We start from the raw sequence: 242,559 nt of genomic DNA, 5'->3' as shown, positions 1-242,559 counted from the left end.
ATCAGTTTAGGGGTGGCACCACCCACAATGGGTTACTTCTTCCATGTCACACCCTCCCCAATCAATCATTAGGTAAGAAAATGCCCAACAAATTTTTCTGCAGCCTTTTATTTTGCTTTGTTTTGTGTTTGTTTGTTTGTTTGTTTGTTTGTTTTGAGACAGAGTTTCTCTGTATAGCCTGGGCTGCCTGGACTCACTTTGTAGACCAGGCTGGCCTTGCACTCACAGAGATCTGCCTGCCTCTGCCTCCCGAGTGCTGGGATTGCAGGTGTTTGCCACCGTACCCAGCATAGAAGTATTTTCTTTTTTCTTTTTTTATAATTATTTTTATTTTTATTAATTACAGTTTATTTACTTTGTATCCCCCCTGTAGCTCCCTCCCACCTCTCCTGCCAATCCCACTCTCCCTCTTCCCGACCCATGTCTCTCTCCCAGTCCACTGATAAGGGAGGTCCTCCTCCCCTTCCCTCTTATCCTAGTCAATTAGGTCTCATCAGGAGTGGCTGCACTGTCTTCTGTGGCCTGGCAAGGCTGCTCCCCCCTCAGGGGGAGGTAATCAAAGAGTAGGCCAATCAATTCATGTCAGAGACCGTCCCTGTCCCCATTAATATGGAGGCCACTTGGACACTGAACTGCCATAGGCTACCTCTGTGCAGGGGTTCTAGGTCATCTCCATGAATGGTCCTTGGCTGAAGTAACAATCTCAGAAAAGACCCCTGGGCCCAGACATTTTTGATCTGTTGCTGTCCTTGTGGAGCTCCTGTCTTCTCCAGGTCTTTCTATCTCCTCCTTCTTTCATAAGATTCCCTGCACTCTGTCCAAAGTTTGGCTATGAGTCTCAGCATCTGCCTTGACACCCTGCACGGTAGAGTCTTTCAGAGGCCCTCTGTGGTAGGCACCTGTCCTGTTCCCTGTTTTCTCCCTCCTCTGATGTCCATCTTCTTTGCATTTCTAAATGGGGATTGAGCATCTTAGCCAGAATCCTCCTTCTTGTTTAGCTCCTTTAGGTGTACAGATTTTAGTATGTTTATCCTATATGTCTTAATATCCACTTATGAGTGAGTATACTCACTTATGAGTGAGTATATACACTGTGTATATCCTTCTTCTGGGATACCTCACTCAGGATGATCTTTTCCAGCTCCCACCATTTACCTGCAAATTTCATGATTTCCTTGTTTTTTATTGCTGAGTAATATTCCATTGTGTAGATGTACCACAATTTCTGTATCCATTTCTCCACTGAGGGGCATCTGGGTTGTTTCCAGCTTCTGGCTATTACAAATAAAGCTGCTACAAACATGGTTGAGCAAATGTCCTTGTTGTATACTTGAGCATATTTTGGATATATGCCTAGGAGTGGTATAGCTGGATCTTGAGGAAGCACTATTCCTAATTATCCGAGAAAGCCCTAGATTGATTTCCAAAGTGGTTGTACAAGTTTACATTCCTACCAGCAGTGGAGGAGGGTTCACCTTTCTCCACAACCTCTCCAGCATGCATTGTCTCTTGAGTTTTTGATCTTAGCCATTCTGATGGGTGTAAGGTGAAATCTCAGGGTGATTTTGATTTGCATTTCCCTGATGACTAAGGACGTTAAACAATTCTTTAAGTGTTTCTCTGCTCTTCTATATTCCTCAATTGAGAATTCTCTGTTTAGCTCTGTACCCCATTTTTAATTGAATTACTTGATTTTTTGTTTTTTAACTTCTTGAGTTCTTTATATAATCTGGATATTAGCCCTCTGTCAGATATAGGGTTGGTGAAGATCCTTTCCCAGTCTGTAGGCTGTCAATTTGTTCTGATGACAGTATCCTGTGCTTTACAGAAGCTTTTCAGTTTCATGAGGTCCCATTTATTGATTGTTGCTCTTAGAGCCTATGCTGTTGGTGTTCTATTCAAGAAGTTTTCTCATGTACCAGTGAGTTCAAAGCTCTTCCCCACTTTTTCTTCTAACAGGTTTAGTGTGTCTGGTTTTATGTTGAGGTCTTTGATCCACTTGGACTTTAGTTTGGGGCAGGATGATAAATATGGATCTATTTTCTACATGTAGACATCCAGTTAGACCAGCACCATTTGTTGAAGATGCTATCTTTTCTCAATTGTGTGGTTTTGGTATATTATATAGGATGAACATACTAAATCTGTACACCTAACGACACTAAGCAAGAAGGAGAACCCTGGATAAGATGATCAATCCTCATTCAGAAAGACAAATGGGATAGACATCAGAAGAGGGAAAAAACAGGGAACAGAACAGGAGCCTACCACAGAGGGCCTCTGAAAGACTCTACCCAGCAGGGGATCAAAGCAGATGCTGAGACTCATAGCCAAACCTTGGACAGAGTGCAGGGAATCTTATGAAAGAAGGGGGAGATAGGAAGACCTGGAGGAGAGTGGAGCTCCACAAGGAGAGCAACAGATGCAAAAAAATATAGGCCCAGGGGTCTTTTCTGAGACTAATACTCCAACCAAGGATCATGCATGGAGATAACCTAGAACCCCTGCACAGATGTAGCCTATGTCAGCTCAGTCTCCAAGTGGTTTCCATAGTAATAGGAATAGGGACTGTCTCTGACATGAACTGATTGGCCTGCTCTTTGATCATCACCCCTTGTGGGGGGAGCAGCCTTACCAGGCCACAGAGGAAGACAATGCAGCCAGTCCTGATGAGACTCATAGACTAGGATCAGATGTAAGGGGAGGAGGACCTCCCCCATTAGTGGACTTGGGGAGTGGCAGGGGAGGAGAAGAGGGAGGGAAGGCAGGATTGGGAGGAAATGAGGGAGGGGCTACAGGTTTGATACAAAGTGAATAAATTGTACTAAATAAATAAACAAACAAATAAATGGAAAAAGTTTTTTTAAGAGATTTATTCTTATTCAACTCTAAAAAATAAAGAACAAGAACAAAAGCATAGCTCTTTTTCTTTCAGTGTAGCTTGAGGGTTAGTGGAATGACTCTTCCTCTCTTTAGGAAAGAATTTATATACAGTTTAGAATAAATGCCATGCTTGTAAATTTATTAATTAAAAGTAGTCTTTGATAATTTCGTACATGTATATAATACATCCTGACTTTTCTCAGTCCCCACTCATGTCAGGCTCTACAAACACCCAGTAAATGCTGCTTGATGACTAAATGTTTCTCTAGTTCATCTTTGCTCCCATTATTAAACAGTTTGGTTTCAGGGAGGAGACCTTCTTCTTCTTGGGGCCGTGTTCAAGAGATGTTTTTTATCTTTCACAAAGAGAATGAGTGAAAGATTTTTGAGGTCTTGGGGGTCAGGGGTGAGATAATGGTCCCAGAGAACTAAATTGGGAAAGAGAAACTTTAAATTTTTTTTCTTGGCTCCCCCGCCCCCTAACCCCAGTTTTTCTTATACAGTATGTGAATCTACATCTTTTTCAAACAAACAAACACAGCATGATCCTCCTGTTAACAATCAATTTACACTTTTTAAAACTTCAACCATTAAAATGTACAGTTAGGTATTTATGTTGCTGTGAGCAGATTACCAGAGCTTTTCGTGCAAAACTGAAACTCTACATTCATCAGCCCTGTTCCTCCCATCCACTTTCTTTTTAATGGCCCGGTAATAATGGTAGTTGAGTATGCTGGACGTTGACCTAAGTCCTTTTGCTTTGTTTTATAATGGCAATCAAATGTGAGGCTCCCTCCCCATAGTCAAAGCAAGTGTCATCTTCAGCTAAGCTACACCTCCAGCCTTACTATGTGTTTTGCAGTACCATGCCATTTCGACCTCAACAGAATTCTATGACATAGCCATTATTATCATCATTTTGCAGACAGCAACGTTGCCCTGAGCTCATACCACTGGAAGCGGTGTGTCTCTTCCCAGATCAGCCTGGGAGCCTGCACTTCACCAGCTTTCTAATTTGTACCATCCTGACTGTTTCCCTGGCATCATTCTAACGAGTAAATTGACTCACAATAGCATCATACATCCTTAGATATAACTGAGCCACCACCATCACCACCAAATTGACTATTTTCCTGAACGAGCAGATGTCAATATGACTGTAAGCTCTTCTGGGAGAAGACACTCAGTAACATTTCCTTACAAATAGAGGCTCTGTGGTACTTGGCAGGAACTGTTCAAGGTCACTCCCTAGAAAATGATGCTGGAGAAAGACCTGGGGACCCAGGTCTTCTGACTCTGGTTTATATTTCCTTCCATTACTCACCTTACGTCTAAGTATCTTCTTTGCTAAACCAACCTATGTTAACAACATCTTCTGAGACTTCTTGTTGAGGCAGGGGACTGTGTGGGTTAATTTGACAGGGGCTGAGTGAAAGACCTAAGAACTAAATGGAATAAGATGCTTAGTGAGGCCAGTGGATCAAGTTAATCACTTACTCCTAGGCCAGCTCTCCACTTCTCTTAGGTAGTGCTGTGGCCAAGGACAAGGAGAAAATGCCACGGAAAATCAAAGGCTTCTTCTTATTACTTCTCTTTGGCTATGAAGGTATGTGTTCTTCTGCCATGATATTTATTATATATTTAATAATGTGATTTACTTAAGAAAATAGTTGATAAATTGAAATGCAACCTGAATAAATTAAATGTGCTGGATAACAACATGTTAATTAGTTAACAGGTTATTAATTTAAAAAGTCATCTTTGTGTGACTTGCTACTGTTTCATGCATTTATGAGGAGCCTTTTAAAGTTCAAATGATGTTTAAAATCCAACAGAAAGAAAGAAGGGCCTCAAAATTTGTATAGAACAACTGTAAATTGCAACAATTAACGAGAAATCATGTTTCTTGGACATTTTAGGAGGCAAAGTTAGAGCAATTGTAGAATTTAATATTCTAAACCCAACTATTAGTAAGGGTTAAGGATGAAGCTATTAATAGCTCTGCTGGGACAAGTGCAAATGAGGACTGTCCCAGGCAAATCAGGACAAAGGGTCACCCTAGTTTAAATATGGATTAACATAAAGCCAAGTACCACTACAGTCTAATATAGGTCTATTAAAATAATTCAAAGGGAGTCAATAAACCCTAAAGACTCAATATACTCCATCACTTTTAAATTTCTAAATGTGGCCTTGGCAGGCATGATATGCTTAAATAAGGACAGATTAAAGCTAAATCTCTAAAATGTCAATCAAATGAACTTTAAATTCTCTTTCAGTCTTAGAAATAATACTATTTTATGCCTCTTTCAACTCTCAAGCACCTATCAATTCAGAATCCTTTTTAAAGTTCATACTTAATAAAATTTGGTAGAAAGGCTTGGCAATGTAGCTCAGTGGTACAGCCCATTCCCAGCCTTAATGAGTTTCTGGGTTCTGTTCAATCTTCAGAAGCACTATAAGACTAACAAACAAAGAAACAGAAACCCTGCTTCATCTTTTATCTGTCATAGCTGCACAAACCTTCAGTCTTAGCACTGGGCAAGTTAAAGCAGGAAAACTATAAATTCAATCCCAACCTCAGCTACTTAAGCTTAAGGCCAGCTCAGGCTATCTGAGACCCTGTCTTAAAACTGGGAAGAGGTCTAGGCTAGTCTGGGCTATATAGTAAGCCCCTGTCTGGGAGGGAAGAAAAAAAGAAGGAAGGAAGAAGGAAGGGAGGAGAGTGGCTAAATGACTTTTTGTGGACATTGTGTGTTTATGAAATGTTTCAGTGAAGAAGAAGCCTGTCTGCTCTGCAAATGACTTGCCAGTCAGATAAGGTACATATAAGGGTCAGAATTCCTGACTTACACCATTCTCCTCTATCTATCTATCTATCTATCTATCTATCTATCTCAATTTTCATGAACCATCAGTCTTGTGTGTTTCGTTATCTGGTAGTATTTCTAGTGTTTAGAAAGACTTGTGAAAATAAAATCCCAAGGTCACTCTGCAATCCCTAAGAAACAGGTTTTTCTTTTCTTTTTTATTATTTTTAGACTGAAGCCCATGCTAGCCTTCAACTTACTATGTATTCCGGGCTGGATGTGACCTCCTAGCAATCAGCCTGCTTCCACCTTCTGGGTGCTAAGGTTTCAGGCATAAGCCACCACACCCAATTTCTAAGATATGATTTTAAAAAGGGTTCACGCAATCAGTTGTCAGAGTTCCATCCCTGCCCTTTTCAATTAGATGTCAGAAATTTGTGCCTTTTTTTTTGGGGGGGGGGGGAGTTCAGGGCTGGACACGGAGCCCATGGCCTTGTGCACACTAAATAATGGCTCTATCGCTGAAATAAATATATCTAACTTTGCCCAGGAACTTTTTCAAGCTTTCTGATATTTCTATTTTTGTTGCTCCTCCCTCCCTCCCCCTCTCTGTCCCTCTTCCTCTCTTAGTTTTTTGAGACAGGGTTTCTCTCTGTAACCCTGATTATTCTTTGATTAACTCTGTAGACCAGGTTGATCTGGACCTGGACCCGGACCTGCCTCTGCCTCCTTGCGCACTGGGATTACCTGCATGCGCTACCACACCCAGCTTGTTGCTTCTCTTTTGTTCCTTATCCTTTTCTCACCAAAAGATCTAAGCAAAGTCTTGGATCCAGATACCCCTGGCTCTCAGACAGATGTTCACACCCACTCTTAAGCTTTCACGCAGGTGGCCCTGAGATTCCTTGGTTGCTACTCTGTTCTTTCAAGAACCCTTATCCAGGACTGGAGAGACAGCATAGTCTGTACTGTGCTTGTAGGTCTCATACCTGAGTTCCATCCCCAGGACCTTTGTTTTAAAAAAAAAAATCCAGGTATGCTGTTTGCCATTCTTAAGGAGAATCAAGGGTCCTCCCTAGGGTCCTCCTTGTTGTTTAGCTTCTTTAGGTCTGTAGATTTTAGTATGGCTATCCTATGTTAGACAGCTAATGTAAGTGAGCATATACCTTGTGTCTCTTTCTGCTTCTGAGTTACCACACGCAGGATGATCTTTTCTAGAGGTAGGGGATGTGGGGGGGGAAGAGGGTGGGTGGGACTTGGAGGAGTAGGGGGCTACAATCAGAATATAAAATGAATAAATTATAAAACATAAAAAAAATCCAAGTATGGCAGCTGGAGAGGTAGCTTAGCAGTTAATAGTACTTGCTGGAGAGGGCCTAGGCTTGGTGGTTCTAGGACCTCAGACAGCCACTTCTAATCTCTTCAGGTACCAGGCACCGTCCATATGCATGCAGGCAAAACACTCATACACATCAAATGAAAAAATATGTCTGGAAGAAAGTGCCAAACATAGCGATGCACACTTGTAATTCCAGAGCTAGGGAGGCAGGTCTTTGGACCTTGTTGACCAGTCAGCCTAGCCTATGGGGTGAGCTCCGGGCCAATGAGAGACCCTGTCTCAAAAAAAAAAAAAAAATGGGTAGAAAGAAAAAAAGTGGATGGTTCCTAAGGAACGACTCCTACAATTGTCGTCTGGCCTCCACAGGTGCAATACAAATCCGTGGCTGAATATTTGCAACAGGGTAAACATTAGGACTCGACACTCAGAATCAGAATAGATCCCCTCATCTGACATCATTGCTCATTGACCCTCCCGCCTGTCTTATTTTTTCTATGGCTGTGCTAAGACGCCACAACCAAGGCAACTTACAGAAGAAACAGTTTATTGGGGTGGGGGGAGGCCTGACGGTTACAGAGGGTGTGAGACAGCAGGCAGGCAGGCATGATGCTGGCACAGTAGCTGAGAGCTTACATCTTGAGACACAGTCACAAGGCTGAGAGACAGCTAACTGTGTCTGGTGTAAGCTTTTGAAACCTCAAAGCCTGTGCTGTGGTGACATGACTCCTCCAACAAGGCCACAGCCCCTAATCCTTCCCAAACTGTTCCACCAACTGGGAACCAAGTATTCAAAGGCATGGGCCTATAGGGGCCATTCTCATTCAAATCAGCACACTGCTCCATTGGTAGAAGTCCTCTAAACATTTACTAATGTGCATGTATGAGCGCATGCGTCCTAGGGATCTGATCTGCCTATCTCCATCTATCCTCACAGCACTGGTGTTGCAGGGCCAGCATTTTACCTAGGTACTAGAATTCCAACTCAGGTCTTCATGGCTGCACAGCAAATGGCTGTTAACCACTAAGCCATTTTTTTTAGCCCCTCATGCACCTTTAAATTAGACCTACCCTTTCATTCTCAGTAACAAAAGACATGCTGCAGAAAGCAGGAGAGAATAGGACTCTTTCTTGTTCTATAATTTGCTAATCTTTGTGCATGGCCGGGGCGCTCCAGATATATCTACCAAGAACACAGATAGTATCTGTCTGTAGTAGGGGTGAGTGGGAAGTCCTGGGGAGTATACACTCTCCTGCTCATCTAACCCAGACCTTCCACCCCTCACCCTGCTCAAAAGGACACAAAAAGCCATCCCCAAATGGCTAGTGTAACCCAGCAATTTTCTGTGTGCTCTGTGCTGACTCAGAAAGGCTACAGCATGAAACAGAGGACAAATATAGGACACCACGACTGAGCTTAATCAGTTTATATTCCAGATGGAGGCCTAAGCCAACACACATGGCAAAGACACCTTCCACTGGACGGTGGGAACCCAAGCACAAAGGTTCTTCGGCTCATTTATTTCTTCCTTTATTTTCTGTTTCTCTTCTTTGGTGACAGCAGCTCCTTCTCATTGTGAAATAAGATCAGTGGCTGGGCGTTGTCTCTGCACTAGACAAAGGTTCTCCTGGGACCACACATGTGCTCACACTAAGACAACCACTGAGGTCGGAGAACTCGGCTGGCGTCCTGTTTATCTTCCGCTAAGCCTTTGTGGATCCCATGTCATTAGTGATTATGAAAATGCCCATCCTATTAAAATGTGTTAGTCCATTTTCTTGACGATATCTACTGGGTAAAGGCGGAGGGAGCTTTAGAGCCCCAACTTCCGGGTAACTGTGTCCCTTTGGAAGGTATAACAGCCATCAGGCATTGCAATTTGTTTTGTTGTTGTTAAAAGCAACTGTTAATGGGGGAAGCAGTGTGCGCATGTGCGCGCTGGTGCCTATGGAGGCCAGAGGCATCGGATGCCCTGAAGCTGGAGTGTCGGGCAGGCATGTGCCACCCAACATAGGTGCTAAGAATAGAGCTTAGGTCGCCTGCAAAGGCAGTGTATCCTCCTAACCTCTGAGTCACGTCTCCAGCCAACAACAACTTCTAAAAGATGTGGTTTGTGTGCCATTTAATTCATCCGTTTGAAGGGTGCAATTCAGTAGTTTTTTTAAATAGACTTACAGATTGAGGCACATATGATCTAATTTTAGAACTGTTTCATCACTACAGATATTAAATGCTCACTCCCTATTCTCCCAATCCATCCCAGCTCCAGTCTCTGGCATCCACAAACTCCCTTTCTGTCTATAGATTTGCCTCTTCTACATTTTACACTGAAATGGTTTTACACAACATGTGGTCTTTTGTCTTTTGCTCGCTGTGTGTCTGTGAGGTTCATCTGTGTTGAAGCATGAAAGGATAACAGATTTACCCATGAATATTCCTGCTGCCTAAAATAGCAACACTTTCACACCAGAAGTAATTTCTTTCTTTCTTCTTCCCAAGAGGGACATTATTGCAGCCTGCTGGTTTTCTCCTGTGTTTTTATTCGGGTTTCTCAAGTAGATTAAGGGGCTGGTTGCTTTTTTTTTTTTTTTTTTAATCATTCATAGTTTTATGCTTCTCTCCCCTGCTTTGTCTTTTTCTGTGGGAGTAAATACTGTATTTGGTGATAACCAATCAAAAAGCCCAAAATAACCTCTTCTCTGTGTCTCTAATGTACACCTTTCCTCTTGGGCTTGCAAGGTTTATGCAGAGAAATAAGTATGACTTGATTGACATCCTCCTCCACCCCCGTTAACAAATGCTGTTGTACCCATTCGTGAGACCCCAAAAGACCACCGACCACACCAGGAGTCAGAAATTGTCTGCAAAAGCAAAGAGCTTTTATTTCGGGCTTAAGCTCGGACTCCCAGCATGAACTGACACAGCAGTCAGAGGCCAGGAGCCCCTAGCCTAGAAAGAAGCTGATTTTTATAGGGTTTTTAGAAAGGGGAAGGGGCTTCCAGACTTGGCAGTTACATGATTGGGTGAGATTTAGCAAGAACAAACTTGTACTTAGTGATTGGCTAAAAGCAAGTTGGAATAACATTTTAGCAACCACAAGGAAAACATGTAATTGTTTTAGAAACCACAAGGACAACAGCCATTTCGACCTGTTTCCTGACTGACTGGTGTCAGGGTGGGCACACTGGAATGTCATGGTTTCCTGCAAGTACAAACATGTTTTTCAGGTTCTGGAGGTGAAAGCTAGGTCAATTACAAAACATAGGTTAGTTACCAAAATGGAGTCTGTTGTGCTCAGATTCTTCAGGGTTTCCCACTGAATCCACCCTTTGGATAAAAAATGCACATGAGGCCATACTGCACAAATCTAAGCTGAGCAAGTGGCATTATCACTGTAAACACATGCTGGGAGCAAGAGAACAACCTGAGTAGGCAGAAAAAGATGCAGCTACATGATCACAATCACTTGTGATTTTTCTTCCAAAGGTGGCCCTTTTTCCCTTTTCTTGTTTTCCAACAGTATTATATTCTTCTGTGATATGTTGTAGAAAAAAAAAAAACTTATGATTTTATTCCCCAGTTGTTTTGGTGATTAAACCATTTTAGGGGAACTGCAACAGCTACTTTCATTTGCTGCTCCCTTGGTGACAGCGTTTTTTTTTTTTTTTCTGTAAAATGCCTGCTGTTCCCTCTTTCTCTGCTCATTTTCATAGGAATCTGGCACCTTAGAATCCCAGGCTGCCTGCAGACAAATGCTTGCTAGGGAGGGGAGCCAGTGTGGTGGGGGAACCTGAAAGAAATCAGCCCCAAATTTAAAGAAGCACAGGAATAAGCTCCAGAAACCATGCCTGCCTAGTGTCTAGGTCCCACCCATCCCCCTCCAGGAATAAAGAAGGGTGCAGAAGTCTCTGAAGGCCATTTGCTGAGCCCCTTGTGAACTGTGGGTTAGCTCACCTGAAGTTTATTAGATGTTCTTCAGGGACGGATTTGGGATTTGAGCCCTTTTCTTTTCTCTCTCCACAAAAGTCTCCACAAAAGTGGCAAACTGATATTTATGCAACCAGTGGGACCTCTAGGAAATTGTCTCTTAGTTATCACAGTTTCTCTTGAGGATGAGAAGAGGAGCATAGTGCCTCCTGACTGACCACCAAACAGGTGCTAATATCGAGCATTCTTTGGGTGGGGGTAGGGGTATATCTCAGTGGTCTCATATAGCTCAGGCTGGCTGGAAAGAAGCTGGTTTTGAACTCACGATGAAACAAGGGATGACCCTGAACTTGGTCCTCCTTCTTTTATCTCCCAAGTGCTGGGATTAAAGGCGTGCCGCCATGTCCAGTTTATGTAGTGTTGGGGATCAAACCTTAGGTGTTGTGCATGTTGGAAAAGCACTCTAGGAACCAAGCTACAGCCCCAGCCCTGACCCTGTCTCGGAAGAGTGGGGGAGGGGGAGGAAAAAAAAGGAAGGAAAGTGTTGAGAACAAAGGCCAAGGTGAAGGGGTGAGTTGGGATCAGGAAAGTCTTCTTCATAGCGGAGGGGCTGCGGAAGAAGAGAAGTTGGCAGATAAGTGGAGGGATTTGAGGCAAAGTACAAAGAAAAATTCTACGGACCAGGACATGGCAAGAAATTCAGCATGCAAAATGCTCATAAAGAGAGGTGGGCAGGAGGCAGAGCACGGTCTCCTTGAATAATGCATTGTTAGCTCTGAGGGACACCTAACCTGAGGGGTTTTGAGCAAGTGCGTTTCATTTCTCTGCATTGTCAGATAGAGGATAGATGTGAGCAGCTCTCTTTAGCAGTGAGGAATGCTGGGGACTGCTAAGAGCAGGCGGGCTCTGTGGAATGGAGAGGAGAAGCGCTCCTCCTTCTTAGTAGCATGTTTACTTTCCATTCTCTTCATTGTGGGATAGTGCTCTATTTTGTGAACCTACCACTATGTATCTCTACCCTCGATGGCCACATGAGTACTTCCAGTTGAGGAGTAGGCATTACAAGGTCTGCTTCCATGCATAATCGAGGGCACATTTTTATTTGGGGGAAAATACATGGAAGCGTTTCTAGTGACAAGGGGAGTTGGTGGTTTAGGGGAACTGGATGCTCAGCTCAGCAGTAGTATAGATCACCCAAAGCCAAAGAGATGAGGTGACCTTCTGCTCCCCTAACAAGCTCGTAGGACTTGGGACTCTTCTATACCCTACCAGCATTTGGTTGGGTCCTGTTTGGAATAGGAAGAGGCGTCTACAGGTAGAGATCCCATAAGTCACTCAGTGCAAGAATCTGAACATTGGCTTCAGCCATGTCTGTACAGTGAGCCGAGGTCTCCAAAGAAACAAAAGTTTATTCAGAATGGTGAACGCTGAAGAAAGACAAGAAGGGCTGACAACATCTAGCACAGGGGTGTGGAGATAGAAAGGAGTTGCTGGGGGGAATCCATTACATTTGGAAAGGTAAAGCAGTTTTGTTTTGTTGTTGTTAGTGTGGGCATTGTCACTCTGGTACTTACTTGTGGTGGTTTGAATGAGAACGGTTCTCATATCCTCATATGTTTGAAAACTTGATCCTCAGTGGGTGGAACTGTTTGGGAAGGATTAGGAGATGAGGCCTTGTCGGAGGAGGTCCTGTCACTAGGGGAAGGCTTTGCGGTTTCCCAGTGTGCCTCTCTCCTCTCTCTGTCTCCCATTTGCTGATTGAAATAGGAGCTCTCACCTGTTCCTGCTAGCATGACTTTGCTCTGCCATCATAAATTCTAACCTCCTAAAACCATAACCCAATTAAATACTTTCTTTCGTCATGGTACTTTATGACATCAATGGCAAGATAATTAAGACATTGATTTACTTCCTCGGCTATAACGAAGTGTAACCGACTGGCTCGTATGACAACAGAAGCATATTGCTCACAGTTCTAGAGGCTCTGATGTCCCTGATCAATGCCCTAGCAGAGTCTGTCTGGTGATGGCTACTGGTCCATAGGTAATGCTTTCTCTCATTGTCTTCCCATGTGAAAGAGGTACCAGGCTTTCTAGAACTTCATATTAAAACACTCATCCCATTAATGAGGAAAGACAGCCCAATCAGAGCCCCAAAGTGATTTAATCACCTCCATAGACCTCCATCTCCTGATGCTATCACATTGGTGAGCAGATTTCAGCCTAAAAATTGAGCAGGTGGAGGAGAATCCAAACAATTAGACCACAGCAAGTACTATGGTAAACTCCCAAACCCAGCATGGAGCCACATATCTGTAATCTCAGCATCCCAGAGGGTGGGTGTTAGGTAATTAAGATTTCAAGGCCAGCTTTGGCTGCATAGTAAGTTTGATGCCATCCTGGGCTATATGAGATCCTGTATCAAAAACCAAACCAAACCAAACCAAATAGAAACAACAAGAAATGACATACCTTCACTTTCACTGCTACCCTACAAGGTCAGTTCTGCCTGTAACAGGTGACTAACAGTGAAACAAGCTTCTAGAAGAGCTAACAGTGTGGCAGCTGCCGATGAAGCTGCTGACCCTGAATCTTCCTAGAATTTAGAAGACAAGCTTCCTTGACTGCCATCACAGCCCCAGCAACACCGTGGGCACTGCCCAGCGGGCTGTCTTCTTCGGGGACTTCAAGTCCTCCTATATAGAGAAGCAGGCTTCTGTTTCAAGAGTCTGTGCCTCGGTACAATACCAGCCTCACGGTGAGTGTGCCAACGCAGCTACAGAGCAGAAACACACGCACTCTTTAATTGGTAGCTTTTATAATTGTGATGGAAAAGATGAGTGCCTAATCTCACCCTGAAAGCTTTTCACAGGCATCAGATTCTCTTGTTAAATAACAAGGCTGTTAAAGGAGGGGCCTACAATTTTCTATTGTCTACACTCAGGTTTCTGTTGAAAATTTTACATTAGGTATTGTATTGTTTTCCAGCCAGAACAGAAATAAAGGGATTTGTTTTGTTGAAAAGTGGGGCTTTGGCATTAATGAGGAGAATATTAATATATTTTACTTATTCATTCTAAGGTTCATGGCTGAGACTCCTTATGACAAATGACAGATTAATAAAAGCATGCAAATTTAGGCTGATGAGAGAGCTCAGGCAGCAGAGTACCTTATATGCAAGTAGAAAAATAATCTCTATTCAATCCCCAGAAATAAAATTAAAAAATCTGGGTACAGGGAGGAAGAGGAGACAGGAGGACCCCTGGGGCTTGCTGAGCAGCTAACCTAGCCTATTTGTCCATTTCCAGGCCACTAAGGGGCTGTATCTCAAATAAGGTAGATGGTTCCTGAGGAACATCTGAGGCTGTTCTTTAGCTCCACATGCACATACATACATACATACATACAGGAGCACACATAAGCAGGCACATTTACCTATTAAGTTTTGCATGGAAAGGTTGTGGTGGGTGATAAGAAAATATATTCACTGTTGGTAGGTGTGTAAACTAATGTAGCCACTGTGGGAATCAGTGTAGAAGCCCCCCCCCCCACACACACACAAAAGCCCTATAAAACTAGAACTACAATATGATCCAGGTTTACTACTCCTGAGTATTTACCCAAAGGACCCCAAGTCAACCTATGACAGGAACGCCAGACACAAGCAGGGTGTGGTGGCACACATCCTTAATCCTAGCACTCAAGAGGCAGAGTCAGGTAGATCTTGGTGAGTCTGAAACCAGCCTGGTCTACATAGTGAGTTCCAGCCATAGCTGGAACAGTACAGCCATGGCTATACTGAGACCTTATGGTCATAGTGGGATCCTCTCTCAAAACAGAGAGAGAGAGAGAGAGAGAGAGAGAGAGAGAGAGAGAGAGGAGAAAGAAGAAAAGGGGAAGGAAGATATATACACATTGGAATTTCATGTAGCCATAAAGAAAAGTGAAACCATGGCATCTGCAAGAAAATGGATGGGACTGGAACTCATTGTTAAGCAAAATAAACCAGACTCAGAAAGGCAAACGGTACCTGTCTTCTTTCATAGAAAAGGATGAAAAGAAAAAGAGAGCTCTTGGGATGGGGATAACAGTATACAGGTGACATGAAAGCAGTTGACAAGTTAGCTATTGGAAGGTAGGAAGGGAACCAGGAGAATGGGGGGGAGGTGGAGATGGGGAACAGAAAACAGGGGAAGAGAGTAAAGGAGGAGGAGCGAAAAGAAAAATGGATAGTGCCAGGTGGGGTGGTGCACACTCTTAATTTCAGCACTTGGGAGGAGACAGATCTCTGTGAGTTCAAGGCCAGTATGGTCGACATAGTGAGTTCTAGAATTGCCATGGCTCCATAGTGAGCCCCTGTGTCGAGAGGGTGGCCAGGGAGGGATGTTGATGCTTACCATCTACTTTAGCCACCACAGCTGAAGGAGGTAAACCTGGTCCTGCTAAATTTTGCACCTCAATGGTCCCAGATTACTTATACAGACTTTATTTTGTTTTTGTTTATTTTATTTTTATTAATTACACTTTATTCACTTTGTATCCCCCCATAACCCCTTCCCTCCTCCCCTCCCGATCCCACCATGCCATCCCCTTCTTCACACATGCCCCTCCCCAACTCCACTGATAACGGAGGTCCTCCTCTCCTTCCTTCTGATCTTAGTCTATCAGATCTCATCAGGAGTGGCTGCATTGTCATCTGTGGCCTGGTAAGGCTGCTCCTCCCCTCAGGGGGAGGTGATCAAAGAGCAGGCCAATCAGATTATGTCAGAGGCAGTCCCTCTTCCCATTACTATGTAACCCACTTGGACACTGAACTGCCATGGGCTACATCTGTGCAGGGGTTCTAGGTTATCTCCATGCGTACTACTTGGTTGGAGTACAAGTCTCTGGGAAGACCCCTGTGTTCAAATTTCTGGTTCAGTTGCTCTCCTTGTGGAGTTCCTGTCCTCTCCAGATCCTACTATTTCCCACTTCTTACATAAGATTCCATGCACTCTGCCCAACAGTTGGCCATAAGTCTCAGCGTCTGCTTTGATAGTCTGCAGGGCAGAGCCTTTCAGAGGCCCTCTGTGGCAGGTTCCTAGGTTGTTTCCTGTTTTCTTCTTTTTCTGATGTCCTTCCTCTTTGCCTTTCGGGATGGGGACTGAGCATTTTAGTCAGGGTCCTCTCCCTTGATTAGTTTTTTAGATGTACAGATTTTAGCAGGTTTATCCTATATTACATGTCTGTATGAGTGAGTATATACTGTGTGTGTCTTTCTGCTTCTGGGACAGCTCACTCAGGATGATCCTTTCCAGGTCCTACCATTTACCTGGAAGTTTCATGATTTCTTTATTTTTCATTGGAGAGTAATACTTCATTGTGTAGAATGAAGTATTACCACAATTTCTGCATCCATTCTTCAGTTGAGGGACATCTGGGCTGTTTCCAGCTCCTGGCTATCATAAATAAAGCTGCTACAAACATGGTTGAGCAAATGTCCTTATTGTGTACTTAAGCCTCTTTTGGATATATGCCTAGGAGTAGTATGGCTGGATCTTGAGGAAGCACTATTCCTAGAAAAATATGGAACACTTCACGAATTTGCGTGTCATCCTTGCGCAGGGGCCATGCTAAGCTTCTCTGTATTGTTCCAATTTTAGTATATGTGCTGCTGAAGCGAGCACGACTTTATTTTTTTAAGATTTATTTATTATTTATATGGCATTCTGCCTGCACACCAGATCTCATTATAGATGGTTATGAGCCACTATGTGGTTGCTGGGAATTGAACTCAGGACCTCTGGAAGAACAGCCAGTGTTCTTAACCTCCGAGCCATCTCTTCAGCCCCCAGAATTTATATTTCATTGTGGTTTATTATCTCTGTACATTAGAGACAAACCTGAAGAAAAACTTCCAACAAACTGCCCAACCCAAAATATCCTTTCTGTTGTTGTTTTAATTATTAGTAGTGTTTTTATTTTATGTGTAGGGGTGTTTTATCTGTCTGTCTGTGTATCACTTGTAGGCCTGGTACTCTCAGAGGCCAGAACAGGGCATAGGGTCTCCAGGGACAAGAGGTAGAGATGGCTGTAAGCCACCATGTGGGTGCTGGGAACTGAACTTCCATTTGCTGAAAGAGTGTCCAGTATTCATATTTCCAGCCCCCATTGTTTGTCTATGAGACAGGATAGTCGAGGGTGGCTTTAAACTTTTTTTTTTTTTTAATGAGACTGGGTCTCATGCATCCCAGGCTTGTCTCAAATTTTTCATGTAGTTGAGAATGGCTTTTGACTCCAAATCCTCCTGCCTCTTCCTCTTGGAGTTCTAGGATTACAGTCATGTGTTACCACACTCAGACTTCTCATGATACAGATGTGGCCCACAGTGAGGCAACTGAGTGAGAATCAGTTGCTGGAGAGCCTATTTAAACAGAGACAGACAGGAAGAGAAAAAGGAGGAAGAAAGAGGAGGAAGAGTTTAAGCAGAAGGACCAGAGAGGGGAAGAGAAAAGGGTTGGGGAGGAGGAAGACTTAATCAGTAAAGGAAAGTGTTAAAAAGGAAAGGAAAATGGAGTCCAGCGTCGTTTAGAAAGTAAACTCCCAAATGTATTTTTTTTAATGACGTAGCTTCATTCTTGTGCATACATGCCACATTTTCTTTATCCATTTAGACTGGTTCCGTGTTACTAGAACCAGTGGCCAATAAATATGGATGTGCCAGTATCTCTGTGGTATGTGATGTGACCAGCTGCCTCAGGATCCTGCCGCCACAGCCACAGTTATTACCACCACCATGCCTTCCTTGCCATGACTGAGTACACCCTGGAACTATTAGCCAAAATAAAGCCCTCTTTAAGGCTCTTTATGCAGCTATTTTTGTCACAACTGTGAGAAAAGTAACAAATGCAGATCATTTTGTTAAAATGACAGGTCTATATCACTAAACATGAAATGTCCCAATTTCTTCCTTTCCCACGTATCTCCAGGGACCATGCTGATTCTGTTCCATCATTTAATTTCTAACATCAAATGCCGTTTTTAACATTCATACACAAAAGTGACTGAGGGGTTAGAGATATAGCTCATTTGGGAGAATGCTTGTCTAGCATGAATGGATTAAATCCCCAGGACCACATAAACCAGGTTTGGTGGTGCATGACTGTCATCCTAGCAACAGGAAGATGGAGGCAAGAAGGTCAAGATTTAAATGCCAGTCTTGGCAAAAGAGCAAATTGGAGGCAAGCCGTGACCTGTGATACTCAAGACTCTGACTTTCAAAAAAGGCGAAAGAAGAGAGTGAGGGAAAGGAGGAGGAAGAGTACAAGGAGTGACTGAAGGGGCTGGTGACGTAATTCAGTGATTGGAGGCTTAGCATGGTCCAGGCTCTGGGTTCCACAAAACGAAACAAACAAACAAAACTGACTGGAGGCAGCTGAGGAAAGCTGTGTGGGAGAGAGGCAGTCTGCCTCAGGGAAGGTAGCCCAGGGCCAGTCAGCCCTGAACACATACATACAAGTAAAATTACACTGACCAAACAGGTTATAGTTAGGAATGTGTTTAAGTGCTTGTGTGTGTGTGTGTGTGTGTGTGTGTGTGTGTGTGTGTGTGTGTGCCTGTGTGTGTGTAAAACTTAAGAGAAAAAATGTGATGAATTCAAAGGAGAGTGGAGAGGGGTATTCGGGAGGGTTTGAGAAGAGAAAAGGGGAGGAAGAAATGTTGCAGTTATTATCTCAAAAATTATTTTAAAAAATATAAAATAGTCTTTTCTGCAAAAAGGGAGAGCTGGAAAGGTCTGTGTTGGAATGTTAATAGTATTGACATTGACAGCGAGAAATAAAAGTGTACTGGGGCTGTTAAGATGGCTCTGCAGGTGAAGGCACTTGTTAACTAAGACCGATGAGCTGAGTTCAATCCTTGGAACCCACATGGAAGAAGGAGAGAATCAGACGTTCGAAAAATTTTCTCTGACCTCCACACTGAGGCAATGGTGGCCTCACTCCCCCACTTTACCCAACCCCTAACAAAAATGGGGAAAAAAAGTAGGGTTTTTTTTTGTTTTTGTTTTTTTTTTTTTTTTTTTTTTAAAGCTGCATTGCACCCTGCTTTGTTATCTTAATGTATTTTCTATAATTTGATTAGGAACTAAAGTAATAGTTGCTATCCTTTTCCCACCTCCTTTCCCGGCATCTGTGGAAGTTTCTCCATCTGCAGCTGGACGGCTTCCAGAATGGGCTCCTTAACTTCCATGGCATCATTTTCAGTTTGCTTTCCCATGCAATTAATGAGGCTGTGGAATTTCTCTCTCTCTTCCTAATTTCATTTTTCCTCTCCTGTTCTTTTTTGCTCAGCCACATTGGGATTATCATCTACAGAGGTATGTGACAATAAGATGGATGGGATTTTCATCATTGTTGCTGTCGAAATAGAAATTAATGTGTCAGTGTAGCATTGTTTGGGGGAAGAATGTTGAGGGTGAACCCAGGGTTTTGTGCATGCTAAGCAGGCGATTTGCATTGAGCTACCTACACCTGAAGCCTGAGGGTTTTTTGAAATGTGTATTATTTTATTTGTGTGTGGGGTTGTGGGGGGTGTCGATGAGTGTAGAGGTGTGCACACCTGTGTACATGCATTTGAAGGCCAGATGAAGATTGGATGTCCTCCTCTATTGTTCTAGAGCACATTACCTTGAGCCAGGCTCTCTCACTATACTGGAAACTTGCTTTTTTTGGCTAGGTGGGCTGGCCATGAGCTACCTAAATCACCTCTCTCTCTCCCCCTAAACTGGGGCTACAAGCACATGCAGCCCCATGCAGCTTTCTGCCTGGGGTCAGGAGTTTTGAACTCAAGTGCTCATATTTGCACAGCATGTGCTCTTACCCACGGAGCCATCTCTCCAACGTCCTTTCAAATGTGTTTTTTTTATAAAGTTTTACACTGAGCTTAGGCCTATCATTCCTACACCCAGTAAACTGAGGCAAGCCTGGCTGAACTGTGAGTTCCAGGCCAGCCTGGGCTACAAACTGAGACCCTGACTCAAGAAAGAGAAAGAAAGAAAGAAAGAAAGAAAGAAAGAAAGAAAGAAAGAAAGAAAGAGAGAAAGAGAAAGGAAGGAAGGAAGGAAGGAAGGAAGGAAGGAAGGAAGAAAGAAAGAAAGAAAGAAAGAAAGAAAGAAAGAAAGAAAAGATAAAAAGAGAGAAGGAAAGGAAGGTGGGGGAGAAGCCAGGGTCATCGCTTAGTTCGTCACAGTGCTCATCTAGCACTGCATATGCTAGATGTGGAGGTGCATGCCTATGATTCCAGGACTCTAGAGGTCGAGGCAGGGGTGTCATTTCAAGGTCTTCTTTGACTACATAGAGAGTTTAAGGCTGGCCTGGGACACAAGAGACTGTGTGGCAAAACAAGAAAATGAGAAAAACAAAACCAAAAAAAATCTAAAAAGCACCCCACCCAGGCCTATTTTAGGCACCCTTTCCCATGCTAAGCGAGTGATTTAACACTTAGCTGCACCCCTAGTAAGATCGGTGGGATTTCTTCGTTCTTGGGGTAGGATTTTTGTATGTAGCCCAGACACCACACCCAGTTACATTGGTATGTTTTACTGTCCTTATTGCTTTTTGTTCTCATTGTTGCTTTTTTTTTTGAGGGAAGTTCTCGGGTAGCCCAGGCTGGAACTTGATAGGTAGCTGATGATAACTTTGAATTCTTGATCCTCCCATCCCTATCTCTCCAGTGCTGAAATGACAGTCATGTACTACCACAGGTAGTTTTAAAATTGCCTTAAATAGGCCTGCCTAGTGAGCAGGAGAGTCCAACCTTTTACTGGAACTCTATCCCCAAGAAGGTGAACATTACCCTTGTGTACCTAGGTAGCCCTGAGAGATAATCAGCTGGCCGCCTCGAGTGATAGACATTTACTCATTTAGAATCAAAGATAAGAAAGGCCTGGTGGAACAAGTCTTTAATCCCGGGTTCTGGGGTGTAGAGACGGGAGGATTGGAAGGGTCAAGGTCATCCTTGCCTATACAAAGAGTTGGAGGTCAGCCAGCCTGTGCCAAATAAGACCCACCCTTGAAACAAACCAAAAGAGGATAGAAAGATGGCTCATTTGGTAAACCCACAAAATTCATAAAAACATGCTGGGCATGGTGGCAGGAGTTTATAATTCCCAGTGCTGGGGAGGAGGTGGACACAGAAGAATCTCTACTGCATGCTGGCCAACTAGTCTAGCTTAATTAGTGAGCTCCAAGCTAATAAGAGACCCTGCCTCAAAGGAAGATGGAATTCCGGAAGATGACACACAAAGTTGTCCTCTAGCCTCCACACATATAGAAGTATACAAGTACATGTGCACCTGAATGTAGTTTGCATACGTACACACACACACACACACACACACACACACACACACGCGCGCGCGCACACACACATTTTTTTTTAAAGTAATATAGAGCTGGGGTGTACCTTAGTTGGTAGACTGTTTGGTTAGCATTCATGAAGATCTTGATTTGATCCTAAGCACCATATAAGCCAGGAAAGCTGGTACCCACCTATAAGCTCAGCACCCAGAGGTGGAGACAGGAGGATCAGGAGTTCAAGGTCATTTTCTGCTACATAGTGAGTTTAGAGTAGGCCTGGGATGAGAGAGAGAGAGAGAGAGAGAGAGAGAGAGAGAGAGAGAGAGAGGGAGAGAGAGAGAGAGAGGGAAAGAAAGAGACCCTGTCTAAAAATAGTAGCAGCAGCAACAACCTAAGTAAAAACGGAACATGGAATCAAAGATGAGCGGTCACTGTGTATTGAGAGCCAGCAGCCACACACTGTCATGAGCTGGTCTGACCTTTGCAAACCAGCTTCTTCATTTGACTGTGACTTTTGTGACTTGTCCCCCTCTGGCCGCCTGCAGGATGAGGGCGAGGAGCCCTGGTACCAGAAAGCATGCAAGTGTGATTGCCAGGGAGGAGCCAATGCTCTGTGGTCTGCTGGAACCGCCTCCTTAGACTGTATTCCAGGTGAGTGGCTCAACACCCAGCATTCCTCCTTCCAACTCCCGATCCTTCTGCCACAAGCGCTTGTGAGCTTTGCAGCTTACACTGGCCACTGCTTCAACCTACCATTCAGCACCAGCTGCCAGGCTCTCTCCTTCCCCGGCTTGTCTGAGATGGCCAGGCCAGACCCAACTGTCAGTGCAATCTGGACACAGCTTGGAGTGGGGGCAGTCCCTTCCTCGTAGGTATCAGAGGAGGGGGTAGTTCTCTATCTTGGGATTCATGAGTAGTATGTAGTATATACCTGGAGCCAGGCTGCCTCCAAATCAGCTATGAGGCTAGGGAGGGCAAGTAACTAGTAAGACAAGTCGCTTCAGTTCTAGAAACCAAATTTTTCAAAAGGAATATAGAGATGGGGTGTAGCTTAGTTGGTACACTGCTTGCTTAGCATTCATGAAGATCTTGATTTGCTCCTCGGCACCATATAAACTGGGCAAGCTGGTACCCACCTATAAGCCCAGCACCCAGAGGTGGAGACAGGAGGATCAGGAATTCAAGGTCATTCTCTGCTGCATAGTGAGTTTAGACTCGGCCTGGGATACATGAGAGAGAGAGAGAGAAGATCATTTCATGGATTATCAGAGTTAAGCTAAAATGGCAAGGCTCTACAGTTTCTCATGTCTGGGTGACCCCTCCTCCCACAACCATAAAATTGTTTTTGTTGCTACTTCATAACTGCAATTCTGTTAGTTGTGAATCATCATGTAAATATTTTTGGAGACAGAAGTTTGCCAAAGGGGTCACAACCCACAAGTTGAGAACCGCTGGCATTTTGGTGACCCTGCACGATGGGGCTGTTAGGAGGGAGAAAGAGGACAAGGCGTCATTGTGGAGCTTCTGATAGACATGAGTTCTTTTGCTTTGTTGCCTCCTGGAGTTCACACCGAAGAATTAGAGCAGCCTTGCAGAGGCATGCCCTGTCCCTACAAATATTTGCAGGGTTTATTAATCCTTTCCACGGCCCAGGGCCAATTGTGCATGAAAGCCATGCCTCTCCTGGTTATGAGAGTGCCCTCCAATCTCATGTCTCAACAGAAACCCAGAGTCTTCTTCTTAGGGGCACTGAGAAGTCGGCGTGGGGAGTTGGGGAACAGGAAGGATGTTCAGTGAAGTGGGGTTTCCTCAGGGATGTCATCCCATTATACTCGGTGGCAAGGACTCCCGAAGCTGTTAAATAGTGGTGCAATCTGACCACTCTTCAAGGACCATCTCTAGTAATGCATGTAGAATGCTGGTCAGTGACTTTAACCACATACCCGTGGCATGCTACGCCCTGATAGGAAGACAGGAACAAAGGCATGGGCCCCAACATAGTGAGATTTACCATTTAGTGGAAATGGACATGTTTTTCTGCTATGAATGGAGAGATCAGCCTCTTCCTGAAGGAAGACCTCTAATCCTAACTGCAGCAAGCAGTGTCCATTCTTTGTATCCTAGAAGGGGAAGAATCCCACCAGGGCATAGGTAAAGGGTGCAAGTGGGTCACAGTTTCTTTTAGCAAGCAAAAAGGATTTCAGCAGTTAAAGAAACCAAGCAGGAAGCGAGTCCGCCTTCCAGAAGGTCCTGCAACGGCAAAGGGCTGTTTCTATTGTCTAGACTTCTAAGCCTTGGTCTACCTTTTTCCGGCCATTGCCCAGCCTTGGGGGTAATCTGAGGTAGTCCTTTTCCTGGAATATAGATGGAAGCTTTATTAGAAGTAGTCCTAATCCACAATTCAATCTTTTAGCATTAGATGCCAGAATACATATAAAGGTATAACCACCCATAATGTGAGGAAGCTGACTAGCGGGAAAGGGCTTTGTTGGAAGCCAGCTGGAGCATGTCAAAACTAGCTTTGTTGGTTTCCTCAGAGCCCTACCTCTCCTCTTATCTTGGTCAGCTTGGCTACCACATACTCTTACTTTCTCATCATTGTGTTTGACCTCCCCATTTTAAGCCTAACATTTGTTTTCAATGAAACCTTTCCAGCAGGGACATGAGATTATACAGGAATTTCACTCCAAAGAAGCTTGTTGAGAAGTGGACAAAGGGCTTTGGATACAGCTCTGTTGGCAGAGTGCCTGCCTAGCACATACCAAGCCCTGAGTTCCGTCTCTGGGCTCATGATCCCAGCACTCCAGAGGCAGGAGCAGGAGGATTATTCTTTCAAGGCCACGCTCAGCCCTTCATAGGGAGTTTGAATTACAGAGGACACTATGTCAAAGGTAAAGGAATAGGGCCAGTGGCCAAGGTGCCTGATGACCAGACTCACACAGTGGAAGGAGAGGGCGAGTACTTAAGGTTGTTGTCCTCCAACCTCCATATATGTACTTGTCTCCACATGTGCACCCCCCCTTCAACCACCTCCCCCAAATAAACACATGTATTAGAAACACAGAAGGAAAGAAAAGAGAAGAAATTGGACAGAGGGTGTTTATGGGGATTGGCTTCATAAAGACAATCAACTGAGAGGCTGAGAAGATGTTAGAGTTGGAGTTGCTTTGTTACCCTGTGGATCTGTCATGAGCTTGAGGTGCTAGCAATAAACTATACCTTAGCAAAAAAAAGCGATTTCCTTATAGTGTTTATTGTTTTCTAGCAACACAGACATTTTCAGGCAGGATGGCAAAAACCACATCAGCGTGAAATGGTTGGTTCATTGTGTTAGCTAGCTGTTCTGTGAACGAAAGATTCAAGGCAGCAGGAGTAGTCTCAGACTTCCAGGAGTCATTTGTCGCTCACTGTTTCAGTTTCTCGTGAAATGCCAAGAACACCACTTCATCTGTCTCGATCTTGATATTGAGTGCTTCCATCAGGGCTTGCCTGAGGAGCGAAGGTCCTAGAAAGCACAGAAGTATGGGTGGTGTCACTCAGAGCTGCCAAGAAAGCCCATGGGGTTACTTAGGATAAAGTCTATGGGTTCCACCCACAGAGCACAAGGCCAGGGGCCTTCTTTAGCTTCAGTTAAAACGATTCCAAATATCAACTCTGCTGAGCTAAGATTGGCCTGGCCTCCTGAGGATGAGGTATAGCAAGGTGGGGGCATGCAAAAGCTTAAGAAATCTAGGGGTTCAGGTAGAAAGCTCAGCAGTAAAGCACCTGCCTCACAAGTGTGAAGCCCCAGGTTCAATACTCAGCACTACAAAAACAAAACAAAACAAAACAAAAAAAAACCCAAAGATAATCGAATGGTTCCTTAATACTTTACTTTCATTCCAGATTGATAATCTATGTTATCTGTACTTGTATAATCTTTTATAAATATTATTCTTTTATTATTTTACATTCATTATTGTTATATATTTTCAATTCTAACACACACACACACACAGTAAAATTTACAGCTCTCAGAAATTTCTTATGAGAAATGTTCTTGAGCTGTCCTGTCTTCCCTTTTTTAGGCAGAATCTCATTGAACTCCAGATTGTCCTGAGAACTTGGATTGTAAGCATTTTCCACCAGACTTAGTTTTCTTTGGGTTTCTTTAGGTTAACATTGTTTGCTTTAGGTTAACATTGTACCTAGAGCCTCACACATGCTAGTTCAAGTGCTCAGTTAGTGAGCTACACGCAGCAGGACTTTGTACATGTTAGAGAAACACTCTAACACTGAGCAACACCCTTTCCTTTTACTTTAGCCCTGAGTATTCTTTATAAACAAGCCTGGGCTTCATGCGTACAGACCCTTAAAATATAGACCGAATAAAGCAAGCTAACACGTTGTAAAGTACCTTAGCAACACATTTCACATGCATCCTTATCCATCAAGTTATCATGGGTCACTTGAGCCATAAAAGACGTGAGTTTTTCCTTTAAGAGTGAAATGACTTTAGAAAAAGTCTGATGGGGCTGGTGAGTTGAGATGGGTCAGTGGGTAAGAATGCTTTCTTGAGAACCAGGGTTTCCATTCCCAGCATCCACATTAAACACTAGGCTTCACAAGGTGTGGAGGCACACATTTTTAATACAAGCACTCGTGAGGTAAAAGCAGGCAGGTTTATGAGCTTGAGGCCAGCCTGGTGTATATATAGCAAGTTCCAGGATAGCCAGCACTACAAAATGAAACCTGATCAAAACAAAACAAAACACAGCCCCCAAACGAAAACAAAAACTAGGCATTACTATATCTGTAACCTCAGCACTGGTGAATGGAGGCAGTCATATTTTCGGCACCTGGTGGCTAGTCACCCTAGCCAAAACACTGCACTTCAGCTCAGTAAGAGATCCTGTCTTAAAGGAATAAGGCAGAGAGTAATAGGGGAATTCACCTAACGTCCTCTTCCCGGGCCTCCCACATGGGCATATGCACATTCATGTACTTGTGGCACACGTGCATCCGACACACATGCATACACACACACACACACACACACACACACACACACACACACACAGTCAAAAACACATACCAGTGTAGTAACTGTTTATAATGAAATCCCTGGGCAGGAACTTGGGAAGGTAATGTTCTTTGTGGGGTGACCAGGATCTGCCCGTTGAAGCGCGCAATAACTGCCAGGGGTTGAGGTCTGGGCCCCACCGAAGGTAGACAGCTGCTTATGGTGGAAGCCCTTCCTAGGCTACACTTCCTTAGAATCCCCACATGGTTTCCTGAGCATGCCAGAGGGCTAACTCCTCCTTGGTCCTATTCCTCAGTGGAATCATGTCTCAAGTGAGCTCAGGCCTCCAGCAGGTCCCTTCTGCATTAGCTGTGGCCATCACTTAGCCCTCTGGTATTGTATAGACCCAAGATCATTCAACTTCCTAATCGTGGCAGATGCTGCCAGGAGAGTAGGTGGAGGGGACGACAGACAAGCACAGGCGGTGCTGGATTCCTCCTATGGTAAGTCCAAAGAAAAGCCATGCAAAGCCAAGAAACAATCAACTAGTATTAGCTAGGCAGTGTACTCTTCAAAGTCCATAACTGCTAAACAGGATTTCACTTTGTCTTTTTGCAAATGTCTTAAGGCAATATGACTAGGATGCCCATTCACAGGAGAGAAAACAGAAGCAGAGGGCGTTAAGAAGTAAGTTTGCTGGCACTGGGCAGACCTTTTTATTTAATGAATTTATTTTGTTTTATGTGCATTGGTATTTGCTTGTATGTGTATCTATGTCAGGGTATCAGATCCCTGGAAATGGAGTTATAGACAGTTGTGGACTGTCATGTAGGTGCTGAGATCCAAACCTGGGTCCCCTGGAAGAGCAGTCAGTGCTCTTAACCATTGTTGAGCCATCTCTCCAGCCCCTGGAAAGGCCTCTTTATTCTTTTTTTTTTCTTAATTTTTTAATTTATTGCAATTTATTCACTTTGTATCCCAGCTGTAGCCCCCTCCCAATCCTACCCTCCCTCCCTCTTTTCATCCTATGTCCCTCCCAGAGTCCATTGATAGGGGAGATCCTCCTCCCCTTCCCTCTGATCCTAGTCTATGAGGTCTCATCAGGACTGGCTGCATTGTTTTCCTCTGTGGCCTGGTAAGGGTACTCCCCACTCAGGGGGAGGTGATCAAAGAGCAGGCCAATCCGTTCATGTCAGAGACAGTCCCTGTTCCCATTACTAGAGAACCCACTTGTAGACTGAGCTATGACAGTGGGCTACATCGGTGCAGGGGTTCTAGGTCATCTCCACGAATGGCCTCTTTATTCTTAAGTACTCATTATAATCACCTGTGGCACTGGGGCCCTACTCCAGTCCAGTCTCAGCAGAGAATCTCTGGGAATGTGTCAGAGCACTGGTATGCCTGAAGCTCCCTGGGTGCCTAGATGGTGCAGATCAGATGGAGCCCTCCTGGTCTGGAGTCTTTATTTTGTGGCCTGAAGTTGTCAAGGCCTGAAACCCAGAGCTCTAGCCATGTTGGATTTATAAAGGGCACCAAAGGTTCTTGGGGTCATCCAGGTGGTATTATTCAGGGGATAGCAAGACAAGTCTTGGACAGTAGGAGCTGGGCTTAGGATCCCACAGGTAAGGTAAAGCCTACTTATTTGCTGTGGAAAGTGAGAGCAGCCTGGGCAAATATGTCTTTATAGTTTCTTCCTTTCCTTCCTTCCTTCCTTCCTTCCTTCCTTCCTTCCTTCCTTCCTTCCTTCCTTCCTTCCTTCTTTCCTTTTTCTTTCCTTTCCTTTCTGAGACAGGGTCTCAGGTATTCCATGCTGGCCTTCAAGTAGCTATGTAGCCAAGGATGTCTCTGAATGGCTCTGTCCTCCTGCTTCCCACTTCCTGTCCAGGTTCTGAGGATGGAACCCAGGACTAGGTAAGCCCTCTATCAACGGAGCTATAGCCCCAGGCCTCCAAAACATGTCCTCGGATCACAAGTGAACTCTCCTCTCCTCACCCGCTGGACATGTCTTCCCGGGTTTCCAGCCTGCCCCTAGCCACTGGAGGTCTGTAGCCTACTCCTAGCTGTTACACGTGAGATGTGGGAAGCAAAGCAAGAACGTCAAGGAAAGTGAACTGGAAAGAGCAGACTGCCACAAGAGGTGACTAGAAGATGGCAACAAGATTTTCCTGCTTTTCTGCCTCCTCCCTATAGCCCACGGCCCTGAAGAAAAAAGGTGAAAAAGCAAAGGAATATGGTCATTAGATGTTCAAAGTGGAAATGACTTAGAGATATCCATTTGGGATTTGACAGAATAAGGCTGGAAATGTAACTCATTTGGTAAAGGGCTTGGCACATTTGCCTTCATGGTAAACAAAGGAAAAAAAACCTTCCAAATGAAAGAACCTGGGCCAGCTAGGGTGGTGGGTGTGCACCTGTAATCTCAGAATTTGGGGAATGAGGGCAGGAAGATGAAGTCTAGGTTTAACTACATAGCAAGTGTTCATAGTTTGAAGCCAGCTTGGGCTACATAATATCTTGTCCCCCAAGCCCAAACCAAACAGGTTAAAACCTTGTTTCCTGTTGTGGAGAACTTATCCCTCTTTCTGGTAGCTTGACCCTATCTTGCAGGCTGGAGGGGAGTTGGGGGCTGGGTGTTTGCATCTCTCAATTTACTAGCCCACAAAATGTCTTCCCTGGCAGGCGAAAGCTTTTAAAGTGCACTTTGAAAATATGCTTGTTAAAAATACTTCGCTCCGGGAGTGGAATCCTAGACACGGCGTTCTTAATAAGCTCCCCTAATGATTCAGCCACACCAGGTGTGATTGAGTGGCTCACAAAAGCACCGCTGCTCTCCTGAAAACGGGAATGAGTTTAATGGACTCCAAGGCCTTGAAGTGCAGATAGAGGTAGAAAGGAAGCTGCGGCATCATGGCCTGAAGGCTGCGGCTATCTTGTCTATGGCACCTCAGGGCAGGGCAGAGCCATTTCTGAAGGTGGTGTGTGTGTGTGTGTGTGTGTGTGTGTGTGTGTGTGTGTGTGTGTTGAAGATGGAATCTTGTGCATGCTATGAAAATACGCTGTTCAACAGCCTCAGCCTGTTTTACTGAATTTGGGACCCTCATCCTCAGAGAACACTCAAACATTTCCTGTTAGTTACAGGTGCAGCTAATGATGCCACAACCAACAGCTCTTTCACTTGAATTCAGATTTACCCAGAGATAACATGATTTCATTTGCCTTATTTGGAATCTATCATTCTCAAATAGGAAACGAGGTGAATTCTTATCTTTTCTAATAGAATTTCAGTTAGGAACTGGGTTAGGATTCAGATAAGAGAGTGGCTCATTGGATTACCTTGCACTGCCGTACAGTGAAAGGACTAGGGTTAGAGAGTTACCTAAAGGTAGCAGGGCTAGGTGACCTATGGGTGCACCAGCTACCATGACTTCCTTCTGTCCGGGCAACAGGAACAAAGAAGGGACAAAAAAAAAAAAAAAAAAAGAGAGAACCTGACAGACCCACCTCTTAGATCTTCCGGGTCAGAAATTACGTCCCGTAGTCACTCCTAATTTTGAGAAACTCTGGAAATAATTTTAAAATGTGTGTGTGTGTGTGTGTTTTAAACAAGTAATATTGCTGCCTTCATGAACTTTTTTTTCTTTTTCAAAACAGAAAGGAGTATGCCAGGTTGTCCATTGGCAGGGTCGCCCAATGCTGGTTTTGTGGGAGGGCTTAGCTCTGAAGGGAAGGAAGCAGCAGGTCAACTAGCCTGTAAGGCTCACTTGGGCTGCCCCTGTTCAGTCATCCTTTATTTTTCTTCAGTGAGAAAATGATAATTTTCAAGTAAGAAGTCAGTCTCAGTACATAATTGCCTTTTTTTTTTTTTTCCTGCTCGCCGTTGTTTTCTTCCTATAATTGGCATCATCGGCTGCTCGAGAACAATTAGAGACCCTAATGTTCTTTGGCAGCACAGTTCAACCTGTGATAATGAGAGAACTAAAGCCGGACGCCTGGCATTTCAATATGCTCTTTCACTGCGGTTCTCTTGGCATTTAGGTCTCTAAGTTGAGGAGGGAGGTGATGCATTTACTGCCCCCCCCACCTCAATGAGGTTGCTGTAGAACCGGCTCCCCCACCCCACCCTGCTTTCATGAATGTTGAGTGAAGTGTCTCTATGGCAATCCCTTTACTTCAGTTCACCTTCATCCCGTGTGAACACTTAACTCTCTGTAACCAGCACAATGCCGAGAAATGAAATGTCCTCCACCTGCCAAGTGCCAATGCTTCTGCTTTGTTCTTTCAGCCATTTCCTGGGATTGGAGTTCATTTCTTTCTGTGAATTTTGGCCTATCTCCATCCATTCTCAGGGCAGCCCAGAGTTGCTGGGACTTTACAGGATACATATGCCATCACTCTGGCTAGAGGTCTGGGTGTTTGAGTGTGTGCTGTTTTTCCTTCTCAGAATGCCCGTATCACAAGCCCCTGGGTTTCGAGTCAGGGGAGGTCACGCCAGATCAGATCACTTGCTCCAACCCGGAGCAGTATGTGGGTTGGTATTCCTCCTGGACAGCAAACAAAGCCCGGCTCAACAGTCAAGGCTTCGGGTAAGTAGGGCAGGCAGCCCAAGGAAGAGCCGTTCATTCTCATTTTTCTTAAGAGGTGCTTTGAAAAATTAGGTCTGCCTCATAAACGGATGGCACAGAAAGCACTTCTTCAACAAACTTGGACTGAGTGCCTTGTTGTGCCAAGGTCTGCAAGCACAATGGTGGCAGGCTGGGCGAGTTCCTTGGCAGCGTCGGGGACACATAGTGAAGAGGGGGAGAGGGATTGGAAGCCCATCCCTTGCACACCTGGTTATTTAGCTCAGGGGATGAACATGGTTGGAGAGATGGGGAAGGAAAAAAAAAAAAGACCTCATCATTTTAACATGCCAGAAAGTCTTCCTAAGGAAAAGACCTGAGAATTGGGCTATGTCTGAACGCCCAGCATTGGGAGGATACCTCTTGGCGCTAGTCTCCTCAAAACTCAGTACCTGTTGGCTTTTTGCAGACCTTTAGAGAGGATGGCTACTGGTAATTTGCTGTGTTCCTGGCAGGTGCGCTTGGCTTTCCAAGTATCAGGACAGCAGCCAGTGGCTGCAGATCGATTTGAAGGAGATCAAGGTGATTTCGGGGATCCTCACCCAAGGCCGCTGTGACATAGACGAGTGGATGACCAAGTACAGCGTGCAGTATCGGACCGATGAGCACCTGAACTGGATTTACTATAAGGATCAGACTGGGAACAATCGGGTAAGTAGGGCTCATTCCAAGTCATTCATCTTCAGTTCGCACCTCCTGAGACGTGCTCTCCCCCCCTCCCCCGGCGCTCTTGCTGTTTAGGTCTTTGTCGGGGCACGGCCCCCTCGACATGTTAGGTCATCTGTGTTCCTTTTCCACTGTCTGATCTGTTCTCTTTCCCAGACGGAGCCTGGGGAGACTGGCAGCTTGGAAATGAATGCTGCACTTTTGTGTAAAACAAAAACAAAAACAAAAACAAAAACAAACAAAAAAACAAGAGGCATTTTTCTAGTTGTCAGTATCAGCATATAGCCTCTTGCGAACACTATCCTGGTAATTTTGACCGTTCCAAACTTACTGGGTCATTTACTGTGGGGCTTCACGGGCCTGTCTCACCCATTTGTATAGTTATGGTCTCTTACTAGTGACTGAGAGTGACAGCTGCAAACCTTTTGGAAGCCCCACAAGTGAGCCACTTGGAGGCTAGAGAAATGGCTCAGTGGTTAAGAACGCATACTGCTCTTGGAGAGAAACAGAGTCCAGTTCCCAGCACCCAGGCCATAACATGCTATAACCCCAGTTCCAGGGTATCACGTGCTTCTGGCTTCCAAGGACTTCTGCATGCCCGTGCATATAACCACATACAGACACAAATGATAATAAAAAAAATTACTAAAAACAAATTTGAAAATGTTAGTAATCTGTAATAGTAAGATAAACTAGTATTAGTAGCTGAAATGGCTATTTAAGAGATGGTACCAATCCAGACACACTTAATCTATTAATCCTTGAGAATGGACTTCTAGTTCTTCACTGTGAACTAACACATTAAGTTCCTGGATTTCTTTGCAATTAATAAAAAAATGAATTGAAAACTCAGTGGCTGTTTGAAAATGCCAGCCCATTTTTCCCCCCAATAGCAAGGAGGGAAAATTCTTCAGGCCATTTCCTATCTCTCTCCTTCCCCTCAGTGTGGAGCACAGGCTGGTCCTCATCCTTTGCCTCACTGTTCTGAATGCTGGGGTTACAGGCACACGCCACCATTTCCAGTCCTCCTCAGACTGTTTCTGACATTTAATCAGGTTGAGGAGACATGCGTGGCTAAATAATCAGAGTGGTAACAATTTGCACAGTATGACATTCACGGGTTGACGCTATGAGGAGTTTGACACAATGGGAGAAAACATCTTGATGCTTTTTTTTTCTTTTCTTTTCTTTTTTTTTTTTTTTTTTTTTTTTTTGAGACAGGGTTTCATATATCCCAGGCTGGTCTCCTATTTGCTATGTGGCTGAAGATAACCTTGAACTTCTGATTCTCCTGCCTCTAGCCATCTCCTGAGTGCTAGGACTGTAGGTGTGTGCTATCATCAGTTTGTGTGGTGCTGGGAATCAGAACCCAGAATTTTCTGCTTGTTAGTCACACACACTGCCAGTTGGGCCACTTCTCTGACATCTTCTAATTTCATTTTCTGCACTTACTAGTTGTAGTCTCCAAAAGACATTAGAATTCCTTTTTAAGCCTTGCGCTTGTGTGAAGGACTTGATGGAGCTCTGAAGGAGGCACTTCACTCCATTCATCAGGTCTCAGGTCAGATTCCATCAACCTCCTCTTCACCTCCTTCTGACTTGAATGCCTTCAAGGGAATGCTTAAAGAGAGGGCAGCTCAGACTTTGTTGCTAGGAAGAAAGGCAAGATCACTGTAAACAAGGACGGCTGGTTTTGTGGACAGATAAAGCTAAGTGCAGCTGTTAAATATTTTTAGGAGAAAGTTACAGGAGGAAATGAAACACTCTTATGTCATGGAGCAGAACACCATGACCCTGGAAAGAGTGCGAAGAATGATTTGTTCGGAAACACTGTCACGGTTTTGCAACATCTTACGCTGCTTCTTGAAAAACATTAAACTCGCCTTTTATCTCTTTATGTCAACACCACCTTCTCCTTGCCAGAATTTCCCTTCTAATTTTTATCTGTTTGTAAAAACTATTTTTTTTTCCCAAGCCTAAAAGGCACTTGCCACTTGTATCAAAGTAGAAACACACATTCAAGCTTTGGATTCCAACTTCAGAGCCAGGCATATATAAGGTTTGACTTGAGCGAACCTTAGATATCACTTGTGTGGCATGGACCCTCTCAAAACTTTTTGTCAAAGCACAAAGGATAAAATGGCACCACACACACACAGACACACACACACACACACAGAGAGAGAGAGACAGAGAGACAGAGAGACAGAGAGAGAGACAGAGAGAGACAAAGGTGAGAAACTAAATTTCCATCTACTTTCACTTACTATAAATTTAACTGTGTACACATGGCTACTGGCTGCCATTCTGAATGGTGCAATGTCCCCATGTATACTCAGACATCACCAGATGATGTGGCTGTTTGCAATAATCCAGTCAGATTTTATGAGGGTACTGTATGTTTTTTGTAGTTAACCGACTGTCTAAGATTCTCCATTGTTCAAAACTGAGGCTGGGGCCAGTGAGGTAGCTGAGCAGGTAAAGGTACTTGCCACCAAGCATGGAAAGCCTGAGTTCATGGCCCAGAACCCACATGGTAGGAGAGATTGACGTGTTTCCTGAAAGTTGTTTTTTGACCTCTACACATACAGGCGTGTGTGTGCACATACACACGTGGGCATGTGTGCACACACACTATATATATTTACACACACACACACACACATATATATATATATATATATATATATATATATATATATATATATATACTGAAGTTAGCTCTAAAGAGGAGCCATTGTTCCTTTTCCTTCCTCTGTTGTGATAATGACCAGACTTCCTTCCCTCTGTTTAGGTCTTCTACGGAAACTCAGACCGGAGTTCTACAGTCCAGAACTTACTGCGGCCCCCCATCATTTCCCGCTTCATCCGGCTGATTCCTCTGGGCTGGCATGTACGAATTGCCATCCGGATGGAACTGCTTGAGTGTGCTAGCAAGTGTGTCTGATGCCTATTTCAGCTCAGCCCTGCCACTTCAGGGAGAGCTTGGAGGAGGGGGCATCCCGACATACCACTGTGATGAACAGGGCTGTTTCGGATGAGCACTTTAAATCTGGATAGAGAATACGAGAATACTTCCTTAAAAAAATAGTTTCCCATTTCAGTGAGAGAAAAAGAAAAAAAAAAAAGCTTTCTCTCAACTCAAGGCCAAGAAAAATGAGAACAAAGAAAATATCCTTCGAACCAATTTTCTTACATAAACCTAAATAGCAGGGGTAATTGCTTGTTCTCGCTCCCTCTCTTTTTCTTTTTGTCTCAGTGACACTGTCAAAGGTGCAGACCCAGGTGAACACAAAGCAGCTACGATAATTTGATTTTTTTTTTCTTTTGGCTCTCACCACATTCAGAAGAGCAGCATACTATTTTGCAAAGCCTCACACAAACGCTGAAGGTTTGCCCTGACAGCTTTCATGAAAACCTGCCTAGAGAGGACTGGAGGCAAAAATGCGGAATGGGAATCAAATGGAGGGGAGTCTGCAGCCTGGCTGTAAACAGCAACCAACCAACTAGCCAACTAGTCAAAGCTTTCCCCTCCTGGAAGTGGTTTTGCCCTGAAGGGGTCTGGACGTTTAGCTATAGGATTGAGGGATTTAGTGTCCGCTGGAACTCCTTCTGCAGAAACTCCATCCTACAGTCCATTCAGCACACAGGCTGTGCATCTGTGGTTCCCAGATGAGTGCAAGGGCAGGCTGCACGTGCGTGTGGTAAGGTTTCCCTTCCATAAAGGAAGCCCAGATGATTAGAATGGGTCACACCTTCTTTATCTACGGTTACACTTTTCCAGAAATTGAACACACTTTGAAAACAGCTGAGACAAGACATAGCTTGGGCTGCTGGGAGGAAAGCATGGTTTGTGTGTGGGAAGGGGTCAGGGCTCCTGTCATAGAGGACTATGAGGGGAACGGCTCAGTCAGTAAAGTGCAGCCCAAGTAAAAGGACTTGAGTTGATATTTCTAGAACCCATATAAAAAGCTAGACATGGACAGGTTATAGTGAAGCACACCTTCAATCTCAGTATTCGCAAGTCAGAGGACGCAGATCTCTTGAGTTCAAGGCCAGTCTGGTCTATGTAGCAGTTCCAAGCCAGCTAAGGCTGTCTCAACCCCTACCTGCCCCTCCTGGTTAACATGCCCTGACCCCTACCCTGAACTCTCAACTCTCCAGCCCGGGGTCGAGGGAGGCTGGGATGCTCTTCTCTATATAATCCAACCATTTTGGTTACCTGCTCTCTTTGTACTTTTGGCTGCTATATCTCCTCTCTCCCTTTCCCTCCATCTTCTCCTCACATAGCTCAGCTAAGTCTGGTCATGTTCCCTCTGAACTCTCCCAGATGTCTCTGCCTCTGACTATGCTCTAATGTCTATAATAAATGTTCTCCTCCACCATACCTAGGGAGCAGTCATCTTTCCTCTTTCTTTTCTTTTCTAAGAAAAAGTCAAACATACGAGCAGGAACAAAAGAACCTATACCTTCTTTCTGAGAGGCGTCTCACCGCCAACTTCTGCCTTGCCCACCCAAACATGCTTGCTCAGACATGACTTCTGAAACCTCTTTGGGGGTAGGAATGGGCTTGGCTCATCATTCCCTGGCTGGAGTCGCTCATTCAATACCGAGCTTTGGAGCCCAAGAGCATGACTATATTGGTCTTTTTCTCATTTGCCATCTGTAGCTCAGGCTGGGTTTGAGGCCCTTCTCTGGGAGAGGCTGTTAACTGGGGTGAAGTTACAAGAGGCATATGGGGAGAAACTGAGAAGCCAGAGAATGAGGACCCTCCAAAGGTGATTTCCTGGCCTTACACATATGGTGTATCCTTGGCTAGAAGTTCTTTTCTCTGAGATACTTTACATTTTCAGATATTAAGGAGGATTATATGGACTCACACTAAATGGACATTGGATGGCTGGTCTTGGTACCTTACATCTTTAATCCTAGCACTTGGGAGGCACAGACAGGTGGATCTCTGTTAGTTCAAGGCCAGGCATGCAGAACAAGCTCCAGGCCAGCCAAGGCTACAACATAGGGAGACTGGCCAGAAAACAATTAATCAATCAATCAAAAAATCAAAATGACCTTGATGTCACATTCTTCTCAAAGAATAGAACAATTTTTCAAAAGCTTCAAACTTCTTACCTAGTGTTCTAGAGTTCCCCAGGTATCTGTATGTGTGTTTGCGTGAGTGATTGCATAACAATATTCCTGGTATTACAATATATCTACAAATCCACTGGATAAAATTACTGAAAGCAGACCAATATTTGGAAAACTGAGTTAAGTTTTCTCACCACACAGAGTAATTGTAACAGAACTTAAGAGTATTGATCAGGGGAAAAAAATAACAAAACAAGTAAAATAACAGAACAGTTCCTATCATAGGTTTGTTTTTATAATAGTTTTATTAACTTCACATAAAAGTCATTATTCATTTGAGGTGTATAATTCAATGACAGTACATTCAGAGTTATGCAATTATTACAAGTAACTTTGTACTATTATCATTCCAAAGAGAATCCTCTACCCATCAGCTATCATCCACCCCAGCCCTAGGTTATTTGAAATCCATTTGCTATTTGTATGTAGATATTTTTCCTGTCCTGGGCATTTTCCCACATAAATGTAATCCTATGATATACAGTTTATGACTGGTTTCTTGTACTTATCACCCTGTTTTTGAAGTCCATGTTTTGGAGAAGTACTTCTTCCTTTTCTGGTTATTATCATTCTGTACAAGGTATTTCATTATTATTTATCCATCCACTTGGGTGGTTTCCACTTTGGAGCTATTATGAAGAATGCTGCTTACATGAACAGTTAGGTGTTAAGTTTTTGCATGGGATGTTTTATCTTGAGCACATACACATCTAGAATTGTTTGATCACTTGGTTTATCCTTATTAAGAACTACTTTCCCAGGTGGCTATATCATTTTCTGTTCCCACCAGCAAGGTATGAAGGTTCCAATCCCTCCACATCTTCAGCGATGCTTCTTATCTTTAATTCGATCCTTCTTAGTATGAGTGAAGTAACATTCTATGATGATTTTAATTTGTATCCCCCTGACAACCCATGCTGTGGAGCATCTTTTCAAGTGACCATTTACATAGTTTTGGAGAAGCATTATTCAAACCCTTCGCCCATTTTAAAATTTCAAGTCACTGGTTCATTAGAGTTCTTCATGTATTCTACCTACAATTCTCTTATGCAAACATTTCTTCCATCGTGCTTTGTTGTTGTTGCCTTGGTCCAGTTTTGAGACATGAACTCACTGTATAGCCCTGGCTGGCTTGAAACTCACTATGGAGCTCAGGTTGGCCTGGAACTTGCAGAGACCGTTCTGCCTCAAGTTCTGGGACTATAGCTATGTGTCACCACACTCAGCTTTCATTCCTTTTTTTTTTTTAATCTCTTGGTGAAGTCCTTTGAAGCGCAACAAATTCCAAATTTTAATCAAGTCCAAATTCCCTGTTTCTTCTTTTGGTGTAGTATCTGAGAAACTGCTGTTAAATCCAAGGTCAAGAAGATTTACTGTTGTGTTTTCTTCTCAACATTTTGAGATGCATTTAAAAAAAGTTTTAAAGTTTTACCTCTTATTTCGTGAATGGTTATAAAGCAAAAGTCTAATTACATTCTTTGCATTTCAATATGCAGCTCTCTTGGTACCTTCTGTTGAAATTCTTTTCCATATTGAATGGTCTTTGTACTCTTGGCAAAATCACCTAGCCCAGAATATGAGGATTTAAATTCAGGCTTCATAATTCTATTACCTCATAGTCTTTATTACTGTAGCACTGTAGGGAATTGCGAAATTAGGACATGCAAGTCTTCCAATTCTGGTCTTTTTCAAGATTGTACTGGCTATTCTAGGTTGCTTAAATTTCTAAATAACTATATGTATAAAGAAGCCAGCCAGGGCTTTCACAGTGGAAAATGCTTATAGTTTCAGAATTTAATAAACAATGAGGCAGTAAGATCTACAATACATTTATCTGTAGGTAATTTGCTTTAATAGCACACAATTATTTACTTCATTAAATTTGTGGCAAGATATATAGAAAAAAAACTAGCATTAAAGGAAACCTGAAGCCTAACAGAATCTTGCTTTTAAAAAGTATGTTTGCAATATTATTTCTTTTAGGAGGTGAATAATTCAATAAAAATTATATAATGGAGCAAATTCACTCCTATCTTATCATATTTTGTTTATTTTATGTATTTTATTTTGTTAATTTTTAATACTAGGCTTTGGTTTATAAATTGAGATTTTTGGTTTTTTATGGTTTTGAGGACTCATACATGCTTGGCAAATTCACTACCATTGAGTACCCTCTGCAGCTTGCAGATCAAAACATAACAAAACATTGTGGTAAAATACAATATTTTGCAAAGTTTTAATTAACATGAAACATTAAATAATGCTATTAAGAAAAAAATTTGGGGACTCCAAGATGGTGGCGACCAGTGCGCACCATATCTGAGGGTCAACGGATCCTAAACTCTGAAACTGTTGAGTGGATGGGCAGGCAAAGCCAGAACATATACTTTGAGGCTTCCGGGGTTAGAGAGGACAATCCATAAGCTGGGACAGATTGGATCCAGGCCCCATGGATGTCTCTGAGAGTGGTGAACTATTAACCTCTGCACTTACAGCTGCACCTTCCCTTGCTCCAGCAGCAGCCACTGCATCAGCAGCGGGAGGTGCAGGGTCTCCTTACTCTAATGGCCACATAGGGGACCCAAATCTGAGAATAGAAAACTGTGGGCACTCTGTGCTATCCACACACCTGCAAGTGAGTTTACTGGCCCTCTGAGCTTTCCACATGCCTGTGAGTGAGTGTTTCTGCCAGAGAGTGCTTACAGAGCCCCAGATCTGGGACCCTCTACACTAGGAGCCAGACAATCTGATCCCTCCTATCCCCCAACCCCTGCTGTGGGCAACAAAGAAATCCCTAGGACAGCCTTCTGAACTTTGAAGCCCCTGTTCTGTGTGTCTACCAGCAGAGTCCAGCCAAACAATTCCTAGAGGCAAGATGGTGCAGCCCTAGACAGGTCTGAGCACTTGGAGCACAATACCTAGACAGGCCTGTGGCCTACTGAGCCATTCAGGGCTCCTGCACCCAGGCACTGCAGCCTGCAAACCCTTGCTGCCCCTGCACCACAGCCTGCTCTTAATCTCCTCCCTTACACTCCCTCCTTCCAGGCAGGCACACTCCCCCACAAACACCTGCACTTAGGAACTTCCTCCCTGAGCTGCATCTGAAACACCAACACCCACTCTCAAACCAGTGGACTTCTCTCATCTTCCTGAAGAATACTCCAGACTCCAGAGACATATGGACCCAGTCTGCAGTACAGGCTCCAGGAACAAACAGTAAAGGCTACTCACCATCACATAGCTAGAGGCCAGCTTAAGAACATATCTAACAGAAATCAGAACATTAGTGCTTCACCAGCATCCCCAAAAATCAATGGATATTTTAATTTATCAGAAACACAGGACAATGATTTTAAATCTATGCTTATCGAGTTATTAGAGGCATATAAAGAGGAAACTAAGAAAGCTCTCAAAGAAATACAGGCAAATATGGCCACACAACTAGAGACACATAAAGAGGAAACGAACAAAAAAATAAATGCCATCATGGAAAGACAGGAATCCACAGATGAAGGAAATGGTGCAAGACATGAAAACAGAATTAGAATCAATAAAGAAAACACAGAGAAAACCCTGGAGCTGGAGAACATAGAGGAAAGATCAGGAACCACAAAGGTAAGCAACAGAATACAAGAGATGGAAGAGAGAATCTCAGATGCTGAAGATACAATTGCAGAGACTGATACAACTCTCAAAGAAAAATTAACACTGGAAAAGTTACAAACAGAAAACATCCAAGAAATCAAGGACACAATGAAATGAGAAAATTTAATAATAGGAATAGACAAAAAAGAACATTCCAGATTCCATGCTCCAAGGTACAGAAAATATTTTCAAGAAAATCATAGAAGAAAATTTTTCTATTTTAAAGAAAGAGATGCCCTTAAACATACAAAAGGCTTACAGAACATCAAAGAGACTAGACCAGAAAAGAAATTCCTCATGTCACCCAATAGTCAAAACACTAAATCTACAGAACAAAGAAAAAATATTAAAAGCAGCAAGGGAAAAAGACCAAGTAACATATAAAGGTAGACCTATCGGAATCACACCACACTTCTCAACAGAGACTATGAAAGCCAGAAAGGACTGGATAGATGTCATGCAGACTTTCAGAGACCACAGATACCAACCCAGACTACTATACCCAGCAAAGCTTTCAATCAACATAGATGGAGAAAACAAAATACTCCATGACAAAACTAAAACAATATCTACACAGCAACCCAGTCCTACAGAAGATACTAGAAGCAAAAGTCCAATCTAACGAAATCAACACCCAAGAAAAAAGAGGACATAGATAACCTCACAACAAAAGAAATAAAAAGAAAACAAGCGTACAAACATACTATCACCACTAACGCCACAATAAAAGGAACTAACATTCATTGGCCACTATTATCTATCAATATCAATGGACTCAACTCTCCAATAAAAAGACACAGACTAACTGAATGGCTGTGGAAACAGGCTTCAACATTCTGCTGCATCCAAGAAACACATGTCTGCAACAAAAACAGATACTTCCTCAAAGGTCTGGAAAAAGGTTTTTCAAGCAAATGGACCCAGAAAACAGGCTGGAGTAGCTACTTTCAACCAAAATTAATCAATAAAGGTAAGGAGGGACACTTCGTTCTCATCAAAGGAAAAATCTACCAGGAGGACATCACAATCCTGAACATCTATGCCCCAAATACAAGAGCACCTGCATTCATAAATAAAATATTATTAAAGCTCAAATCACACATCGATCCCATCACCTTAATAGTGGGAGACTTCAGTACTCCACTCTCATCAAAGGACAGATCATCTAGACAGAAGCTAAATAGGGAAATAATAGCACTTACAGAGGTCCTAAGTCAAATGGATCTAATAAATGTCTACAGAACATTTCACCCAAACTCAAAGGAGTATACCTTCTTCTCAGCAACCTATGGAACCTTCTCCAAAACTGACCATATAGTCAGACATAAAGCAAGCCTCAACAGATACAAGAAGATTGAAATAATTCCTTGTATCCTATCAGACCACCATGGCCTAAAATTAATCTCTACAACAGAAATAACAAAAAGCCTATACATGCATGGAAACTGAACAACTCTTTATTCAATGTCACCTGGATCAGGTTAGAAATAAAAAAAGAAATTAGATACTTCCTAAAATTTAATGAAAATGAAGGCACAACTAACCCAAACTTATGGGACACAATAAAAGCAATGCTAAGAGGAGAGTTCATAGCACTAAGTGCCTTCAGAAAGAAGTTTGAGACATCTCATACAGGCAACTTAACAGCACACCTGAAAGCCCTAGGGGGAAAAAAAAGCAGACACACACAAGAGGAGTAAATGGTTGGACACAATCAAACTCAGGGCTGAAATCAATAAATTAGAAACAAAACAAAACAAAAAACAATTCAAAGAATCAATGAAAGCAAGTTGTTTTTTTTTTTTTTTTTGAGAAAACAAACAAGATAGACAAACCCTTAGCCAAACCAACTAAAAGGGAGAGAGAAAATATCCAAATCAGCAAAATCAGAAATGAAAAAGGGGTCATAACCACAGACACTGAAGAAATTCAAATTGTTAGATCTTACTTCAAAAGCCTATACACCACAAAATTTGAAAATCTAAATGAAACGGACAATTTTTTGATAGTCCATTTACCAAAGATAAATCAAGATCAGGTAAATAGATTAAAAAGTCCTATATCTCTCCAAGGAAACAGAAGCAGTCATCAAAAGCTTCCCTGCCAAAAAAGCCCAGGGCCTGATGGTTTCAGCACAGAATTCTACCAGACCATAATAGGACAGCTGACAGATTGGGAAAGGATCTTCACCAACACTATATCTGACAGCAGGCTAATATCCAGAATATATAAAGAACTTAAGATGTTAAACACCAACAAACCAAGTAATTCAATTAAAAAATGGGTTACAGAGCTAAACAAAGAATTCTCAATAGAGGAATATTGAATGGCAGAAACACTTAAAGAAATGCTCAATGTCCTTAGTCATCAGGGAGATGCAAATCAAAACAACCCTGAGATTTCACTTCGCACCCATCAGAAATGGCTAAGACCAACAACTCAAGTGACAACACATGCTGGAGAGGATGTGGAGAAAGGGAAATCTTCCTCTATTGCTGATGGAAATGTAAACTTGTACAACCAGTATGGCAATCAATTTGATGCTTTCTCAGACAATTAGGAACAGTGCTATCTCAAGATCCAGCTATATCACTCCTAGGCATATCTGAAATTTGCTCAAATACACAAGGACATTTGCTCAACCATCTTCATAGCAACTCTATTCGTAATAGCCAAAATCTGGAAACAACCTAGATGTGCCTCAACTGAGGAATGGATACACAAATTGTGGTACATCTACACAATGGAATACTACTCAGCTATTAAAAACAAGGAAATCATGAAATTTGCGGTGAAGTAATCCAGAAACAGAAAGCACACATGGTATATATTCATTCATAAGTTGTTATTAGACATACAATATAGGATAAACATACTAAAATATATACTCCTAAAGACGTTAAAGAACAAGGAAGACCCTAGGGAAGATGCTCAATCCTCATTCAGAAGGGCAAACGTGATAATCATGGGAAACAGGAGAGGACAGGGATCATGACTGGAGCCTACCACAGTGGCCTCTGAAAGCCTCTACTGATGGAGGTATTAAAACAGAGCCTGAGACACATAGCCAAACTTTGGGCAGAGGGGGAGCAGTCTTACCAGGCCACAGAGGAAGACAATGCAGCCACTCCTGATGAGACCTCATAGACTAGGGTCAGATAGAAGGGGAGGAGGACCTTCCCTATCAGTGGACTACGGAGGGAGAGAGGTTGGGATTGGGAGGAGATAAGGGAGGGGGTCACAGCTGGAATCCAAATTGAATAAAGTTTAATAAATGATGATAATAATAATAATGAAAAAAGAAAAAAATTAAAAAAGAAAAAAATGGAAGTGATCCTAGTACTTAATATATGGACAAGGCAAAGGTGTTTCGAAGAGAAATTGCTATGAATCCAGTCTCAGTGCCAACGCCAAGAAGATTCCATCCCATAAATAAGCTTTTGAATGAATCCTGACAGAAGTATACCTCTTTGACCACATGAGGTATAGTAGTAGAGGACAGCTGAAGAACAGCTTACAAAGACCTATTCCCCCTGTGGGTCTAAGAAAAGCCCCAACTTGTACATTTTTTTTTTAATTTACAACATGGATGATATGACATCAGATAGAATATATGAACCTACTTAATGTACTAACCTCACAGTTCTCTATAGCTGTCTTTCAATATTCAATGAAGTTTCTTCCCAGTTTCTTTAAGCCTGTTGTGTGTGTGTATGTGTGTGCATGTGCATGCATGCATGCATGTGTACCTGTGGAAGCCAGAAGGAGACATCTGATCTTCTGGAGATGGATTTTCAGGGAGTTGTGAGCTACCCAATGTTGGTATTTGAAAATGAACTCAGGCCCTCTGGAGGAACAGCAAGTGTTCTTAATGAATAAACCATCTTTCCAGTCTCCCTTCCCAACTTCTTGGAATTGTCAACTGAGGCACAAATACAAAGCATAATGTTACACTAGCTGATATTTACTGAAATTCTGTTAAATGTTTGGCAGCATCTCATTAGATGCTCACAACAATCCTACATGTAATGCAAAGAAACTGAGGCCCAGGGACACTAATTAAGTTTGCCTCATGTCATGTCAGAGTTAAGTGATAAATCCACTAAGGCTACCTAACCACTTTGCCAGCCTCCTTCGAGGTCCAATAAGTTGTTTCATTGAACTGTTTCACCCTTAAACCAAATCAGTCACTCCCAGCTAGGCGATGTGATAGAAGATGGCACATGAACTGGTGTGAGCTTTTAGGAAAGACTGGTATAATACTGGGCATGGTGGCTTATGCCTATAATCACGGGAGGTGGAGGCAAGATGATCAGAAGTTCAAGATTATTCTTAGTTAACTGTGAGCTGGAAGATAGCTCCGGGAACTCCTTCTCAGATGAAACGAAACAAGCAAACAAACAAACAAAACCACACATGCTTGATTTAGCTTTCGTTTTCATTTCATGTGTCCTCTGACCGCCACATACTTGCTGTGGAACATACACACCCATACTCAGACAGAGACAGACAGACACACAGAATGCCAAGTTCTGAGTTTCAGCTCTTAACCACCACCACCCTTCTTTTTTTTCCAGACAGGGTTTCTCTGTGTAGCCCTGGCTATCCTAGACTCGCTTTGTATTCCTGGCTGGCCTCGAACTCCCAGAGATCCGCCTGCCTCTGCCTCCCCAAGTGCTGGGATTACAGGTGTGTGTCACCACTCCCACTTCTCTTACTCCCTTTTAAAGAAAGATATATAAAATTAGAAAATAACTGACATATGAAGTACCACAGATTTGAAGTTTTTGTCCCCCTAAGTGAGCAGTACGGAGTCATGCCTCCATCTAGACTATAAAACAATGAGGTGTAACCATTGCACCCTGTTTTTTTTTTTTTTTTATCCGTGTCCAGCCAAATGTCCCTTTTGGCTGAGTAGTCCAGTAGCATCCCATTTTTACAGTTGGCCTAAGTCAAGCATCATTCAGTTATGCCAGCGGTGTCTGTGCTGTATATACAGAGTTCTGTGGAGGTGACAGAGCCCGTATGGCCCAGAGAGTTCATTTACTATTCGATCTTTCTGAAAGAGCTTGTCAACCCCTGTCCTAGAGCAGGAAGCAGTCTTCAAGGGCTGACCATCTTTTCTTTCTTTGTAGTATTAAGCATGCAAGATTAGAATCTCTGTTTATCTTGGTAATTTTGCTCAAATTACCAAGTTAGCACCAAACAAACTATAGAAATGACAACACTCAAGTGTGAAAGAAACCAAAGTTTTCACAATGCCATAGGGGAAAAGAACTTTATAAATAGAAAAAAAAAAGTAACAGGATTTGCTTTGCTTTACATTAATTTCTCTCCTCTAAACTGATTACAACTTCAAAGGACCATTGCCCCTCATTTGAATTCAAACACATTCTTATTTACAAAGAAAGAACTGAAATGGAGCTGCTTGCTGTTCAAAGGCAAGAAGGACCACAGTGCTCAAGATTGGGAAAGCCTGGTAGTCACATCAGTCAGTGCAAAATCTGCATTTTATTAAAGACATGTGGGAAGATCCATTCAAAAATACATTGTGCTCAGTAGAAATTAACCATTTCATGCTGTTAATGAAGGTTACCACGAAGTAGATATTTGTAGAATATGTACAGCAACAATAGAAATTTTACAGAAGTTTAGAATGGAATACATGCCAGAAAAAACTTGATAAGATGTACCAACACATGATACAAAGAGTTATAGAAACACTTTACAAATGGTTCATAATTAGCTCGTGAGGAATTTTAAGTACTCAACACTTTAAATTCAGTTTAGATTCAAAAATTAAAAAGATTAACAACCACATCACACCCTTGCCACAGTAAAAAGTATGGATACACTTTATCTAATGGATTATAAAGTCTGTGCAATTAAGAATGTCCACTCATTTCTTCATCTACTACACATCAGATGGCATATCCCTCTGGCTTATCCCTATTTCTGTTTTTAAGAATGAACAGGGGTCTCAGTGTCACCCTGTCCTGTGCCTTCCCAGAATACCCCCTTCAAACTTAGGAAAGATTGAAGAAGCTCTGATAATCGTCGAAGTATGTATATATATATAGAATAACTACCTGAATTCAGAATGGCACAAAACAATTCTTGGAGACAGAACTCTGGGGTAACTGTTTTGTTTGGTTTCATTGTCTCTGTTCATCAATGCAAGTTTACAGTGGGAATTTCCTTCTTTCTATCACCATATTGCCTGCTCCTCCCCCAGCCCAACTCCATCAGTCATCAAAGAGTAAACAAGAAGAGGGAGTGAGACTGGCAAGTGGAACCCACTGATCATCCCTAGGGAAAATGGATTTTCTGCAAGCTTTACTTTCCACTTTTGGAAAACTGAAGCCAGTGTGGAGAATGTACACTTTCCACAAGGAAAAGCATTGTCTTTCTCACGAAACTCTACCAAGTTAGACCAGAGCTTTTGATGATTCTGGCAATAAACACTTTAATCCCCCAACAGGGACAAAAGTCAAGGCATCTACCTTTTTCGATTCCTGGGTTTCTTCTGATTAGACCTGAAGCACAGCACCGGGACAAGCTTGTCTATGCTTGAAGTGAATCCCATCAGCCTGGGAAGGGAAATCCCAACCAAAGGAAGTCCTGAGGGATTCTCAGTGGGTCTGCCAAACAGGAAGGGACACGGAAGGACAGATAAGGCCTCTTTCTCCCTGATACTCTGCCTGGGAAGAGCAGCAAACAAGGCAACTTCTAATTTGCATACAACACCGAGAATGATTTCAGATTCCCAAGGAGGACCAACTGGACCGAGGATCAAAGGGGGCGGAGAGAGCTTACCGTTGTAAGAAATGAAGGGCCTTAGAAGTGAAACCAGTTTCACCTCTGCAGTTCTGCTGGCCCTACAAATTCAATGTACAGACTATGACAATTTTATTTTATTTATTTATTTTTTTTTCTGGCAAAACAAGAGACAACCCTCCCTTAAATGTGGGAGTAAACAGTTGAATGAAAATACAAGGCAGGTCAGGATCATATTTAACAGCCTACAGTAAAGAAAGAAAGAAAGAAAGAAAGAAAGAAAGAAAGAAAGAAAGAAAGAAAGAAAGGTGGGTCATGGACAAAGAAAAAGGTGGAGTAGGGACCAGGCCAAAAGTTGATGAATTAACGAAACACTATGGGCAACAATATTTGATGTAAGTAAGTGGTTTGCACAAAGTCTATCATCTTGTATAGTACATTGAATTAAAAAAAAAAAAAAAGAATTGCATGGGCAATAGGCCCAGAGTTTCCCAGCCACTTGGCTTTTCCCTTTGTGTGTAGACAGACCAATAAGGGGCTTCATTTTTTTGCATGGCTCCTCACTCATGGTTTCTAACACTGATTTTATTTGTTGTTCTGATTTTTGAAACAGGTGTCTCTGTGTAGCCTTGGCTGTCCTGGACTTGCTCTGTAGAAAGGATTGGCCTTGAACTCACAGAGAATTGCCTGCCTCTGCCTCCCTGAGTGCTGGGATTACAAGCATGCGCCACCACGCCTGGCATAAGATTGAACTTTTTAATCAGGTGAACCAGGCCTCAAGAAAATCTAGATTCCAGCTAACAAGAAAACCATAATCATTTATAAGTCTAGATTTTTTTGTTTGTTTGTTTGTTTGCTCATTTTCTGGTAGTCTGGCTTTTTACAACTTGTTAGGGACCTTCTCCTAAGAGTCTGGCCCTGAGGATTAATAACATTTGTACTGTCTTTTCTGCAATATCTTTTAAAGAAACCAGAACTGCTATTTCTTAAGCCATAAATGAGTTTCAATGAACTATTAATTAGTGATGAACAAAGGAGGCAAGGAAATATCTCACTGTTTTTTGACTTGGATTAGTGAAACACACCATAGTCCCAGGTCACAGAAGTAGGCATCTGTGGATCTTTATATCCATACAGTAGTAGCCAACTCTAATGGAGTAGGCAATGAACTTATAAATGAAAAGGCAATGACATCCAGAACATAGGTTCTGAGCACAAGAGATACATAGTTTTTTTTTTTTTTTCTGAGTCCCAGATGAGCCCCAGCGGTGACTTCCAATGGGCTATTTATTGTCTTTGCCGAAAGTTCTGTGACCACTGAGACCAAGCCTTCTACTGGAAAAGTAATCCTCTGGCCTTTGAAAAAAAAAATTCTACACATATGAGTTATTCTCAAGACATGGCTAGAAGAAAATAAATGGCTTGTTTTCCCTTATTTACTCTAAAGACTAGTTTAAGTGAGGACACTATGATATCAACTAAGAGGTACTGGGAAGGGGAAATGGGATAGCATTTCCTAGCGGAGTCCACTAATTTTCTGATTAGGAACATGCTAAACTGGCTAACTCTACAACCACAACATACTTTTATAGTACACAGCATGACTAGAGACTTGACCAGCATAGGTCTGCTTAGAATTAAAGGATACGACTGCATATGGTGAGTTTTAAAGCGTGTTTTAAAACAGATTTAACCAAAGCATACAGCACGATACTTCTAGAATAGCCACATCACAACCACCAATAAAGAGTTTGGCTTCTAATCGGCCTGCCATATGCTAATATTTGTAAAGCGCTATTAAATGACTTGAATAATAAAACAAAAACAACAACAAACAACAACAACAAAAAAAAACAAAGACATTTTCTTTCGGTAGACACAGCTGAAAGCCATGATGCCTCTGAGCAGTTGGTAAAAGTCATGCCAATCTGCCAGGCTGTTGCTTGCTTCTAAATATAAGCCTCATGGCTAAGAAAGATTTCCTAAGGATGCTAACCTAGAATTGAAGTTCTCAAACAGATATAAAGTAACTCTGGTTTCCTCCCAAAGTATGCACCTTTTAGGAGGTCCAAGACAATAGAAATGAACAATAGGATTGCAAGGATTTGAGAACGGTGGTGGAGGACTCTTAAAAAGTATACGATGTTGAGGAATGCACTCCTGCAGTTACCTAGCCTGGAAAGTCCATGGCCAGAGGCAAATTCTGCAGAGTGGTTGGCCTGGAATAGTCTTGGGCAGGAAATCTTAACTTTGGCACTAGTTATGTGCTGAGACACTCTGGGGGATGCCTAACAACATCCCTGGCCTCTACCCATTAGATGCTGGTAGCAGCCCATGACATCCAAATGTCTCCAGTCATTGTCAAATGTGCTCTGGGGGACGAAACCGTCCTTGGCTGAGAAGTGCTGCTGTAGAGGCAGCTCACTTAAGCCTCTTGGCATGGGGCACTCTCTTCAGGTCTTAGATTCTGGAGAGAGTCCTATACTTCAGTCAAGACTGAAACAAAGATCAGTCAGGTTTACTTAGAACTTCAGAGAAGAAAAAGAGGATTGATAGAGAAGTGAAAATGGAAAAACAGTGAAACCAAGATTCTTTTCAAAAGTATATCAGCAATAACTTCCTAACATAAAGTATGTCATAAGGACACAACTTTTGTGTCCTTTAGGATGTCAGGGCAGATAACAGAACATGGGTGCCACCAATTCCCCCTCCTAAAGAAAATGTGGGGGTTTTGATACTTTCAGTCAACTCCTTCCTGCCATGGATGACATCTTTTTGAGGCCAATGAATGACCAACCAGAGGGGGAAGTGTCGGTTAAAAGCTAAGAGAGGGCTCATTAGATCTGAGAGGAAATGTTACTGCCCCCAACTGTGAGCAGGAAGAAAATGAATGGGATTGTAGATTCACTTACAGCTTATTGAGGATCAAGGAAAAGTCAGAATAGACAAGAGCTAAGAGGATAAAAGAGCTAGCTCAGAAACAGTAGTTGAAAACATTGTAGTTATTTTCTGGCTCAAATCTGGGAATGTAGGAAAAGTAAGTATTGACTTCATCAGTTAAGATTAGTTTGCTCTAGGTAGAAGGCAATTATTCTAGCCCTTCTTTAAAGAACCATCATGAATATAAATGTTCTGCAAACATCTGAGATCCCAGTGTTAGCAAAGATGACAACATGGGAAACCAGCCCCTTGGTGATGACAGCCACGAATGCCACAGTATGGCAATGGGACCTCGCAGTTCTTAAGCACACAGCACAGTGAGAAGTCTTTCCAGAGGAAACAAAATGTAGTTTCTGGTTTGCAGGGGGCAAGGGGCAAGGGGATACAAAGTACAGATCTTATATGAAAACAAACAGTTAAATATACACCTTTTTAGTGTCACTATATCCAGGCAAAAACTGCTGAGGGTCTACCTCACTTGGATAACCAAAGAGTTGCCTGGGAATAGCCAGAATTCAGAGCTACCCAAACAGTACTAAACTGGTAACAGAAACAAGATAGGAAAAGAACTCAAGAGCATGCAAAATGAATCAAATTGTTTCCATGATAGTACCCAGTTGAGTTTCATTTTAGTGCCTATTATACTTAGTAAAATTAAATAAAAAGCACCTTAAAATGACCTCTATATATAATCAATACACATCATTATAGTATTTATATAAATATGCAATATGCACACAATTTAAGCTTCAAAGAATCTAAGACATTTATAATCTTCATAATCATCAGTGCTATGATTCTCAAAATGTCAGGGAAGGGTTAAGAGTAACTCAACATATTTCAGTGACAGCTGACTTTATTTGGGGACTGACACTCTCAGAATTCTGGAACAAGTAGTAAATACTGAAAAGTTACTTCTCTGAGGGATGGGAGTGATCTCTAAAAGTCTTATTGCTAAGAGACTACTTTCAAAACTCTACAACTATTGATAGATGATGGTGTTGAGGTGGGGTTTTTTGGTTTTTTTGTTTTTTTTGTTTTTGTTTTTGTTTTTGTTTTTTTTTTTTTTTTTTTTTTGTCAAAGATGTTCCAGAGACAGAGGTCTGGCTTGCTAACCAGAGGCCTTGATGATACTTGATACTAACTCGGGAGTTGAAAGTGATCAAATGAGGGAAGAATAAGTCCTGTTCTGATGGATGGAGTGAATGTATATACAGGTGTACATGATGACCTTGATATAAATGGACAGTCCCAGGAAGGAAAAAAGGATATAGCAATTTTCTCTACATCTGGAATTGCTTCAGGAGCCTTTAAAATATATTAGAAGAGCAGCAACAACAACAACAACAACAAAAAAGCATTTAGAAGAAGAAATACCATACACGTGGCTCATATCCCACCTAGAGTCAAGAGGCTCCAGGAGGGCGGACAGCATTCAGGAGCAGAGAGCTGGTTTGCAAGCTCCGCAGACAGGTGCCCCTCACAACCTCACAACAAGGAATGTTCACTGGCAAATCTTTGGTCTACACTCTAACACTAATGCTAAGAGCACATTCTCTGTAAAGACCCATGAGTACCACTTCTGCCTTTTCTCATTGTGCGAGTTAATGTCCCTGGACACAAAAGAGAGCCAAGTGTCTGAGGACAGAAGTGAGGCCTGCTAGGATCCTTACTGGCTTCTCCAACCCTCTTCTCCTACGAGCCTGGAAAGAGATGCTGCACTTGTCTGCTACCAAGGATCATGTCTAGAGGCAACTGCTGGGACCAAAAAGTTGAGCAAAGTTCATACTGTTACAGTCACATGTAGCCACAATTCAACTCCCTTTATTATAAGTATAATACTTACTTCATATCACAAAAGTATAAAAATATGGCAGATAGTGTCATAACGATACTTTCTTTAAATGAATATATTTATAAAACAGGCAGTTATTTACCATATATATTTATATATATAGAATAAAATACTCCTGATGCAATATATAAATGTTACTGTTTAGTTTTTATAGAAACTACCATAGCTGTCTCACTGCTTCACAATGTTCCAAACAGCTCAAAATAACTTTAATTTTAACGTAAAAGGTATGATTATAACAGTACAATATTAATTATAAATAAATGTTACAAATCCTATCAAATATGGAAGCTTAGAAAACAATTTAAGACATACAGTTCATCTGCTAACCCTTCAAAGGGATACTCCTAGATTACAATAAACCCCACATTTAGTCTAGTCAAAAAAAATGTGGTAAGGGCATCGGTCAACATGAATTTTTCTATCCCTTGCTGCCAGGACATACCCCGGCTTCCCCAAGTTCAACAAAGATTGCACTAAAGCTGGAATGTAATGGGGAGAAACTGGCAAGAATTTCTTCTTCCTCAATGGCACACTCTATCCATTCTCACACAAGACCTGTGGGGAGTGCTGATCCCTAAGGAACTCCCGTGGCTCTAAGATCCCTGACTAGCATTTGTGGCTGTGAGGAGCCAGGTGGACCCCTCACACACAATATTGCACACACCTTCATAAAGCTGAAAATACTGGCTTACTACCCTGGCCCAACCCATTTCCCAACCCACCCTGAACCTTCCCCTCCCAACTGGCTTGTCTTCCCCCACCCCCCGCCCCAACACACATCCTCCATCCCAGCATAAATTACAAGGCTGTCTCTTTTAAATCATTCAGATTTGGCATTCGTGAACGATTTGTTCTGTTATAAGGGTGCCCATTTGGCCCACTCTTGGCACCCAGCTGTTCAGAATAGGAAGGTCCCTCTGTGGCACTCCTGGTCACAGAGGACACATGCCAGCCAGGATCCATCTGACCTGGCAGCTGAAGGGCTGGTCTGCCCTTTGGGGTAGTTTCCTGCCGGATGTTGCTGCTCCCACCAGAGGGTTGACTCAGGGGGTGAATCCGCATTTCTGAGAAGGAATTTTTGGTTTGTTGAGTTGTTAAGGGCTGGAAGCGAGGATCTGTAGAAGCCGGGTGATTGGTCGATGAAGAGAGATGCAACAACTTGCGAAGGGATTTTAGTGGTTGACTCTGAAAGTAAGATTAAGATGTGCACAATTTAATTTAATTTAATTTAATTTAGAGTAGATGGGAGAGATGGAAAGACATATAGTTGGTCGCAAAGCAAGCCTCAACAGAGACAAGAAGATTGAAATAATCCCTTGTATCCTATCTGACCACATGGACTAAAGCTTGGACCTCAACAACAGAAATAGCAAAATGCCTACACACACATGGAAACTGAAGAACTCACCACTCAATGACAGCTGGCTCAGGGGAGAAATAAAGAAAGAAATTAAAGGCTTCCTAGAATTCAATGAAAATGAAGGTACAACATACCCAAACTTATGGGACATAAAGAAAGCAGTGCTAAGAGGAAAGTTCATAGCACCAAGGGCCTCTCCAACTCTTGATCTCTCTGCTCCTTGCCGTTTTGTAGCCCAGGCTGGCCTGGATTTCTGTGTATAGCCCAAGATAGTTTCAAATTTTTCATATTCCTGCTTCAAACTCCCAAGTGCTATGAGCACTCCAAGTGATTATAGGTGTGTGGTATCATTCTTGACTACCTTTTCATTTTTATTAAAATGATAAACGAGTCTTTCCTAGTGAATTTTATAAAATTACCAAGCAATCATAATAATCCAGAATCAGCTGGAGATAGGACGTTACTAGAAAAGGGCTCCTTAGCATCACGCTCTCAGAACTTTGTGTTTCTAATTTGAATAAGCGTGCAAAAAGGAGGATATCTGGTTCTCTATGACACCTTTATCCTCAGAATAGATTATGCTATAAGTACAAAATATAAATGGCCAGGGAAAGAGAATGGTAATTTTGGGGAACTCTTGCTCATAGCTCCAAGTAATAGATTATAGTGACACAAGTCATATCTATACTCCTAGCATGTGGAGACATAAAGGACATAAAGGAAGGATTGTTAGTTCCAGACCCATTTGGGTTACATAGCAAATTGCAGGCTAAACTGGACTAACTGGTAAAATGCTTTAAGGAAAAAAAAAAAAAAGAACAAAACAGAAAACCTATAGAAAGTAGAGCCACTGCTTATAAATCCCAAAAATTTGGTTAAAATAAACATGGTAGATAATATCACTATATTTATTTATTTTTAAGGTTTTTTAATATAATTAATTACAGTTTATTCACTTTGTATCTCAGCTGTAGTGCCCTCCCTTATTCCCTCCCAATCCCACTTTCCCTCCCTCTTCTCCTCCCATGCCCCTCCCCAAGACCCCTTATAGGGGAGGTCCTCCTCCCCTTTCCTCTGACGCTAGACTATCAGGTCTAATCAGGACTGGCTGCTTTGTCTTTCTCTGTGGCCTAACAAGGCTGCCCTCCCCTCAGGGGTAGGTGATCAAAGAGCTAGCCACTGAGTTCATGTTAGAGGCAGTCCCTGTTCCCATTACTTGGGAACCCATTTGAACAGTAAGCTGCCATGGGCTGCATCTGTGCAGGGGTTCTAGGTTATCTCCATGCATGGTACTTGGTTGGAGTATGAGTCTCAGAAAAGACCCCTGTGCCCAGATATTTTGGTTCTGTTGCTCTCCTTGTGGAGCTCCTGTCCTCTCCAGGTCTTACTAACTCTCCCTTCCCTTCATAAGATTCTCTGCACTCTGCCCAAAGTTTGGTTATGAGTCTCAGCATCTGCTTTGATACCTTGCTGGGTAGAGTCTTTCACAGGCCCTCTGTGGTAGGCTCCTGTCCTGTTCCCTGTTTTCTCCCTCTTCCCATGTCCATCCCATTTCCCTTTCTGAATGAGTCACTATATTTATTATGGGGTATTAAAGAAATACAATATGGAAACATCTCCAATGAGAATAACTGTTTAAAATAGATACTTTAGTTACTTGAGAAAAATTACTAATGCTCTCCATTATGGCAGGTAAAAATAACCCCATATTACTGTATAATACACAGTTCCTAATAAAAGTGTTTGCCTTTCTTTATAAAAAAGTTTGAATTTCAGAAGTTAAAATATTCTTTCAAGAAAGCTTCTACTGTCTGGCTTTCAAGGCCCAATTTATATGCTAGCATCTTTCAGGTAACCTTAATCTTTTCACAATATGGATTCATTCTTATCAATATTTCATAGCATACTTACTGTTTTCTAAGATCTTCATGAATCTTTGTCTCCTGAGCTGTCACCTACTCCAGGCTAGGACTATTTCTTCTTCATCTTTCCTCATTGCTCCACTGCCCTCCACAGCTAGGTGAAGGATAGTGGAGGCTCTCTTTTTTCCCCAGCGAGAAAGGAATCACTGATGCAGGATTCATTCTGACTTGCAATATGCATCAACACTATTCATTAGGGCTCACCTGGGGGGAAGCTACATTTTTTTTTTCTTGCTGGTACTCTCATCCCAGGACACTCTGTAGCGTGAAAATCTGGGAGTGAAATAGGCTTTACTCACCTGGGTCTGTAGATCCGAGAGCTTCTCAGGTCGCCACTCCTTTGGTCTGCTGCTCGCAGTGCTAGAAGGGTGAATGGCTTTTTGTAATGTCAATAGATCGGGACTATCGGTGTTGGGCACCTAGAGAAAAAGATGGAGAAGGGATCAACAAGCACACCAACAACCCTGATTATGATAGACAACCACACCCAAGAGGGGACCCAAACGGAAACGGAAACTGAACTAAACCAAAATTCAAAAAGAGAGAAAAAAACCAAAAAGACCCACTAAGTAAACCAAAACTCTCCACATGGTCGTGATGTAAGTGGTGTTAGTGAAATTCTGCTGCCTTCTTAACAATTTTCCCTGCATTAGGAAAAATTAGCAGATGTCATGCAGCTTGGTTAATACCTTAACCCTTAAAGCATTCCCATGCTGTTAGTTTCAGTAGCTGTAAGAGAGAGCAGTTAAAGTGGGCTGGACCAGAAGCTGCTGTTGTATCCTCATTCCATATTGTAGTTAGGTTATGAACCAGTTCAATAAGACAAAAAAAAAAATTTCATGCTGGGAATATGATGCAAACTCTGTATTTGATGCTGCCAAAGAAGTCTAGGGGGCTTTCAAGGAGAAACAAGTGGGAAGGTATGGTTTGAATCATAGTCCCAAACCACTGCCCAGTAAATGTGGGTCTGGCATTGTACGCTTAGGAACTACTGGAAATTTATGCCACAAATTCCATATGAATGCAGTTGGTCTATTCAAGGACTTTCGTGGACAAAGGAGAGTTGTGCCAAATGCCGGGCAAAAGCCATGGCATCACACCTCATGACTAGCAAAAGCTAGAGGCAGGTAAGAAAAGAGCAAGTTGTTAACTAGTACAAGCTGCTTTTTTCATGGAGCCTGCTCGCTCAATTAATTAGGTCAATTCAAACTTGGTTTCAAAGAGACACACCGCCAACCAAATAGTAACAAAGTCCACACAGTGAGCCAAGTACAAAGACATTTGTTGACTGTAAATGTTAATCAGATTCTTTACAGGAATTAAAGGACTTCAAGAATGCCATCTGCCAATAACTGGCTAATCAGTCCATCTAAACCAGCCTTACTAGTTTGTTTAGTAAGCTTATGCGTCAACATCTTTAACTGATACAGAGAACCTAGAATACATACATACATATATATATATAAATATGTAATATATCAAATAAATGTGTTATATATATCCATATAGCTCAGTGAATTTATGGAACTGGCTCAGATACTTAACTAGCACAAAGACAATATGACCCCATGAAAATAAGACATGCTGTTATCAGTAAAACAAGTTTACTGGAGCAGTTGTCAGGGCTATTATTACGTAAAAACGGGTACCATGGGTGAAGTGACTAGAGGAAGCTTTTTCAAAGAAGAACTATGCTTTAAATGATTCTTTGAATTAAAAAGAGGAAAGAGGGATTTCTTGATGCTTGGATTCTCCCCGTTGGTGGAGTCTGTCTGTAATATAAGATACAAATGAGCTAATTGCAAAAAAAAAAAAAAAAAAGTAAAATAAATAGGTGCTTTAATTGAAACTACTAGCCCTTGGTAGCCCCCAAATATGATTAAATATTAACACTCATGAAAAGAATCTCTGTTATGCATCTAGAGAGATTATCTGTTATTTTTCACCTGGAAACAATAATGTACGTTTAGACAAGTACAAAACTTTTCAGAGCCTATACTATGCTTATGAGCAATAGTCCAGGGGTGCCTGGAGACCTTTAGGTATCTGTTTACTTATGCTATGTTTACTTAAGAGTTTATTTATTATCCAAAATAAGAGTATTATGAAGAACTATGCTTAATGAGTTACTGATGAACTGTAGCCATTTCCTAATTGTTAGGAGTTCAGTAACTAAGAGATTTCACCATACGGATTATTTATTATAAAATAAAATAAACTTTAAGTTCTTTGGAACTTCTCTTTTGGGACAAGGGGTTTCGAGACAGGGTTTCCCTGTGTAGCCTTGGGTGTCCTGGACTTGTTTTGTAGACCAAGCTGGCCTCAAACTTGCAGAAATGCGCCTGCCTCTGCCTGTGTTGGGATTACAGGCATGAACCACCACGCCCAACTTCTTTTGAACTTTGGGTCAATTATCTTGATCTAGTAAACATCACATGAGAGATTACCACTGTTATTGGCTACTAAGGTTAATTAAGAGGCCTATTCTACACTGTTAGAAATCTATACCTCATTTAAATCATCTGGCACAATTCAGAATTCTGGGTTTCAAGTAAATACATATAGGTTTAATTTTCAGGGCTGGTAGGATGGATCAGTGGGGCACTCGGCAACCTGAGTTTTATTCCCAGAACCCACATAAAAGTCAAGGGACAGCCAACTCCACAAAGTTACCCTCTAACCTCTATACACTGTGGCCCTGGATACTCCTCCCCCATTTCATGTGCACACAAGATTTTCTTTAAAGTTTAATCTTTATATTGAAGTATCATTTTGAGTTGAGATACTAAGTAAGCTACAATTACAACGTTGGCAAAGTCACTATATGCTCTGAGGACTTATGTAACGCCAGGGACATACAACTGAAGCCAGATCCCCCAAGGCAGCTTCCAGACTTGCTAGAGTCAAAGCAGGCACCATTACAACAGAAATATTCTTGGCATCTCTTTTCTCTCTTTTGGATTCTTCCATGGTCCGAGAACAAAACTGTATAGAAATGCAGTGAGATCATCTTTTCATTGGTGTGTGGATGAAGACATCTGCGTAAGTATCTGGGTTTCCCTGTTTTAATGCCAGCAGCCCTGAATGAGAAGCCTTTCTCAGGGGAAAACGGATTGAGTCCTTACGACTCTGTGTGACTTTGGACAGGTCAGCACTTGCCTGGCTCGGCAACTAATCTAATAAACTAGATTTAGGATCTGTCTCAGCTATACTATGTTCATCTGGCATTAGACTGAAGTTTCTTGGAATCTTATGTAAAAAGTTTTAATACTGTCCATTTTTTTTTTTGTTTAGTCTACTTAGCTTTCTATTTACTGAACGTTAGAAAGTAAAAACAAGTCCCCTCTGGTTACATTTGAATGTTCATTCAAAGAAAGCGGAGTTAAGCTAATGCCAGGCCTTCCTGCCTGAAATCTGGCACTCTGCAGTACTACTTGGGGATCTGACACTAGGTTCCAAAGGCCTTACTTTTTTCTTAATTTAAAAAGGGAGAGGTGTGAAAAACTTTTGGTTTGTAAAACTGAAGTCATTATGAAGTTAGTATAAATATTTAATAAAAAGTTTAAGTGAAGTAGATGCTAGAGGATAGTAATTTTTCTATTACCCTCACCTATGCTATTTAAATATCTAAAATTTGAACCAAGTCTAGAACAATCAAGTTAGGCACAGTAGCCACAGTCAGGCAAGGGCTTTAGGTTTAATGTTGGCCTAAGTCAGAAAAGTATTATAATCTAAATTTACATACAAGACAGCCTCAGTTCTACTCTATTTTCCATAACTTAATCAGATCAATTATGGTCATGTAGTTAACAGAACCCCACAAAATTTGTAACAGTTTCCAGGAAGAGGTGTCTGAAGGGTAATGCAAATGATAGATAATAGGGCAGAGTTTTATTTTTTAGCATGTAAAGCATTTTAAACATCCTGAGGCAAAGTCAAGCCTATTTCTTCATTTCTTAATCCAGTTTCAGCAACAAATGTAGTTGAGTGGTATTTTGATCTTGACATTTCTATCCTAGGCAAGTTTCGTTAAGAGTTACAGGTACCCTTTTCCACCCCCACGAACATTTCAGAAATACCATGCAACTATTCAAATGAAGTGGTAAAACAGACAGACACACACCACACCACAGGCACACACCACAACACACACACACACACACACACACACAGTTACAGCCAGAATACAAAACTGCACTAAGATGGGGATACTATTGTTTAAGACAAATTACACACACACACACACACACACACACACACACACACACACACACAAACACCTCACCTTTCCTCCATAAATGTATGCATAGGCTAAAAAGCTACAAAGAAATACTAAAATTCTAATATTGTCTGTGGTAGGTTCGGCATGATTAAGAATGGTTTTTTTTTTCATAATTAAATCTTTTGTTGTTGGTGGTGATGGTGGTTTGAGACAGGTTTCATCATAGAGCTGTGGCTACCCTGAAAGTCACTCTGTAGACCAGGCTAGTCATGAACTCACAGAGATCTGCCTTTTTATGTCTCCTGAGTGCTGGGGTTAAAGGTTTACAATACCATGTTCCATGCCTACTCCTGGCTTGAAGTCATTTCTTTTTAGTGAAATACATTTGATAAGCAAGTGAAACAATGCTTTACAAAGGTCTAGATTTAAAGGGGCCTAAAAAAATACTTTTCGGGACCTGCAAAAATGGCTCAGCTTTTAAGAGGACTGGCTGCTTGCTCTTCCAGCAGACCTAGGTTTGAGTCTATGCATCTACATCATAGCTCACAAATGGCTCTAACTCTAGTTCCAGAGAATCCAATGCCCTCTTTATGGTCTTTGTGGTCACAGGCACACAAGTCGTGAACAAACATATGCAGGCAAAACAACCATTCACATTGTTGAATATGCACATCCTTGTAATAAAACAAACAACCAAACAAAAACTACTTATAACATTTCTCAAACACCTCTGAGACCGATAGCCTTACTATGAGTTACATCCTTTCCTATAATCATCTATGTCTTCCTTAGTTACCACCAAGCTAGAATTTCTAATTTTCAGGATGCCTTGAAGGGCCTGAGAAACACTGAGTCTACTCATCTCATAGATAAAGCCAGTGTGACCAGGCCATTTCCATTAGGCAGTTTTCTCCTGTAAACGAATGAGAGTAAATCTTGTGTGAAATAAAACTAAAGCCCAAACCAAAACTATTGAAAGTGGCTAATGTCACTTAGGTAGGAGGGTACTGAAGGGCGGCAGGCTTCTTTTGAGTGAACTCTCCCTACTGCTGTCCTGGAGGCTTGTTCTTCCTCCCCGCTTTTTCATTACCGGGGAGATTAGAATTTTCGCTTGGATGGTTCCAAAAACTGATGAGTCCAGTCAAGTGGAGCTGGCCCACTGTTCAGATGCAGAACTCTCAGGAGCTGAGGTGCAGCTTGTCTCACAATGCCATCATAATTGAAACACCTTTTCTGACTAAAGCAAGCCCTGAAATGTCAGATGAAATTGGATTTCGTAACAAGATAACCCAGAAGCCAGGGAAGGATAAGGGATGGTGGTTATTTGAATCTCAAGATTTAAATGTAAACCAAAACCATTTCCTAAGTTTTTCTTTTTTTTTTTTCATATCTTTATGCTCCCAAAGAGAAACAAATCTCATGTCTTCATTCTTTCTTCAGGACTCAAAAGTCACATGGATAAGAAGTTTATTGAGAGGACTTAAAGTATTTTCTCATCCACATTAAATTTCTTCTATTCCTTGAGATTCTGCTGAATCCTGAAAGGGTTTGAGAGAGGATGGTAATATGAGACTTCAAAAAGAAGTATCTAGAACATATTCACATTAAGAAATCAAGTCTGACTGTTCCATGTAGAAGGTAAAATATATCCATAGAATATATACACATATTAGTCATGTACTTACTGTTTGAGTTTTCTTCTTTTTCTTTTTCATTGACCTGAAAAAACCTTGCTTCTCCTTTTCTTTGAGTTGATCAGAATGACTAATATTTTCAGGACTTTTCCTAAATGAGAAGACATTTTTATCATATGGATCTTTGATTCATTCTCTTGCCACTGTGTGACAAACATAATGAAGGCTGAAAATGTGTGATACCACATTCAATCAGCCATGAAGTATTTAGCCCACAGGTAAAGGTCCTCTAAAAAGCACAGGAGGAAACTAATCTAACCAGCATGGGGAACGGCTGTTCTTTGGCACAGGCTTGATCACATTAGCAATTTGAGCACTATTACAAATGATTTGTAACTGCTCTTTGGGGCCATTTTCCTGCTGCTGAAAGTCTCTGAATTAGAGATTCTGGAAAATGCATGGTTTAGAGGATGTGTCCTTTGTAACTCTCCAAGGGAAAGAACAGAACATTTTCAGTACCTTCATTTTTCTATTTACCTTTTTAAAAACTAGCTCAACAAGTTTATTATTGGTAGCTTGCCAAGTTACTAAACACAAGAAAACAATGCCGCTATAGAAAGATTATAAACAAAAGTAAAATTTGCTCCAAACTGGAAAATTCCCATTTATTAAACATTTAACCTATTATAGCTAAATAAAAAAACTACTCACGAAAAAATGTGGACATGATGTATGCTTTAAGACAGTATGTTCAATGTGTGTGTAATAATCATTTTAGCTGAAAATAGGTTAATATCACATTGCCCAGTCTTAACGGAAATTTTGCCTAGTCTTACTGCAACTTGGTATGACCTATTTGATTGATATCCATGGGAGGCCTGTCCTTTTCTGCAGAGAAGTAGAGAAAGAAAGGATGAGGGGACTGGAAGGGAAGGAGGGAGGGAAACTGCATTCAGGATGTAATATATGACAGAAGAATAAACAGAATAAAATTTAAAAAGATTGATACCACAGATAACACTAGGTATCTTAATAAAAATAGAAGATATTCAAAATAGGAAACAAACCAGGTTTGGTGGCATATGCCTCTAGTCCCAGCACTCAGGAGGCTGACACAGAAAGATTGAGCTTATCTGCCAAGATTGATCCTGAAACAAAAATCCACTTTTCAAAAAAAAAATTCCTAAAAGAGGAGGTAAAAGGAAAAAGAGGGAGTGGGGAACACCTATGGTTTTTGGCTTACACTCTTTAAAAAGCAATTAAACTGTTATTATTCTTGAAAAAATAAACCTAACATATTCTCTAAAAGTAATAGTGGTAGTATCATTTAAAGTGACAGTTAATTTATATTTATGGCTTCAGAATTCCAAGCAGTGATGAAGTGATTATAATAACTAAGAAAATATGACCAAAAACAGCACCCAGCTTATTTCATTAAAATATGTAAGCCAGAAAACTTGTACATAAACCGTTACTGGTTGCATGGGAGAAACAACAATGAAGGCATTAAAAATAAATGACATGAATAAATTGTAATAAATAAAAATTATATTAAAAAATAAATCACAGCTTCAAAGAATAGCCACTGACATGAAAGAATATTTAAACTATAATATTAAGTAAAATTATAATGATTTTTAAGCTTTCTACACCAGATAAGTCTAACTACATGGTAAGAAGGTATATAGGTTTACACATGCACTTTTAATACTTATTTAATTTTTAAAGATTATTTATTTTATGGGTTTTGAGTGTTTGGTCTGTCTGGTCTGAATGTGTACTACTTGTGTGCCTGGAGCCCATGGAGGTCAGAAGAGGGTGTGGGATTCCTTGTAACTGAGGTTATGGATGGTTGTGAGCTACCATTTTTACTGGGAACCAAACCTGAATCCTTTTTAGGAATAATGAGTGTTCTTAACTCCTGTGCCACCTACGTACACTTTTTGAAATGCAGCATTATGGCATATGCTTATACTCCTAGCTAGGAGTCTAAGGTGGGAATGTGACTTTAGCACATGTGTTTGAGAACAGTGGGACAGTGGATAACACAGTGAGATTGCCCTCTCTCAAAAAAGACTCCCCACCAAAAAAGAAAAACAAAAACCCACCAACCAAACAAAGCTTAAAAGCTCTATCTAGGTTGTAGAATTACTGATATTCTTCTTAATTTTTTTTAAAGTTTTACTTATTCATTATGTATATACAATATCTCATTATGCACCAGATCTCCTTATAGGTGGATTACTTCAGATAACACTCATGAAGCATGTGACGTGGTGTCTACCTCACAGCAAAAACCCAGAACCCTCTGAGCCAAGTCTTATTTCACCAAGTATCAGATACACTAAAGGCCTGGGCAAACAGACTCCACGTCAGTACCATTCATTACCTACTGACTAGGCGATGAAGGTAATTCTGGCTTTGCAAGCAGAGGTAGTCTTTGCCTGAAAAGGACTAGAAGGTCAGAGTTCAGACCCACCAGAAACAGAAGCAATACTATTTCCCACCACCTCTAACCTCTGACAGCCTGCCTAGAGGCTGCAAGCAAACAGCTCCTGATAGTACAGCCAGGCTGCGGGTTGCTGGGAATCAAGCTCAAGACCTTCGGAAGAACAGCCAGTGCTCTTAACCCCTGAGCCATCTCTCCAGTCCCCTTCTTCTTAATTTTTGTGAACAAATATAAACTAGAGGTCATCAACAAGGTGTTGTACAGCACAGAGTATTTGGGGGTTGGGGATATAGCTTCGATGGTACTGATATAGTTCAGTTGGTGGAATGTGCACCTGGCATGCATGAAGCCCCATTGTTTGCCATCGGAACCACGAAAGCCAGACACAGTGGCATACATCTATAATCCCAGGCACCCCAGGTGTTCTTAAACTCCACTAGAATTGTCGATTTAAGCACCACTTAATAAGTTCCAAGTTCTGTGATTCAATCCAGCCACACTATAACTAATCTGGGAACTCAGAGCAGTACATACAAAATTAACTCAAAAAAATCAGTAGCCCTCCTGTATACAAAAGACAAAAGGGGCTGAGAAAGAAATTAGGGAAACAACACCCTTCCAAATAGCTACAGAAAGCATAATGTATCTTGGTATAACTGTAACCAGGCAAGAGAAAGACTTGTACGATAAGAACTTCAAGTCTCTGAAGAAAGAAATTGAAGAAGATATGAGAAAATGAAAAGATCTCTCATGCTGATGGATCAGTAGGATTAACACAGTAAAAATGCCCATCTTACCAATCTGCATTACAGATTCAATGCAATTCCCATCAAAATACCAACACAGTTCTTTACAGAATTTGAAAGAACAATTCTCAACTTCATACAGGAAAACAAAAAACCTAGAATTGCTAAAACGATCTTGTACAACAACAGATCATCTGGAGGTATCTCCATCCCTGATCTCAAGCTGTACTACAGAGCAATAGTAATAAAAACTGCATGGTACTATCATAGAAACAAAATGGTGGATCAATGGAATAGAACTGAAGACCCAGAAATAAACCCACATACCTATGGATACTTGATTTTTGGCCAAGAAGTCAAAAGCATACAATGGAAAAAAGACAGCATCTTCAACAAATGGTGCTGGTCTACCTGGATGTCTATATATAGAAAAATGAAAATTGATCCATATTTATCACCCTGCATTAAAGCAAAGTCCAAGTGGATCAAAGACCTCAACATAAAACCAGACATACTAAACCTGTTAGAAGAAAAATTGGGGAAGAGCCTTGAACTCATTGGCCCAGGAGGCAAATTCCTGAACAGAACATCAACAGATCAGGCTCCAAGATCAACAATTAATAAACAGTAATAAACAGTACTTCATGAAACTAAAAGGCTTCTGTAAAGCAAAGGATACTGTCAACAGAACAAAATGACAGCCTACAGATGGGAAGTTTTTTTTTTTTACCAACTCTGTATCTGTCAGAGGGCAAATATTAGAAATACAGAAAGAACTCAAGATCAAGATATTAAACACCAACAAACAAAATAACCCTATTTAACAATACAGAGCTAAACAGAAATTTCTCAACAGAGGAATACTGAATGGTGGAGACACACTTAAAGAAATCCTCAACATCTGTAGCCATCAGGGAAATGCAAATCAAAATGACTCTGAGATTCTATACTACACCCATCAGAACGCTTAGGATCACAAACTCAAGTTACTTGCTGACTAGGAGTGGAGAAAGGGGAACCCTCCTCCATTGCTGGTGCTTGTACAACCACTTTGGAAATCAATCTGGCGCTTTCTCAGAGACATCCAGCGATACCTCTCCTAGGCATATATCTGAAATATGCTCAACTATAAAACAGGGACATTTGCACAACCATGTTTGTAGCAGCTCTATTCATAATAGCCAGAAGCTGGAAACAACTTAGATGTCCTTCAACGGAAGAATGGACACAGAAATTGTGGTACATTTACACAATGGAATACTACTCAGCTATTAAAAACAAGGAAATCATGAATGTTGCAGACAAATGGATGGAACTAGAAAGGATCATCCTGAATGACGTAACCCAGAAACAGAAAGGTGCACATGGTAGGTATTCACTTATAAGTGGATATTAGCCATATAATACAGCATAACCATAGTACAGTCCATAGACCTAAAGAAGCTAAATAACAAGGAGGACCTTATAGCAGATGCTTAATTCTCATTCAGAAGGGCAAAAAGAATATACACTGGAAGTAGTTGAAGAGAGGGAACATGATGGGAGCCTACCATAGATGTCCTCTGAAAGACTCTACCCAGCAGGGTATTAAAACAGACGATGAGACCCATAGCCAAACTTTGGGTAGAGTGCAGGGAGTCTTATGGAAGAGCAGGGGTATACAAGGACCCCAAAGAGATAGGAGCCGCACTAAGACACTAAGAAAGCCAACAAATCTGGGTCCAATGGGTCCTTCGGAGACTGACGCACTAACCAAGGACCAGGCACTAAGGGCCATGCATAGAGACCTAGACCCCCCTCTCCCCTGGCACAGATGTAGCCACAGATGGCAACTCAGTCTCCAAGTAAGTGGGTTCCGTAATAAGGGGAGCAGGGGCTGTCTCTGACATGAACTCAGTGGCTGGCTCTGTGATCACATCCCCCTGAGAGGGGAGTAGCCTTGGCAGGCCACAGAGGATAAGAATCCAGGCAGTCCTAATTAGACTTGATAGGCTAGGGTCAGATGGTAGGGGAGGAGGGCTCCCCGTTTCTGTGGACTAGGGGAGGGGGGATATGTGGGAAAGATGGAGGAAGAGTGGGACTGAGAGGAGATGAGGAAGGGGGCTATAATTGTGATATAAAGTGAATAAAAAGTTATAAAAAATCCCCCCAAAACAAAACAGAACAAAAAGAAAAGAAAGCTAGAAGGGTTAGATGTGGTTACATGGGTCTAAATGAGATGGTGGAAATTTCAGTTTCTCTAGATGCAGTGCTGTACTGTTGGGAAAACTACTACCTTCATGAATGTAGTCTTGGGGGGCGGGGTGCAAACAGGCATTAGAAAAAAAGTTTAATGCTAGCAGGAAATGAAAGAAAGGGATACCACTACAAGGAGGAAGTAGAATTCTACCAGGGAAGATAAAAGTCTAGCCGGGATGAGGTAATATGCAAGTGAGAGGCTGGAGAAGTTGAGGGCAAGAACAAAAACAGGCAGGAGAATAGTTCAGAGTTTGCAGTTTGTCATTGCAGAGTTGGTCCTGGGAAAACAGAGGGAAGAGGATGAATCACCCCCCCCAGGGATGTTTTTAAGGCACTTGATAAACTACAGTCAAGGTGGGGCAGGAGGAATGAAGAGTGAAGCATTTTCAAGCTGAAGCACACTAGGTAGTAGGGCTGACATGTAGGCAGGGAAAGTTTCTAGGCACAAAAAAATAAATAAAAAAAAATAAAAGAAATTACCCTTGAACAAGATGAAAGCTAGGATTGGAGCATGAGTATGTTTTCATCTCAAGAGACAGAAGAAATGAAGCCTGAGCAGAGAAGAGGAGACACAACAAAAGAACAAAGCAGAACTACACAGAAACATACACTGAAAAGCCAGAGAGAGAAAAGCCTCCAAGTGAAAGGGAAACAGGACAGCTGCCTAGAAGACAGGCACTTGAAAAGCTGTGTGGTACACAAAGGAAGGAGACTTGGACAAGCAGCACTGTGCCAATGAGGCAAGAGTGAGGCAACTATTTCCCTGTGTGGATTTGTGACCCCTATAATTTCACCTGGTACAGCGGGCAGCTTTGGGTGTCACGTAAATTTCGGAGAGGGGCACTCTGAGAAGGGTTATACAGCTCGTGCCCCAGACCATCGCCTTGGGTAACATCTAGCTCAAGAACTATTCCCGAGGGAGTCAAGAGAGTGAGGGAAGTTCAAAGACTCATTGTAATCAAGGAAAGAATTAAAACAAACAAAATACTGACATAAAGCTAATCAACGCTTACGGAATGTTGTATTAGGTATGAGGGATCAAGAGAGAAATCAACCAAGGAGCCTGACATCTTACTCAAACTGCTCCCAGACTCATGATGAAGAACGGTGGGGCTGAAACTTCAGGGTCAGCCTTTTGAAATTGAATATAATCCCCGTGTGAGCAACACGAGAGTGAATGGGCGAGATGGGGGGAGGGGGCATTGCTCTGTCACTTTCCCTGCTTCACCTCTCCCCTGGCAGTAACTAAGGTGGTCAGCTCTTGTGTGACACAAGAAATTCAATGTATGATTCTATGAGAAAAAAATGTAAGATAGACTGACTTGCTATAATGGACACAATATATTCATAACTGTAAAAAAGGAAAAAAAGTCATTATTCAAGTGAGTTTCACAGTTCTTCACTTCACCAGTTGGACTTTGAATGAATTTAGTTCAAGTATCAATTTTTAGCCCAAATTTGATGGCAGTTTTTCTAAACTACAGACTTTGTCTTCTATCTTATTTAGCTACATAGCTATCTTATCTTTCTAATCTATCTATCTGTCTGTCTATCTATCTATCTATCTATCTATCTATCTATCTGTCTGTCTGTCTGTCTATCTTTAATAAAGTAAATGGCATTCACTTTATAGGCATGCACTCTAAATGGGTAGCTATGATGCACGGGATTTTCACAGGTTTGTGAATGGACAAAAACACAAATGCTTTGCTCCATAGCTATTGCTTGTGGTCCTTCTCCCCTATGGACACTGTGTTGTTAGATGGAACCACAGATCATCCGGATGACCTCAGTACTAACTGCTAAAACTGGGCCGAAGGAGGGAGAAATAGCTTCCAAGTGAGGACTTAAGTGCCATCCTATTAGTAAAGACAATGAATCTGGCTGAATCAAGGCTATTCTTCTTGTTCTGAGCTACATTGGCTTATCTACCATTTCTTAAGTGACTTCAAGACAACAACGAGGGCCAGCAAAACAGCTCTGTATGTTAGACTACAATATCTATTTATTGCTTTTAAATATGACACAGTACTTCAATCTTTCTATTGCAGCAAATATGTACAGTATACAAATATTCTCTTCCCCGAACAAATTTAAAGTGGTGCTATTACAGAAACACACTGGACTGAGGTTATGTGATAGTTTAAGAATAGCATTTTACCATGATTCTCTAATGACACTTTTATGTTTATGTTATCAAATGCATAGTTCTTTCAGATATGAAGAATTTGGCAAGACAAAGAGATCTTACTCAAGAAAAAAAAATCAAGATGAGTCAAACTTGATTAAAGATTAGATCATACTAGATGTGATACACAAAGAAGACATGCCATAGAATCATTATCAGGAGGGGTAGAGAGTAAAAGAGGAGCCAATTCACAGCTACGGATTCTGAAACTTTCTTAAACCACATAATAGAAACATTAGAGCAAGGATAACTTGACGATGTCTTGGCTAAAGAGTAACATCCCAACTGCACTTCTGGTTCAAAATAACCAATTCTACATACATATTTCTATTCAGTCCCCACAACCAAACCAAATCAAACCCTTAAAGCACACACACACACACACACACACACACAAAATCCCAGAAACCACTCCATTGTTAATGATGTCTATCCTACTTCAAATTATTTTTCTGGGGCAGGGCCTTGAGATATAGTCTCACTACACAGCTCAGGCTAGTTTTAAGCTGGCAATCCTCCTGTCTCAGTCTCCCAAGTGCTGGAATTATAAGCCAATACTACCATGCCAGGCCACTTCATACTTTCAGTTACTTTTTATCTGACTAACCTAACTTTCAAAGGACTATGCTAGTGTCTAACTGATACCATACACTGTTTTAGATTGTCACCATTGTATTAAGCAACAGTCAAGAGAAAACAGTTCCTTCTGTATATCTGTATTCTGACACTTGGACATTAATCTCAGGGCTTGTCCAAGCTACACCTGAAAATGGACAACACTGAAAACTAACAAAAGCTATACCTGTTTTCGACATACTAGGAAACAAAACAATCACAAAGAGGTATGGAAATTTATGAGCAAAGTTAAAAGCAAAATGGTCAACAAACCATGGAAAGAGTAAATGGCATTAAGCACGATAATCATAACTACTAATCTAATGAGCCCTTATAGCATCGGGCCCTATTTAGTTGCCTTTTTATATCACTCAAATGTCATAACGATTCTATGAGGGAAGTGCTAGTGTCCCTGTTCCATGTTACAGATGTTCAGCACCAGGTATGTTCTCTAACTTGCAAGCTTCAGTGTGTATGAAATGGAAATAGCCCTTATCTCCAAGGGCAACCAAGAGTACTGAGACAATGCAGACAGAAGGCTATACAAAGTGTCAGTACCAAGTTCACTGTCAATAAAAGAATGAATGAAAATGATGAAAGCTTACAGAGCTTTTTTTTTTAAATGCTAGTGAATAGAACTTCTGACCTTGAAAAAATTACAAAACTCAATGTTTTCCTTATTCTTGAGAAAGAAAGGCCTAGTGGTAAAAGGAATACTAGAAAGTTTATCTTGCATGGCCTTGAATTCCCATCTACAATTAGTAAAAGGAATAGTGAGACTAAACCAAAACACTCACCATGGATCAAATCCTGGCTGTCTTTTGGAATGACTGGTACCAGAACTGCTATCAGATGGCAGAGAAGAAACTCGAGTGGACACATTATTTTCATGAAAAGAATTGTCTGGTCGTGGAGATGGCACTGTATGAAGACAAGAAAAGCGTTACTGAAGTACTCTGTTGCCTGAAGTAGTTCTAATGTTATTCCACAGTATTTTCTTGGACACAAACAAAGTAAAAGTCCTCATCTGCCTTTCCAGAACTTCTGGTTCCTGAGTATGGAGGTGGTCTAGGCAAATTTCCCTCCTCAACTGCTTAAACGGTTACAGGAGTCAGTTATGAAGATTTCAAAACAGAAACCTGGGATGTTAGCTGATACGCTACAGAGTATTTAAGGACATTTTAAAATGGGACATCATTTAAAGTATGACGATTATAGCCACTCCTCCCCTACACCATAGTTTTGGATATTTGAAGTTGAGGCTTTCTTATTATTCTTAGTCCAAATCATACTTAATAATATATGTATACTGGGACATACAAATTACACTATAATCCTTGACAATGGAAGGGTGTGCCACTTAGATCTTTAAATTGTAAGGACATTTGGCCATTTGCACAAATTATTAATTTTCTATACATTCTCAGCACAAAAAATAAACAGAAATATGAACTAGAATGTATTGAGTGATTCTGCTTTGAGGGAAGGGGTAACCATGTTTTCATCAATTTCTAAACCTGACCATTCTATAAATTTCATCATGAAAGTAATATGCATATTGTATGTCACAATCAGTGACACCAAGTAAGGAAGTGCTCAAGTGCTCCAGAGGCTGAGGCAGAAGGGCTGACTTGAGGTCAAGGCCAGACTAGGTTAGAGTCAGTTCTAGGTCATCCTGACTGGGTTACAATATAAAATGTCTTAAAAGAACAACTATACCTTTATATACAGAATTATATATATTTATAATGTATGATAGGTTTTACATAAATAGTTAATAGTATGATTCCTTGTCACTTTTCAGACATTCTTAGTTATTTAATCCACCTTCCACCTACTTCTGTATTTACCTCAACTCCCTTCCTTAAAAAGGACCCCTTTCTCATTTCCCTGATCAGATCACTTACACCCTGCTTTCTCCCTCTTTATTGTTCCCTAACCCTCTATGTTGGCAATGGTCCCATTTCAACGTCCTGGTTGCTTGCTATACAGAGCCTAGAGATCCCTGAGTTGGAACTGACCTAAATGTCCCCTTCCTGAGGATTGGCTTTCATGGTACCAGAAGGTTCCATCCAAATTTCCAAAGGAGGGAGGCAGCAACAAAACTCCTTGTGGTGGTTTGAATAAGGATGCCTCCCACAGATTCATAGACTGGAATGATTGGCCACCAGAAAGTGACACTTTCTGTGGCCTTGTTGGAGTACATGTGACCTTGTTGGAATAACTGTGTCACTGTGGGTGGGCTTTGAGGTCTTTCAGATGTTCAAGCCAGGCCCAGTTTCTCTCTCTTACTGCTGCCTGCTGATCTGGATGTAGAACTGTCAGCTACCTTTCCAGTACCATGTTGGACTGCATGCAGCCATCCTTTCGACCATGGCAATAATGGATTTTTACACCTCTGAACTGTAAGTCAGCTCCAGTTAAATGCTTTCCTTTATGAGAGTTGCTATGGTCATGGTGCCTCTTCACAGTGATAAAAACCCCAACTAAGACACCTACCCAGCTATAATGGTGCTTAACCACATCAAAGACCAGCATGGCACAATAACCCAAGGGTACAGTAGTGATGTGCATACCTTGCCAAAAGCCAACATCTAATTACACTGAAGACTGGCTCAATGAGAGGAAACCATGCCGCATACTGGAAACCTAGCCAACTACTCAGTGCTAGTGAAATCAGGGTTCTTGGAGGAGAACCTACAACCACTGATTTATTAGATCATCATAACTCCTAACTACATTCAATCTATAAACATTTGTTCTTATACCCATAGATAAGTATAGTCTTCAACCCTCAGCAAGGAAACTTCTCTTGCAATAGATGGAGACCACTAGAGAAAGCTGCAACCAATCAAAAACAGAGCTGTGAAGACCAGTCCTAATGGATACATCTAAAATACACCCCTGCACCTAAGGCTCAGGGAACATTGAAGAAGAGGGGTTGAAAATATTTTAAGAGCCAGAGAATCAGGAAATTTGCTGTGAGATTGTGCCTCCTAGGGATATAAGAAGCTACACACCCATGAAGTCTTACCAACATTCCCAAACATGAATTGAACAAGGACAACACCAAAGGATATACCAATGTGGATAGGGAAAAGCCCAGGAGGCCTTAACCTACACAAAGAACTATAGGCAACTAAGGGAATCTGGGAGCAAGAGAGGTGCCAAAGGGTTAGCTTTGAAAACACACATACAAGTAACAAATGGAGGGAGCAGCTTACATTCAGGAATATATATGTAAATACACATACACACATATGTATATATGTAATTAAAATTAGTGAAAAAGAGACCATGACATTGAATGAGAGCAAGGTGGGGGTAATGGGCGATTTTGGAGGGAGGAAAGGGAAAGGAGAAATGTTGTAATTATATTATAATCTTAAAAATAAAATTAAAGTGACATCATTTCACTTGCCTCTGGAGATGAGAGAATGAGTCTATTCTAGAAACATCTGTCTAGATAGATCTGGAGACATCTGTCTTTTTTTTAACCACTATTTTTCTCTAGGACTTATCGGTATCACTGAAATAACAGATGACTCCAAGTGTTTCATTCAGTTGAAACTTTCCCTTCCATTACTGAACTTTTTTTTCATTACTGAACTTTTAAAAATTAAAATGTTCTACTTGTCAAATCTCAGAATAGATTATGAGATAGAGAAAGGAAGTGTTTTTCCCATATTAACCAATTCAATCCATTTGCAACCAAAATAGTATTTCTAGAAGTCAAAGACTATTTCATTGATTTAAATCTCTACTTCCATCTTATCTTAAAATATTCCTTTACTAGGCATTACTTTACTTAACACACACCTATAATTCCAGCATTGAAACATAGAGGCAGGAGGATAGAAGTCAGTTAGAGGCCAATCTGGTTTAAATTGTTAGACCCTCCCCCCCAAAAGGATATTTTTCATAAACATTTGTACATATAACAAAGTATTTTAGAAGAAAAACTTATACTGAAGATGTTTTTACTTATGAACAAGACAACAAAATTAATTAACTTTAATCTGAATTAAAAGTTTAGCCTTATAAGATTCTAAAGTCATCATGGAATTGGGTGGTGTCATTAAAAGGCCTAGTGCCTAATACTTTTCCCAAGGTAGAGCTGGGAGGGACCATAGTAGCCTAATTGTTTAATACATATCTATTCCTAAATAAAACTTGTATGCATTTATTTAGCTCAGATTCCTAATTTTAATGATCAAACAGGGTTTTTTTTTTGTGTGTGTCCCCCTGGCCCCAACTGAACTTCTCCAGCTGTCTAAAACAACAGAAAGCAGGAAGTCAGGCTATTTAGATGAAGAAGTTAAGACTATGGTAAGTCTGACAGACTTTATACACCTGAGCACCCTGCTCATATCTCCACTGAGGCCACGGCATTCTCAAATATTTGTTACTTTATCATCACACATTTGCAGCTCCAAAGCTTTGTTTTTCTTGATATGCTCTTTCCTAAACTGTCAGAACCCCAACAACATGTTTTAGTCATCCGTTTAACAATAAAGTATATTTTAAAAGCTAGCCTTGAAGTTTCTCTTTAATTCAATTTGTAACTCTTTATAAAGCCATGTCAAGCAGTTCCTGCCTCCTTTCTTTCTTTTCTCTTCCCTCTCTTTGGGGATCAAATCCAAAATTTCACACATGCCAGGCGAGCACTCTATCACTGATCTCCATCTCCATACTGAGAAGTTGGAGTACGTAAGAGAAACACAGAGAACCAGTGCAAGGTGGTGTACATTGTATCACGGACAAAGAAAAGGTACCATGAAAGAAAGAGAGAAGAAATACTTCTGGAGTAGGACGTGGAGGACTGTCACACTGGAGGGGATCTTAAAGAGAACGGTGAAAAACAACTGGTGCCGGTAGGAGAGTAGTGTGTTCTAGGTCATGAAAGAGCCCAGGTGTGGTTGGGCACTTGTGGATGGAGGTGGGTGGGTAGCAGCTAGAGTGGAGCACAGGGGTGTGATCGCAAATAACCTGGAATGTCATCTCAGGGAATTTAGATTTTACCCTGATGTCAACAGGAAGGCATTCAAAGGCCTCTCAACAAGTTAACGCTAAGTAATTGGAGCCTGATTGTGAGGCAGTGGGGCCAAAGAGATACTGCTCTATTTCTTTCTCCTCTAGTATCATTAACTGACTGCTCTAGACAATTATCACACTTCCTGGGAATCTCTTTTGTAAAAGTGAGAGTAAGGATGGATATTTTTATATGTCTTATCTACTAACATATTCTAGGCATTTTTAAACTTTTGGTATTATAATATCACATCGTCCTCTCTAATGCCCTCACTCTAGAAATGCACAATGAAAAAAGTTTCAAAAATATCAAACTTGGTGTATTGGCATACACCTTTACGCACAACACTTGGGAGGCAGAGACAACCAAATCTCTTTGAGTTTGAGGCCACTGTGGGTTATATGTATAGTTCCAAGCCAGCCTAGGTCTACACAATAAGACCCTGTATCAAATAAAAAAAAAAAAACAAAACAAAACAAAACAAACAAACAAAAAAAACCCAACTCACCCTTATATATGCGGCTGGGAAAATAGCCTATCAGGGTAAAGATGATTGCCACCAGGTCTCATTGCCTGAGACGATCCTCAGGACCTACATGGTGAAAAAAGAACTACAAGCTGTCCTCTGATCTCCACAGGTGGCCTCAGTGCCCCTAGCCTCAAAAATAATACATATAATTTAAAAAAAGTCTCATGCTTTATGGATGTTTATACTTTGGTGTTGAGCTGTGTTCATAGCTATCAACTACATGTAGACACACTACGCATATGGGTGGCAGGTTAAAGATGTATTGTAGGCCAAACTGTGCTGGGCACAAAATGACATGCGAAAATGTCACATGAATAAATGATATGGTCAGTATCTAGCTTCAAAATAGAATTATGAGGACTCTTTGGATGGGTGCCTTGGAGACAGAAACCAATCAGAGTTCTAGACAGAAGAGACAGGGGACTAAAGGATAATGGTGAGACTAGTGGCAAAGAAAACTGTTAGATGATGACAATGCAGACAATGGTGTTGGTTTGAAGTCTGCTGGGGCAGTCAAAAAATAGTTGTGGACAAGGAAAGGGGATGTAGTCAGCAGAAAACAGAGGAAGATTCTATTAAATATGGGAGGAGGGGCTTACCTCTATAAAAGCTACCAACTCTCCTTGGGACAGGATCATTGTACAGATGCCTATTTTCTTTGGGAGCCGCGCCTTCTTCAGAATGTGGGTCATGGTACACTCCACCCTGAGGCAGAAAACAATGTTATAAAAGTTAAACCATGGATTGATGATAGTGCTGCTTACAACAAAGTCCAACCAGTGCCTATTTTTTTTCTTTTTATCTTTTTGAAGGAAAACTCACACTTATGTCATAAAGAAAACTACTTACTTTCTAAGTCAGTTCAATTAATTTACGGGAGATTTGGGTATGGATAAAGTTTAAAAGCTAGGCTGTAAAGCTGCTGACAGAATGGTCATTACAGACCAATCTATAAGATGTAGCAACTCTGAAGAGCTCAGACCTCAGACTTCTGACGGGTGTGGAATGAAGAGGTGCTTTCTCGGGAGGACTCTTTGACAGAAGGTCTCGCCACAGTCATCTCTGGAGGGAGCTGTTCTCCAGGCTGCAAATCAAATTCAAAAAGATTTATAGAAACTTCCTATCTCTAGAGATGAAAACTCGTCACAGTCTTCATTTAATATAGCTCGGACCTTAACCAGCTAAAATAAAAATCATGGGGTAGCTTCAACATACCTCATTCCATAAAAAAAGTAAAGTATCTGATGAATGTAAAATAAGTCCCACGAATTTGAACAGATAGTGATATTCTCATTAAAGTTAAGGCAAGTAAGGAATGCATTAGTCTGAAAATAGTTCAATTAATTATTTTAAAACAACAAAAGAAGTCACTTTTCTATCTAGACAATAACAGCTCTACGCAGCACTATGCCAAGAGATTCTACCAGTCCATCCACAAGTGCTCTTACAGATTTTAGGCTGAGTCCTTTGAAAGAAAACATGCAGAGGCCAAAGTATTTTTCTGGGAGACTTACACAGCAGATGCAGATGAAAAGAAATGTTTTGTGAATGTAAAAAGGAATAGAATAATCCCTCATAATTATTTTCGTCTTAAGAGTTCTCAACTCCTGTAGTCTACGGTGCTTTTTGCTCTCTTTGTCTTCTCCAGTATGGCAGTTCATCTGTTCAATGCATTTCTTAGATATGGTCATGATGGTGCCTATCTCTAGAGATGCTCTAGAGCAGTGCTTGGCTCCCTCTCATGTAGGGTAAGTCGCAACCCCAGCACAGCAGTGGGTCTTTATTAGTGTCCAAGAAGGAAAAACACATCACACTTTCTACTCTGGGTTAGGAGGATTAAGGAGTTGGCTGCATTCAGTGTCTACATATTATGCACAAAACGTATTAGCTCAAGCCTAGGTGATATACATAAGATGTTTTAATTTAAAAACTATAATAAGATTTGGTATTTCCCCCTTCCTTCCCACCACCAGATTTAGAGAATTCTGGAAAGAAATTCATTTGGTGCAGCCGTTCTTTTTTTTTTTTTCCTTTGCCACCTGTACTGTTGACAAAGGTCCAGAGAAAGATTTTTTTTTTTTTTTTTTTTTTTTTGGAAATGAGTTAGTGAGAGTCCTCATGCTTTTGAAAGTGGCCACAATACTTTACATGAGAATAAGCACCATGATTTACTCACAGCTCTTGTCACCTTTCAAACCTTCCAGCCACATTCTAGCCTTTAATTGTGGTCTTTCTTAAGGCTTTGGCACTGCATGTCCTGAACTGGACTTAAGTAACTGCTGGATCTGTGCTAATCCTCAGAAATTGTTTATAATTACTTTATGACTACAATGATCACAGAAATTCTCAGAGGGCCACTCATTTGTTGATTTTTCAAGGAAGGCTGCCTTTTATTATTCTTTTGTTCTACACTTGCCTTAATGTCAACACAATCTGCTTGTTTTGACTTCTAACTCCCTTCAATAGGCAGTGGCCGTGTCCTAGACATCTTTCTAGATACTCCAGGGTCTCTTATCTTATAGTGAGTTCTCAGGACCCCTTCTGAGCATTCTCATAACTCCATTTAAAGGCCCTGCAAATATTCTTCTCCTGCCCCACCCTTAAGTGGGCACCAGGCCATCTTGCCACCATTTTATACTTGGGGGCTTGTAGACTGCCTCAGAACCCCAGCTCTACTTTGAACTACCAGTTGTGGAAGGTTGCGCAGCTAAGCCATCTCCTATGAGCCTTATCTGAGAGGAAAACTGTTGGATTAAGGGGCTTAACAATCCCTTTTCCGACTCTGAAAAGGAGCTCCTAGGAAAGAAACCCTGAAGGCTTCTTCCAACACTGCGACCGGCAATTCCTGTTGTGTCTACTTCTGTGTGGTCCTTAGGGTCCGCTCTGTTTTCCTCTTGGCACTCAACCCTGAATGTTCTCTTCACCTCACATGAGAATTGTTCAGCTCTTACATTTTTATTCCAACAATGTGAGAACAGACGGGATTCATGTAGCATCATGTCTTCCTGGAACACTTTCCCTGTTTTTACTCCTCTTTCCTGCTGCTACGATTTTCCTACCCAAGTGAAACCGTTCAACCTTCCCAGAGGTATATGCTCAGATTCTACTTCTTCTGGGAGCCTCTAACAGGGCCAAGGTTGGACTAGTACAAGTGCTTCCATCTTTCTTTTGATACACAAGCACACTTCTGCATGGGGACTGGAATAAAGTTTTACAGTATTTGAACAAATAATTTGTCACCAAGCGTCCTCTGTCAGTTAACATACTTCAAAATGACAGGGATGCTTTAATTAAATCTTTCCAATCAGGGCTTCTTGCAGGGTTTAGCTCAGCTTCATTCTTCAGCCATTCATCTGTCTATACAGGCCAGACTGTTAGCTGCACTGAAGCCATTTCAGACTGCTCCTGCTCACAGTGATTTCTCCCTGTTCTCTATGCCTGTTCATAGCCAGTGCTCTAGTAATGCAGGCCTTCCTTGATGATTTTGTAGCTTAAGAGGTAAAATGTTTACCAAGGCAACCTGATGGCCTGAGTGAGATCCCTAAAGCCCACATAAAGATGGCTAAAAAGAACCAACTTCACAAAGTTATCCTTCCATATGCACGCCACATGTATATCCCTGGCCCATGTCATAAACATATACATATTAGTAAAGAAATCATTAAAAAAAAAAAAAAAACAAAGGGCCGGAGAGACCACTCAACAGTTAAGAGCATTCATTGCCCTTACGGAGGACCTGAGTTTGGTTCATAGAACCCCTGTGAGGCAGCTCACAACTTTCCATAACCCCAGCTCCAAAAGGATGTGATATCTCTGGCCTCAGTAGGTACCTACACTTAGTGTGCACATACCCAGACAGAGGTATACACGTAAATACATAACTTTAAAAATCTTTTCAAAATGCAAAAGACTGGGTAATTATCATGTACCCTGGCCTGAGGTTAAATTTATCTAATTTAAGATAAATTGAAAATTCAGTTAATATACTTGGTGTTAGCAAAAAAGTTTAAACAAATGTGGTTTAGAAAGATTAGAGAAAAACGCCCCAAGTTTTGGAAATGGCTTAAAGCTAATCCGTGTTGCCAATTTCAACAACAACAACAACAACAAAAATGGTCTGTCAGCAAAATATGTCAGAAAGGAACATTTAAGAAACAGATCGCTAAAACCAAACTTGAGATGTCTTGAGCACTCAACAGTCGATTTAAATATTTAAATAATAAGTATTATTCGTTTTGAGACAGGGTTTCCACTATGTAGCCCTGGCTAGCCTGGAACTCACTATGCAAACCATGCTAGCCTCAAATTCACAAAGATCTACCTGTCTGCTTCCGAAGTGCCGGAATATGTATGTTTATGTGCCATCACACCCAGCTATATTATTTTTAATAGAGGTAATCCAAAGATTACTTTCGGTAGAGAAAACCTTTATAAATAGTACTTGTAACACTTCCCAAGATAAGCCACCAGACAGATCAAAATGCTAAGCGGTACCTGTGGAGATAAGAGCTGCAGGCTGTTGGCTCTGGCTGCCATCCCTTGTCCTATGCTCAAGCTTCCATCAAGTCCTTTAGCTCTCACTTTGTCCCGGGTCACATACATAGAATGCCTGTGAGGGCGTTGCTGAGAGGAGAAGGGGCTAGTATAGCCTAGCCCATACGAAAATGATTCATGGGGTGCAGATAGCGAATGTGAATGGCCGCTGTCAATGTGTTCAGGCAGCTTCAACTCTTCCATGGTTTTTGAGTGTCTAGTGGTGGTTCGCCGTGAGTCCAGGGTGCCCTCGTTTCGATTATTTCTACCCGAAGGGCTGAGCAAAGTTCTCGTGTCACTGTGCCTAGTGGGGGTTGGGCTGGTGGGAGAGTTCAAGTCCAGGCAACTAGATGGGAAATATCTACTGGTACTCGGTTCTGTGATTTGGGGTCTGGCTTCTGACAGGTTGTTCACAGACTTGGAGTCACTCAGTGCCCCGTGGCTCTTGGCCTTTGCCCTGTAAGATGGACTCCTGGAGGACTGGGGAATGGTGTCAATATAGCTGTGCCGACTCTGCTTCTCACTAGGCTGCAGTGTGCCAGCTTTGCTCTGGGAGCTCTCCATGAACGAGTGCCTGTTCTGCTGAGATCTAGTGCTGGACTTGAGGTACTTTGTGCCTGGGCCTTCTGCAGGCTTTGGGTCAATATTGAAGTCAAATTCTGCTTTAGACTTGGCTTCTTTGGGGCTGAGAAGGTGTGGCAGATTGTTGTTTGTGAGATCTTTGCTGGAAGACCCAGGTTGGGTGCTGGATTGGTACGTTTTGGTGTGCATTGGACTGAGAGTAGCTCCAGCAAGGTTTCCATTTAGGAAGCTTTCATTTGCAGGAAGGCCTTCATCAGCCCTGGGCAGAACCACACTTAAGTTCTGAATGTCCTTGCTGTTGGATCTGTGGTGAGTCTGTAATGCAGCACCCTTGCTGGATGGGTTCCTATGTTTAAAACAGAAAGTCAGATCAGTTTTCTTTGGTAGGAGACAAACGGTATAATGTTTAAAACAAATAAGCACACAAACCGTAAAAGATAAAAAGAAATACTTAAAACACCTGAATAGCTCAGGGACACTGTGAAGGAAAGAGTGGAAAGAATTTAAGAGCTGGAGGATGGGAAAGACTGCTGTTTTCTGGATCTGACATGGTTGTTGCATGATAATAGCGGTGGTTACCTGCAAAAGACTGGGCCCATCAATATTCCATCATGAATGCAGGAGACCTAAGGCCCTATCCTCCCAAAGGAGCTATTTAGACATTGACAGGTTACAGAGAGGGGTAGTCATATTCTTTGGTGGTGTAGCCACTGGTACATTGCTCCCATTCAAGCTAAGAACCCCTTACATGTTGATGAAGGCAACTATATTTATATGCAGTAGACTGAGCACACACACATGAAATGAAAGTTATACAGGGGCTTGGGAAGAAGGGATTTGTTGGGAGGATAAAAGGAATGGTTTGATTGAAAAAATACTGTGTGTGTGTGAGAGAGAGAGAGAGACAGAGAAAGAGAGACAGAGAGATTATAAAAGAATAATTTTTAGGATAAACATACTAAAATCTGTACACCTAAAGAAACTAAACAAGAAGGATGACTCTGGCTAAGATGCTCAATCCCCATTCAGAAAGACAAAGAGGATAGATATCAGAAGAGGGAGAAAACAGGGAACAAGACAGGAACCTACCACAGAGGGACTCTGAAAGACTACCCTGTAGGGTATCAAAGCAGAGGTTGAGACTCATTGCCAAACTTTGGGCAGAGTGCAGGGAATCTTATGAAAGAAGGGGGAGATAGTAAGACCTGGAGAGGACAGGAGCTCCACAAGGAGAGCAACAGAACCAAAAAATCTGGGCCCGGGGGTCTTTTCTGAGACTGATAGTCTTAACCAACGACCATTCATGGAGATAACCTAGGACCCCTGCACAGGTGTAGGCCACGGTAGTTCAGTGTCCAAATGGGTTCCATAGTAATAGGAACAGGGGCTGTCTCTAACATGAACTGATTGGCCTGCTCTTTGATCACCTCCACCTCAGGGGGGAGCATCCTTACCAGCCCACAGAGGAAGACAATGAATCTATCTGATGAGACCTGATAGACTAGGATCAGAAGGAAGTGGGGGAAGACCTCCCCTAACAGTAGACTAGGGGAGGGACATGGGTAGAGAAGGGGGAGGGAAGGTAGGATTGGGAGGGGAGAAGGGAGGGAGCTACAGGTGGAATACAAAGTGAATAAACTGTAATTAATAAAAATTAAAATTCAAAAAAAATTTTCTAAAGAGGCGAAAAAGCAGGCACTCAAGTGACTACAATCACTGATCATCTCGAAGATGATCCTATCAATAACAAGCAAGTTTCTGAGAGTAAATCACTGAACAATAAAGCACTTCCTGATGAAGTTGTTTTGGCATCCTTAAGCACTTGTCTAACTTGCTGGCTGCCAACACAGTCGCTGATACAGCCAGGTAAAGCATGCTTTGCCTATGACTGTCTGGTACAGAAATAGCTAATAAGAATAATAGAGCTAGCCGACTGATGACAACTCCTTTAGTTGTGTGAATGTCAGAAGGCAATACTTAGACTTGAAGGTTATTGTGTCCTTGAACTTTATGTTGTCTGTAAAACTGGTAGGCTGCCTCAGAGACACACTCACTGAACCTACACACACATGGCAACATCTCATCTTTAGCCTGTATGAGACAACAAGTGAGAACCCTAGTGATGGAAAAGAAAATGACACCATGAGAGAAATGTGAACTGACTAGTGAGGTTTGTTGGAAAACATGATGATCTGTGCTTATGTTTTAGAGAAGTGGCAATTACTTGGGGCTCTTGAGATAGCTCCTTGTACATTAAACAGAAATGCATCACTAACATTCAGATATTTCTGTGTAAACTTAACAGGAATCCTATACTGGAACACAGGGTCTTAAGTGCTAATTGCTTAGTAAAAGACACAATTTAGTCTCTTCTTCATTTCACACTTCATTATTTCAAAGTGACCGAGCCCTTCTTTAGGACTTGGAGCTTCATTTCTTACCCAGTGTAATACACAAATAGTTGCCCAGAGAGAAATTTTGTCTTCTGTTTGAAAACGGAAAATGGCATTCTAGAAAAATCAGTTTGTTGTATTGTAACTAATCAAAGGATGAGATTGTGGCTTGACATAGGTTTCAAAGTAAGTAATGATTTAAGCAATGCTTTCTCTTTTTACAGTAAATTTAGAAAATGTTGCAAGTATTGCTACTGGTGAAGATCGATTGATTTGAAAGTTTTTTTCCCACCAGACACTAATTGGAAGAAAAGTCCTTTGGGCTGTTGTTGCTATTTAATAAGAATGTCAACCCACAAAACTATGCCTTCTCGTTCCCCAGATTTGGAAAAGAATTACAAAGGAAAGACATGTTTTGTTTCTTGTTAAATGAAGTACAGAACATAGCTCCAAATCAATAAAATACAGTGCATACACGATAGGGTCTGCAAGACTGACTGCAGAAATGTTAAAAAAATTATCAGACACATACGCATACGATAAAGGGTAGAAAGAAAGAAAGGGTGGTTTATTTTGGCATATTTCAAAAGGTACAAGGGCAAGCTCCTGGCCATAGAGAATTTCATGTTGATATGAAGGATAAGTTCTTTTTTTAGCAGATGAAAGGAAAGTGGCTAGGTCTTATTAGATGATACAGTCTATGTGTCATATCTGGATGACTAGTGGGCATTTTATTACTTTGTTAGAAATAATCGTGTCTTTGAATTTGAGCCTAGCCCTTAACAGCTAAGCAAACTCTTCAGTCCAGCTGTTCTTTCTCCTTCAGATTGGTTACCTATGTACCTAGCTGACTTATCTTTTGGTAGGGCTGAACAGGAGAAAGAAGTAACACAGGGAAAAGGAGACCGCGGCTAGGATGGGGTGGTGGTGGAGACAGACTTCCTGGCCATGCACCCCTGACTCAGGTCCTAGTTCAACTTCTCCAGAGGGCTCCTTGTGCCTAACTCAAGTTCTCCCTGGAATCATATTTTCTCCCTTTCCTCTGAGGGCAAAGATGTAGCAATGACAGAAGTGCTTTAACTTTAAACCAGGAGCAGGAAGGAATAGAGAGCACTGAAGAAAGCTGCTAGAGCTTCTGGAACCATTAAGTTATTTCTACAGAAACCTACTTGCTACCATGCAATCTTACATACACTCACAGCATATAAGAGAAAGGATGCTATAAAATTAAGGCAGAAAGAGTTGTCAAAGGTCCAGATTTTCATGTATGTATGTATATCCTAAACAGTTAGTCTCCATGTTTCCATCTTAGGATTAATTGGAAGCTCAGAGATTTAGATAGAATAATTCCTATGTAGAAAGGGCATCACATTACCTTCATATTGGAGCTCTGCCAAAGCACAACAATAAAAAGCAGTTTTGAAAATTTCCTAGATTTCTTTGACACACTGCAAAGAATCTGTATTAAACTGCTAACTACTTAAAAATGATTGATGTCTACATTATTCAATCACTTGCTTGTTTTAGAGACAGGACCTCAGGTAGTCTACATCAGCCTCAGACTTGAGCAAGGCTGCCCTTGAATTCCTGATTCTCCTGCCTCCATTTCCTGAGTGCTGGAATTACATGTGTGTACAACTGTATGGCTATAAATCACTCTCAAATGGTTGGCAGAGTAGATAAATGGATAGACAATTAACATGTTTACTTAAGATAAGCTGAAAAGCAAAAATAGCCAGGCATGCTGACACAAACCTCTAGTCTCAGCACCTAGGAGGATGAAGGAAGCTACAAGTTCAAGGCCAGACCGGTATATTCTGCAAACCAACAAGCAAAGAGAGACAGAGGCACAAAACTATATTAATATGGGGCAGGTGGTAAACAGCATCATTGAGAAGGACCAACACAGCCAAAATGACATCACACCACACACGTGGTGAGAAAAACCTCAGAAGAGCCTGAAGGTGACAGCAGGGGACTGAGTCCACTGCCTCCTCCAGAGAAAATGACTTGGGATGTAGGGTGCCAGTGCACTCTCTAGGGACAAGGCAGAGGAGTATGTGAGCGGCAACCAATAGATTCAGTGTTGTGAACATACCTACAGTCGTCTAGAAGGAGAATTCATACTCCTGGCAAGCTAGGCTTCTACAGAGTAAGTACGGACCACAGGCAAGAGTGGGGAGAAAGGCCCCAGATGAGGGAAGAGTACTAAAAGATAAAACACGTAGGGCTTTCACTGTAATATATTCAATGTATCACAAAGACCTGAACGTGAACTCTTCCAGAAATTTTCATTTATTCACAATTCCTGTCAAGTTAGTCTCTGGAAAACTAATTAATAGACAGCCTTCTTTCAGACTAGCGGTTATACCACCGATGACTAGAGTGCAACTTAACAAATGTATCACCGGTCTCCCAAACCTGACATCATTGTGATCATTTTCTTTGTAAATCTAAATTGGAGAAGTCATGTAACAATTCAAGTAGAAAGAAGGGAGACTAAAAGCCCCAGACCAAGCTGGGCACAATCCCAGAAAAGATACAAGAATGATGTCAATCACCCGGGTGTCAAGGAGCAACCAAATGATGACAGGTCCTTCATGGCTTATTATACTGAAAGCTTGTGGATGTGAACAGTGAACAAACCAGCTAGGAACAGCTGAAAGCTGTGCCATCGCAAGTAGCTGTCTTGAAGAGTAAATGCAACACAGATGGTGTTTTTGCAGCTAAGCAGTGCAAAACAGGACCAACACTTCTCCTAATTTATGGCTGTTTTTCCAGTCCTCAAAGTACTAGGTCTCTACCTTGCAATATTCCAATCTATTAGGAATAATTTTCCATATACAATAGAAAATTCTGTGTGTGTGGGGGGGGGAGGAAGTAATTAAAATTTAAAAGCTTCATTGTTTTTCATTTTTTTAAAGTGAAGTAAACTACTTTTACATCCCATATATAAAAATCTTCAGATGACAAAACTGGGTTCTGGAGGATGAAGGGAAACCATTCTCCTGTGAATGCAGCAACAGAATTGAAGAATGTCAGGACAGGAAAGGCAATCTGACTAATTCAATAGAGGGGAGGAGGTAAAAGAGGGGAGAGAGAGAGAGAGAGATGGAGAAAGGGAGGCAGGGAAGAAGGGAGATAGAGATTGATTGACTGGCTGATTGATTCAAGAAACCAGTTTTCAGCCAGATGTGGTGATGAGCCTGTGATCCTGGCACTCAGGAGGGACACAGCAAGTATGGAAGCTTGTTTGACTACCCAATGAGTTTCTCAGTGCTAGGATTACAGGTATGCATGGGAAAGAAACAAATATTTTTAAATATCATGCTCAAAAAGCACTTTCAGAATGTACTACTTTTAATTATTGATGACTATTTCCCTATGCCTTGGTTCAGTTTTGTTCAGTTCCCCACACACATGTTCAGTGTCCTCTTTCCCTTCCCAGAACCCTCTTCCTCTGTAATTTACACAGAATCCACTAGGTCTTAAAGCTGTCTTTGATGCTAGAAACCTCCTGAGCTGCTAACTCAATGCAGTGCTTCCTTTCCAAGCAAATCCATAGTTTCATCATATACTTGTTAAACATAATAAGGTCTGTAAGAGTCCCACACAACTGTAATTACAGTTCGGAATCATGCAACAATCATGAGGAAGATGTTTTTGACTAAAGAGGGCTTTCCTTCTTTTCTCTAATCGCACAGTTTTAGAAGCCACCTCCCCCACCTCCTTGTAAGACCACGAATGCGTTTGCATTCCCTTAGAAGGGAATATTTACCTGTTAGACAGTGTGCTGCTTTCCACATGATAAGGTTTCCTTTTTGTTGACCGAGAGGGAGAGCGATCCAACAGTCTCTGGCTTTGAAACGTAGGGTGATTCAAACATTGCTCCGTCAAGTATCTGTCAGCCGGGTCCAACTTCAGTAGGTTCTTAGGGAATAAAAGTTTAGGGACGAAAAAAAAAAAATAATTGAATTTAAACTCTACCCCATTCTCTGCAAAATACCTAGCAACAAAACAGTTGAGGAAAAAAATCATCAAAGTTACCCACAATCTCCTCTTGGTAGAAAGCTTTCTAGTCCTGCTTGTGAATATTATAGTGTTTCTTTTATAATACCTGGCTCATGATGTATATATCTTTTTATATCCTGTCCTTTCCAGCTACTTTATGAATAACATTTTTTTTTGCACTACAACTTAAACATTTATATTTTTTTAAATAAGCATATATTTTGCATTCTTCATTTTTCTACTGTCTTTAAGATACGTAGTTATTGTCTCTGGAAACAGGGCAGGTGACTATTTCCATTGCATTACCCATGAGGCCTATCCTGCACATACTTTCATCTGATTCTTTTCATCTTACTCCAATAGTACTAAGCACATAACCATTTGTACTTAGCTTCCCTTCCATTTACCACACAGTGTAATTCCAGGTAAGTACAGAGTTTTAACTCCTGTGTGTATATTTTATATGTTGTTTTCAGAAATTCTCAAATGACAAATCTTCACATTGTTTCCTTTTTCCTAACAACTTGGGAACACACCATCTTTTCCTCCATGTATTTATTTACTTAATCATTTTATATCCCAATCCCAGCCCCCCCTCCCAGCCCCATACCCACACCTCTCTTCTGTTCTCCATACCATTTTATAAGGCTCTTTGGGAAGAAAGGGGAATGAAGGCAAGTCCTTGTGCATACAAAGCAAGTGTATTACAACTAAGCTACATCCGCAGATTTTACAATAAGAGTTTAAATAATTACAGAGAAGCCTATGGTATGGGTCTATCATGATTTACTTAGCAAGCATGCTATTACAAAACATTTTCATGAGAGCCACTTTTCACTATTATGATTAATGCTATGGCAAAAACACTTGAGGTCTAACGGATTCTTAAAGATGGTACTGGTAGGTGTGCAGAGAGTTAAAGGATCTTTTCTCCATGCTGTTAAATTACCACTTAAGAAGATTACCTCAAATTATACTCCTCTCAAGGAGTATATTAAGTCTATCAATTTCTAGACTCTTAGACCATAGGCATTCTCATTCTTGTTAGTAGTTGCAAATCAGGTATTTAAAAGATGCTTTCTCACATCTCTTTAAAAGTATTACTTTATGTGTGTATGTATATATGTGTACCATATGTGCGCAGTTGTCTTCAGAGGTTGGAAAATAACACGAATCCCCTGGAACTGGAGTTACAGGTAGTTGTGAACTATCAACACAGTTGCCGGGAACCAAACATGGGTCCCCTGTAAGAGCAGCAAGTGCCTTTCATCACTGAGTCAATGCTCCAGTTCCTCTCACAAATGTTTGCCTTATATTTTTGACTTTAGCAAGCCTGAATACTTTCACATGTTTACTGGTGACTTTTATATTCTCTTCATTCATTTTCCATTTTTTTGCATCCACCTTTACTCATTTCTAAGTGTTCTTTGTTTATTAAGGCCCTAACCCTATGTTTTATTTTGAATTTTGACAATTGAAATGTTTTCTTCCAAAACTGTTTCTCTTTTAGTTGGACAGGATTTTTATTTTGATTTATGAAATTATAAAATATTAAAAACCATAACCAGCATACTCTAACATGATATAATAAAGTACTGAAATTCACTTTTCTAAGTTTTTGCTATTTTCTCTCAGAAAAAGGAAGAAGAGTAGAATTCTACTGTTCACAAATTCATTTCTAGTTCAGTTTGGTCTTACCCATAATGAATACCTTTAGTTAAGTAGTGAGGGCAAATTTGTTCCCAATTAACAGACTTCAATTTCAAACCAGCACCACCGAACATTTCAATTCTAACCCTACCATATACTGACATATTTATTTTGATCCAAAGATTTTAATTATTGAAACTTAGCCATTAATTACATGCGGATTTATACCTATATTAACTTAGACACAATTGCAAATTTAATCTCAATTCTTTTTCTCTCCCTTATTATAGAACAAAAACTGTGATGGTTTTAACTAGTATTTCCAACAGCTAGAATTAAAATGGTTTCAAATATAAGAAGCTCATTAAAAAATCAGCTCTCAAGAAGTTCTTTTAAATTCAAAGCACCCATGACCTTTCAGAGGCATAGGTGTTGTTTTCATTTATTTGATATCATGTAGCATTTACTGTAATACAAAAACTACATTTATATGCTATGAATACAGATGTCCATTTTCAAATTACTTTAAAGCATGAACTCTTTATGAGCAAAGTATGAAATTTACCTAGCTAAGGGTTTTTAAAATTTAGCATGTCAGGTGGGCATGGTAGCACACACCTGTAATTCCAACACTCACGGAAGCAGGGGCAGTTGGATCTCTGTGAGTTCAAGGTCAGCCTGGTCTACAATGTGAGGCCAAGACAGCCAAGGCTACACAGAGAAACTTTGTCTTGAAAAACTAAACAAAAAAAATTTAGAACATGGGGGTAGGACATCATCATTTTAAAAAATGAAAGTAAGGCAAAACCAGTTATTGTAGATATTTTTAAAATTATTAAGGTCATGGTCATGCATTAATTCTAGTGATTGTTGTCTTTCTACTAAAACGACTGATATAAAGAAGTACAAGATGAAATGAACAGTTTAATCATTAGATGTGGATATAATTATCTACTCTCCTTCAAATTCATGGCCTCTTTTTCTCACTAATCATCATTGCATTTTTAACTTAAAAAAAAAAGAAAAAAGTCAGGAAACATAAAATTGTAATTAATTCCATTGTTCTATTCTGTTCTATTTATATTTTAAAAATTACTAAATGAGTAAGGTCCAGATTGATAAGTACTGACTACATGAAAGAAAGTATTGGCAAAACCTAACTGATTATAAACCTAATAACGTTTAATTAAACTCAAAGAGTTTTGAGGGTTCATTAAAAAATAGCAGTTCTCAATCTGTGTTAATAACACCAGTGCTTTATTAGAGTTTGTACAACATAGTATTTGATATTTAATTAAAATTGGGAAAAGTTGAGATAGAAATGCTTTACTGTGAGAGTTCTGAAATCTTTTATAGGTTAATGAACACTGTATACCTCTAGAAAGGTTATACAGTATGTGGCATTTCCCAAATTCCAGAGCCCCTACTCCATATCTGGTCCCGCACCTATTTACACTCTTCCCTGGGACACAGATGAACATACCCTAAGACACAAATAAAGTTCTAAGAATGCAGCTTAGTAACTTGCCACTGCGCTTAGTCTGTCTTTTAAAGTTTCTGCACACCATGTAGCCCCCACATTTTGAGAGCTGAATGAGTTGGCATAAAACAAAACTGATCCATAATTAAGCACTCAAGTTTTACTCTGAAACAATGTTTGCCTGTACTTTTACTACCTGAAACAAAAACTGGAAGTATAAAAAATAGTTTTTTTTTTTTTTTTTTTTTTTTTTTTTTTTTTTTTTTTTTTTTTTTTACTCAAGGGACTACTGTGTGCTGAGGCAGATAATCTTTGTTTACTTTCTTATTTTTGAGAAAGGGTCTTTGTAGCTCAAGCTAGCCTCAAACTTAGATCAAACTTAGAGCAGTCCTTCTATTTCAGCCTCTCAAATGTTGACATTATGAGTATGTGCCATCATGTCCAGGAAGAAAGTCTTTAAAAAAGAATTTTGAGGCTGGAGAGATAACAGCTAAGAGCACTGGTTGTTTTTCCAGAGGACCTGGGCTTGATTCCCAGCATCCACATAAGAGCTCACAACAGCACGTAACTCCAGTTCCAGGAGATCTGATGCCTTCTTTTGAATTTCCTGGGCACTTCATAATATGGTATACAGACACACATGAATACAAAATGCACACACACATACATATAATATATATAATAAAAATAAGTATCAAAAATGAATTTTGAGGATGTTTTTAGTGGTTTGGAGTAGGATGATTCCAGAAAGGCTAGTATGAGGAAGAACACTTAGGCAATGATGTTAGTAGTGATCCTGATACATTTAAAGAAAAGCAATCTGCCTAGAGGAGAAGCAGCCTAGTCAGACAAAAAAAAAAAAAAAAAAAAAAAAAAAAAATTCATTGATTCAATGTGTATAGACTGTGAGGGACTTTAATGTTATAGAAAAAAATAATTGTGGACTCTTTTGTCTTATCCACTTTAAGATTTGTTTGAAAACATATGCCCGAGTAGTTCTTGAATGCCAACAAATATTCATTATTCTGCCCATTTTAGGAAAGTAAATGAGGTATTACATGCTCCTCTCTAGATGAACTTAGACAGCACCAGATTCCTGGTACAATTATAAACAAATTACATGCCCTTTAACATGACATACTCTCTATTAATCATCTACTAACAAAATATTTAATTCATAAAAGCAGGCTATGGTTCTAGAGTAGGCAGAGAAAAATCTACAAGCCAAAGGACTTTAAAAAAAAAAACTTTTCACTAATTACTTACTATAATCTACTCACTTTGTATCTCAGGACTTTTTTTTTTTTTAACAAACATACTTTTCTTACCTTCATTAGGTCAAGCAAAACACTATTTAAAATTCCAAGGTATCTTCTTTCCAGTGACTGAGGATGGTTAACAGCCGGAAACTGTAAGGACAACACAACACGAAGGTTAGCACTGGAGGAAGGATATGCTTGTGAGGGTTACACACAGAAGCACGTGGACAGAAACCACTGCTCTCGTGTCAACCCAAGCCAAATGACTATTTATATTACTTTGGCGTATTATGGACTAATAGGACCCAAAACTAAATATTGGGAAAAACATACAGGTGAAAGGTGATCTCTAAAGCTAGACAGACAATACTGAAGCTTGTAAAATGAGTAAAAGACCGTGCCTGTATATCTTGAATCTTGTCTGCTTATACATCTTGCTTCTGAACAATTTATAGACAAATTTTGTCTGTTTCACTAGACAATTCTCAATACTGACAGACTGAAGAACTAATAGAAGGGCCATGATATGATATTACTTAAAGATGTCTTGGCTTTTCCATAAGAATGTGTAACTTACTCTTAAAAACGGAGACATAAAAAAGAAAAAAAAAAGCAGCAAGAGGCCAGAACTGAAAGGTTCTATTTGAAATAGTACACTTAGGCACATGTTTTATTACTCTTTTTAATATACTCTTCTAATGATCTGTTTTTAAAACCTTAACGTTGTAACCAAGGGCAAACACAGGCACCTAGATCAACAAATTCATTTTTAAATAATGAAAGAGGGGTTGAAACTTCTATTAATTCACACTTGAAAATATCGTGAGTCGTACTGAAGCACCATGAGTAAGATACTGGCAAGACGCGACCGCTTATACACCTTCAAAATACTGAGTGCTGGTTGCTTGTGATGCATATTTCCTTCATATCAACGTAGGGTCACTTCAAAGTATAGAAATCCTTAAACACGATTAACAAAAGGACAGAAGGGCTAATTATGTAGTAACATCAAAGAAGACATGTTAACAAACACTGCGCTACCATCCCCACGTTATGTTCTGTAGCACAAGAGACATGCTTGAGTAATTTGTTGTCTGGTTGGAAAGGGATTGATTCATTCTGCAAATGAGAAGGTAAAGCCAGGCATGGTGGCACCCAAGAGGTTGAGGCAGGAAAGGCTTGCTTATGACAACAGCCTGCGGATACATAGTCAGTCTCTGTGCATACCCTGAACTTCACTTTGAAAGAAAGATAGGGAAGTAATGCTCTGCAAGGAACTTTAAGTGTTATAGCGTGACATTTTAGAGATGAAGAAAATAATCAGAAAGTTCAAATAACTGGTTCAAGGAAAACTGCATGATTAACAAACAGAAGAACTATTTGCCTGTGATTCAAACCCTCCCTCTTTCTAAAACCAACTACCTCTCCCAAGGAAGCTGCAGAAGTTCCTTTTGATGGCACTTAAAGCATTAACTATCAGCTTAAAGGGAGTGACACCTGTCACACCATGAAAAAAGACCCTCTATCAATAAAGATTAATTATGACTTTGCTTCTAAGGTCTATATCAGCATCTGAAAAGGGTCATGACCCCTTTTGGAGGTTGAATGACCCTTTTACAGGGGTCACATGTGAGATATCTTGCATATCAGATATTTACATTTTGATTCAAAACATAGCAAAATTACAGTTACTAAATATCGATGACAATAACTTTCTGGTTGGGCTCACCACAACATGAGGAACTGCATTAAAGGGTCACAGCATTAGGAAGGTTGAGAACCACTGGTGTATATTATTGTTCCACATACCTTGCTTTTCTTTCTCCAGTGAAATAAGCTTCAGTGAAAAGAAAGTTAATTCTGATAGCCAAAAGGTCTTAGGAAAATAACATTCAATAAAATAGACCAGGACAGGGAGTTTGCTGTGAGAATGTGTCTCCTGGGAATGTCAGAAGCTACACACATAAAGTCTCACCAATATGACTGCCTAATCATGAGCTGAACAAGGAGGGTACCAATAGATATGCTAATGTGGACAGGGGAAGCTCACATGAACTCAACGCTGCACAAGGAACTACAGGCAACTAGGGAATACTGACAGTGGAAGGAACAGTCTTCCCCCAAGGAAGAGTACACCAAATAGTCAGCCCTGAAAACATACATACATGTAACAATATATAGATTGAGCAGCTTAGAATTAAGAGTAGATAGGAGTTGGCCACATTGGTGTGCACCTTTCATCTCTAAGATTACAAGGGCTAGCCAGGTCTATAGAATAAGTTCCAAGGCTACAAAGACAAACCCTGTCTTGAAAAACCAAAGGGGAGGGGCTGGAGAGACAGCTCAGTGGTTAAGAACACTGTTCCTTTAGTGGTCTTGATTTCAACTCCCAGCCACCACATGGCGGCTCACAACCATCTATAATGTGATCGGATGCCCCTTTTAGTCATGCAGATAGAAGACATACATAAAATAAATAAGTCTTTAAAAATAGCAAAACCAAGGGGGGAAGGGAGGGGAGGAGGGGAAAAGGGAGGAAAGGGGGGCTTTCTTACTTTCTTAATCATTTGCCTAATATAATACAAGGTATCTCCTTACTGAGCACTTAGCTTATTTTCAGTGCTATAGATAGAATCAGGACTATGTGCATGCTAGGTAAGAAATCTACTCTTCAGGTATACCCTGGCTCTTAGGGCATTTCACATAGATTCTTTCATCTTCATCACCTACCACCCTTTCACATGTGAAGAAATTAGACGTACAAGAGAAGAAAATAGGATCTGGAAGTTATTGACATAGTAAATATGGGCACTCTAATGGTCTACTTCCACTATGGTGCATTGATAATTATTTTTCCAAATAATGAATATACATAAAAAGACATTTTTTTTTTATTTTCCAGTCTGTATACAAGTGGGTCCAAATACACATCATGCTGGATTAGTTACTGGTTTGTTCATGGTTTAGCAGTAAATGCAGTTCATGGGCCCTATGTGTTGAGCTGTCACAGACATTCTCACAATATATCATAAAGAAAATAAATTTTCCTCAAAAGACATTGTTAAGCCTCTGAGGAGACTGCACTAATTTGTTTAGACACCATGAACACTTCAAACTAAAATGTAAACATAGTAAAGTCTATAAAAATCAAACTGCCCTAGAAGCAACTATTTCCCTGCAGGCTATTTTACAAACAGAGCTGTCATATGTGTCTAGCATTTTGTAGATATTGGTTGTTTAGTGAGGAGGTCTGTGAACAAACTGGATCACAGAGAAAAAAGAAAAAGATGGGTTTTTTTTTTTTTGTTTTTTTTTTTTGTTTTTTTTTTTTTTTGTGGTTCCTCTACATTTGAATGTGGCCTCTAAGTCTAATGTGAATTATGTTTTAAAGATCCATCTTAAATTTCAAATCCTCCCCAAAGCTGTTCCAATGAAACACAAGATATGATTTCTAACTTTCTAGAATGTGTGACATGTTCATGCTCTAAATCACAATATGTAGAAGCAGAACAAGAAGTACAGGGCTTTCCTATAAATTTACTGTTTCCCAATTACTTCAGTATGAAATTAGTTTTGTTTTCCTCTGTGAAGTTCTGATATCTCTGATATCTATATGGTATAAGCATAACCTATAGAATACCTGCATATAAGATGTTGAAACAAGAGGTCAAGGCAGTCTAAGGCCTTAGCAACTTAGTAAGACCCTGCCTCCAAAAATTTAGCATCTATGAAGAACTAAAAAAAAAATAAATAAATAAATAAATGAGGAGGGAAAGAAGGAGATGGCTACAGCTGGGATACAAGTGAATGACCTGTGATTAAAATAAAAAAATAAATGAATTAATTAAAAAAATAATAAGCACCCAAATCCTAGATCATTCAATCTACAAATGGGTAAATGGATAGAACATATTTCTCAAAAGAAAATATACAAAAAGCCAATAAACACTTGAAAACAATAATCTTAGCCATAAGGGAAATGACAATTAAAAATGCCTTGAGACTCTATCTCACCCCAGTCAAAATTAAGAGAACAACAGCAAATGCTGGTAAGGATGTGGGAAGAGAATTCCATGTTCACTGCTAATAGGAATGTAAACTCGTGCAGCTACTATAGAAATTAGTATGGAGGGTTCTCAAAATAGCAGCAACAGAACTACCATTTATATACCACCAGCTATACTACTGTTTGGTATCTGCCCAAAAGGAACTGACAATGACAGACCACAGAGGTACTACAATATTCATACTCAATACAGTGTGAGTCACAGGAGCTAAGATATGGACCCAGCCTAGATGCCTATCAAAGATGGATAGATAAAGAGAAGGTAACATATGGGGACAATCATTAAAAGAAATGAAACCATGTCAGCAGTACAGAAATGGATGAACTGAAGATAATCAGGGGAAACAAAATAATCTGCACTCAAGAAAACAAATATAAACTTTCTCTTCATATGTAGAATATAGATTTCACTCTGAGGCACAAGGAAGGGGTCTGGACAGAGGGTGAGATTAGACCAGCCAGGATAGTAGGGAAAGAAAGAATATATCACGTTTTATCTCATATGCAAATCTAGGTGTGTGTGTGTTTGTGTAAAAAGAAGAGGACTATTTTGGAAATGAGGTCAAAGAGACCAGCATGAAAGGGGAGGAGGAAGGATGTGGGAGGGCAATGAGGGTATTGAATAAGAGTAAGATATAATGATATATATGCATGAATATAATGGAAATTACTTTATATACTAAGCAAAAGAATAGAAAATAAAGTGGAGGTAAGGATAAAGAAGAGAAAATGTCTTACTTCCTTAGTTGGTTTCCACGCTATTGACTAGGTGTAGAAATGTCAAAAGCTACTCACTCATTCAGATACTGTGGCATAGGTCTAACCAGGCCTGTAATAAATCAACTAGCAAACCAAGTTTAATGACATTATGATCCTTCAGCCAACTATTTATTCAACACTAGGCAACCTAGCAAATACCATTTAAGAGGTGCTATGAAGGAAGCAGTTTCTTTCCTCAAGAAATTCATGAGTCCAGTAAGGAGGCATTTGTGCAAACAGCTACTTAACTGAGTATGCAATGCGTGTGACAGAAAAAAAAAACATGATCAGTGTGCTACAGGAACTCAAAACAACCTAGATTAATACTCAAAAAGGGATTCATAGGCTTCTAGGTCTGTGCTTAGAGAATCAGAGATGTGGCAGTGCAGCACTACAAAAGACACACACCATCTAAAAGGTGGCCAGAGAACACAGAAAAAAGATCAGGAAAAGGGATGAGGAGGCCAGAAAGTCTTTAATGATATACTTTAATGTCAACGAATAGCTCAAAGTTTATCAGAAATCATAGAAAGTTTTAAGCAAAAGGGAGACAGATTTAAATGTGTGCTTTGAGAGTGCAAGAGTTCAGCTTGAAAAGAACTCACAGCTCAAGCAAGGGTGGTAAGGGCAAAAGCATTAGAGGCAGAGAAGGAGGGAATGCAATTGAACTTGATGGGTCTGTGTTAACCTAAGCATTATCTGTAGCTTGACAGAAAGCTATAATTTCCTGAAAGGAGGTCTTTTGGGCATGTCTGGGTAGGTTGTCTTGATTACCTTCCTTGATGTGGAAAGAGCCATCTAAACCATGGGCAGGACCATTCCTGGACTGTACAAGGTAGAGAAAGGGAACTAAGCAACAGTTCGCCCCTCTGCTCCTTGACTGAAGATGCAACGGAACCAGTTCCCTCAAGATCCTCCAGTTGGGACTTCACATACCATGATGGACTGTAATCAAAACTACGGCCCTGAACTCTCGTCCTTAAGTTGCTTTTCTCAGGATATTTTATCCTAGCAACAGGGAAATAAACCAGGACAATATATATTTTTGTGTTTAATGTTGTAGGTGCACTGATAACATAGGCAATTTCTGTCCTCGGGAAACTTATGAGTTAATAGAGGAAACTCTGACATTGAGAAAGAATAATTGAACAAATCGTTGAAATAATTCTATGTTAAAGTGGTATGATGGGGAAAACGAAGGGGATCACCAGAGACAGGAGATTCTCTTTGGCTTGAGGTTACAGAATGAGAAGAGGTCATGCAAGGTAAGAACGCTCCCTGGAGAAGAAACCACTAGTCCCTTATGTTTATCATATCTTATAGGTCTATATAAGTGAGTATATCCCATGTTTGTCTTTCTCCTTCTGGGATATTTCACTCAGAATGATCTTTTCTAGATCCCACCATTTGCCTGCAAATTTCATGATTTCCTCCTTTTTGATTGCTGAGTAGTATTCCATTGTATAAAAATACCACAATTTTTGTACTCATTCCACCGTTGATGGACATCTGGGTTGTTTCCAGGTTCTGGCTATTACAAATAGAGCTGCTATAAACATGGTTGAGCAAGTGTCCTTTTTGTGTACTTGAACAAACTTTGGGTATATACCTAGCAGTGGTATAGCTGGGTCTGGAGGAAGTACTATTCCCATTTGTCTTAGAAAGCGCCAGATAGCTTTCCAGAGTGGTTGTACCAGTTTACATTCCCACCAGCAGTGGAGGAGGGTTCCCCTTTCTCCACAACCTCTCCAGCATGTGTTATCGCTTGAGTTTTTCATCTTGGCCATTCTGATGGGTGTAAGGTGATATCTCAGGGTCGTTTTGATTTGCATAATGAAATCTATACACCTAAAAAAGATAATCAATTGAGCAGACATGGGGTAAGATGATCAATCCTCATTTAGAAAGACAGATGGGATGTGCATTGAACGTATGACAGGAGTCTACTGAGCGCATCTGAAAGACTCTAACTAGCAGTGTTTTCAAAGCAAAGACTCATGACCAAACCTTTGGCAGAGTACAGGGAATCATAAGAAAGAAGGGGAGTTAGTCTGATGGGGAAAGGATAAGAGCTCCACAAGGACCAAATATATCTGGGCACAGGGTCTTTTCTGAGACTGACATTCAACCAAGGACCATGTATGGATATAACCTAGAACCTCCACTCAGATGTAGCCTGTAACTCAGATGTAGCTCAGTAACCAATTGGTTTCCCAAAGTGAGGGGAACAGGGACTATTTCTAACAGGAACTCGATGACTGGCTCTTTGGTCTCCCCACCCCCGAAGGGAGGAGCAGTCCTGTTAGGCCACAGAGGAGGGCTTTGCAGCCAGTCCTGAAGATACCTGATAAAACAGGATCAGATGAATGGGGAGGAGGTCCCCCCCATCAGTGGACTTGGAAAGGGGCACGGTGGAGATGAAGGAGGGAGGGAGGGAGGGACTGGGAGGGAATGAGGGATCGGGACACGGCTGGGATACAGAGTTAATAAAATGTAACTGATAAAAAAAATAAAATAAAATAAAAAAAAAAAAAAGAAACCACTAGTCCCAAGTACAAAAGGTACCAAAACCTTGGGACACCTATAGAGGTCAAAGAACAAGCAAGTGTGGTGAGAATTTAGAGGGAGGCATATGAAGACAAGTATGAGACAAGGTCAGGGACCCAAAGGGCCCCTGTCATGCAAGGCTTCACAGGCTATTGCAGAGAGTATAGAATGATTCTTAGTGAAACAGAAACACAATAATTATGACTACCTTTATTTTACTTGTGACTATATTTGCCTTTCTGTTAGACCAAGAGCAAGTCCTATTTATTGTCACATTTTCAGCATCTAGTACGAGAAATGTTCCATAATGTAGAACTATCTCATTGCATTACATGCTATTTGTAACAGAGACAATGGTCGTAATCGGGCAAAAACGAAAGGAGGAAGAATAGTGTGAGGTAATGTAGGCACATCTGGAAAAGGAAGTAGAAGCTAGGGCTCTGTTGTATATTCACATGTGAGCAATAGTGTTCTCAAACAAAAAACCGAGATCCAGGAAGTCAAGAATAAAAATCAAAGTGTTTAGCAAATGGCGAGAAAATACCATGAATTTGTTGTGCCATGTTAACTGACGGTTGTTGAGGAAAAAGAGTCACTTTCTTTTGGGAACATAGTTGCTGGTAGGTCCCTCATACACAGACGGAAGCACTAACTGGACTTGAGGGGTTATCAATAACAACACGGATAAAAATAACGGAGAACATGAAGTTTAGAGGGAGGTGAGGTGGGGGGACCCTAGAGAGATTTGGAGGGAGGTAATGGTTGGACATGGTTCAAATACATCTTATGATTATACATTTCTAAGAATAAAAAATATTTAGGAAATATTTTAAAAAGATAATAGCATGGTTTGAGAATCATACATTTGACTGGAAAAAGAAATAAAAGATCAGATGATGAAATTATTTTATAGTTTCTACAATGCCCACAAATTGACACATTGGCTCAAAACTTAAAAAGCTGCTTCTGTGGGTAGATGAAAATAAGCAACAGTCTACAAATCACTTGTCTTTCGGATGAGGAACCTCTGGCAGTTACATGCTCCTCATTTGGGAAAAGTTTATGATTTCGAAAATGTTTTTCATTACATTCCCAGCAAACAAGTCTCACACAAACATGGCAAGGCTTCTGACTTCTACAAAGATTTAATGTTCCACTGTCAAGGTGCAAGAAACATCTGTGGCACAGTCCTTCTAGATCTGCAGAATGCAAGTACTCATGGCCATCTTCAAGTCACCATAAATGGAGTCACCTAAGTAAACACAACCCACTCACACATTTCTATCACTTGGAGATGCTTAAATGTTTGAATAAAGAGACAGTGTATGATAAAGGTTTGGGATATTATAATGGATATTCTATAAATATTTTGAAAAATCAAACTTTAGATTTGAAAAAGAGAAATTAACAGACCCAACCTGACACTTGTGACTATTTTTTACATTTCACAAATACTATATAAGACTCAGAAATAAAACAGTATAGTGAGGATTAAAAACCCATGATGGGAAAGGAAGAGCATGGAATGCATAGCTTAGGATTCCATTGTGCAAGGAACAGAGAGTTAAATACTGCCAGATTGACACCATTTTGTATTTTATCAAAGCCTCTTACCCGGAGCCCATGGAAACGAGGATTACTATAGAAGAGCTTCATCTGCTCAGATGGAAGTGGTCCTAGCACCTTCTGAATAGTGAAGAGTTGGTCAATTTCACTTTCTCCAGGAAATAAGGGCTGTCCATCGCTAAGCTCCCCAAGAATACAGCCTACTGACCACATGTCCACGGACTTTCCATAGGGAGCTCTGAAAACCAAAAGAAGAGAGGAGCAACTGAAGATAAAAAGTGGTTTAATAATTCCCAGCTTATTTTGGACCAGTGCATGACTTAAAACATGCATGTACTTAAAAAATGTAAATGGGCCATTAGCAAAAGTGAGACTGGAAATGAGGAATTAGAGCTCTATAAGCAAAAATTTAGAACATAAATTCGTAACCCATACTCACAAAGAAATCAGTGCATATCTTGAACATGAATGGCTTTAATAAACCCTAATGTTGTGTACACATTGGATGAGAACATATCAGAGAATGAAATGTTCTCAAGAAATGTATTTTCAAATAATTATACTTTAAGCTTGCTGAGTGTCAAATTTTATATCCATTTTTGAGCTTGAGTCTGTAGAATGTTCCATTGCTTTATGTACCTTAAACAAATACTGAATGTTATTTAACTTCTGATTGCTTAGTATCACAATCTCCAACAGCTAAGATTACTTACTTGAATATAAGGCATTCTAATAGCTATTTCCATCAAATCATGTTTTTATGTACTTAGGGGTTTATAGTTCTCCTAGAGGACCTGAATCACTAGAGAGCTATAGAAAGAGAGTCTGTTACAAATGGAGGTCATAAATGAAAATCTAAGTCTCCCCAAAACAGCCTTACAGCTAGGTACCTAAAGCCTAAAATAAAATTATTTATGATAGTTTTTAAACAAAACCTATAGATAGATAGATATACACCATTTTAAACATAAATAATCTGAGCATTAAAAAGGAAAGGCTGAGTAAAATACATGAAAAATAATTTCAAATGAAATTCTAGAATGCCATTATAATAATACAAAAAAGAAACTAGAACACTGTTAGCATACAGAATATATTTAGGTTAACAAGTTACTACAACAATAACTCAGTATTTTATTTATCTCATTTCCTTCCCCTACACACACACAAAAATCCTAAAACCATCAAAGAAAGCTCATTTAGACATTTTTGGTAGCCTTTTGGGCAATGACACATACTGATTCTAAAAATATTGTTTGAGATAAAGAAAACCTGTCCTATGGTACTTAATTTAGAAACCTATGGAAAAACTTAGACATTCATGATAATCTATTTTAATCCTATCATGCAATTTGAATACTTTAGTCAGCTGAAACTGTTTTTAGATATCAAGGACAAAGTTGTTGGAATGTATAAACATGTAGACTCTTAATATAAAACCAAATATCAACTGATTTCAATATAAAATTTTACACAAATAGTATGGTACTTAAACTAGAACATGACAATCAATTCAACTGAGCTCAAATTGGCTGTGCTGTGTGCATCTACTTTTAGCTACTGTTACACATATCTAAACATAACCTCAGTTTTCCAGTGGGTACCATTAAAGAACAAATGCTTTCTAGAGATTCATTATAAAGCCATCCTCACAATACATTCCATGGGGCTATTTTATAGAAAAACAAAACATATTTTAGCCAGATGGTGGTAGTGCATGCCTTTAATCCCAGGACTCAGAGAGCAGAGGCAAGTGATCTCTGAATTCTAGGCCAGCCTGGAATACAAAGCGGGTTCCAGTATAGCAGGAGCTTTTAGACAGAGAAACTCTGTCTCAAAACAAAACAAAACAAAACAAAACCACATTTTAAAGATTCCTTTTACCATACTTGAGCTCTTGGCTTCAGTTCTAAGACTGATTTTATTTCCTACTCATTTCTTCACTGGCTAATAGTGCCCAGTAAATTCAAAATCCAAATTCCTCAAAAAAAAAAAAAAAAAAAGAAAGAATACAGCACTATGACTCTCCAAAGGTAGTCAGGACAAATGCAGATGAATACAAAGAAAACCAATCCTACGATCAAGATCTGAAATTAGCCCAAGAAGCTGGGGAGATATCTCAGTGAGTAAAGTGCTTGCACTGTAAGCATGAGAACATGAGTTTGCCTCATCAGCACCCACATAAAAATCTGGGTGTCGTAGTGGATACTTGTAATGCCAGCACTGGGAAGCAGAGACAAGGATCATGAGGGCTCACTGGCCTGTCAGTCTAGCCAACCAAATAAGCTCCAGGTTCAAGAAGAGACCCCATCTCAAAGAAGTAAGGAGAACAATAGAGGAAGAAACCCAATGTCAACCTCTGATCTCTCCATATACACTCATGGGGGTATGTCAGTGCACATATAAACACACACACACACACACACACACACACACACACCCACACACAAGCATGCCTGCATATATCCCCACAGGTACACAGAAGCACACACAAATTAGCATGGCAATATAAAACTTGGTCCATTCAAATGGTAGTGATTAACCATGATTAAAAGCAAGCTTTTGATTTAGAAGAATAGAAAAGATTTTTAAAACATCAATTTTTATTGACCCTAGATCAGCAATAAATCAAGAATTGTATCAGATGGTGGCTGGTAAATATTCGAAAATGAATAGTTAACATCCAATAAACCCTCAATGAGTGACACATCAAGGCACCAGTGCTATTTAGAACTACAAAATTTGCATTGCTATTACATAAATGGTATCATTTAGGAATTAAATTTCTCTTATTTCCCCAGACACATGTACACTGCACGGAAGGAACGTGGTAAAACGTACGATTTGTATTGTTTTCATTATCTATCAGCATGACTAATTTTGTTTGTTAGAGTATGTTTTCTTGCTCTGTTATTGGGTTACAAGGAAGGAACTAGGGTACTATGAAAAATGAGAAAATAGTATGATTTAGGACAGGTAGAAAATCATTCATGAGACTATGTGATGGAGATGCAGGCTTCAGCCTCCTTCTCGACTGTAAAGTTAAAATACATTAGCAAAAGAACTTTATCAGAAGGTTTTTCTGGTATTAGTGGATGAATGACAGGCCACTGAGTGGAAAGGTGAGCAAAGTGGATGTGTGTGGAGATGCTGCTGAAGACAAAACCAGCAATGTGAGTCTAATATGAAGAGCCATTCATCATCCAAGGAGGTTTACACTATTCAAAAGAAAAGTGATAATTGGTTCAGCACTGACCCTGTGTCTAGCAAAATGGCTGCATGTAAACTTAAGTGTGTGTCTAATGTATCAACAAATGAGCCAGACTATCAAACTGTCCCCATTATAATTCATCTTTAATACTTCTCCTAGCAAGATGTAGGATTTTTTTTTCTTTTTTCTCCGTGCTTTGAATTGCATCTTGGTCATGAGACATGCCTTGATCAGTAAAGGCAAATGCCATACAAAGAAGAACTTGGAAAGTATCTTTGCTCAAGGGCTGAACTTCTTTTTTTTTCCCCCTTTTTTCTCTTTTTTTAGTTTTTTCAGGACAGTTTCTCTGCGTAGCCCTGGCTGTCCTAGACTCACTTTGTAGACCAGGCTAGCCTCCAATTCACAGAGATTCGCCTGCCTCTGCCTCCTTGAGGCTGGGATTACAGGTATGCACCACAGTGCCTAGCTAGGGCTGAACTTCTTGATGCATAGAATTCTCCTATCAATTTTAGAAACTTGGACTTGTTTATTGAGAGGTATGTACTGATGGATTCATGATGATCTGCCAGAAGCTAGGAGAATGGGTCAGTTGGTAAAGTGCATGCTTTGCAATATGAGGACTTAAATCCATTACCCAGAATACATATGAAAATGTTAGGCATGGTAGCACATACTTGTAATCCTAGCACTGGAGAGGCAAAGAACAGAATCACTGGGGTTCACTGTTGAGGGAATCTAGCTTAACTGATGAATTGTAAGCCAGTGAGAGACCTTGTCTTACAAAAATGACTGGATGCCCAAGGAATGACATTCTGGCCTCTACATGTACATACACACAACGACTCCCCCGTACACATACATGCAGAGGAAAACAAAAAGGTCTATCAGATACCAGCTGAAGTTCTATCAAGTAACTCGCAGTCAATCTGCTAGCCAATTAGCTACCATCAGAGTGACTCCAAAAGAGGCCACTCAAGTTACAGTTACTCAGAACTGTGATAAACAAAATTAAACTTGTTTCATAGCATCAAGTTCTTGGGTGATTTTTAATTTTATTACAGTGACTATGCAACTGATATACATAAGTAACCAAAATTCTTATTTTCTATTCGTGATCCCAATGCAAATTATAAAGCAACAATAAATGTGCATAGGTCACTCTATTTCAGAAAGATAACTTACCCAAGTAGCAGTTCTGGGGATCGGTACCATCTTGTAGCCACATATTCTGTGTAATTAGCATTATTGCCCTCTGAGAGATTGCGAGCAAAACCTGAAAGAATGGTAATATACTGTTAGCAAAATATTTCATCTCTAGTGATACTTTATGGACTGTTCATTAAAAATGCCTTTATTTGAAATAGTTCGTATGTTAAAGCATGTGATGAGTTTGCTACAAACTCAGTCTTTATGCTGAAGATATCCATGTTTTCAAAGTCACCCTGTGTTTTTGGAAGCATTCAAATAGGATCTCCTAAAGTTGGAATTTTTAGGAATAAAATTAAGTGCCCACAAAGGCCAGAAGTTAAAGTCACACCAGCATTAATTCTGCTATGTTGGACCTACATTGTATTTGTGTATTTTCTGATGCTGAGCAGTTCCAGTCATTATGTAAACAATTAACAATTGGCACTGATAGAAACAAACAGGCTGAAAATTACTCTTAGCCCTTAATGTTGTAAAAACTACTTAAGAACATCTTAATTACCTTACAGACACTAGCATTGTTTTTGTCTCTCACTCTTTTCAAAGGTTTTGACACATAAAACGAAGCAGGAGAAGAAACTAATTACCCATCTAACTCACCAAGTGCAATGGAGGTCAACCACCAGGTTGATAGAGAACTAAAACATTAAAACTGGAGTGAAAATTAAGGTTCGTGTCAGTTTGAGACGCAAAAATTAGTGTTTCTTAAAGTGAAAGAGAAAACAACAGTAAAAGACAGAGCTCCTAACTTCAGCTAATCAATTCTTCTTACTGAAGCGTTTGTTGAATAACTATGTGCAATTCTGAATGAGGCTCTTCAAGCCAGACAAAGGAGTTGCTTTTCTGCCAGGGAAGGCAATTAATTAGGAAGTCCTTGATGGGGCCCACCAGACACAGAATGTCATATGTACTGCTGCCAGAAGGACTTCTTGACCACCTTTTAAAGAAATAATGCCGGACAAACAGTACTCTTTTCCTCCCATCATTAATCATTCTTCAGGCATTTCTTTTGTACTTAAACCTGCTTTATAATCTTCAGCCACCTTGGATCTTAACATAGAATCATGGAGGCATAGTAAATAGAATCTGAGGGACACAGAGTCTATTGACCTGCTGGGAGGTAATCATAATTACAGACATCAATTCATAAATAGAAAATATTCCTGGAAACCAGCGGAGGCCAAAAGAGAGAAGTCAGACCCGTTGGAACTGGAGTTACAAGCAGTTCTGAACTGCCTTGTGGGCACTGGGACCCGAACCCAGGTCTTTTTTAAGAGCAACAAGTACTCAACCACTGAGCTATCTTTTTAACTCCCAATAATATTCTAAAAGTTGCCATTTTTTAGCCTAATCTAATACAGATTAGGTAAAAAGATAATTTCAAAAGCTGACCTCCTGGGGCTGGCAATGTGCTCAGTTGGTAGCCTGTGCCTAGCATGCAGGGAGCCCTGGCTTCTACCTCTCACACTGTAGAAGCTGGGTGTGATGGCACAGGGCCACAATCCCAACACTCAAGAGGTGGAGGCAGGCAGATTACAAGTTCAAGCCACCCTTAGCTTCATAGTAGATTAGAGGCTAGTCTTGGATACATGAGATCCTATTTCAAAGTAAAATAATTTTCATATTGAAATCAACTGTTGATTACTAAGGATAACACAAACTTTTTATTTTAGTTGTCCAGTTGTCTGCTTATTTTTGTAAATGCTCCTTTCTGACATATTTTATAGAACCATGACCTAAACACTACTTGGCTCAAGACTGTAAAACTTTTCTAAATTCTTTAAACTATTTAACAGCATTTAAAATAGAACTACCTACATGAGAAACAATACAGATTTTTTCAGTAGGATTATTAGTGTTACAAGTTTTCCTATATATTTGAGAAATAAGAGTATTATACAGCAATTCCACTTCATTCATTAAACACTTAACAGGAATAAATTGAAGCAGAGAAGTCTCTAAAAATGGCTTGCTTTGACCTTACAGATACAACCACTGTATGCATACCATACATAGGTGTGAATATGGGCATATATGTAGTAGTTATGAGTCAATTTAGGACATTTTTTCTAAATATTAAAAATATGTTATCCTACTCAAACCAGGAATCCATAGTGATGGTTCAAAAAAATATTCTAATTCTGAGGTCATTTGGTATATTACTCTTAAATGACAAGCGAGTATTTGCTTTAAACCAATTTCCATTAAATAATTATATAATTTGTTAAACTTACAGACAATACACCATACAACAAAGAGAAAGTGAAGCTATCCCAGCCATCAACTGAGAGCATATGACTCAACTGAATGCTCTCTTACTAATTTAAATCAAGACGTAAAATTACTTTTAGGAAAAAAAAAATTACTTTTAGTATACCTTTAAAAGTTACCCGCGTGTTACATTAAATTAATTCTCTTAATATCGGGGCTCATTTTTTTTTTTTAACTCACCAAAGTCGCATAGCTTCAGAACATCATTGTGGCTAATTAAGAGATTTTCAGGCTTTATATCTAGAATACCAAGAATAAAAAAACATTTAATTAAAATCATCTATGCAAGGTTTGACTAGAACACTGTGCAGTGTTCAGAAGAGTCAGATATTTTATGCCGCTACATAAAAGTTTCAATTATTTTTTTTTAAGAGACGTGCAGACTACAATTACCAAGAAGATCCTTAAAAGCTCCAAACCTATGTCTTTCCCATTCTCTGCTAAGGATTGAACCTAGAGCCTATAGCACGTTGGGGACACACCTTAACTCTCTAAGGAAACTTTAAATGGTTAAATTTAGGCCAATACGTTTCAAGGAATAATTTTTGCTGCAGAAAACAGCAATAATACAAAATGTTGGAGACCAAACCTAAGGTTTTTATATCCATATGCTATCTTTAAAAATATACATACCAGCAGTTAAATAGCATAATATTTATTGGAGGACAACTACAAATAAGCCAAAATTTCTCTGTATAATTCCTATATTCACATACCTACTTAGCCTTCCCATGTGGCTCAACTAACAACATTTATTGTTGAAGCTTCACTAATAAGTCAAGTTAAGATGTCCATTAAGATGTAAAGATGTGATAGGAGTTGAGGAGCAGAAACTTGCAAAAAAAGAAAAAAAAGAAAGAAAAAAAAAAAGGAAAAATGGAGCTGAACTAAACCACCGAGAGGCATCTTTCAATGTTATTTGTAGAAACAGGATCTCATGCATCTTAGACTGGCCTCCAACTCCTATGTAGTCAAAGATGACCTTGAATTCATAATCCTCCTGTCTCTAGCTTCCATATGCTCAGAATATAGGTATATACTGCCATGCCCAGCTACAACTTTATTTTTAGAGTTCCGTAGTTACTATCTATATTACACAGTAGAGGTGAAAGTGAGGAGAGAACTGTGGAAATCTACAGATTTCCCAATTGCAGAACTGTGTTTTCAATCATGTAGACTGAACCAAAGGTCTTACACATACTACTCAAGCACTGTGCCATTTACAGTCCCAGCCCTGAACCTTACACTTCCTACCATTAATCAGCTATACATTTAATCAAAGCACAGTCTCATAATGGAGACACACCTACCCAGCTCCTCACTAACGTGTTAAAGTGTAACACAGGTTGTTCGTGGAACTGTTGCCTAAAATACTAGATGGCCAGTTAACCTGGCAGTTTGTCTATGACATCTGCAGTCTTGATAACAGGGTAACTACTGTGAGAGTCAAATAGTAGAAGCTGGAAATCTTCATACCTTTCAGCTATTCTTAAAAGTAACACTAATTTGAAGGGGATTATCCTTGCACATTCGTACAGATAAATTTGGTATCATCATCATCATCATCATCAGCAGCAGCAGCAGAAGCAACATCATAACACAAAGATAATACAGATAAGAAGTAGATGTGTCAACATTTTCTGTTAAAAATTTTAGCTTTGGAGGACTCCAAGATGGTGGTGACCAGTGTGTGTGCACCATATCTGAGGAGCAGAGGGTCCTAAACTCTGTAACTGGAGACTATCAGATGGGCATCTGAAGCCAGAGCATTGACTTTGAGGCTTCCTGGGCTGGAGGGGACAAGTGGTGAGCTGGGAAAGATTGGATACAGACCCTCCCTCCCGCCGTGGACATCTCCAGGGTCTGAAAGTGGTGTATTATCCACCCCTGCACTTTTGGCTACAGCTTCCATTGTTCCAGCAGCTTTCCAGTGGCTGCATAACACCAGGTATGGGGACTCCTTACTCTGAAGGCCACACAGGAGATCCAAATCTGACAGTAGAAATGGTGCGCTCTCTGAGCTTACAGCATACACCTGCAAGTGAGTTTACAGGCCCTCTGAGCTTTCCACATGCCTGTGAGTGCTTCTGCCAGAGAGTGCTTACAGAGCCCCAGATCTGGGACCCTCTACACTAGGAGCCAGACAATCTGATCCCTCCTATCCCCCAACCCCTGCTGTGGGCAACAAAGAAATCCCTAGGACAGCCTTCTGAACTTTGAAGCCCCTGTTCTGTGTGTCTACCAGCAAAGTCCAGCCAAACAATTCCTAGAGGCAAGATGGTGCAGCCCTAGACAGGTCTGAGCACTTGGAGCACAATACCTAGACAGGCCTGTGGCCTACTGAGCCATTCAGGGCTCCTGCACCCAGGCACTGCAGCCTGCAAACCCTTGCTGCCCCTGCACCACAGCCTGCTCTTAATCTCCTCCCTTACACTCCCTCCTTCCAGGCAGGCACACTCCCCCACAAACACCTGCACTTAGGAACTTTCTCCCTGAGCTGCATCTGAAACACCAACACCCACTCTCAAACCAGTGGACTTTATCATCTTCCTGAAGAATACTCCAGACTCCAGAGACATATGGACCCAGTCTGTAGTACAGGCTCCAGGAACAAAGGCTACTGACCATCAGATGGCTAGAGGCCAGCTTAAGAACACATCCAACAAAAATCCGGAAATCATGGCTTTACCAGCAACCCCCAAAGCTGCCCAGTCTCTCCTTCTCTCTTCAACATAGTATTTAAAGTCCTAGCTAGAGAAAAACAAACAAACAAAAAAAACCAAAACAAAACAAAACAAAACTAAAGAAGATCAAGGGAATACAAACTGGAAAGGAAGAAATCAAAGTATCACTATTAGCAGATGATATGCTAGTATACATGAGTGATCCAAAAAATTCTACCAGAAAACCCCTTCAGCTAATAAACCACTTTATATTACCAAATTAATGCAAAAATTAGCCCTCCTGTATACAAAAAAAAGGGATGAGAAAGAAATTAGGGAAACAACCCCCTTTATGATAGCCACAAATACTATATAGTACCTTGGTGTAACTCTAACCAAGCAAGTGAAAGACCTATATGAAAAAAAAGTCAAGTGTCTGAAGAAAGACATTGAAGACAATATCAGAAGATGGAAAATCTCCCATGCTAATGGATCAGTAGGATTAACATAGTGAAAATGACCATTCTACCAAAAGCAATCTACAGTTACAATGCAATTCCCAGAAAAATACCAACACAATTCTTTACAGACCTTGAAAGAATAACTTTCAATTTCATGTGGAAAACAAAAAAACTCAGAATTGCTAAAACAACCTTGTACAATAACAGATCTTCTGAAGGTATCTCCATCCTTGATCTCAATAAAATCTACTTGGTACTGGCAGAGAAATAGTCTAGAGGAATCAATGGAATTGAATAGAAAAACCAAAAATAAACTCATACACCTACAGATACTTGATTTTTGACAAAGAAGCCAAAACAATACAATGGAAAAAAGACATCATCTTCAACAAATGGTGCTGGTCTAACTGGATGTCTACATGTAGAAAAATTCAAATATTCATTTGGTATTAGGAGGAATGAGGTAGGGGGCCACAGCCAGGATACAAATTGAATAAATTGTAATAAATGATAATAATAATAATTTAAAAAATAATAAAAAATTAGCTTCATTATTGCATCAAGTTGTGTCCCATTGCTGCAAAACTTTACAGTGTAAGCGAGATTATTAGGAAACAAACATCAGAGTCAAAATGACAGAAAAGAAATAATTTTCCTTATTTCTGAAACCACTGACTTTATGGTGCTAAAGAAGAAGGAATCTAGTTTAGAGAAGTATCATCATGGCCCATACAAGGCTGATTATATCTTCAACCTACAGAAAGGGGACACTTTCCACCAATAGGGAGAAGAAATCAGGAGGTGAAAATATATCCTAGAGATTCCTGATCTAAGACAGAATGAAAGAAGAGCTCTACTGGAGGCCCAGGCACTTAAGACCAGTTTGAAAGCCTGGTTTTTGAATTGTTTCACATTCCCTGATCTAGCTGTAAGACACAAAGGTATGGGAACTGTCCTTTGGACATTCAATTCTACCCCAAATAAGCTTCAAATTTTGCAGTTGCTAACTAATTAACTATTGCTACATTTCACAGCAGACTTGGTTATACAAATAGAGATCACCACAGTAACGAATAAACTTATATGCTGCCCTTTGGTGGGTATAAGAGGAGATCCGAAGGGCAAAGGGCTTACATAGCTCTTCCTTTAAAAGTATGTTTTCCTTAAATAGACATGTTCTCCAAACAGGAAATCTTTCATTTTAGCTGACACGTCATATTTCCCTTTTTGAGCATCTGTACTCACCCCTGTGGACAATGTCGTTCTTGTGGCACCAGTGAATAGCTTTGATTAGTTGGTAGATGTAGCTTTTCACTTTTTCAGGTGGCACTCCATTGGGCATTTCTTCCAGCAGTTCAAGCATATTCTAAAAGCAAATACAGAGCCATTTATCTCCAAAATTAGACTCTTTAGCACCTTAGATAAGGATTCATCTAATATACAGCATGTATTTTTTTTATGTTTGAATTTAATCTATAACTCAGTTTATGGTGGATCAGGATAGTACATTAAATAAAAGTTTTTCTTTGTAAGAAATAACGTTTCGATTACTCCCTACTGCTGCCTTTAATACTGAGAAGGGTAGGGGTAGGGTAGGGGAATGAGAGAGTAAGGGAGATTTCCTTTTGATTAGATGTATTCATTTGGTATAAAAATTAAAACAAGCTAGAAAATATAGAGCCAGTGAGATAGCTTAGCAGAGAAAGACGCTTGCTAATAATGCAAACCTGACAATTAAGAGTTGGATCCTGAAACTCTTCTAAAGGAGGAAAGTGATAAATAACTGAACAAAATTGTCCTTTGAACTATGCATGTGCACTGTGGCAACACACACACATACACACAAAATACACTAAATAAAAAATTGAAAGAAGAATATATTGTTAAATAAGCACACAAACCCTAAACAATTCAAAATTGTCAAACCTTGAGTCAGAGACTATTTTTGTATAAAGTTCATGCAAAATTTTCTGGTAAGCCAAGTATCAATATGCATATCTGTCACCTCATCACTTAGAAGACATTATATAGTGAGAACCTGTCTCCAAAACCAGTAGAAATGCTAGCCCAACGCTTCCCTTAGCCAGTCTCCACTGCATTAGCATGTTAACCAAACATTCCCCACCTCTTCTGCAAATCCCAATCACTAACTAAGGCTCATAGTGCAAGCTTAGCTTATTGTTTGAAGGTACCCACATAGAGAAGCTGCTTATGAAGTGTAACCTGGAGATAAACAGAGGCTCTGATGCTGCTCAGAGGCTCGGGAAGTCACAGCAGCTTCATCACAGTACTCAGAGGTTTGCCTTTTTCACTTCTGGCATTTACACCAATGGTGCACAGCAACAATGGGTCAATTGCTGGAACATTAACATGAATCAAAGTAATGGAATTTGAAATCCAACTGACCCCTTGCCATTCCATTAAAAAACAAAACAAAACAAAATAGCAGTTAGTTGAAGATGCCCTTGATGATGTAGAAAGTATTATGTTTATGAAATTTTGTTATATGTTTGTAATAGTTAAGGGTTTTTGTTTCGGTTTGGTTTTATTGAGACAGGTTTCTCTGTGCAGCATTGGCTGTCCTAGAACTCATTCTGTAGACCAGCCTAGCCTCGACCTCACAGAGGTCCACCTGCCTCTGCCTCCAGAGTGGGATTAAAGGTGTGTGCCAGCACTGCCGGGCTGTAATGGTTAAGTTGTAATGGTCAAGTTGACACAATGGGAAAGGAGTCTCGATGAGGGATTGCCTAGATCTGCTCAGAGGGGTTGGCCTCTGAGCAGGTCTGTGGGGGACTGTCACGACTGCCTTGATCGATGTGGAAAGACTCCGCCTGAAAGTGTGTGGCACTACTCCTGGGGTTGGGACTCTGAACTGTAGAAAAAGTACAGAACGCTAGCTGAGCATTGAGCATGCATGCATTCATTTCTCTCTGCTCCTGATTGTGGATATGATATAACTAGTTGGCTCAAGCTCTTGTCACCATGACTTCCCTGTACTGACAGACTATAACTTGGCCTTGCGAGCTAAAAGAGACCCTTCTCCTCTAAGTTGCTTTTCGTCAGGGTATGTTGTCACAGCAACATAAATGAAACTAGAACATGTCTTCTTAAGAATCTACATGCCAACTGAAGAATAACCATAGAGTCCTTCTGCCGCACACATGCCATTTAAACCATGACTGCTGTCCTCATTTGGATGCTCAGATGCACGCTGTACTAGCTACTCTGTGTTGTACCACTTTCTTATTTAAACAACAACAACAACAACAACAAACAAAACAACTGAGATGCTATTCATGTTGACATTATTGTTTTTTTTTTTTTTGTTTTTTTTTTTGCTTTTCTAGGTAAGCACTCTACCACTGAGCTACAACTCAGCCCCAAACAAGTTTGTTTACATTGCTCAACTTTGTCTAATATGAGAAACGCTACTAGACAAAAGCCACCACAAAAATTGTAAAGGCTCCCAACAATCAACAATTAGATCTTTAGCTACCACTGAAATAATGTTTCTTTAAAAAGAGAATTGCTGTGCATATGCAAATCATGCTTAATAGTTTAGAAATACCCAACAAAAGAGAGCCATGAAATGCATGTCAATGGTGAGACACATGCATTAAGCACTGTTAAGAAACAGGTGCTGGCACTGATAAGCATAAATACTGACAGGTTCTGCATGGAGATTGCTTTCTAGTTTTTTGAGCCTTTGTTTCCATTTAAAGATGCATTTATGAACATGTTGTATGAAACAAAGACCAAGAAGAACTTTAATAATATGCAAAACATCAAGACCTACCTCCCTAGAGGATTAGATGTCTGTGGTTTTAGTTAAAATAACACATCAAAAGAATGTCCTGAGCTTTTAAAAATTGCTATGAGAGATGCCTTTTTTTGTCAATTGTTAAATATGTACGAGATGCAAAGAACAAGAAGGCATAGGGGGGTTGAATATTAGAGAAAATATGATGATCTCTCAGTTCATGTTCTCCTCAAGGCTCCTACGTGACAGAGATACGAGCACCCTCCACAGCCACTTTTCCTTACTCCATCGGGAATACAATTTCCAGCCACAGACTTCGGTACTCAGAATGATGAGTACATGAGTACATTTCCTCTCTGCCTTGTAGCCAAGTGTGACCATACAACTATATAGTAGTTAACTGGATGTGACAGCTGGGGTTGACAATAAAGACAAGGGAGCAGGCTGCTCTTCAGTCTTGTGCTATCTCCTGTTGCATATATTTGTGAGGAAGAAAGAAATTCCTATTTCGCTTAAGCCATTGTAATTGTGGGTCTCAGTCCACAACTCCCTATCTTGTTTGAGCATCTTTCTTCTTATAGTCCCAAGACTCACTGTAAATTGCCAGGCATTGCTATTGGTGGGCATGTGTAATGGTTAACTTCCATCCAAGAGTCACAGGGGTAGAGAAAGAAGGCCAGGCCTCAGTGGCAGAAGGTTGCAATACTGGTGACAACACTGTCACTTGTGAGCGGACAGCTTTCAGATTTCAAGCATGCCAAATTGCTTCTCCCAGAGAGAAAACAGATATACAGAGGATATATCTCTATTTGATATACTAAATTGTTATTTACCATAAGCCACCGCCAAGAATACAACACAAATTAAAAATAAGATAAAGTGAAATACTACATGAGTCACATTTTATTATTTGGCTGTGAAAGTTGAAAACTGCACAAGTATTTGTGATAACTGGAAAATAAGAATAATCTATTTTTTTTGCAGTTCTAGTTTAGCAATATTTTTCTTAAAACATTTTCTTTTAGTTTTATTTTGATAGGGAAATACCAAAATTAACACATAAAACAATTTTGGAAAAGTAGCATAATAACTGATTTAAAATGACACTATATTAACCACACTTAAGGACAGAGCCTTGAGGAGAACATGAACTGAGAGATCATCATATTTTCTCTAATATTCAACCCCCCTATGCCTTCTTGTTCTTTGCATCTCGTACATATTTAACAATTGACAATTTGTGTGCCCAGCAGGAGATGGCCACACAAATGAACTCAGTGGTATTGCACTTATTGTTCTTTTTTGCTTTGTTTCGCCATTTTTTTTCTTACTGGTCTCTTGCTTGTAAATTATGGTTTCCAAATTTATGCTTTTATGGGCCTTGTTTTTGTGTACATGTATGTGTGCATTTCTTTTTTAAAATTTGGGTTTACTTGTTATTTGCCTGCTTGTTTTCTAAAGAGAGAGAAATAAGGGGCATGGAATTGGGTAGATGATAAGGTGGGGAGGACCTGGAAGGAGTTGGGAGAGGGAAACCTCATGATCAGAACATTTTATATAAAAATTGTTTTTAATAAAGATATATTAAAATATAAGTCTTATATATTTTAATATATTTTAAATTGTTCTAATAATTATTATTTTATGTTGCTTATTTAAAAATATTTTATAAATGCTGAATAAACTCAAAGCCACATTACCAGTCACTCTTCTAGAAAACATTGCTTTCATGTCACTTATATCACAATAAATACCGGGAATTAACCAACAGCAAACAGAAGCCTTTCCAGTTTTAATCTGTGTTAGGTAATAGTCTATAAAATTATCAGAAGCCTCCTATTCACTCAGCAACAAAACCTTCAACAAGCAACTCTGGTTCCAGTTTCTCCTACTGTAAACAGCTAAAACGAACCGCTCAAAGTTGGTTGCCCTCTAAGGAGTTATTAGACAGCTAACCTTTGGGCCTTAGGTAACGATATTAACATGTTCCCTATCAGTTAGCCCTCTTCACAAAGTACTTTCTAGTAATCTTAACAGCAGCTCCAGGCCTTACCTTAGAATTCCCTCAAGAAAAGCAGACAATTGGCAGTTCTCAAAAGACTGCTTCTGCTCCTGCTCATTCATCATCTTAGGTCTGATTAAGAATTTATGTTTATATTACTAAGTTAAATATACAATATCCATAATATTTTTTTTCATATTTCTTTGATTAAAGTGCTTCATAATAGTGCTTCATAATTTACTGATTATATTAAAAAGTTCTTAGAAATATAAAAATGTGCACATATATTTCTAGCTCACTTAAATTAAAATTGGTTAATTTTTGTTTCAAGAAAAAAAAAAAATAAAGGACCCAACTCCTGCTTGCATAGACCTGATGTGTGTATCTACTGTCCTTGACTATACTATCCATTCACCTGTTTATCTCACAGAGCTTTTGCTGATGTTTAATTGAAATAAATCTAATCTTAAAACCACTTGTACCTAGATGCTAAGACTTTAGAAACCATACCACTATGCTGTTTACACTTATGATCACCTGAATACTTCTAACTTATACAAAATCCCTAGATCTATTTTAGGACGTCTAATGACTATGGAAGATATTTTCATTTTTAACACTCTCAGATTATGAGTACATTGATAGGGCATGCTAAGCAAAATTAATTTCTTCAATAATGTCATAAACAAATAAGGTGAATCTGCACACTGGTAATTCATGACTTACTTTCTCAACATACTCAAAAACCAGGTAGAGTTTCCCTCGCCGACGAAAGGCTTCCTTCAGCTCCACAATGTTTTCCTGCTTGAGAGTACGAAGCATTTTAAGCTCTCGTAAAGTCGTTTCCTTGACTTCTTCATTTTCTAGAATGAACAGACAACGGTGAGGAGAAAATAAATGAAAGCTTTCAAAGCTACCTTTCAGAGAATGTCATGACCACTGACAACATCTTATACTTAAGAAGTCCACAGATAGAATATTCACATATTTTCTTGGTGAAAGAAAAAAAAGAAACTTCAAGAAAAGGCTTAGTTGCATCTGGTGGTACAGACCCATAATAATCCCAGCACTCAGTTGAGGCTGGAGAATGGTAAGTTTCAGGCTAGTCTGGGCCATGAGGCACCAAAGGAACCCAAAACAAAACCAACAACACAAAAGGCTTACTTGAACACATTTCTTTTGCTTGCATTTTCTTTATTTTTTACTGTCAAAACCATAAATTTATAGAGACAGCACATGAATCTAACTTTAGCTCTAACATTCTGAGTTGGGGAAGCAAATGTGTAAAAGGGTTACGTGAGTCAACCCCATCCTTGTGCAGAGGAGACTCTGTGCCTAGTCTGTGTAGCATGTTATGTCCTAAGATTAGCTACAAGTTTTGGCTTAAAAGAGCATTTTATTCTTCAGGCTGCTTGTGGGTCACCTCAGTGAGCACAGGTTGTGCAGCAGGCATTCATGAAGCAGCTCATGGCCAATCAGAGGGAATTCTTAAGAGTGTCTTATTTCTCTGAACAGCAGCTGCTCTGCATTCCTGCAGCCTTCCCATGGTATGTCCATCTGCCCATCCCAGATGGCGTAGCTGTTCTGGGATGGGGAACTTATGCTGTACCAGTATCCGCCCTACCATACCATTAACGTTACTTGTGATAACCTCCAGAGACATGGAGAAAGCACAGAAGTCTCATTAACGGTAATGGATGATTGAGCAGGCAAGCGAAGAGTTAATATTTCATTTTAAATGTATACTTAGACTAGCTTAAGAGGTAACTGGGAAATTCCAAGTAGGGTGTTTTCAATATGTATGTTCATAATTCCCAAATTCCTAGTTGGAAAACTGAATGCGTTCTAAGTTTGTGACAAATTCATTCAGAGGCAAAACGAAATTGATATGAGACTATTTATGGTCTTTGTTTAACCCACTTGCTATGAATATTCATAGTCTAGGCTATAGAAATATGCCTTGATTATAGAGTGTTATGTAGAGTGACATATTTCCATTCTAAAACTTTGAAATATGAATTCTAAAACACATTTGGCCACAGGCTTTGGTTAGGGGCCAGAATGCAGGCTTGTCAAGATTATGTTGTGGGGACCTTGATTTCAGTAATGTCCTTAAGTCTGAAAAGAAAGAAACTAAAGTTCTGGGACAGAGATGAGAATGCTTAACGGCTTTCAGGGAAGGCATGGTTTCTACACAAGATCCCCAAAAGGGAAATAAGCTGACTGTGGTCCATGATGGGAGAATGAAAAAGATTCTACATGCAGAGTAAGGATTGCTTATTAGCTGATTTTCTGTCCAGCTCTCGCATTCAACCCTCTTCCAAAATGAGTTTAAAGAAGAGGCTGGAGAAAGTCTCATGAAAGACTACTGTGCCTGGTATATTTGGTACTTGTGGCACTCCTGTACTCTCTCTCTCTCTTTTTTTTTAATGCATCTTCTTTAGGTTTTATTTTTTTTATCTTTTATTTATTTACTTTTTTTATCAGTTACATTTTATTAACTCTGTATCCCAGCCGTGTCCCGATCCCTCATTCCCTCCCAGTCCCTCCCTCCCTCCCTCATCTCCACCGTGCCCCTTTCCAAGTCCACTGATAGGGGGGACCTCCTCCCCATTCATCTGATCCTGTTTTATCAGGTATCTTCAGGACTGGCTGCAAAGCCCTCCTCTGTGGCCTAACAGGACTGCTCCTCCCTTCTGGGGTGGGGAGACCAAAGAGCCAGTCATTGAGTTCCTGTTAGAAATAGTCCTTGTTCCCCTCACTTTGGGAAACCAATTGGTTACTGAGCTACCACAGGCTACATCTGAGTGGAGGTTCTAGGTTATATCCATACATGGTCCTTGGTTGAATGTCAGTCTCAGAAAAGGCCAAGGACCATGTATGTATATACCCTAGAACCCCTGCTTGGATATAGCCCATGGTAGATGACTGTCCAAATGGGTTCTCTAATAAGGGGAACAGGGACTATTTCTGACATGAACTCAATGGCGAGCTCTTCCACTCCCCTGCCACAAGGGAAGAGCAGCCTGGCTAGGCCACAGAAGAGATCATTACAGCCAGTCCTGAGGAGACTTGATAATCTAGGGTCAGATGGAGGGGGAAGAGGTCCTCCCCTGTTAGTGGACTTGGAAAGGGGCAGGGAGAAGATGAGGGAGGGAGGGTGGGATTGGGAGGGAATGAGGAGGGGGCTACAGCTGGGATACAAAGTAAATAACCTGTGATTAATATAAAAAATGTAAGTAATAATAAAAATTAATAAAAAATAGTGAAGAAAACACTAAAAAAAAAAATAAAGAAGAGGCTGATAGAAATGGTGCTTTGTGGTACTGCTGGATCTATGACAACCAGGAAACACAAATACTTCTCATGACCTGGTTACATCAGTGAAGTATTCCCCAGCTAGAAACCTGTTGATGATTGTTGGGACATATTGCCACCTCGGTGGAAATAACCAGCTGTAGAGAAGGGAGACAGTGGCAGAAGTGGTGACCCAACCCTGAGTGTTGACGGACGGAACACTGGAATAGAAAGAACTATGGACACCTAGACTTTAGATTCTGTCTTTAGGCAATTTATGCTGTAACATGCAACTGTGGGCAAGGCACTTAAATTTTAATAATTTGTGATTTTTTTCATTAAAGTATTTCTGATTGTAAACTTTTCATCAGTACATAAATCTAATAATCTGTGATTTTTTTTCATTAAAGCATTTTTGATTATTTTTGGTTATGAGTCTAACCTTTAACAGCTGAGCCATCTCTCTAGCCAAAGTCTTTCTGATAATAAGCCTAAACCTCAATGAATTTTGGTACCTGATAAAATATCATTCATAGATATGAGTGGAGTTATAAAACAGAAAAACATATAAAACTGACAGTGGAGTTATAAAAATATAATTGGTTATATTCTGAATGTTTACAAAGAGAGAAAGAAGATAAGTAATCCTTAAAAGAAGCACAGAGTAAATGAAGCTGATGGTACCTGGCTAGGAATCCTGGCAACTTGGGAGACTACAACAGGAGGATTCCAAGTTCAAGGCTAACCTGGGCAATGTCCTGAAACCCTGTCTCTAAACAAAAAGTAAAAACAGGGCCTGGGATACAGCTCAGTGGTAGAGTGCTTTCTGCACTAGTGTAAGCCTTAGGTTCAATTCCCAGTAAACACACACACACACACACACACACACACACACACACACATACACACAAGGGGTGTGGGTTGGAGGGACACTTGAGAACATCACTTAGGGTATAGTGTGCCAACACAACCTCACTTGAGCTGTTTTTTGTTTGTTTGTTTGTTTTGTTTTTTAAGAAAATGAGGTCCCTTTATGCCAGCCTTAAACAATCACCTGAGTATTAAGACTGTAATGACTGGGAACAGACAGAAAATGGAGTTATTAATTCCTAAATTGCAAGCAAATTATGCCCTTTTCATTATTTGGAATATCCTATGATTTAGTTTCTGTGAGTACTTTTAAGTTTTCTAGCCTGCCCTACACTTGATAGTGGAAACTGTGGTACTAAATGATGAAATGATGGCAAAAAGTAATACACACTCCACTGACACATGGCCTTCTGAGACAAGCAAAAAGTAGCAAAGCCTTAAAAGTCATAGTACAATCCATGAAAATAAGCATCCTTATGTTGTCTTCTCCAGTTCATAAATAAAGAGTTGAAGGCTAAAAAGAATAGATAATTCTCTCAGTGTGCATGGACTCTGAGTCATATTCAACCTCATATCCTGAGTTGAATATAGGGACTGAGGTGATATGGTATTTTACAGCGAGCTTTTGAGAGTGAGTTGCAACACCTAGATTGATGCCTAGACTCTGTAACATTTTGGAGCAAGCTAATTGGCTTGCTGCTAAAGCCATTCAGCCAAAGAACATAGCATGGGTGAAAGAAATACTCAGTGAAGCTCCTGGGTCTGCATTTTAGTACCAGTTAAGCACAGACCAGCTCTACAAACTCTGACTGGAGTTACACTGTTATTCTAAAGGCCTCTTCTACTTCTAAAAGACAATACTTCTACACCTGTTTGAGCATGCTAGCCAATCTCACCATTAAAAGAAAGCCCAGCACAGTGGTTCATACCTATAATCCTAGCACTCAAAAGGCTAAGGCAGGAGGATTACTACAAGTTCAAAGCCATTCTTGACTAAACAATGAGTTCTAGGCCAGCCTAGACTACAGAATAAGATTTTTTTTTTTTTTCAAAATACAGAGAAGAGAAAAGAGAGATGGAGAGGGAAGGAGGGCAGGAGTGGAAGAAAGGGCGGAGGTAAAAGAGCAAGATTGATTGAGTGAGTGAGTGAATGAATGAATGAATGATTGAATGAATGGATGAATGAATATATAAAAATGTAATTTAAGGCTATCCTGGGATGAATAGCAATATCATTTCTCAAACAAAACAAAAACAGTTAACACTGTCAAAGTCAGGAGCAACTCTGGCAAAGTTATATGCAGTATATACAATCCAATCTAGTAAGGACAAAGTAACATGAACAAAAAGGATGCAGAGTAAGAACAAACAAAAATCTGGCCTATTTCTGTAGGCTTACCATTGAGTCAAGTTAATACACCTAAAAAAATCAAGAGTCACCAAAATAAAAGATAGCAGTTAAAAAAAAAAAACTCACAGGAACAAAAGAAATTCAAAGATAAGTCAATGATGAAAAGAAAAAAAATCTAAAGATCAAAAACTACTGTAACTCTATTTTTAAAGAACCGTGGGCTTGGAAAAGAAATCCAGGAATAGCTGTAACCTACTTTATGAAATCACAAACCTGACATCTTTGTATAGCCAAAGAGGCCCCCAAAACAGACCTTTAAACAGTTATTATGAAAAGAAGAGTCAATCCATCCTTGAACGAAGCCATAGGGGCACCATGTTTGATTCTGGTTGCTGTGATTGAAGACAGACAGCAGCAGCAGGGCAATCAGTGTGGTCACAGAGGTTTGAACGGTGATGTTACTGTTTTATGTACCAAAAAAAGATGAAGACCTTTCAATCTTTAGAGATGGAGGACAAGTAAAAGGACAGAAAATTTATGGAATCACAAAAGGTGCAAAATGTCACCAAATCTTACAGGAATCCCTGAGGTTTGAAACATCAGGTTTGTCATGAAATTTGCAAGCAAATGGTGGGAACTAGAAAAGATCATCCTGAGTGAGGTATTCCAGAAGCAGAAAGACACAATTTATGCTGTGGTATATACTCACTTATAAGTGGATATTAGACATATAATATAGGATAATCATTAAAATCTATAGCCCTAAAGAAGCTAAACAACAAGAAGGAGCCTAGGGCAGATGCTTAATCCTCATTCAGAAGGGCAAACAGGATAGACATCAGAAGTAGGAGAAGACAAAGAACAGAACAGGAGCCGACCACAGAGGACTTCTTAAAGACTCTACCCACCAGGGTATCGAAGAAGATAATGAGACTCACAGCCAAACTTTGGGCAGAGTTCAGGAAATCTTACAGAAGAAGAGGAAGAAAGAAAGACCTGGAGGGGATAAGAACTCTACAAGGAGAACAACAGAGCCAAAATAGCCAAGTCCAGGGGGCTGGCAGAGACCAGTACTACAACCAAGAACCATGCAGGGAGAGGACCTAAACCCTGTTCAGAGGAAGCTCATAGGCTGCTCAGTTTCAAAATGGGGTCCCTAGTAAGGGGTTTCTGACATGCACTCAGTGGCCTGACTCTTTGCTCACCTCCCCCTGGGGGTTGCAGCCTTGCCAGGCCAAAGAGGAAGATGATTCAGCCAGTCCTGATGAGACCTGATAGGCTAGGGTCAGATAGAACAGGAGGAAGACCTCCCCTATCAGGGGACTAGGGAAAGGGCATAGAGGGAGAAGAAGGAGGGAGAGTGGGACTAGGAGAAGATGAGGGAGGGGGCTACATCGAAAATACAAAGTGAATAAATTGAAATACATAAATAAATACATTTTAAAAATTGGGAAAAAAAAAGAAAGATCTGGTTTGGGCAGAAAAAGGAGGTGTGGCAGTACCAGGAATAGCCAGGTGCTCTAGCTCATATAATCAAATTCTTTAAATAATAAAGGTTGGAGATTTTGTTTCAAGGCCTCTCTTATACAGAATTCAGATTCTTGATTTTAGAATTCATGAATTCTTCTGTTATAGCATCATACAAACTAAAACTAGTATTGTGTTTTCTAGTCTCTCGGTAAAAATAAGAACGGAATCAACTGGAGGAAAGGCTATATGATTAACTAAATGCTTCAGAATAATTACAGAAATAAATATGTCCACTTTGAGAGAAAATACTTCTCTATAAGATACAAGTAACATAAAATAAAATGCTAGTGACTTTATTTGATGTCAAATCAGAAAAATGACCTAACACCCCTCCACCAATGAAACAAGGATGGTTGCACAGCTCACTGGAGTGAGCTATGTACTGAGGCCCAGAGGTAAGAAGAGAGAAATTTTCATTCATCGAAGAAAGTTAACAGTCCAAGGAATTAGGAGGAGGATCAAACTATAAGTAAAGAAAAATTCTGACCACACGCTTTCCTAACAGAAAGATTTAATGGGCTATTACGATTCAAAATCTACCTAGTTTAAATTGGCACTCCTGGATTGTTCAATATATTTGGTTTCTGTCTCTATCTAAGAATGATGACCCAGGGCCAGTGAAATGGCTTAGGGGATAAAGGGCTTGCCTCTAAGATTTGGCGACCTGAGTTTGATCCCTAGGGACCCACAAGATAGAAGGAGAGAGTTGCTGCCCACAATTGTCCTCTGATCTCTAGACACCTGATATGGCACACCTATAACAATGTATACAATAAACACACAAATGTGACTGAGAATGATGATCTGCTAGTAATAGATTGCCGTCTGATTCTCAAAAGTCAATGTTCAAGACTGCAGTTATAGGAAGGTTAAGGAGAATTTGGCTAAAATAATTATTATACAAAATCTGAAAAACATCTTTTATACAAAGAATCCTCTGTTATCTTTGGCATCTGTGGTCATTTTTTGTTTTCAAAAAATTCAAGTAATTAACAGAACTAATGTAGTAGAGGCCTCTCACTTGTTAGGTATTTGATACTTAAATTTCTTTGTGAAAGCTCACGTGAATAGGCAAATTTATGTCACTGAGAACATTGCTAAGAATCCTCTCTGACATTATGATGATATGTCAAGAAGCAGAAGCCACTAAAACAAATGAACAAACAAACAAACAAAACCAACAAAAGAAGTTGTCCCTAATAAAAATGTATCGTTCAAACGTACCTTTTTATTTAGGGGTAGGGATAGCAGCTAGAAATCGAATCCAAGACTACCACTGAGCCACAAACCCAGACTATATTCTTTCTCTTAACAGAAGTTTCTGTCCTTATTTAGAGCATTAATGTCTTTCAGGGAAACTCATGGGCAAAGACACTGATAAATGATTTGATAGAGCTTTATGAGCTAATAATCAGGGACTAAAAACTTAAAAGTATGGGGAGGAGTGGAGAGATAGCTCAGAGGTTAAGAGTACTTGCTGGTCTTGAAAGATCCTAGTTTGATTCCCAGCACTCACATGGTAGTTCACAACTATCCATAACTCCATTTCTAGGGAATCCAATGCCCTGTTTTATCTCCATGAGCACTAGACCCATACATGGGACACGCACATACATGCAGGCAAAATACTCACAGACAACAAAACAAAAATAATTCTAAAACACAAAGACAGACATATTAAAAGAGAGAAAACTGAGAAAGCTTTCTGTTATACTTTTATTGAGCTAGTTTGCAATTTTCTGTAAAAATAGACTTTCCATCTTAAAAGATAATACTCAATTCTCCTAAGAACTAAGCTAGCATATAGTTGCTATTATAATCAAAATTGTATTTACTATAAAGCCAACCTATTTTCATAATTTCAGTTTTCATTTTTCCAGTTAAAGTAACAACATAACTTTTTTATTTATTATGAAAATTTGGGTTTTATTTTTAAGCAGTAATCAGTTGTTCTAGGATAATAATATATTTTGCACCAAAAGTGGTATACCTGAAAGTATATTTTATCATATATTTTATCTAAAATAATAACATGTTTTGTTTAATTTAAATAAAAATTTGCCAGGCCTGGTGATACATGCCTTTAATCTTTGCACTCAGGGAGGCAAAAGGCAAGCAGATCTCTGTGAGTCTGAGGTCAGCCTGGTTTACAAAAAAAGTCCAGTACAGCCAAGGCCACACAGAAAAACCCTGTCTCAATAAACAAACAAACAAATAAATAAAATTCAATTTAAATTTACAATTAAATAAAAGTTTATTTAAATTAAATTAAAAATAAAATATTTCACACAAATTTTTGATCCAGATCATCTTAATTGACGGCAGGACATTATTATAATCTTTTTTCTTTTTTTAATTTTTTATTTATTTATTACAATTTATTCACTTTGTATCGCAGGTGTAGCTATTATCATCTTTTAAAGCCACCAAAAGGTAGCATATAGTCTCACACATTCTCCTTGCATATTATCAGTTAGGTAATACTTAGAAACATTAATGTGAATGTCAGACCAAGCACAGTTTTCATTTTAGCTTCAGTTTAACAATGCTTTTATAGAATTACTTCATTTATCTTCACAAAGATTTAGAAGTGTTTGACATACAATAGTCACCACTAAAGTATGAATTTTCATAGCAACTAATAAAAATGGTTGAGGGCTACTAGACAAAGAGGACAGTATTATTGAAGTACTCTCATTTTTATTATAATGGACTTGTTGAAATTTAGATAATAAAACAGATTTTGAATTATAGTACTTTATATGAGAGTTCAATAGACAACCTCATCTATATAAAACTATTTATGCATAATTCACACTCTAAGAGAGCTAGTCACCAGACATGTATTGTTTCTTTCTTTCAAGTCAGACAGTTTTCTTATTAGAGGAACGGGGTAAAGACATACACAACAGTACTATATCTAATAGGGTTTTAAGCAAGCTTAAGGCTACATAAGACCCTCTGCCAAAAAAAAAAAATGTTTTTGAAGATCTGCTGACAATTATTACTTTGTAGCTTGCCACTGTGACCTTAAAGGTGAATGCGGAGTTAGACGTCTCCATACCTAAGCAAGAGTGCTGCTCTGAATGTCTGCTGCAATCACCCTTTTTAGATCACCATTTGTCTCTGGACCACCTGTCATTAGTCTAAAGTCCCTGTTCAAAGAGCCTATGTCCAACGGTCTCACAGTGGGTTAGCCAGGGCAACTGCTTCCCTTAGATCACAGGCACATAAGCACATCGCTTCAAGCACACTGCCTCTCAGAATCAGCTACAAAAGCACTTGCCAGTGTCTTCCTTTAAGACTGTCCTCACAGGGGCTGCAGCAAGGCCCTGGGTAATATGCATGTGCTCCACAGAGGTGGCGCATCATAGCTGAGCTACATCAAATGCTGTAGAAGCTAGCCTAGGAGTCTTCTGTTAGCAAGCCTTCCTTGTTATGTCATGCTTTCCAAGTATCTGAGATGAAGGTGATGAGACAGTTCATAAATATAGAAGCTGGTGCCTTAAAGTGTTTAGGAAATGTGCACCAGTGAAGCCAGGCTATATTGTCTGTCTTCAGGCTTGGCATTAGATACAGAGGTTCATGCTGCTACCCTTTCCCCATTTTTCATATGGTGGGTTGCAACTCAGTGTCACACGGAGTGTTGTTGTTGTTGTTTTTTTTTTTTTTAAGAGTTGACATGAACCAGGAAAAATAGAAAATCGAGTACCTCAGTAACCTCAGTAACAGCTGAGTTTGTGAGACTCTTGCTTCGATATAGTAGAGTATGTTTATGGAAACTAGGCTAGGACTTAGAAAGTGTTTTTACTGGGGTCTCTGTACTACAGTATGAAAAACTGCTGCCTAAAGCTGCTCAAAAGCCATGTAGACTTTCATTCTCGGTCTTCCTTTTTCTGTCTTTGGTTGGGTAAGAGTTACAGCTAAAGGTTTCAAAACTGATGCACCAGTGAAATATTTTATTTGAAACTTCCCTTCCCGGCAGAAAGATTTAATACTCCATTTGGAACAGTCTAAGAGTGTGACCAAGACCCCCAAATATGGTATTTTATTTTATTCCCTCAATAAGTGGTTCTAAATATAAAAATTTCCCCTCTCCATACTGCCTCCAACTTGTCCTTGCGCTTCTTGCTGTGACTAGGGGCTAGAGAACACAGCGACCAAATGCTGGGTCTTTCTCAGAAGTCTCTACTTAGGGGGACTACAGAAGCATGTGCTCTTAATCAGAGTTGCCATTGTAATCTATGTGGGAACATGTGGTTAAGAAAACTGGCTTTGGGAGCAAGAATTCCACCCTTTATGATAAATTAAAATAAATATTCTAATACCAAGAAATATGAAATATTTCAAAGTAAGGCATAACAAATAAGCTGCATTTGGTCCCCGAGGTTAGGATTTGAAAATCACAGGGATAAGGTCTAAGCAATTAAATCCCTTTTCACCCATGTTTTATTTACAAAAACCAAACCCAAACAAAACAAAAACACACAGAAGTAGAAATGCATATATACCTTCGCTGTCCTTGAATTTCTTGATTGCCACAATTTCATGTGTTTCCTGCAAAGGAAAAAGAGGCAAAGGGAAAATCATTCTCCAATCCCAATTGGGGATCCCAGTTATCTGGGGACAAAAGAGCAAACACACAGATCATCAACTCCATCCATCCATTACTTTGTTTCAAAGTCCCCTCTTATTACCCTGGAGACATTGCCAACGAATGTGAAGAAGGGAAGGCGGGAAGAGGCAAAGAACAGACATTAGCATAATATGCACGAAACATAAATCTCAACTGTCAATGTGTTCAAAAGCACAGGACATAAAAGAATAAAATAGACACCCAGAAATATTTACATAACCCTTAATTCAGTATTTTTCTTACCTTGAAATAACAATATTATACACTTTGTATATGTCACTTCACATTATATAAGTAACATTTATATGTGATGGTAAATAATTGTTTAAAGTTCCAATAGTAATAGATGGTTACTTAAAGAGTCTATCAATGAACACATTCCAAGAGCATCTTCATTTCCAAAGCAAATGCTGTAGTGATATAGATGGTTCGAAGACCACGAACGCTGAGGGTTCCTATCACACACGGCTAAGCTGACATACACAAATACAACCGTTACTTTCATAGCTCCCTTTAGTTGTACATACGGTCCATTCCACAAGCAGTGCCAAGACAAATATCATTACTTAAAAGAACACTTTTCAATTTAATAATATGAGTAAATTGTTTTTTCATAAAGTAGCATGCAGGTCTTTTTTTTTCTCCATAATTTTATTTTTCTCATTAGTTACATTTTGTTAATTCTGTATCCCAGCTGTATCCCTCATTCCCTCCCCAATCCCACCCTCCCTCCCTCATCTCCTCCCTGCCCCTTTCCAAGTCCACTAATAGGGGAGGACCTCCTCCCCTTTCATATGACTCCCTTTTGTCAGGTATTTTCAAGACTGGCTGCAAAGTCCTCCTCTGTGGCCTAACAGTACTGCTCCTCCCTTGGGAGGTGGGGAGGTCAAAGGGCCAGTCATTGAGTTCCTGTTAGAAATAGTCCTTGTTCCCCTTACTATGGGAAACCAATTGATTACTGCGCTATCACGGGTCACATCCGAGCAGAGGTTCTAGGTTTTGTCCTCTCATGGACTTTGGTTGAGTGTCCATCTCAGAAAAGACCCTGTGCCCAGATACGTTTGGTCCTTGTGGAGCTCCTATCCTTTCCACATCAAACTCCCCTTCTTTCATATGATTCCCTGCACTCTGCCGAAGGTTTGGTTGTGAGTCTTAGTATCTACTTTGGAACACTGCTAGGTAGAGTCTTTCAGATGTTTTCTGCGGTAGGCTCCTGTCATACGTTCAATGCACATCCCATTTGTCTTTCTAAATGAGGATAGATCATCATACCCCGTGTCCGATTTCTTGACAAATATCATTACTTAAAAGAACACTTTTCAATTTAATAATATGAGTAGATAATTTTTTAATTAATAACATTTGTTTATTTATTGGGGGTTGAGGATGCTGGGCACAATGCATGTGCATGCAGAGGTCACAGAACAATTTGTGTGGATGGGTTCTCTTTTTCCATCATGGAGGTCCCAAGACTTAAGTTCAGGTTGTTAGGGTTCACAGCATGTGCCTACACCCACTAGTCCACCTTGCCGGCCCTGACTAGAGAAATTTTCTATGATCTGGTAAATTAAAATAAACTCTACCAGGGTTAACTTTCTTTAACACTGATTCATGGGTGAAAACTTGTTGCCAAACTGAGCTATTTAATGTTATTTTTTGTAGAGTATACACGATCAAATCTAATATAACTGGCCTTTGTAATTATGTAATCATTTTTGTGCCCCATGTCCTTAACTGAACATGATTATTTATTCATATTTTTCATTTGGATATTTTAATTATATCATTCCTTAAGTTTTTACCCAATTATAATTTACTTTAGTAAATGACAAGGTGATTTAATATTATTTCTAAATGATGAACCAGTTTTCCCAACCTCCTTTAGTGATGACTCATAACTGTTATATCTTAGCATCCTTACAGACAGAGTCTGGATTTATGTTCAGAGCTTTCTTGTCATCTTTAGCCTGGTGTAGGTACTGACCTACCTGCTCTTATGCCAGAACCACTTTAAATTACTGATACTGAGCTGGAGTTCTTGATCCTAGTTTTCTTGTCATTTTGTTAAATCAAAGTAAGAATAGGTTTTGGTTGTTCAACCTAACTTATAACTATATGTATACAGGTTATTATGTCAACTATATTTACCATTTACCATTTACTTCACCATTTACTAAAAGTCCTTTTCTCTAACGGTTCTCATATATTTGAATGCTTGGTTTGCATTAATTTTTGATTCACCGCAAATGTATCTTTGAATGGTCTTCTGAGGCAGTGCCCCTTTTCTCCATCATGTGATCACCTTCACCCATGTGGCAAGTGGGCAGACCCAGAATTTTTAGAATGGCTTGAGGCGCAGCTTAGTGGTAGAATATATGCTTAGCGCGTGTGAGACTAAAAAGAAAATTGAGAGAAAGGAAAAAAAAAGGAGAGCGGGGGGGGGAGATTAATTTGGGGAAGGAAAACATGCATTCTTACAGATTTTCTGTATACTTACGGCAATACCCAGGAAAGCACCATTCACTTCACCAACACTGGAAATCTATGTGCTTATTAAGAATGAAACGTCTGGCAAAAAATCCATATAGTAGCTTTTTTTTTTTTCAAGAGGAAAAAAATTAAAGGCTTTAAAGAAGGTTTGCTCAGATTGGCAAGATCGCTAATTGGTAACGTGCTTTGCCAGGCAAATATGAGGCCTTCGATTAAATCCCTAGAACCTATGTCATAAGGAAGTTATAGTGGTATGAGCAGGCAAGCTCAGCACTGGGGAGGTGGGGAAATCATATTCCTGAGGCTCATCAGCTAGCCAGCCTAGCCTATTTGATAAGGTCCGTGTGGAGACTGCATATATATGTGTGTGTGTGTGTATGTATATACATATATATCTACATATATACATGTTTATGTATATCTACATATATATGTATATTTACATACATATATACATATGTATCTATATGTATATATACATACACACATATCCCCCACACATGTGCACCTCCACCCTCCCACAAAGGCCTGCTGTTTTCTAAGATAAATTATAGTGATGGCATAGGGAGCCAAGAATGACACGATGGTCTCTGGCTTTTAGAAAAATGCCTGTGTACAACTTGGTTTTTGTTTCAAAGTGGATACCTTATTTAAAAAAAAAAAAAAGAAACATATTTTTAATCCTAGATTCTCTTAGGTCATTTCTTTTCCTTGAAATAAAAAAAATGAAATCATCTGCCTATATTCTAGAAGAAATCCATTATGTTTGTGTTCTGAACTTAAAATTGTCTGAGAAGTATTGATGTTCAGAAGGTTTTATCAAATAACCTTAAATACTTTATCTACTCCAATTTTTCTAGTAATTTTCACTATAGACCTTATACCTTTTCAAGTGTACCTTTTGTAACTGCCTAATCTATTATATCACCAATACCTAGTGTATCAGGCAGATATTTGCTATTTAGCGACCATTTATTCAATGAGAGAGAATTATTCAAGAGCAGGGCAATCAATGTTGTTGTTCATCTGTTTCACTTTCGATTTCCTCATCTTTCCTTCTTTCAGTTAAATCCTGAATTTGTTACCTTGGTTCAGTTTGTTCTACACCACACAGGGCACACCTCCACTATCTCCCTTTAGGAGATAAAGCGTATATCTTGATTGACTTTATCTGCTTGTTACACAAAAATCATCTTCAAAACTGGGGGTTGCTTCTAAAGATCAAGGCAACATCTTATCCTGACTTCTCTTTTCCTAGTCCTCCTCTGCCCACACCCTGTTCCTTAACCTCATCCTTATGACCGAGATGGAAAAAGATTTAACAAAATTTGGCAACTGGCAGCAACCTCGGGAAGATGGATTTTTCAGCCACCTGAATTTCCAATAAAGACCGAGTTACTCAAGAGGCTGAGTTCAAAGCTGAGCACTAACAAACAGCACCGTCACTGGGCCTGGCGGGTTCGACCTCGGACTGTGTGGGAAGGTTTCTCTGAATGGGCACATGTCATTTCCTCTTTCCTGTGCAGGCTCTAGAGCGCATCACCTTGGTATTTCTCTATGGACGCTGTGTGTTTCTTCCAAGCCTTCTCTATTTTTTTTTTTTTTTTGCCTTATTTTATGTATTTGGGGCACATTGGTCTCTGGAATGATCTGGAAATATGGATGTTAAGTGGGCTAGTGGGAAACTGAGAAGGCCAGTTCCTTGGTGAGATGACTTGCCTGCCAGCCAGCCTCTTTACACATGGGTGCAAGTCTTCCCCTGCTCCCTTTAGCTATTTTTGCCTCAGCTGGTTTCAGAAAGTGTAATAAGTAACATGACATTCAAGACTGCTTTTTAATCTACTCTTGCTAATGAAATTCTCCCTGTAGTTGTCACCAATCTTTGATTTCTTTTTTTTTAATTTACACAACTATTAAAAGTTTGTTTTTCTTTTTCAATATCTTCATGGGTGCTTAATGGAAAGGCAGGAGGTGACATGCCAAACGCTATTACTAGTTCTACCAGTATCCTGAGATGGTATCCATAATATAGATGTGGGCAAAGAAGAACCTACATAAAAATAACTGAAGAACTTGTGCTTTAAAATCAGTTTATTCTCCAAAGCATGCCATTGCCCCCACAACGTCTGCAACAGAATGTCACCAGCTGCAGTTAGCAAGATAGACATGATCTGTTTCTTGTTTCAGTGTCCTGCTTTATTTTAAAAATAAGGCAGTTCAAGGCAGACATTTTAAACAGTCAACTAAGAATGCAATAAAGTAGATCCACAATTCATTAATGGTAATTACATATCTCATCATTTATTCTACCTCATCCTTAAATTTACTTCAAAAGTTGATTTAAGATTACTTTGGAATACAAAAAAGAAAGATGAGATAATTTTTATATAAAGGATTCTGGATTATACCATCTCAATATTGAAGCATTTAACATTTACTAGAATAAGTTGTTTTCAGTAAAAGGGAAAAAAATCAAGCAGGGTGTGGTGCCACAAGCTTGTGATTTCAGCATTTAGGATATAGAGACAAGACACGCTGGAGTCTGCAGACTAGCCTGGTTTACATGAGACACTGTCTCAAAAAAGAAAAAAAAGGAGGGAATAGTGGGAGAAAAAAAACCTGAAAAATGTATGAATAATAACGAACAGAAGAAAATCTGGAATTTTTTAAAAATTCTTACATCAAGTTCTCAACTCCATTAAACAAACAAACAAACAAGCTTCCAATCATATTAGATGGAGAGACCTGTGACTACAAATTTACTCCTGTTGTTGAGTGTCTACAGCTCCCATCACCCTTCTTTCTATGTTAAAATATGCAGCATGAAACAACAGGAAAAAGAAACACGTTTCTATCTTAGTCTGCTAGTCACGCACTAAGCTATTTCAAAGGTTATACTCAATAGTTAATTTTCTAATTTTTTCTCTGAGAAAGGCCTTTCTTAGGAGACATGCTTCTCTTCATCTAAATATAAGGAATACAACTTGATAACCAAAGTATTTTAAGTCATTCTACATTTTATATGCAAAGATCTCCACAGTTTTTGTCCACACATTCACATGCCCATTCAGTAGAAACACAATCTTACAGTCACAGACATACTTACTTTATTGACTAGTATGGGACCTGACAAGGCAAACTTACTTTGTTTTCATTTTTAAGGCAGGATCTCTAATAACGAAGGCTAGCCTTGAACTCCTGATCATCCTGACTTCACCTCTCAGGGTATGGGATTATAGGTCATGTGCAAGGCCAAGGTCAGCTTTATTTTATATTACTGAGTGTAATGATCTTTGTGTCAGGTCTCACACTAGGTACCACTCTAAGGATCTTGTCATGCTCACTTAAGAGATGAGGGTACTGAAGGGAACAAGTGGGAAAACTGAGACCCAAGTAGGAAGAGGCCATTCAGAAAGCCATAACTATATGTGGTAACCCAAAGCAGAGAGAAAAGGAAGCTAAGAGCACTAAGAACACATAGCTAATGGATAGTAGAACAGAGATCCCAAACCCAAATTGATTCTGGGTGTCCTTTCTCAAGCACGGCAGTGCTACACTGCCTTTGCAAGCAATAAGTTAACATATATTGTAAGAAAGGATAAGACCTAACACGTGTGTGCATGTACACACACACACACACACACACACACACACACACACACACAGTATATCTACCGCTTGCCAAGAAAGGATGATTATTTCTATTCTATGTTTTCCTGAAATGCATCCTTGCATCAACAGATATTTCCAGGTAGTTTTCTAATCATAGCTGTTACTATCTACATTAAAGTATTTCTATATTAAAGTAGATTTTGCTTAAAGGAAATATATAAACATTTCATTTTTTATGGACACCTTCGAAAAGAACTTGGAATGAAATTAATTTTTGCGTTATGAGTAAAACTATAAAACGTAAGTGACCTGAAGCATGAGATACATTCCACAGGAGGTGGATTACATGTGTGATGTCTCTTCCACAGAAACAGAAAATATCATCCATTATGTACAATGACAAAAGCTAGACTATATGACCTGCATTGGATTACTTGAAAACTACCATAGTTTATCTATACTAAGAGCTGGGTTTACCACTAAATTTAAATATGTGGGACCAAATCAGGAAGCAATAGAGCAGGAAGGAAGACATCTGACTTTGTCTATTAACCAATGCCTGCTGGGTCTCTGTCTCCTGTGAGGTTTTCTGCTGATGTGGTTGCAATGAGGGTGCACATGAGGCTGGCTCCCATACACAGAAGCCTCTAACATGCTATTTATCAGTGCATGATAGTAAGCTGCAAAGGCATGAGAGAAGCTGAGAAATGCAACAGGTGTTGTCTGGTATACCACAGGAGTTCAAAATAGGTTAGTTGTGCAAATGTACAAAAAAAAAATTGTACACTCCGTTGAGATATAGCAGTTGGACACATCTTGGGTTTTTGTTTGTGTCTTCTGCTTTTTATTTCATCCTTCTCTTTTGAATTGGAAAACATCACAAACTGAGCTTCACTCATTCCCAACTGCCTCTTTCCAGAGGTAACTAAAAACAAAAAACACCTTTCTGTTGTTCATGTATTTATCTGGGGGAGAGAGGGGTGGGGCTGAGCATATGGAGGTCAGAAGACATCCAGCAGGTGTAGGTTTTCTCCTTCTATCATGTTAGCCCTGGGTATTGGACTCAGGTTGTCAGGCTTGGTAGAAGGTGCCTTTACCCACTGCGACACATTTCTCGCCCTCTCCAAGGTAATGTCTATCCTGAAGTTGGAATGCATCATTCCCACCACAGATTTTTTCTTTTAACTACAATTATTGTCTGTACAATAAAAATTATCTAACTAGCATGTTACAGCACACATTTTTTTTTCAGGGGAGGGACTTTTTTCCTTAAAAAAAAAAAAACATCAAGGCATATCTGAGACAGAAACCCTTTAAGAAATCCAGTTCAGTGAAATGTACTCCCTTCCCAAGACATTTTGAACTGCTTTTGGTTGTCATATAGAAGAGGAACACAGGTGCTGTATAATGCCCTACAGTGTGCAGGATAGTTCTACAACACGAGATTATCTAGTACCAAATGCCAACACTACTACTACTCATTTTAAATATTCATTTCTAATGTTTTTTTTCATAAATTTGTTCATTTTAGGTGATTTTGTGGTGTTTCATTTGTAGATGTTATCCCTTTAAACAAACAAAGAAAGAAACAAACAAAACCCAAAACTGGTCATCTATCAGGTGTGATGGCTCACACCATTAATCCCAGCACTGAGGAGGCAGAGGCATGAGGATCTCTGTGAGTTGGAGGCCAGCCTGGTCTACATAGTGAGTTCCAGGACAGCCAAAACTACACAGTGAGACCAGGTCTAAAAGAAACAAACAAACAAACAAACAAACAAACAAAAAACCCACAAAAAATCAATCAAGCAAACAACAACAACAACAAAAACCACCCTACTTCTTAAATAGGTCTCTTTTTAAGGACCTCCTCTCACCTGAAGGCTTGAGAGAGAGCTCAGTGGGTAAGAACTCTTCCAGAGGATCAAAGTTTGGTTCTTAGCACCCACACCAATGTTTCACAATTACCTATAGCACTAGTTCCAGGGGATCCAAGGTCTTCTTCTGGTCTCCAGGTGCACTTGCATACATGTCGTGCACATACATGAACTTGAAGCACACACATATACTTAAGTAGACATATACATATAATGTAAACACACACATATATCAAAAGCTATTAAAATATATTTATTATTCTGTTAGAAATTCAGAGATGCTTTCCATTTAGCCAAATTAGTTTAGCTAAGAACCATCGTCTTTACCAAAAGCCAGCAGAATTGCTAATAAGCCTCACATTGCTGAGATAGTACCACAAGAAGCATCAGTATAAAATCAGAACTGCTCTCAACTGGAATTTATTTATATCTAAGAGTAATTTCAGGAAAACCTCAATATTAAGCAAGGAATATAAGACAAATTCAATGTATTTACCACTTCATGTTCAGACTCTAAAATGAGCACAGTCTTATGAAAACATTAATATTTTATTAACAACATGTAACCAAAATAGACATGAAGAATATTTCATGTGTTTTTATTGTTTTTTGTTTGTTTGTTTGTTTGTTTGGCTTGTTCTTCTTTTCTTTTTGACCCCTGCAGGCAAGGTCTCATGTAATCTAGGCTGGCCTCAAACATTGTAGAGCAAGTGCTTTTAACTACTGAGCCATCTCTCTAGCCCCCACCTTAATTTTTTTTTTTAAGATAGGGTCTGTTATAGATCTTGAAACTCATCAATTTTACTAGATTGACTTGCCAATAAGCTTCAAGGATACAACTGTCTCTACTCCCTAAAGCATACTACCAGTGCTGAGGTTACAGGCACATTTATTAAACCCTTCATTAAAAAAAAAATTGGGCACAGGGGTCTTTCCAGAGTCTCATACTCCAACCAAGTACCATGCATGGGGATAACCTAGAACCCTTGCACAGATGTAACCCATGGCAGTTCAGTGTCCAAGTGGGTTCCATAGTAATGGGAAGAGGGACTGCCTCTGACAGGAACTGTTTGGCCTGCTCTTTGATCACCTCCCTCTGAGGGGGAAACAGCCATACCAGGCCACAGAGGATGACAATGCAGCCATTCCTGATGAGATATGATAGACTAAGATCAGAAGGAAGCAGAGGGGGACCTCCCTTATCAGTAGACTTGGGGAAGGGCAGGCGTGAAGAAGGGGGACGGAAGGTGGGATTGGGAGGGGAGGTGGGAGGGGTTTATGGGGGCATACAAAGTGAATAAAGTGTAATTAATAAAAGTTATAAAAATTCTCCCAGTCCCACCCTCTCACCCTCTTCCCTCATTCTTCCCTCCCTGAGGATCCAAACTCAGGTCTTCATGATTGCATGGCAGGTACCATATCAACTTAGCAACTAAACCATCTCTGCATCCCTACACCCATTTTTTTAAAAATGTGATATAGAGGATGGAACCCGGAGCTTTGTGCATGCTAAGGAATAACTCTACCAACTGAACCACATCTCTAGCCGAGAAATGGCATCTTAAAGTGACAGTTGCTATAGGGAGAAAAAAAAATAAACAAAACAACTATCTTCAAGGCAAGTCAGTGATATAATTCCTATGTAACAAATTCTATTTCTTCCTTTAGTTTCATAAAACACAAAATACCTTCTACCCTCTGTAATCCAGATATGCCCTCCATGAATATTTAGTTGACACATAAAACGGGAGTACAAAAGTATAATTTATTCAGACAGAATGCCTAATCATTCTCAATGTTCCTTTACGAAACCTGGGCCTGTTCCCAAATCTACATCTCAGTGAATGCTAGCCAGAAATTTAGGGACACTCTTCCAATCTCCTACATCTGTACCTCCAAATGTATCTAATTTATCATCAAGTGACAGTGGCTTTATGTCATCTGACTCTTTCCAAATGTATATGAATGCTTCCATCACAGGTCAAGCCTTTAGTACTCTCACTCTAGAATATTTGACCCCCTGCCACCAGGATCTTGTTTGAAAACAGAAATCCAATATTACACCCCCTTAAAATGTTTTCCAACCTCCACTGACTTAAAAAAAAAAAAACTATATCACAGCCCCCCCCCCCACCCTGCTCCATGCCCACCAGGTGGTGGGCAACAGAACACAGGACAACCCTCTATTCTCCTCCTCTCTCCAAGTCTCACTTGCCAAGCTGCAGCCAATTTTGACCTGCTCTCCTATTACAGGACTGTTCCTCTTGGCCCACCACACTCAACTTCTATGTCTCACAGCTCACTAGAAAGGCTAAAACCAGTAGCTCTCACAAAACATGCCTTTTATTCATCACCCGTATGAAATGTTAACTTTTATAGGTTTATAGTGCACCATCAAAGTTTGACTCATCACCAGAGCAAATCTGTAAACGATAAATGACTGCATGGTTGTTCTAAATAGACATTCAGCAAGAAAGACAAATATTGAAGGCTTGCAAACATTTAACTGAACTAAATTTATTGAACACAGATCTGATGACCCAGGTCATCCTTCTTATTGGGGCTCATTTACTACTTTAACAAAGAAATGAACTTTCCTGCAATAATTAAAAAAAAAAAAAAAAGAAAAAAAAAAGAAAAGAAAAGAGTTATGTATGTCTTGGTACACAAGGGAAAGCAAACCAGAAAACCAAGAACACTAAAGAAACAAGACATGTTTCTGGGGTGTTTTTCATTTCTTTCTTTTTTTTCCCTTTTCTTTTGATGCTGAGGATCAAACCCAAGGCCTTAAATGTACTAAATAAGTTTTCTACCGCTGAGCTATATCCCAGACCCATTTCTGGCTTTTTTTTTTTTTTATGACAAAGTACTCCAGGAAGTGGAGCATGATGTTTGCCTGCATGCTGCCATGTCCCACCCCCACCAAAGAAAAACCGACTAAGACAGAAGTTAGTACCAGAATAGTAGGGTATTCCTGTTCCAGACCTGATGATGTTTTTGGGAAGATTGTGGAAGGATTTTGGAACTTTGGGTTTGAAGAGTTACTGAGTGTTAAGAGCTCAGTGGGATGTTCTTTAGGAGCTTAGAAGATAAGATGGAGGCCTGGCATATGGAGTTTCAGAGAGATAATTAAAGACCATTTGCTACTCTGATTTAAGATTCTGTCGTTCTGGTTACCTGGGGCTGAAGAATCAGCTGTGATTAATAAGATACCAAAACTACTGGAGTGAAACCTTTACTTTGCTGAAATACTTGATGCTGGTCAGTTGGAGCTGAGAAATTAATGGTGATAAAGAGACTAGCAGAAAGCTGGGCTTATAATCCAAGCACTCAAGGAGCCAGAGGCAGGTGGATCTCTGTGAGTTCAAGGCCAGCCTGGTCTACAAAGCAAGTCCAGGATAAAGAGAGAGAGAGAGAGAGAGAGAGAGAGAAGTATTGTTGAGACGAAAACTTCTGGGAAGTGTTTCTTTAGAGAACAGAGAAGCTATGTTTCTAGGGGTGGCCATGTTTGTACCTCATGTTGGTAGCCAGACTTGGGAATGTGTAAAAGCCACCCAGTTAGTATTATTTTTGAAGGCCTGAAGGGGTCATGGAGAAAAGCTGAGGTCTGGCACTGTGAGAGGCCAGGAGAGGTCATGGGTACAGTGGAGCTTCCGTAGCAGTTGAAGGTCTAGATTAAAGGAGTCATGCAAAGCAGCTGAGGCTTGGCCACCATGAAGAGAGCCTACGAGAGGCTATTATTGAAAGTGTAGCCCACTAGCAGCAAGGAAACCCAGCGGTTTGGAGATGCCAGTACCACAGGATGACCACCAAGAAAAGCAGCAGCGGTGGAGTGGAGCCAGGCAAGCCTAGAAGACAAGATGTGTATGCTGCTGAGGGCACAGCTTGAGATATGACTCAAGCCCTTTGGAGGAGACCAGAAGACTGTGAGTGGATCCAGACATTGGACAGTTGGAGTTTGGTTTTGCTTGGATCTGATTGTGACCATGCCCTGATTTTTCCCTTTTGATGTAAGAAAGTATTTGGTTTATATTTATTTTACTGGAGCCCACAAGTGAGAGATCTGAATTTTAGAAGACTTTGGATTTTAAAAGAAAACAGCTATTTTAAGGGGACTAAAATTTTAATGTGTTTGAATTTGTAAGGCCGTAGGACTTTCAGTTTTTAATGTTTTCAATGTGAGATCTTGGTGACGAATAAGAAAAGAACAGTTGTGCCTCAACAGTGATCTGTTTGTGCGTTATGCAGACAAGGGGTCAATTGTACTGGCTGGTTTTGTGTGTCAACTTGACACAAGCTAGACTCATCAGAGAGGAAGGAGCCTCCGTTGAGAAAATACGTCCATGAGATCCAGCTGTAAGGCATTTTTCTCAATGAGTGATCAATGGGGGGAGGGCCCATTTTATTGGGAGTGGTGCATCCCTGGCCTGGTGGTCCTCGGTTCTATAAGAAAGCAGGCTGAGTAAGCCATGAGGAGGAAGGCACAAAGCTGCAGTCCTTCATGGCCTCTGCATCAGCTCCTGTCTCCAGGCTACAGTCCTGCTGGAGTTCCTGTCCTGACTTCCTTAGATGATGAAGAGCAATGTGAAAGTGTAAGCCCTTTCCTCCCCAACTTGCTTTTTGGTCATGGTGTTTCACTGCCTAGGAAACACAGTTGAACAGATCTGTTCTTCTGGTCTTTAGATTATTTCCAAAAATGAAGACAATTCAAAGAGACATAATATAAGATCCCTCATATCTGTCCCTAGCCCTCACCAGGAGTCCTTTAGTGGGCAGGGAATTAAATTGGCTCTTCACAGTGAAGGAAAACAAACAAACAAACATACCGCCTTGGTAAATGCCTCCTTTGCTACTTGACTGCCCTGACCTCCGGAAGGTCTTCCAAATACACTGCAAAACTGCTGTTACTTCCCTCTGTCAATATTGCTTTCACACCAGGGCTGTGAAATGGCTGAATGTGCTATGTTGGCGACACATATATCAGGGCTACTATTTAAAAATTATTACTCAATGACGTGCTTTTCTCCCTGAAACAAGAAAATGGTTCTTTTTGGGGACAGTGAGCTGGCTTGGTGGATAAAGGTGCTCACTGCACCAGCCGAGTGACCGAAGTTCAATCCTCAGGAATCATGTAAAGGTGAAAGGAGAGAACCAACTCCACAAAGTGACATTTTCACCCTCGCAAGAGCACTATGGCACACAAACACACCCTCTTAAATACTCCCACACAAATTAAAAAAAAATTTTTTAAAGACGTGGTTTCACTATGTAGCTGCCCTATGGATGTCCTGCAACTATGTGGACCAGGTGATCCTGGAACTCACATAGATCTACCTGCCTCCAGAGTTCTGGAATGGAAAGTGTGCACCACCATGCACACTTCCACACTCACCTGTCTTCTAAGTCTGCGGCAAGGCTGTGCATTCTGCTTTAGTCCGGCAAAAAAGGCAAAGTGCTCACAAGCTAGAGGAGAACCAGGAGGCCACTCTTCACTCAACCACACTAGACTTTTCCCCCCTGCTGTTTCTGCTCCAGTTGTGATGAAGGTAAGCAGAGAAAGAGCATCTTCCAAGAACGGAATGAAAAAGAAGCTTCAACACATCCATTTTTCTCAACTGGGAATGTTGGAAATGTCAGCATATACTCACCTACTCTAACTTGCCCTCTTATTTTTACATTGTTTTATCCTTTTTTTTGTTGTTGTTTTTTGGTGTGTGTGTTCGTGTTGACAATTTATTGAAGCTTGTCTGATTGGGGCTTGCATAGATAAACATAGGCTCTTTTTAATAAAAGACAATTCAAAATAAATACATATTTTAAAAAAGCTATGTCAAATACTACCAAATAACTGACATTAATGAATTTTAAGAAAAATCATTTAGGATTAATAATTTTCATTTCCCTCCACAATATAAGGATGAAAAGAGTCAAACAGAAATAAAATCATGCCCATGGCATAATGATGTTATTTTAAGTGGGGAACTCTTTACCAAGATTAAGACACATAGAAGTATCTGAGAAGAATCATGTCATTGAATTGTCTGGAACCTGGGAGAACAATTTGGGAAAGAAAACAAGTGGCAAAGTTGAGAAAAGCTTTAGATGGAAAGTCCATTCCCCTTGAGAATAACTAATAAACGCCCACAAACTTCCACTTTCAGGTTTTCAAATTAGTCTAACTTCTACCCACAGATCCAACCAAGAACCATAAAATTGAGATGGCAATAGGCTCGGCTGTTTAGCCTTTGAGGCCTTTCCAGCCAGTGACAGGCACATCTGTGGTGAACCAGTGCAAAAGGAGAACTTCTCCTCTTCTCTCTGTGCAGTGCGTGCATCTCCACAGTCCTGGGGGCAGGGCTCAGTGCTTCTGTGTGCTCTTCGACCCATTACAGTGAATGTGGCAGCTGTCAGTTTCTTGTGCACAAGGAACATGAGGGCAGCTGTGAGCACTGTCTGGAAAAGCTTGGCCTCAAGGGTTTTGTAGAGCCAAGATCCCTTCATCTCGAATAAAGTTGTGGAATGCATCGATAATGCCTTTGTCATTAGTTGGTAGAATGTCTCCATTCTGAAACTTTGCACCTTGCAAAATAGCCTGGTGTTTACTACCCAGAGTGGAGTTGTTAGCAACACATTCGCCACTCCTGCAACAAATCCAACCACCGGATCTTTTCCTGTAGAAGAACGTTGACCTTTGACCCATCCTGCTTTGAGGCTATTCAAAGTATAGAAACAGACAAAATTCGAGCAGCAGCAGAGGCTAGAAATAACTGGTAACCACATACAGTTTGGTGCCAGGAGGCCTTCTTCTCAATTCCAGGAGCACTGCATGTGAAGTTTTTGACTTCTTTTCTCATCAACCTGAAGGTGACTTCTAGCCATATCCAAGGGAGAGAACACTGTCATGGCCATCGCACTCTCCACGTCTCCGGCCGTGCTGTGTACCAAGCTTTCTTAGGACAACACAGATGCCATGGTGCTATCCTTTTCACTCAGACTCTGCAGAGCCTGGATTCGTGAAAAGGAGTGTCTCCTGTGTTCTCCTTTGAAAGCATAATCTTTCACCTCTAATTCTCAAAGGAAATTAGCATCCATGCTTCTCTCCCAACCCTACCCACTCCTATCTCTCTCCAGGGACTTATGATAAGGAGAGAAATTCAAAATAATGACCAAAGATACAACAGCAGTTATTTCAAAGTGACTATCTCTATTAAATATAGACCATTTTAGGTATACTGATAGAAGAACAAACAAAAGAATATTAAAATTATGGACAGATGATTAACATTAAAAAAAATGGTCCTTGGGGCTGGAGAGGTAATTCAGTGGTTGAGCTCATGCTGCTCTTGCAAAAGACCCAAGGTAGGTTCACAGCTGCTCCAGGGGATTTGATAGTCTCTCCTGACCTGCGTAGGCACTGTACTCATGTGCATATTTTACACAGATAGATATACACACATATAACTTAAAATAAATCATAATATTAAAATGGTTCAAGTAAAGAGAAAACACTATTTCTCTGTTAAACTAGTGAGAACAGCTTCGTACAGATTCCTTTATAAGGGCACTAACGGGCTAATGTTCCCATGCATTGTGTAAAGAATGCTCAAGTCTTGATGTCCGCAGTTAATTGCGAGTAAACAATGTATAAAGGGCTAGGATTAACACTGGTAACTAGCATGGAGTAAGTGGCTGACTATTTCTGGGGGGGATACTAACAGCAACAAAAAAGCCTACACATTCACATCTGCTGAAGTTAGAGGCAGAAGCTAAAATGATTACAAATTTACGTCTTGTTTTGCAATTGTTCATCAACAGTGATAAATCCTGTGCGTGTGTGTTCTATTCATTTTGGATTCTGGGCAATATACTACGATAGGTTTATATTTCCCTATAAAACACGACAATATAAATACTGAATTCTCTTAAATAAGGCCAAAGCGCTAGTGGTTATTTTTCTCCACTAGAAACAAGGGTTGCTTGGGAGGTCACAGGTGGGAAGGATATGGCCATGAAATTGCTCTCTACAGAATCATATTTATACCCATAGAGTAGTGCTGCTCTCCACTCTGGTCAGAGGAACTCCATTTACAATGGGCAGTGGTAATTGCGGAGGATTATACGTAGTCAAAGTAATGAGAACAAAGGAGTCAGCCATCAGTCAGCGACACCACCTACCCCCAGGCTCAAGGTGCATGGCAAGAAGAGGGTAGAAATAAAAGAGCCAAGCGAAGGCATGAAAAGGTATGATAGCTACATTTGGAGCATGGTAATGCGGTTGCACGCTTCACCGCGCAGCAGCTGCGTTTGCCTGTATAACACTGGGCCTGGTCAACATCCTGCCACAGGAAGCAAACACAAAAAGCCAAGGCCCCATCCACAGAAGGACCTATAGGCAGATAATGGTAACTAGTGGGGGATGGAGGTCAAGAAGACTCACCTCTACCTGAGTATTTGTAGACAGTAAGTAGTCCCTGGGGGAGGAAGAGGCATTTCCTTTGGTGGTATAATCACGGGTAGAAAGCTCATGCTCTTATAACAGTCCCTTCTAGGATCTTATAAAATAAACCTTAAGAAAATGCCAATGGGTCAAAAAGAATATGAAAACAGAGTGAAGATGAGCTGGGAAGGGGATCAGCTGAGATAGAAGGAGAACAAGAGAGGGTAATAGGAAGGTGAATGATAAAAATATATTATATACACATATGAAAATGTCATTATGAAGCCCATTCCTTTTCTTCCTTGTATTGAAAATAGATTTTTTCCCTCACATAATAAATCCTGATTATGGTTTCCCCTTCCTCTACTCCTCCCAGTTCTTCCCTACCTCCCCTCTTATCAGATCTGCTTTCTTTCTGTCTCTCATTAGAAGACAGACTTCTAGGAAGTAACAACAAAACATCACAAAATAAAATATAAGATAAAACAAAAACGATGACGCTAAAATTGGACAGGGCAAACCAACAGATGGAAAAGAGGCCAAGAGAAGGCACAAGAACCAGACACGCACTCATTTAACATAGTCAAGGATCCCACAAAGACTCTAAACTGGAAGCCAGAATATAGATGTAGAAGACCTGGCGCAGACATGTGCAGGTCCTGTGTATGCTGCTTTAGTCTCTGTGAGCTCATAGGAGCTTCACTTAGATGATTTAGAGGCCCTTGTTCTCCTGGTGTCCTCCATCCCCTCTGGCTCTTACACTCTTTCTACTTCTTCTTCCACAGGGTTTCCTGAGCCATGAGGGGAGGGATTTGATGGAGATATCCCATTTAGGGCTGAGTGTTCCAAGGTCTCTCATGTTCTGCATGGTGTCTGGCTGTGGGTCTCTGCATTTCTTCCTATCTACTGATGAAAGTACAAAGCCAATGATCCTCACAGTAGCCACACACACACACACACACACACACACACACACACACACACTCACAGGAAAGATAATTAACACTAACTTTTCCTTTTCCTAAAGCTTTTCAGGGGTAGAGCCTATTCAGCGGTTATGAGCACTTACTGCTCTCGCAGAGTTGCCTAGGTTAGATTCCTAGCACTCACAGGGTGTTTCACTTCCAGTTCCTGACCCTATGCTCTCTTCCAATCTCCTCAGGCTCGAGGCACTCATGTGGTGCACATATATACATGCAGGCAAAACGTTCAGCCACATAAAACAAATACATGTGAAATAAATAAATAAATACACTTTCAAAGTGTCTAATTTAGAAAAAACTCTTCATGCCTTATTATGCATTATGAAAAACAACTAGAGAACCCCAGTCTTTCATTCTCTTGCCACACAAAGAATATCAAATACAAAGTAATAGACTGTAGTGCATTTTTTTTAAAAAAAGCATTTGGTCTTCATATCCAGCTCCCCATCATTTTATCTTACATATGCATGACATCATATTAAAGATGTGGAAGATGAACTATTTACCATAATCACATATGGAAGCTTAAAGATATAGTCATGTCACTGCAAGCACTAAAGATAAAAAAGATGAAGACAAATTTCCCAGTGTGGTGATACTAATAGAACAACAGTGGCCTATGAGTTTTCTGTAATTCAGTGATGTCAGAGAAATAGCCAAATAACACTATAAATAACACTATAAACACTATCAAAGTTTTGGGTCTGCTTACCTAATTTCCATAATACTACTGAATATACAGAATTCAACCCAACAGCAAAACAACAATAACAAACCTATACAACTGAATTTTTAAACATGGAATAGACTTTGGCAGACATCTCTCAAAAGCCACGTAAATGACAAAAATGAATATCAACAGCACTACTCCACAGAGAAATGCCAATCAAATCGCACTGATGGGGCCGGAGAGATGGCTCAGTGGTTCAGAACACTGGCTGCTCTTCCAGAGAACCCAGCTTTGAGTCCCAGCACCCACACGGTGGCTCACAACTGTCCAAAACCCCAGGACCAATGTAATCATATGGCCTTCACAGGCACCAGGAATGCATGTGATACATAGTCATACCTACAGACACATAAGATAATTGTACAAAATTTTTAAACTACAATGAAATTGTCTTCTTACTCAAATAAAAAAAATGCCTATCATCAAAAAGAAAAAGGACACAAAGCTCTAGGGACAACATGGAGAAAAAGGAAAACGTACACAATGTTGGTAGAAATGTAAACCAGTATAGGCACCATGGAAAGCAGAATGAAGATTCCTCCAAAATAAATAAATAAATAAATAAATAGCACATCTTGCACATGGTCTAGTAGCCCACTACTGGCTATCTTCACCAATGAAGCGAAATCAATATTGAATATAGACGCTTGCACTCTCGTGGTTAGTGTACCACTTTTCATAATAGTCAAGGTAAGTGTACACCAGTGGATGGACAGACAATAAAATAAAATGTACATGTAAGCCATGGAATCCATATTATATGGACAAATGAAAATGAAATCTTGCCATTTGAGACAACGTATAAGGGACTACAAGCCATTGTCCTAAGTGAAATAAGAGAAGCATAGAAAGTACCATAATAATTCCATTCATATTTAGATATTAAAATGTGGACCTTTTAGAAAAAAAAAAAAAAAACGGGAATCAGTGAGTAATAATGCTGAAAAATCCTGTTCAAGACGGGCTGGTGGTGGTGCACATCATTAATCCCGGCACTCAGGAGGCAGAGGCAGGCAGATCTCTGTGAGTTTGACGCCAGCCTGGTCTACAGAGAGAGCGTTTCAGGAGAGCCAAGGCTAGAGAAAGAAAACCTGTCTCAAAAAACCAACAAAACCAACCAAACAAAACAACAACCAAAAATAACTCTCTTCAAATACCATTATCAAAGGCATCAAAGAGATGACAAGTTTTTAGCTTTTAAAGAAAAGTGGCTTTTTCTGCCACATCTAATTACTTGTAGTTTCTTAACTGAGTTTGTACTTTGCTTCAAGTATTTATTCAATCTTCATTCATTAATTTCACTGACATTTTTTTTCAAGCTTCTACTCTGTGATAGGTACTAAACAATGCAAGGGGGCTCTTTCCTCATGGAGGTTATATTCTGGAAGAAAGGGCAAAAATCAAAACAAGATCGGGCTAGGGATGTGGCTCAGTAGTAGAATACTTGTCTAGAATGCGTGATTTGACCCCTAGTACAATAAAGGAAGATGATGTTAACAGCTTTATGGGAAAAAAAATAAGGCGGGACAACTCCACAGGATCTGCGCAGGAAGGGAATTTCAAGGAAGTAACATATTTTAGCTTTCTTTAAGTGATAGTAAGCCAGCTGCACTGCTAGTCCATTTCTCTTTCCCCATTCAATTCCTTCCTTTGAGGAGCGTTCCCAGGGCCTTTTAGCTTGTTCTGAGACTCCTCTTTCCTCACTTCCTGAGCTAGACAACAATTAACATTTGCGAGAACAGGGGCCTTATTTTAACTGTGTACTGCAATGCCTAAGAGAAAGGCCCCCCCCAAAAGGATAAGACAAGACCAGTTGGACATGCCAGTTTTGTTGTTTAGCCTTTTTGCCTTTTTTTTTTTTTTTTTGAGAAAGGGCTCCACTTTAGTTGTCCAGGTTGGCTTCTAGTTTGTGGCAATCATCCTGCCTTAGCTTCCCAAGTGCTAGGATTGCAGGCGTAAACCACCGTGACTGGCCAGTACATATGTTTTTAGGTACCCCCTGATAAAATTTTCAGCAATCATGAGGAAATAAGACAAAGGGCATCCTGGACAAGAAAATGAGGTAAGAAGATTTAGCTGTAACTAAAAACACTGCAGAAAGTAAAGCTGTGAAATACGACCTCGATAAAAGGATCAACTGTCTAAGTTTCAAAACAATGGCTTCTTCCTACACAGTGTTGGTTCTCAAGCACAGAGCACACCCCATTACTGCATTGCTGTGAGCCCTTTCCTTCTATATAGCAAGCTTTCTATAGATGCTGACCATGCCCTTCATGCCCTTTGTCCTAAATCCACAGCGAAACGTCTGCTTAATGAATTAATCTGAAGTTTTAAAGTCCATCCTTGTGGTTTGTCTTTAACTAGGACAAAGACACTCCTTACATGGATACATTATAATCAAATTTCACGGGCAATGAAGCCATACAAATTTCAAAGATATATGCGTCAGAAACATCAAAGAGGGACAACTGCTTCAAGAAATTTTAGAGAAAATTATAAATTTTGGAAAAATGTAAACTAACAGATGTCTGTAGGAGAAATTATACATTATTTCTTAACAAAACAGCAGAAATTTTATATTCAATGCTCTGTGTGTATGTGGCACAGAACAAACTGTTAAGACATTACCAAGTACATGGAATATGAATGTAAGTGAGACTTGAGTCTACATTTCAAAAAAAGGGGGGAGGAAAAGAATTTTTTTTTTCTGAAAAGTCAAGGGAAAGGAAGCATGGATCTTTTCTAATAGAGAAAACATGGCTGAGTTATAACTGCTTTACAGAAGTCCTTGAGTTAAAGTCTAAATCCAACACGGATAATATTGGCATTCTGGATTTGAATTATGTCCTTCTAACTATTCTGCCAGCTGTATTAAAAAAAAAAAAAAACTGAAGCTAAAGCAGAATTGATTAGAAAGTAGAAAGAAATATGACATAAAATAAATTCACATATCCAAAACCAAGTTAAATTTTCTATCCAGCTTTAACAATCAAACATCAATCAGATTTCTAAGAAAATTTTGTTTCCTACTTATAAAAATAGGCCAAAAGAAAAACTCTCCATAAAGAGAGCTATATTCCAACAGTTATGTCCTGGGTCCTTTCTTATATTAATGCTGTCAAGTCTACCTACATGGTTTCCTAGGTGGTTGGAAGAAAACAGACCCAATCTTTCTCATTGGAAACATTCCTTAGTAATATTCAATTTGTGGCATCGTCTTTCAGACATATCTATTACTCCTGATGCCACGCAAATGAAGGTGGTGACAAAAACCTCAAAAGCCGTCACACTTCCAAAAGAAGAAACTCAAGGGCCATAATACTTCCGAAAGAAAGATGAGATCTTCAGCTTGAGAACCAGACTTCAGGGATTTTGAATTATGTCAGTGTCAATTTTCTACCTATGAAATTATACTACATGGGACAATGAAAGTGAACTAGGAATGGGGATTGACAGTGGTAATGCCCAATCTGATTCCAAGATTCTAGAACTTCCACAGTGTCCAAAAGGCACAAGCGCCCCATTACTAAATAACCGATTTATCTTCACACACCACTTCTAAAAAAAAAACAAAACAAACAAACAAACAAACAAAAAAAAAAACAAGAAACGAAATGTATCATCTCACTAAGAGACTAGGTTTTCCAAATGAGACTGTGTCGACTGTCAGAACAAGATGTGACAAACTGCAGATTTGATGATTTGTTCCTGTGTTCTCCGTTTCCTCCAGTTCCCTGGAGTGGGAAGATGCTTAATGACGGAGGGTACATTACTTAAGAGGGAAGGGAAAAAAGATCCAAGAACATTCTTTTTGTGTCTCTGAAAATCATGGATACACCCGTGATTTTATCATGAGAAATGAAGGAAGCTGATCCTGGAACCATGTCATAGAGTCATTCAAACTAAATTACAAAAACTGTGATTATACGTGGATTGTGTTTCATGAGGGAATATTTCACACTATAGTCCAAGATAACCCAAAACACTCTGTAATTGGCTTGGCCTCCATGAGCCACCACAGCCAGCTTAGTTTGCTTAAATTAAGATGTCCCAATAAAGAGTTCCCAAGACCAGTCAGAAGCTCTCAGAGAAGGAATACAAATAGACCACTTTTGCAAAACTTTATTGAATGAAGAATTCTCTAGCACAGGAAACGAAGCTGAACATGACAGCACCATCAAATGGTAAGCAAATTAATATTTCTTGCATAAAATTGTATGTGAAGCTGTCATGCAAGAAGAAAAGTGTGCAGCTCAGCATTTTCAATCATCCGTGGAATGTTTTAAAAGGCATTAGAAGAAATGGGTAGCATTTTTTTTTGATATGTTTCAAGTCAATTACACAGGTATTGCACAGATCTCCTACACCCTCTCCTGCTTTCCAAATAATATAAACATGAAAATGCCAGTCATCCCAAGAGACTGCAAAACTCACAACGAATATAAGATCTGAGTTAATATGCTTTACATAGAACATAGCAAAGAATGCCCATTTTTGCCAAATTCATGTAGGCACATTTCAGGGTTCACCTCTAAGTACTTCTTTAAAAGTTTGTAGTGTTTGCAAGTGCTGTTTTCAGTAAAATTGTTTCATTCAAGTATGACTCTACCTTGAACAAGAAAAATAAGTGGTGTCAGCAATAGGATTGCTGCCATAGTATATAAGAGAAAAAGAAAACTCATCACAATTAATAGAACTATTACATATTATTCAGTAAATTTTTAAGGGAAGAGATAATTTACTTTCACATCAGGAATTAAGCCGTAAACACAGTATGGGTCCAAACAATAAAATCCAGGAGAAAGGCTCAACTTTCAATGGTGTTTTTGTATTATTTTAAAATTTAGTTTGTGAATTTATACTGTATCTGCTTCTATAGCTAAATAATAAATCACTCTTCTCCATACTCAGAGCCATGCTAGGATAATATGGGAGAAATAAGGCCTTGAACATCACCTAATATGCCTAATTATATTTGGACTAAATGTTCTTTGAGTCAACCATTTTATTTACTTTGTTTGTTCAGCTTACCATCTTTTTAATCATCTACCAATAAGCTAGATGCCTCCAGAGTCAAGCACTTTAAATACAAACATATATCTTGGTTATAAGTCTCTTTCACTTCCTATCCCAGACCCTTATGGTCTAATGTCTTTGTATTTGCTAATTCCCACAACTGAGGCCATGGAACATCATCTGTCCTGAAGCACAGATACGCTTTCTACTATATTTTCTCTTTGGCAAACCACGCAAAGCCACGATGCTTTCAAGCACAAATCACAATGTGTAGGTTATCAGGCTGCGGTTGGCACAACCACTGCTACTGTTGGATAGCTGCATCCTTGCTTTCCTTTGCTTTTCTCTCCACCCGAACCCTCTGAGAAGTCTGGGTATCTTCACTGGCGAAGAAAAGGCTGAGTGGAAGCCAGAGAGGATACTTCCTGCCTGCCTTCGCCCTTCGACTCTGAACTCTAAGTATAGACTGAAGAAAGTCTCACAGGAACCACCCGATCATTAGGGAACACGGTAGCGAGAGCTCTTGATGAGGAAATGTGGGAAGGGCTCTGTGGATCAGCTGGATCACAATACACCTCATCCTCCCTATCTCTCCCACGGCTCTTAATGGCCTTGAATAAAACATAGACCAGTTCAATGATATTCAAGACAGAAGATACCAGGGACACTGCCAGCATGAAGAGGAAGAAGATGTTGTTTTTTTTTTTTTTTTCCTGTGGGGCAAAAGAGGAAGCACTCCACCTGATTTGGACAAAGAGGGCATTCATCTTCCTATGCTCTTTAACTGTCACACTTAAACTTCTTTACTGCAATCTTCTGCAAGTGCGTTTCCAAACTTGGAGCAGCTCCAAGTGCCTTCTCTTGCTTGCCCAACTTCTCTTCCTGTCAAATCACATAGAATACATGTGCCAGGTAGAAGACTGTAGGCATAGAATATGATCTGCAGGACCCAGAGGTGCAGGCGAGAGATCTTAAAGGCTTGGTCATAGCAGGCATTTTCACAGCCAGACTGGTGAGTGTTGCAATGGAACTCAAACTGCTCGTCACTCCAGGCTGATGAGATAGTAATCCCTAGGAGCTGGATTTGGAAAATGAAAAGGATCTTGATCCATCCCTTTCCTCCAGCTGTGGAGTAGGGATGAATCTTTCCTAGGAGCTGGCCTAAGGCACTCCAGTCACTCATGTGGCCCATCCGTTGTTCTTGCACATAAAAGGAAAGTGGGCACACCAAGTGAATGCAGGCCTTGGAGGATGAAGTAAAATAAAAGAGTAAGTTCAAGAATCACGCCCACGTACAGTTTAAAAGCCTCCTGCTGTGTGGTACCTTCCTCACTCCTTCGCCTAATAAAAGAAAATTGATGACACCAGGTAAAAGCTTTTGGGAATTCATTTTCATAAATATAAGTGTGCCTATACCAGAACATATGTGTGTCTATAATGAAATAAGTTACATAAATGGGAAAACAGATTATGTTTAAAGGTTTCCTTAATTTTAGCATAAAACAATCTCCAAAAATGATTTGGCATAGTAATAATTCATACTCATACAGTGACTGATGCAGCTTCAGAAGTTGGGCTAACACTTCCCAAAGATACAGTGATATTCATTCATCCATTATGTATTCAGTGTCTACTAGGTGAAATGTACCATAAGGGGCATGGGCTCTTACTGGTAAGTAAACCAGAATATACTTGTGGAACTTAAAATCAACTGGGGAAAATAGATAATTTCAAATATAGTGTTTTGCAGGTACATGCCAGTAATCTCAAACCCTCAGAAGGCTAAAGCAGATGGCTCACTGAGAGTTATAGGCCAGCCTGGGCTCCCTATTGAACTATCCTGAGCTACAGAGTAAGCTCTTGTCTTTAACAAATACAGCATTTTATTAAATCTATGATATAATTGATTATAAGATAGATCATTTCACAATTCTGAAAGGACTCAAGAAATCCAGTGTAAGATACATCCTACATCTTAATTTCAGATGTGTGTGTGTTATACAATCAAAGGAAGGCTCAGTGAAACACGTGAATACACAATCATTGCAAATTTAAATAGATGCTGAGAAGATAACGAACAGGAGCACTGACAGAGAATAAGGTGAGAAAACCCCAGTCCGACTGATTAGAGATAGACATACAGGAAGTAAGAAAATGATTGCTGAATGAGAAGGAAACAGCAAAGATTTTAAAGGTAAAGAACCCAATGTATTAGAAAACAATTAAAAGGGAGGAGGGATAGCTGTTGAGGTAGTGGACAGTGTTAAGGGACAAAGGTCACAGAAGAGTGATGTCAGAAACTACTTAGTAGCAGAGAAGCCTGGGCGCAGAAACAAAGATTAAACTGTGAAACTAAGACAAGACTAAGGCCATGGAAGAAATTACAGATGGTTGTCTGAGGCTTCGCAGAGGGAGTGGGAGGGCTGGCAGGACAAGATAAGAGTAAGGGGAATAGGGATCAGTAAAGGGATGGGAACTCTGTGCTAACAGATATCGAGTTTTGACGGAAACCAAATGTGAAGAGGATATAAAGAGTGATGGGAACCTGAAGAGATGGCCCAGCGGTTAGGAGGATATAATTATGAGACGTGAAGAGCTTAAGATAAAAACGTTTTCAGGGGGAGCACTGATATCATCCCCCACCCTACACAAGTGTGGGTGGAAGCTGGTGTGATGCAAAATATGAGCCTTACAGTTCTGAAAACCTGCTAGTCTTCATCCACTTCCTCCATAGAGCCTCCATTTCTTTGTGCCAAAGTCCTCAAAGCTAAAGCAAAATGAAGGACTTGCTGCCTCCAATTCGGAGTATAACAAATGCATCTCAGCATGAAGAGGTCACAGATAATTTTTACATAACAAATAACTATTATTTTTAATTAAGTACTTTCAATGCGGCAAATCATTTATAAAGCATTTTCATCTGTTGACCTAAAATTACATTCATGATACTGAACATTTTAATTTGCCTACTTCAAAAAACATTTTTTTCCCCAAACACAGATAGTCATTGTAAATAACTGGGTATGATAAAACAGAAAACAAATATTCCTTAACACAAACAAAGTACGACTTTGTCAATTAATAATCAATTTTGAACACCTAAAACCTAATGTGTTTCTTCATTTAATGGCCATTCCTCATGATACTTTCTATGAGAAAAACAAAATTTAAAAGGAACCCTAGAAAAAGGGCAAGGTTAGTGAAATTTATCGTGTCAATCACCTGAGCTTGGTTGCAACTGTTATTGAAGAGTTAAGAACAGAAGCTTCCCCAAATTAAAATGTGTAGCAAGTTATCACAGTATAAGGTTTCAAAGTACACAGAGTACTTTCTCAGCAGGGTAAATAACACATTTTAGATGAACTGTCCTCTGTTGTTCAGATTATGAAAGAAGTCCTATTAAGCTAAAGTCACCGAGATCTAGAGTTTATAATTAGTTCATTCCTCAAGGCTAATTGAAAACAAGTCATTGGCAGCAAAGACTTTCACATTCATTCTCATTCATTTTTTACATTTAAACGTGGCTTCATCTCCAGAGATTTTAAAGTGCGTTAGAAATTGAGTTATTTTTGCAAAAACAAACAGGGTGGAATAGTAAAGAAAAATCCCCAGAACTACTTTGGTGTATTCTATAAAAGGTAGCTGACAAATCAAAAAACTAATGCTGGGAGGAGGAATCAAGAGTCATAATATTTTTAGTTAATTTGGGATACAGTTCTTAGCAATTTTCAAGAATCATATGAAGTTCTTAAGCTTTTCAAATATTTTGTTCTGAAAAAGTTCTTACTAAACATGCGAAAATAGAGATCTAAGATTCAAAAGGACGAAAATAACCAAGAATGAGTCATTTTTGCTAAGCAAATGGTTCACAGGAAAGTTTAAAACCCTCTTGCCGAACATTATTTTTAAACTGGACAAGATCGTTCTAATTTTAAGATATAAACGTAGGACTTCCAGTTTCAGCTTCAACACATGCAGCACTTAGATGTATCATAACTCCCATCATTACAGCAAGAAAAAAAAACTAACAAATTTCAAGTCAGCAAGTTTGCTCCAACCCACCAGAGAAGTGAGGACATAAGGCAAGGCAGTCCCCTATCTCTAGATGGGCAAATATGTGGAGTCGCACCCAAGACACTCACCAGAGGCAGAAGGCACTAGAGTGAAATATTAGCAATGAAAACCAACCTAACAAATGCTAAGCGAGACAAGTGTATGGAATGAGAGCTCCTAGAAGAAGAGATCCTCCCACTCCTGCAGCCTTGCCTCCATTAATCTCAGTAGGTTCTGACTGGGAAATCTCCCCTTTGTAGGAAAAGAAAAGTAATTCTGAAATATACCCGGGGCCTAAGAACCAATAAGAATCTCTTCTTTGCTAGGCATGGTGGAGCTTGCCTTCAATGACAGTGCCCGAGAGACAGAAGCAGTTTGTGGCCAGCCTGTTCTACATAGGCAGTTTCCAGGACATCCAGAAGTACACAGAGACCCTGTCTCAAAAGAAAACAGAAACAAAATACAAAATAAAACAAAACCAAAAGCCTCTTCTTTGGTCAAGGAGAATGTAAGTATTTTTGAAATCCACACAGGGGAAAAGTAACAGTTTTCAAGTCAATTCCTTCTTGTAACCCAGGCCCACCTTATACTTGGACTATCCTGCCTCAGTCTCCCAAATAGCTAGGATTACAAGTCTGTATCATGTGACCCAGTTCAATTAAGTTCAGAATGTTCTCCCAAACAAAATGTATACAGAATGTATATATCCCAGAAGGGAAATTAGTTAGCTATAGTCCAAGTGTCATTTCTGTTTTATTTAACAAAAGGAAGAGAAAGAAGCAGCAGCCCTAAAAATGTTTGTGAAGGATACAGCAAGGACTTGTGCCCAACTGAAGTCATAGGTGACAGACACTTCCCCACTTAATCCTTCCTGTCATTTCAACGGGGTTCTGGTAAAGAACAGTGGATCACCACCCCTATTTTGGTCACTTTAACAACAGTGTACTTGAAGTTCCAGCTAGATCAACTAGTCTAGACAAAGAAATAATGTCCAACTTGTAAATGAATAAGGAATACTGTCCATTTTCACAGACGAAAATCCGAAAGAATCTACTCCACCCCCCCCAAAAAAAAACCAACCCCAATGTACTAGAACTAATAAAGTCAGAAAAGTTGCAGAAAATAAGAGCAAAACACAAAATCCAGTAAGCCTCAAAGTGTTAAACAGGCAGTTAGCATACGACCCAGGAATTCAGCCACTAGGTATACATCCCAAAATACTGAGAACAAGTGCTTGTATCCTTGTGGGTAAAGCAGCATTCCTAATAGCCAAAGATGGAAACAAGTGTCCATCAGCAGATGCATGGATGGATAGGAAAATGTGAGGCCTACATGATATACGCACATACACTGGAATGCTACAAGAATGAAGTTCTCGTATGCACAACATGGGTGAACCCTGAGAACATAATTCAAATGGAAAAAGATACAAAAAGCCAACTACTGACTATTTCAACAACACAAAATATCTACCATAGGTGAACGTCACAGAAAAGAAGAGAAAAGAAGCTTGAAGTTATTAAGCACTGGGGTGGAGTAGGGGAAATTTGGGAGACAGTGCTGACTTAGTTCCAAGTTTCTATTTAGGCTAGAGAAAAAAAAAAATAGAAACAGATGGTAGTGCTGTTTTCATATTACTATGAATGTGCTGTACAAGCTTCGTCACAATTATAAACAAACAGGAATATTGTTCTACACTACCAGCAAACAATCTCAAGAGACAATTTAGAGATCACTTTCAGTTACAAAAGCATGAAAATGAGTCAGGGACTAAATGAATAAAATATTTGGGGATAAATTTCAGATTCCATGAAGTCCCATCAAAATTCCAGTGGCTTCCTCACCTCCAGGAGTGGAAAAGCTGACCCTAAAATCCATATGTCAGCACAAGGTACTTCAATATACAAAAGAGCATTGGAATAAAAAGAGTTGGAGGACTCAGACTTCCTGATGTCCAACTTTATTACACAGTTGCAATAATCAAAATAATTTGGTATTGGCATGAAGACAAGAACAAAGCCCAATGGACGAATATTAATGATGCGCAATCTCCCTCATCTATGGCCAAGTGACTTTCAACCAAGGTGCCATTACAAGTAAACGGAAGAAAGAACTGTCTGTTCAACAAAAGGTTGCTAGTACAGCTAGATATTCACATGCAAAAGAGAGAGCCAGATGTGGCAGTCACGCCTGTAAATCCCAGCTCTTTCGATATGGAAGCAGGAAGATCAGAAATTCAAGGTCATCTGTAGCCACAAGTTGAGTTGGAGAGAAACCTGAACTATCTGAGACCCAGTTTAAACAAAACCAAAAGCAGAGGCCGACACTTACTCTGTTAGTAAAGTGCATGGCACGGAAGAATCAGGACAGCCCTTTCAGATCCTGAACAGCCACATAAAAAGCCATGCAGAGCTGTGCCAGTCTGGAACACTAGTGCAGGCAACTGGGACAGGCCCGTTTTTGCTGACGAGGCACTCTGACCAACTGGTGAGCACCAAGTTCAACAAGAGACAGTGTCTCAAGAAGTAAGGTGGAAGGGGAATATAGAATGATGCTACTGCTATGGAAACCGGTTAGGCAGTTCCTCAGAAAAGTTAAACATAGAATTTCCATATGATAGTCCTCCTCTCCTAGGTATGCACCCTACAGAACTGAACACAGAAATCTAACACTTGCATGTGAATGCTCATAGCAGCACTATTCACAGTCATTAAAAGGCAGGAACAGCCAACCATCTATCCACTACACCCTTCTCGTTCAGGATGTCATCGGCTAAGGGTGCTGCTTCCTGATTCTAGTCTGTAACTTTTTATGGTTTTATTACTGTTTTTCATAAGCAGGCTTAAATAGAGAACTTAGCAGGAAAAAGAGGTTTCACGCTATCCTTTCAATTGCCATCTTCTACTAGATTCATATTGACCTCCTTAACTATATTTTAAGTTCTCTGACAATGGGAAACCTTACATGTGTCAGTTCAGCTAGGCTAAACTAACTTTCTCAAAAATCCTGAGTGAGCTGTCCCAGAAGCAGAAAAACACACACAGAATTTTGGTTTCTTTTAAAAAAAAGTTCCGTTATGTGAATGTGTTTTTGTTTTAATCCCAGGTGTGGAATAGGGGGCTGCTTCAGATTGTCCGCAGCTACTTCACAGCAGGTGACTATGATTTGTCTCCTGTTCTTGTGCAGGAGTGTGGTTTTGCCGGATAGTTTCTGTGAGTGTGTGATACTTGGAATTCTGAAAACTTTTCCGACTGAATAAATGCCAGAGCCCTGAAAGGGGCTGAGGGGCTCTGAAGAGAGGCTGCTGCTCTCCTGCCTGGTTGCTCTTGTTTAGGTCTGACAAGAAGAAATTAGAGATCTCCTGATATCAAAGATTAGACTTGCCCCAAGGAACCTAACAACTCTAACCAGCAGGAAGTAGTCTAAAGAAGTCTACATCCCCCCTTTCCCCCTAACCTTTCTTGCCTTCCTCATGTTTGGGGGTTGGAAAGGATTGGGGTGGAGAAGGGTAGTATATATAAGAACCAGCTAACATCGTCCAAAAAATAAATGCCTACTATGTTTTTTATTGAACTTAGAAGAGCGGCTTTTAGCTAAGTGGCTGATATTTTGTATTTCATAGCTTTTTTTTTCCTTAAGCAGATATGTGTTCACTTTTGTGTTTTAAATATCAAGACTTGAATACACTGCTTGAAGTGCAGAAGGAAGAGTAAAAAAAAAAAAAACAAACAGTTGAGTCAGTGAGACAGCTCAGGCAATGAAGGTACTTATCAACCACGCCTAGCACCTTGAGTTCAATTCTTAGAACCTACACAAAGGTAGAAGGAACTGACTACAAATCTGCACCCCCCCCGGCACCTATCTTTACACATTCGTATGACACATAACACCTCCAAATGTGTGTCCATGTGTGCATGTATGAACAGTATGTTTTTAAGTTCTTCATTTTTTTCTACATGAAAATACTTTAACGTGAAATAAATCTTTAAATCAAGAGATATAAAGTTCAAAAGTATCACAAAATATGAATGATAGCTACTAATTATATGTACCTTGGAGCTAAATTTTGTTTTTTTTTTTTTAGAAATAGATCACCCTGCCCTACTTTCTAGTCACTGGTTCCAACAACGGCTAGACTACACTTATTATTTAAGACTATCAACTAAATAAGCACTTGTTAATTAGGTTTCTTACATTATCAGTGAATATAGATTTCAAGTCTGTGCAGAAAAATAATCCATACTGATTTTTACTATTGAAGTTTTGAATTAAGGAGATGGCAATGATTCACAAATTACTTAATCACAGAACTTTGTCAAAGAAATCACTCAACTTTTTGTTTTGTTTTGTTTTTCAACCCTGGCTGTCCAGGAACTCAGTCTGTAGGCCAGGCTAGCCTCAAATTCAGAGATCCAGCTACTTCTACCTGTTGGAATAAAAGGCATGTGCTATCACTGTCCAGCTTGAAGCTACTTAAAAAGCTGGAGAAAGAATGTTCTTGGCCTTGAACTAATTCTATCATGATTTGCATAATAAGGGATTTAAAAGTCACCCTATAAAAGCCTAATAAATAATGACACTGACTGAAATGAGGAAACTGAAAAGAAGCATACAGAAAAGAGGTGGTACAGAAAAGCTGAACTTGTTCCCTAACAAGGAACCCAAGATGATCCTGATAATTTGAATGTGGTCAACTGGAAAAGCAGCCTGGGGAACAAATCCTCTACAGAAGGTAGAAAGGATGCTTTAGAAACTGAGTCAGGCCCAGGCATGGTGGTTCAGGCTTTAATATCAGCACATAAGAGGTAGGAACAGGTAGAGGCCAGCCTGGTCTATATATCAAGTTCTAGGCCAGTCAAGACCTAAAATGGAAGTCCCTATCTAATAAAGAAAGCAAGAAAGGAAGGGAGGGAAGGAAGAACAGAAGGGAAAAATAAAAAGACAAAGCAAGCAAAAACAAAACAAAACTGAGAAAGAATGAGGCAAAGTCTTCAGTGTAGACAGATCTTAAGGGAATCCTAATGAGTATTTCTTTACTCTAGTAACTAAGAAACAGACATAAAACCAAACCTAGATGAGGAAGATGAAAATTAAAGCATCTAGGAAGCCAAAAATAGTCCAAATTCTTGTAGTTTCCTAAAGAAGCCATATCTACCTGGAAAATAACACACATTTCTCTTGTTGATATAGAAATATGGGTAGTTTTTCCTATCAATAGATTAGTAGATGGTCTTGGCTGCTCATGTCTGTAATTCTCATAAATCAGAAACTGGAGTAGAAAGAATGTCACAAGTTCAAGGCCCACCTGTACTACAGAGTAAGGTTCAGTATATTACATTGTCTCAAAATAAATAAGTAAATAAATAAAGACTAGCAGATTCTGAAATACAAAACATAAAAGCATAACTACAAAGAAGTAATGTTTTAATGAGACTTGCAGTATTTCAGAAAATTAATTAGACCAGTAATAACAACAACAACAAAACCAGGTCAAGAGCAGAAACCATGTCAACTAATGGTTCTATGTGACTACTTCTATAAACAGGACAAAGGATATTTTTCCTTACTAATGATTCCTATTATCTTTGCTCTAAGCCTGAGGTTCAGTGACATCTCATCAGTTTCCATAACCTGCAGTAAATTAATGTCATTTCAGAGAATAAATCCCTTAGAAATGGATTATGATGAAAAAAATGCAAAGTTATTTCCAGATTTTACATTAAAATCCTAAGCTTTACGATTTTAAGTAATAAAAATTTACACAGAAGAAGCAGGAACTTGGACTTACCAGGGTCCCAGACAAAGAGGATGGAGCCAGTCCTGATGAGACTTGATAGGCTAGAGTCAGTTAGTATGGGGCAGGGGGGGTGAGGGGAGGACTCCCCTTTCTGAGGACTAGGAGAGGAGGATGGGAGGAAGAGAGAGGGAGGATGGGACTGGAGGAGACAAGGGAGGAGGCTATAATCCAGATGTAAAGTGAATATATTTTTTAAAATAAATTTAAATTAAAAAAGCAGGAATATCAAAATATTTATTTAAATACAGAGGAAAGCAATGATGGAGAAAATAATATAACAAACTTCTATTCTACTTGACTGTCTTAATCTCTTTGATCTTTGTTTTAAGATTGTAATTCACATAAAAGTAAAAACTAAAGAAAAAACTTGCTTTATATAATGTGGTTTAATAAAAATAAAAAATAAAAAGTTATTTAGCCAGGCATAGTGGGGCACACCTTTAAACCCAGCACTCACTCAAAGGCAGAGGCAGGTGGATCTCTGAGTTTGAGGTCAGCCTGGTCTACATAGCAAGTTCAAGGACAACCAAGGCTACACAGAGAAACCTTGTCTTGAAAAAAAGAAAAATGAAAAAGAAGAAAAAGAAACAAATTAGTTTTGTTTTAGTAGGAAATACTGCACGGTTTTAGATGGCAGCCATTTGCCCAAAGTAAATATACCCCCTACGCATGAAAAAAGCTGTTAAACTGGTGATTGGTCACTGGCTTTTCCTCAAATATTGCCTTAATATAATTTGATGTTCATAAAGTCCAGAAACTGTTTTGTTTGGTTTGTTTTGTTTTGGAGAAAAGCAAAAAGAATCACTGTATATACTCCTGTCAGGTGTGATAGCTCATATCTGAATACTCGCTCTTGAAAGGATGAAGCAGAAGAATTGCTACATCTTTAAGACCAACTTAAGCTACATGGTAAATTCCAGGACACCCTGAACAATAGTGTGAGACACTAGCTCAAAAAGAAGAAAGAAACTGGCCTCGGTGGTACACGCCTGTAATCCCAGACTTTAGGAAAGCAGAGGCAGGCGGATCTCTGAGTCTGAGGCCAGCTTGGTCTACAGAGTCCAGGACAGCCAGGGCTACAGATAGAAACCCTGTCTCAGAAAAAGAAAGAAAGAAAAAAAAAAAAAAAAAACAAAAGAAAAAGAAGAAAGAAAAAGGAAGGGAGAGAGGAAAAGGTATGCTGCTAACAATAAAATATGGAATATGGTCAGACAAGATGGCTCATGCCTATAGTCTGAGTACTCCACTCAGGTGGCTAAGGCAGAAAGCCTAAGGCAGCCTGGGTCTCAAAGTGAGTTTGGGAAATGGATTACATACATTACGAGGACAACCACTATTTTAGTTAGGTTTCTATTGCTCTGAAGAGACACCATAATCATGCAACTCTCATAAAGGAAAACATTTAATTGGGGCTGGCGTACAGTTTCAGTGGTTTAGTCTATTATCTTCACGGTGGGAAGCATGGTGTCATGCAGGCACACATGGTACTAGAGAGTAGCTGAGAGTTCTACATCTGGGTCCAAGGGCAGCAAGAAGAGACAGACACTGGGCCTGACTTGAGTATCTGAGACTTCAAAGCCCACCCCAGTGACGTACTTCCTCCAACAAGGCTACACCTACTCACTCTAATAAGGGCACATCTCCTAACATTATCACTCAGTATAAACCTATGGGGCCAATTTCATCCAAACACCACACCCCCTCTCTCCAAAAAAATTAAAAAACAACAATGGAGCCTTATAACAAAAGATAAATTGTGTCAATTGAGTAATAAGCAACTAAGAATGCCTGTATCCTCAATTCAGAGAAATGGAGATATTTGTTAGTAGTGTTTTAGGGTGACTATTGCTGTGATGAAGCGTCCTGAACAAAAGCAATTTGAGGCGAGGGACAAGGTTATTGTTTTTGTTTGTTTGTTTGTTTGTTTGTTTCACTCATACTTGAACATAACAAACAGTTCATTATCATATTCAGCAAAGGGAGGAACTCAGAGGCAGGAGCTGATGCAGAAGCCATGGAGGGGTGCTGCTTACTGGCTTGCTCAGCCTGCTCTCTTATAAAACACAAGGCCACCACCCCAGGGATAGCACTACCCACAAAGGGCTGGGCCCGCCCCCAATGATGACTAATTAAGAAAATGCCCTACAGCTGGATCTTATGAAGGCATTTTTTTTTCAATTGAGGTTCCCTCCTCTCAGATGATTCCTGCTTGTGTCAAGTTGACATAATACTTGCCAATACAACTAGTAAATATTGAGTCAATTCCATACTGCCACTACAATCTCATTTCTTTTCAACACATAAAAGAAAAAAAATGGCACATTCTAGATTAACTACATTTAGTAAAAAAAAAAAAAAAAAAAAAAAAAAAATCTTGTGACCATTTATTTCACTTAGAGGTTAATTAATACATGGCTCATTGCAATACATGGATTTGTTCACCTCTCAATCCTCATCACAGGTGCTCCTATAATTTTTAGACTACTGATAAATACTGGTTCAAGATCTTCTGTCCTACCCTCCTTTGGATTTCAACAACCCATTCATTCAGCTCTGTACTCCCTCAAGTAAGCATCCTATCATTTCAAAACTCCATTTCTCTTTCAAGGTAGCTACTTCTGGAGGCAAAACAAAGCCTGGATTCACCACTTAACAGATACATGATCATGGCCTTTTTCTATGGTTCATATATTACTGGTTCCTTATCTGCAAAATGGGGACAAAAAGGACTGCTGTCATATACTAGTCATACGACAGTATATGACAGCACTTAATATGTGGTGTTTATTATAGGGTTTATTTTTTTTAAACATTTTTCAGTTTATTTTACCTTGTGTGCATGTGTGTGTGTTGTGGTATGTGCAAGCACATGAATTCCAGTGTCCACAGATGCTAGAAAGGTTGAATCACCCTGGAGCTAAAGTTACAGGCTTGTAAGCCACCTGATGTGGGTGCTGGGGACCAAACTCGGGTCGTCAGGAAAAGTGGGGTAGGAGGAATCACATACATATGAATAAAAAGAATACCACCAAGGTACTTGTGTAGGGTAAAGGCTAAAAAGAAAAAACAGTACATCTTCCAAATATGAGCTGTCATTAGGCATTATAAGCAGAAGCTTAGTTATTGCTAAGAGTTTTTCATATACATATCAATGTGTATATACAACAAAAAACAGAAGTTATCAAAAAACCTCGAGCTGTATATTTTCAATTGGGCAGCATTTCAATAAGCTAAAAAAAAAAAAAAAAGACAAGAAAAGAAAAAAAAAAAATAAACACTTGCTACCAAACCTGAGTTTAATCCCCAGAACCCATGAGGTGGAAGGAGAGAACCTACTCCTGTAAACTGTCCTCTGACCTCTACACGCACACTACAACAAGGAGGGGTACATGGGAGGGTTTGAAGGGGAAAAAGGAATGTCGAAAATGATGTAATTATAATCCTAAAAAGAAAGTCTTAAAAAAACAAACATAGTCTTTGGCCTGGAATAGCCCATCATACTATATCCAGAAAAGACAAGGCATACTTGATCTCTGAAATGTCTTATCAAATATAAAGTGGTCTTTTTCATACTTGCTTAGATATATAATATATTATGAATTATATACTTAATTATATAATACATGATTATCAAAATATACTATTTATAATTATATATATATATTTCCATGCCTAACAATGGCTAACATATGCTTGCAAAACAGATTCACTGTATAATCATATATATATATACAATGCATAAATCTTTAAGCATCTCATTAAGATGTTGAATATGCAAATATATTGGTACAATTATTTTTCATATAATGAACTAAAAAAGAGGATCACATATATTTTAACTATAACATGAACTCCAGAGTAATCTGTTCATTTGATTCTAAAACATAAATCCTATGAGGCACATCAGATTCTCTATTTTTATATAATAGATCATAGATTTGAAGGTCTGGTTTTAGCTGGGAAAAGGATATACTCTAACAAGTCAAATGACTAAACAGCTGCCGATGCTAAAAAGAGTTTCATATTATTCTGAGTTAGGCACTAATTTATGCTTTAAATTTTCCATCCTGTGATAATCGTTTTAGATGCACGAAAGGGAAAAGCAACCATACTTTGAATGCTGATCTGAGTCTCTCATTTAGTGACGAGCAGAAAAACATACATTTTAGATGCAAGCCCCAGCTGACTGGCTTGAACCTGGAATTCCTTACCCTCCTGCTTCCATCTCCTAAATGCTGGGATTACAGCTGTGTGCCACCAGGCCTGGTTCATGCTGTACTGTGGATTAACCCTAGGTTTTCCTGCATGCCAGGTGTAAGCACTCTACCAAATGAGTGGTACACCTCCAGCTGGAGTATTTTTATCTTTCCACTCACTTGTTTGTTAGAATACTGTCCTTATATACACTTGGATTTGATAACACATAGTACTAGCAACACAGGCCTGAAGAAGAGCAGTTAGGAGTGAGAAGCCTATGGCCCCAGGAAATCCATTTGGAATATGAACATTGATCCCTTCTGACTGTATGTACATCTCTCTGAGTTATAAGGAGGTATGCACCTTAGTTTTCTTGCCCTTATGATCTACATGAAAGGGTTACTTTAAAAACTAACTCTTGAGTTTGCTGCAAGCGAAACTGCATCTTGCTAGGTATGGCAACTCATGCTTTGTAAGCTCGGTGCTTAGAAGGTGGAGGAAGAAGGATGTGGTGTTCCAAGTCATCCTCAGCTCCACAGGAAGTTTGCCAAGAGCCAGGACTCCATGAGACCCTCTCTCAAACCACTTCCCCTCCAAAATAAAAAAAAAGGCTAAATTTAGGTCAATGAATGACAAAAACTAGCAGAAAATATTTAAACTACACACATACATATATATGATAAGCAAGTAATACATATGTGTGTATGTATACGTGCATAGATATGTATGTAGACATGTCACTATCTCCTAAATCCTTCTGACCTAAACCCCACCACTAGGACTAAGTACAGCTGTAGCCTATTTCATGGGGTGCTTGCCTCATATTCACAATGGCTTCAATCCCCAAACACTGCATAACCTGGCTGTGGTAGACGCAAGTGATTAGATGTTCGCTGCCATTCATTCCTTGGCTACACAGTGAGCTTGAGGCCAGCCTGGGATTTCTGAGGCTTTGTTTTAAGAAGTAATAATAAAGGGTAAAACCCACAACTAGAAATGGAAGCTTCTATTGACAATACAGAACAAAAAAAGAGTCATAGCAGAAAGGGACATATTATGTTCACAAAAGAGTCAAATTGAACTTGGAAACTAACCTCCTATTTTTTCAAAAGTAATGCCCACCTAAGAATGCTTTTAGCTTTGGCAATTTATTACAACTCAAGGAAACTCATTAAAAGAAGAGCATTTCATTAGGGAGCTTTTCATTTTTTTTTAATTTCAAACTACAGTAATACGTCTTAACGAGGTATTCAATGCACTAAATTTATTTTGATTGCATTTATTTTAACTTCTTAATCATCCTTAATCAAGAGCCAGTAGCATTCAAGCAATTTTTGAGGCTTAGTTACTGACAAAGATCTGCAGATAAGTTTTCAACATAAAAATAATTCAAACATCCAAATTCAAGAATTGAGAAGTCATTGTATTAAAAAAGATCCATGATGTAAAACACAAAACCATATTGTAATGGATTCTAAAATCAAAAAGTAGCAAGTATTTATACGGAAAAGCCAACATAAAAGCTTTCATTATTTACAGATACATAATGGATGTACTAATGGATGATACATTCAAATGATTACATGTTTTGAGATGATTAAATGTTTTGAGTCCAGTAGCTGAACTCATTTCAGATCCAAACTGCATCAGTAAAAAGGAAAAAAAAATCACAAAATATTAAGGCTGTGATCTTAAAATTAATACAAAATAGCATGAGGCTAAATACTAATACTTTGACTGGATACATTCTAATAAAAACATAGTCTCTGAGCAAGATGCACTCCGCAAGAAGCAGCTATGAAACTTCAGGTACTTTATGAATACTTTATGGTTGATGTAGTGAAGAACCTATAATCCAACTGACTTCGAGAGCGATGCACTACAGCCAGTCCTCATAACTACACACTACTGTCCCAAACCCCAGGACACAGCCAAACATCTGCCCATTCACTACCTTTCAAAACCTAGATGGGAATCCATCAGAAAATCAACTGAGTGTGAATGAGAAATCACACCCAAAACTCCTTGTTCATGTGTAACTGAATATAAATTTAATAGGCCACTGTTTTGCTTCCTTCTTTCCATCCAACCTCTTTCTTCCCATTATACAACTTTTCGCCTATACACAAATACGTTGGCTTAGAAAACAGCATTTGACAGGAGAGAAATAAGTTAATGATCACTTACCACGATCATGTTTATCCCAAAGGTGCCTTTCCTCTGGGTTTACATATCAATCCTATTTCATTAAGAGTCACTATCAGAACCAGACAATTTTAATTAAATGCTCACGGATAAAGAACATTGCTTCAGTTTCAAAACAGCTGAAATACATACATAGTTTTCCTTATAAAAATCATGTACTTGCCTTGTGTCTGCATTTAAGTACAACTCCATAGGCTCCTATAATTAAAAAGAAGTAAGCAATCAGAGACATGCACACAAACTATTATTCTGTGTTTATATAGCTTATTAGCCTATGTTCGAACAACAACACCTACGACAATATTCTAGAGTGATGGCATCATGAGCCACATACAAATACAGCAGGGATTTCTTACTATGGTTTGTATAAACCAAGAGTATTTTGAAATGTTTCTTTTTTATTTTTATTTTTTTATGCACTTATTTTTTTATTTTTTATTTTTTTTATCAGTTACATTTTATTAACTCTGTATCCCAGCCGTGTCCCGATCCCTCATTCCCTCCCAATCCCTCCTTCCCTCCCTCCCTCATCTCCACCATGCCCCTTTCCAAGTCCACTGATAGGGGGGACCTCCTCCCCATTCATCTGATCCTGTTTTATCAGGTATCTTCAGGACTGGCTGCAAAGCCCTCCTCTGTGGCCTAACAGGACTGCTCCTCCCTTCTGGGGTGGGGAGACCAAAGAGCCAGTCATTGAGTTCCTGTTAGAAATAGTCCTTGTTCTCCTCACTTTGGGAAACCAATTGGTTACTGAGCTACCACAGTGGAGGTTCTAGGTTATATCAATATATGGTCCTTGGTGGAGTATCAGTCTCAAAAAAGACCCATGTCCAGATATATTTGGTCCTTGTGGAGCTCCTATCCTTTCCCCATCAGACTAACTCCCCTTCTTTCTTATGATTCCCTGTACTCAATTTAAAATGCCACACACACATTTTTATTGTAGGCAAGACAGTGTCAAATAAATCAATAAATAGACCACAAGGCTATAGGCTACGTGAACTGAGCATGGTGGTGCACACTGCAATCACAGCACTTAGGAGGCTGAGGCAAGAGGGCTGCCATCAGCGCGAGGCCCAGCCTGGACTACAGAGTGAATACCAAGCCGACCAGGGATACACAGCAAGACAACATCTCAAAACATGTATGTATTGAGCAAATAAAAATCAACTCAATAAGTTTTAGCAAACTTAAAACTTAAAAGCTACTAATTCCCCAAGAGTAAGGACAAACACAGATCCTACCCAAATACGCTCCTAGGGGTCAAGTCTCTTCTAGAATACTGTAATTTTATTTCCTAACAGGCAAAATATGATAGGTTGGAGCTAGGGGTGAGGTTCACTGGGATAGTGCTTTTCTTCCCCTGGGTTCTATGTCCACTATCTCACACACACACACACCACCACCACCACCACCACCACCACCACCAACAACAACAACAAAACCTACCAGCCTCAGGAATCTCACTAAACAATAAGACTTGCTACCCTCTAACCACAAAAGTTCAGCCCCACGCACTCCCACTGTCTCTGCTTTATTCTGACATAACCTCTTCCTATCTCTTGAGTTACTCATCCTGTTATGGAGATGATCAATTCACCTCGCTAGAGGCAGAACAAAGGAACACTACCATGGTAGGAAAGCACCCTGGAAACTGAGGTTAAAGTTCCAAGGGGAAAAATCTAATCAAAGCAATCATGACATAACATATATGATGATGGAGGGCTTTAAGAAACACTACAAATGTTTTTATAACTAGAGAGGCAAATCCTGCATGCTATTATGAGAAGGGGGTGGACTTGAGTGAGACAAAGCTGGGAGACATGTCTCCAAGGGTCTAGGACACCTTACGTGGCTCCTTCAGTTTGGTAGAGAGGCATAAATCTTAGAATGCTAGTTAAGATGGAACCAGCACACAGAACTCCACAATCATCAGAAAACTGTCAGCTCACAGCCCACTTTCCCACAGGAACGTATACTTGACAGATGCATTTCCTACCACAAAACCAACGGAGGCAGTTTACAAGCAAAAAGGAAAGCACTGATGTCTGGATGTAACTTAAATGAACAGAATTTAAACCGACATAAAAAGATGATATCATTAACATATGCTGGGAAAAAATAAGGCTATCATCTAGACAGTCAGACCCAGACTTTGAACATTCCAACCTTGTTATGCTCTAACCACCCTTTCCCCTTTATTGCATGAGTCTTTAACTGACAAAAAGGCAAATTTTATAAACCAGGTAAGATAATGATAATGAGTTTTTGTTACATAAATCAATGACAAAATGAAAAGGAGTTAACTAGCGAAGGAAGGAGGACCATTTTTTGGTATGGTTTGAACTTCAAACCTTGAAACAAGCACCCAATCAATAATCATATTCTTATTGTTTCCATTTACTTGAGAAGGATTTGCCAACCTATTATTAAAATCTTCAAGAGCTCTGTAAAAATTAAAAATTTTTGACATTCAAATTTTATTTAAAAAACCCAAAATACAAAACTTTTGTAACATCTGCTTTTTTATAAAAGCTAAGAAATCACATTTCCACTGATATTCTATTAAAATCATGTTTTACAAATTTCTGTAAAGTTATCTCTAAGAGTCAAAATGACTAAGCAAGAATATCAGCATGATTTCTTTTTCTAAGTGTCAATTTTTGAAAAATTAATTATACTTTATCAAATCAATAGTATTGCAGGGTTATAAAAGTATCATGTTGGTCAGATGGAAGGGGAGGAGGACCTCCCCTATCAGTGGACTGGGGGAGGGGCACAGGAGGAGAAGAGGGAGGGAGGGCAGAATTGGGAGGGGACTATAGCTGGGATACAAAGTGAATAAATTGTAATAAATAAAAAATTAAAAAGCATCATGTTATACATTACAAGGAAAGAAAAATTAATGGTATTAAAACCATTCCATTTATACTGATTAAGATGTTAAAAAATATAACCAAACCATGTACTTGAAAACTTGTAAACTACGATCTGTCATTCTCAAAGAATAACAATGGAAGTTATTTATGTATTTGTTTACCATATCGTAACTCAAAGTTAGCATATACAAATAAATTTAAAGTTATTTAAAATAAGATTGGATGATTTAAAATGTAACAATAACAAAAATATATAGACTAAAGAAACTATACTAGTGAAAAGAATGAAATCAGGTCAGTTTTAGAATATAGCTGATTGCCAGGTGCTCATGCCTTTAATCCCAGCACTCCTGAGGCAGAGGCCGGTAGATCTCTAATTTCAAGGCCAGCCTGGTCTATGAAGTGAGTTCCAGGACAGCAAAGGCTACACAGAGTAGCTTGGTCTAAAACTAGTTTTCACTTGGAGAGTAAGAACCACATAGCTGAAGAACAGTTTTATTTTTATTGCTACACACTTAGGTGCATATCTGAATTAAAATGCTAAATTGAGCGGATCTGAATAATTTTTTTGGTGATGTATAAAATTATATAACTCTCCAAAGTTCAAATGTAAAATTCTAACTTACCTTCACCTACAACCCCAAGGATCTCAAATTTATTCATCACATTACCGATGTTAGGAATCTTCATGAAGACAAACTCCTCTTTTGATGTAAGCCATAAAACATGGCACCAAAAAAGGAACTTCTAAAAAGTCCCAACGAAGAAATTCTCAAAACTTGGCAAGAAACTTTCATACATTTGTTCAATGGTGAAATATTAAATAAGTCCCTGAAAGAACAAACAGAATGAAATGCCATTAGTATTATGGTACAATACTCAACCTATCACATCCTTTTTAAATGATTTTTAATCCGTGTTAATGTTTCATATGCTGAAAAAAAAAAGGAGGAAGAACTTCCACTGAAATGAACCTCTTAGTATTTAAAATTAATACCATAACCACAATTAGGGAAAGACCAGTTAACTTTTGAAAATAGTACTTTACTTACTGTTTCAATCTAAAAACAAAAACAAAAACAAACATTGTACTCAAGCACACTCAACCACTTAGATCTTAGAGGTTTTTCTTTAACACTGATCAAAACTTTAATTAAAGACAGAGTCTCACTATGTAGCCCTGGCTGGAACTCAGAGATCCACCTCTGACTCCAGTGTGCTGAGACTAAAGATGTGTGCCATCACACCTATCTGACAAAAAACTTCTCTATCTATATTCTCGAATTGAACAGGTAAGTATTCAGAGAATAATGAGACCTCTATTTCTGTTTTTATTTTTTTTATTTACTCTTTGGTAATTTCATACATGAATACATCTCACACACATGCAAACACACACACACACACACACACACACACACACACACACACACACACCCCTAACCTGCTTCCCCTCAACCCAAACCTTGAACTCCTCCTAGACACCCACCACCACTTTCCTTTCCCAACTTCATATTTTTTTTCTTTTGACTAATCCACAGAATCTAAGAGCATAGCCTGCATGTTTATGGGTATAGGGCGCCATCCACTGGAGCATGGACAACCTACCCTTGGCCACATCCCTGAAGAAAGTTGACAGTGTCTATCAACTGCCAATGTCTTCTCTGCTAGGGGTAGGGCCTTATCAGCTCTATCTTCCCCAGGCTGAAAAGAGATCTTCATTTCATAATCTCACAAAAGGAAAATGTAATATGAAAGGGCAAGAAAAAGATATAAATGTTTATGTCCCCACATATACATATTCCCTAGCTCTGTGCCCTGAGGGAGCATCTAAGTAATAGCATACCAACAGTGCTGAGCCCAATGTATACTCTTAATGAAGATTCCCAGTTCCTTGGAGAAGTGACTAATTTAAGACAAGTGCAGAAACAAAATGCAGAGCCAGAAAGTAAGGAAATGTTCATAGAACAATCAGAGCATTTCAAATGGACTCAGGAGCCAAGCTAAATTGACTCATATTGGCCATATGAGTAATAATCTCAACAGTTAAACATAAAGATATTAATAAATTATATTCTGGAGAATAAAATAAAAACATGTCTATAAATACATGCAAGCAAAACTTTTTTTATGAAGTTTTATCACAAATAATAAAGGTAGTGATAGAATTACAAGATCTCCATTTGACAGTCATTCTAGTAATAATTACTTTAGGTAAGTGTCATCAATATGTGCTAAAACTTATATTTGAAAGTTACCATCTATCCACAAGGCACCTATTAATTACAAAAGGACAAAGAGCAGTTTTATATTGAAGAATCCTGCCATGTGCACTATAATTAAGTGATCAAAGTTAACCTGGTCAATAACGGAAGAAATCAACATTACCTGTCTCCTAAGAGAACACATTACATCACTACTTCTATGGCAATTCTAGCAGAAATGCAAAGCCTAAATAAATCTAACCAGGTGTGGTGTTTATGACTGTAATTTCAGCACTTGGGATGCTGAAGCCAGAGGATATGAAGTTCATACCTAGACTTGGTCAGATTGTGTGTTCAAGGGCAAAACAAAATCAAACAAAATTTAAATGCTTATAGATTAGACATTACTGATTTTGATAATACTTAGGTTATGGAAAACAATGCTCTAGCTTTTTTGTTTGTTGTAGTTGTTTTGTTTAAAAAAAAAACTTGCACTACTTCTACAACAATAACAAACTAAAAATGTTTTAAAAGAAATAAATTTAAATAAAGAAAATTCTTTGTTGCCTATACAATCTCAAATTTAAAAAATAAGAGTACCCCATGTGATATGTAGCAGGAAGTATTCTTCTGAACATAATGGTGGAAATGTAAACTAGGACAAGACGTATAATTAAAATGTTCATAATTAATTGCTATTTAAATGTTCTTATTCTGATAAAGAGATGTGACCATAGAGAACCTGCAACAGAGAGAGAGTGAAACATCCCTTTAATCTCAGCACTCAGAAAGCAAAGGCAAGAGGATCTCTATGTGTTCAAGGCTAGCCAAGTCTGCACAGTGAGATGTTATCTCAAAAGAAAAAAGAAAGAAAAAAAGAGTACCTGCAATCAATAACCTTAAATGTGACTTATCAGACATAGTTTTGTTTTAATTAAATACAATGGGGTGGAAAGATGGCTCAGATGGTTCAGAGAACTTTGTTTTAACAAAGGATCCATGTTTTGTTCCCAGCACCTACAAAAGCTGCTCACAAATGCTTACAACTCTAGCTCCAAACGATCCAGTGCCCTCTTCTGGCCTTCTGGGGTACTGCATGCATGCGAACACATCAATAAAACAATGAATTCTAGCTATTAATATTTAGCTTTAACATTATTAAAACATCTTGTTAGATTCTAGGCCTCCCAGAAAAGTATAGAGCACATGCACATACACAGACTGATAAAATATAGAGGATTCAAAAGAGATACAAAGCAGAAACTACAGATACTATCTATAAATGTAAAAGGAAGTCAGGAACGGTGGTGCATGCCTGTAATCCCAGAATTCAGAAAGAAGGTAGAGGAAGGAGGCCAGCCTGGACAACAAAATGCACATAATGAAAGAAAATAACCAACTACCAAGGGATGTTCTCTGACCACACATGTATACATAGACAGAAATTACATGATATATATGATACAATGTGAGGAAGAGAAATGGGAAGAGTGAGAAGGGAAGGGATATTAGTTCACATTCCATCATCTTGTCTAAAAGAACAAGTCCTTTCCTACTTACCTACCCTACATGGGACACTCATTTTTTTTTAAAGTTTCAGATACCACAGGTAGCAAAGGTAATTTCTTTGTTTACATTTATTTCTTCCTTTTAAAGCAGTTATTGTTTTTAGAAGTCTGGTTTAGGAAGAAATGGGAGGGGACGGGAGCAAAGGAGGAAAAAGAAAACTGACAGGATAATAACTGGTAAACTGTTAGAAGTTTAAGGGTCTAACAAGGCAGCTGAACATAGGCTTCATATATGAATATCAATTGTATTTGTCAGCCAGTAAAAAACAAATAGTAGACCACATTTACAAGAACCAACAGAAGAATTTAGGATTCAGCATGACAAAACATATCTGAGATCTCTAATGCAAACACATAAAACTGTATTTAAAGAAAAAAGAAAACCTAAATAAATAAAAAGAAATTTCTTCCACCTAAACACAATTCTTCAACACAGTGGTTCTCAATCTTCCTAATGCTGCAACCCTTTAATGCAGTTCCTCATGTTGTGGTGACCCCCACCCAGAAAATATTTTCATTGCTACTTCCTAACTGTAATTTTGCTATGGTTACAAATTGTAATAGAAATATTTTTGGAGACAGAGTTTTATCAAAGGGGCTGTGACGCACAGAATGAGAACTGCTGCTTTAAGAGGCTACTATACTATTCAGTGAAACTTACGGGACAATCATGTGTTGCTGTTGTTTATGACATGGATGTCACAAGTATAGCCTAAGCCTCAAACTCATGGCAATCCTCCTTCCTTAGCCTCTCATGTGCTGGGGTCACAGGCATATGTTTGATTATCTGTCTTGTAATGCTACAGTTTTGGGGGAAGGAACCCAAGCTATTTTATTATTTATTTTGAAATTCATTTCAGATTGTCTCCCATGTCCCAGGGAATAGGTAAGTAAGACCCACATGGAAAACACTTGCCACACAAGCTTGATAACCTAAGTTCAGATCCCTGGAGCCCACAGTGAATGAAAGTCTAGACCTCTGACCTCTACTCTCATGTCACCATAGTAAACACACACAGACACACAGACACACACACACCATACAGACCCAATAATAATTAACTGGCTGAAAAAACACACAAGGCCACAGTGAATAAATAAGCCAGGCCCTCACTGTCATAGAGCTTTTTATTTGTGCAGAAGGAGGAAAACTCCAAGATTATCATGAGACAAAATATAAGTAGCAAAGGAAGAAAACTGGAATGATTGCTCAAAGAGGGATGGCTTTTCTACAAATGTGACCATGGAGATTGCAGTGATTAAGAAAATAAAAAACAAACAAACAAACAAACAAAAAACCAAGCCATCTGAAGATGCACAACAATTATGTCCAGTTAAAAGATGCTCAGAGTACTTATAAGAGTTAATCTTCACTAAGGGTAATTTGAAAGATCCAGAACATTTCTCAATATCTTCTCCTCTGACAATTACGGTTCAGTTCATTCTAAAGGAACTGGGGTGAAAATTAAATGATGTCCACTAAGGAGACCCAGCACCCAAAACACATCCACAGCAAGATATACAGGAAAGATTTGTTACCACCTAGTCTCTGTGGCAACCCAGACAGGGTAAACTGAGAAACCCAATTTAAATATGGCAGCACATACATAACACAGGTATCAAAACCTGTGTGTTAACTACCAGTATTCATACTGAGACAAAAAAAAAAAGAAAAAAGAAAAAAAAAAAAACCTGTGCCAAATTTAGCTGAATAACACTGATTAATCTTGAAAGAGAAAAAAAAAATGGTACGAAAGCAGACACTTTAGCTTCTGTTAATGGCAAATTATGTAACTTGGATGAAATGTGTCTCTGAGGACAAATACAAATGCTGGGGAAAATACTTTTTTAAAAAAAAGAACTTGAAAGATCTGATAGTTAACAAGATTATAAAGAAGTATCTGGTTCATATCAAGGCAAAAGAATAAACATGGAGAGGTAGCCCAAACCACTCCAAACTGTTCTGATCCCTTTTGGAATTTGAAGAAACAAACAAAAACAAAAAAAAAAAGAAAGAAAGAAAAGAAAGAAAGAAAAACAGGTTGCTTATGAAATCCTTATAGATATAGGGCACGGATATCAAAGACAAAGGTTTTTCAAAAGGACAAAGTGTGCTACGTCACCACTCATTTGAAACTGAAGCCTAAAAGAGCTGGCTATATTCTCAGAACAAAGGAAGCCAACAATACGTCAGTCCTTGGACGGACCAGAACGGTGGCCTCATGTCATCCCAGTGATCTAGATAAAACCTCTAAATGTACCTTGTAATGAAATGGTTCCACATTCAGATTGGTGTTATCACTTCTTGTCTTAGGTAAAGTGAAAGGGGGATTTTTTTGCCGGGGGGGGGGTGAACTGCACTGATCTAAAACCCATTATAGCAGCACAAATCATTTCTCATTTACAGTGTACAGAATGGAAACAGAGATACAGAGAAATCCAAGGTGAGATCACACAAGCAAGAGTTAACAGAAACAGCTGAAACAGAAAGTGACTCACAGGGATCTGAAGTAGTCAAATGAGCAAGATAGCCCATGAAATAACTACAAGATTAATGTAGCAAAAACCTTTAAGAAAAAGGCAAGCATTTTAACTCAAACAATGAATCAGAATACTAAAACGGCACAATAATACAAAAAAGAACACAACGAAAAACAAAAATGTCAGCATTCAGAAGATCCTAGACGGTTTCTAAAAACACCAACTTGCCTACATAATCTTTTTCTCAAAATTTCTACCACATATACATCTATAAAACTGATGGCATGCTAGGTCACAATGTAATTCAAATCAAACTAGAAGGCCAAAATCAGAATACATTCTCTCTCCATACCTAAAACATGTGAGAAGTCAAACACAAAAGAAATAATTGGAAAATATTAACATATTTGAAAATTAGTAATTCCCACAATATCCCATTAGTGATTCAAAAAATAAATCATAACACTTAAAAATCACGAAGTCACAAATTTATGGCAAGAAGCTAAATCAATGCTTATAAAGGAAACTGCCAGGGGACAAAGAATGAAAGGCCTTAGGAGGTAAAGGCTCTTAGAACCAAACTTTACAAGCTGAGTTCAGTCCCCAGGACCCAGATCACGGAATGAGAGAACCAGCTTTTGCAGATTGTCTTGTCCTCTGACGTCCACACATGTGACACAAAGCTACACCTACACAAAAGAAGTGTTCGCTTGTTCGTCTATTTAAGAAGGAAATTAAGAATCTAATGTAAATACATCAGATAATGCAACAACTTAAAATAATGAACTAAGCACCAATCTCAAGGTTAAAAGACTACATATGATGAATATAGAAAAATCAGTCATGCCAGAAATTCCTAAATTAGGAAACACATTTAAGAGACTTTTTAAAAAGGCAAAGTTGGACCTTGGAAATCAAAGTTACAATTTACTTAAAAAAAAAAAAAAAGCTAGAAATGGTAGAATAGGAACACACCTGCAACCCCAGCATTTGGGAGGGTGAGGCAGGAAAACAGAGTCTGTGGCCAGTCTGGGACTGCATAGAGAAATCTATTTACCAAAAGAAAAAAAAATACAATAGGCAGAGTATCAACCTCATAATGTCCTGAACAGAATACTCAACCATGCCAGGGTACACTTCTGCCCCACAAAACTGTGGGCCATTTTTCAGAGGTAACCTAGTGGTAAGTTGTTATATAACAGAAAACTAATAAAAACAAGAACATTTGTCCTTTTATGAACAATTTTAAAACAGGAAAGCTAAACCACAAACTATATTATGCATAGATGTAACTATAGTATTGTTACAAAAATCAAGATATTAATTACCTCTAGGGACCAGTAAAATGGATAAGAGACATATACCAAGATGGTCTTTCGGTGATGCCATTTCTGTTTCCTTTTTTTATGTTGTTGTAAAATATTTTTTAAAATTTTTTATTTATTATTTATTACAATTTATTTTCTTTGTATCCCAGCTGTAGCCCCGTCCCCCATCTTCTCCCAGTCCCACCCTTCCTCCCTCTTCTCCCCCTATACCCCTCTCCCCTGGTCCACTGCTAACGGAGGTCCTCCTCCCTTCTTACTGACCCTACCCTATTGGGTCTCATCAAGGCTGGCTGAATCATCTTCCTCTGTGGCCTGGCAAGGCTGCACGCCCAAGGGGAGGTGATCAAAGAGCCCACCACTGAATTCACATCAGAGACAGCCCCTGCTCCCCTTACTAGGCACCCCACTTGTAAACTGAGCTGCAGAGACTCACAGCCAAACTTTGGGCAGAGTGCATGGAATCTTATGAAATAAGGGGGAGATAGAAAGACCTGGAGGGGACAGGAGCTCTACAAGAAGACCAACAAAGCCAAAAGAACCTGGGCCCAGGGGGACCTGCAGAGACAGATACTCCATCCAAGAACCATGTATGGAGAGGACCTAGACCCCCTGCTCAGATGTAGCCCATAGGCAGCTATGTTTCCATTTTTTTCTTAATTGCTGGCTTAATTAACAATTCACTTATAAGTTTTTCATTATTGTATGTATATGTTTTAGGAATTTCTATGCTTCTATATTCAATAATAAAACGTGTTTTTAAGAATTCACAATGACTCTAAGATACCATGTAGATTTAGCTTCTTAGCCATTTATTTGGAAGCAGAGAATTTTTACTGAAAATAAAGCATTGAGCACTGCAATAACAAACAAAAAAGCTTATATCCATTCTCTCACTGAGGCTTAGTCTCTCTATACTGTACTATGTCTATTGGTAGATATAGTAACAAAGTCAAAATACCCTCAAGGATATCAACCAGAGAGTGACCACTCCTGAAATCATACCTGATAATGAGCTAATGAAGAAAATGAATTTATCTTCTATAAAATAAAAATGATTGACATCCTGTCTGAACTTGTTGAGAAAGAGAGGTAGAGATTTATTTCAGGGAGTAGAATTAAGATTACTGGGAGGCCTCCTCCTCCATTGCTGGTGGAAATGTAAACTTGTACAACCACTTTGGAAATCAATCTGGTGCTTTCTCAGACAATTAGGAATAGTGCTTCCTCAAGATCCAGCTATACCACTCCTAGGCATATATCTGAAATATCCTCAAGTACACAACAAGGACATTTACTCAACCATGTTTGTAGCAGCTCTATTCTTAATAGCCAGAATTTGCAAACAACTTAGATGTCCCTCAACAGAAGAATGGATACAGAAATTGTGGTACATTTACACAAAGGTATACTACTCAGCAATTAAAAACAAGGAAATTATGAAATTTGCAGGTAAATGGATGGAACTAGAAAAGATCATCTTGAGTGAGGTAACCCAGAAGCAGAAAGACACACATGGTATATACTCATAAGTGGATATTAGACGTATAATATCGGATAAACATAATAAAATCTATACTCCTAAAGAGGCTAAACAAGGAAGACCCTAGGGAAGATGCTCAGTCCTCATTCAGAAAGGCAAACAGGATAGACATCGGAAGCAGGAGAAGACAGGGAACAGGACTGAAGCCTACCACAGATGGCCTCTGAACGAATCTACTGATCGAGATATCAAAGCAGAGGCTGAGACACATAGCCAAACTTTGGGCAGAATACATGGAATTTTATGAAAGAAGGGGGAGATAGAAAGAACTGGATGGGACAGGAGCTCCACAAGCAGACCAACAGAGACAAAAAAAAAAAAAAAAACTGGGCTCTGGGATCCCTGCAGAGACTGATACCACAACCAAGGACCAGGCATGGAGAGGACCTAAAATCCCAGCTCAGATGTAGCCCATTGACTCAGTCTCCAAATGGGTTCCCAGTAAGGGATATGGGGGCTGTCTCTGGCATGAACTCAGTGGCTGGCTCTCTGATTACCTCCTGCTGGAGGGAGGGGGTGCAACCTTGCCAGGACACAGAGGAAGACAATGTAGCCAGCCCTGATGTGACCTGATAGGCTAGGGTCAGATAGAAGAAGAGTAGGACCTCCCCTATCAGTGGACTAAGGGAGAGGCAGAGGGGGAAAAGAAACAGGAATGGTAGGATTGGGAGGAGAGCAGGGAGAGGTCACAGCCAAGATACAAAGTGAATAAATTGTAATAAACGATGATAATAATTTAAAAAGTAAATAATAAAAAGAAAAACGATTACGGGGGAAGTGAAAAAGAAATAGACTTCAGTGCAGTAGTGATGAGGCAAGAATCAGTCACATCCATTCTGCTCATATTGGTCATATGTGTCACATGCCTCCAAACAGGCCAGCTGATGCTAGAAAGGCTTTTAGGATACACTGGTGAACACTGGCATGCCTCTTGCTTTCTGCAAGCTAAGGGTACATGGGCAACAAAAAAATGATAATTTTGAGTGACACTTATTATAAAAAAAAATGAAAGTCATGGTGGATGACAGGAAAGGGTCCTTTCGATAGGTGGTCTGAGAGCGATCTGTCAAAGAAACCTCATTCCGTTCCATGACAGAAGCAAGCCTTCGGCACAGGGCCGTGAGAAAAGCATTCAAGGCAATACAAAGAAGAACTTGATAAGCCGAGGAACAGAGGAGGCCTGTCTGTCTGAAGCAAAACAGACACAGAGGACACCAGCAAGTGGCAGGAATGGGTGGCTGTCACTGCTTTGTCCCTGATAGAAAGGAGTCTTGTACTGAACTAGATGTCCTTTACAGTAAAGGCTTTAGATTGAGCCGTTAACATTATAAACAAGTAAACAAATGCCTCACAGTAATAAGTAACACCCAGAATTAAGAGAACCTTAAACTTTTCTTATGTTTACTTAATCAGTGAGACAGACTAAGAGAAAGAGGCGCAGAGATAATACTCATGCATGGCACGGTACACATGTGGAGTTCAGAAGGCAACTTGCAAAATTCTGTCCTCTCCCCTCCACTGTGTGGGTTCTAGGGACCAGACTCAGGAGTCAGGCTTGTGAGACAAGTGCCCTTACCTCATCAGCTATCTCATCAGCCCAAGAATTAAGCAGTCTTGTTTCTGCATTTGTAAGTAAGCAGGTAGCTACAAAAAAACTGACAGAAAGTTAAGACTTAGAGTTATCTCGTAAATTACAAGCACTGAATTTAAAAGCTGCCTAGGCCTTGAATGTTCCCTTCATTGCTGAAACTATAATCTTCATCTCAACAGATCTTTTCTTCTTTTCAAAGAGAGAACAAAATCAGTTGAATCATGAGTTTTTGTTTTTGTTCTTGGCATTGTTTTTATACATACAAATGAGGAAACCGTTTTGTCACTGAAGATTGCACAGGAATAAATCTGGTACATGACTAAATTTGTTATAATAGAAGAGTTCAAATGATTTGAAAGCATCTTAAAACTTGGGATCCTCGTGCAATTTGCAAGCAAATGGATAGAACTAGAAAATATCATCCTGAGTGAGGTAACCCAGACTCAGAAAGATGCTCGTTATATACTCACTTATAAGTGGATATTAGCCGTACCATAATTCACAGACCCAAAGAAGGTAAGCAACAAGGAGGGCCCAAGGGAGAATGCTTGAATCTCACTCAGAAGGGGAAAGAAAATAAACATCTGAAGTAGATGGATGGAGGGAACTGGGGGGAGAAGAGCAAGGGGACGGAAGCAGGGGGGATGAGAGAGCTGGGAGAGAGAAAGGAAACTGTGGGAGGGGAACATCTCTGGGACAAGCTGGAGAACTGCAATAGAGTAGGCTCTTAACAGGATATGGGGGTTCACTCTACCTAAGAATCCTAGATGAGGCCCATGGAGACTGAAGTGGCCACCTCCTAGCCAGGCCAGAGTTTCCAGGGAAGGAAGGAGGGCACTAACCCACCCACAAAACCTTCCACCAAAAATCTGTCTTGGCTACAATAAGTGTAGAGAAAAAGATGGAGCAAAGATTGAAGGAATGGCCAACAAATGACTAGCCCAGCCTGAAAGCCACAGGAGAGAGCCAACACATGACACTATTAATGATACTCTGCTGTCCTTATAGACAGGAACCTAACATAACTGTTATCTGAGAGGCTTCATACAGCAGCAGATAAAAACAGATGCTGAGACTCACAGCCAAGCATTAGGCAGAGATGAAAGAGTCTTGTGGAAGAGTCGGGGGAAGAATACAATAGCCTGGAAGGAACAAGAACTCCATAAGAAGACCAACTGAGTCAACTGACTGAGGACCATGGGGGCTCACAAAGACTGAACTATGAACCAAAGAGCATGTGTGATCTGGACCTATGCCCCCTACACAGATATAGCTGATGGGCAGCTTGGTCTTCATGTGGGTCCCCTAGCAAGTAAGCTGGAGATGTCTCTGACATGGGCTCTGTTGTCTGCCTTTGGATCACTTTCCCATAGCTGGGCTGCCTTGTCTGGCCTCAGTGGAAAACAATATGCTTAGTTCTGATGAGACTTGATGTGCAGGGGAAGGTTGGTATGGGGAAGAAGGGTAGAAGGGGACAGAAAAAGGGAAAAAAAAGGTAGGTAGATGGAACCAGGAGGAGAGGAGGGAGGAGGCCACAATCAAGATGTAAAATGAATAAACTATAATAATAATAATAAACAATGCAGGATCCATGGATAGAAGGAAACCATTTCTACAGAAACTACAACCCTGTGGAAACCATCCTAATGACCTTCTTGTGGGAACTTTTTACATCTAAATGGGAAAAGAATATCATACTCTATTTAATTTTCTTCCTAGATAGGACCTTTCGATCTTCAACTAATAGGGTCTTCATTCTGCTATATTCTCTCAACAGCAGAAAGTAATTTGATTTATTCATCTATGCTATACAATTCAGGTCCTATTATTAAATCAAACATGTCCTTGGTAAGCATGAGTTACACACAGCTTTCTAGCATAAGAAGCTCAAGGTAACAAACATGTATCTTGCTTTGTTCTTTACAATCTTTCTACAAGGAAGGAAATGTAATGATCCAATACCAGTTTGATCCTCATTTCCCCAGCACTGCTAATCCTACTAAACTCCAAGCCTTTCCAAAGAAGGCTTTGGGAATCAGATTGAGAAGAGGAGTTAAAATGGGGCAGGAAAAGCTCAGAGCTCGTACTAATACTATACCAAGCATTTAAGATATCCTAGAAGTTAAAATCATTTTTGATGGTACCTATATGAAAAAGGTAAAGATCAATTTTAGCAAGATTACTAGGAAAAGATAGATTTTGACCTCTAAATCTTAAATAACCAAATTTAAAATTACCTTACAAAGCTGAGAACTTCCTAGATTTTTGTACACTGATATGTACTAGAAAATGTGATTCAAGTTACTGTGTCTCCTACTCCAAGAAAACAACAAATCTTACGATTACAAAAGGATAGAAGAAACTGATGTTCAAGACTATTTAAAGAATACTGAGATTGGGGCTGGAGAAAACCTGTGGAAATTAAGCTTGCTGATTTTACTGATAGGGGGAAATTATATTGGCACAATTTTTTATAAAATTAAAATTAAAGACAAACATTTTGACACAGCAATAACATTTCTAGGAGTATGTCCTCAAAATGTACACAAATACGCACATATGATGCACATACAAATTCATCACCATGGTACTGCTGGCAAGAACAAGAGAATAAAGTTGGGGGTACAGCTCAGTAGACGTACTTATTTAACATGTGTAGAGGCCCTGGGTTCCATCATCAGCAACACACATATATACTCAAAGCAAGCAGCCTAAACGCATATCCTAGGGGCCTGGCTACAGTCATTTAATTATATTAAGCGAGAGTCAAAAGTGAAAACATATATATGCTAATAAAATATTTAATAATGTTTTTGCTTGAATTATACTTAATACTATATTCTAGGGCCAGCAAGAAGCTCTGGGTGATTAAAGGTACCTGTCACCAAGACTGAAAACCTGAGTTTGTCCCCCAGGACTCACTAGTGAAATGAAAAAACCAATTCCTATAAGCTGTCTTCTCATTCCCATTTGCCTGCTACATGCCAGTGACCCCATACACATATATAAATGTAAAAACCTATACTCTAAGTAAAATGCCATCTGTATTTTATATACTGACATTTTACTCAAGATTATATTGATGAAGAAGGAATTGCGGCTAATTTTAAAACTCTCAAAATCTACTAACCAAGGAGTGAGTAAATAAATAAATAAACACACAGTCACAGTGGAGGCTGAAGGGGGCTGGACAGATGGCTTGCCTGTTAAGACAGTTTGCTGCCCTTTGCAGAGGACAGAAGTTGAGTTCCAAGCCCCCATACCAGGCGGTTCACTACAGTCTGAAACTCCAATGACAGGGCGATCTGATCACCTCTTCTGACTTTGGCAGGCACCTGCACACATATCACATCACACACACACACACACACACACACCCCACACACAAGTAAAAACAAAACTTTGAAAACTACATAGTAGAAGTTACTCGTCCTGAAGACACCATACAACATGGAGAACTCCCAGAGCTTCAAGGCTACAGTGTTCATCCATTAACAAACTGACAGAGTCATCTCAGCTCCAGACTCCTGGTCCTCGTAGTCATACACTGGAAATTACATTCTGAAAGACCCAAACAAATAATTGGGTTTAGGCGTGACCCTTGACTAATTTTAACCTCTTAGTTGAAATCTAGGGCCCCTCTGCTAGATGACTTCCGAGGTTCCTTCTTGTTTTCAAGTCCACAGTTCATTTCTAAGGGCTTGGAATCTTGCGAACAGAGAATGACTACTAAAATTCTCAAATAATAAATCTCAGTTCACAGGGGATCAATAGGAAATCTATAGTCTACCCTCTCCCTGCCTTTTCATTACAATTCTAAATCACTTACAAGGAAAATCTGCTCTTCTGCAGGGCAGGTGAGTACAATTCAGAATGTTTCTGAAAAAAATACCAAAGCCAGAATAAATAGAATACTGCCTGTCAAACAGCTGGTGATTAAGCTAGCCCTGTAAGGGTCACTTATGTTAAAGATGAAAAAAAGAAAAGAAGTGGTAAAATAAATAGACAATAACAACTTTTCAAGGCATCAACAGGAAGCCTGGGATAGTTTCCAAATTGACTGAAAGTTATTTTTACTTACAGATACTTGTGTCCTATTTAAAAATAAATAGAAGAAAATAAACAAACAAACAAAACAAAACAAAAACCTTACACTTCCTCAGCTGTCTGTGCTGCTAACTTTAGAAGGGTAAGTAAAATTACTTTGAACAAATAATAGTAAAAGATACACATAGGTTCTTAAAGACCAACAAATGACATAAGCAATCAAATTCAAAAGATAAACCTAACTAAAATGAAAGATTGGTTCTTTCCCTTAAGCAGATTACAATTTCAAAACTAGACTAACAGGAGTTTGGAGTTCCCATCCTGCCGCACACTGAGTTGATGTGGAGCTGAGCAGTCTCTGAGAGCTTGAAGTTGTTTTCATTTGTAAACTGAAGGTAATTGTACTGACCTGTGGGGTTATGTACCAGTTTTCTAACACCAGCTGGCTGCCCTACAATTCAACCTACAGGTTGAAGAGCTAAGTCCAGCAAGATTGCCCATTTAAAACACCTGCCACAAGTCTCCAGTCCCAGACTAGTTCTATGATCTGAGTACAAATTCAGGGGTTTCTGCTGAATTTGTCCTCGGGTTTAAACTTTGCTCAACAACTCGAGATATTACTTCTGTTCAATGCGTTCTTACTTAAAGTTGTATAACGGTGAAACATCCTGAAGGAAGGTCTTGGCAGGGCAAGAAATGTGGGGCTGGGGGGCTGTAGAGCTTCTATGACTTCTTAGGGCATGCTTTCTCTTAGAACCTCTGTGCGGTCAGCAAGCTAGGAACTCTCAAATATGCCACTTAAAAACTTAGAGCACTGGCTGCTCTTGCAGGGGACCTAGGGTTCATTCCCAGCACCAATGTGGTGGTTCAGAACCATCTGTAACTCCAACTCCACAGGATCCAGTACCCTGTTTTGGCCTCTGGGAGCACTGCACAGTTGTGCATGGAGAGACAAGTGGGCAAACGCCTACACACATGAAATAATGTTCGCTTGTTTGGATGTTTTAAACTTAAGTGAGGTCAATAAACTGGCCTCTGGTCTCTACATGCATACATATATGTATAAATAATGGTGAATGAAGCATTAATCATTATACTCAACTGTAAAACACTTTGTGAGTGCCGTCAACTGAAGCCAGGTCCTCTGGTGGAGTAACAAGTTCCTTAATTACTGTGCTATCATCTCTCCAGGCACAAAGTTTTCAATGATGTTGTTCAATTTAATAATAAATTTAAATTTGTTATTTAAATAATTTAATGAGTAACAGAAGTGGCAAGAATAAAATACTACTTGGTTTTAAAGTTTTACTTTTCTTGTAAAGTCAGTCTCCTCTCCCCCCACCCCTTACACACACACACACACACACACACACACACACACATACACTTAAAAGCTAATGAGCTTGACAGGGGCCTATATGTCTGTAATCCTAACATTTAGCACAAAGTTCAAGGCCAACCTGGGCTACATAGCAAGACTGACTCCTCTTTCCTTTCCCAAAAAATGTTAATGCTATTTTATGTATTTACCATCCCTTTTGTGTCTTAACATAAATTACTTGTCATTTGGAAAACCCTTTAAGAGTCAAACTTCTAATTAAGATGATAAATCCCACTTTATAGAGATATTTGCTTTATTTCTGTCATTTACTATGTTATACAACTGTCATTATCTAATTAATGATAACACTGTTTTTTTTTATATGTCTACCATGTATCAGAGGTTTTGTGTACATAACCTCAATCTTCCTTATTAGCCTATTTTTGTTCAGATACTCTTATTTACTCTTAATGAATAAAAAGAAAGCTGAAAATTGTTTTTTAAAAGGGGACTTTGTTTGGGTCCTACATAATTAGTGAAAGATGGCACTTAGATTTATCAGTACTCTCTGAAGAATAGAAATTGCAATCCTGATCGGAAGAGTTTGTGCCAAGAGCAGTGCACGGGAACTGAGTGTTCATCATCTTAATAGGACTTCAATTGTTGAAATAATGATGTCTCATCGTCTAAGACATATCAATGTGAGGAAATTAAAAAGTCACTTGTGACATTTAAAATTAGGCTAAGCTAACCTGACTAACGAAACAGCAGATAAGGTAGTATTTACATTTGGAACGTCTTTGGGTCTTTTTTTTTAAAGGACTGGATCTTGCGTCTATGGTTAAGTACAGCAGTAGTTATTTTGAGAAAAAATGATGATCCCATGATGAGACATACCATGGACATCAGAAAGCTATAATGTTCTTCCCCTACTCTGCTGTGAAGCACCCTCTCAAAAGCTGCTTATAAGACTTGCGTATGAACTCTATTTCCTTTGTGTTGGCATGAATGTATACGATTTGTTCCACCTTTCAAATTCTGTGAGGAAAGTGATGGTTGGCATTTCAAAAGGCATAATGTTTTCTGCATGGAATTAAAAACACAAATGTTTAGCCAGGCATGGTGGCACATGCCTTTATTCCATCACTTGGGAAGCAGAGGGCAGGAGGATATCTATGAGCTCAAAATCAGCCTGATGTACAGAGTAAGTCCCAGGACATCCACGGCTACAAAAGACAAACCTTGTCTTGAAAAACAAAACAACAACAACACACATACAAACAAATTGTGGAACTGTAAAATACATTGTAGATAATCTACATAGAGACAGTAACACTGTTTACAAGTTCACTCCCCATCAGTTACTGTTGTTATAAATATGCAAGGTCAACTCTTATTTGTGAGTTCTTAGGACAGCTCATTCCAAGCCTGTTACTTTTCTTTGATTTTATCACCCTTTCATAAATGTGGGCTATCATTAATTATTCTACAGTTAACAGGCAGAAAAGAGCAGAAATGAAGTTTCTGAGCACTTCAAGGAGAGTTTTGACAGGAAAGATAAAACTGAACTCTATCTACCCTAAGACAAAACCTTGGAAATTCTTGACATATTCCATACTTTGTGCTGTTTACTTTTTTTTTTAATTTAGTGCCTATGTTATAAGCATGGGCTAGGCTCTGGGGTATAATATCTACCTTTTAGAAAATTATATTGCCTAAGGGAAATGGACATATAGACAAACAATAAGCATTTAAATAACTATATGAGGAAAACCATGTAAGAGCCAAGGTTAAGAATTTATAGCTTTTACCTTTTTAAAAATCATGTAAAGTAAGAAAACTTGAAAAACTTAATTTAGAAAATCAGGTTTTGAGAGAACAATTTCTAATTGAACAGAGAAGTTTTAGTTTACTCTTATTGCTTCATTGTCACTTAATTATTAGTTATTTGTGAATTAAGTAGCATCCAATGTATGAAACAAAAAGGAGAGATGGTGAGATGATTTGGCACATAAAGGCATTTCTTGCTGTCATATCTAACAACCTGAGTTTGATCTCTAGAACCCACATGGCAAAAAAGGAAAAACAATGTCCAGAATTTGTCCTTTGACTTATACACACACACACACACACACACATATTTGTCCTCCCATACACAAAATAAATAAGTGTAAACTAAGAAAAAATGTGTCCCCCGTGCACAAAGTAAATAAGTGTAAATTATAAAAAGCAAAACAAACAAACAAACAAACAAAAAACAGGAAGGAATTCCAAAGAAGTTGAGTATTATAGAAATATTAGCAAAATTCTTTTTGCTTAATGGGATTTTTCTATTACTTCTCCTAAATTCTCAGGTCAGATAACAAATGAGATCTGAGTGAAGTTTTTAAACTTTATTAGCAATATCAATAATCACTGCCAATACTGATTTATAAATTGTAATGATAGTATACTTTAATGGAAGATAGTAATGGGAGAAAATGGGAACTTTATTACCTTTGCAATATTTCTCTATACTGAAAATTATCCTAAATTTTGGACCTAATTATTTAAAAGTGCATTAAAGAGGCTCTGCATATTTTAGCTGGCAGAAAAATCAGTAACCTTGTAGACTGTACTAACAAAGATTATGCAATCTGAAGGAGAAAACAGAATGAAGATAAATATGCAGACCTCAGAAAAAACATGGGCTACCTTTGAGTACTGGGTTAGTTAATTGTATGTGTCAACTTCACTGGACCACAAAAATCCCAGATATTTGTTTAAACATTATCCTCACCATGTTACAAAAACCCTAGATATCTGTTCAAACATTCTAGGCATGCCAGCTACTAATCCAGAGCCATGAGTGCCATCATGCTCCCCACCATGATGATAACGTACTAAAGCCTCTGCAACTGGAAGCCAGCCCCAATTAAATGTTCTCTGTTTTAAGAGTTGCACTGGTCATGGTGTCTATTCATAGCAATAGAACAGTGACTTAGACAGCTTCTAAGAACCTCAACAAATTTCAAATAGGACGAGCACAAAATGATAGATCCACACCAAGGCACATACTCAAAATACTGAAAAACGGAAATGGTAAAAGCATTAAAGGAAAAGCAACTGGTCATATACAAGGTACCCTCAGCAAGGTTAAAAGTTGATTTCTGATTAGAAACAATAGAAATCAAGACTTGGTAGCACATTCATGAAGTCCCAACACTACAGAAGACTGCACCCAGGAGGATCAACCCATGTTCAAGGACAACCTGGCCTATATAAGTGAGTTCCAAAGCAGCTGGGGCCACACAACAAGACCATGTCAAAGAACATGTAGCCCATGGCAGTTCAGTGACCAAGTGGGTTCCCTAGTAAGGAAAACAGGGACTGCCTCTGACATAAACTCAGTGGCCTGCTCTTTGATCACCTCCCCCTGAGGGGGGAGTAGCCTTACCAGGCCACAGAAGAAGACAATTCAGCCACTCCTGATGAGACCTAATAGACTAAGATCAGAAGGAAGGGGAAGAGGAACTCCCCAGTCAGAGGACTGGGGAAAGGACGTAGGAGAAGAGGGAGGTAGGGTGGGGTTGGGAGGGGATGAAGGAGGGGGCTATAGCTGGGATTCAAAGTGAATAAACTGTAATTGATAAAAAATTTTAAATAACAATAAATAATCTTTTAAAAATTTCCTTTTACATTTGGAGACCAGAAGTCAACCAAGCTCAGGTGTCCTCCTTAGTGTGTGCCATACAGCTTTGTTAGAAACATGATTTCACTATGTAGCTCTGGCTGGCCTGGAACCTGCTATGTAGATCAGACTGGCCTCAAAATCACAAAGAGACACCTGCCATTAGAATATTGGAATTAAAGATCTATGCCACCATGCCCAGCTTCACCTTGTTTTTTGAAAAAAGTTTTTTGTTGTTGTTGTTATTTTATTTATTTATTTATTTATTTTAATTTGGCCTGGAACTTGCTATTTGGCTAGAGTGTGTTGGGTAGCAAGCCCCAGGGATCTACCTGTCTCAGTCTCCCCAGCAATTGAATTATAAGAACATGGCTTTAAATCCCTTTAATTCCAGCAATTAGAGGCTGAGGCAGGTAGATCTCTGTGAGAGCTAGGGCTAGCCTGGCCTACATAGAAATTTTCAAGCTGGTCAAGACAACATAGTGAAAGCATATCTTAAAAATAATGTCATATGAATTTAGAGACAATCTATACTGATGTTGCCTACTTTTCCTATAACCACCTCTCCCAATACTTTTTAAAAAATGCCACAAACAATTCTTTTTCTTTTAGACATTGTCTCTCTTTTTTTTTTTTTTTTTTTACAAATAATTCTTACATTTAAATGAAATTCAGACTTTAAACTACACAGGAAATGAAATTTGAATTTAATTTTAAACAAAGCATTATGGTCAGTCAAAATTAAAAGTGTTGGCCTCACACGTATCACCTCTGATTTGTATTTTATTTGTGGAGCACTAATGAAAGCCAAGATACCCAAATGAAATGGTCTCTACGGGGGAAGACAAAACAAACACTCCTGCCTTAAGTTATCGCCCTCATATAATATATCCAATTCAATCATTTCCATCCTGGCCACACTATAGTCTTAGATGCCAGTTTTACAATATCACATGGCACTGCACTGTGCCATAATATTCGACTAGAGATAAACCCTTGGCAAAAGCTGGAAACAGACTCTTCTTCTTTCTGGGAGATGGAGATTCAACTCCTAGACCAAGACAGTAATTCTCTTGAGAGCTCATTAGAAGGTCCAACAGATATGGGCTATAGTTGTGATTTTGATGGCTATAGTAACAAAATGCCTGTGACTAGTTAAGTTGGAAGAGTGTAAATCACATGGAGGGGGCAAAACTTAAAGGCAGGCGAAAGAGGCCTGTTTGTTTTGTAAATAGCTTTCAGATTAAAAAATAAGCTAATACCAAATCTCATTGTCATTAAGTTTTTTTAGAAAATTTCTATTCTTTCAGCCAATGTCTATTCACATTATGAAGTATATGGTAGGGGTTAGTTTTGGTTGTTGTTTTTGGAAGTGAGCTTCATACTGCAGCTCAGGGTAGCCTACATGTTGCTATATAGCTGTGATGATTAGTGTTAGCTGTCAACCTGACAGATCAAGAATGACCTGGAAGATAGGCCTGTAAACCTGTCCACGATGGATTACTGGGGGGAAGATTGCTGTGGGAAGATCCCTCTGAACTACGGGCAAGATTATTCCCTGGGTAGGGGATCCTACACAAGACAGAATAAAGAAAGCAAACTGAGTATTAGCACGCACTCATTTATTTCCTGATGCAATGTGACAAGTTGATTCACGCTCTTGATGCCTTTGTTTACCATTATAGGAAGCATATCTCTCTGGCACTGTAAGCTAAAACAAACCCTTTCTCTCTTAAGTTGCTTCTTTTTGTTGGGGTATTTTGTCACAGCAATAGGAAAGAAACTAAGACTAGACTGGCCTGAAATTAGCAGCAATCCTACTGCCTGAGCCTACTTGGTGTTAGAATTGCAGGCATGTTAAATGTATATTAATACTTAAATCAGGTTATCTTTTTAGGTGGTCTAACATTAAGACTCAAAATGACAGTGGCTTAAATAAGACAGAAAATGTTTTCTCTTTCATGTAACTGGTTCTAGAGTTTTGCATTTCATAGTCACAAAAAACCAAACAGACAAACAAACAAACAAATCTTTCACCATTTTGTCTGTATTGTCACAGAAAAAAGAAGGAAGTGGGAAGAGAGAACCAAACTCCTTTCCTTTTAGGGGAAACACAGGGCAACACTAACTCTTGGACCTGCACCTGCCTGCCAAGTATACCAAGAAAATAGTTTTTTTTAACCTAGATGACAAATGTCTGCTTGTCAATTACTACACTAAATGCAAACAGACCCTGAAAACCAACTTAAAATACACCAAATATTCTAAAACCATATCTAAGATATAACTCTCCAATATGTTTTAGTCAGTATCAACAAACACTCCTTAACAAAATTAGAAAACATTCTCTGGGCAGGGGGTATGGTATTAAATGAGAAGGAAGCAAATTTATCCAGTATGTACTTCAGGAAGGTAATAACTGACTATTTCAGCAAATATGAACACATAATGTGAAATAATTATGAGGTTCATTAATTCAAAGAGCCTCAACGTCCTCGAGTTCAAATCTTTTGCAAAAGGCCATCTCCTTTCCTTCACAACGGCTAACACTGAACACCACAAAAGGGTTGTTTTCTTGTGTTTAACTGCAAACCCACCAGAGATGATTCAACGTTAATCACATTTACATTTTCTATCTGATTTCTCTCCAAAATTAGAATGCTATTATCTATGTGGAAATGGCTTAGTGGCACTGTAAAGCTTCAACAACAATGAAGGGGAAGAAATCAGTACATAAAAGGAAGTTAAATTATATAGTGAAGGGCGTTAGGAAAGACTGATGTTGATTGAAATAAAAGAAGAAAGGAAAGCTACCCAAAATATAACATTTTAAATTGTCCAGTGATGACAGTTTATGAACAGTTCTTCAAAAAAAAAAAAAAAAAATAAAGCCGTAAGAACATGAGAGAATGTTTTCTTTTTTATGTTATTGCTGGGGATAGAACTGAGGGCCTAGTCCATGCTAGTCAAGTGTTCCAACTGCCACTGTGGTAGACCCTGGAGGCTGAAATATACAACACTTTCATCTAGTTATGAGAGGAAACCAAAAGATATGCTCAAAATAAGAAGTTCAATGCACCAAATCGTTTTATGGAGAGACTGGTCAAACTGGCACCTATTTTCTCAAATTGCCTTCCCTATATTATGTATCATAGAGACACAGATAGCCAGTCTTGGAAAGCTTTCCTCATTAGACAGAGTGAAAGCAAATGGAGAAGTACGTGGCATCTTCCACCTCCTCCTGACTCCCCCTCTTGCCCCCCCCACCTCTGCACCCAGCCCTTCCTCTGAGCTGGCCAACAGGAGCCAAGGACCCAACAACATATGTTTGGCTGTGGGCTGTGGACTCAGAGAGAGGCAATACCTCCCACAGACATCTCTGTAAAAAGACACATTGGAATAGCACTTTCCCAGCTGTACATATTCGGTTCCTATCAGCCTTCACCGGTGCTACTGGAGGCTCTATTAGTGACTACTGTTTTTCATATGCTCCCAACCCAAGCTTAATAATAATAACAGCAGATTAAAGAAATAAATGCCCCTTCGCACAACGCTCACCGTGGTTTTATTTTTGTGACAGAATCCCCACATACTTAATATAAAGCAATTAATTCATAATCCAGCCATACTGACAGAATGAGTTGAAATATCCAAAGCTGTTTTTCCATTATTACTAAGCTGAATTTCCCAGAAATAACTAGTTTCACTTCATCTATTTACTTCTTTTTTAACGTTATTTACTTGTATGAATGAGTATATATGTGGAGGGTACACATCTTTCAAGAGATATGGGTTTGAGTGATCAAACTTAGGTCATCAGGCTTGGTAGCAAGCATTTTATCCACTGAGCCATCTGGTCAGCCCTACTCTATTATTATCTTTACTTCCCTGTATATATCACATAAAAGACCTATTACATAATCTAGCCATATTTATTCTAACTTGTTCTCACAAAATAATGTGTTAACATTTCAGTTTTTAAGTGATATTTTAACCAATTTTTCTTTTGAGGAGTTGCTAAAAGAAATGGATGAAAAATTAATAGTTTTATGCTAGGGAGGAGAACACTCCTCCACTGCTGGTGGGAATGTAAACTTGTACAACTACTTTGGAAATCAATCTGGCCCTTTCTCAGACAATTAATAATAATACTACCTCAAGATCCAGCTATACCACTACTAGGCATATATCTAAAATATGCTCAAGTACACAACAAGGACATTTGCTCAACCATGTTCATAGCAGCTTCATTTGTAATAGCCAGAAGCTGGAAACAACCCAGATGTCCATCAATGGAGGAATGGATACAGAAATTGTGGTACATTTACACAATGGAATACTACTCAGAAATTAAAAACAAGGAAATCATGATATTTGCAGGCAAATGGATGGAACTAGAAAAGATCATCTTCAGTGTGGTAACCCAGAACCAGAAAGACAACGCATGGTATAAACTCCCTTATAAGTGCATATTAGCCATAGAATATACGATAAACATACTAAAATCTACAGTCTGAAAGAAGCTAAACACTATAGAGGACCCTACAAAGGATGCTTACATCTCATTCAGAATGGCAAACAGGATAGATAGCAGAAGCAGTGCAAGAGAGGAAACAGGATGGGAGCCTACTATAGAGGGTCATTTGAAAAGCTCCACCCGGCAGGGGATCAAAGCAGATGCTGAGACTCACAGCCAAATTTTGGGCAGACAGCAGGGAGTCTTATGGAAGAAGCGGGGAATAAAACAACCCGGAGGGGACAGCAGCCCCACAAGGAGACCAACAAATCCAAAAACTCTGGGCCGAGGGAGACCTGCAGAGACTGATGCACCAAGGACTGCTCAGATGTAGCCAATTGGCAATTCAGTCTCCATGTGGATCTCTGAGTGAGGGGAGCAGAGGATGCCTCTGTCATGAACTCAGTTGGCTGCTCTTTGATCACTCGCCTTTGGAGAAACAGCCTTGCCGGGCCACAAAGGAAGAGGATCCAGGCAGTCCTGATGAGACTTAACAAGCTATGGGCAGATGGCAATAGTGGAGAACTCCCCCTTTCAGTGGACTAGGGGAAGGGGATAGGGGTTAAGAGGGATGGAGGGTGGGCCCAGGAGGAGATGAGAGAGGGGGCTACAATCAGGATATCAAAATGAATAAGTTGTAAAAAAGTAAATTAATTAAAAATAAAAAATAGTCTTAAACAAGTATTCTCTAAAGTGAGCTTATGAATTTTAACTATGAAATTATAAAAATGCAATTGAGTGTGGTGGCACCTGCCTTATAATCCCAGAAGTCCTCAGAAGGCTCAAGCAGGAAGATCACTAATTCATGGCCAGCAACATATGAAGCCACAAGAAATAGCTTCTCTGTCTCAAATGCACTAACAAACCAAACTGTGTACTAGACATTGAAAAGTCTGGTTCTGCGGTGCAGGGCGTGTGTGTGTGTATGTGTGTGTGTGTGTGTGTTATGCACAGCCAAATGCATGTGTGTAGATGCAAACATCTGCAGGTGCGTGTGAGTACATGTCTTTAGAAGCTTAATGCTGGGTCTTGTTTGATAACTATGTATTAAGGCGGGGCTTCTCACTGAACACAGAGCTCACCCGGAGAGTTAGTTCAGCTGGCCAGCCTGCCCCAGGGTGCCTGTCTCTGCACCCTGACTGTTGGAATTGCAGAGGTCTGGCACATCTGCCTCACTTTTCACACAGCCTTAACTTTTCTTAAGTCAACTTTTCTAATGATTCCTCCGGGTCGATTTGGATTCTTTTACATTTGCTTATTTTAGTTTGTGTGTATAATGTTTGGCCTGTGCGTATACCCACATGCATGTTAGTGCCCAAGGTCAGACAAAGCCATTGGATGCCCAGTAACCAGAGTTATAAATGGTTGTAAGCCACCATTGAGAAAACTTACTATATATTAAAATCCCTCCCTAGAAGGACCTGTGTTCAGGGTAGGAGAGAGAAGGATTGGGAGATATTCATGCTAATGAAATAAACAAGATTTTTTTTCATCCCTTACTTAAAAGAAATAGTCCTGTGATATATTTGAAATTACTCTATATAAACAAGCTGAGAAGAAATTAATTTACAAGATAGTGCTATTCTATAGAAGCATGTTTAAACTGTACAGGGATCTATGCTTTCTAAAGCCCCACTTCTAGATCACTCCCTCTAGGAAAGTCAAGAATGTATGTTTAGGGCAGAAGGATTTAGTTCACTGCATAAATTCACAACTCAGGCAAGGCATACACAACTAATAAAATGATCCAGTAAGACACTCCTGAGGGGGAGCAGGGGGGAGAAGCAGTTTACTCCATGTGGCTTCCTTTAGTTTACTATTGCATAGATTTAATTTATATTTCTTGTGAAGGAACTTTTTAGTTTTAAAACATCAGCACAGCCTGCAGAGTATCCAGAACATTCTGAATTAATTAATTTAAGGTCATATTACTTTTCCTTAAATGGGTCTCACATCCCATTCATCTGCTGATTATAATTACAGCCATCACCATTTTTTTTCAAACTTAAAATCTGCAAACTGAATTCCAATACATCATGTTCTAAAATTAGAATATGATTTTCCTCTAAACTTGTTATTAAAACTTTTTAACCTAGGGGAATGAAATTACTTAACCAGCTACTTTGGTCAAAGATAAACTTTTTTTTTTTAACTGAGTAACATTTACTAGTCTCTAAAAGTCTTCTGAAGTCATAATGATGGTTCCCAGATTCCACTGATATTCATCAAACAGCTATTGTGTGTAAAGGTCTGTGAAAGACAGAAAAAAAAAAAGAAAGAAAAGAAAAACAGAAGAGGAAAAATTATATTGTCCTTCCATAAAACTATGGTTAGTTTTTGCTTGACCAGTCTGACAACCCCCAAGTACTCAATGAAGGCCTTACTTATCAAAGGTACCATATGTGCCGTATGTCACATAAGCACCTTTTTAGTGGAGCAGTAGCTCATGATTTGCTACCGCACACCTCCATTACGTTTTTGTTGAAAGGCCACAGTCATGATGGCCAGGAGCTCCTCCTAGGGAGATGACCCTGAAGTAATAATCTCTTGAATGTCCATATGATTCTTGCGGCTGCCCAACACCTTCTGATTTTCCCCTACCTTGGCATTTTTTTGATAGGGCTTAACTCGGTAACCCCTGGCTGTCCTGTATGTAACTCACTGTGTAGCCCAAGCTGGTTTGGAACTCATAGCGATTCTCCAACTACAGCCTCCCAACTCCAGGCTTACAGTTATGAGGCACCATAGTATGCACCACTGACTTCACTTTGGCAGGCCACAATGGTGCACAGACTTCATTTGCTCATTACTATGACATTGCCAGAGGACAACCTATAACAATACTTGACACCTCAGTTGAAACTAAACCAATTCATTACTAGCCAGCTTGGAATTTTCCTCTGCAAACAGCACCTGACATTGCCCACACTGACACACCTATGCTACTTCCCTGCCCACATAGTTTTTAGAGTACCCACAGTTCCTATCTCTATTGACACCACACAGCATCACAAGAGCAAGGCAATGCCTCCTCCAAGTATGGAAACCTCCCTGGGCTCCCTCCTCCTATGGGAGACTATTAAGAATAATGACTAAGAAAGAAGAATTCACCAGGGATGGCCTGTGGGTTCACTAGTGACTCCATTACTTGGAGGAAGTTTTGTAACTGCTAGCAAGCCTTTATCTACAGCTACTTTACCTCCACAGTGCTCTCAAAAGGAAAATGTAAACATTAAAAATATCTGAAGTGATCTGTTTAAACAGCCTTCGGGAATACTTGAGGCAGTATTATTAACATTTGTGGCATTATGAGCTTTAACTGAGTCTCATGGCACTGACACCCCTAAAGAATTAGGTTAATCATAAAAAAAAAATAATTCAGAAATGAAAATAGGATGCAGGTTTAATTTCTTATTCAGAAAGAATTTTTGTTTAGAGACAAGCAAAATCTGAACAAAACATGAGGGCATGGAATGAAGGAAAGCTACATAGCTGAGCATGGTGGCAGGGGCCTGTCATCCCAGCACTCAGGAGACTGAATCCAGCCAGAGGATCACATGCTCAACGCCAGCCTGTACCACAAAGCAAGTTTCAGGCCAGTATTGGTTTTAAAGACATAGCCAACACCTTGACTCAAAAACACCAAACCAAACCAAACCAAACCAAACCAAAATCAATACCAGTGATTGCAAGAGAAGACCATGTCCTCTGGTTGTTCAGCTCACCATGCAACTACTGGGCAAGGCCCAGGGCAGTTTAGCCCAGGTTAGCACTGGCTTCACCTGAAATCCACTCCATTCTCTGATGCTTAGAGCTGTTAAAATATCTGAAAAGTCCTAGGAAAGTGGCAGCCACAGCATGATTCTCTCTGGGGTTGATGTTGGCATAATATTGCTGACATTTTTCTTACCTTAATGTATTTCATTTCTGCATTTTGCAAAGGAAAAGGATATGAAGTGGGTACACTTTTACTATAGGAAAGACATTTTCCTTCCTCTATAATAATACCTGGAAGGAAAATAAACTGTGGAGAAAAAAACTATCATTACTCACAAATTATGCAGATAAAAAAACTTAAAACTAGCTTACAAATTAGGGAAAATGAATATTATCAACATAAGGGATGCATAAATATTAATTTCTATATTCTAGTGATTTTAACATTAAATTAGAATTTTAAGTGGACAAGGTGGTACACATTTGTAATTGAAGAACTCAGGAGGTGAAGGCAGGCTAATTAGAAGTTCTAGGTCATTCTCAGTCACAGAAAGTTCAAGGCCAGCCTTGGCTACATGTGAAAAAGACTAAAGTTCATCATATACATGTATAAAACTGTGAAAGAAAAAAAAAGCCTGTAATACAAGCTGAAGCATAAGGACAGTCATGCGCTCTAGGCTAGCCTGGGCTGCATATCAAATACCAGGCCAGCCAGGAATATATAGCAAGGCTCTATCTTAAATAAAATATGGGGGCAGAGAGATGGTTCATCTATCTTGCAACCAAGCCAGAAAACCTGAGTTTGATCCCTGGGACCTACACGGTGAAAGGAAAGGACTTCTACAACTTAACATTTTACCATCACACATACATACTAAACAAGGGGCTAGAGAGATGACTCAGTGATTAAGAACATTTGGGTGTTCCTCCAGACGTCTGATTCCCAGAACATACATGGTGGCTCACAACTTTCTGAAACTCCAGTTCCAGGGGCTCTAAAAAAATGAAAGGATTTTCTACGCTAAAGCTGAACCCAATACAAATACCCATCAATACAAATATTTTTTAATGGAGATTTGCAGAGTTAATTTGAAAATGTATACAGGAAGCAAATTGTCATTGCAAACAAGACACCCTTGTAGAGGAACACAAAAGACTTTTCTGTCTAGATTATCAAGATGCATTATAAAGCGCAATCATGGAGACAAGCAGATGAAAGAACAGAAAGGAAAGGCCAGAAATAGATCACATATGAGATGGGTGCTGGCACTGCAAAGCAGATCTTTCCAATAAACCATACTAGCATTTGGATGTCCATAAGGGAAAACAAAATTAAACGGCTTCCAATTTGTACAAAGCATAAATATTAATTTTCTAAATGTAAGAGAAAAAGCTGAAATTCTTAACGATAATACAGAAGACTGGCTCATTGTGAAACATGAGCAACAACCACAAATTTATGAACATCTGTTTGTCAAAAGAGAGTGAACATGTAAGCCACAAAGAAAGCAGACATGATTGATGATGATATTTCTATAGGACCTCTATATGGTAAGGATGATACTAAAAAGAAGAGCATCTGTTAGCCAATAATTATATTGATTTTAATTCTTTCTATATAAAATGGACTCATGCTACATGAATCTAGGGAGATCTCACCCATCACCTGTCATAAAAAAAAAAAAAAAAAAACAGTCACTGATTTTAGGAATTTGCCAATGTTTATATACTCAGGTGGATAAAGTTACATTAGTGTTAGCTTTGTGATAATTCACTGATGCCTCATAAAGCTTTCATTCCTCATGTATCACTATAAAGAAGCTTAAAAAGTCAACAAATGACTTAAAAAGAGAGAGACAGACTGAATATCCTTAATATGTTAGCACCTTACAAATCAGTATGATTTAAACACTCCAAAAGAAAACAGATAAAGAACAGCTATATGAGCAGGCCTATCTAAAATAAAAATGGTTTTCTTTAAAACGAATGAACAGCTGTCCAGTTTCACCAGTAGTCACTCAAATACAAGATAAATGAGGTATAACCCCAGAACTTGGAAGACAAAAGTATGAGTATCAGAAGTTAGGTTCAAAACCATCCGAGGCTACATGAACTTCTGTCTCATAGGAAGCGAAATAAATAAGATACAAATAAGAAAGTATGTTTAACCTGGGCAGACAAGATGGCACAGCAGCTGACAAACGACCTGAGTGTAATCCCTGGGACAGACACCGGAAAGACATAACTGACTTCACCAAAGGTTCTCTCTGCTCGCCACAGGCACACCATGACACACAAACTCTGTGGCACATCTACACGCTCACCCACAATAACAGTGGTGGTAATAATAATAATAATAATAAATTAGCAATTTTTGAGACAAGGTTTTACTATGTAGCCCTGGCTGTTCTGGAACTTAGTATGTAGACCAAGCTAGCTTTGAATTCACGAAATTCTGCTTTTCTCTGTCTCCCCACTCCCACCTCCCCCACTCGTTCCCAGAGTAAGAATTAAACATATGTTCTACTATGCTTGTTACAAAAGACGGTATATATTCTATCAATGAACAAAAATCTTACAAAACTAAGAAATGTGCAAACTATTCCATATTTTGCTTGTTTTTTTTTTAAACAATCCCCATTAGTAACTGCCTATTTAAATGAATCATTTAAAAACTTGTCAGACTAGGTATTATGCCTAGCCTTAACTGAGTTTTGGTTTTGTTTTCTTTTCTTTTCCACCTTTCCTTTAAGAAATGGTTTCTCAGCCAGGTGTAATGGCATACAATGATGGTCCCAGCCCTAGGAGAGGCAGAGGCAGGTGAGTCTCTGTGAGTTTGAGGCCAGGCTGGTCTACATAATGAGTTCCAGGGAGAGCCAGAGCTACACAGAGAAACCCTGTCTCAGAAAACAAAAACATAACATAGGAAGGTAGGGAAAGAGGGAAGAAAGGAAAATAAAGGAGGAAAGAAGAAAAGAAGGAAGGAAAAGGAAGACAAAGGAAAGGAAAAGAAAGGAAAGAAGAGGAAAGGAAAGGAAATAGGAAAAAAAAAGGAAAGGAAAGACACCAGGTGTGTTTTATCTCTTCCTTCTTTACAGTTGGGAGCTTTTCTCCCCAGCCCAAGAGCGAGCACAGCACACATCTCAGAGTGTTTTGCTCCAGATTTCGTGTAAAGGAGATGCAGACAGGACTTTTTTTGTAATCATGCCGAATGAAATTGCAATCTTTACCAATTAGCTGCTTGTGTAAACATTCTGTCTCTCAAACATAAAATCCACCAATTTCCAAACACACATTGACCTGGCTATACTCTCACATGTGGAACACTGACACGTGTTTAAGATAACTTGTCTAAGAAATTCTGGCTGCAGAACTGGATAATTCCATGTATAGCGAGCTGAATTTAAATAAACAAATGCGAACTCATAAATATGTAAACGGAGCATGTTTTCGCTCTGTCTCAGGAAATCAGGATTTAAGGCAACTCTGCTTTCCTCTTCACCTTCTCTCAAGGCCTTGAGTTTCCTCCACGGAGGCTGTATCATGGAGGTATCTTTACTTGTGGAAGACATTCTTTCCGTCCATAGTCCGCTTTCTAAACAAAGTGACATCTCCGCCTCTATCTGGGTGGCTTCTGCAAGTCCCACAGTCCTGTCTCAACAAGCAGGTTCAAGGCCTCAGTTGCTCCTAGGGTTCTGAGTTGCTCTTTGTCTGACGCTGAGTCAGCAGTCTCAAGGCTGGCCCATCCCAGCGATGCGGTTCCTCTGCAGTGGTCCCCGGCCACATCCCAAGGACCTGGCGCCCCTCATTTACCTTCACTTCATCTCGTGCCCCTCAGGGGCTCTGTTTTGTTCCCTCGGTTGGTTTGGTTTGGGAGACAGTCTTATTTTCTCTCAGTCAGACCTCACACCTCGTAATTCCCCTGCCTCAACTCCCTCAGTGCTTAGTTAATAGCAATGTAGCACTGCCATGCCCAGTTAAATAGCCCTCAGTTATGACTCTAGTTAGTAAAGTCACAACTTACGGTTCCTAAAGTATCTCCCAGGCTGTCCTTTCCTTTGCTAACGACACCTTATCTGCTCATACCCTAACACCCCGGATACCCACTAAAGCTTTTACCTTTTTATTTACCTCTTTCTTCGTCCATCCTTATTCTTCTTTCTCCCAAAGGCAGCTTACTATTCTCTGACCAGTTAAGTACAAAGTAATGGTAATGGTTCTTAAATCTTAGTTTATCACAATTAAAAGCCAGACTTTGTAGATCAAGAGATTTTCAGTGGGTACTAAGAATCTGCACCTCTAATATGTCTGCAGAAAGTTGCTGATGCTCCTGTTCTGTGACCACACACTCGAGAAGAATTTGCTATAGACTATACTTTCCTGTTTCATGACTCTATCAATCAGCTCCCGTCACCTTAAGCAAGTCCTCTCAAATTGGACTTCATAGACTATCTGTCTTCCATGAAGCCTTACAGGGTATCATCACCTCTCTGCAACTCAAATCAGGTATGATGAAGGAGCCACGGGACCTTACTTGTAATTCTAGTGACAATCATTCTGTTCCAAGTGGTATGTGTCTCCTAGCCTCATTAGGGAAGATTATGAGATCAGGAGACTTGTTCTTCTTGATCTCTAGATGTGGAAATGCCTAAGACAGAATCTCAACAAATACCAAGAATTCAGCTTGAAACTTGCCCATTTCCTACAGCTGAACGTGACTGAATTAACCTTACAGAACCGGTTGATGCAACAGTGCAGTGGTAGAAACCTTACCTAGCATATGTAAGTCTCTATAGGACCAAACCTAATTAATTAAAAAAAAAACCTTTCAAGCCAGGCATGGTGGTGTATGCCTTTAATCCCAGCACTCAGGGGGGCAGAGGCAGGCAGATTGCTGTGAGTTCTAGGGCAGGCTGGTGTACAAATCCAGGACAGTGAAGGCTACATAGAGAAATCCTGTCTCAAAAAACCAACCAACCAACCAAACAAACAAAAAACCAACCAAACAAACAAACAAAAAAACCTTTCAGAATACTTTTGTTCTTCACTTTCTTATAGACTTCACAAGTTCCCAAACACCACAGATACCAATGATAAGCAAAGTACACTGTATCATTCCCTCCCATCACAGAAAGCAGTAGGAACCCAACATTCAATGTAACCAAATTAGAAGGCTAGGGAAGACTTTCACCAGAGCATGTGGTTCAAAATTTAATAGAAAAAAAAAAAAATGCCCTTGGTGTCTGTACTGTTTAAAAGTAAGTTGTAAATAAATCTTAAAAACAACAACAACAACAAAAAAAAAAAAACCAAGTAATTTGAACATCAGTATAGGTCTGCGTTATTTTTAGATTTATTTGTGATTCCACAAGCCTGGGACATGTGCGCAAAGAAATACATATAAAAATCCATACATGGCTAAACTTTAATCTCTTGGAATTAAAAAGCAAGCAACATTAATTAGCCCGGCTACTTTAGAAAACCGTTTGGCTTATCAAATGCTTGTGCTATAGCTTAACAATTTCCCTCGGGTATGTATCATAGAGAAATGAAAGATTCTGCCCATCGTTTGCTAGCCAAATGACAGAAACTACTTAGATGATCACCAGCAGGTGAATAACAAATAGACTGTTTCCATGCAATAAAATGGAAACAAGAAAAAGATTTAGGAACACTTTGCTTCAAATCATTGCAAACCACACTCACCAAATGAATAATCAGCCCATGGCAATTAATAGTTCATGTAATTATTTCCATCTATCAATTTCTAACTCTATCTTCTCTAAGGAAATACATGTAGTACTACAAATGTCTAATTCAGAAAATTTCACTAAGTTATATATCCCATTAAACCATAACCTTCTAACATAATAGGCTTCCTTGAACCACACTCCATAAGTAATAAGACCCTTTACAAAAATAATTAAATATTTAATGCAATGAAATTTGTTGATTTTTTTTTCTTTTTAAAATAACCTCCAAGTTGGACAGTGGTGAATCACGCCTTTAATCCTAGCACACAGGGAGGTAGACGCCGGTAGATCTCTATGAGTTCAAAGCTGGCTTGGTCTACAGAGTACCAGGACAGGCAAGGCTACACAGAGAAACCCTGTCTCAATAAAACCAAAAGAAATAAAAAATAAAAAAATAACCTGTTAAAAAGGACACCAGGATAGACATAGTGACATGCACCTGCAATCTCAACATTCAGAAAGCTGATGATAAAGAGGTTGCAAATTCCATGATACACAAAGACCTGTCAAAACAAATTGAAAAAAAAAGCACAAGTAACATTATACAGACTGAGCAAGTCCTGTATGTGTGTGTGTATATGTGTGTTTGTAAATTTTTTTTTAGAAAATCCATGAATTTAAGAAAAAAGAGAGGTACATAGCAGGGGATGAAGGGAGCAAAGAGAAGGGAAGAGGGCCTTGATATTATAATTTCAAATAAAAAACAAAACAACTATGAAAAAGAAACAAAGAAAAAAAGACACCAGGCTATATATTAAATAAAATCTAGCTAAGCTATGAAATATGGAGCTTTCCTCATGTCCACCTGAGCTTATCACTGCTCCATCTTTTTTCTCCTCCCCGGTACCTACTATTTCACACTGTTCCATGCACTAGAGTAAAACCAAAGATAGCCCATTACACACTTAAAGGAAGAAATACGTGTAGTAATAACACCAAGGAGCAAAGAACTAATGCTTTCACCAACCTTCCAGGTGCAAATATAGAATCACATTCTAAACCAGCTACTATTTAAAACACTGGTTCTCAACCTGTGGGTTGTGACCCCTTTGGGGGTCAAATGATGCTTTCACAGGGGTCGCATATCAGCTATTCTGAATATCAGGTATTTACATTCATTCATAACAGTAGCAAGATTGGAGTTATTAAGTAGTAATTTAAATAGTTAAGTTAATTTAATAATAAAAATACTAAAAATTAGTGCCTAACAATTAACACTATGCAGTAAATCCTTGAGTGTGATGAATGTAGAAAGAATGGTAAGGCTACAAATACATTAGGAAGACAAAGCAGAACTTGCCAACATAATGTGGACTTGAAAAGAAAACTAGTACCATGAACAGATAAAGGAAAGTCTGGAAGATGAGCCAAGTTTGGAGAATGAATCTGAATTTCAGAAAAATAATAATGTAGCTCTTACTACTTAGAAAATGATATGCTGGCTATTTTTAAAACCTACAAAAATGTGACTTGCCTTCCAGAAGTTACAGTCAGTCGAGTAAAGATATGTTATAGGTTTGACCAGAGTATTGTAAGGTCTATTGATGAAGAGTTGTGATATGCAAAAATGACAAAAAGATATTTCCAGAATCATAAGGTTAGAGCAATGAAGTACTCCACCAAGAGCAGAAAGTATCATTTTAAAAAATCAAGACATGGCAGGGGAAGGAAGCTAAGAATGGAAGTAGCAATATTAAGAATGTGTGATGGAAAGGAAAAACAGTTGAGACAGTGACTGATAGCAGCTCCAAAAGGAGACCAACAGAGCCAAAAAAAAAGAGCCCTGGGGCCCCTGCAGAGACTGATACCCCAACCAAGGACCGTGCATGGAGAAGACCTATATAACCCCTGCAGAGAGGTAGCCCATAGACTCAGTCTCCAAGTGGGTTCCCTAGTAAGGGGAACAGGGGCTGTCTCTGACATGAACCCAGTGGCAGGCTCTCTGATCACCTCCCCGTGGGAGGGGGCAGCCTTATGAGGTCACAAAGGAAGACAAAGCAGCCAGCCCTGATGAGACCTGATAGGCTAGTGTCAGATGAAAGGGGAGGAGAACCTCCCCTATCTGTGGACTTGTGGAATGGCATAGGGAGAAAACAGGGAAGGAAGGGTGGGATTGGGAGGGGACGAGGGAGGGGGCAACAGCCAGGATACAACATGAATAAATTGTAATAAATGATAATAACAATAAAGAAAGAAAATTTTTAAAATATATTACAAAGCAGTAAGGATCTGAGTAGTTATACCCCCAAAAGTGAATTGTTATTCCTCTTTCCATATTAAATCTGGATTCCTCCAGGCTCTAATTAACCTCTCTTCTTTATACAGACCCACTGAATTAGTAATAATTGTGCCCACAGACAAGAACCAAGTCAGGATATATAGACAGCAGAGTAGCTTAGACATATAGAACATATTCAATTAAATATAACTACAAAGTATTCACTGGTCTGAATGTATATGTAACAACAACTTATTTTTCCATAGCCCATCAACGAAAGCTTTATCTCAGCATGATTAGGTTATGACACATGCCAAAAAAAGTATCTTTTGTTCGGTTCATTGGGCCAGACCAACTGTGTATGAAACAATTGGTACAAAAAAAATACATGAAGGGAAAACTCATAGGAAGAACAAAAGAGTGAACTCTCCCTGAAAAGTGCTGAAAATAAAGGAAGAAGCAAGATGTTTTCCATGTCTAAATAAGGGAGAAAACACAGATGGTTGAAGAAGGGGTAACCTGTTCTTGGGGGAAAGGCTTCCCAGTGAAAGTTCAAGGGAACACAATGATTTTCTCTAGGGAGTATGAATACTAGTTACCTTCTGGCAAGATCTTTATAAGCATGTTATTGATGGTTAATAAGCCTTCTGAAAAGAACAAAGTGCGTTACAAATGCCAGTTTACACTGTGCACTCAAGCCATACTGGTCTTTGTTTAGCAGGTCTAAAAGACCTGACCTGACCTAAGCACCAACCTCTATAAAACAGACTGGCTGAGAGCAATAGAATCTATGTGTTTTCACTAAAAGTTAACTCACGTACACACTATTTTTAACCTCCCTTTGTTCTTTGAGTCAGAGTCGCAATTTTCTGCAGCTCAGAATGTCCTGGAACCCACTCTTGTAGCTCAAGCTAACCTGTCTCTTGTAGTGATCATAATCTAGCTACCATTGCCCACAGCAATTCTAAGGGAAGAAATTTGGGCCATGCTTAAGAAAAACACCCAACCAATGACTGGCCCAACCTGAGACCTACCCCATGGGAGAAAGCCAAACACTAAAACCATTAAGGATACTTTGCTATGTTTACAGACAGGAGCCTAGCAGAACTGTCCTCTGAGAGTCCCCCCCCCCCCCCCCAGCAGCTGAACGAATAATCAGATGCTGAGACTCAAGGCCAAGTCCTGTGTAAAACTGGAGGAAAGGACAGAAGGACCCTGAGGGGACTAATGCCACAAGAAGACCAACAGAGTCAACTAACCTAGGCTCATGGGAGCTCACAGAGACAGAAGCACCAAACCAAAGAATATGTATGCACTGGACCTAGGCCCCTTACACAGACATAACTGACGGGCAGGTTGATCTTCATGTGGGTTCCCCCAGTAAGTTGATAGGGTGCTGCCTATGACATGGACTCTGTGCCTGCTTTTGATGACTTTCCCCTAAAGGGGCTGCCTTGCCTGGCCTCAGTGGATGAGGATAAGCTCAGTCCTGGTGTAACTTGATGTGCTGGGGTGGATTGGTGGGAGGGGGAATTCCTGTTTTCTGAAGAGAAGGAAAGTGGGGATAGGGGGCAGAAGATGGGATGGAGAGACTGGAAGGAGAGGTGGGAGGGGGCTATGATTGGGATATAAAGTAAATATATAAATTAAAAATTTTACAAAAGAAAAAAGTATAGACAAGGAAAGTAAGTATACACAAGAATTTGTTTTAAAAGACATGCTCTGCCATGATGTCCAGAACAGAGAAAACAAGGAAATGCATTGAGGTATGGGACCTAGAAGTTCTGCGTTAAGCTAGGATAGGGCTTGTCTAGAATGAAGTCCTGGCTTAATCCCCAAGATTGCACAAATCAGGCATAGTAGCTCAAGCCTGCAACCACAGGAATGAGGACATGGAAGCATCATCCTTTGCCATATAACAAATTCCAGGCTAGCCTATATAAGACTCTGTCTCAAAAAATTAAAAATAAAAAGATAATAGAATAAGTAGCTGAACTAACACAGATTTATCTTTCCCCTACATTAAAACCCAATGAGATAAGCAAAAGAAATCCAGAGTAGACCTGAAACTACATACGACAGATAAGTGAATTATAAGAAACTGTAAAAAAGATGGAATAGATTAAAAAATACCAACAAAATTCAAGATCCCAAAGCTTTGTGCAAAAAAACGAGTCATGCTCTCAAAAGACACATTTTCCCAAAAGAATCTTTGAAAGACAATACAATAAGAGGTAGTAGGGACTAAGAAAAGGAAAGAAGAAGACAAGTAGAGCAGAGTACACCATTATCAGTGTCCTTCTCGGTTTTCTTTCAGTATGCATAATGCTAGCATTTACCCAGCCCTGCTTCTCTAAAATGACATCTTATACCAGGACTATTCCTCAGTAATGGTGATGCCTGAGAAATGGAGCAATGCACCAATCAAGTGTACCTTCCCTGAGGAATTCAAGAAAGCAACCACACCCTCTACAAAAACAAGCAATGGAGACAACTAGCAAAAACAGTTTTGCTCAAAGCACTCAGGAGGCAGAAACAGGAGTATCATAACTTCAAGACTAGCCTTATCCACATGGATTACACGAGACACTGTATCAAACAAACATTCAGGAGACAGAGGCAATAGATAGATCTCTGTGAGTCTGAGACTAAACTGCTCTAAACTATGAGTTCCATATTAGCTAAGGATACACAGTAAAACCGTGTTTTCAAAAGAGAACCCATAGGGGAGTCAGAAAAATAAATATAAAAGAAGGACATGGAGGACACAGATGCCAGTTGATTGTCAAATGCAACCAAAATGCCAAGTAAATTAGGACTAAATGGGTCAACCAGGTGAAGTATATAAGAAGTCACTAGTGATCTCAGAAAAGAGAATTTAAGTGGTAATAAAGGCAGGAAGTTAGATAGCAACAGCTCAAGTTTGAGACTGAGTGAAAAAATGGAAGGACTAGGTACTGAGCACTATTTTGGCCTATTAGATAAAAAGGTTAGGAAACTAGAAGTGGACATGTGGCTCACAGATGTTTATATGTATTTACCTTTTATGTACTGATTATAGTCTACAAAAAAAAATCTATGAATTTAACCTAAATAGTGGAAAGAACAGGCTCCTGAAGGTTACACTTTTGAAACTAACCCTTAAAAAATAAAAATTCTATTAGATACTATGAACTATGTGCTACACAATCATGTAATCTGCCCAAGAAAGATGATTTCTATTGTAACTTTTTCCTAGTTTGTTTGTTGTTTGTTTGTTTGTTTTTTAACTAACGGAACTACATAGATGACACAGTCAGGAAAATAACAAGAGGATCAAGTGATACAAATACTGACAATACAATTTCCCACAGGACAAAGACCTTCTTCTTTCTGCCCCCTAAACCAAGAACTGCAAAGTCAAATGACTATAAAGTCAAGAAGCTGAAAAATGTCACAAGTCTGTGCATGGGAAGAAGCTGGATATGAATCACCAGTAAGTACACAGATATTTTTCTGTGAAAAAAAAAAAAAAAGCTCCACATATCAGTCCAATTCTGTTCCAAGAAAACATGCCCAAAGCACTAAGACATGAAAAACAAAACAGCTCCCTCCTCCTGAAAATCTGACTTACACTTCTCACTGGCTAAGAGTAACAAATCTCAACATTGATCAAAAGGTTGCAAGATGGTCTTCAGATACAGAATTTGAACTCACTCTTCTGCGCAATACCTCAAAAATATTAAGAACAATTAAGGAATACTAATCACACTTCACAACTTAGGCATGGGCAGACAATTTCTAAGTTAATAAGTATCATAAACCACATATATAAGCAAGCAAAAGGGTTGGAGGGAAAAAGAGAAGATAAATGAGACTTCCTTCTTCAAGAACTCCTTAAGAAAATAATAAAAAAGGAGAGTTCAATGTGACTATATTTTTAAGTGTTCAAAGAAAAGAAATTGGTGAGTTGTAAGATAGAGGACAAGAAATCTGCTACAGGCAGTACACTTGTTATGGCCTATATCACTGCTCCTTACAGTATATTAAATAAGCTTTTACTTTCTTCAAAAAAATGCCAAGAATCCACCAAAAGTAGTAAAAATTAAAATACTAAAATAGAAAAGAACATTTGGACTTCAGTGATAGCACAGTTGGAAAAGCACTTGCCTCCTAAACATGAGGAACTGAGTTCAATCCCCAAAACCCAAGAACCCAAGTTAAAAACTGTGGGTATGGTATGCCCTACAAAGGGGAAATGAATGGATTCTTAGGACTTGCTGGCTAGCCCAGCCAGTTAGGCTAACCAAGATCCATGCCAATCCGAGATCTATCTTGGAGGTTGGGGGAAAAGCTGAGTCAGGGAGGGAGGGAAGCTAAAAGGGTAAAAATAATTACTACAAAGCCTGACACCTTGAGCTCAACACCCCAGAACACACGTAAAGGTAAATGGAGAGAACCAACTGCATAAAGTTGTCCTCTGACCTCCACATGTTTACAGGATTGCATGTGCTTGCACATACATGTGCTTACACACACACATACACACATATTATACATATAATATATTAATATATTATATGTATATTATATATATGTATATTATATTATATATGTATACATTATATTATAATTATATTATAATATATAACACATTATATGTACAATATATTAATATAATATATTAATTATTAATTAATATAATATGTTAATATGATATATTATATTGATATATAATATTATATAATATAATGTAGAATATATTATATAATATTATAAATATTAATATATAATTATATCTTATTCTATTATATTCTTATATTATTGTAATTATATTATATAACTATATATTCTTTATAATAATTATATAACATTATAATTAAAATTATTAAATTAATAATTATATAATATAACATTATATAATTATATATGATATATAATATTAAAATACTATGTTATTATATTATAAAATATATATAAAACAGACAGAATTTGTTTCTTTAATTAAATTTTTAGTTTTTATATTAATTACAGTTTATTTAATTTGTATCCCAGCTGTAGCCCCCTCCCTCATTCTCTCCCAATCCCTCCCTCCCTCACCTCCTTCTTGGCCCTCTCTAAGTCCACTGATAGGGGAAGTCCTCCTCCCCTTCCATCTGACTCTAGCTTATCAGGTCTCATCAGGACTGGCTGCAATGTCCTCCTCTGTGGCCTAGCAAGGCTGTTCCTCCCATGTGTGTGGGGGGTCAAAAGAGCCAGCCACTGGGTTCATGTCAGAGATAGTCCCTGTTCCCCTTACTAGGGAACCCACTTGGATACTGAACTGCCATGGTACGTCTGAGCAGGGGTTCTAGGTTATCTCCATAGATGGTCCTTGGTTGGAGAATCAGTCTCAGAAAAGACCCCTGGGCCCAGATCTACTTGGTCCTTGTGGAGTTCCTGTCCTCTCCAGGTCTTAGTAACTCCCCTTTCTTTCATATGATTCCCTGCACTCTGCTCAAGGTTTGGTTATGAGTCTCAGCATCTGCTTTGATACACTGCTGGGTAGAGTGTTTCAGAGGCCCTCTACGGTAGGCTCCTGTCCTGTTTCTTGTTTTCTCCTACTTCCAATGTCCATCCCATTTGTCTTTCTGAGGATTGATCATCTTACCTCAGGTCCTCCTTCTTGTTTAGCTTCTTTATGTATACAGGTTTTAGTATGTTTTTCCTATCTTATAGGTCTATTATCCACTCATAAGTGAGTATCTACTATGTATATCTTTCTGCTTCTAGGATACCTCACTCATGATGATCTCTTCTAGTTCCCACCATTTGTCTGCAAATTTCACAATTTCCTTGTTTTTAATTGCTGAGTAGTATTCCATTGTGTAAATGTACCACAATTTCTGTATCCATTCCTCCATTGATAACAGATAGAATTTGTTTTAACACTCAAGGTAAATAGTTAATGAGGAAATGATATCCAACACTGTCCTCTGGCCTCCACACACACCCCCACATACGTACACATATTATCTGCACCCAAACACACAGACACACACACACACACAGACACACACACACACACAGTATACAATGAAATTTCAATATCTAAATAATAGCTTCAGAAAGGGAAAATGGAAGAGAAACAATATTTTTAAAAATCACAAACACAACTGAGAATATAAGGAGAGCTCAGACTGATGGAATATGTCAAATAAATGCAAGATAAATAAGAACAAATCCACGGCTAATGATACTGAAACTGCCAACCAAAAACAAAACAAAAATAAATGTCTTCAAAAGAGGCCCAAGAGGAAAGATAATTATCTGCCTACCAGGAAACTACAAGTGAACCAACTACAGACTTCTCATTAACGAAACTTGTCAAAACACAAGAGACTTACAGTTTCAATGTGCAAAGGGAAAACAGTTGTCAACCTGAAATTCTATGCCCTGTTTAGCAATCATTCAGGAGAAAACATGAACTCAGGGCATTTCCAGAAACATTAAGAACAGATTTACTACTAATGGACAGCTACTGAAAGAACTGTTTAATATTATTTAGACAGAATGTGAAGATCTCTGAAGGAGCCACATGTGCATTAGAGAGCTTCCAGATGGCTTGACCTTGGCTGAGTAGAACACTGGGATTGTGGAGAGATGGGATCTTTTAGGTCAAGAACCAAATTATTTTGGGTTACTATTTGTTTCTTTTCAATAGCCTGCTTGTGACCTAAAACTTCTTGACTTTTGGATAAAACTCTCGGAATATATCACTAAGCTTTCCATGTCTCATCCTCTCAACACTAAAGCTGGATACGATAAGAAATACATCCAAGGCTTACAATTTCCCCTACTTACCCAAGACTCCCACCTACATGTTTTATAAGCACATCAATTCATAAGCTTCTTTTCTATGACTATAAAAGTTCATGTACTCTTTTCCATGGCAGAGGAACTTGAATCCATGTTCTCAGGTCACGATTCCTCATATTTGGTTCCTTTTCTTAAAGCAGAGTTGGTATTTGTATGATGACAGGAGACTTAGCAAACAAGGAAGAAAGGGCATGAAGGAAGAATGGCAAGCAAAGAAATTTGAAAAACATACTGGTGAATCAAATATTCACTAGATTTAGATTTACAGGCTTAAGGTAGTTTAACTGAAGTACTTAATTAAATTAACATACAAGAAACATCACGGAAGAGGCCACCAGGGTTAAGACTAACCATTCTAAAATCTCAGTCTAATCTAAGAGACTAAGAATAATAATTAAATTCAGGTTTAACTCTACATGTATGGTAAAATCCCAAGAGTAACCACATTCCTGACCCAACACACACAGCAAACAGTTGTCTCCAGTAGTAAACAAACAGGGAACAGGAGACAGACCAGTGCTTACCTGGAATAGACTGCAGCGGAACAGCGAAGTGAGAGTTTTAAACAGGTGGCAAGGTAGTGAAAGCCTGATGTATCTTGCGGAAGGGGCAGGATGAGACTTCTGGGGGCTGCAGAGTTTGGGGAGCCCCCAAATCATCTGCAGGATCTTGAGCCTCCAGCCACCAGCATCTGCCCATACCCCACTGGCACTGAGGCTATGCAAAGAACCCTGAGGGCTTTGTGATGCAGTCATGTGATGTAGGCTGTGGGCCAGAGGGGCAAGGCACACCCCCTCAGATACCTCCCATGTCCAACAGAGAAAGGAAAGCAGTTGTTACCTCTATCCACTTCCATCTTTAAGACCTGGGTGAAAGTTCACAGCAAGGGGGATTGGGAAAGGAGCTGAATTGTACTTCTGAAAATAGAACAGTATTCCACAAAGAGACCAACAGAATACTGGGGGGGGGGGGGGGGGCAAGACCCTGGGACCTCATCCTAAATCCACAGCTTAATCAGAAAAACAAACCACATTCTACTACTCCACCAAGCTAATGAACTTCTAGGAACAATAAAGCAAAATTTCAGAAAAAAACAACAGCCTGTAAAAAAAGAAACTTGTGAAGGCATAAATCAAAGGACGATCATTCAGAAAGGCAAAGAGGATGGATATCAGAGGAGGGAGAAAACAGGAACCTACCACAGGACTCTGAAATACTCTACCCTGCAGGGTCTCAAAGCAGATGCTGAGACTTATAGCCAAACTTTTGGCAGAGTGCAGGGAATCTTGTGAAAGAAGTCAGTAAGACCTGGAGAGGACAGGAGCTCCACAAGGAGAGCAACAGAACCAAAAAATCTGTGCCCAGGGGTCTTTTCTGAGACTGATACTCCAACCAAGGACTATTCATGGAGATAATCTAGAGTCCCTGCACAGATGTAGCCCATGGCAGTTCAGTGTCCAAGTCGGTTCCATAGTAATAGGGAACAGGGACTGTCTCTGACATGAACTCAGTGGCTGGCTCTTTGATCACCTCTCCCTGAGAGGGGGAGCAGCCTTACCAGGCCACGGAGGAAGACAATGAAGCCACTCCTGATGAGACCTGATAGACTAGGATCAGATGGAAGGGGAGGAGGACCTCCCCTATCAGCAGACTTGGGGAGGGGCATGGGTGGAGGATAGGGAGGGAGGTGAGATTGGGAGAGCAGGAGGGAGGGAACCACAGGGGGGGATACAAAGTGATAAACTGTAATTCATAAAAATATAAATAAAAAAGGAAAAAATCAAAGGGAGAGTGAAGATTTTGAATAGAACAGATACTAACTTCCATTCTAATGCAAAGTATCACTAAGAGAATTGAAGCCTGAGGTACTCTGAGGGAAACCACAATGATGTGGGGGGAACAGCCCAATTCTTAACTGGATTAACTCAAATCCCAGCATTGAAGACCTAGTAGAAAGACATGCCCATGCAAAACATAAAAATTATGCACCTTCATCTCTAGCATTGTACAAAGTACAAAGTACACAGTAAGTCAGGCTTGCAACAATCATATATATATATATATAAATTAAACCACAAGGCATAAGAGAACACAGAGAAACAAATGCTCAGAAAACATAAAAGAGTCAGACACAAAGAGATACTGGAATAGTTTAAATACTGTTAAGCAGTATGTTAGGCTTCCTGGCCCAAAAAACATAAAAAAAAACCCATATTAGCAACTCCAGCAAAGAAATGGAAACTATAAAGAGGAATCAAGTAATTCTGACACCAATGGAATGCTACCATTTAAGAGAGATGGCCACTTCAATGGGTTCATCAACAGATACAACTCAGCCAAGGAAAGCAATTTGTGAGCTTGAAGGAGGGTCAATAACGTGATGGGGGAGAGTCTAATGAATACTAAAGATCCGTAGTGCAGTATCAAAGATCATGAGGTACTATAATTAGGATCAAGGAAAGAAAAAAGACTAGGACAGAAGTACTTGAGGAAATGATGGTTTAAAATATCCCCCAAATGATCATAAACCGTCTAACCACATATGCCAGATAATCCAAGCAAAGGAAGATAAACAACCAAAAAATGTAAAAAAAAAAACAAAAACAAAAAACAAAAAACACATATTTCTACGTTATTACCTCCGTTACTTAGTAACACTAAAGATTAAATTCCCAAAGCCCCGTCAATGCCACCCCTTTAAAGTCCAAGTCCGTGATTATAAGAACACTTACTACTCTTGCAAACTACCTGGGCTGGGTCCCCAGGACTGAAGTGACAGTTTGCAGTTACCTAGAATTCCAGTTCCAAGGAAACTGACATTCTCTGCTGGCCTCCATGGGCTCCCGCATGCACCCAGGCACGCGGACAAGTTTAAAAAGCAGTCTTTTTAAGAAAGAACACCCCTCTGCCAAAGCGATTTAGAGGTTATTCAGTACGATCGTCATTCTAGAACGCCTCACTCTATGTTCAAGTCTCCACTGTGTGGTCTACTGGTCAAACTTCTGTCCCAAACCTGTACCCCCCGGTAGGAGAGGCCTGGGAAACATTTTCCAGTAAAGTAGGGCTTATAAATTAATTCAGAGGTAGAAAGAATATTCAAAACTACTGGACAATCCCAAAACGGCAAAAAGCCTCCTAACTAATTTATATAATGGCAAATTAATTCTTTGGTTAAGTTACTGCATTCCCAGAGTGTTTTCATGTGATGGTACTTTACCTCAGTCTGGTAACACATGTGAAACTAGTTTGCCAGTCTAAAAGTCCTAAGTGGTAGCCTAGGCACATGGTAAGTCCACAACATCTTCCAAGAATGACAGTTTTGCTTCACAGTAAAGGAGGAGGGAGGGGGAAGAAGAGAAAGACAGGGAGACAGAGATGGGGTCAGAGAGATTATTAAGAAGGAGGACAATACCATTACATTAACTAGAACAATAAATCACGAAAAGGAACCCTCCGTTTGTTTATTCTAACAGTCATCAGCCTTGGTATTTTCATCCACTGTGCTATGTACACTGGTGGGAGAGTTTGCAGCACCCCACAGGGAGCCATGAGTACCTGTTCGTGTACCAATGTGGGGCCAAGGACAGCACAAACATGACCGTAGGCAGGTGCCTAGAAAGACATTTCTACAGGGTTAACACAAAGGGAAATTCAGTAGAGAGGTGTCTAAGATAGAGGAGAAGCCACCAAACAAGGAGGTACTGACATGACGTAGGAGATGGCAGAAAAGAGGCACCTTTGAAGGAGAACTGTCTACTGAGTACTTCCATGTGCCTCATGCTGAGCCTACACTATGCTGTCATGGTTTCCAGCTCAAAACAGATACCATGGGATCTTTTTCCTAAGACCCACCACTATTTCAACTACTAGTTTTAGTATTCACATACTCTCAAAGGCCATAGTGAAAGAAAACCAAAACCCTAGGAAAATGTGAGGCATTCAATACATGAATTCACATCTTTGTTACTGTTATTTTTGCAGTTTTCTTGGGTTTACTTCCATACTTGTCGATCATTGTCTTGAATATCTCCTCTTACAGCCCATTCCTTTAACCTGACATTTCTGCACCTCTCTTAAGATTCTTTTCACGGACTCTCAAACCACTCTTTGTCACTTTATTTTGTCTTAAGTCTGCCTGGGCCACTTGTACCCTGCTTTTCCATTTGAATGCACTATTACCTGGTGCTTTAGTCACTGTATTTAGCTTCTCCTGCTGGCTTACAGAACATCACCATTGCTTCTGTTGATGTCAACATTCTCTCAGTTGGCTGAACAATAACAAGCCATTCAAATACCCAAACTGTTACCCTAGCATAAGGTCAGCCAGGAAAGTCTCAATTTCCTTTACCCAGCCAGCACATATAGAGACAGACTTCAAAACACACCTCTAAATCAAGGACATTAATTCTGGAGACTAGAGAAACAACTAGGACAAAAACATTGGTTTCACAGTCTTAATTTGGAAAAGAAACAATTACTTTCAAGTACATGCCCTGGGCTGGGCAAAAGTGAAAAAAAAATAACATAAACCATTTTCTAACTCTTCAACTCAACCACCAAAAAAGGGAGCAAGAGAGGGCCACCAAGGTAGTTAAGGAAGTGAGGGAGGGAGGCAAGGCAAGGATCCAGACAGTCCTGAAGAGAACTAATAGGCTAAGTTCAGTTAGTCCACGAGGAAGAACACCCCTATCAGTGGATCTAGGGGGATTTACAGGGAGAAGAGGGAGGGTACAGTGGGATACAAAGTAAATAAATTGAAATAAGTAATAACAATAAAGAAAAAATTTTTTTTCAAAAAAGGATGGTTCAAAAAAGCCTAAGAACCAATGCTGAAAGTAAGCTAAGTTAAAGGCGGTATCAAAAGGTCGGCTACAAAAAAAAAAAAAAAAAAAAAAAAAAAAAAAACGGTGGAAGAAGGCGATGATGCTGTGGTTATTGTTTGCATATGTAGAGGGAGAAAGTTGCAATAGCAGCATTCCATACAAGTAGGAGCTAACAATTCTAAACTAATGACGACCTGAACCTCATGCAGTCAGCAAGGCAAAACAAAAATCTTGTATGGCTGAAGACAGCCTTAAATTTAAAAACAAAAAAACTACAACAACAAAACCTAAATGTCGGGCAAGGCAGTATACACCTGTAATTCAAACTCATTCTCTGCTAAACGCAAAGCTACTTGAGACTTTGTCTCCAAAAAGAAATCTCCTAAACACGTTAGGATGCTTACTGTAGGAAAATGAAATAAATCCGGATATTGAAAATAGCACCCCTGCAGAGCATGAGCACACATAAATTAATCTGAAAGCAAAATGTGTGACACCTGGGCTGGATGTCTAAGTAGGTTAAGAGCAAAAGGCCTAAGTTCAGATTTCCAGTGCATGTGTGAAAAAGCCAAGTGTGGCCCTTCATGTCCCTAACTCCACAGCTGCCGGGCATCTGGTATCACAGATGAGAGGATTGGCTTAGGGGCGCTGGCCAGCCATCCAAGGTTAAGGTGGAGAGCGCTAGAGCAGGGTACCAGAAATTCTCCTCCGGCTTACATCATCCACTTCCACATGTGTACACACTGAGAAAGTAAAGAATAAAAAAAAAAGTCTGACACACAATACTGTAATATAAAAGACAAAGTCGCAAAGAAACGAGATTTGAAATGGTACTCTTCCTGAAGTCTGGTACCCCTAAACGTTATTAACAAAATTACTTAAAGACACACACACAAATCACAAAATAGGAAATGAACAACACACGTGCTAAGAAATGTTAAACCAGATACAATATGTTGCATTTGGAAAGACAAAAGAATAATTCAAATTTAATGTTGATATTTAATAAAATGTTTCATTAAGACATTAAATAACTTCAGCATATAAATGGGATTTGGGAGAACCAGCAGCAGAGTTTTAAATTTAAATAAGGAAGAGAAATATAAAACTGTTAGAAAAAAATTTAATTCAGTTATAAATAGAAATGACATTCCTATATAAGGTTAACAACACGGTGAAGAAAAAAAAAAGACTCTTTAGAAAAGTAAAGGTAGTTTCTGTAAAAACAATGAAAAGAGTACCACAGATGACAATCAATCAAGAAAGCAGTTGCAAAAAATTTAATGAGATGAAAAGAATATTTTATCTTGCAGAGATTATGACCTTTTTGACAAACTGTTGAGACTCCATTGAGCTGAAAGTTAGCTTTTTTGCAGCCATGCATTTCACATCACATCCTTGTTTAAAATCTCCAACAGTTCCCCAGGAGACAGGAAAGCTATTAAGCGTTTTCAGGCTCTGGCCTCTGCCTACTTCTGCTCTGTCTTTGTCTTTCCTCCTTTCTAACCATTTTAGAAGTCTTCCTTCATAGAATCATGAGGGCCTGGAGAGACAGTTCAGTGATTAAGAGTGCAGAATGCTCACGTTCAGTTGCCGGAACCCATGTCAGGTGGCTCACAACAACCTGTAACTCTGGCTCCAGGCATCCAACCCCTTCTTCTGGAATACTGGGCACTCAGAAAGAGGGGGCTGAAGAGATGATTCAATAGTTAAAGGGTGCTTGTGGATCTTGCAGAGGACCTGGATTCCGTTCCGAGTAACTCCATGCTGGCTCACAACCATCTGTAACTCCAGCTCCAGGGGATCTGATCCCCTTTTCTGACCTCTGCTGGCACCAGGCACAAATGTGGTGCATGTAACATGCATACAGGCAAAAACAAGCAAACACATAATAAATCACGCCGACAATTAGCATGCAAGGGCATTAGATAGTATTATGGCATTTTCTTCTGAGACGTTTCTAACTGTATTTTTCATTACATACAAGGGGGTGTCTGTGCACAGGAGTGCACAGGGATTAGAGCCTAAAGTTGCAGGCTGTTGTGAACCATCTGACATGGGTGCTGGAACGGAATTTGAGCAGTCTGTACTCTTCACTGCTGAACCATCTCTCTAGCCCCTCCTTAAAGGCATTTTCAGAGCAATGTGTTTTGGTTTTGGTATATTCTCTTTTCATTATATCTTCCCTCGTCCGTCTCATCCTCTTTCTACATTTCCCCTAATCTCCTTTCAGATCTCATGTCACATATGTCCTTTGGTCCTCTCCTGGCCACGCCTCAGCACTTCTTTTTATCTCCAGGTCTCCTTTGTGTTTTAACCATTTAAACATTATCTTCACTAATACACATGTATATCGACACACACACACACACACACACACACACACACACACACATATATGTAACAAGCTACATGTTTTTCAAAAGCCTCTGACTCTCTCACCTGGTCTCAGGGTATTTGCACCTACTGTTTTGGAGAATTTCCCAATCAAAGCAACCCTCCTTCTCCTTAGAATTGACTTAAAAGTTCCCTAAGGTGCCCTTCCTCCCAACCCTCAGAATAGGTCATCCACCTTAACCATGTTATTTGCTTCCACAGGTGACGTCCTTCCTCCTGCCTCCATCTCAAAACCTAACTCTTAATTAGAGGGCAGAGCCACAGTAGCTACTCATGACACATTTGTAAAATGAAGCAAAAACAGATCTTAGGATGGAAGATAGGTTGTCCTACAAAACAAACAAACAAACAAGCAAACAAAAACAATGCAGTATGAGATTCCAATTTGCACAAAATTAACCTCTGTTTACATCAAGCAATTTCAATAAGCACAGTTAAGAACAGCCTTCTCAGTGATGCTCTCTTGAGAAGCCCATGCCTTCATTCGGGCATATCTTATTTTGTAATGAGTGCCTTTCTATTAACCATTCCCCCCACACACACTTGCCACCTGTCACCCATCACCACACTTAAATCTATGTTTAAAAATATCTTTGGCGGCTGGAGAGACAGCTCAGCAGTTGAAAATCATGGCTACTCTTCTAGAGGACCTGGGTGCAAACCCCAGCACCCACACGGCAGCTGACAACAAGTTTCAGGGGATCTGACATCCTCTCCTAGTCTCCACAGACATGCATGTAATGCACAAACATACCAGTAAACAAAACACCCATACATATAAAAATAAATAAATATATTTTAAATCCCTTTTAATAAACTCAAAGTCTGCTTCAAAAACATAAAGAAAATATTTTTCGTGTATGTATTATACAACTTGAAGTTTAAATTTAGATGTATCATTCATAATAATGACTAGCAATAAAAATCTGTATGCCCCACAAGAACCTTACAAGCCAGGGAATGTCTGGGAATATAGATAAAGTGTAGGGTATATAGCTCATCTGAACCAACTCTGACAATTTCTGAAAGATTCTATTTCTCAGGAAACTAGTTTCTACAGCGAGCCAATGTCAGGGTAATTTGGCAAATCCAACCCAACAAGTTTTCTTCAGCTTCCATTTATCAACATTTTGTGAGGCACAGGGGTGTTGTATGTATAGGTACACATTCTTGTGTGTGCATGTGTGTACGTAGGTGTTCACACACGCATGGAAACCAGAGGTCGACATGTGGTGACTTCCTTTACCATTCTGCACTTAATGCAACAAAGTCTCTCAATAAACTTGGAAACATTGATTCAGCCAGACAGGCTGGTGCATGAACATCTGGATTAACCTGTCTCTACCCCATCATCACCACTGGGGATACAAGTGTGTGCTCTTCATCATTTTTTTAAATTGAAAATAGACTTTTTTCCCCACAGTGTATTCTGATTAGTCTCCTCTCCCGCAGCTCCTCCCCAACACCCCACCACTCACTCAACACCCCCGCATGTTTCTTCACTCTTTCTTCTCTCGTGCATTAAAAAACAGACATCTACAAATCAGTGAAATAAAGCAAAAACCACAGTAGGACAAAACAAACAGAAAAAGAGCCACAGAAAACCAAAGGTAACACATACACATAAAGACACAGAGACGCACACGTTCGAACATACAGAGCAAAAGACCTGTACAAGAAAAAGAATAAATAAATAAATACAAAAATAAAAAGCCCAGACTGAAGAAGAGGAAGAAGAAAACAGAGTTTATCTTTTTTTTAAACATGAGTGCTAGTGACTGATCTTACATCCTCATGCTTGCATAACAAGTATTTTACCAAGTGTCCCATCCCCCTAGACCAATTTATCACCATTTTTTATTTGCCACATATTCCTATGTTTCATCTGATTAGTGTAACTTAACCCCATTTTGCCAAGAATCTAATCTTTAGGTATAATACAAAGATCTGTAACTGCAACTTACTTCAAATAATTGAAGGCAATCTGGTTTTGTTTTGTTTGTTGTCTCTATCATCTATAAGTGTCTATTTTTAGGAATATTAACATTTGTATTAGGTAAACAAATGTACAATAGTTTACTTAGTATGATGAATGTAGTAGTTCCTATTCTATGAGCACAATAAGCATGTAACAACCAAGATAAAGTACTAGAAACATAAAGCTTATGCTTAGAATTTTCAAGTTGATCACAGTGCCAGAAACCTCATGGAAGGAGAGAGTGGTAGAAAGACCTGGAGGGGACAGGAACTCCACAAAGAGAACAACAGAACCAAAATATTTGGGCCCAGGGACGCCTGCAGAGACCAATACTCCAACCACAGACCATGCATGAAGAGGACCTAGACCCCCCTGCTCAGAGGAAGCTGCTCAGTGTCCAAGTGGGTTCCCTAGTAAGGAGTAGAGGGACTGTCTCTGACATGAACTCAGTGGCTGGCTCTTTGATCACCTTCTCCTGGGGATTGCAGCCTTGCCAGGTCACAGAGGGAGATGATGCAGCCAGCCATGATGAGACCTGATAAGCTAGGGTCAGATAGAAGGGGAGGAGGATCTCCCCTATCAGGGTATTAGGGAAAGGGCATAGGGGGAGAATAGGACGAGCAGGAGACAAGGGGGTCTACATCCGGTATTCAAAGTAAATAAACTGTAATAAATAAATAAAGTTTAAAAATGTGATTCTGTAGCTAATAGATATATATGTGGACTTCACAGATATTCTAAATGTAGACTTTGTTGTTGTTTTTTAAAACAGGGTTTCTCTGTGTAACTCCGGCTGTCCTAGAACTCACTCTGTTGACCAGCCTGGCCTCAAACTCAGAGATCCACCTGCCTCTTCCTTCCTAGTACTGGATTTACAGGTGTATGTCATCACCGCCCAGCAAGGCAACCTACTATGTATCTGATGGGGAGCTTAACCTTCATAAGGGTCCCCCAGCAATTAGAGTAGGGACCGTCTCTGACATGGACTCTGTTGCCTGCTTTTGGATCACATTTCCCTAGCTGGACTGTCTTGTTTGGCCTCAGTGGAAGAGGATGCACTTAGTCCTGATGTGACTTGAAGTGAAAGGGTGGGTTGGTGGTGGGGGTTCCCCTTTTCTGAGGAGAAGAGGAGGTGGGAAAGGGGTAAGAGAGCAAGAGGGTGCAACTGGGGGGAGAGGAGGAGGAGCCTATAACAGGGATGAAAAGTAAATAAATATAAATTTATAAAAATAAATGATTCAGTGTGGGTGCTTTCTGCCAAACCTGACTGACAACCTGGGTCCAATCCCAGGAACTCACACGGTAGAATGAAGAACCAACCCCTGAAAACTGCCTTTTGTCCTCTACACATTCCATGTATATGCATAGACACGAATATTTATAGATATTTATGTACTTATAAATAATAAATAGATTAGATAAATAGATACATATATACATACATAGAGATCTAAGGGCTGGAGAGACATCTTAGTAATTAAGAAAGAGTACACTCTTACACAGAATATGGGTTCAATTCACTCACATTCTAGCTCTAGGGGATCCAATTCCTCTGGAATTCTTGGGCATCTATACTCATGTGCTGACATACATACACATATACAGACATACACATACACGCATACATACATAATACACACATACATAATTACACACACAAATAAAACAATTAGGAATAGTGCTACCTCAAGATCCAGCTACACCACTCCTAGGCATATATCCAAAATATGTTCAAGTACACAACAAGGACATTTGTTCAACCTTGTTTGTAGCACCTTTACTTATAATATCCAGAACCTGGAAACAACTCAGATGTCCCTCAGTTGAGGAGTGGATATAGAAATTGTGGTATATCTACACAATGGAATACTACTCAGCAATTAAAAACAAGGAAATTATGAATTTTGCAGGCAAATGGTGGGAACTGGAAAAGATCATCCTGAGTGAGGTATCCCAGGAGCAGAAAGACACACATGGTATATCTTACTTATAAGTGGATATTAGATATATAATATAGGACAATCATACTAAAATCTGTAAACTTAAAGAAGCTAATCAAGGAGGACCCTGGGTAAGATGCTCAATCTTAATTCAGAAAGGCAAAGAGGATGGAGATCAGAAGAGAGAAAACAGGGAACAGAAAAGGAGCTTACCACATAGGGCCTCTGAAAGACTCTACAAAGCAGGGTATCAAAGCAGATGCTGAGATTCATAGCCAAACTTTAGACAGAGTACAGGGAATCTTATGAAAGAAGAGGGAGATATAAAGACCTGGAGGGGAAAGGAGCTCCACAAGGAGAGAAACAGAACCAAGAAATCTGGGCACAGGAGTCTTTTCTGAGACTGATACTCCAACCAAGGACTATTCATGGAGATAACCTAGAGTCCCTGCACAGATGTAGCCAATGGCAGCTCAGTGTCCAAGTGGGTTACCAGTAATAGAAACAGTGACTCTGTCTGACAAGTACTCAGTGGCTGGCTCTTTGATCACCTCCCCCTGAGAGGGGGTGGGAACAGCCTTACCAGGCCACAGAGGAAGAGAATGCAACCACTCCTGATGAGACCTGATAGGCTAGGGTCAGATGGAAGGGGAGGAGGACCTCCTCTATCAGTGGACTGGGGAAGCGGCATTGGAGGAGAAGAGTTAGGGAGGATGGGGATGGGAGAGGATGGGGGAAGGGGCTACAGCTGGGATACAAAGTGAATAAATTGTAATAAATAAAAAACTTAAAAATAAATCTTAAAAACTTAAACATACTCAACCACGTTTTATTCGCTCTCAGAAGCCTGTTTTCTTGCTATCAAAAAACACTATCTAAAGTTGTTTCAGGACTGGAGAAGTGGCTCAGCCGTTAAGATGACTTGGTGCTCCTGCAGAGGAACCAGGTTCCTTTTCTAACACCCACATTGGGTGACTCACAGCTGCTTGCAACTCCAGGTATAGGGAATCTGATGCCTTCTTCTGTATTCTGCAGCCACTGTACATATAGGGTACACCCAAGAACCCACACCTACCTAAAACACAGACAAATGAGTTATTTCCGGACATCGCCTCATGTTAATATTTCACATAAGGCTTCTCTCTTAGAAAGGATAGAAAAGGAACAGAAATAAGTATATTCATCCCTGTTAAAGATTAGAAACACTACTTCAAACCAGTTATGACGGAACTGACAGTAATCTATTAATATCTGACGAGCATTATTTGTGCAATCTGTTATTACAAATCCAGACCCAAAGTTACTGATTTACCGGCCTAGCACTTCGAAGGGTCACTTTCCCACAAGAACTGTTTCTCTAAAAGTTAGGCACAGTTTTCCAAATACTTCTAACCAAATAATTTTCCTTTAGTATGCGTACCCAAAAGATAACATGTAAGCTAACCCTATAAGGAGTGCCCACATACATCATCAACACACGAGGCAAAGACCATTATCTCACAACATGGCAGAAGTTAGCTCTTCTGTAAAATTTTACCATGTTCTCTACTCCCAAGCTTGATTTAGTCTCCAGGCCACATAAATGTTAACTAAGAAAAAAAAATGATGCCAAGGAAGAAAGCCATGACTAGTACCACAATCTCGTCTGCAGCAGCACAGGGAACAGAAAACCTTTGGGTATTTGGAGACAATGAAAGCTGCTGGATACAATGCGCTGCTCTATAGCATGCACAGCCGAGATGATCGGTCAAGGACAATCAGAGCGCAAGTAAAAGATCAAATAGTAAACAGTACAATGTCACTGGCTTAGTATCAAGGAAACCAATTATGAGTTTGATGTCTGCCCATACTCTTATATCTGAGTTTTCCTTATACTATAATTGTAGGATTTTTCCCTCAGTTTCTTTTCTATGCATCTCTGATAGATCATGAAGAACAATGTTACTTCATCTGCCAGCTTTATAAAGAGAAGAAACCAGGACTGGAAATGTGGTTCAGTTGCCCAGCTTGTTTGAGGCTCTGGATTTTCTTCTAAGGATCGTGCTTAGGTTAAAACTTGAAACAGGTCTGAAAGGTGGCTCAGTAGATAAAGGTATTTGCCCCTAAGCCTAATGAGTTTAATCCCCAAGACCCACATAGTGGAAGGAGAGACCTTATTCCTGAAGGTTGTCCTCTAAGCTACACATGCATGTTCACAAACTCACGTATACATAGAAACATATATACACACGCCAAATAAATAAATGTAATAAAAATTTAAAAATTGAAACCCCAAAATTGTGGATATGTGTAAGATATGTTTTAAGGATATCTTTTATCATGTAGAAAATTGTTTTGAGAAAGATGGATATATTCTGAAAATTGATACTAGTGGCTAAAAAACTAGATAAATTTATTAAAGAATGTTGATAACTATACTTTTATAAGAGATAAATTTGCTGGGGGGCAGGAGCACATGCTTTTAATCCCAGGACAAGGGAGATAGAGACTGCTCTATCTCTGTGAGTTGAAGGCCAGCCAGCTCTACACATTGAGCCCGTCTTTCAAAAATAAAAGTATTCAAGTACCAGGCACAGAGATAACCTAGAACCCCTGCACAGATGTAACCCATGGCAGTTTAGTGTCCAAGTGGGTTACATAGTAATGGGAAGAGGGACTGCCTCTGACATAATCTGATTGGCCTGCTCTTTGATCACCTCCCCCTGAGGGGGGAGCAGCCTTACCAGGCCAGAGAAGATGACAATGCAGCCACTCCTGATGTGATCTAATAGACTAAGATCAGAAGGAAGGAGAGGAGGATCTCCCCTATCAGTGGACTTGGGGAGGGGCATGCATGAAGAAGGGGGAGGGAAGGTGGGATTGGGAGGGGAGGAGGGAGGGGTGTATGGGGAATATAAAGTGAATAAAGTGTACTTAATAAAAAAAAATAAAATAAAATTATACATCAAAAAAACAAGGTGAATTTCACATGATACGTAATTAAAATTATAATTTATGTAATTTTATAGCATTTAGTGTATTCACAATATGAAAACTTATCACATCTACCATCTTCAAATATTTTATCTCAAAAAACAATCCACCACCCATCAGTTCCTAATCATTCTTAACTCAGCCCTTAGCATTTTTACTTATTTTTCTGCTTTAGATTTGGATTACTGTATCTTATATATTTTAAAAAATGGAATTACAAAACTTTATTTTATAAAAAAATAAAATAAAAGTGTTAAACTGGATATTGGAAAGCTGTACTTTTTAGACAAATCAACAAATAGTGTCAAGGCTCTATCCACGCACAACCTCTCTTGGATCTGGCTAAGATGATTTCTGGCCCTGAGGCTTTAAAATAGTCATCACTAAATAACAACAGTGATTTTTAACAACGAAAATACAAGATGAGGTTCTTTCCCATGAATCTCAGTGTTCTTTGAAACTAAGCTTAAGCAGTTTGGCTGTCTTAATGATGGGCCTTGCTTTGAAAACAATAGGGCAGTAAAGATGACTCAGACAGGGAAGATATTGGCCACCAAGCATGATCGCCTGACTTCCTGAGACCCACATGGTGGAAAGACAGAACCCACTCCTGCCAAGTCATCTCTCTGACCTACACACAAGTGTTTTGGGATGTGTCTGACCCACTCACACAAAATAAATAAACATAACAAAAAGGTAAAGAAAAATCAACATCATTATCAATAATCCTTTTCCTTCTCCTAAACAACATCACCACTACCACCACAAGATTTTAAGTAGAAAACTATATCTTTTAAAAACGACAGGGCCTGTGGCTAGCTTTAAACTCACTATGTAGACAAGAAGGAACTTGATTATCTAATCATCCTGTTTCCCAAATGTTTGGATTACAAGCATGTGGCACCACACACTGTTTATATATGGCTAGAAATGGGGGCTTCCTGAATGCTAGAGATTACAGATCTCTCTTCCACTTCCTATTTATGTGGTGCTAAGGATCCAACCCAGAGCTTTGTGCAACTTAAGACAAAAACTCTACTCTATCTCAGCCTCAAAATTCAACTTTCAGGATAAAAGATTTCATAAGAATTCAATCTCCATGTATTAAAAAACGAGAATAAGGAGGACCCAGAGAAATGAATCCGTGGTTGGGAGGGCTTGCATCTCTGCTCTTCCAGAAGGCTACAGTTCATTTCCCAACACCATATCAGGCATTTCAAAACCTCCTAAAACTCTAGCTCTAGGGAATCTAGACACCCTCTTCTGGCCTCTTGGATACCCACACACACATACACATAATTTTAAAAAGAAAATTAAAGAAACATGAATAATATACCTCTTTAAACTTTATCTCTTAATTTTATTTTACTTCGGTCATTATAATTACTGAAAAGATGTCCACCTACAAACAGCTGCCACTTCAAGAGTATATCTAGCCAGGCCTGGTAGTTCAGGCCTGTGCTTGAAGCTATGGGCAGAATTCTGCATCAAGGCAGGAAAAGATTGTTCAAGTCTTGCCTGGGATACAAAGGGTGAGTTCAAGGGCCACCAGGCTAACTTACTGAGAGCCTTCATTGTGGAAGAAAAGTGGGATAAGGAGGATACTATTAGAAATTATACCTAGTAGTAGAGTACTTGCCTAGAATATGGAATATCCTGGGTTTGATCCCTAGCAACACACACATACACATAAAGACAATTCAAAGGGCATCCTCATAGTCTTTATTAGTATATTAAATTCCATCAGCCAGTGAAAAGCTATAATGAATATGCGGAAACATGAAGCACCAAGTTTTTTAACCAGAAACAATTCTCTCATTTTGGACATACACGACTACACGTACAACTTTCATTTATGAAGGACTCAAACCAACAAGGCTGTACTTTCAAAAAGGCTGTTCTTCTGGTTGCCTTAACCAGCAGTCTTAATGGATCTAGTCCAGTCCCCCATGTCACAGAAGGCCAGGCAGCCTTGCCAGTGAGGTCTATGAAATCCAGGAAGCAAATTTATACCTCTAGGACTCCCCAGGTCCAGTGTACAAAAAGAACTCAAAACAGGCTTTAGGAACCACACTCTCAAAGAGAAGCAGAGTGCATGGCTTGGAAAAGCACAATTTCAAGTCAGACTGGTTTGTATGGCAATTTTCCCTCTTCTGCTGACTAGCTAGCTAATATGTGTAAATTATTTCTGAGCCTTTCTGACATGTATATGGGAAATAAGGAATACATCTACCTTGGAGAAAGGCTGTGAACACACATGCATGCATGTGAATAAATAATTTGCCACAGCAGCTGGTATTCAGTAAGGGTCAATAGATGTAACATTATGAAAATTATAGAGCAGAGTGACTATACAAAAGAGAGACTGCACCCAAAACTTAACTCTGATGAGAATTACGCAAAAAAAAAAAAAAAAAAAAGTCTTTAAGTAAAAAAAAGCTTAACTCAAAATTTCCAAGAGCCTGGTCCTACTCCAACTAAGTACCATGCATGGAGATAACCTAGAACCCATGCACAGATGTAGCCCATGGCAGTTCAGTGTCCAAGTAGGTTACATAGTAATGGGAAGAGGGACTGCCTCTGACATAATCTGATTGGCCTGCTCTTTGATCACCTCCCCCTGAAGGGGGAGCAGCCTTACCAGGCCAGAGAAGATGACAATGCAGCCACTCTTGATGAGATTTGACAGACTAAGATCAGAAGGAAGGAGAGGAGGACCTCCCCTATCAGTAGACTTGGGGTGGGGCATGCGTGAAGAAGGGGAAGGGAGGTGGAACCAAGGGGAGGAGGGAGGGGCTTATGGGGGGATACAAAGTGAATAAAGTGTAATTATAAAATAAAATTAAATTTAAAAAAAATAATAATTTTCTGTTAATTTCCAAATATGAAATGTTTAAATGTTAACCATCTCTTTAGGTTGAAAGTCCTCAGTCTCCGTTTTCATATCCACTGACAGAATTGCCTCCCAAATTCCTATCTCCATTTAAAGAAATGTATAAACTCAAATGAGAAATGAGACCCAATCCTTGAATAATTCATTAATGCATGCACTGATCCATATAAAGAAAAAATTCTCAAAAATATCAAAATATTAAATCTTGATCAAGCATAGTAGCTCATACCAGTATTCCCAGGAATCCCAGCACCTGGGAACAGAGGCATAAGGATTACCACAAGTTCCAGGCCATCCAGGCATACATAGTGAATTAGTTTCAAGCCAGCCTGAACTATAAAATGAGACCCAATCTGAAAAATAAACAAAACAAACACAAAAATCCAAATGCTAAAATTGTGAATTAGCAAAAACAAATTTTTAGCCTTAAGATGGAAAGCAAAGCAGATCCTCATAAGGAGAGCTTAAATGCAGACTACTGTTCCACTCACCTCTGGTGCTAGGGATGTAATTCAGGGCCATGTACTCGGCCTCTGAGTCACAGTTCCAGCTCTAAATATTGCCTTGATTGCATTATTTTCCCTAAGTTAAAATATGTGGTCCAACTGACACAATTATCGGATGGTAAACAACATTTGACATTTTATCTTCTCCTCTGTCATGAAATTTGATGTTACCAGAAATAAAACCTTAAGATCTAAAATTATCTGATTCTGAGTAAAAAGTCATTGCTAATCAGAAAATAACGGCATACTTCAAGTCTCTATGCACTAAAGTGAAGGATTATATAAAAGCTTTACCTCCTATTTTGGATCTATGCAAACGAATTGCTTTGTTCACTTTAAATGACTCATGTTATTATTTGACAACAATTTGTTATACTAGAGTGCGATACTCTCACACTAACTGCCAAAAATAAAGTTCTGTATTAGCACACATTCGAACAGCCAAACATTAAAATAAAAGAGATAATAAACTGTCAAAGTGAAAAAAAAAAAAGGATAAATTTTTTGGTTTTGTTTTGTTTTTGGAGACAGGGTTTCTCTGTGTAGCCTTGGCTGTCCTGAACTCAATTTTTAGGCCAGGCTGGCCTCGAACTCAGAGAGATTTGCCTGCTTCTGCTTTGCAGAGTACTGGGATTACAAGCATGTGCCACCGTGCCTGGCAAGGGTGAAATTTTTAACAGGTAAGAAAATATTCCTCTATTTGTTTCTTTATAAATTCCCCACATTTTTATTTCTCAGCTATAGCTCAAATTTCCTATTATAAAGTAAACTGAAATGCAAATCATACTGAAAAGCTACTTTCTGCAAGAGGAGCTGCTATCATTTGCAACAAGGCAACTGTGGCTGAGACTCTCTCATAGATTCTTAACCATTGTGGAGAAACAGGTTGGGGAAAATGCATACTTAGAAGAATTTTCCACCTCTGTATGTAAGGTCTATAGTGTAAGAATACTGCACCTTCCAAACAGAAAATGCCATGGAAAGTCTTGTTCTTCTCAAATGTAGACTATCTGGAACAGAATACATTTCATTCACAATAGGTGAGATGTCCCTGCAATTTTTCTCAATGGAAAAAAACACTTTCCTTTAAAATACCCCAGGGAACACAGAAGATGTATCTCTGATTGAAATAACTCCAAGAATATACAATGGTAGACTTAGTTTGGACACTTGGATAAACAACAACAAAATCAAAACCCTGAGAAGGGGAGGGGGGCCTTACCTATATCATTAATATAAGTCTGGGCAGTGACAAAAGTAATGCTCCCTGGGGAAGGGATTTTTTTTCTGAATAATTTTCTAATATATCAAGTTCTTTCTAAAGCTTAGGAGCTATGCGAAATCAACACAATAAGGGCAGTAAACTGTTTCTGGGTCTACCTAAGAAATGAACCATTGCACTGATTAACTTTAAAAGGCAAGCCAATTCAAAAGGATTTGATGCCCTTTCCAACACAGGAGTCCTCTTTCTAAGTACTCAGAAATGGTGGGCTATTAAACACTCTTGGAATGGTTAACTTTATTTAGCATGCCTCTTTTGGAGTTCTAGTCTTTAATGCAGACAAATGGTATTTTTCTCCCCAATTAGCTTCTCCTGCACTTGTGCAATGCCCAGCACACACATTGTTGGCAGCGTTTTGTTCTACAGCTTCTCTCTTCTGGCTCCTTCTTTCTTCTACCCTCCTTAACTCACCGCATCCCACCCCCCAACCCCCCCAAAAAAGATTTCCTTCCCAAATGGTCTCCTCTCAGCCTTTGTCAACAGAAAACACCCACTGGTGGTGTCAAATTGGTAATACCGCTGCAGGCTTTCTTACTCCCTTTCCAGCATCAACGCCAAAAATGCTCCAACCTAAAATAGTACTTTTAATAAAGAAATGAAAAAAGGCTTGCTAGGTACTTAAATATCATATTCTCAGAAAAATGGAGGCCTTTTACGTTTTTTTTTTTATTATTAATGAATCCTAGCTGGGTTGTTAAGTGCAAGATTATACTTCCCCTTTCAACACCAAATATTCAGGGATAAAGAAACGCAGCCTCTTCACATTTTAGGAAAAATAATTGAAAATACTTAAAGAAATGAAAAACGAATTTCCATCTAAATTTTATGCAGTTTGTAATTCCAAAGTGTTTCCGTGAAAATGCTTTTTTTTTTCTTTTTTAACCCTACAGCAAGAAACAAACTGGAAGTGTTCCAGCAGATATTACCTAAAACCCTAATCCTATAGTCTATACATATTTATGCCTCCTGTTTTCAGTCAAATGCTTTCAGACAAATTAATCTGTGTAATCTTTTACACTGCCTACATAACCATTATGTTCAAACAAGCCTAAATCAGATGCACGGAAAGAAATTATTCTGTGTCAATACTTTCTAAAATCAGCTTAAATTTCAGCCAATTAAAAATAATTGTGTTAACAGAATACTGATCTGCAACTATTTAAATATCACAGCATCCTTCTAGTCTGTCTGTATAGATACTAAAGCCAGGCTTTTCTTATTTAAGCATCTGTGCCCTACCACTCAAGTGAAGCGAAAAAACAAAACCCCCAATTTATATTGAAATATGCCCAGGTTATTTTTTACCCCTACGTGGGCGCGCGCGCACACACACACACACACACACACACACCCCTTGTCAATTCGAGAAGGACTTGTTCGTTCTGGCAGATGGTTCCAAACCCCAGAACTCAATTTCTATGACGGTCCAAAGGTAGGAAGGTCTGAGAAAGGGTCAATTTCTGCTTCTCTGCCAGCCGTGAACTTCATAGCAAAGCCTGAAACTTGTCCCGTAGATCGTGGCAGAAACCTGCGGGGCTGCAGGCGGGGTGCTCGCCCACCCTCCGTGCAGCCAAGGTCAGAAGGACCGCTGGCGGTTCCAGGTTCTCTGGGAACTTGGGCGGGAGGTTCAGGGCCCTCCACAACGTTAGCGGAAAAGGGTTTCCCTCGCTGCAAGCCCCAGAGAGCCCTGGCCACGGGGGCGGCGGGGTGGAGACACCGCAGACCTGCAGCAGAGGGGAGTCCCGCGGGGTCCAGCTTCGACCCACTGTCCGTCTAACATAAGCCACTGTGTCCCCTGGCACCAAAAAACCCAGCCCCAGCCCTTCCGGGAAGCCCCTCGAGGTGCACGGTGGGTAGCTCAGGGAGACTCCAGCTCGGGACGCCCTCGCCCCGTCGCCCCGTAGTGGAGGGACCTGCACTGCCGCCCCTTCTGGCACCGTCCGGAGTGGACCGACTAGGTTCCCTCTCCAGGGACAAGCGAGCAGACACACAACCAATGTGAAATAGCCTGTCGGGCGGAAGAAACTACTCACCCTGCCCGGTTCTCCCACCTCTAATGAGGGAGCCTCCACTCCCGCTGCCGCCGTCACCGCTTTACCTTCCCTAGCGGCAGCGACAAGTAAGCGAAGCCTCCGGCCCCGCCCTCTCGCCGGAGGGAATGCGCAGCCTAATTTGCTGATTGCCCTGCCCCCGGTCTGTCCATTCGGACCAATTAACAAGCTCCTCTCCTCCCGCTAGATCCCGCCTTAGTCCTGCCTACTTCTTATAGGCCCCAATGAAGATAAAGCGCTCGTGCTCGAGTTCAGGCTTGCGCTCCACGCCCACGCCGCTCGCTCTCGAAACCTCAGAATTCTAGAACGCGGGTTTTTTTATCCTAGCTTTCTGCTACGTGAACGCGCTTGTGCGCGCTCTCGACGCTCCTCCTGGTGCACCAGGTTTGGTTGCCCCGCCAAATCCTAGCAACCTGGGCTGCGAGCTGGGAGAGGCGGGGCTCGATCCTTGAGCCTACATGGGGAGGGGGAAGTGAGGGAGGAGTTGTGGGGGAGATCGTGACTTTGAGTGGGGTGGATGCGGGGGTTAGGGGGGGAGGCCGGGAATCCACCTGTCACTGCGGTAGAAAAAAAAAAAGGGGGAATCCTGCTTGCATCGCAGATATCCTGGCTTCCCTCTCTGGGGACCCCTGCACGGAGTGGGTGAAGGGCGGGGAGCACATTCCAGGCGGGAGCCCGTGCACTGCTTGAAAATAAAGGACGAAGGATGGCTCATCTCGGTTGTTAGTTAAAAAAAAAAAAATTATATCGAAGTCCATTGCTGCTGCCTAACTTGCAGCTGTGCGTGCATGCCTTGCAAACACATTCATATGCACGTTCATCTAGCAGCCCGCGATCCCCTAGGGTGACTTAGGAGCAAAGAACTGGCAGCCGGCGGAGTCCTTACACAGCAGCTGGATGCGTGCAAACCGCGGCTGCCGCAGGAACCCACAACTCTACTCCAGCCCGATTCTCTGCCTTACATGATTCCCTGGCTGGTAAAAAGGCAATGAAGTCATCGCCGGATCAGAAGAAATACAAAGATCTTAATACCCACCGTGGCTCAGGTTTTCAATGACGATGAATAGGTGATGGGATACAGACAGAGTTCCAGTGCACTTTTTTTTAGGTTAAAAAAGAAAAAAGATCTTTGTGAAAGACATTGCAGACAAATCTATGACAAGCTGCATGATGATTTCCACTTTTAAAAAAAAGCAGAGAGGAAGAATTAAGCTTTTCTGGGGTTCAGGAAAGGACAGAAAATAGGCAGTGTATGAGCTCAAAAATGCCACCAAAGTAGAAATAGCCTTTTGTAATAGGAAATAGATATCTTGGAAATTTTTATTTAATCTACTCCTGCCTTGAGTCTGGTAATAACAGGTAGCTATGTGCACTTGATGCCAAGCCAGTAAGATTTTCTTTTTCAAAACGAGCTGAATATTTCATAAGCAATTGAAGGCACCTACTTTCTCTGGAAGCATATTAGAAAAAAATTCCAGGTAGGAACAGTGAGGAAAAATGGAGTCAGGCTTTGCAGAAGCTTCTGTCTTCTCCAGTTGCAAAATAGCAGTGCTGTGACCTTATGCTTCACCCACGTGGAGCCGGAATTCCTGGGACAGTCACTGTGCTATCACCCCATGTCAATGCCTTTGTACTCAAAATTTCAGCAGCATTGTCTTGGAATCAAATGAAGGATGGTTTATCCGAATAGAATGAGAAGAAGGTAAGGAAAAAAAAAACGATAATAGAATGACCACAGATGTAAGTTCAATGCCATTTTAAGTAACTGTTTTAGACGTTTTCCAGTGGACCATACCATGGGCAAAGTCAGCCTTTTACTGAAAGGATGTTTGCTTTGATCTGGTTTTCAACACTGATTTATGGGAGCCACATCCAGTTCAGTTAATTCTTCGTTTGTGAGAAAACTAAACATTCTAGGTGTTTTTAAGAGATATGCTGTCATTCACCTGAAGTCTTTTCTTATGTAAAAAGAGCAATAACAGTTACCTGCAAATACCTCTTCAGTGCTAAGAATTCTACAGATATTTAAGGCAGACAGAGAAAATACAGACTGCCTTCATACATTTGAGTTTTAAATAAACAAAAGATAACTTTTAATACATATGTTGTATCCAGATATATTCAGAACAAGGCTAGAAGAGTGAGGAAACCTTTTAGTCACTGTCCAAAAAGAATTTATGAAATGCCCTTCTGGGCAAACTAAAAACATTTGTAGTATTTGTAGAAAGGGGTACACACACTGAAAAATGAGTTGCTATTCATCTGAAATTCACATTTAACTGGGTAGCCTCTGTTTTTATTAGCTACACTGAACAACCCGATAGTCTTACACACAGTATCTGTAACCCTCACTTCGAGAGGCTGAGTCTAAATCAGTCTCAGACTAAAAGAAAAAGTTTAACATCTCATGGCTTTTAAAAAAAGAGATTTTTTTTCCCTCTGCACCTTCTGGATGAAGAAGGAGTTTAAATACCCCAAATGCCACAGGCAGCCATTTTGTATTTGAGAAGAAAGCCAGCCTTAAGCCAAAGCCTACATACTAATTCAAGTAAAGTTTTAAAAAGATAAAAAGAAAATAAAAAAAAAATAAGTTCTTGACAACGTGGAATTTATGAAATGCCCATCTGGTTCTAAACTTCATGGTACAACCTGGCTCTGCTGCAAGGCAGAAGAACCAACCTGCAGGATGAATCGGTGGTGCTTGGAGGCCAAATGCAGCATCAGTAATTGCTTTGCCCTGTTCAAAGGTGAAACCTTGGCAAATCTTACATGACTTTTTTCAAAGATTACAACACATGAAAACAAAAAAGTAAAGAAATGAACAAATAGGGTATGGTAGCACACCTCTGCCATGCCAACACTTGAAAGGCAGAAGCAGGAAGATCGCAGCAAGTTCAAGACCAATCACACCTACATAATGACTTCCAGGCCAACCATGGCTACTTAAGTGACACCTTGTCTCAACAAACAAAGCAGAAGCTAAAAATAAAGTTCATGCTATTTGAGGAAATGTCATTTTAGAAATCCAAGTCCATTGCTTTGCTTTAAACTTTGAAAGCCTCTGTCTTTGTTCTCTGGACACTAAGTTCAGCCACAAATAGTGTAAAAGGAACATGAACGTTGGCCTTAACACTCTGATGTTCTTACCACATCTTAAATTACGGTCATGTCTTCAAAAGAAATCAAGAAGTGGCTTTCCTCTGAGAAACCCAAGTTCACAATTCTGGGTGTGTCTTATTCTTTCTCTCTTTCTATTAAAGTCTGTGTTCAAATCTATCTTGTGTTTAAATGGGCTGGGAAGATGGCTCAGTAGGTAAAGTGTTACTGCTCAAGCATGAGGGGCTGAGTTCATTCCCAGTGCCCACATGAAAAGCCAAGGTGGGTAACAAAGGTTTGCTTGAGGGTTTCTAAGCCAGGACTGGAGAGGCAGAGATTCATGGATCCCTGGGCTTATTGGCCAGGCAGCCTAGCCTAATTAGTAAGTCCAAGGTTCAAAAAAGTGCATTATCTCCTGATTATCAGTACATATATGTGCACATGCATGCACCCACACTTTCATCTGTGCACAAGCACACATGCACATAGAGCCACACTCAAAACAATCCCCTTTTAATAAATTCAAACTCTGTTTCAAAAAACAAAACAGGCAGGGCATTGTGGCACACGCCTTTAGTTATAGAAGCAAGCAGATCTCTATGCTTTTCAGGGCCAGCCTGGTCTAGGCTGTCCTGGTCTAGTAAGTTCTAGGAGAGCCAGAGCTCCATAGTTAGACTCTGTTTCAGAAAAGAAAAAAAAAAAGTAAAACAACAACAACAAAAGTGTTTTAAGATATAGCTTTTCTGGCCAGGTGGTAGTAGTGCACACCTTTAATCCCAGCGTTATGGAGAGGTAGAGGCAGGCAGAGCAAGTTTCAGGATAGGCAAGGCTACACAGAGAAACCCTGTCTCAAAAACCAAGTTACAGCTTTTTTGACCACATGAGCTGTGTCTGTACACTCTGCCTTAACTACCACCACTACAGACAATGAAAGTTGACAAGAGAGTTATCCTGATGTCAGAGGAAGTAAAAAAAAAAAAAAAAAAAAAAAAAAAAAAAAAAAAGAAAGAAAAGAAAACCTGTTACCTGTTCTAAATTAAAACATGAAAAGGTGACCTGGTTGACTTATGCCTATAATCCCTTCACTTTTGACGATTAAGGCAGGACTTAATAGTTTGAGACTAACCTGAGTTATATAGAATGAGAGCTTGTCTCAATTAGGTAGACAGATGATAGGTACATAGATAGATAGATAGATAGATAGATAGATAGATAGATAGATAAGATCTGGGGACGTAATTATATGGACTTCCCGTACCAAATAAATCAGGCCTGATGCACCTGTAATTCCAGCACTCTGGAGGTAAAGGCCAGAGGGTCAGGAGTTTAAGGTCATCCTTAGCTACATAGATAGCTGCAGGCCTGCCTGGACTACATGACTAAAAATCAAAAGTAAGGAAGGAATGACTGGAGAGAGTGAAAGCAAACCACAGACTAGAGTATCACATGAAAGCGATAGTAGCTAAAACTATGGAAGGGCAGCTTACCTAGGTTCAGATGTTAGCTTCAGTTCTGGCCTTGCATCAATTGCTCAGCTTCTGTGTGCCTCAGTTTCCTCTTCTATAAAATGAACACAAGATGTATGCTTACGTCACATGTAGGTAGGTGACTAGCAAATGCCCTAGAAACATCACTTGACCTATATATAGTAAAGACTTTGTAAGCGTTAGTTGTTATTCAACAGCCTCCATTCCATGGACTATATATAAACTTGAAGCACCTTTTCCCTGCAATCAATACTTTGCGTTCTAGTCTATGGAAAAGTTGCCTTTCATGTCCCTTTACATCTTGGTTGATGCTTCATGACTTTTGGGTCTCTTTTAGCTATTAAAAATCACTCCAGTTTAATACTAGAATGCTGCATTTGATCAAAATTTCCAATTTCAGAAGGTAATAGAATAAATGTGACATGAAAGTAAGAAGAGGAACAATCTGGAAGAAGGAGGGGAACCAGTTAGAGGAAGACAGGGTTCATGGTGGCAGATAAAGGTGGTAGAGAGTAGTTGGAGAAGGGGATAAATAAGAACAAACTGTGTACATACTACAAAAATGCCATGAGTGAAGCCCATTACTTGAAAGTAATCTTTAGGAGCCAGAGATATCCCTCACTTAGTGGAATGTTTGTCTACTATACATGAAACCTTGTGTTTGATTCCCAGCCCTGTATAACTGCAGGGTAGTGGTGCACACCTATAATCCTGGCACTCAGGAGTGAAGGCAAGAGGCTCAGAAATTCAAGTTTATCCTTGGCTACACATCAAGTTTGAGGTTGGCTTCATAATACAAGAGACCCTGCCTCAAAAAATTCAAACATACATAAACACTTTTCAAATCCCAAATAAACAACAAAATTTGCCTTCCCCCCTCTTACCATCACCACCTCACCAAGCTTGTGACTAAAGGCAAATGGAGTGATCAGGAGATAGGATAGGCCTTTCCTTTGTACACCAGTTTCTTAAAGGCTGTTTTCAATTCCCTTCACAAAAGTAATCTCTATGACCATAGATTTTGTAAGAAGCAGAGGGGAGAAAGAATCATTGGCCTTTGTCTTAAGAACATACAAAGAAGACATGGTAAAATGGCTCAGTTGGTAAAGGCATTGGCTGCAAAGCCTTAGTTCAATCCTCAGGATCCGCATGATGAAAGGAAAGAACCAATTCTCACTATTTACCCTCTGATACACACACACGCACACACACACACACACATACACACACGATATTTTATTAATGTAAAAATAACCCATAAAACCTCTTTGGTTAGGCTATATGCTTTCATGTAATAAAATGTGTCAAAATTAATGGTCACTAGTGGTCAGAAATGGCGTTCCATTTTGCTCTCTTTGTTAAATTGCTCACTATAGGGGGAGACAGGTGCATGTCACTAGGGCACTCAAGATGGCCACGGGGTGAGAAACTGAAGACTTTTTGCCAGAGAAGGCCAGAATAGCCATCTTGGAAGCAAATGTTCCAGCCTGTCTAGTCATTCATGGCTTCAGTTCTAGCTGACATTCTGATTTCAACTTCACGAAAGACCCAGGGCAGAACCATTCCACTAAGCCACTTATGAATTGCTAACCCTCAGAAAGTACAAGATGATAACACATTTGTTGTTTGAAGCCACCCACTTTGTGCTAATTTGTTATTCTGCCGTCCTGACTCACATATCTGGTTCCTACCTTCATTTTACGGGTGAGGTTTTAGCAACCTTCCCAGTCTTCCCCACGTAGCAGGCAGTGGAAACAGGCCCCCAGGTGACTGACCCCAGAAGCTGAGCCCCCTAATCATTATGCTATACCTCCCCCCCACACACACCATGTGTCAGTAGAAACCGTATAAATGCAGTCTCCTTTACTCCTGGAACAGCTGTACACAGAAGACTACTTTCTGCCTTTTACAAGTCAAAGTCAGATGATAACAATGCGCATAAAGGTGGATCGCTGAGCTCTGTATTACTGGTGTCCTCCCACACCGGACAAGGTCTTACTATGCAGCCCAGTGTGGCCTAGAACTCTGCATTTTCCCACCCTCTAGCTGCTGGGGTCACAGGCATGTTCCCCTATGCCTGAGCTATCCATCTCATTTTTGTCCTTTGCTTCCTTGCTTAGCTCAAGTGCAAGGTGTCAAGGGAGGTGCAATGAGCATCTTACTAATAACATTTCCTTACATGATTTTGACAGTGTGGAATGATTCCAAATAATGCCTTTACCATGAATATGTACAGGTAGAGTAAGACAGACCACATAGCATATTATCATATCCTAAGATTTTAATTAAAAAAAAAACATTTTTTAAAACAGCATTTAAGTTTTACAGAAATAAATGAATTCACAGAATAAAAGTGCTAAAAGCAATAAAACGATGCGCCGTTCATTTTCTAGTTTTAATAACATATCTGATTCAATGCAATTTGACAGGCTCTTTATAAGGCATGCAAGAACTCTAGGACCATTATATAAAAGCACACAGAACAGGGCTGGGGAGGTAACTCAGTTGGTAGAGTGTTCGCTTACCCCACACAAAGCCCTTAGTTCAATCCCTAGAACTGCATAGACTGATCATGGAACCATAGGACTGTAGTCTTAGCACTCAGGAGAGGGCAGGTGGAGGCAAAATGATCGGAAGTTCAAAACCATTCTCAGCTGCAGAGCAAGTGAAAAGCCACCCTGGGCTACATAAAACAACAACAAGGTGGCTGTTCGTAGTGGTGCACATATATCCTAGGTTTTAGAGGCAGGAGCACTGTCCATGAGTTCTGGGCCAGCCAGGGAAACCCTTTCTAATCAACAGCAGCAAAGGAAAAGAAGAGTACGGATTGAGCTTTGTTCGGTTTGAGCTGTTTTCCTGATGCCTAGAATGGGACATGACAATCAATAAGCATTTGCTGAATTAATCCATTAATTAGCTCATCTGTATTCCCACATATTCACTCCACTCAGGCTCTGTTGACATACACGGAGGGAAATCAGGGCTCCAGACAATGGACCGAGAAATAGATGTTAACAGAAATGAAAAGTAAAACAAAGAAGAACACAGTTGAGGGCCATCCCAATTGTGGGAGGTAGATTGGAGCAAAAAGGTACAATGGCTCATCTGGGTTGTCAACCTGACATACCCGGAATGAGGAAATCTCAACTGAATAATTTTTCCGCTCCATGTTGGCCCGAGGACATGTGTCTGGGGCACTTTCTTGATTGTCAACTGATGTGTGAAGACACAGAAAGCTGTGCAGTTTCATTCCTAGGTGAGTGGGACTGGGCTATATAAAAGGGGAAAAAAAGGTTGCTAACATAAGCCTGGGAGAAAACCTGTAAGCAGCATTCCTCCTCAGCCTTTGCCTCAGTTCCTGATTCCTGGTTCCTGCCCTGATTTTCCTTCATGATAAGCTGTTACCTAGAAGTGTAAACTGAAATAAATCATTTCCTCCCCTTCGTTCTTTTTACTCACCATGTTTATCACAGCAATAGAAAGCTAAACTGAAGAAAAGACATGAGAGTTGTGAAACAAACCTGACCCTTCTGTACAACTGCCTCAGAAAGTCTGATGACTTGTTTCATTTGTCAGTTTGAGTGGGCTAAGTAATGCCCAGATATTTGGTAAAGCAGTATTTGTGAGAATGCTTGTAAGGGTGTTTCCAGACAAGATTAGCATTTGAATCCCAGACAGAAGGAAGAAGTCCTACCCTCCCTAATGGAAGTAGGCAACACCTAATCAGTTGAGGGTCCAGATAGAACACAGTGAGTGAGGACTGGCGAACTTGCTGTCTGTGTCCCTGGTTGGGGCACTCGTATTTTGCCCACAGACACTGGACCTGTTCCTACGGAGTCTTTAACACATACTAATGGGCCCTAACTGAATTTACATTGCCACTATTCCCGCTTCCCCAGTTTGTGGATGGCATATGTCAGAAATTCTCAGCTTCCAAAGTTAGGTGAGCTGCTTTCCATAAGTTTACTTTCATCTACCTGTATCTGTAGCTGTCCTTTTAGTTCTGTTTCTCTCAAGAGCCCTGACTAAAGGCTTGATTTTGCCGACCCTGAAGGGAAATTTTTGGCCAACTTTACAGATAAAAATCAAATGCATGCTCTAAAATGATTAAGGGAATGAAAAAGAATGATACATATTTATATTCATTAACAAGACCTTTTTAAAAAAGATTTATTTATTTATTATGTATAGAGTGTTCTGTCTGCATGTACACCTGCAGGCCAGAAGAGGGCACTAGATGTCACTATAGGTGGTTGTGAGCCACCATGTGGTTGCTGGGAATTGAACTCAGGACCTCTGGAAGAGCAGCCAGGGCTCTTAACCTCTGAGCCATCCCTCCAGCCCCAACCAGACCTTTTTGCTGTTTGTCCATATCAAACTAAGACTAGAACTCCTTTTTGCTGTTTTGCCCATATCAAACTAAGAAGAGAAATCCACATGCCCAGATCACATTGCAAAAATAAAAATAATATGAAAGATCAAGCCTGTATCTTCCACCACAGATCTTACCAGTCCTATAGAATTGTTGTCAAATGGAATTACCTAGATGAACACAAGGACACAGAATTTAAAAGAATAATAAAAAAATTTATTAAAAAAAAAGTCAAGGATTTTAGTCAGTCCTGATGAGACCTGGTAGGCTAGGGTCAGAGAAAAAGGGAGGAGGACCTCCCCTAACAGTGGACCAGGGAAAAAGCATAGAGGAGAAGAGGGAAGAAAGGAGGGAGGGATTGGGAGGAGATGAGGGAAGGGGCCACAGTCAGGATACAAAGTGAATAAATTGTAATAAATAATTAATTAATTTTAAAAAAATTCAAGGAGTTTAAAGAAGACACAAAGAGAAAGCTCAATGAAATTAAGGAGAAAGGAGTTAAGGAGAATAAATGTTGATTGATAACCAAGCAAACACAAACATAGTCTGATGGAAATGATAAACACAGTCAAGGAATTGAAATAAATATAGAAACATTGAGAGGACTCAAGCAGAAATGAAGATGGAATTGAAAAATTCTATACCTTGCTAGGAAATTCAAAGAAAGACATCACAAGTAGAATGATCAAATAGAACATAAAGTATCA

The 242,559-nt window shown here is 39.7% G+C and overlaps 2 protein-coding genes, 1 non-coding gene and 1 pseudogene across 4 annotated transcripts; 1 reads left to right on the top strand and 3 right to left on the bottom strand.

The window, feature by feature from the left end:
• Positions 1–16,515: 16,515 nt before the first annotated feature.
• LOC132650294 (U6 spliceosomal RNA) lies at positions 16,516–16,622 on the bottom strand. Its single transcript, XR_009588661.1, has one exon. It is a non-coding gene; the product is annotated as a U6 spliceosomal RNA (small nuclear RNA).
• Positions 16,623–21,744: 5,122 nt separating this feature from the next.
• On the top strand, positions 21,745–38,740 carry Rs1 (retinoschisin 1). The gene is made up of 4 exons (XM_021627252.2): positions 21,745–21,944; positions 30,737–30,878; positions 31,370–31,565; positions 34,375–38,740. Exons 1-4 carry the CDS (start codon positions 21,758–21,760, stop codon positions 34,525–34,527), a joined length of 678 nt encoding a protein of 225 aa, XP_021482927.2. The 5' UTR covers positions 21,745–21,757; the 3' UTR covers positions 34,528–38,740.
• A 6,896-nt stretch (positions 38,741–45,636) lies between these two features.
• Cdkl5 (cyclin dependent kinase like 5) lies at positions 45,637–233,004 on the bottom strand. Of its 2 annotated transcripts, XM_060375214.1 has the most exons (19): positions 232,880–233,004; positions 169,890–170,094; positions 166,548–166,582; positions 126,863–126,908; positions 116,030–116,166; positions 110,787–110,907; positions 106,598–106,657; positions 104,123–104,213; positions 99,778–99,967; positions 90,861–90,941; positions 86,170–86,321; positions 79,378–80,344; positions 75,866–75,967; positions 75,483–75,588; positions 70,120–70,243; positions 61,138–61,237; positions 56,880–57,002; positions 55,530–55,649; positions 45,637–53,133 (listed from the first exon to the last, which is right to left on the bottom strand). In XM_060375214.1, the coding sequence occupies exons 2-19, from the start codon at positions 169,951–169,953 to the stop codon at positions 52,747–52,749; spliced, it is 3,006 nt and encodes a 1,001-aa protein (XP_060231197.1). In that variant the 5' UTR covers positions 169,954–170,094; positions 232,880–233,004; the 3' UTR covers positions 45,637–52,746. The 2 variants fall into 2 exon arrangements, with proteins under 2 accessions (XP_060231197.1, XP_060231198.1); XM_060375215.1 differs by lacking the exon at positions 56,880–57,002.
• LOC110566839 (peroxisomal membrane protein PMP34-like) lies at positions 141,270–141,938 on the bottom strand (annotated as a pseudogene).
• Positions 233,005–242,559: the final 9,555 nt, after the last annotated feature.

Source organism: Meriones unguiculatus, chromosome X, assembly GCF_030254825.1.
Source record: "Meriones unguiculatus strain TT.TT164.6M chromosome X, Bangor_MerUng_6.1, whole genome shotgun sequence".
In the NCBI taxonomy this organism is placed as follows: Eukaryota; Metazoa; Chordata; class Mammalia; order Rodentia; family Muridae; genus Meriones; species Meriones unguiculatus.
Note: the sequence above shows the minus strand (reverse complement) of the source record. Positions and strands in the feature narration are given on the sequence as shown.

What these genes read in the sequence shown, in the direction of transcription:
- Rs1 (XM_021627252.2), top strand. Translation starts at nt 21,758, where the DNA reads ATGAGCTGGTCTGACCTTTGCAAACCAGCTTCTTCATTTGACTGTGAC. An exon ending in CTCCTTAGACTGTATTCCAG is followed by an intron (nt 21,945 to 30,736) that starts GTGAGTGGCTCA and finishes TTTCCTTCTCAG; the next exon opens with AATGCCCGTATCACAAGCCC. An exon ending in ATCAGACTGGGAACAATCGG is followed by an intron (nt 31,566 to 34,374) that starts GTAAGTAGGGCT and finishes CCCTCTGTTTAG; the next exon opens with GTCTTCTACGGAAACTCAGA.
- Cdkl5 (XM_060375214.1), bottom strand. Translation starts at nt 169,953, where the DNA reads ATGAAGATTCCTAACATCGGTAATGTGATGAATAAATTTGAGATCCTT. An exon ending in CTCGTTTCCATGGGCTCCGG is followed by an intron (nt 90,942 to 99,777) that starts GTAAGAGGCTTT and finishes TTGTCCTTACAG; the next exon opens with TTTCCGGCTGTTAACCATCC. An exon ending in TCTCGGATCTACAGACCCAG is followed by an intron (nt 53,134 to 55,529) that starts GTGAGTAAAGCC and finishes TCTTACTTTCAG; the next exon opens with AGTCAACCACTAAAATCCCT.